The 255896-nt window shown below is 53.6% G+C and overlaps 4 protein-coding genes and 2 long non-coding RNA genes across 11 annotated transcripts in view; 2 read left to right on the forward strand and 4 right to left on the reverse strand.

Moving 5' to 3' along the window:
• The window catches only part of TBATA (thymus, brain and testes associated), a 12115-nt gene extending 6025 nt beyond the window's left edge, over positions 1–6090 (forward strand). Inside the window, exons 5-9 of the mRNA XM_036083962.2 lie at positions 173–349; positions 2428–2509; positions 3271–3415; positions 4953–5005; positions 6005–6090. Coding sequence (XP_035939855.2) covers positions 173–349; positions 2428–2509; positions 3271–3415; positions 4953–5005; positions 6005–6090 — 543 coding nt within the window. The remainder of the gene's footprint in view (positions 1–172; positions 350–2427; positions 2510–3270; positions 3416–4952; positions 5006–6004) is intronic.
• Positions 6091–11099: 5009 nt separating this feature from the next.
• On the reverse strand, positions 11100–18997 carry LOC144382468 (uncharacterized). Of its 2 annotated transcripts, XR_013449452.1 has the most exons (3): positions 18757–18997; positions 15542–15762; positions 11100–12219 (listed from the first exon to the last, which is right to left on the reverse strand). It is a non-coding gene; the product is annotated as an uncharacterized LOC144382468 (long non-coding RNA). The 2 variants fall into 2 exon arrangements; XR_013449451.1 differs by lacking the exon at positions 18757–18997 and having other exon boundaries at positions 15542–16185.
• Positions 18998–26218: 7221 nt separating this feature from the next.
• ADAMTS14 (ADAM metallopeptidase with thrombospondin type 1 motif 14) lies at positions 26219–98820 on the reverse strand. Its single transcript, XM_036083947.2, has 22 exons — positions 98700–98820; positions 96591–97033; positions 76581–76737; positions 70099–70289; positions 56952–57035; positions 56095–56242; positions 55381–55486; positions 53598–53741; positions 52955–53087; positions 51518–51631; positions 49305–49453; positions 47225–47400; positions 44688–44821; positions 44179–44302; positions 43086–43166; positions 37635–37798; positions 36070–36238; positions 35487–35619; positions 33609–33816; positions 30661–30790; positions 30430–30540; positions 26219–28257 (listed from the first exon to the last, which is right to left on the reverse strand). Exons 1-22 carry the CDS (start codon positions 98779–98781, stop codon positions 27770–27772), a joined length of 3669 nt encoding a protein of 1222 aa, XP_035939840.2. The 5' UTR covers positions 98782–98820; the 3' UTR covers positions 26219–27769.
• A 1755-nt stretch (positions 98821–100575) lies between these two features.
• PALD1 (phosphatase domain containing paladin 1) lies at positions 100576–224791 on the reverse strand. 5 transcript variants are annotated; one of them, XM_078077627.1, is made up of 21 exons: positions 224367–224639; positions 187161–187374; positions 184204–184306; positions 182811–182990; positions 181288–181452; positions 180265–180425; positions 179963–180038; positions 179093–179244; positions 178644–178743; positions 178344–178448; positions 176140–176235; positions 175575–175703; positions 174960–175076; positions 174714–174869; positions 174204–174386; positions 172985–173125; positions 172682–172753; positions 170522–170662; positions 157162–157317; positions 101396–101486; positions 100576–100899 (listed from the first exon to the last, which is right to left on the reverse strand). In XM_078077627.1, the coding sequence occupies exons 2-21, from the start codon at positions 187343–187345 to the stop codon at positions 100871–100873; spliced, it is 2538 nt and encodes an 845-aa protein (XP_077933753.1). In that variant the 5' UTR covers positions 187346–187374; positions 224367–224639; the 3' UTR covers positions 100576–100870. The 5 variants fall into 5 exon arrangements, with proteins under 5 accessions (XP_077933753.1, XP_077933752.1, XP_035939848.2 ...); XM_078077626.1 differs by lacking the exons at positions 100576–100899; positions 101396–101486 and adding exons at positions 153877–155651; positions 187841–188026; XM_036083955.2 differs by lacking the exons at positions 100576–100899; positions 101396–101486; positions 224367–224639 and adding exons at positions 153877–155651; positions 224758–224791.
• LOC144382567 (uncharacterized) lies at positions 104054–129248 on the reverse strand. Its single transcript, XR_013449746.1, has 4 exons — positions 129045–129248; positions 127960–128058; positions 105467–105644; positions 104054–104322 (listed from the first exon to the last, which is right to left on the reverse strand). It is a non-coding gene; the product is annotated as an uncharacterized LOC144382567 (long non-coding RNA).
• Positions 129249–134271, forward strand: PRF1 (perforin 1). The gene is made up of 3 exons (XM_036083948.2): positions 129249–129362; positions 130734–131309; positions 132181–134271. The coding sequence occupies exons 2-3, from the start codon at positions 130771–130773 to the stop codon at positions 133307–133309; spliced, it is 1668 nt and encodes a 555-aa protein (XP_035939841.1). The 5' UTR covers positions 129249–129362; positions 130734–130770; the 3' UTR covers positions 133310–134271.
• Positions 224792–255896: the final 31105 nt, after the last annotated feature.

A 255896-nucleotide genomic window follows, 5' to 3' on the forward strand; every position in this document is an offset into this window, starting at 1 on the left:
CCTCCCAGTTCCCTGCAATGTTGTGATGCTAGGATTCCAGGAGGCGAGGTGATGCCCTGGAGGTGTGACAGGGCCTCCTTCTCTTCCCCTCTGCCTTCTTCCTTGAGCCTCTCTCTCTCTCTCTCTCAATCTCTCTCTCACTGCCTGGAGTCTCTGGCCACTTTGATCCCAGCAGAAGGAGGAGCCTCAGCGGGAGCAAGGGGCAAAGTACTCGGCCGAGACCGGGAGGCTCATCCCCACTTCCACCCAACCCATTGGTCGCCGCCACTCCCGCCAGGGCCCACGGATTTATCCTTCTGGCAAAGATGGAGGAGTCCAGACCATCGTCCTGCAGGATCAGGAGCTGCTGGTGAGGCCCTGGGAACGCTGGGAACTACGGCCCAATGGACGCCTGGTCTGAGGGCTGCAAACATGGTGGTGCTGCTCCCTGGCTCACAGCAATCCCAAATGGGGTGCTTACAAACTGCTTTAAAGTGTGGCCTCTCGGGGCACCTGGGGGCTCAATCGGTTAAGCATCAAACTCTTGATTTTGGCTCAGGTCATGATCTCAGGGTCATGAGACGGAGCCCCGCTTCGGGCTCCACGCTGAGGTGGAGCCTGCTTAAGATCCTCTCTTCCTCTCCCTCTGCCCCTCCCCCCACCTCTCTCTCTCTCTTAAAAAAAAAAAAGGCAGTGTGGCCTCTCCCAGGGGATACTTGTACCTGAAACTGTCAGCCCCAGAAACTCCCCGCCTGGGAGTCAAGCCCCTGGATCCAATCCCCTGTTGCTTCCAGGTTTCTGCGGGAGGCTCTCCCTCTCTTTGAAGGCCTTCTCCCCTCGGGGCTTTAGTTCCATGATCTACCCAAGCTGGGAGCATGAACGTGTTGTCGCGAAGGGCTAAGGGAGCTACAGTGGGGGAATGACAGCCAGCCAGGCCAGCCCCAGCTGGGTCTCCCCACGCTCGGAGGGGTTTGGTCTCTGCCACGGTGACGCACAGACCCACCTCTTTCCTGTGCAAGTTTCCCCGTCAAGGCCTGAGATGAGTCCGGGACCAACGCCAGAGGGTTGAGGCTGTATCTCACGGTCCCTTTTCAAATGCATACATGTTCTCCAGGGAAGGTTAGACCCTGCACCACCATCCTGACACCCTTCCCGTGACCAGCGCTTTCAAGCCTGCAGTCTCTTTGGAGACTTACAAGAGCCCAGTGAAGTGGCCACAGCAGACAGGGCCCGGAACCCCCATTCCACAGACGGGGAGGCTAAGGCCCTGCCAGGTGACAATCTGTGGCCCAGGTCCCCAGCGAGGGAGCAGCATAGCCGGCACTAGAACAGTACTTTCTCCACCATAGGGCGGCCTCACCTTGCCTGGAATTAGGTTCTCGGGTCCTGTGGGGAGGGGGCCCAGGGCAGGTAAGTTGGACGCGGAGAACGGAGAAGGGCCCAGGGGCAGACCCAGGGTGGGGGTCACTGCAACAGGTGGGTATCTGGGGCTGAGGGGGCACCCTAGCAGGCAGAGGCCTGGGAAGAGTCTCGGCCCGGTTCCACTCTGCCAAGGATGAGGCAGACCTACTGGGGACTGAGAGGCCCCGTCAGGTCCTGGGAAGACCAACTGCCAAGCACTGAGGGGACCCCACTTTCCTAGGACTCCAGGGGCTCCACCTCATACCGCGGGCCCCAACTCCAGCCGACCGTAGCCACAGCCGCCATCAGCAGCCCCGCCTAGGGAGCCCCCATATCCCACCCGACCCAGAGCTGGATCTCCCCCCGATGACACTTACCTGGAGAACACAGGTGGAAGAGGGCCCGGAAGTGGCAGAGATGCCCGAGGCTGAGGAAGCGGCCAAGGAAGTGGCCGAGAGAGAAGTGTGCACGCTGCTCGGCGAGATGGAGCCCCAGGCTGGGCAGTCTGCAGAATCAGCCAGCCCTGACCCTCAGCCTGCCCACTGGGCTCACCCCACCTCCATGCTCGCATCTCCAGACCCTGGGAGCTCCAGGGTGGGAAGGCCTGTGGGGTTCCTGAAATCCCCACGCCAAGGACTCAGGGATCTGGGACTCGGTGCGTCTCTGAGCTGCTGACCAACCCGCTCTCACTTTGCCTTCCCAGTGAAGGACTTTGGGGTACAATCAGCCCACGTGGGGTTCAGGGAGGAGGGGTCCATAGACATGACTCCGAAGCTTCGTTCTGCCACAGTCTCCCTGCTGGGTGTCCTCCTCCTTCAAGGCCTCCGATTCTTCCTCTGTCCTGTGAGGAGGTTAAGACTCTTCCTCCGGGACTGGTGGCAGAGAAGGTGCTCTGTAAGGTGCAAAGTCACAGGCAGGAGCCATGGTGGGGACCAGTTCAGCCAAGCATGTGGCTCTGGGAGCCCACGTTGTGGGAGAGGGGCCCGTGCTGCTGGCTGGGACATGCCATCCGGACACACTGACCGGGGCCTGTCGTCCTGCCCGCAGATCCTGGAGCTCCTTTGTCAGATCCTGCAGACAGACTCCTTGAGCGCCATCCAGTTCTGGCTCCTGTATGCTCCCCCGAAGGGTGAGGACACGGCCTGTGCCCCGGGCTTTCTTGGGCTGGAGGCTGTTGAGGGCCTTGTTCTCTGGATGTCACTCGGCTCCCACCCAGGGCCTTCCCCCTGGGCTGCTGCTCATTTTTGAAGCCCCAAATGAACCTGTTCCAGCCGGATGGCCCCTCTGCTCCCTCCTCCCGCCCCCTTGGCAGGACTCCCACCACCCTACTTCTCGGAGGGGACCTCGGGCTGACCACCACCCTTGGCACCTGGGACGGAGAAGTCCAGATATGTCTTCAGCAGACAGACCCCCTCACTCAGCACTGTGGGAAACATGCACACCCAGACACAACATACGCACGGGGACACATGAGCGGACACACGTGCACACACTGGGATGGTGGGTGGGTGTATCTAAGTGGGGGGTTGAGGAGTGCTGATGGGAGATGGAGGGAGAGGAGGAGGAGAGGCAGGGCAGGGGCCAGAGGCAGGTCCCCTGGAGGCATGGCTGCTGGGTGGGCCAAAGGGGGCCAAGAACAAGGCACATGCATGTGATCGTGTGGTGACAGGTGGGGACGGGCTAGGTGCTCTGCATACATAGGGGCCAGGACAGAAGGGGGGCCCCCCCAAAGGGGACCTGGAGGCAGAATGTCAGATGGTTAGAGAGAGTTGCCCTGGGCCAGAGTTGGGCAGAAGAGCTGGAGGCCCTGCTTCCAGCCTGTCCCTTTGTGGGGACAGGACAGGGTGGGTCTTACCACTGAGGACCGTGCCCCCCCGGCTGTGCTTACAGAGAAAGACCTAGCACTGGGACTCCTGCAGACAGCGGTGGCTCAGCTCCTTCCGCAGCCCCTAGACTCTATCCCGGTGGAAAAACTTCTCGATCAGCTCCAGGAAGTCCAAGAGCCATCTCAAGAGAGGCAACAGCCACCCTACAGGTGGGCTCCACACCACTCACCTGCCCCTCTGTTCCCAGAACTGTTCCCTCACGTCCCTCCCAGGTGAGGCCGGGCTGGTCTGGAGAAGGGATCCGGGCACTGGCCACAGCCTGGGCTCACTGAGCCTGTGCTGGAGGGGGAGGAGGTGCAGCCCCTCCCCCGGGGACCCCCCCCAGGCGTGCCCGTGCTGCCTGAAGGCCCCTCTGCCAGCCCAGGCCTCGGCGGCTGGCCCTGGGGAATGCCCAAGGGGTGACCTGTGTCAGCTGTAGCAGGGCAGGGCTGGAGAAGCCACGTCGAGCCCTCCCGCGCTCGGTCTTTGGGAAGGCAAGAAGAGACGGAAAGCTAGCAGGCCAGCAGAAGTACCTTAATGGCGGCGTTAAGCGCCTCGCACAGCGGAGGACATAGGGCAAGGGAAGGTTAGGGAAGTCCTCACAAGGCAGGTGAGTAGGGCCAGGTGTCGGCAACGGAACTGGCAATAATGCGTGACCACCGTGCCGCCTGACAGCAGAAGGCTCACGTATTTGCAGCCTACGCAACCACCCGCGGAGGCAGCAGTACCCCCATTTTACAGATTGGAAAACTCAGGCTCAGCAACAGTTGAATGGCGGCCCAAAGTCACCCAGCTGACCAGCAGCAGAGCTAGGATTCAGCCTCGGGCCGGTCTAACTTCCCAGCCCAGCAGCATGTAGATTTGCCAGAGACCTTGTGAAAAATGCAGATTCCTAGAGATTCCTACACGGCAGGTTGGGGATGAGCCAGGGGATGCGTCATTTTGACAATCTCCCGAGTTTTTTCTGATAGAGCTTGGGGAACGCTGCTGGGATAGGGAGGATTTGAAGGAGCCAGTGAGAGAGTGGGGGCCGTCAGGAAGGGGAGGCAGGAATGTGCTCACTCTAGGGAATGTTAGTTAAGTTTGGGGGTGGTTGCAGCTTGGTGAGAAGGGGGCAGGTGCTTGTGCTCATTTAGGTTTGTTGAAGACCTGGGTTCTTGCTCTGGCCCTGAGCTGGGTTCTATTTTCTGCTCTGAGACCAGGGGAGGCCCAGGAGGAAGGTAGGCTACACTGTGAGCTCAGGCAAGCCACCGCCCATCCGCGGGCCTCAGTTGCACCTCTCAAAACCCCTCTCCCAGAGTTGTAGGGAGGACAATTACATGGGGTGTGTAAACAGGCTTGCTCAAGTCCTCTATTAGGGTAGCAGGAGCTCCGGTTTCTCCACTCACGGAGGAAGCTTTCCTCTCTGCCAGGAAGCGGGAGCCAAGCGGGGGCTGGGGTGGGCTGCCGTGGGCTGGGGCCTCCCTTACCGCTCCAGAGGGCCAGAGGGCCTTGGTTCCTTGTGGCCACAGCCAGGCAAAGGAGTCACAGTTATCTCTCAGGGTCCTGCTGGGGTGGTTCCTGACAGGGGAGCCGATGCTTTGGGGATCTCCAGGAGGGGCGGCTCATGCGTCTCCCTGGAGCAGTTCCTTCCCTGCCCCCCCGCCCCGCACCCTGCTACTCTGCCCCCGCCTCACCTTCCCAGCCTTGTCTTTGTGTCCGTTATAGCCAATCCCCGAAGAAGACGAAGACACCGCCCCTACCCAAAGGCGACAAACCAGGTAAGATTCCACGCAGCAGATCATCCTGGGGGCTCCCCAAGGCCCCCCCTGGCTGTATGCCTCGGGGGATCCAAGGACCCTGGAGATGAAGCTGCCCGTTCTGTCCATTCATCTATTCACTCGTTTATTCAATGCAGACTTCTCAGCAGCTGTGAGCTAGGCTCTGGGGAAGAGTCCAGACACATTCTTGCTTTTATGAGCTTACATCCTCCTCGTGACAGGGAGTGCAGACAACAAATAAAAACATCTGAGGGGATTAGGTGCCATAAGGAAAAGAAAGCAGAGTAAGGTGAGGGACAGTAAGAAGGACTGGCAGGGTGTGGAGAAGGCTCCTTGAGCTGAACAACAGGCAGGATCCCGCCCGATGCGGGTCTAGGGAGAACCCAGAAGTAGGACTCTCACCTGCCCAGTGTGTGGGTGAAAGCACACGCAGGCCAGGGTGGCTGGGGCCTTGTGGGTCAGGACAGGTAAGAAATGAGATGGGATAGGTGGGCAGGGCCGGCCTGTGGTCCCATGCAGAGGGGGTGGGGGTGCACTGGAGCCTTACGAGCAGGGCCTGGGGGGACGCCTCTGGATGCCGAGTAGAGAATGGACTGTCGGGGGCCAGAGGGGATGCGGGGAGACCAGGGAGGAGGCTGCTGCATCATCCTGGTGCCTTTGGCCAGGGCAGGGGCTGAAAAGAGGACAGCTACCCGCCATGTACAGTATTCTCCCCCACTGGACTATGGGGGTCCTAAGGGGGCTGAGTGTCTGGCATGGAGTAGGTACTCCCTAAGTATTTGTTGTCTGGGTGTAGAAAGAAGAGGTGGAGGTGAAGCTCAGAGAAGGGAGTCGGCTCCTTCCAGGTCACCAGCAGAGCCCAGAGCAAAAGCTGGGCTTGACCCACATCTGCCTGGGGCCTTGCGGGGAGAAGAGCTCCACTAGGTCTCCGGAGCAGCTCCCAGCTAGGGGCCTGGCCCCTCCCCGTCCTCTCCTGACTGATGTCTTCCCTACCTCCAGAGTATATCGGAAGAGCACAAGTTCTTCGGATGCATTCAAGCCAGAACGCAGAAGAGAGAACTTCAAAGCCAAAGGCAGAATGCTGAGTCCGAGTCCCTTTGCCCGCCTTGCTCAGGAGCTGCCCCCAGGTTTGAGGCTGTTCTCAGCCCCACCACCTCAACAGCAACACCGATTTTCCTATCACACGGAGCCCATTAAAAGGCTGCCTTCCCTTTAGGAGGACAATTCCACTCTACTCTCTGTAGTGGGTCTGTGCTTGGGGGTCGTTTATTCCAGGAGCAGGGATGGGCTGCACAGAACCGTCCCATTCCCTTGGAGAAAGCCCAAGTGGTACCACCCACGCGGGGCTTACCCAGTGGTTCTATGTTCCTAGGAGCTGAAGGGCAGCCTGAGAAAGAGGCTCTGTCCCTCCTGAGCAAAGACACACAGGGCTCTGGGTAGGTTAGAGCAGAGGTCAGAACCCACGGGCCTCCATAAAGTAACCATCGATACCAACTGTTGAGTTCCTAGCAGTACCATATTCGATGCTCCCAAAAGCTCTGTGAGGCAGACCATGAATATCATCACTCCCATTTTACAGATGAATAAATCGAGGCTCAAACAGTGAAATAACTTGTCCAAAGCCACACAGTAAGTGGCAGGGGCAGGCCCCAAATCCAGCATATCTGGCTGGGGAACTCCTGATCTTCCCCACTGTGTTCTACTGCCTTCCAAACAGCAACCCTCACCAAAGGTGGCAGCTGCAATCCGAAACGCATAAGCCTTAGCAAAATGGTGGTTGGAAAGATCAAGGAGGAAAGAGACCTTCCATAAATGGGACCCAGCTGGGGTTTCGCTATCCTTTACCATCTAGAGAAGATGGCCTTTGATTCTCTGGGAAGTCCAGTGTTCCTTGAGATTTCTGCAGATTCCCTGGAAAGCCGGGACAGGGAGACATGGGAGGCATTGGGAATCCACAGTGTTATGGCCACCTGTGGCTCTGAGCTCCTACTTCCACTGAGTCAGGTCCCTGGACCGTGGCTCCTTCCGTGCTGGCAAACACGGGTCCACCTCACAGCAGCTCACATGGATTCGGTCCCTCTGGGTTTTCTCAAAGACCCCATTCACATAAAACCTGTGTGTGCAGCCAGCTTCAGCCCAGATCAGGGGCTGGATGGGGATCTGCTGTGAATCTAGCCAACAGCATCATGTCAATATTAAATCGCCTTGTGTTTTTAAAGATCCCCCTCCCACTGAGGATGTTCCCCTGGCAGCAGCATGCCCCTTGTCATCTCGCTGGCTCTGTCCTCCCCTGTGCTCATCCCTGCCCCCAGTTTGCCCCCAGAAAGCCCACATGCATTGTATTCTCCTTCTTTCCCATTTTTTTTTATTATGGTAACATCCACATAACATAAAATTTACCATTTTAACCATGTTTCAAGTGTACAGTTCGGTGGTAATTAAGTACACTCACGTTGTTGTGCAAACATCGCCACCATCTGTCCACAGAACTCTCTTCATCTTGCAAAACTGAAACTCTGTGCCCATTAAACACAAACAGCATTCGCCCCCCTCTGCTCCCGGCAACCACCTTCCTACTCTCCGTCCCTATGAACAGAACTGCTCCAGGCACCCCTTATCAGTGAGTCCCAACGTATTAGTCCTTTTGCTACTGGCTTAGTTCACTGGGTAGGATGTCCTCAAGGCTCATCCATGTTGTAGCATGTGTAGGAACTTTCTCTCACATTTAATATTTTTTTCCGACACACCAGTTCGGCTTCCCTTCCCAACCCCCGTTCCCAGACTCTCCAGCCCCACATTGGCCTGTCCAACCCCGTCAAGGGGCTGACCTAGAGGTGTGTTCATGGAATGGGGTCCTTGCGCCCGGTAGTTGTAGGTATGACAGTCTCTCCCTACTCCATGAGGAATGATTTTTAACAATCCACACAGTAAAAAATCCTAGAAGATATCTGCTTCCAGAATAAATCATACTTGTTGGCACACACACACACACAAGAACAAAACCAAAAAACCTAGCTCTTTCGGTCATCCTTCTACCTCCCCTTTAATTGGTCAGGAAGTATGGCTGAGCGGTTAATATTTGCAACTGCAGATTCTTGTCATTTTCCTATTCCAAAGCGCCGCTTAGCCCTGTAGATTGTAGATCTGTAGATTGATCTTGCTTTTGCAACTCCCTGCAAAATGCTCTCGTGTCACCGCCTGGCCTCTGCACCCATTGTCAGTGCGCTTAAAGACAGGGTGTTCTGGGCCTGGCTTCTTACTCATCTATTTTGAGGGTGGATGGCAAAGAGATCTTTCCCCACAGCCCCGAGGTCTATCCGGAGGGAGAAAGGCAAAGGGACTGAGTTGAAACATGTAGGGCAGGCATCATTATCCACATTATACAGGTGGGAAATCCAAGGCTTAGAGCAAAAGTTAACATGTCGGAGTTCACACAGGCAATAAATAGTGGAGCAAACCCAGGGCTGCGGGGCTTCTCAGTCAGTGCTCCACAGGCCAGCCCCCGCCCCCAGCCTGCTCATCTCTCATTTCCAGCCACTCATCCCGCCCTCCCCTGTCTCCTGGTTCCTCTCCCCCCATCTCTCAGATAGGGAGCTTGTCAGGGTTTGCTCTCACTCACTCCCTGACTGTCTTCAAAGTCCCTCATCGGGCCCCCATCCTCTTTCCAGGTTTTAAGGAAATTATTGCTAAACCCCAGGGGGACAGCCAGCTGGGGGAACTTGAAGGTTCCAGACCTGTCACAAAGCACGGGTCAGAGTTGTCGATGGCCTTCTTGGAAATGTGGGTGGCATCCAGCCTGCCTTCCTCGTCACCTGCACCAGGCCACCTGTGCCCTCAGATCCTACGTGGGTTGGAGGCCAGACTGGTCCCTGGGCCGTGGCCCCTGAGGCCTGTGCAGTCTCTATGCTTTGCTTAGCAGCAGCCTCTGGTTGCAGTGGGGGGGCGCCCATTTGGCCATCATGGGGTCAGGACGCCATAGCCACTTCTAGGTCACTCTTAAGTTTCCCCCAGCTCCAGACCTTGAAATTTCTCCCTACCCTCTGCCTCTCTGTCTGAAGCACGAAGACAGATGTTTCCTTTCCAATCTTCTCCCCGATGGCTCTGGGTCCTTCTTGGGATCCAGTCTCCTTAGGCACTGCGATAGCCATTGTTTGGGGCTGCCCAGGATGTCCCCCACCCTCCTTCCAGGGTGAGCCTGAAACTAGCTCCGTCCAAACCACAACACCCCATCCCTGGGCACAGTGACTGGTTCCGGGGTAGGATAAGCATGTGACCCAAGCTGAGCCAATCACAGACTTGGACTTGGCCAATCCACGGACTTGAGGGGGAGGAGGGGAATATTGGCTTTTGCAAGGATGCTGTCATTGGTCATCATCATTCCAAGGGGACAAAGCATCAGTCACACCTGCAGCCCCTGACTGTCCCCCATCCTTCCCTATTATATGAGTCCATAACATTACTTTTTATAGTTGATTTTTATGCATTTTTAACATAAAACTTACCATCTTACCCATTGTCAAGAGTACAGCTCAGGGCTAATACATGCACATTATGCAACCATCACCACATCCACCCATAGAACTCTCCTCATCTTGCAAAACTGACACTCTACACCCATCAAACACGAACTCCCTGTCCCCTCCCCTCAGCCCCTGGCAACCATCCTTCTACTTTCTGTTTCTATAGATTTGACTATTCCAGGGCCCTCGTGTAAGTGGAGTCATACAGTATTTGGCCTTTTTGTGACTGGTTTATTTCACTGAGCATAGTGTCCTCGAGGTTCATCCATGTTGTAGCATGTGTCAGAATTCCCTTCCTTTTTTTAAGCTGAATAATATTCCATTGAATGTCCATGTCACATTTTGTTTATGCATTCATCCATCAATGGACATTTGGGTTGTGAATAGTGCTGCTAAGAACACGAGTGTACAGAAGTCATTTATTTTGATGTCATGTGATGAAAGGGAGCCTGGAGAATTAGAATCCAGGTTTGTCAGACTCCAGAGTCAGTGACAAGAGCCCTTGGTTCCCAAGCTTGAACCATTCTCATACCGCCATCATGAGTTCGTTACAACTGTTCACTACCTGTACTATTCCTAATGTTTTCTTAAATGTACCTTTTTCATTTTTTTACTTGAATATAGTTTTTATCTAAGCAATAATATCCATGGCATCATGTTTTTGATATGTTATTTATAAAAGTTCCTCATATGCAAGAAGATAAATATAAGTGTATCAAATGGTTCCTCCATGTGCCACCTAAGTTAATGTTGTACCACCATCTGTTTGCCACACCTTAGAAATGTTGCTTAGAACGTTTTGCAGTTTGAAGATGAGAGAGCCACCCCTGGGATTCTTGGCTTAAGGACACATGTAGGGGTCAGCTTCTCCTTGCCCGGTTTTTTGGCTCAACAACCACCCCCCCACCCCACTCCCCTTAAATAATGAGAACAGGCTGGAGACCCATTTGCAGCAAAGGCAGGGAAATGTGGTATCCTCACCAACAATGCCTTAGAATCCCATTGTTGGACACCCCTTAGAAATTCTGTAATGACCTTCCCAGCCCATGGGAAACCTTCACTGGAGCACCCATGACATTGTATCCAACTTCACCTTGGACAACTATGGTAACCGAGATCTCACTACATTTCCTAGCTTCTCAAACCTGAGTTCTGTCCCCAGAGGCACCAAGATCAAGTCTTTCCTCCGTCCCCTGGTTACCTAATTTCACACTTGTCAAAACTCTTTTATAAGTTTCAATCAGACCACACCTCCCTTCCAATATTTATATCTTTTTTTTCTTGTCCAATTGCATTAGCTAATACTTCCAGAGAATAATGTTAAATAATAATGATGATAGGGGCACCTGGGTAGCTCAGTTGCTAAAGCATCCAACTCTTGATTTCAGCTCCGGTCATGATCTCAGGTTTGTGAGATCAAGCCCGGCGTCAGGCTTCATGCTCAGTGGGGAGTCTGCTTGAGATTCTCTCTCTCCCCTCTCCCTCTGCGCCTCCCCCAAACACATGTGCGTGCACACACTCTCTCTCTCTCTAAAATAGATAAATAAATCTTTAAATAATAATAATGACAGTGGGCATTTTAATAGTATTTAATGGGAATCGTTCTCATTTTTCATCATTAAGTATGTTTACCTATGAAGTACCTATAAACTGAAATAATCACATATTCATAAAGTTATGTCAAGAAGTATCCTCCAGTTCTTCAGTGTTTAATCTACACTGGAACCTTGTGAGGTAGATACAATGACTATTAAGACAATTTTACAGATAAGGAGCTGAAAAAAGAAGTAACTTGGTCAAAGTTATACAAGTAATAAGAATCAGATTCAGGATTTAAACCTGGCAGTTTGCATGGGCAGAGCCCATCCTCTTGACCCTATACACCCCATAACTTTACATAGTAGATACCGTTATTAGCACAATTTCACGGACTAGAAATCAGAAGAGACGTTAAGTGTTTTGTCCAAGGTCAAACAGCTTGCTAGTGTATCCTCCTCACGCGCTGATAGGGCAGTCTTAGAGTTCACCTCTACTGCACACTGGGTTAATTTCTTCCACATGCTCTGTGATTTTTCTCACATCTGTCTTCCATTTCTCTATCACATCAACTACACCCTTGATATTACTCTACTATAATCATGAACTCCACAGTGTTATTTTTATCCTTGGTTCCCTTTCTTAGTCCCCACAACCTCCTTTTCAACTCATCCTATTGCTTTGTCTCAACTTCTCTTGTTCCAAAGAGTTTGAGTTATCTTTAATTTCTTGAGATGCAAAACATTTCTTACCTAATATTTTCTTCAGTTCCTGGGGGTGTCTTCTCCCAGAATGTATACTTTGTCTTTCTTTTGCGTGCTATCCTTCCTCTCTCTCGTTCCTTTCTTCTCTAATTCCTTCCTCCCTTCTTTTTTTCCTGTAGAAATCTAGCATAGGCACCATATCAGCTGCTTTGCTTTCGCTTACGTTGGATCTGGAACATTTATAGTCAAGCCTCCCGTTTGCAAAAAGGGTGCAATTCTCCTTTCTGTTTACCTGGGCCCTGTATGCATCCTCCCCTCTGAGCATTAGCTTGAGGGCTGAGTGTCACTGGTGTATATTTTCCCTAATGCCTCTTCAAGCCGCCTGGGACAGAGGGGTTGGAAAAGACTGGGTCCTGGGAAGCCAGTAAATCCGTTGGGTCTCTGTTCTCTTCATCTGCAAATTTTTAAAAAATAAACTTAGCTTTAGAACTGTTTTAGGTTTACAGAAAATTTGTGAAAATAGTAAAGAGTTCCACACCCAGTTTCCCCCACCAATTTTTTTAAAGATTTTATTTATTTATTTAGTGGTCAGTTGAGTGTCGACTCTTGATTTCGGCTCAGGTCATGATCTCGGGGTCAGGGACGGAGCCCCGCATCAGGCTCCATGCTCAGTGGGGAGTCTGCTTGAGATTTTCTCCCCCTTCCCTTTCCCTCCCCCCACCCACTCTCTCCCTAAATAAATGATCTTAAAAAAAAAAAAAAAAGGAAGCACAGAGAGAGATGTGCTCCCCTCAGTCACACAGCCAGAACTCAGGCCCCCTGGCTCCCAGGACCCTCTTTCTAGAGCTGCTAGCAGCCGCCTGTCCAAACTGGTGTAACCAAGGCAAAGGGAGGGTCTCCTTGCAGGGTCCCAGCCCTTTTAAGCAACCTGACCTGGAGCTTCAGGTGCTGCACTCAGGCAGTGGAGGAGGACACCAAGGGCTTCAAGAAAAAGGTGCTGGTGGCTCTGGAAAGGCCCAGCGCAGCCCATCTTTGCCAGCGCAACAGACCAGAGACAGCAGGTGGCCAGAGGATCAAACCCAGACCATCGGTAAGTGCATTTGATCTTTGGAGTATATTTCTTACTACAATTTAAAAATCAGGATTCGGGGTGTCCCTTGAAACATCAGAAGCTATGAGCACACTGGATCCCTGTTCTGCCTGGCAGAGTCCCCACTCACCGTAGTCCCTCCCTTCATTTACGAGGTTTGTCCCGCGTCTGAGAGCCCTGCTCTGGCCACACATGCTGTCTATTATGGGCCCTTCTGCTGCTTCCGTCCACTCCACTCCTCAGTTCCTCAGCTCCCCATCCCCTTCTCCTCTGCATCCACACAGTGGTGGCCTCAAGGACTTGAGACGGTCCGGCCTGCTCTTGGCTGGAACAATTGCCTAGTGAGCTTTAAGTTCAATGCCGAGCCCTAGAGAGGAGAAGGTTCGACCCACGGCCACGGATCAGGGAAGTTCTGCGTGAAGTGTATTTCCTTGTATTCTAAATTACAGAAAATGAGCACCAGGGGGTCCAATTCCATTCACTGCAAGAGGTGTTGATTGACCGCCTAGTTTTATCGAGGGGCTGGGACTCTCAGGCCCTGACCATGGTCCAGGTCTGTAGTTACTTGGTGGAGTGGAAGGACAGCGTTGGCGGCTTCAGAGCCAGGCTCAGCCCCTCATCGTGTGACCTTCTGCAGTTACTTCATTACTCTCTCGGCTTCTGCTTCCACAGAGCTGTTCCCAGCCAGAGCATTAGATTAATCAGGAAGTGGATTATCTGCGCTCAAGCCCTTTTTGCGAACATTGTCACTTACTGGATAACAGAGATGGTCCTCCATACAGGAGTCCATGTATGTGTTTTGTCGACCACATGGTCTCTCCTCAGCTGCCTACATGGAGACTACCTCTATTATTTGCTGGCTGGGTGACTTTAGGCAAGCAAGTCAACCTCCCTGAGCCTCAGTTCTTCATCTGTGAAATGGGCAAGATAAGAGCACCAACTTTATAGGGTTGTTGTAAGGATTTAGTGAGATATTAGGGGAAGGGCATAACACAGTACCTGGCACATAGTACATGTTCAGTAAATGTTAGCAATATCTTCCCCTACACTCAAGCACTCATTTCCAGAGATTTCTAGAATGAAAACCACATTACTATTACCATACCTATTTTCTTGACAACTCTTTATCCAAGGGACAGGCTAACACTTACAAAAGGGTCTCATGGCGGGGCGCCTGGGTGGTTCAGTCAGTTAAGCGTCTGCCTTCAGCTCAAGTCATGATCCCAGGGTCCTGGGATCGAGCCCCGCATCAGGCTCCCTGCTTAGCGGGAAGCCTGCTTCTCCCTCTCCCACTCCCCGTGCTGGTGTTCCCTCTCTCGCTGTCAAATAAATAAATAAACTCTCTAAAAAAAAAAAAGGGTCTCATGGCTACTCTCCCATACCATCTTCACAATGGCCCCATGAAAGGATCAGGTCAGAGATGGTTTTTCTGTCTTGCAGGTGACAGGTGACCTGGGTGGTCAGACATGAAGACAGGCAGAGTTGGACTAGAACCTGGGTGTTCTGCCTCCCAAACCAGTATTCCGCCCCCTACATCCTCCTGACTATTTAGCAAGATAATCAGCTGAGATGATGATCCAGAAGGTCCCTCAAATGTGCTAAGCTAGTGGGAGCATCATTATGAATGCCAGATTCTTGCCAAGCAGATAGCAAACTCAAAAAGTTCTGGTAATGTCGTCCATTTGGATACTTAAGACTTCTCTAAGAGGTTTGAGAAAAGATGATGAAAACCAAAATTTAGAATATTTGGGCTGTCATCCTATTACACCACTGGAGAGACTAAAATCTGAACAACCTATCCCAATTGCCTTAATTGGGAAATAGACATCAAGTGCCCTCAGCATGTGGTTTTGGTACATTTTTCACTCAGATGCACTTCTGGAAATGTCTCCTAAGAAAAACCAGGTAAGCCAAAACAGATTTACCTTACATCATTTTTTTATGATACCAAAATTTAGAAACGTCAATTTACAGTACTAGAGAATTTGGTTAAATAAGTGATTATCCAGCCATATGATGGGGTATGAGATATCATTGAGAATGCAGATGCACCTTGACATATTTCAGGTTGGAAAGATGTCCTTCTTCTTTCTTTTTAAGATTTTATTTATTTATTTGAGAGACAGAGTGAGTGAGAGAGCAAGAGAGAGAGAGCACACAAGCCAGGGAAGAGGCAAAAGGAGGGAGAAGAAGACTCTCCACTGAGCAGGGAACCCAATGTGGGGCTCAATCTCAGGACCCCAGGACCATGACCTGAACCGAAGGCAGACGCTTAACTGACTGAACGACCCAGGTGCCCCAAGATGTCCTTCTTCTATTGTTGCAGAAGGGAAGCAAGTTTCTGATGGCATGCATGGTAACACCCAGGTTTGTATGTGTGTATGCATGCACATATGTGCACAGATCTACATATGTCTAGAAGGATAACCAAATGGTTAACAGTGGTTACTGCTAAGTAAAAAAATGGATTTTTTTCCTCACTAGGTTTTTAGATTTGTTTTCAATAACGAGCATGTAATTTCTTGTGTAATTTTTTTAAAGAAAAAGACTTGAGGTGTAGGTCCTGGGATTTCCTAGGCAGTAGGAGCTGGGTCCCTGGGCACCACCCCAGCCATAATCCCCCCCTTCTCTTCCCTATACCCTCATCCCCTGCCACACCTCTGCCTTTCCCCAAGCCCTGAGGCACCTGAAGTGAGGCAGGGAACAGATACTCCTCAGAACAGCCTTTGGGAGTCTCAGATCAGACAGTGCAGAATGCCCATCACCTGCGTGTCTCTGGTCCAGGGAACTTAGCCAAGTCCTTTCACTCCTTGGTCTGCGAGGGACAGGGCCCAGATGCTCTGGGGCTGGACCCACACCTGGGTTCCCATTTCAGCTCTGAATGCCTTCCTTGGGCAGGTTCCTTTACTTCTCAGTCCATCAGTGTCCACACGTATAAAGTGGGAGAATAAAACAGAATGAAATTATTGAATGAAAGCACCTTGCAAACTGGCAAACTACCAGCGTCAGACCCAAGGACAATATTAACACATGTGATAGAAAACAGCATCCCAGGCTCCTGGTCCAGAGCTCCTACCCAGCATTTAGTCCCATGTGGCTCTGTGGCCCTCCGTCCCCCTGCCATGGCATTCCAGGACAGACATCCTTGAACCCTCCCAATTCCCATTGTCTACAGATTTCTAGGGCTCCTGCTAACAGAATCTCGGGCCCCTTTGCCTCTGCCCCCTGCTCTGCCCCTCACGTTGACCCAGATGCAGAATTTGGCTCCTACACAAAATGCAATGAGGAATCCAATCATAATGTGCATTTGGGATCTCTGGAGATTTTGCAGGAGATGTGTGGGTCCCAGGGAGGAGCTGTGCTGCTAGCCCCTGGCATTCTACCATGGGCCCCCCTCCCTCCTGCGCCTTTCCCCATGGCCATCTCCCCATTAGCTCTGCAGGAGCCCTTAGAGACTATCCCTTGCTCTGGAACAGCAGCTCCCAGCCTTTGGCAGTCTTAGGCCCCGGGGACACTTGCCTTGCATCAATGTCTCCCCAAGGGGCCGTACCAAGGCCTCTCCCTAAGAGGCCCCTCCCTCTGTCTAACTCTCAGAGACGGGCAAAACAATCCCTCCCCCACCCTGGTTCCTTTTCCCCAGGATTTGCCGCTGGGGGGCCCACTCAGAGTCCTTGCAGAGCTGAGAGCCTCTCTTACTGGCCTGTGCCCTCCTTCCACCTTCTCCGTCCCCACAGTGTGACCTCGTCCCGGACTTCACCCGCTCCCCCGCCCCAGCCCCTTCTGGGTACGCACAGTCGCCTCCACTCAGCCAGAGGCCTCCCTGGCCACCCGCGGAGCTCCTGGATGTCCACAGCCCCCGAGCAGCGCACCCTGCTGGAGTCGCTCCTGTCTGCAGCTGCCCCGGACCCTTGGGAGGGACTGCAGAGACACGGGCTCTGGGAGTAGGTGAGCGAGGCTGTGTCGCCTCTGCAGGTGAGTGCAGCAAGGTGGTAAAGGCTCTACCCGCTGGCCCTGAGGGACAGCCACCTCCCCGGAGCTAAGCCCCTCCTCCTGCACCGCCCTGAACACAGCCAGGGACAGAGCTGCAGGACAGCTGGGGCCACAGCCCCCCTGGAGCAGTTCCACACCTGCTATGTCACCGACCTTGTAGGGCCCAGTCTTGCCCTGGCTGCCAGCATCTGCTGCTTTCCCTTCCAGCTCCTTCCTCTTTCCCTGGACTTCCCCCATCTACCCAGCCCCCCTTCTTTCTTGATGGCTTTTCTCCACTCAACACGTGGCTCCTTCATAACCATTCATCAGTGTGTCATGGGTGTAAAGGCCCAGAGAGGGCATGTGATTTGCCCAAGGTCACACAGTGGGCTCAATGTCAGTTTTCTGGATAATTGGCATGTGACTTTTTTTTTCCCTGAATTTCTTGGCCAGTTTGTTACTTTTCTAGGGCTGCCATAACCAAGTCCCACAAGCAGGGTGACTTCAACAATAGAAATGTATTGTCTCCCCATTCTGGAGACCAGAAGTCTAAGAACAAGGTGTCGGTGGGGTGGGTTCCTGCTGAGGGCTGTGTGAGACAGTCTGTTCCAGGCGCTCCCCTAGCTTTTGGTGGTTTGATGGCAATCGCTGGCATTCCTTGGCTTAAAGATGCCTCATCTGATCTCCGCCTTCATGTTCCCATGGCCTCTCCCTGTATGTGTGTCTCTGTATCCAAATTTCCTCTTTTTATAAGGGAGGGGGGACACAATTCAACCCATAACACATGTGTGAGGGGCTTCCGGGCCCGGTGGGCCTTTGCTGTTGATTTCTGGCCGGCAGTGTCCCGCACTGGGCAAACACACCCGGCTTAGGTGCCTGAATTTTAAGTGTCAGAGCCCCACTGGGCTCCTGCCTGTCATCTGCTAACCCCCGACGGCTCTCTCCCTGGCGGCCATCTTTCCAGCCTCCTAATAAGACAGCCCTGATAAGCTGAGAACCCACACACCTACCTGTCCAGCCCTGCCCTCTGCCCTGAGCTGCTACCTCCCAATGTCTGCTCCAGGGCCCCCAGCATTTCACGCCTAGTACGTTGCCAGGTAGCTCTTGACCCTGCTCTTCCAGCACGGCCCCTCACCCACCCAAGGGCTCAGCAGCCTGGGGGTTACCCTTGACCTCACAGCCAATCCATCTCCAACATCTGATTCTCGCTTCCCTCCACCTCCGCGGCAGGTGATCTGGCCCAGGCCAGCACCATTTCTGGGTTGATGCAGCGTCCTTGCTCCTGTCTTCCTCCCCGTTCCCTGCAAAGCCGACTTTAAAATGCAAACCATATCCCATCATTTTTTTGCCCCACACTCTGCCCCAGCCACAGGCCCAGCTGTTGCCATCAACCCATTTCTTTGTGAGGACCTCCACAGGTTCTCTCCCCAACAACGCACACGTCTCCCAGCAGGTCGGGGAGCCATGGTCCCGTTCCCACCGCGAGCACCTGCCCGCAGTGATGCTCTTCCAGCACTTGTCTGCTGTTCCTTCTTATCCTTGGCTCTCAGCACAGTCACCACTCCTCTGAGAGACCCCCTCCCACCTTACCCAAGGACAACTGACCCCTTTCTTCCTCCTAGCCCATCTGCAATCTATAAGGACCTTCCTGACTTCATTCCTGACGTGTTCGTCATGTGCCTTCCCCATTGAACTATAAGCTCCTTGCAGGGAAGGACCACATCTGTCTTCACCTCTGTGTGGCCCCAGTGCACACAGTAGGTACTCAGTAAATGTTTGCTGATTGAATGACCGCGTAATGAAGACTGGATCCTTGCTCTCGAGGAGCCCCAGCCCAGGAGAGGGGCTAGTCAGGAGACAGTAAGGGATGTGAAGGCAGGGTCCCTAAAGACAGCTCTGCGTGCACAAGGGCGGAGGGCACCACGAACTCACCTGCACTTCCCAGGGGAGGCGACATATGGGCCCAGTCCTGAAAGAAGAGTAAGGAAAAGGCAAGGGAACTGCATGAACCCAGGCCTGCAGGGGGGACCACCCGAGGCCCCCCCCAACTGTGGTGGGGGCTGCAGGGCAGTGATGAATGTGCATCCACCTTGGCCCAGATGTGTCGTGTCCACATGAGCCTCTGGGCACAGAAACTAAAAACCAAAACCCAGGCAACGGAGGGAGGGATTCTAAGCCTGGTGCCTGAGGTTGGGGATGGAGGTCCTAAGGCCCCAGAGGAATGGGGTTTTCCTCAAGCCTCTCCCCACATGGGTGGTGAGGTTCCTGGATTTCTACCAGCTTCCTCTCAGCAAGTGCTTGGCCAAGGCAGGGTGTGGGGCCCCAGTGATCTGGATAATGGTTCCATGTGAGTGAGCAGGAGCCTGAAAATGACAGAGGTCCCCCTGCAGGGCTGCCCCAGAGATGGATTTCCATTTCTCTGTGGATGCCCTTCACGGGGCTGCTGAGACGACAGCCCAGCTGGACGTGGAGGTCACCCACTGCCTTGCACGTGGCCATGGCAGCGTCGGCTGGCACCATGCACCAGGGTCTGCAGCTGCAGGAGGGGAAGACACCCCTCAGGGAAGCGGGGGAACCCCAGGGCCCTTTGGTCCACACCAGGGTCTGATGGGAACTTTCCCAGAGTCGTCCACTCTGTGCTTCATGCATCTGCCCGCAATTCAACCAGCATTTACCGTGTGCTTGCTGAGTGCCTGGCTCCGAGCTGTCAGCCCCTGCTCTCAGGGCTTCTCGGGTTAGTGCAGGAGACTGAGGCCTCACACCCAGGACGGGTGCCCTGGGCGCTGTAGGACCACAAAGAAGGGACAGCTGAGGCAGCTGTGATGGGGGCAGACTGATGGGGCCTTGAATAGTTAACGAGACCAGGCTTCGGGCAAGAGTACCCTTTCTGCCCTCACTTTGGCCCATAATACCTTCTATCTTCTTTCCCAAGGAACTCTGGGATAGAAAGAAACACATTTAACAGAACTTACTAGAACGGGGCAAGTGCTGGGTCGGAAAGAAAAGGGCAGGCCCCGCCATGTGGCTGCTCAGGCTCCAATGGTGGGGAGAGAGGGAAAGGCACGCAGGCCAGGCTGGCCTCCTGGGCACTCAGGAGAGGCCTCGAGGGCTTCTCGGAGGAGGAAGCCTGGGAAATACTGTTCCCAGTCCTGCAAAGCCCGAGCTCATTCAGAGCCCTTCTCAGCTCTACTGGGGGGAGACAGGCTCAGAGAAGGGGATCCGGCAAATAGGTTGTGGGCTGGGATTTGGCCCCCGCGGTGGCTCCAAAGACCACTGTCCCCGCCAACAGCACGGCCCCTCTGCGGGGACGGCGCTGCGGAGGGCTGGACTAGGGCAGGCAGAGCCTGGGCCCCTCCTGGCAACAGCCAGAGGACAGACAGACCCCAAGCAGGAAGGAAAGGCGGGCCAAAGCAGAATCATTTCTGGCGAGACAATCAGGTGTGGGGGGTAGGGAGCGAGCGTGCTGGGGGCCGACACTGACACGGAAATCAGGTAGGCCTTGCGAGGGGCTGATGGACCAAGGCTGGGAGGGAGGCTGAGGCCTTGGGGAAGTGGGGCCTCTCTTGGAGAGCACGGGGGGACACTTCCTGCAGCCCAGCTTTTCTCTGCTGGCCGGGGCAGGCTGAGGCCCTCCCTCCCACGGGCCCTGTGACAGGATGGACCCTCACCACCGAGTTCACAGAGTCACGAAAACACCTATGAACTGGGACACGGAGCCCTGAATCCTGGCCTGGACCCTGCCACCACCAGATCTGGGTTAGGAATAATCGTTTGTTCTCTCCGGGCCTCAGTTTCCCCACTTGTACAAGGAGATCAGACCTGTCAGCACATTCTCCTGCTGCTAATCTTGTATGAACTGAAGGTGTCAAGTGCCCTCTTACTGATACAGCCAGTGATGGGCTCCTCCAGGGAAGATGCTACCTCCAGGACTGAAACCAGCCCCAAGCCCCGGTCGGTGGCCCACCTCCCCTGGCTTCCAGCTGCCCCTGGGTTTCCAGGGCCCAGCCCCAGGGAGGGCCTAGTGAGGGAAGACATGAGCCCCGTGGGGCCTTGAAGGGAGGCAGAGTACCCACCAGCTCTGTGCATTGCTGTTTATCCTGCAAATACTGCATTTATTGAGAGTAAGAGCCCCCCAGAAGGGGCGTGTGGTCTGAGGGCAAACAGGCCTTCTTCAGCAACCAGAGAGAAAGTCACAAGTGCACCAAGCACTCTGAAGTGGAGGCTGGAGGAAGGCGGCCTAAGGAAGGACTGGGTCTTCTCCCCAAAGGTGCCGGAAGCCACAGGAATGACTTTTGGCCGGGCCCCCATGAGGCAGAACTGAATGAGCCCCAAGCTAGACTCCCCAACCCCTGGCAAGGTCTCTTCGGCATTATTCTTCATTGGCATAGTTTTAGGAACAATAATAATCCCTCACCCACTAAGTGCATTCATAGACGCGGTTTCCTTTGCTCCAAATCAATCTCGTGAACAGCTCCGTTACCCCCATTTTGCAAATGAGGGAGCTGAGGCAGGCAGGGCAGTGAGTGTGGCTGGGCGGGCTGCGCGTGGCCACCTCCCGCCTCTTTGCACTTGTCCCCGGCCTCGGAGCTTCACGAGCAGGTGCCTTCCTGCCTCTGCCTCTCTGGGGAGGACGAGGCATGGCCAGTCCTGGGCTGTCACCCCCCTCCCGGGGAAGCCTGGCAGCAGGAACAGGCCATTCCCCCAGGAGAGGAAGGTTCAGTCTGAGCACCTCCGGCTGTCCTTACAAGTTTTGTCCTGCATCATGCCAGCCAGGGCCAGGGACGTAGGGAGTCCCAGAGGCCCTGCTGCTACCTTTGCGGGGGCGGGGAGAGAAAAACAGAAATACAAAAAGAACCTCCCTGCCGGCAGCCGACATCCTTGGTAGGCAGAGTCAAATATGTTAAAAATTATAAGGGATAATTATTACTTATAAAGTACTCCTGTGCCGGACACAGCACTCCGCACCTTACATAATGATCAGCAATCCAATAGGTACGAATTATGCCCATTTTACAGATGAGAGGGTCTAAGTCTCAGAGAGGTAAAATGACTTTCCCCAATCCATCCAGGTAGTAAATGGTGTGCTGGGAATCAAATGAATCCCTGTCCAATTGGGGGAGGGGAGACATTTTCCACCAGGGACACAGTGCGGTGTGTTCTCAGAGATCCAGGGTGGACAGAGTGGCTCCCATTGCCTTGGTTATGTCATTTAAAGATTTTTTAAATTTATTTTGAGAGAGAGAGAGAGAGAGAGAGCGCGTGCATGCAAGCAGGGGGAGGAGCAGAGGAGGAGGGAGGGGGAGGGGGAAAGAATCTCAGACTCCATGACCTGAGCCAAAACCAAGAGTCAGATGCTTAACCGACTGAGCCACGATTTGCACACAAGAAAATTCATTTTAAAATGTCTGATAAATGTGTGCAACCACCAACAGAATCAAGAGAGAGAGCATCTCCATCACTCCAAAAAGTTCCCTTGTGCCCACTCCCAGCCAACCCTGTCTCCCACCCCCAGCCCTGGTCACTAGGGATCTGTTTCTGTCCTTACAGTTTTATCAGAATATCATATGAATGGAATCACCCAGTGCTTAGTCTTTTGGGCCTGGCTTTTTCCACAAAGCACAACGCTTTCTAGATCTAGCCAAGTCGACACATGCATGTACATATGAGTAGTTTATGCCTTTTTATTGAGTAGAATTCCGTTGTATGGATATGGCACAATTTATCTATCCATTCACTATTTGGTATACATGATACATCTGGGTTGTTTCCAGTTGGAGGCGATTTCAAATAAAGTTGCTGTGGATATTTGCACACAGGTCATTTTGTGGGCAGATGTTTTAATTTCCCTCATGTGGATACATAGGGGAGGCATTGCTAGGTTGAGGGTAAGTGTATGTTTAACCTTATGAAAATCTGTCAAAATGTTTTCCAAAGTGGCTATACCACCTTGCATTCCCACCCACAAGTATGAGTTCCAGTTGCCCAATGACATCCTGACACTGGATGTGATCCATCTTTTTAATTTTAACGGTTGCAATAGGTGTGAGGTGGTATCTCTCTGTAGTTTGAACTTGCATTCCACTAATGACTCATGATGTGGGGCGCCCTCTTCATGTGCTTACTCGTCATCGTACATCTCTTCTGGCAAAATGTCCGAGTGCTTTGCCTATTTTTTATTGGGTTGTTGGAGAGTTCATTATGTATTTTGGATGCAGGTCCAATTTCAGATATATATGTGGAAAGACTTTTCTCGTGTTTTGTCTTTCTTGCCACTGCCTTTTGAGGAATAGAAGCTCTTTGTTCTGACCTAGTCCAATGTGTCCATCCTTTCTTCTGTGGCGAGTACCTAAGGAAGTTATCTCTGCCTCACCCAAAGTCACAAAGGTATTTTTCTATGTTTCCTTCTAAAAGTGTTATAGTTTCAGTTCATACCTTTAAGTGGATTGCCAAACATTTGGACTGAGTCAGTCTCTGGATAGGATACCAGAGTTGAGGTTTATTTTTGCTCATCTGGAGCTTCCAATTTTCTGGGATCATTTATCGAAAAGACTATCCTATCCTAACTGAATTATCTTAGCACCACGGTTGTGTGGGTGTATTTCTGGATGCTCTGTTCTGTCCCACTGTTCTGTATGTCGACTCTTACACCAAACCATACTGTCCTGATTACTGCCGCTTCACCAGAAGCCTGAAATCAGGTAGTGTAAGTTCGACCACTCGGTGCTTTTCCAGAATTGTTTTGGCTATCCTAGATCCTCTTTATTTCCATAAAAACTTTATGATGACTTTGTCAAATTCTAAAATAAGCAGACAAAAGACAGTCTGTTGAAATTTTGATTGAAATACCATTAAATTTTAGATCACTATGGGAAGAATTGACATCTTACCAACATTGAGTCTTGGGATTCATAAAGTCTCCCATTAGATATTCTTATGCTTTTCTGTGGAGAGGTATTTTAGTGTGTATCGCTTCTTTCATTTGTATTCTCCAACTTGGCTGGAGCCCTGAGGCTGGAGCCCTAGATCTTTCTCCTGTGCATCCAGCAGAGGCCTGTGGACAAGAGCTGATGAGGAGGTATAGACCCCCCGTTGTGCACAGGGCGCTTAATGATTCCAAATTGTCACACTGACCTTTACAAATCTGTTAAAATTTCACTTGTATTTTCTTACCTGCCCCTCTGTTGACCACCTCCTCCCATGCTCTGCCTCACGTAGAACAGAATATACACCCTCTGCGGACAGGGGCTTGTCACTCTTTGGAATTTAGTTCACCTGCTTGCCTTGCAACCTTACCCCTAGGATAAGCTAAAAAAAAGTACCACTTTGTAGGGGTGCCTGGGGGGCTCAGTCGGCTAAGCATCCAACTTTTGGTTTCCGCTCAGGTCGTGATCTCAAGGTCATGAGATCGAGCTCCCTGTCGAGCCAGGCGCTCAGCACGGAGTCTGTTAGAGTTTCTCTCTCCCTCTCCCTATGTTCCTCCCCCCTCTAAAATAAATAAAATCTTTCAAAAAAAATGTGTGGCTTGGGCTGCCCAGGCCCCGGCCAACAGTCCCTACATGGGTGGAAGGGCCATAGGGAGACGAGAAGGGGCAGGACTCCTCGGGTGGCGGTCTGGGGCTTTTTCAGGAGCCCGGACTCTGACTCTGGCCCACTGCTGTGGCACAGCCAGCAGCTCATCTGGTCCCCAGGCAGAGCGGGTCCCCTAAGCTCCATTGCAGGAATACGCCAGGGATGATGCTGTCCCAGGGAGACACCCTCCCCATCGTCCCTTGCATTTCCCGGTCAGACTGTTTCTGGTGTTTTCACAGGTAGGCAGGGCAAATGCTTTCACTATTCTTCAGATGAGCAGAGGGATCATGTCCTCCAGAATCTTAGGGCCCAAAGGCTCTCTAGAGCGGCCTCACCCCACACTAGACTCTGTGGGGCCCTAAAGGTCAATGGAGGTTCCTCCGGGCTGGTTTCTGGGTCCCTCTTCCCGGACTCGAGTACCACAGGCCTGCTTTGAGATATGACACTTCTGCCTGAGATGGCTGAATACGGGTTCCCGACGGGGTTCAAATTACCGATTCAGCCCAACAGCGCTGCTCCTTGTCCTGGTGATGGCAACCATAGGAAGGATTCCTACAGCAGTCCAGGCTCAGTGCGGCCACCGGCAGGCAATGTCCGCCATGGCACACGAAGGGGCGCCTCGGCACCCAGGCCCAGGTGTGATCCCTGCCCGCAGTCAAAGCCGGGGTGCTGGGGCTCTTAGAGGGCCCCACTCTGGCCCCCAGGCCAAGGGCACATGCCCACCCGGGCCCTGGGATCCTGCTCTTTGTGGGCCACATGCTGGGTGCCTCGGCCCACAGAACTCCCTGCCTGAACAGTCATACGAGAGCAACTGTCGGGCCTGTGCTGACATCTCCCTAGGCTGGGCCCCCCTAAGGAGTGACAGGTCACTGTGTGTGCACCCCGAGGCTCCAGTGGTAATTGTTTAGAACAGGTGGTTCCCAGGGGGAGGCTCTTTGCAGACGGATGTAAACGGAGTTCGGACTTGTGGGCTAGAGTGTCCACATAGGCATGTGAGGCCTGGAGGGGGTCTCTGTGCCTGGTCCTGAGCCCCACAACTGGGCAGGGAAGAGCCTGGGGTATATTCATTGAAAGACCATGGTGGTGGGGGCGCCTGAGTGGCTCAGTCGGTTAAGTATCCGACTCTTGATTTCGGCTCAGGTCATGATCTCAGGGTCATAAGATCGAGCCCCCCTTCGGGTTCCACACTGGCCGTGGAGCCGGCTTAAAATTCTCTTCTCTCCCTCTGCCCCTCCCCCCACCTCTCTCGCTCCAAAAAAAAAAAAAAAATGTGGTGGGGGATTAGCGATGTGTGACACGAGCAAGGTATAAGGCATGGATGGCTGTTTTTAAGTTCTACGTGCTCCGTGTCAGCCTTCCCTGCTCACCCAGGCGTGTCACGTTCCTTCCCCTGCCTATCTGGCACTCTCGTTCTGCCTGGACTTTTCTAAGGAAAGAGTGCTCACCCCCCTCTATAGAAGCCACCCTTTGCATGTCTGAACAGCTCTACTAATTAGAACACTCTTCCCTAAGCACACCCCAAAACCCTCCCAGGCACGTCTACCCTTTGGATCAGATTCTGGATGGTGACCTGCCCAAGGACACAGAGCTACTCAATGGTAGAATCCCCAGGCCTGTGGCACTGTTCTTGCCTCTCAACGCTGAGCTGGTGCTCAGAGGAACCCCAGGATAAGTGAGGCCAAGGCAGGGAGGCTGAGGGTCTATGGCCGTGGCCCCCCCATCCATCCCCGACCCCTGATCATGTTGCCCAGCAGAGCACATGAGAAAGTTGCTTCACTGTCCTTTTCTTCTAAAACAGAGAGAACAAGAAAAACACAACACAGCATTTTGGGGTCCAAAACAAAACACCAAGGACAATGTTAATAAATACATAAAAATGTAAAGACCTGGATCTCAGAGGCACAAGAATGTATATCCCTAACACAGGCAGGCTGCGTCTCACAGGAATGGTTCAGTGTGTGCCCCGGCATCCCAGGGAGGGGGCGGCAGCGGGTGGAGAGGACATGTGGGGAGCCCCCTCCAAGGCCTCTATTCTCCAGAGGTTGCAGACAGGGACCCACTGCTCCTAGTCCTCTAGCCTGGCTCAGAACAGCCCTCCCCAGCCCCCTCAGGGAAGGAAGACTGGCAAGCCCCTCCAGCACCTGCTGCCGAGTCCAGAAGACCCTCTGCACGACTAAGAGTAAGGACCCTTGGGAGAATTCCTGGGAACCCAGGCAGCTTCCTGAGAGTCAGAGGGTCTAGAGAAGTTACCTGCCTTCGGAGGTAACATGGAGGGCATCTGAGGCCCCACAGTACTGTGGGTCACATCTCCTCCCCACCCCAGCATGGGGCAAAGGCTCCCATCCTGCCCCGGGGGTACTGGGCCACACGGCCTTGCCCTAGCACCACAAACCTCTGGCCCAGCCCGAGCCAGGCGGGAGAAGACCCCTGACTCCAGCAGGAGCGGTCTTTGGCGGAGAACAAGGGTTGATGGGGCACAACCTGAGAACTCCGTTTCTGTGTCCCACAAAGTGACCTTCCAGGTCAGCCTCCCTTCATGCCCTAGAGCGATGGCCAAAGCTGACATTCCCGCTTCAGCCAGCGGCCTAGCACCGTTGTGAAGCCCCTGGATGAGGAGGACACACATTCCAGAGTGTCCGGAGCCCCCTTCTCTGGGGTGGGCTGGGGGAAGTTGGGAAGCACCAGAAGCAACAGGAAATGCCATCGGCAAGGGCAGGGGGGGCCACCAACACTGCCTTCCCACCGGCAAAGGCGAGCTGGATTCTGCCTCTTGGCCTTGGCTAGAGGAACCGTGTGGTGCTCTTGCTAGGAAGAGCCGGGCCTGAGATGAACTTGCCCCCCACACACACACACCGCCCCGGAGCCCAACAGCCAGAGCCTTGTGACCACACGCACCGCGCGCCCCCTTCCTCGTGGACTGCCCTGAGAGTGCTCCTCACCTTCCCTGTCCCGCTTCGCCTCTCTAGGCAGAGGGGCCGAACAGACAGGGCCTCCACAGTGGTCCCCACACGTTCTGGCAAAGGCAGGCAGCCAGAAGGATCCAGTGTGGGGGGGCCCCACCGTGTGGCCGTGAGGAGGAGGGGCTAGCTGGCCCTCAGTCCCGCCAGGAGACAGACAGGAGCCCCTGAGAGGTTCGGTTGTGTCGCCCCGGCTCCCGGCTGAGGTATCTCCGGTTAGGGGCTTTCCCTGATCTTTTTCTTCCTCGCACACCCACCTCACGGGGTGAAATGCCACAGCCCCAAACCAGAACAACAAGAAGGCAAATAATTTAAAAGGAAGTCAGTGTTTGCCCTGCCCCGCCATGTGTCCTCCGAGCTGGCGGTCTCTGAGGTGGCACGCAGTGTAAACTTGACTGGCGGGACAGGCAAAGTGGGGCTCATGTCACCAGGGAGGCGCCGGGGAGGCCGGTGCCTGGGGGCTTCGGGTCTTCCCTGAGCTGCCCTTTATCCTCGGAGACGGGCGCAGGTGCCCTGGTCCAGCCCCAAGGCAGTCCCCAGGGGGCGCTGGGGGAAGCAGCCCAGGATGCTCGAGGGCTCAGATTCTGGGGAGGAGAGCGGTGCTGGGTCAGCGGGGAGCTGGTGCCCAGAGGGCTCGGGAGCTGTGTGGACCGGCCATGCCGATGGTCATCTGATCCTGTCGGCCCCACAGTGGGCTCCACAGCATCTGGAGGGGCCTCCGGTGCTGGCAGAGGGCTCCCGGGAGTGGAGAAGGGTGGTGGTGAGGCCGGGGCCGGGCTGGTGGCGGGGCCCAGGGCCTTCTTGGTACAGGACTCACAGCACAGCCGGTGGTAGCCGGGGATGGAACAGTAGCGATCGAGCACCTCCACTCGGCAGAAGACGGAGCGGTCCCCCACGCACAGCTCTGCTGCACACACAGCACAAGGACCGATGCCGGGAGGGTGCCCCCCCCCCACTGGCCCAGCAACTGCAGGCCCCCCAGCCCCTGCCCTCGCTGGACTCGCTCTAAAGCTCTTTCCCAGAGGGCACCCCAGGGCTGCCTGATGGAGAGACTGGCCAGAGAAAGAACTCTTATTTTACGGAAGAGGAACTAAAACCCCCTAGAGCAGTGGTTCTCAAAGTGGGGTCCCCACACACGAAGCATCAACAACACCTGGAAGCTTGTTGGAAAGCATGCCAATTCTCAGGCCCCATCCAGACCTACTGAATCAGAAATTCTGGGGGTGGGGCCCCGCTCTGGGTTTTAACAAAACCTTCAAGGTGATTCAAGGCCGGGAGAAATCGGAGAAGCACAGCCCTATGTCCCCAGCCCTCAGACTTGCTTGCAAATTGGAATTGCCCTGGGGCGGGGGGGAGGGGGGATTGACAAAGAGCTGCTGCCCAGCCCCCACACCCAGGGAGACTGCACGGTCAGTGTGGCCTGGGCACTGGGTGGTTCTGACCTGCAGCGAAGCTTGGGAACCGTGCTCTCGAGGAAGTGGGAACCCTCACCCCCTCCCAATCAACCCAAAGGAACTGATCCCCTCGGGCCGGGGCCAGGCAGGTGCCTAGGGAACCCACACTTGTGATGAGCAAATGAAACATCCTGCTACCCGTCAACACTCATTTGGAACACCTCCACCAGTAAATCTGGAATCAAGCAGATCTGGCTTCCAACTGAGGCTCTGCCACTTGAAAGGGTGAGCCTTTGGGCAAGGCATTTAAACTCTCCAACCCTCAGTTTTTTCTCCTATAAAATGGGGATAATGCTAGACATTTGCCAGTGAATAATAACTTTACAATGATAAATACCATTTATAAAGTTCCTGGCATACAGGGGTGCCCTCTATACTAGTTCCATTTGCTTTGGTTCAAATATCATCTAAAAATGTTTTTGTGTTTCTGTGATAGTTCCAGGTAGGTCTCTCCAGACAATGTGAAGGCAGGAGCTTTGCTTTCTACTAATTTTTGCTTGGGGCGGGGAGGGGAGGCTGCGGGGGGTGGGGGTGGGATAGTGGTGGGGGTTGGGGGTGGTTTGGGGGAACCAGAGAGAGATGAGGGGGCAAAAATGGAAAGCCAGTGGCCTCTAGATGGCGCCAGAATTCCAGGACTAGAATCCTGAGCCCACCCTTTGCTCAGGGTGCCACTTGAGCAGCCTGGTACAGGGGCGGAGCAAAAGCAAGGCTGGAGCCAAAAGATACTCTGAGGACATCTAGTGAGACCCCTTTTTTTACAGATGAGGCCACTGAGCTCAGAGAGGATTAGGGATTTGCACAGGGTCACACAGCCCGTTGGTCCTCCACTAGAAAATAGGGTCTATGATTTTTCTGTTACTTGTCTTATCAGACCCTGGTCCTTGAGAAGGTGAAGAACGAAAAAGAAAAAAATCTAGGAAGGAAGCATAGAACACAGGACCAGGTTCATAGCAGGTGCTCAGTCAATATTAATGGATGGATTGGTGGATGGATCGATGGGTAGATGGATGGTGGATGGATGGACAGGGGGATGGGTGGATGGATGGAAAGATGGGAGGATGGACTAATGAGCTCCTGATCATGAGGCAGAAAGAGAGAATACTACTACTATTTTTGATGTTAGCTGACAGCTAGGTAGGAGTGCATGATTATCTCACGTAATTCTCTCAACAGCCCTATGGAGACAGCTCAGATCTTTAATTGCTTATCCCAAAATCTTGAAACCAGATATGATTCATAATTCAGAACTTCTGAAGTTAGAAAACTAATATTCATATTACAGAATATCCCGAGTGGGGAGTAGGATGTCCCCTTGTTACTATGGCAACGTTTCTATAGCAAAAGAATACTGATCTCTTGGGTCAGGCCAGATTCTGCTGCCAAATGAGTTTGCACCAAATTTAGGGAAACACTTGCCGCTTTCAACATTTTGGAAGTGCAGATAAGAGTCTGTGGACCAGTATGGGCAGCACCCACAGCTCACAGCTGAGGAATCGGAGGCTCCAGGAGGCTAAGGTCACGTGGATAGACTGGAAGCTGGGGCTGCCCTACCCCACGGCCCATGCTTGTGACTTTGCAACCACAGGAAGGTCTGGGGAGGGGGTGGGGTCCCGAGATACACTTACTTGATGATATCTTGTTAATGGGATGTAGGGGCCCAGACTGTGGCACCCACTGTCCTTCTGGGGTCACAGGTTCCTGAATGTCAGTGCTCCCTGTAGAGTTCTGGAGATTTCCTATGAGCGAGGAGAAGCAGCTCTAGTGTTTGGGATTTCTAGGGGGCAAGGATGCAAGCCGGGCTGGTTTCAGGCCTCAGCTGGAGGAGCTGGGCCTGCCTCCCTTCCCATCCAGCTCACCTGCACAGGCGGGCAGGCTGCAGACCTGAACAGTGTCTGGTTTGTCCCCCTCGCACTGCCCGAGGCTGTTGGCATTGGTCCGGCACACCACCTGCCGCTGCTGGATGCCCTCTCCGCACGTGGCAGAGCACTGTGGTGGGAAGGCCAGGGCCAGGCCAGGCCCCAGCAGCCAGCGAAGGGGGGGGGATAGGTGGAGAGACAAGAGGAAGGGGGCGGTGAGCTCCAGAGTCCAGCTAATGCCCAGGACAGAAAGGTGAAGAGGAGGGCACCGAGTTTCTACTTGACCCTAGGGACACGTGAAGACAGCTCCAAATAGCCTCACCAGGACAGAATGCCAACGTCAATGTTCCTCATCAGGTGCCGAATAGCGCCGCCCTCAGCTCAGAACCCTCTGACCCTTTTTGTCACCTAAACAGTTCACCCCAGCTCAGGAGGGGACCCCAGAGACCCCATTCCAGCACTTCTGCCCGGGGCCATCATGTCTGGTCTGTGCCCTGGGTCCTTAAATATTTTGTGTATCATCCTGGCAAACCCCCTTGTTGCAATCCGCCAGCCTGAGGGACCTAGGGCCAGTTCACTCACTTGATGATATCTTAGCAATGGGATGGAGGGACCCGGATTGTGACACCTGCTAAGCTGAGCGAGCTGGGTGACAGGGTCGCCATGGACCCCTCTAGCTCTGACATTCAAAGACTCTGTTGACTCCACGTACTGAACTTCAGCCGACAGAGGCAGGCTCAAAAGTGTCTTCTTCCCCGAGAGGGCAAGGGCCGCTGGGCACCTCATCCCCCGGGGCCTCACCTCCTCTGCGTGATGGGGGCTGGGGGCGGGGGCTCCCGAAGAGCAAGGCTGCCCAGCGTGACCGGGTCACAGGGCTTGGTCGGCACTGCCCCAGCCTCTCCTAGTGGGACCAGGAAGAACCTACAGACGTGCACTTCTGCTGGGGCCTGAGGGAGACATGAGCGTAAAGGGCCACACAGACCGTGGGACGAGATGGCTCAATCCCCGCCCCCGCCACAGGATGAAGAATGACAACAGCCCTTGAGTGCTTGGTCAGTCTCAGGGGAGCAACTACCTTCCACACACCACCCCCCCGACCGTCCTTCTGCTGTCAGTTTTCTTGCAGACCAGCTGTCTTTCTGTTTTATATTAAAACAAACAAAGCTATATGTTATGGAGAAGAAACTAAAATCTGCATAAGTTGTGTGGGGATTTGGGATTATTTAAAAATACTCTTTATTATGTAATATTTCCAGCATATGGAAAAGTATGAGGAAGTTGGTCATAGGAGCCTGTTCAAATACCACCACCAGCTTTCATAAATCAGCATTTGGGCACATTTTCAAATACTGTGTCATGCCTTTTTAAACTTTAAGTGCACCGTATCTCACTGGAAGTGATTTTTCTTCATACTGCTGCGCTTTTTCTCACCCCTGTTTTTCTGAGGTCTATCTATCTTGGTAAGTACAGTTCAAGCTTATTTATTTTTCTCCATCTGTGCTATTTTATTATATGAACAGACCATGATTTTTTGGGTCCAATCTCCTGCAGATGGGCATTTAGAATATTTCCCGAAATTCTGCTATTACAATAAGCATTGTTGTGCTTATCCCTGTGACCAAATGAGGTTTTAAAAATTATGGTAAAACATATATATCATAACACTTACTATTTTAACCATTTCTAGGTGTCCAGTTCAGTGGCATTAAGCACATTCTCACTGTGGTACGACCATCCGTACCTCCACGTCCAGAACTCTTTCCTTCCTCATAAACTGAGACCCTGTCCCCACCAAACACGAACTCCCCACCCCCTCCCCCAGCCCTAGGCACCCATCCTCCTATTCTGCGTCTCTATGAACGTGACTACCCTAGGTAAGTGGAATCACGCAGCATTTGTCATTTTGCGTCTGGCTGGTTTCCCTTAGCATAACCCTTTCAAGGTTTGCGTCAAATGAATTTTTAAGAGAAAACTCAAGGCAGAAAATTTCCCTGTGGCCACTTGGAGGGCTTAGCCAGAAGCACTTGGACTGATGACTCCTTCCTATGGTTTCCCCTTTCTTACCCTGGCCTCCCAACAGTGAACTTTCTACAGAGCTGCTAGGTGCTCTTTTACACCTGCAATCAGAGCTTGGAATGCCCCAGTGAAAACCCTTCAACAGTTTCTCACTGCTTTTAGAATACATTCTAACTCCTCACAAAGCCCTATAGCACTGACCCCGCCCACCACCCCCCACCCCCACCCCCGCCTGCCTCTCCATCATCCTGTAGCCCCCATCCCTTCCATTCAGCTCCAGTCCCACCGTCCTTTTGGTTTCTGGAACATGGCAAGGTTGTTCCTGCCTCAGGGTCTTCCTGTGGCTCATCCGTCAGGTCTCAGCTCAAATGTCACCTCCTCAGGGAGGCCCTCCCAGATACATTACCCCCATTTACTTCTGCACAGCTCCAACTGCAATCTGTAAATGCTTTTGTTATTGGTTTACTTATCTCTTCTGTCTCTCTTACTGGACTGGAAGCTACATGAGGCCAAGAATCATGTCTAGTCGATGATGGATTCCAGGCATTCCTAGTAGAGTAAGCCTGGCACGTAGTCGGCACTCAGTAAATATTTCTTGAATGCAAGAAAGTCCTTCCGTTTGCTCACCTGTGTCACGAGGATATTAGCCCATGCCTCCTAGTTCTGACCCAGTTCTAGGTCAAAGCAGATAGTGAATGAATAGAAAGGCCTAGCCCAGAAACATGGCCCGGCAGATGTAGGAGCTGTTGGACTTCGTTTTGAGAAAAATCAGTTGGGATCAGATCAGATATGGGGAGAGAAATTCAGAGACCCTCTGCCTGCAGCGAGTGCCACATCTTCTAGCAGCTGCTCACCCAGACCCACCTCTTCCCGGACTCGCCAGAGAAGGTGTCCGCCGGCCCAGCCCCTCCTGCCCTCTGAGAACAACTCACCTGGGACCAGGCTCCCATGCGCCACTGGGCTGGACAGGGCACGCGGAGGCAGGGCCGCCGGGCCTCAGGCCGGTCCCCAGGGCAGGCCTTGGCCGGCATGGCCTTGTGGGTACCGTTGGAGAGGGGCAGCAGGCACTGTACCCCCCTGGTCTGCACCCCCAGCTTCCCACAGCTCCGGCTGCAGGCGCCCCACTCCTCCGTCACCCACCTGGAGACAGACAAGGCAAAAGGTGGAGGGGAGGTGGGACGAGGGGACACTTCCTCCCAGGGTTGCTCCCACCCCGAATCACTGCAGGCAAGAGCTGGAGAGTGGGTTTGAGCTTCAGAATGCTTGGGAGCCAAGACTACCATCCGCCTGGCTTTGCAGCTGCCAGGCTGTGTGGCCTTAGGGAGGTCACTTACTCTCTCCTGTTTCCTCATCTGAAAAATGGGTATAGTGCATCTCTAAATCTAGCACCCTGCATGTTCGCAGGCAAGCTATTAACGCCCCTAAACTCAATTACCCCATCTTTCCATCAGGATTCTTTCAACACCTCGTAAATACCAGAGCGTCTCCGGTGGGCAGGTACTGTCCTAGGTGCTGAGCTACAGCAGTATGCAAAACAGGGGGAGTCGGCTTGTGGGGATGAAGCCCCTCCCCTGGGCCTCCTGGGACAATTAAAGGAATTGTATACTTAAAGCACGTGGCAGAGTGCATGCACGCAGTAGGCGTGTAATAAATGCAGGTACGATTATTATCACCATCAGCACCTGCAGAGTTTCGGTGCTGATCCACTAAGCTGGTGGTCTCCAGCGTCTTCTAGCCACAGAGCAGCTCCCAAGAGCGCGAGAAGCGAGAAGCGGACAGGGCTGGCTGAGTTAGACCAAGACCAAACGGGGGCGTGGGAGGGGCAGCCCCCAACCCCTACTCCCCTGTGTTTCCTGAGACATCTTTTAGGGAATGAGCGCTCTTGCAGCCAACCCATTCCTTTAAAAGACAAAAATAAAAAGGCCCCAAACTTCACTTGGCATTTTACAGAAGAGAAGCCAGGTGGGGTGACCTGCCCAGGACCACAGTATAGTTAGTGCCACGTGCTCTGTGACCACAGACGTTGGTGGGGAAAGCAGCCTGCATACAGTGTGAAAGGGAAGTGCAGAGGGCTGAGGGCCTGGGCCGGGCACAGGGAGGCCATGGTGGGCTCCGTACTGATCACCAGCTCCCACCCCGGCCCTAAGGCTCCCCCAGCCTGTGAGTCAGCAAGGCCAAGGTGGACTGCTCGGACCCCCGAGGATTCCTGAGGAGGCTGGAGAAAGGACTCGGCTCTCTGCCTGGGGGCCGAGGAGGTGCTGGGGCCATCTCTGTAACACGCTCAAGACCAGACATCGAATCCCTGACAGGTCATAGCTCTTCCTCTCCACAAAGCCCCTTCCAAATAACCCCAAGAATAAGACCTTGTGCTCAAATGAGCCTGTCTCCTCAGGCCAGGCCAGACTGCGACTGGGGGCTGGTGTCAGCATCCTGGCCTATGGCCCGGAGCCTAGAAGCACTGAAATCCACTTCACCTCATCGTCCCCTCGGACACTGAGGGAAAGCTATGTCCCCAAAGTGGGCCTCGGTTTCCCCATCTGTTAAAGAACACTGGAAGGGGCAGAACAAAGGAAGCATCGTCCTTCTTCTGGGAGTGCAAGTTAACCCAGAAGCCCCGCAGGGGACAGATGCGCAAGGAGGGCCGTGTCGGCCACGGGCAGAGTCTGCCGTGTGGGCTGCTCTGCTCAGGGAGTCCCAGGGGCAGGGGCCAGAGGAAGCAGGCCCAGCAGCTCCTCCTCCTGGCTGAGGGAGGGTCAGCGACACCCCCGGAAATGGGATCAGGCTCCCTGTCCCTCCCCTAGGACACTCACGCAGGCTGGGCACATGGGTGCTGGTTGCAGCGCCGGCGGATGGGCTTGGGTCTCTTGCTGTGGTCACACAGGTGCCGCTGGACCATGTGGTGGTCGCGCCGGCGCCGGCAGCCATATTTGGTAAACTGAATCCCTGTGGGGAGGGCAGGCTGACTTGGGCCGGGTCCGGCCAGGCCCCCACTGCTCTGCCGGGGCCTCGGGGATGGCAAACTCTGGAGAGCCTGGAGGGCCAATCCTACCCCCCTCTGTGCCTCTGCACCCTCCTGCCCTGCTCGCTTTCTGAAGAAGCCTTGATCTGCCCATCTCATGTGTCCCTGGGTGAGGGAGGACGGGAGCTGACATAGCTGGGGAGCCCTCACAGGGCACAGGCCCGGCCCCACTACTGCTCCAGCACTCCCAGCCCCAGCCCCAAGGCCCTGCCCAGACAGGCTGTCACACCCGAGACATCTATAAGGAGAAAGTGGGGCACAAGCTAGGGACACATCAAGCGGAGACAATGTTGGCCCCCAGCCACTCCTGCTCTTCCCCTGACAAGGCTTGGGCTGCCCCCACGAGGCTGCCAGACGGCTGGACGGGCCAGTACCTCCTCCGCAGGCCTTGGTGCAGGGGGCCCAGCTCTTGAGTGCCCACTCGTAGGTGTCTGTCTCCTCCAGGAGCACGTTGTTGCTCCCGATAAGGGGCAGCAGGTCCTCATGAATGATGTACTTGTAGGCCAGGCTGCTGCGGGGGCCACCCTCAGCTGGGGGGAGCACCTGAGGAGAGAAAGAAGAGGTGGCACAGGACTGGAGGGCAGAGAGGCAAGGCCAGCATGGGGTGGGGGCCGGGGAGGAGGAGTCAAAGGGAAGGATGTGGGGTCAGCACCAAGCATGGCCGGGGAGACCATTCACACCAGCAGCCATGCAGCAGACTCAGGCTATACACCTGCTGTGTGCTCGTGGATAATTTTCCCTCCCACAGACCTAAGTTCTAATAAGGGCAGGAAACATGTCTGTCGGTCTGTCCTCCTCACCAGGGCAGCCACACTACCTGACACTCCAGAAGATAGTCTATAACAACTCTTACCAGATATATGGTGGCAAATGGTTTCTCCCATCCTGTTCAGCTTGTCTTCTCACTGCTGTCATTGTGTCTTCTGATGTACAAAAGTTCTTAGTTTTCCATGAAGACCAATTTACCTATTTTTCTTTTGCTGCTCATGCTTTTGGTATCACAACTAAGATCCAAGGTCATGGGATTGATCCCTCTATTTTCTCTAAAAGTTCTACAGTTTTAGCTCTTGTGCTTGGGTATTTGATCTAGTTTGAGCTCCTTTTTGTATATGGTGTGAGGTAGGGGTTCAACTTCATTCTTTTACATGTGGATAATCCACTTGTCCCAGCACCATTTTAGTTGAAGAGATTATTCTTTGCCCACTGAATGGTCTTGGTACCCTTGCTGAAAATCATTGGCCATAGGTGTATGGGGGGGTCAGCAAATTAGGGTGAAGGGAAATACATGTAGATTGAATTAATATGCTGACACCAATAGGCTTCAGACCCTGCCCTCTAGGACCTCCCCGACTAGTGAGGGCAGCACCAGGAACAAAGCCTGTCTACAATCTCCCTGCCACCAGCCGGTGTCAAGAGCCCTGCAGACAAAGCCCCTCCTGGTCTGATCTCCTGCATTAACAGTCCCTATTCTATAAGCCCCGGTCTATGGTCTAGGAAGAGGGGTAGCGGGCAGAGGTGGCCCCAGCAAGAACAGTGGCCCCATCCCCCTCTCAGGAGGCTGGCAGCATGAAACGGCACCCCCAGGTCACTTGTTGGCAATGACGGAATGCCAGCAGACACCAGAGGATGCCAGGATGACAGGGGGAACCAACCCCATGCCTCCTGCTCATTCCTACGCCCTATTTCTGAAGCTACATTAAGGAGACTCCCTCTGACAGTAAGACAACCATTTCTTTCTCCTTCCTCATTTGCCATCCTGCCTGCCTTTAAGCACAGAGGGCACCTTGGCCTTGGCCTTGCCCAGGCCGCTGAAGACACTGCAACAGGAGGACTTCCACCAGGCTTGTGCTGGCTTAACAGTGAAGACAGTGAGCAAGGGGGGGCTGGGCTGGGGCAGCAAGGGAGTGGACAAGGGCCACTGTGCAGGGTGGGGGCTCACCAGGACAGCAATGGCTTCAGGCAGGGGCCCACTGGTCTTGAGGCTTTCCTTGGCGTCCTCCACCGCGTATTCCCACTCCAGGCCCATTGCAGTAAAGGTCCGGCTCATTGCTTCCTTGCCCTTGGGGTTGAGGATGAAGCTGCCTGTGACCTGGTTCTTCACCGCTGGCCATGGGGAGAGGGTCACACAAATTTCTATTCCCCTTCACAGGAGCACTAGCCAGACCTCCTCTGGGGCATCTAGACTTTCCTAGTGAACCCCTCGGGGCTCCCTATGACCTGTCACTCCTTCCCCAGTCAGATGAGTCACCACACTGACTGCACACAGCATTACCCTGCCTCTGGACCCTGGTGCACCCCATTCCTCCCACCCTGTCTTCCCTTCTTCCTGCCTAATCTTTAATCATATGTAAGGCTCAGCACAATTCCCCCGTCCTCCCGGAAGCGCTCTTTGATTGCCCAGGCCTCAGGCATTTGCCTTCCCTAAAACTTCTATAGCAGAGCCCTAAGGCTAAGACTACAGGCTCTGGGGTCAGACTGATCTGGGAAAGTTACTTAGCTTCCCTGTGCCGCCCCAGTTTCACCATCCATAAAATGGGAATCCTAATTATTCCTCGCTCACAGGGCGGTGGGCCCCATGAGGATAACTGCAGTTCCCCACCCCACCTAGCCACCATGGGGCTCCTGGGACAATTAATAGAGTTCGTGCATGTAAAGCACTAGGCAGCGTGCGTGACATGCAGCTGCCATTCAATAAATGGTAGGCACTGTTACTGTCATCAGATATTCAGCACTGCTGCCGTTGTAGATGTCCCGTCTCCCCCACAGCCTGTCAGGGTATCTCCTCCGTCTTGGTGTCCTTGGGGCCTGGCGCAGAGTGAGAGTTTTAATAACATCTATAAATTTCTACCCCTTAACGTCCCAGTCAGCGAGTGACTCACAACTCGTTATTGAAGGTGCCTGGCAGGTGGGCGGGAGGTACGCAGGGGCAGACACCCTGGCAAAGGCCCCCGGTCACAGCCTCGGCCACCCTGGAAGGGGCAGGGTGGGGAAGGGCTGCAGCCTGGGACCCAAGCCCCTCAGCCAGGTAGGAGAGCAAGGGCTCCGGAGCCCGGGGGTGTCCCCACCTGATGAGGACGAAAACCATTCCATGTAATTATGATACCGGGAGAGCCAATGGTCAGAGCACTAACCATGCGCTGGTCACAGTGCTACCTGCCTCGGTGGAATCCTCACACGCATCCCGAGGCCGGTGCTACTAGTACCGGATGGAGAGTCGGAGGCCCCTGAGGGGCAAAGGCTTGTCCCAGATGCACAGAGGGCTGGTGGCCCAGCTCTCTGGAGGACCAGCCTCCCTGCCAAGTGGGAGGAGGAGAGATACCCCCATCTCTTGTTGCCTGATGTCTCTTAGCCCCCAGAATCGCCAGCCCTGGAGCCAGAACTGGGCAACTCCTCACGCCAGGCCCAGCCACAAATCTTCCCACCACCCCATCTGCTTCCAAAACCCCTCGGCAGCCACCGCCCCACCTCCAGCCTGTACACCCCTAATCCCGGGGGCGGTGGGCTGGGCTCTGTGGGGACTTGACCACCCAGGCTCGCCTGTGAGTCCTGGCCCGAACGCTGACCCACTCTGTCCTGAGCGACTACAGGCATCCCTCGTCTGACTGAGCTTCACTTCATTGTACTTTACAGATACTGCATTTTCTACAAACTGAACATCTGTGGGAACCGTGCATCAAGCAGGTCTATCGGTGCCATTTTCCCAACAGCGTTTGCTCACTTCACGTCTCTGTGTCCCATTTTGGTAATTCTTGCAATATTTCAGACCTTTTCATTATGATACTTGTTCTGGTGATCTGTGCTCAGTGATATCTGATGTTACTACTGGAATTGTTTTGGGGCACCACGAACTGTGCCCACATAGCGCAGTGAACTTCATGGATCAATGTCGTCTATGTCCTGACTGCTCCACTGAGGGGCCCGTCCCCCGTCTCCGTCCCTGTCCTCAAGCCTGCTTATTCCCTGAGACACCACAACATTGAAATCAGGTCAACAAATAACCCTTCAATGGCCACTAAGTGTTCCAGGGAAAGGAAGAGTCACCGTCTCTCACTTTAAATCAAAAGCTGGAAATGATGCATCGAAGTGCAGAAGGCACGTCGAAAGCCGAGACAGGCCAAAAGTCAGGAGTGTTGTACCAAACAGTCAGCCCAGTTGTGAAGGCAAAGGAAAAGTTCTCGAAGGAAACTGAAGGTGCTACTCCAGTGAACACAGGAATGATCAGAAAGCAAAGAAGCCTTATTGCTGATATGGGGAAAGTGGTCTGAATGCAAGATCAAACCAGCCACGACATTCCCTTAAGCCAAAGCCCTTCAATTCTTTGAAGGCTGAGAGAGAGGAGGAAGCCGGAGAAGAAAAGTTGGAAGCTAGGAGAGGTTGGTTCTTGAGGTTTAAGAAGCCATCTCCGTAACAAAGAAGTGCAAGGAAAGGCATCAAGTGCTGATGGAGAGGCTGGAGTGAATTATCCAGAAGATCCAGCTGAGATCATTCATGAGGGTGGCTACGCTACACAACACATTTCCGATGCAGATGAGACAGTCTCCTCCTGAGAGATGCCATCTAGGCCTTCCATGGCTAGAGAGGAGCTTCCACGGATCATCACGAGGCCGATGGAGGTAATGAATGAAAAGTCCCAGCTCAAGGCCCAGCACAGGGCACACAGTAACAGCCCGATTCTCTTCCCCTCATTTCCTTTCAAAGAATCCACGTCCCCATATTCCAGGAGAGTCTAATGAGTTTGGGCAGGGCCTTGGCCTTCACTGCCAACACCGCTACCTGTCCTGGACTTCTCCGGAGAGCACGCACCCTGACAGGCAGGCGCACGCATGCGCGCACGCACATTCACTCACATGTACACACCTTGCACGTTTTCACTGAGGGCACGCCGTGGACCTCACACGTGCGTAATCACACGATGCGTGCTGACGTCAGGTTTCGGTTCCACTCCCCTGCCTGCCCAACCCTGTGGAGCTCTAGCCTGCCAGGGAACTCACCCAGTAAACACACAGGAAGTGTGCCTGTGCTGAACCTGCCCTGGGTTTTGGGAGCTTCTGCCCGGACCCCTACAGAAGCCCACAGTCAGCCTCCATGGAGCCCTCCTCACCTCCGGAGGACGGAGGAGTAGACTTGGGCAGGCAGGGCATGGGGGGCCGGGAAGGGGCAGAAGGGGCGGGCCGAGGAGGCCCAAGGGTCTGCTAGTATTATGGAATCATCTGGGGGGGGGGGGTGGAGCCAGAAGTGTGTCTGCAAGCTCCACCCTCTTCTTGGAGTAAATGACTCTCCTCTCCTTGCCCCGTTCCCCTCTTGGCTCCTGTTCCGGCAAAATACCCCGGAGCTGGACAGGCAAGTGGGCAGGGAGTTGGCCAAGCCAAGCCCTCCAAACTCACACTCCCCGTGCAGAGCGGTGTGGGGGGCAAGGGCCTGGGGCTGGCAGACAGGAGACCCCGGCCCAGACTGGCTCACTGTGTGGGTGAATCGGGGAACACAGAGGGCCCATGAGACACTGTGGGCCTCAGTTGCTCCTTGTGCCTCTTGCCCATTTGCACTATACCCTCTCAGGTGCCTTCCAGAGCAGGTTAGGGCTCGATCACAACTGTGTCAGTGTAGATGTATTCCTCAGGGGGTGCAAGTTCCCTAGGACACTTTAAAATATTTTCTATTATTTTGATGATAACCTAAAAACATGAATATCAGCATTTTTGTAATATATGAGCCTGCCCAGAGATGTTAGGTTTTGTGTTCGTGTTTAGGAAGAGTTGGTGACAAGCAGTGTGACCATGTGGGCATAACAGGTAAGAGGGGCCTCTGGGATATGCTGACGCCCAGCAACATCATGGCACACATGCCCTCTGTGAGGTCTGAACACAGACAAGTGTGGGAGACCCCAGCCACTACCCAACGTCGGGACAGCAACCTTCCCTGCTTGCTCATTGAGACCCTGCTCCAAACCATGCTTATGTGGTTTAAATTGACATGTAATTCACATACCACACACTCAGCCTTTTAAAGTGTGGACTTCAGTGATTATTGGACGACTATCCGATTCCTGAAGACACTTCATCACCCCCATTTGCAGCCACTCCCATCCCCTCCCACAGGCCAGCCCGAGCACCACGAACCTGCCCTCTTGTCTCTCTTGATTTGCCTGTTCTGGAGACATTCATTTTTTTTTTTAAGATTTTATTTATTTCTTTGACAGAGAGAGAGCAGGAGAGCACAGGCAGGGGGAGGAGCAGAGGCAGAAGCAGGCCCCCCGCTGAGCAGGGAGCCCGATGTGGGGCTCAATCCCAGGACCCTGGGATCATGACCCGAGCCGAAGGCAGTCACTTAACTGACTGAGCCACCCAGGCACCCCTGGACATATTTATTTTTTTAACTACCAACTTAGTTTCAGCACAAACAGAACACAGCAAACAAATGAACACAAAAATCTCTCCCATTACATTAATGTTCTCAATTCGAATTTTGTCCATTGATTTCGGGGCCCTCATTTTTAATCTCTCTTGGTTTTATAGTTGTATAACTATTATAAGGGGTGATTTAGTGATTGTTTAAGTGTCATTATAATAAGAATAATTTAAGGGTCCATGTGGCAGACTGCAAAAATGGCTACAAATTCCTCCCATTCCAGTGTGCACACCTCTTTGAACTGTGACTCTAACATACTTCCCACCAAGAGATTGTCGGTTTCTACCCCCTGAGTCTGGGCTTGGCCATGAGACTTGCTTGGGCCAATGGGACATTACAAAGCATGACACAAGCAGAGACCTGGCAAGTGCTTGCACGCTGGGGCTTGCCTGCTCTTGCCCCCACTGAGGACCATGTGACAGACACCATGTGAATAATGGTGTGAACACCCCCATCACCCCAGCTGACCACCAGTACCAACCGGCATCTAACGGACCCACCAGATGTTGCCTTTGCATGAGTGAGTCCAGGCAGAGGAACAGAAGCAGCAAGAGCCAAGCCCAACCCAAACTGATGGCCCATGGAACCATAAGCTAATACAAACACTTGCTTAAAACCACAAAGTTTTGGAATGGTATGTTACACAGCAAAAGGAGGCTGATACATTCTATGAAAATCGTTTTCCTTTAAGAGGTGTGCACGATTAATCAACAGTGGCTGCCCCTGGGGAAACAAACAGCTCCTGCAGGGCAGAGATGGGAGGGAAATCTTTGCTAGATCCCCTCTCACACCTTGTGAAATTTGAACCATGGAACAGGTTGTCTATTCAACATAAGTAAAAAAAAACAATTAAGGATTCCCTGCCATTATTCGAATTTGTGAAATCTCCCCTGCATTAGACTCTCTCCTCTGCCCTCCTGGCTTTCCCACAGCTGAGGGCAGGCCCGAGGGCCTGGCGGCCCCTCTCCAGCTCCCCAGCACTCACCAATGCGGTGGGGGACCTTCTCCAGCTCCTCAATCTGGATGTGCCTGGCACCCGCTGGGATCTGTACCAGTTTGAGAGTTCCTGCCACAGAGAAGGATCCATGAGCATCTTGAACTGGTGGCCCATCTGCCCAGCAGACCCCATCACCCATGCCCCCTGGCCCCTAGCACATCCCCAAGAACCTGTTTCCTCATCTGTAAAACAGGAACAGGCCCTTGTCCACAAGGTGCTGAGAGGGTCAAATGAGATGCTATTGTTTAAATGCCCTATCAAGTCTAAGGGCTGCATGGGGGGGGGGGGTAAGCACGCATGCACATTAGTTACTATTATTCCCCACTTTCTTGAGCCTCCTTTTCTCTCCTGATGTCCTCTCCCCCTTTCCTCTCATACTTTAAGGGATTTAGATGAAGATCCAGCATGGCTTCTCGGGGCCCCATGGCCCTCCCAATCCCAAACCTGGAAACAAACCTCTCTCAAAGCCACCAACCTTGCCCCCAAAAGGAGAGGTGAGGCAAAGCTGTGACACTCCCAAAGGGGAAACGGATCTAATTTATCCTAGAGTGTAAAGGACTAATACCTGGCCCTTTTCATCAGCCAAGTGTGGCCAGACTGAAGGTGGGAGGGAAGTCAAGGAACTCAAGGTACTAGGAGTTCAAAGCAGGAGGCGCCACAAGTTTACCAAAAAAGGGAGAGAGGGAGGAGAAAAAACATTCCAGTCCAGTCTGGGCTACCTCTTCAGACCTATCTGAGCTCTCACTCCCCCTAACAGTCCCTGGGCCAAAGAGATGGCTGAGCTCCTATCACAGCACACTGGCCGGCAGGAAAATGCTTCCAGGCTCCTGGGCCCAAACGCAGGCAGCACACACTGGAAGGGGAGGTGGCCAGCTGTGGCTTCTGACTCCGCCGCCCAGGGCCTCCTGGGAAGGTGTAAAGGCAGGTTCCAGGTGCCTCCCCCCACCGCCCCCCAACCCACCCCGCACTGTGGCCCAGCAGAGGAAGGAGGGCCCGCCCAAGGGACTCAGGCTCAAGGGACCCCTGGCCAGGCCAGAACCCCAGCCAATCCTGGTCATCTCCCCAGCGCCAGGCTGCTCACCTGCCTGCTTGGAGGCCTTGCCCAGTGTCCCCTTCACAGTCCTGCAGTGAGAGTTGTCGCCGCCACAGACCCCGCACTTGTCATCTGCCTTCATGGATCCCACCTCCTTGTCACAGCCGACAGGCTGAGGCCAGAAGGGGGGCTCAGCAGGAGAAGGCTCCCATGCCCCCCATTACCATCCCCAGGCCGGCAGCCCTTGACTCCCTCCCTGGTCCCTAGGCCCCACAAGGTGACCATCGACCAAGAGGCACTCCTGGACAGGTCTCTGCCACAAACTCTCCATGTGACATGGACAGGTCTTAAACCTGGCCACTCCTCTTCCCTTGAATGGGGCTGGGTAATAACCCCTTTCTAGCAACCCGGGATTATGCTGAGGACCAAGGGTGTCACGGGTGGGGCAGGCGAGGAGACGCTGGTCTCCCCAGGGAATAGAAAGAGGGGCAAGCAGTGCAGCCCTCCAGTCTCCCTGGGGAAGGCAGAAGGTGGGGGGCCCAGAGCAGGGGACCTACCACACACTCGCCGCGGGCACAGACGCTGTAAGGGTCCCGGTAGCTGCAGCGTGTCCCGTCGTGGACCACCTGGTTCATGAAGACCACGTCCCCTGTGTCCTCCGACTGGCAGATCAGCTCACACTTCTGGGCATCTGTGGACAAAGAGACCATGCTGAATTCCCAGCCGTGCTTGGAGAATGTGGGCTGGCCCAGGAGGAGAGCAGCGCCCATCCGGAGCAGGAAGCTCCTGGACCAGCTCTGGGTGCTGGGGGGAGCTCTGGGGGTGGAGCTGGGGCTTAAAATCCCTGCTGTGTCACTTATTAGCCTAGTGACCCTGGGCAAATTATCAGACCTCTCTGAGCCTCAGTTCCTTATCCCTGACCAATAAAATGCCACATAGGATGTTAAAGAAAATCAAGTGATAAAATAATAGTAATAACAATAAGCCAACACTTAGTGAATGCTTACTAAGTGCCAGATACTTCCAAAACCTTTACACGCTTTTTTTTTCTTTTTTTTTTTAATTAGGCTCCACGCCTAATGTGGGGCTTGAACTCACAATCCTGAGATCAAGAGTCACATGCTCTACCGAACGAGCCAGCCAGGTGCCCCTACACACTCTGGATGTAAAATTTCAAATGTTTTTTGTGAATGAACTCAATTAAATTTTTCCATCCCATAAGGAAGTAAGTTCTAGCATTACAGAGGAGGAGACCAAGGACCAGAAAGGTTAAGAAACTTGCTCAAAGCCACACACACACTAAGTAGAAGAGCCAGGATCCTAAGCCAGGCAGTCCGGCTTGATTCCCACACTGACCTCTCCATACACTTCCCCAGTCACATGTATGATGGTGTATCTTCACATGTTTGTAAACATTAGGAGGCTGTGTGAAGGTAAGGCAGAACAGGGATCTGGGTTTGGGTTTGCCAAATGAAGCTGCAGTGAGAGAGCACAGGAGATCCTTTCTAATTCTAACATTTGATTGTTCTCTTCCCTATCTGGGCCATTGATGTGCTAAAAAGAAGGTTCCAGAGAACATATAAACATTTGCTATGTTTCTTAGGAAAAAGGAAGTTGGGGCTAGATAACTTTCTGGAATTTGTCGAAAAGTCCTGGGAAAATCCAAAGTCCAAATGCCCCAGGGGCCTTGAAGCCCCTCCCTACAGGGGCTTATTTGGATCTGAGTGGATATGCAAGGCTTTCAAAGCAAGCCACCCCCCTCAGCCAAATTTTTAAGGAACCATCTGGCTCCTTGCTCCTGGTCCCTGGGCTCCCAGGATGCATCTTGCCCCAGTATTCAGAGCTCAAGTCCAGAACCATAGCATCCAATACCACTTCAGATTTCATGCACAGGAGCCAGATTCCTGGCGGGACCTGGGCCAGCAGGAGAGGGATAGGAGACTCTAACCCTCCCAAAGGGCTTGGGGACAATGACCAGTACGCCCCAGGCAGACAGCTCTGTGGACAGCCATGGAAGCCAGCCCAGAGTGGCAACGGGGTGGCGAACTCCCTAGGGTGGGAGGAATTCAAAGCAGAGGGAAAACAGTCTCTGTCATCATGTTCCGGAGAGGTCTGTGCCCTCCTGGGCAATGGACAGGCCTCTGAGGTCCCTTCCAACCTGAAGATTGTCATTCTAAATACGAGCTGAACAACCAAGGGTCTTGCAGTTAATCCTTTGGAACCAGGGCTCCAAGGAGGAGGCCCTGGGCTCAGGAGAGGAAAGGCCATTCTAGTAGGTGCCATCTGAGGCTGAGGGCTGCGGGGTAGGGGTTGAACATCTGTCCATCAAAGGACCATAGAGAGGCTTGCAGGGGGAGTGGACACAGAGGACCGTGAGGGGCCCCTCCAGCCTGAAGGCTCTAAGACGCCTTGAACCCCAGCCCTTCACTGGCATCTCTCCGCTGCTAAGGGAGCCGTCAGTGGAAAGGCTCCAAAGCACACAGGTCCTGGCACTGGCACTTGGTCCCAAAATTCAGTTCCTCTGCATGAGTCCTGGGGCCTGTGTCTGTCCCAGAGCAGCCTGGAGGGAGTCAGTATCAGGATCCCAGAGGCTCTCATCTGCCTGCCTTTTAAATCCTCTTCATTACCTGCTATAACAGTAGCACCGTCAGTAAAACCTAAAAATGTAGGATGTGGTAGGACAGAGCCTCTCGGGATGCTGGTTACGCAAAGCCAGGGCGCGTGCACCTGTAGAGTGCCTTCCCGTACAGGTTCGGGCCCGGGTGAGAGGCACCAACCCAACAGCCAACACTGCTGCCCGCCCCAACGGCACCTCTGGGTGAAGGGCCCCTGATTCGAGGTGGTTTCCCTGCCAGAAAACCGTCAGCATAAATACACAAATCAGGGATGGCTTTCATGAGGTCCGTTGGCCCCAAGGCACACAAGACAAGGGCCCGCACAGAGGTGTATGGCAAGCCTGCCCACTGCATGTCCCTTTTGGTGCCCCAACTGTCCCTCTACCTCCACTGGCAGCCCCAGGCATGGGAGGCGCACCTGGGAAGACATGGACCCAGCAGACGCCCAGGGACATGGCAGGGGGCGGGGAGCCACTCACCGTCTTCAGGCTCGTAGGGGAGCCAGCTGTGCTTGGCATTCCGGTGGATGTAGTAGGAGTTGCGCTTGGCACACTGCTGGGCCCGGAAGTCCTCGTAGGGCCCCGGGCACTCCTCGCTGTTGCATATCTGGTACTGGAACTCGGGCCCTGAACACAGGCGGCCTCCGTAGGCTGGGCTGTGGCAGGCACAGAGGGACCGGGTGACTTTGCCGGAAGGCTGGGAGGGCCAGGCTTCCCACATGGCCACCCACGGCAGGTCAGCCTTTGAGAGGAACATAAAGAGGCTCTTCTAACTTATAAACTAGAGAGGGACCCCCCCTCCCCAGTGGGGGCTGCTGTGGTCAGAGTCCTTCCAGATTCCTCTTACTCCACCCCTTGGGCACATGCCACCTGTCCCACTATGGGGGGAGGAGGAGAGCTGAGAAACAGGGCAAGGGGGTGGATGGCGGGGACAGGGATGACTAATGCTCTCCCACTGGGCTGGAAGAGAAACCAGTCTTATTCGTCTTTGTATATGTTTTCAACCATTGCACAGGGCCTGGCAGACAGTAGGCGCTCAAAACGTGCCTCCACAATTCCGATTTGCGTCCGCTTCCACTTCACCTCATAATAAAGTAAGGAGTGGTAAAGACAGACATGGATCTGGAACGAGAAGGCTGTGCTAGGTCTAACCCCAAGTCCCGCCTTTGCAAATCTCGGCTGAGTCACCTAGCCTTATTGAGCCTTAATTTCCTCTTTAAAGGTGGGACTGGGATACCTCTTCCCTTACCTGCCTCCTGGTGTGTCTGTTGAGAATAAATAAGAAAAGGTATTTAAAGCCATCTGTATTCTCTTCTCCATTACATGAAGAGGATTGGGTAGGATTATCGATGCAAAGTTTCCAAGCATAGGTTCCTGGTACTGTGCTCCCAGAGACAGGGGCATCACGTGGGTGTGTGCACGGAAGTGCTCAGCATCCCCCCCATCCCACCTGGCACGAGAGAGTGCTCGATACACTGTACCAATTATCATAACAGCAGCTGCCATTTATTAGCGCTTAATCTGGGCTGGGCATAGTGCTGAGAGTACCCATATTATGTCACTTAAGCCTCATACAACACAAAGAGTTATGATTATAGAGGAGTTTGCTAGACGGCAGCTTTGATCAAGGGGATAACCATCCATCTAGACTGGAAGGTGGTTTACTCAGAGTGGGCCTCATGGGGCCTTTCTCCAACCCGGGCTTTCATACCCCCAACAGGTGGCAGTTACAGGGCAGTTCATTTGGGCTCATATTTATAAAAGGTCAGCACAGCCAGTGGACACGGGATCAGGCTGCGACAGGCAGTAGTGAGCCTCCCATCCCCGGAGGTAAACAGCAGAGGACGAAGGATCCCTCCTGAGGATGCGAGGGCGGATGGCCACTACCGAGCCACAGCATCCAAGGGCACTGCTATTCTGCGGAGGCTGGGCACCCCTGGTTCCTGGAGCCTGCTGACCCACACGGCCGCCCCTGGCCAGCCCCCATCTAGCCCGAGCCTGTTCCGACCAGGTGGCTTCAGCCTGGGACAGGGAGGCCAGAGCCAGCTGGCACTCGGAAGTTCCAAAACCACGGGAGGGATCCCCACAGAGGGAATAAAAGGGGGAGACACAGACTGCTCCCCCAGACTCCTGGAATTTGGGTGGGGCAGTGAAAGGCAGGATTTGATGACAGAAAGAGGTAAGTAAAGGAAAATCAGTGGAAGTTTTGTTTCATATGGCAAGAAAGCAAACATGGCTACTGAGCATTTAGATCAGTGTCTTCTCAAAGCTTAGCCAGAGGATCAGAGTCCTGGGCCCACTCAGAATCTTCCATACACGAGAGTCTGAGAATCACTGGTTCAGACCGATTCTCAGATGCCACACCCGATGGGAGACGTCAGGCCCAGCCCCACCCCCCCCAACAATTCTGGGTCCTCACCAATAGAATACAAACCACCTGCAGGGGTCCTTCTCTCTAGTGTCCTGCCCTCACCCCTCCCCACGTGCCTTCCTCTCCCAGCCCCTCAGGCCTGGGGGCAGGGGGTCCCCTGCCCTGCCCACCTCAGCCAAGAGCACTCACGGGGGATTGTCACAGCTCCGGCTGCGGGATCGAACCCCGCCCCCACATGACCGTGAACATGACCCGAACTTGGTCCAGGAGCTCCAGCCTCCATCCTGGCCGTAAGTCTGCTCCAACGACTTCCAGATGCAGTGACCTTTGAAGCACCACTGGGATGGAGCAGACGGAATGAAGTTACCCTGGGGCCACCCAGCCTGCTATGGAGAGTGCCCCATGGTGCACGTGGCTGGGGGCACCACAGGTGAGCCCAGAGCAAAGGACATTAAGAGCACGAGCCTCAGGGTTGCACAGAATCCCACCCCTACCATGAGCCGAGTGGACCTTCAGCAAAGGGTTCCCTTTTCTGAGCCTATCCCTCCAGTGAACAGTGTGCGTAACAGCACCTGCCCACGGGTCTGCTGGGAGCCTTGAAGGAGATCATGCCTGGCACGCACAGCCCTCCAAAAATGGCAGACAGTATTATCAATGACGATAATAACTGCAGTTAGTTGGCTTAACACTCCTGGAGAAAAAAAGAACTGATCGGGGATAGAAAACACAATCTTTCCATGCTATCTAGAGGCGATCTTGACTCTGTACCTGAAAATCCCCTTGCAGGGGCCACAGGCAGGTGTGTTTGTGGGAGGCAAGCCAGCCCCACCGGGAGGTCTACCCATGCACAAATGGAGGGAATATTTGAATCAAGTCTAAGAGGCCTGGGTGTGAATCCCTGCTCAGCCATTAAAAGCTGTGTGTGACTTTGGCACAACTTCCCCTTGCTGAGCCTCAGTGTGCTCACCTGTTAAATGGAACTGTTCTAAGAACTGAAAGCAAGAACACCTACAAAGGCCCTAGCTTGAGGCCAGGCATAAAGGCGGGCTCAACCAAAGTAACTCGCTTCCCTTCTCCTGCAGGGCAACATGTGAGAAGGACAGCAAAGCTCCCTGGGTCTTCTTCAAGAGAAAGCTGTGTGGTTATCAGCCTTGGAGTCACCTGGGGAACTTTTAAAACTCCAGATGCCTTCACTCCACCCCAGACCAACTGAGTCAGGATCTCTAGGGGTCGGGATTTTTTAAAGACATGGCTGATACTTTCTGTATCATAAAAATCGCTCCAGTCGAGTGCACAAGTCAGTGAGTTTTCACAATTTACAGCCTTGTGCAACTGTCACCACATCCAATTTTAGAACATTTCCATCACCCCAAAGAGATCTCTCATGCCCATCTGCAGTCACTCCCTGCCCTGGGGGGTGGGGACTCGGAAAGCTCCCCAGATGGTTCCAATATGCAGCCAAAACTGAGAGTCATGGATTAACTGTCACATGAAATGGTGACGGAAGTTCCTGGAACTCTGGAAACACCTGGAGCAGGTATACCGAGTCTCCAGGATAAGAGCCCACCAGGCGCAGAGCCCACTGGGCCCGTGCAAAGCCACGGGAAGCCCCAGCCATCTGTGAAGGGGCAGACCCCCCCGCGCGCCCCCCCCCACACACACATATGTACTGGGTGGGTGGAGCCTGGTGAGGGCAGAGGGCAGAGGGCAGGCTGGAGGGCAGGTCCCGTGGCTGGGCTCCCAGCTGATGCTGAGTAAGCCTGGAGCCTCTCTCAACGCCCTGCTTCTGCCCTTTGCTCTCACGTGACGTCAGAACCACCTGAGGAGTGGAGAGGCCACTTGATCAGGGGTCAGCAGGACCCAGAGAAGTGCCACGAGTGGCCTACAGGCACCACAGAGATCAGGCTCAGGGCCAGCGATAGAGCAGAGGTGGGTTTCAGACCCCAGGTCAGGGCTCTCAGACCTGGCCATGAGACCCCCAGGACAAATGAAGCCCTGACACACACACACACACACTCAAGGGGGCAAACACATGCCCGCACATATGTGAAAGGCTGGGTCTGGGGCAGGGGAGGCAACACGTGTGTGGGAGAAATAGCGTGGTGGGCCAGGGAGGGCAAGCAGGACACCTGGAGTCTTCCCTCCCCCCCTTCTTTGACTCCCCAAGTTCCTTCGCCTGCCTGCCTGGGCCTCATTCTTCTCATCTGTAAAATGGGAGTAAGCCTTCCTGCTGGAAGGGCTGGAAGAGAATGCCAAGCTCTGCACACTGTGGTGTGGGAGGGAGGGTGTGAACATATGAGTTCATGGAGGGGCTCCGTGCACGCCATCTGCACACACACGCCTGGGGGGCGGGGGCTCCCGGGGACCCACACAGTCCTGCCGCAGCCCCGGGCCCCAGGTACCTGGCCAGGTGCACACTCGGTCCCGTCCAGGGGGGGCCCCTTCTTGGTCTTGCAGAAGTACGGGTTGTCGGGGTGGCTGCACCACAGCTGCTTACAGGGTTCAAAGGTCTGGAACTGCACAGGCAGGGGAGAGCGGTCACGCACTCAGGCCCCAAGTTGTCCGGGGGGCAAAGGGCAGTGGCGGAGAGAGGGGAGGGCTGTGGTGGGCGCTGGGGCCAGAACACGGGGAGGGACGCAGGCAGGTCCACACCCTCAAACTGGACCCCACTTTAATGGCCTCCAGGGACCCCCCTACTCTCTCCGGCAGGGCACCGAGAAGGGGCAGGCCACAGCCCACACTCCCCTTGTTGCCTCCCAGGCCTCCCTCCCTGCCTCTGAAGAAGCCACCGTGCCACTGGGCAGGGACTAGGGTTTGAGGCTCCGGGGACGCTTGGGCCTGCCAAGCCCCTTGAGCCCAGTGCACGTCAGGGCCTTCAAAGGGCTGCCGGTCTGGCCCAGACCCCAAGACACCCAGACGAGGCCAGGACTCCCACCCACCTCTGGTGTCACCAGGCTGTGCCAGATGTTGGTGACCTCCTGTTTCATGTTGTCCAGGAGAGCCCAGATTGTTCTCTCCTATGATCCCCTGCCAGCCAGACCAGCGTCCTACAGATACAGCCCTTGGGCACTGAAATTCCACATCCCAGGCTGTTTCTCCCCGCCTAGCTCAGAGACCATGTGTCCCCATGTGGCCTGAGCAGTGGGAAGGTGACCATACACTGGGGCTCCTGGTCCTGCAGGATGTGAGCCTCTGCCAAGGCCCTGATCAGCGGCTGTTTGGTTCTCTCCTAGGGGGCTCCCCAGCGCCAGGCTCTCTCCTGCCCTGTCCTGCAGGGTAAGGAAGGGCTATGCTCCCTTGTATCTATCTCCTAGGCATGGGGTGGGGAGGAGAGAGCATGCAATTGACACCCTGGAGAGAGATTATGTGGGGACACAGGAGATTTTCCCTAGGGTGACAAATCAGCCCAAAACATCCTGTCAAACCCCGCAGAGTAGATGGAGACAACTATTCGTCCAGCAGGCCAGAGCCCAGCCCCTGATGCGACAGAGGGGCTGCCCGGCAGGTAAGTTCCCCAGTAACCCACCCAGCCAGGACCCCATCAGCCACCTGCCCTCTCTGTTCTACTCTGTCCCATCTTTCCCAGGCTAAAGCATCCTCCAGCCACTGCACACACCTGCCTCCAAACGTGGGACTGGGTGGGGCAGGTATGTAGCAGAAGGCGGCAGGGCCGGGCCCTGGTCACCCTGCATCCCCCCACGGCAGGTGGCACCAAGCCCGCGGGCCCATCACCAGGCCACCTGGCCAGCTGGGAGGGAGGTGCTCTGCGGAGGCCCAGCCGGGGTCACAGGAGGACAAGGCCCTGGCACCCCAGCAGGCAGAGGCCGGTGGGAACTTACCGCAGAGCAGGTGTGGTATCCGGAGCCGAAGTCAAAGCGGCATTGCTCGTCCATTGAGTAGTCAATGCCCGGCAGCTCCGGGGGCCGGGGCCAGGCGGGCGCAAAGGGGTCATCGAGGAGGCAGTCGTAGGAGCTGCCGGTGGAGACAAGGAGGTGAGCCAGGCCAAGGCAGGAATTCCCATGCCCTCCTGTCCTGGAGGTTGGGGTTTTGGGAGCAAAGGCGGCCTGCAGGAATCAGCCCCTGCTGCCCTCTGCTAGGTGCTCGCTGTGTCTTCCAGGGAGGAAGGGCCCGTTCCAGAACAATCGGAGGGCTCACTGCACTGAGGGAAGGAAAGGCAGCCTGCCACACAGGACGTACTGGGGGCCCTGGCCAGCTGCCGCATGAGGTTAGTGACAGTCTCTCTGCCCACACCTGCCCCACCCAAATCAACTCTGCCCCCATTCTTCACCTTGAGCTCCTGGGTCTAAAGCTTGTCCTCGGCCTCAACGTCCCTGGAGGCCCAGGAGCTGAGCAGCAAGGCTGGGAATGGAGCGCATGTTGGGGGCAGGGTGGTCCTGGGACGGAGATGGCTGGGGGGCGGGGGAGATGGAGTGGCAGGCTGTGTGCTCCCCTGTCCCCAGCCCGGAGGTGGAGGCAACCTACGGGAGGTAGCGGCTGAGCTCCACTTTGCTGCAGCGCGACCAGTGGAAACGGTGGAAGGCAGCCTGCACCAGGGGCGCCATGACGCTGCCCAGGCTGGTCTCGTCCGCGCAGCCATTCCCCTGACCATCATGCTCCATGCCGAGCCTAGAGGGTGGGGGTGGGGTACAGAAGGGAGCCCCAAGTCACGCTAGGGAGCCAGTCCCTGTGAAGGCAATAGGAGAGCATGCCCTGACCAGGCTTCAGACTGTTACTCCTGGCCTCAGTTTCCCCACCATGCAGAGGGGAGGCCCACCCCTCTGGATGGAAGCTGAGGCCCCACCCTGCTCCCCAATGGGGCTGGATTCATTCTGCCCTCCTGCCCTCTCCTCAAACTCCACCCACATCCTCAGGGGTTCCAAGGCCCACTCAAGCCCCACTCCTACCCGTACACCCTCCCTGGTCATGACCCCCAAGGGCTGACCTCCCACAGCAGGGGCCACCTGTCCCACCATTAACGACTCGCAGCACCAGGCCCAAGGCCTGCAAGCGCAAGGACCAGGTCTCACTCATTTGGTTCAGTTCAACCTCATTTCCTGAGTATCTGCATGCTTTGTGCGTGGTACACACCTACCATAGCGATGGTTTAAATTGTAAAGTCTGTTTTGTATCATTCGTATTGAATGCCAAAGCCCAGAGGCTCTAAATTCTCAAATACTCCCAGGTGGCTGCGTCTGGCCTTGATCACCAGACAGACACATGGACCTCTAAGGCTGTCCTTGTCTCTCCCCAGGGAGAGGCTCTGCTACATGAAGAGTGGACCGCCCCCCCCCCCCGCCCCACCTCCCACACACAGGAGGACAAACCCCCGGCTCTAAAATATGAGGCACCATGGGCTTCCGGGAAAGGAAGGGACTCTTGAGGTTCCCCGCGTGTCAGTCAGGAGGAAGCTGGGGCCCCAGCAAGGGGTGGAGCTTGCATGGAGTCCGCAGGGGCCTCCTGGGCAGATAGGGCTGGTGTGGAGAGGGGCGCAGCAGACAGCAGGTGCCAGACCCCCTCCGGGCTGGCCCACCCCTCTCCTTCCCAGGTCCTTCACCTGCAGGGGAGGGGCCGGGAGTGTGTCCCTCAGTTCTGCCCAGTGGGGGGACGAGGCCGGCAGGCATGACTGTAACATGTGCACGTTACCAAAAGACAACCTGGATGACAGTGGCATATTTGCTTTCTCCCGGAATGTAGCTTCTCTGGCCTATTCACTACAGTCCACTCCTACCACAGGGCCTGGCGCACACTGGGTGCTCAAGAAATACTGGTTGAATGAATGAATGGATATGCTCTAAACAAAATCCAGGTCCAGAGACCAAGCAAGCCGGCCGCCAGCCTGGCCCGAGGCCTGAGCCTACGAGCGCCTGTTTACGATGGGCTCAGGCCAGCGCTACAGCAGCCGTTTGGGCTGGAACGGCTCTTGGGAGGGCCTCAAGTTGTGGATGGGATGAGGGATAGAGGCCATCCAGAGAACAGACCACCGCCTATGATGGGACACGGCATCGACCTGCCCAAAGGCAGGGCCACATCTGGTCCTCCACGGCCCTGGGATGTGGGGGCTGGACCCAAGGCAGGCCCAGAATTGCCATCTGGGCCCCGGGGCTCCCTCCCCGTCACGGCTGGGCACACTGCATGGGCAGCTCCTCTGGCATCTCCCAGGATGCGGGGGTGGGAGCCCGATCTGGGATTAAGCCACCCACACCCGCAGAACTCCTCGGAGCTCCCAGCACAGCAGGCCCTCCCGGCACCGCTTACGCACACTTACACATGGCCAGTCTCGTGGGCCACCACAAAGGCTGAGGAGAAGCCATCCTCGTGGTTGAGGGTACAGCTTCTCAGGGGGTGGCACATGCCAGTGACAGGTGCATACCCTGCCGGGGAGAGGGAGAGAGGGCAGAGAGGTCACAGGAAGGTGAGGCAGGACTCGGCGAGGTCTGTGCACAGCCAGCCACTGTAGGGACATGCTGACGTGGTCACTGTCAGAGGGTGTCTGGAGGAAGGAGGATCTTTGCAAAGTCCGTCCCCCTCCCAGTAGCAGAGCAACCTGAGCCAAATGCTCCCACATCCTAAAGCTCTACAGCTCCCCTCAGGCCTACAGCTTCCATGCCTCTGTCATCCCCTCCTCTGATCAAAACAGTAAGATTTCCAGATACCCCAAGCCTGTGCACACCCGACTTCCATGCCGTGTCCCTCCAGCCAGCCAGTCAGTTGGTCAGTCAACAAACACATGCCATTCCCAGCCACTGGCAGGCTCAACCAAGACCGCAGGGACCAGAATGGGGACCCATTCACTTCCCCTGGTCCCCCAAGTTTGCCCACCTGTCCGGCCAGGTCCTATCTCCAGAGTCCCAGGACTCTCTCTGTTGACAGGGAACCTGGTCCCTCAGACCGCCTTGGGGTGGCTCCAGAGAGCCCGAGCCTGAGCCCCCGCCCTGCAGCTGCACACACCTGGCCGCAGCTAATACAGTACCTGGCCTACCTGAGGGCCCGAAGTCCTGCCGGGTGAGGAAGACCACGTGGTCATGGTGCTCTGCGTGGCTGGGATCCTGGCGCTGCTGAGAGTATGCCCAGCGACACACCTGCTCCAGGCTGCGAGAGGGGTTCCCGCGCTCGATCAGGCTCAGAGACTGCGGGGGCCAAGAGCATCAACAGAGGGGCGATCACTAGAGTCCCCAGACCGCAGGGGGCACCCATCGCTCCCCTCCCACCGGCGGAGGACACTGAGGCCCGTGGGACTGCACGGACTGTCCCCAAGTAGCCCTGACTCCAACTGCTGGTGCACAGCCCTCCCACTTTAGGGAGTGTGCCAGGACACCTGTCTGCTGAGAACTCAATACACATTCTCTTTCATCCCTCAACTGACTTGCAAGACAGGTGTTGTGCTGAGTGCTTCTTCTAGGCTTTATGTTCACGGTCTCATTTTATCCTCACGATAGCCCCTGGAGGAAAGTTCTGTTGCTACCCCCATTTGGGGGAGAATAAGAGACCAGTCTAAGATTGCAGAGCTCAGGGCCCCAGCGTCCAAGCAAAGCAGGACTTGGCTCGGTCACTGCCCCGCTCTGAGCCCATCTCCACATCGGTTCCTCAGGAAGAGGGATCTCCAGTCGTAAGGCTGTAAGACTGTCTGCTTACAAGTTTGGAGGGAATCCCTCAGTCCCTGCGTAACATCCCCAAATGCCCCTGAAGCCTCAATTCTAATGGTCTCAGCGTTCTGATTCTGGAAACAAAATGCTTCCTAGACACTGACCAATGGCTCTCCACCCCACAGCCAGTCCGATGCATCGGCCCCACACCACTTCTCCCTCCAAACCCTGCCTATTGGCGAGGGGGGGTTACCTGTCGGTAGCCGACCATGATCAAGCGGACCAGCGCGATGTTTATGTGGGCCCCCAGGGACTCATCATGGTAAATCTCATCCACCTGCCAGGAGAAGGGAGCATGCAATTTTAGGGGAAGCAAGCATGTGTTAAGAGCCTACCACAGAGCAGATCCTGAGCCAGGTTCCTGATCCATGTTATCCCAATTCATCCTCACTATGGCCTTAGCAGGCAGCCTTCTTATCCCTACTGTACTGATGAAGAAACTGAGGCAGAGAGAGGCAAAATGGCCTTCCCAAGGACACGCAGCTAAGGAGCTGCACAGCTGGGATTAAAATCCTGGCCCTCCTGGTTCCACCCGTGCACTCTCTCCATGAAGCCAAGTGTGAGGGGGCCCCGGCCTCAAACTCAGCCCTCTGACAAAAACTCATCTTTCCACAGCTGGAAAGAGTCCTTCCACAAATGTCACGCAGCCTAGGTCGCTCATCCTCATGTCCCTGTGTGTACCTCTGCAATCGCCACCGGAATCGTCTGCTTTGCAGTGCCCGGGGAACTTTTCCAGGGCAAATCCAAAGGAAAGTACACGAGGGTCTTAGAAATGCAGAGTCTCGGGCCCACCTCCCAAGTCAGAGTCTGCAATGTGACCACAATTTCCAGGGATTCTCAGCCATGGTCAAGTTTGAGGAGCATGGCATTGGGAAACTCCCTTCTTCCATAGGTCCAGGGACCCGGGGGCCGTGCCAGGCACAGTCCACCAAAGAATGCTGTCCTCCCCATTCCTCTAATCAGGACACCCAGGAACAGTGTCCATGACAGATGGACAAGCCTCAGCCTGTCCACCCCCAAGGACAGGGAGCTCACTCTCCCCTGAGTGTCCATCTCCTGAGGATGCCCCTTGAACAATTCCAGCTTTTTTAACTAACTTTTTTTTCTGAATATAAAACATTTCACCCTATAAACTTTGAAAAATACAAAAAAGGTGGAAGAAGAAAATCGACCACCTGCCAGATAGATGTAGGATAACCAGTTACCATGCTTTTTGCCGTGTGTGTGTGTGTGTGTGTGTGTGCATACGTGCATGGGCTCATTTTACAAAATAGTAATCATACTGAATATACTGCTTATATGTTGTTTGTTTTGTGAAACAGTATTCCGCATATTTAAAAGCATCATCTCCAATGTCTGTGTGTGATGGGCCACGACTTATGTAACTAATCGCCTCATTGAACGTAACCCCAGAGAGGAGTGACTTGCTTAGCAAGTCAGCATCAACACACAGCACTGGTAAAGCAATGCAGCTACTGGGGCCAGAGTCCCAGGTTCAAATCCCTCCCTTACATTTCCAAATAACCATTTGGCTTCTTTTCCTGTGTGCTGTGAGTGTTTAGTATAACTGGACAATCCGTATGACTCATGCATGACTCTGGAAAGGTGTCTTTATTTTTTAAGGTACAGAGAGTGAGGTCTAAAGGAGAAAAACATATTTTGTTCAATTTTTTTTAAAAAGTGAATCATGTCATTGATATAAAGACGTCATTCTTCACACTCGCATTAAATAACTCTCTCTAATTCAGTTAATGCCATTTTCTAAAATCACCACCATCACTTCAGACTTCAGAGCACCCTGTGTCAGGCTTCCTTCCGCCGGGGCCAACCTGGCACCCATGTCTGGACCCAACAGAAACCAAAGACCAACGCCTGCTGCAAAACAGCAGGCCCCCCAACACCCCAGCACAGGGAATGACGGGAAATCCAATGGGCGGAGGCACTTCCTGCCACAGTCCTCCGCTCCCCAGCACACATCACAGGGGCAGAGTGCCCAAATGTGGAAGGAGATGACGTCCTTCTCAACCTATGTGCCCCGACTTATCCTAAGAGAACCATGTGGTGGAGGGGGGTGCTCCATGGGGGGGGAGCCAATCGGCCACACACGCATTTTCTCCCTAACAGAATTCCAACCTATGAATTCTTTGCTCTTCTGCTGAAATCATCATCAACCTGCTGCAGGATAACTCTTACGTAACCTTCACATCTCAGCCCCTCCAACTCAGAACATGGCCTTCCTTCTACATGGGGGGTGGCCGGTGTCTCAGACCCCCTGATGTGCCCTGGAAGCACGCAGACCAAAGATGGGGTGCTAAGCAAGGCATGCTCTACACAGTCACATCTGCGCCCCACATGGACACATATAAACCCACCAGTTGCCCCGGGGGCAGGAAAAGAGAGCAGTCACTGGAATGCTTGGGTAGAGGTATGTGCAGAGCCCCTGGGCATCTGGAAATTCCCAGGGCCATTGTCTTCCTGCTCTGTCTCTCTCCAGAGTGGGCCAGGAAGATTGCTGCCAGAATCTGGCCTTATCCTTTATTGCTGTCTCCACACTCAGCAGGCCAAACCCACCCATCAAAGCCTCCAGCGACTCCTGCTCCCGTGGCTGGCATCTCCAGCCCAGGACACTGGGAGGTCCTCACGGTGGGATTGGGGAGGAGGCTGCCACCCCTCAGAACAGGAGGTAGAATCAGAGCCCGAGTGTCCAACACTGGTGGGGATTGAGTGGGGCCTCCTGATGCTACCTCCCACTCCTGGGTGACTGGCCTAAATGCAATACTGAGCAAGCAGAAAGGGAGAGAGACAAGGTCTCTCCATCCAGAGAGACCTTGCTCAGCACAGCACAGCACTCTGAAATAATCTAGCAACCAAATGCTTCAGGTGACTGGTGGACCCAGACCCCAGGAGTTGGGGGAAAAGGAGATGGGGTATACATAGGCCAGAAGGGTCAGGGAGGGCTTGCTGGAGGACCCAGAATGAGCCTCGCCCAAGAAGGTCATGGGACCTTTGGAGGAGATGGGCAGAGGTTCTGTGCAGGGGAGAGAAAAGCAAGAATCCTGGAGCCATCAAGAGAGCCCCGAGGCCGGTGGTAATCCAGGCAGCTGAGGCAAGCCCCACTCAGGATGGGGAATTTCTTCCCAGCCCCTGCTCACACACTTCCCCCAATGCATGCATGTGCTAGCCCATTAGAAAATTCTGGGTGCCATGAACCCCATTCAACCTGCCTGTCTGCCTCCCCCACTGGCCTCAAGTCTCTCTCTGAAAGTCCCATTGAGCATAGCTGCTCCGTTCCTGGGGTGAGACGGTGGCCACAGTCTCTGGGAGACTTCTCCCCATGCTCACATCAGTCACATGACTTCCGGGTGGCAAGAAGAGAGAGGACGGGGCCACTTGCCAAGGAAGGGCCATCTGGTTAGGAGTAGATTTTCAACAGACATTATCAAGGAAAGAAGACATTATCAAGGAAACAGAACCTGAGACAGTTATACAGACCCCAGCAAAGGAAGATGGAAAGTGATCCCCAAAAGGTGGCCTAAGGCACAAGAGTGGATGAATAGTTCTGAGGCGTGAGCGATAGTCTAGTCTTTTCTTATACCACATAAGAGTGATAAAAATAAAGTAATTCTATTTTACAACCTTATTCCCTCATTAAAAAAAAAAGGTGGGGTTGGCCCTGCCATTCCACATGCCCTGGTCTGGTCCATCTCTGGGGCCCTGGCATGCTCACTTGCACACACCCTGATCAGCCCTAGCCCTTGAGTAGGACCTTAGGGCTTGGATTCCGCTGAAGCTGTCCTGACCGCTTGCACAGGCCAAGGAGGTGGCTGGACAGGGCTGCCATGTCCACCCAGAACCGCGGAAGCCGCCTGGCACATGGGTCCCAGCCACAACCGTGAGCCGGTGGCGGAACCCCAGCCAGGAGGCACCGCTACCTGAGAGGCCCAGGACCTCTGGAACACACCCACAGGCGGCTCCCTGACAGGCTCTGGTCTGGCTGTGCTCTCCGGAACCAGCTCTGTCGGCCTCTGCCCTCCACGGCTGCCTCCCAAACGGCAGAAGGCAGGCCAGTGCGCCAGCTCTGGGGAGAGCAGGAATCGCTTCCCGTGGGTGTGGGCCCCAGCGTGACAGCCGCCAGACACACCCACAGGGCAGAAAAGAACACTGTGTCTGGTCTCCTTGCTTCCCCACCTCAGCCAAGTTCAATGTCATTTGCCAAGATCCCCAGGTTAGGGTTCCATGTCACGTATTGGCTTGGGACGGCCACTGGGTACGTACTAGAAAAACAAGCAAAGGTCAGGACTCTCTGGCCATGGGGAGACAAAACAGAAGAAGGGAGAAACTACACGATAATGCAGCAGAAGCTAGAAACCACTAGGGTTGGAGGAAGAGCTGCTGTTCACTGAACACCTACTATGTGCCAGGCACATGCTGAGGGCTTGCATACAACCTCACATCAACCTTACGGAGAGGAATTGTTCCCATTTCACAGGTGAGAAAGCCAGGGCTCAGAGAGGCTGAGTAACTCACCCAGGGCCACCCAGCTGGAAAGTGGGAGGGCTCAGATTTAAACTCAGATCTTTGTGACTCTTAGCCACTATGCCCAGCTGCTTTCCAGAACCAGCCCCTGTGGCAGGCCGGCTGGAGTGGGCTTCCTCTGGCCTGGGAGAGGAGAAAGTGGGTTTCCACATCCAGTAAAGAGCAACATGGCCAGGCAGGGGGTAGTTGCAAGAGCCCCTTCCCTGTCTGCATGGGCAGGCCTCCTGGCGGGGGGGTGGCTTTGGAGTCAAGCCCAGGGAGCAGGAAGAAGGAAAGGAGGGTCTATTGGGGTGGGAGCTCTGCATCTGTTTTCCTGTCCAAAGGGAGGGTCAGACTCTGGGTTACAGCAGAAATGCCTGGGCCTCTGTCTAGGGCTGGAGGGGAGAGCTAGGCCCCTGGGGAGCCCATTGGAGGGCAAATGGCAGCCTTCCCTTCTGGACCAGGCCAAGATGGGCTTCTCCTTGTCGGTGCAGAGACAGGGTCCAGCGCAGAATGGTCCCTGGCCAGCCCTGGGTTCCCACACTGCTAGGGCTCCCGAGGAGCTCTGAGGCATGTCCACCTGCCTGGTCAGCCAGGTGCAGGCAGGTTCCAGACAGGGAGGGGCCGTGCTGGGCAAGCACGACCCCGAGGTCCCAAGCCCACCCCCTGCTCAAGTAGGAGAGGACATGAACTGCCACCGAAGGAGGGGCTGACACAGCCACGGCTCCTGCCCACCTCCCAGCACCCTCCCAGCGACCTGCCCGGAAGGAAGTACTATCCCTTCTTTCCTTTCTAATTAGTATACTTTTGATTTTAGAATAGATTTAGATTTCCAGAAAAGCTGCAAGCCGAGTCCAGAGAGTTTCCAAGGGCCCCACGCCCTGCTTCCCCTATGATTAACACCTGCCATGACCGTGGTACATTTGTCACAGGACTGAACCAACAGGACACGTTATTATTAACGAAAGCCCATGTTTGTTTCAGATCTCCCCAGTTTTCCCCTAATGTCCTTTGTTTCTGCTCCGAGACCACATCCAGGCCCCCAGGTTACATTTCACCACCGCATCCCCTCGGGCTGCTCTAGGGCATTCCCCCTCTCTGAACGTTCCTCAGACTTCCCTGGGTTTTGATGACCCCAACGGTCTTGAGGAATTCCAGTGAGGCATTCAGCAGACTGGCCTTCCATGTGGGTACATCTGATGTTTGTCTCATGGTTAGATGGGGGGCGCGGGCCTAGGGGAGGAAGGCCACAGAGCTGAAGCGCTACCTTCCCCACATGATGTCAGGGCACCTGGAGCCGGCAGGACCTGCCCCTGGCGAGGCTGACCACCATTGCCTGCCAGGACAGCGTCCACCCCCAGGCCATGCTCTTTGGGACAAAGTCACCGTGCACAGCCCCCGCTGCAGGAGTGGGAGTTAAAATCCACCTGAGGACAGAGTACCTGCCTCAATTATTCGGAATTCTTCTCCTCCAACCTGTTTATTTATTCTGTCGTTTGTTTATCAGTATGAACCCGTGGATATGGATTTTATACCCTGGGTTATAATTTAATGCTACATTATTTATTTTGTTGCTCAAACTGTCCCAGCTTCGGCCACCGGGAGCTCTTGCAGTTGGCTCCCGTGTCCTTTTAACACACCCTCGCTGTCGGTTCTGGCGTGTTTGGGTGGTGTTTGAACACTTCCTTCCTTTCTGGCGCTACGGGAGGCTCATCTTGGACATTCTCCACTCTGGTTCTAAGAGTCAGCCATTCCTCGCAGGAGCTCCAAGGAGCGTGGCACGTTACCCTCGTCGTACCGAAGAGCAGGCCCCCAGTGATGGCAGAGCCTGCCTGAGCCAGCAGCCGTGGTCGGAGTTCATGTCCAGCCTCTGCCCACGTGCCTTCCCGGGTCACTTACGGCTCTGAACCCGAACGGAATGGGGGCAGCCCTGCTGGGAGGAGAGGCCTGGCCACAATCACCTGTCCTGCCCTTTCTCAGCCCCAGGCCCCAGGACCAGCCCTCTGCCCCCCCAGTCCCAAACCGTCCAACAAGAGGGGATGCAGCAACTCTGCCGACCAGGCGTCCAGCAAGCACCGCACTGCATGTGTCTAAGACGCTCTTCTTTCCCTGTTTACAATCGCAGCGGGTCAGGGGGCAGTCACAGCGGGTTGTCACCGCCCAGGCAAGCCAGAATCTCATGTTATTCCTGGGGCTTCACAGGACACCGCAACCCCTTGCCGTTGCTGACAGTGGACCGTTTTGGGCCCATCTGAGGAAGGAACGTGAGTCCTGGTTGTCTGAAAACCTCCATTGCCACCTTCCGGTAAAATCAAGAAGGCACCCACTTTTCAAAGCTTGCAGAACAGGTTCCAGCTTGGAGGAAATCCCAAAGATAAGAGTGGGGCACGCCTGCAGCATGGCCTATACTCCAGATGGCGCAGGGGACAATGCTGTGCGGAAAAGCACACACTGGGATGGCTCTGTGCGGAAAGGGACTTGGACAAGAAACACTCTGAATGGAAGAAGTTAAGGGAATACCTTACTTTCCCACGCTGTCATGTCTATGTATGTACACAAGTAATATATGATAAATATCTAAGGCTCAATCAAGTTAAAAGAGCTCTTCCAAAATGCACAAATAAAAATTCTAAGTGATAAGGAAACATCATTATCAGAATTTAATAGGTAGCACTTTCTTTTTTTTTTAAGATTTATTTATTTATTTTAGAGAGACAGAGAGAGCAGGTGAGCAGGGGGAGGGGCAGAGGGAGCTAGAATCCTGAAGCAGACTCCCCACCAAGCACGGAGCCCAACACAGGGCTCGATCCCAGGACCCCAAGATCATGACCTGAGCCGAAACCAAGAGTCAGCCGCTTAACCAATCGAGCCACCTAGGCACCCCACTTTTTCTGTTTCTTAACTACGCAAAATAAAAGAGCATCTAACAATCAATGGGTTCAATTTTGATGAAATACGGTAAGTATGTGTCCACGCATGATGTGTGGACTCCTCTGCGTGTGCGTACCTGATTTGGTGCATGTATCTACACACACATCTGTGTTATACACACAGATGACCAGATGTGCGTGCTTGTACCCGCACGTGTGTGGAAACAAGCACTCTCTCTGCGCTGTGTGCACTGTGTGGGGTGTGTATCAGTAATCCTCTGCGGCCTGCAGCACAGGATCCCTGCTGTCCATATGGCAACTGAGACACCTGGCATGAAAGTGCTCTGTCGACCATAAAGCTCTCCCCGCCACCGTGAGGGATGGTCATTATTATTATGGCCCTCCTGCCAGGAACCCCAGCATTCGTGCTTTTGTGAAGCACCGCTCTTTGCCCAGGGGGCCTGCTCTGAAAAAGCAAATGCCAGCATGTGGAGCTAACACCTTAGGGCTGGGCACCTGGCCCCAAGGGCCACTCAGGCTGGGGGCGTCTTGTGCATGTAGGATGTTGAGCAGCAACCCCAGGCTCCTCGGGGATGTCAGAAGCATTCCCTCCAGCTGGGATAACCAAAAAATAATCTCCAAACCTTCCTAAGCATCCCCTGGGAGGCAAAACTGCCCCTGTTAAGAACCACTACCTTAAAGTAAGACGCTTGCTTTTAGTTTTGGTGGTCTCTGGGTGCCCTAAAAAAGCAGTGGAATGCTTTTTGGAGAGAGACAAGAGAAGAGAAAGGATTCAAAAGAGAGGGAGGGGGAAGATTTGCGTCCTTCCAATGAGCAGGGAGGATGAGCTATTCGGGAGGCTCACATATCCCCAAACGGAAAAGGGCTGGCAAAGCAACACTCTCTCAGCACGAAGGCAGTTTTTTTGTGGTGTTCCAAACCGGCCTTTATGATGAATATTTAACACAGTTATGTGCCAAGAGAATGCCACCCTCCCAGGCTGAGGCCACCAAGGCCCTGGTCTGACAGCCATCTGGACCATGCTTTCCCAGCAGGGCATCTGAGAAGCCTCAGGAAGGGGTCCCGAAGCAGATGAGAGTGGGGAGGACCCTCTCAGAGACACCAGGCAATGTCTCTCCAGCAACCACGTCCAATGCCTTTGTGGTATCAGCCTGGCCGGGTGGGCAGCGAGCCTACCACCGCAAGAGTGGGCTGCCAAGAAGGGTCTGGCTGTAGACTGGCTCGGTGAGGACCGACGAAAGGGCTTCTCTGTCTCCTCACCCTCCCTCTGCTCTGGCTCTGGGCCCTCAGAGGATGCCCCTGTCCAAGGGGGTCCTCACCCCAGAGGTTCAGTGTGTCACTCCAGGCAAGGAGAGGGCCCCTGACAGTGCTTGCTTCTCTCCGTGGCCCTGGCTGGCAAGCCCAGCCACAGCCAGGAGCCAAGACAAGAGCAGAAAGAAAGCCCAGGGCGAAGCCGCAGAATCCTGACTTGGATATGGGGACCATTTTGGGGAGAGGCTCCTTCCGGGGGCCTGTGATCCTCCTCCTCCCTCCTGCTCAGAGCTACTTGCCCCAGGTTCTACCACAGCAGCAGTGGGGGAAAACACGAACTTCGGGATCAGACAGATCTGGGTTTGAATCCTAACTCCGCCGCTTATTAGTCTGAGCCCAGTCACTTGGCTTCTCAGAGCCACAGCGGTTAAAGGAATGCCACTGGCCTAGGCCACAGTGAGGATTCACGGAGCCTGTCTGCGAGGTTCTCAGCCCCGTGCCTGACATGTGGTAGGTACTGGAATGATACTGTGATATTCGAGAAAGCTCAGAGTCCCTGTCTCCGGAGGATTCCTGCTGGTCCGTCACAGCCTCAGCTGGCTCTGGGGTCCGTCTTCTCCTCCCTCACCTACCCTGGTGCCCCTGTCATGCGCTGTTCAGCACTCCTCTCCGTGCCAGAGCCCAGCTACTGCCTGGGGGACCCTCCTGCCACAGCTCTTGAGAGGTCTCTGCAGGCCTGGCTGCCCCTCATCCCTGCGTCCACAACCCTGCAGTGCACGGTGGCATGCTCACCAGGCCTGCACGCTCCACCTCACCAAACCCCTGCCCCCCACCCCGAGGCTGGCTCAGCTCCAAACCGCTCCAGAAAGCCTCTTCCCCCCCACCCCCCCGCCAGTCCACAGAGATGGCTGCCTCCTCTAAGCTCCTTCAGCACTGCCCCAAAATTATTCCATGGGCTGAGGCTTGTTTTTGCAGCCAGACCAAATCTTCTAGAATAAGAGTCTGTCTGTCATACTATGCATACACCAGGCACTCACTACTATATGCTGAATACAACTTTCCCTTATGTCTCAAAGCTCTCAAAACAGTTCCCCTTTAAGCTTTAAGGTAAGTGGCCTGGTACGGATGGGTAAACTGAGGCACAGGCAAATAAAGTCCATCAGGGGCCCACCAGCATGTCAGGAGGAGAGAGGAGGGAGCCGGGCCACCACCTGCAGCTGCATGAATATGTATAGCACATCCCCAGGGTAATGCAAAGGAAAAGTGAGAGGCTGGATGCCCTGAGAGTTGCCAGTGAGCAGGGCCTGATCAGATGGTTTGGAGTGTTTCACTAATGGCTTCGGCCCCTCCTCTGGGGTTAGCACAATGGGACCATACATCCCAGGAACCGGATCTCTCCCTGATCCTACCAGGCCAGCCCTGGTCCCGCAAATCAAGATCAGAAATGGTCGTAGGCTGGCTGGCAGGCACTCCAAGGGGACAGCACAGGGACCCCCTTTTTACTGGCTTCATAAAATCCCTCAGGAAATTAGTGTTTCAAGCATCCCAGCCAAATAAAGTTCCCACACAATGGATGGGCTGAGCTGCTGGTCCCCTGGGAGGAGACCTGCTCGGTCACGTATCCGCTCACCTCCATGGGCCGGAACTCTGGTTAGCTGCCCTCCGCACCTGGGAAGTCAGGACCCCCACCGCTCACATACCCCCTGAGACGGCTGTGGGTCTGCACACAACAGCTCCTCAGCACGGTGAGCCTCCTTCCCGCAGAGGAACAGGCCCTGGGGGGGGGGGGGGCGGGTGGAGAAGCTCTGCCTCAACTTCCCCTTCTGTTCCCACATCCATAGGACAAGCCAGCAGTGAGCAGAAGGAGCAGCCTCAAGCAGCCTTCAGGAACCTCTGGAAGACATTTACTCTCCCCACCTACTTTCTGGTAGGTTGTAAGGAGAAGGAAAGTGGAACCAAGCCTATGGAAAGAGCAGTCTCCAAGGCAGGCCCTCAGGGCGCAGTCTTTGGCGAGGATTAAGCGGAGGAGCTCCTGGCCAAGGCTCATGGGTCCCAGGTCATGAGAGCCTGAACTCTTCTCCAATAAAAGTCCTCAATAAAGTTCAGGGAACATGGGGAGGGACGCCAGGGAAGGACTACTAGGCGACAGGCCTCCACATTGGGAACCTCAAGAACTTGGTGGCACTTCCCACGCACTCGCCACCACCCTCCATACAGCTCCAGATCGGAGGGATTGAACAAGACCCTCCTGAACAAATCACATCTCAGTCTGGGCAAGCCTTTGGAAAATGGTTCCAAAAGTATACTTTGCTCTACAGAAAACAATATCTCCTTATATGATTCATCAAAAGACCTCCACTACTTAGTTGCTTAGGATGGTCACATAGCCAACACCCAGGGGTGTGTCCTGAGCGAGGCTGCTACCCTTCCGGCTCCAGGGATGGGGACGCAGCCCGTAAGTCAGACGGGCCGCCAGACTCCCCGCAGTCCACGGGACTGGCTCTCTACCTGGGACCCCGGCCAGGCCTCAAACTCCGAGAATAATTATAATGTGTGCTTTGATGGAAACTGCCTTGTCCACAGCATAGCTTTCGGCCTTATCTGAATCTGATTCCACGGAAGCTAGTTCACAACTGAGAGCTCGGCATATGACAGCAATGCACATTGTCCATGGATGCACAAATTCTGTCTTGTCCTCCACCCTGTGAGACAGCCAATTCTGCTCTCTGTTTGCACCTTCATTTCAAAATTCCTGATTATAAATGTTTCCATTCTTGGGGTTCTCTTTTGAAAGGGTTATCACATTTGCCTGGTTCTCTCATTAATTGGTGAGTAAAGCAAAACCTTTAACACTTGCCCGTTTTTATTTCTGTATGAGAGTCATGATTTTACCTTTTCCTGAAAATTATCTTTTAGCAAACTGAAAGACTCTGGGACTAAATAAGGCCTGGCTCACAGGGTCACACTCCTGGGGTCTGCAGCCCCCAGTCTGGACCCAGGACCCAGGCTCCCAGCACTTGAGGGCTTCCTAAGGCCTCCCCTGCCCCCTGCCCCCTGCCCTGCCCCACCACTCCCATTCTCCACCTGCTAGCTCCAGGGGCTAACCCTGCTCTCCCACTAATGGGATTAGTACTTGGCTTGTGTGGCCTTAGGTTAGGCTAGCAATCTCTGGAGTCTGGGTAGGTGGTCAGGTGCTCTGGGAGTTGGGTGTGTCCGTATTCATAGTCATCCTCCCTCCGTGGTGGAGCCTTTGCTCCTTGAGTCCCAAACCGCATGTTCCTTGAGGGACAGAAGAATTAATATCCAAACAAAGAGGTGGTGAGGGGGGAAACTTTCAGGCAGCCCTCCCCTCCCTGAGGCTCCTTGTAATTGGATCTGATTTCTTGCCCCCCTTTTCTTTACAGCTGCATTGTGGACACAAATCTGCTGCCTTCTCGTTCCCTCTCGGTGGATGCCGGCTCCCTGCCTCTCCCACAGACACCGCTCACTTCCATATTTACCAATCACCTATCAGGGGACGGGCACTGTGCTGTGTGCCCTTGGGGCTCAAAATATAATACATTATATGTTAAAAAAAAAAAAAAAAGAAGATAGAGGAGGGGAAGAATGAAGGGGGGGACATTGGAGGGGGAGACGAACCATGAGAGACTATGGACTCTGAGAAACAAACTGAGGGTTCTAGAGGGGAAGGGCGTGGGGGGGATGGGTTAGCCTGGTGATGGGTATTAAAGAGGGCACGTTCTGCATGGAGCACTGGGTGTTATACGCAAACAATAAATCATGGAACACCACATCAAAAACTAATAATGTAATGTATGGTGATTAACATAACGTAATAAGAAGAAGAAAAAAATAAAATAAAAAAAAAGTATAAGACAAATACCCCGTCTCAGGACCTCACCTTCAGGAGCTTAGACAAAGAAGCACTTATATACACACAGACAAGAGAGCTGTAAGAACAATGAAGGGAGGCAGGTTTTGTCACCCCACTGATTATTTTAAGCTGGTTATTCTTAAGAAACTGCAGACCTGTGAGAAGCTCTGAAAACCCCACTGGAAGCTACCCTTTTGTAGGAGACATTGACAGGTGTAAGGGAACTATCCATTTGTAAGGGTGTCTCCCTAGCCGTACCAGAAGACGGGGATGATTCAAGCTCTGGAAACTCTTAATCAAGGAAGGCAATGATCTAAATCTACATAAGAGCATTTCTGTCCTCAGTGAACACCAAAGGCCCACCTTCAGGGCCTGGGACTCCCCCCCGCCCCCCGCCCCGTCCACGGCAGATTGACAACTAGCTGGCCAGTCTTCCCAGCCTGAGATCAGGTACTTTCTGCAGATGAGGGGTCTCAGGGAGTCCCTGCAACTCCAAGGCCTGTGAGGCCCCAGGCCACACCTGCCTCGGACTCTGAATGCGTCCCAGCCCTGAAGCCACTGTCCCTGGGGTTCCAGCTTGCCAGGGGCTGGCACCGATGCTTGGGGGCACCTCGACACAGGCGTGGGCAGCGGACATCAGCCTCGGCCTGGAGCGGACGGCAGGCCAGCTCAGGCCCGCCTCACAGCTGGGCTGGGGAGCGAGCTGTACGTGCACCCGAAACACCAGGCCCGAGAGAAATCGGCTCTGCTCTAAGACTGGTGGCGCCCCACGCCCCCCACCCCACGCCCCGGGACGCGGGGCCACTCACGATGTTCATGAGGGTGAGGACGTAGTTCTGCACGTGCTCCTTGCCGTGGAAGCGCACCACCGAGTCGTCCACCACCAGGAGCACCTCGATGCTGTAGCTGCCCGCCTTCACGTGCCGCCGCTTCCGCTCCCCATCGCCCAGCTGCTCCGCCACCAGGCCCAGCAGGTTGGGGAGGTCGCCCAGGCCGAAGGCTGCCAACCAGGATGGGGAGAGAGACAGAGGTCAGACCCACAGGAGAGGCTGTGGCTTGGACCCTGCCCACCAGCCCCCTCTGCCCCATCACGTGGGCTCTTTTCCTGCCTCTGGAAGCCAACTTAGCATGAGGGTTCGTTCCACACCACTGAATTCGGAGGCACAAGCCCTTTGCCGGGCACCAGGCCATGGCTGAGTCTCTGAGGCGATGAACAGCAGAGAAGGGGGATCTGGCCGGGAGTCACAAGCCTAGGTCCCAGTTCCCACTCAGCTCTATCTCTCCATGTGCCCTAGCCCAGCCCATTCACCCCTGCAAGCCTCCCCCTCCCCTCCTGTGACTCGGAGATGAACCATCCTTGATCTCTTATCCAGGAGCTGGCTATAAAAATCAAAGGTAGCAGGACGCCTGGGTGGCTCAGTCGGTTAAGTGTCTGCCTTCGGCTCAGGTCATGATCCCAGGGTCCTGGGATCGAGTCCCACATCGGGCTCCCTGCTCCACGGGGAGCCTGCTTCTCCCTCTGCCTCTGTCTCTCTCTCTGTCTCTCATGAATAAATAAATAAAATCTTTAAAAAAAAAAAAAAAATCAAAGGTGGCAGTGGGTGGAAACCTCTCCCTAAAGGGAAAAAATCATGGTGTTACTGCAGTCCTATGCAGAAACCCCTGGAGTATGTCCCCCCCAAATCCCTCCCCATCACTGCCAGCAACCCAATGTCACCATCACCGCTTTGCCTTTTTGGCAAAATGCAAAAATACTTATTTAACTAGGATTCATGAACTTGTATGACGTAATCTAGGAGTTGTCAAACTTTTTCTGTAGAGGACCAGATAGTATTTTTACCTTTGTGAGTCATACAGTGTCTGTCTCGGTGATTCAATTTGGTATACAAGTGGCCATCGACAATATATAAGCAACAAGTATGTCCGTCTCAGTAAAACTTAAAATCCAAAAACACGTGGCAGCCTTAGTTTGCTGACCCCCAATCCAATCGAATCCAATCCAATCCTTATAACTCTCAGGTTCCTGTCCCCAATATACAGGTCAACAAACTGAGGTCCAGAGTAGCTTGTCCAGGTCTGTCCAAATCAAGAGAGCAGGCTTGGAAACATCACCATCGGTGCTGCTCCGGAGAAAGGTAGCCCCCAAAGCAGTTATCAGTCATCTACACCCTAGTCTGAAAAGACTGGAGCAACATTTGTTGGGGCAGTGGAGTTAAGGGTTCCTGAGGACGCTGTGGGAAAAACGAATGAAGGGGAACAAAATTTGCCACCCCAAAATATGTCTCTGTGGCACAAGGATTATTTTAGACTGATTTTTAAGAAATGGCAGACACAGGAAAAGCTCTGGAAATTGCGTAGGAGTGAGCCTTTTGCAAGAGACGCTTTCATGTAGAAGGAAAATCTCCATTTGTAAGGGTGTCTCCCTGTCTGTACCAGGAAAAGGAGGATGACTCTAAATCTCGGGAAATTCTTATCAATAAAGAAGGAAATGACTTAAATCCACATAACCTTTCCCTTGTTTACTGTGCTTTTCTTGGTAACCTCCCATAACTCACTCCTCCTCCCCACCCACCAACATGGTCTTTTGTCTTTAGCTGGAGATGTTAAGGTGGTGGCTTGGACCATTTGAGGGAGTTACTCAGTTTCCCTGGGCCTCTTCCACATATACAGGAGGAATCCATGTAGTTAAACTTCTGTTTGTTTTATTCTTGCTAATCGTTTATTACAGGGTGCCTCAGCCAAGAACCTAGAAGAGTAAAGGGGAAATTATTTTTCCTCCCCCACACTAAGAAAGCAGGATAGGAGCCTGGGGGTCTCTTGAGAAGGCTTCAAGCCTTAACATTTCATGATTTCCCCACCATCCTACCCTGAAGTTCTGATACTTGTACCATTGATTTCTAAGAATATCCAGTTATGTGAGAATCTCCCAAAGAGTGGGACAGGAGCTAAGGACAGGAAAATGCCACCAAAGCATGCCCAGCGTGTATCAAGGGGTGTGGCCGCAGGAGGGGTGCAAACTTATTAGGTGGGTGGATGGTGGGTGTGTGATGAAGGTCCCCTGCCCTTCAGCCCACTGCCTGCCCCAGATGACAGAGAAGGAACCAGAAGGTAATAGTACGATAACTTCAAGGCCTACAGGAAGACTGACTAGGGAAGGCTGCCACACCAGAGCCCCAAACCAGGACTGGGGAGTTGACAGAAGCTTCTGGAGGAGGGGACGTCTAAGCTGGGCCAGACAGGGAACAGGAGACAACCTGCTGGAACACGGGGAACAGAGGGTCCCGAGCAGAGGGAAGTACACCGGCAAAATCCACTGTGAGCAAGTGTAGGGTGACACCAGCCACAGTGTGGGTGACCCTCATGGAGGATTCCACGGGTACCTCAGCAGAGACCCAAGTTCTGCCTCTCAGCTCTATCGACATGGATACTTCAGGAACTAAAATCTGAGGACAGGGCAACAAGGAACCATGGGACTCTGCTACTGTCTCTTTTTATCATCCCTTCAGTTAGTGGCCTGCAAGCACCAAGGAAGGAAAGCACTAGACTAAAGGGTTGGAAAAACGTGTGCCCACTGGCCCACTTGGGAAAGCAGAAACGTGTGGCCAGCCCTCTGAGTGATGCACAGGCTGGTGACCGTGGCTCAGGCCACTGTCACCCTCGCTCAACCTGGCGCCCGAGCCCAATGGTGAGTACAGCAGCCCAGAGACAAATGCCTGGGAGAGAGGAGGGAGAAGCCCCAGGAGGGGAGGAGAGGGGGCAAGCATTCTCTCCATGGAGCAGGGAGACTAAATGACAGTCACTCCCAACACATGAGCAGGGCCCGAAGGTTTACCAACTGCAAGTGAAATGTGCAGCTTGACCCCTTAGAGCTCTCCCAGCCAGGTCTGTCAAAGGGAGGCTCAGAGAGGTTGCCTGACTCATCCCAGGTCACACAGCAGGTTAATGGCCAAAGCCCAGAATACAAACCCAGGGCTCCCTCCCAGGGCCCACCCAGATTTTCCTCTCGGCAAAAAGAACGAGGGGCCGTAGGGAGGGCCTGCTGACATCACCACCACAGGCCCTGGAGAGGTGCCACCCACACCCTCTTGCATCTCTCATCCTTTGGGCCAGACATAGGTAACCTTCCGAGTGGGGAGGGTGGGGGCAGCAGGCCCCTGGGAGCCTTTCCAAGAGCCCACCCAAGAAGCCCCATGAGAATGCACAATGGTGCAGCTGCTTTGACAAGCAGTTTGGCAGTCGCCCAAAAAGTTAAATACAGTGTTACCACAGGACCCAGCAATTCCACTCCGAGTCCTATACCCAAAAGAATTGAAAACATACGTCCACACAAAACCTCATACACGAACGTTCATGGCGGCGTTATCATCATAACCAGAAAATGGAAACAACCCAAATGTCCATCAACAGATGAAGAGATAAACAAAATGTGGTCTGTTCATGCAACTGGAATATCACCCTGCCGTGCACAGGAATGAGGGACTGACACGTGCTACACACGGATGGACCTCACAGGCTAAGCGACAGAAGCCAGTCACAAAAGGCCACATGTTGCGTGATTCCCTTTACACGAGATGTCCAGAACAGGCACAAAGAGAGAAGGTGGATGAGTGGCTGCCCGGGGGTTGGGGCGAGGGGAAAGGGGAGAGGTCATTAATTCATGGGTACAGGGCTCTTTATGGGAGTGACAGAAATGTTCTGGAATCAGATAGTGGTGATGGTTGCACAACATTGTAAACACAGTAAAAACCCACTGAACTGTATACTTGGAAATCATTAAAATGGTGGATTCTATCTCAAGTTAAAATAAGCAGCAGCCCAGAGCCCAGCCTGGCTGGCTGCCCCTGAAGGGACAAGCTGCCCTCACGTCCGACGGCCCTGGCCCCCAGCCAGAGAGCTGGAACTCTGGCCACAGGGGCATATGGCCCCGTGGCATCCCGTTCCCTCCACAGGTGGGGACCATAGGGTGGGAAGGGGTTATAGAGAGCAGGGCCGTGGGGTGAGGAGAGAGAGGGCAGCATTCAGAGCATGGCAGTGTCCAGGGCACAGCCCCTGAGGCCAAGCAGTGTCCACAGGGCAGTCCCTGAGGGGCTGGGAGGGGGCCAGCCACACCTGGAGGTCCAGCCAGGGGAACTTCTACCTCCAGACTCCAAAGTGTAGTGTGTTACGTATGAGTGGGTGAGTGTGGGAGGTGTGTGAGTGTGCGTGTGTGTGTTACACATGAGTGGGTGAGTCTGTGGGTACATGCATGTCCTCTTCAGGAAGCAGTCGTCAAGACCATACCCTGAGTGCCAGGAAGAGTCCCCTCCACCACCAAATTCATCGGTGCATGTCAGATACTTCTACCATGGAGCCCTGGGGGCTGAAGCCCCTCCACAGGCCACAGCTCAGCTAGAAAATCAATCTGATGGGTCTTCTGATGCCTCCTCTCCTTCCTTGACGAAAGCCATACCCTGTGGGGGAGCGGAGCTCATGTGAAGGAACAAAGATCATGAAGACATGATATCTGTCCTCTAGGAAGGCCCCCAGCCTATCTGGGACAAGAAACAGTCCCAGGAGAAATCCAGAGGGCTTAGGGATCCAGGAGAGGGGACCCCTGAGCTGGGCTGACACTTGGGCAGCATGGGGCATGGGGGTAGACAGAGATGGAGGAAGGTGCTCAGGCTGAGGCAGATTGCTCAAAAGCCCATTTATTGGCAGCTAAGCAGGCTCTGACTGCCTGGCCTCGGCCTCTGAGGCATTTCTTTGGGTGCTAAAAGGTAAACCCACAGACGTGAGGTGAAACCTTTCGACTTAATCGAGAATGATAAATGAAGACAGGCACACGCAGAAATGCTAATATACTCTCTGGGCTCAGACACACCAGTGGTCTTAAAATAACAGTGTCACAGGTTTCCAAGAAAGCCTTCCACTGCCGCTAGTCTAAGGAGGGACACAGGTGGGCCCAGGGCATGGCATCACCCACAGGCCCAGGACTCCCCTGATGACGGGGAGCCCCACCAGCCTTCCTGGGCCTGAGTGCCAACCCTGTTGAGCTCAGCGGTCTGGGCTTCCCAGCCACTGACCATGATGGTAAGCAATGTGGTTGGTTCCAGGCCCACGGCTGTGGGTCTCCCCAAAAGGGGAGATTTATGGTCTTTTGTTCAGAACTGGCTTCAGATAAAATGGAGCCCAATGAAACTTGTCTTTCTTCCCAGCCACAGTGGAGGGCATGGTGCTGTCCCAGGCTGCCCCTGAAATCTACCCCAGCCCCCCACCCCCACCCCAGGCCTGCAGAGCCCTCCACCACCCAGCTCGGCCTCTCCTGTGAGCCACACTGGGAGGGCAGCCAGAGCTTCAAAGGAGGCATTGTATGTGGGGACAACTGGTTTCCAGCATTCCTTCCCGCTCTGCCCCACCCCACCAGGGCCCTGGCAGGAGGGTGCGGTCCATTCACGGCCAGATTCCACCCAAGGCCTCCTCATGTCCTCTTGGCCAAAGGGGCTTCATGACAAAGCTAAGTTGGACAGTGCATCTGGCCATGGGCCTGGGACCAGCACACGCTGCATCCCTCACGTCGGTCACAAAAGCATGGGTCCCGAGTACGTGCGGGCTGCCGAGCAGATCGCCGGGCTGCTCTCAGGGGCTCTCGCCCTAACCTGGCAGTAGTTACCCTAATAACAATACTGGAATAAGAGCAATCATTTATCAAACGCCCACTATGTGCCAAGCTCCACGCTGGGATTTTTATATACACTATTGCGAATACACGCAACCTGAGAGAGCCACAATCACCCCCACTTTACAGATTAGAAAATGAGGTTCAGAGATGTTAAGCAACTTGGTTAGGTTAGCTGACAGTGCTGGATGTAGGATTAAAAATAGTCTGTTGGACACAAAGCTGACCCCGATGCCCTGATACCTGGCAGTCCCCTCTACAAGTGCCCTAAGACCTTCCTTCCTGTGGCTCCCAAGGGCTGAGTTGATTTTCAGGGGGGAAGAGCCAACTGCAGCCATTGCACCTTCCGCTAGGCAGGGAAGTCACCTTCCGAAGCGACGTAGAGCCACACAGAGACCTCTGGAGTCCCTAGGGCCACAGTTCAGGGGGCTCGAGTCGCTCACCTGGCCCCCCGACTCCAGCCAGCTGTAGTAGCCCCTAAAACCCACTGGGGTTTCTCTGCTGGTATACGTGCTCCAGCCCCACTTTACAGATGAGAAGACTGAGGCCAGGGCTCAAGAGGTTAAGGTCAGAAGTGACCTAAAAACACCGCAGGTCCAGGCAGAGGTGGAGCTCAGGGACCTGCCCAGTGCCTACCTTCATTGTGAAGGTCCCCGCCGGGCTGGGCCCCCTCCTGCCGGACGGCCTCCCGCCGGTACAGCACGTGCGTCCTCCCGCGGGCCTCCTGCTTCTGCTGCCCCCACTCCAGGGGCTCTATGAAGTAGTCGCTGCTGTCCGTGCGGATGAGGCCCGCCTGAACCAGGCCCGCAGCAAGCCGAAGGAGCAAAGGGGGAGAGAGAAGAAGTGTGAATACACAGCACAGAACAGGCGAGCATTTGTGAATGCAAATGTGTGTGACTACCCGCGTGCGGACCCTTCCTCGGGGGCAGGGAGGTGGGAACGGGTGGGAGGACGCTGAGCAAGGGGGGGGCCATGCCCATTTAAAGCAAAGCAGATCCACTTTTCCTGTGCTGTGCACTCATGGGGTTCCACATAACATTTCATTTAAACAAAGGGTTCCAGCACTTCGAGGGGGGAGGGGGACACTGGAAAGGCTTTGCCATAAATACACCCCCCTTCCCCCCCCCCCCCACAGAGCACAGAATTCCAACCCCAAAGCACCATCCTGAAGATCTGCCTTTACCTACAGGGCAGACAAGGGGGGGAAATGCCCACTGGTAAAGGCTAATTATCCCTCACATGGGTGCTGGTTCCCCACTCCAATACAAAGGGCTATTATTGCAGATTTAAAGCATGTGTGCGTCTACACCCGGGACAGCAGCTAACGTTCGCTGACAACGAAAGAGCCAGAGTAGGGCACAGGAATACGTGCTCTGTTTTTAATCTAATTTTTCCCCTGCATCAAAATATGTCTGTAAAAATAATCAGGTGTTGGCCTTGGAAATAAAAACATTAAAAATATAACCTTGGCCAAGGCCGGCAAGTGTGTTATTAGCCCCCAGTGGAGGCAATAATCACAGGGGCCAACGAGACACACAACTCGATGTGTTGAGCTGCGCAAGCTCACACCCTCCCCCCACCGGCACCAGGCCTAGAAAGCAGTCAGACCAGCCCACCCACCACAGGGCCTGGAAAATAGTAGGCAGTCCTGAAGAAATATATATTTGTTGAATTCCTTCACTCATTCAACAAGTACCTACTGAGTGCCTACTGAATACCAGCACCGCTCCAGACACTGGGAATGCAGCTGTGAACACCAGGCAGCGCGTGAAGGAACCATTCTTACCAATCTATCAGACCTTCTCCACTTGAATAGGAGCCCCCTCCTTTTAAAGCAGCCATGACTTTACGCAACCAAACACCACCAGTTTCCCCACCACAGCCCGTTCTGAGACGAGGTCCTCTAAGACCTACTGAGCACGTGAGTCGGCCGCCACCAATCCTCTTCCCGCCAAAGCTACTGCAACTCCTCAAATTCTGGCATTGCCTGCCCCATATGGCCACCAGATCTCAGGGCCTCACACGAGGGATGCAGGCTCTGGAATGATCCGCACAGCATCGGGCTGGGCTGCAAGGCCCTGCTGTCCAGTTCACCCCTCCTGTCCACAATCGTGGACCTTTCAAGATTGCCATGCCTACCTCAGTCTGAAGCTTCAATACCTCAACTACCTCCCTACTCAGGGGAGGTCTTCACTTTTGTTTGGATGCCTCTAGCAACAGAGAGCTCCCTCCCTCAAGATCTAACCTATTCTGTGCAGGGACACTGGTCAGGTTTTAGTGAGCTGAAATACACTTCCCTACAACTCTCCTCTTTGTGAACAGTCCTCTTATCACTGCTAGTAACAACGCTATCTGCCACTTATATTTACATATATTATTTCATCTTTACAACAGCCTTATAAGATAAATGCAAATACTAGACCCATTTCACAGATAAGGAAACAGGCTCCGAATGGTTAAGAAACTTGCCCAGTCACCCAGCAAGTAAGTGACAGCACAGGCCTCTCCCCAGGGAAGAGTTAGCAAACCCCTATTTCCCTATCCTGGTTAACTGGGGAGGGCAAAGACCCAAGCCCTGTAATATACAACCTGGGAAATCAGTTTCAAACCTCTTTGTGACTGTGGATTCCCCCTTGATCCCACTGGGGGTCAAGGACAGAACTTGCCAGCAATGTTCCTGGTCCATTTTGGGCATTGCGTCTGGCCTTGATAGGCAGTTCTTGTCCAGGCTGGGGTGTCCCCTCAGCCTCTGAGGCCCTCCTCCTGGAGAGGGGATGGGTGGGCAAGGTCAGCCACCAGATCAGGAGGTAGACTGGGCAGGTCCCTCCCCCATGGCCCTCGGATTCCCCATCTGCACCGTGAGAGGGTTGGCGGACTATCTCCAGCTCTGCCCTGCCAGGAAACCAGGCACCACTTGGGGCAGACAGACTGGCAACGGGAACGTTCTGGCTCTCTGCCTCCCTGCCAAATTACTCCCGTCTCTCAATTTATGAGATGTTTATATTTCTGAAAAGTGGTGGCTAATTTTAAAGAACTCAAATCAAATCAAATTTCTGTATAAGACATCAAGAAAAGGCAGAACATAAGTTCCTGGAAAATAAATGTTGGCCCTATCTGCTTTCCCCCGGACCTTCTTCTCGTGGAAACAGCAACTCAGTGGAGATAGATATTAGAAAGGTTCTTCGTGCAACACAAACAACAGCAAACAGCTCCTTATATCCAGTTGAGCCACATACTGTGCAGGTCCTCAGGCCATTTCTCCAAATGGACTCTCTCCAAGGCGCAGGCCTGGCCACCAGCAGCCTGGCTCCGGACCCCTTTCCTACGGCTGCTACTGAGGGGCCTTTCCTGGGAGATGAGTGGCTGAGGGGGACCTGTTTGACATCTCCAATATGGCCGGTGACATCATGTCAGTTGCAAAGGTAATGCCTTCTGCCGTGTCTTCATCCAGAGGCCTCCAGGCCATACTATCCCAGATTTTTCAGCCCAGCTTCCCTGCAGGAAAAGCCCCCAGGTCCAGAGGGTAAGTCCGGGGCGCCTGAAGGAGACGGGGCCATGTGGTGATGGGGGAGGTAGGCACTGGCTTATCCTTGTCTCCTGCCGTAGGTCATAACTGAGCAAGTTCAGCAGATCACTGGTAGCTGTCTGCCATCAGGATGAGGTCCCTCATATCTCAGCAGATAACTGAAGCCACGTTATTTTAGAATTAGTATGTATGTGTACATGTGTATATTTAAATGTGTTTATTCTGAAGTTGCACATACTTGCACATAAACTGTGAGGCAAGGGTAGAATAAGCCAACACTTCTCTTGGAAGATACCCCCAAAGACTGAAATATGTGTCCGTGGGGGTGCCGAAGTCTGGGCTGAGACAGGAAAGGACTCCGTCTGTGCGAGGTCAAGTGCAGAGACAGACAGCAGGGACAGAGCCTGGGGTCCAGGCACAGGTGGGTGGCTGAGTGCTGAGAGAACAGCCACACGCCCTCCTTCTAGCAAAGCGTAATCCAGAGGCCCCTTGCTGTGCCCTCAGATTCATTAACCTTTGCAGAATGCCCAGGAGGACCTATTTCAAGATGGCAGCTCCAGGGAAGCCAGGTGAAGGGTAAGCCAGGTCCCCTCCTTCTTCTCCTTCCAAGATGAGCTTATGTGGGGCCTCCCCAGAGGAAAAAGAAGTAGAGCAGGCCTCCAACCCAACCAACCATCCCGCCACCTCCCAAGGAGAGCACATTCTTGGGCCCAAACTTGTTCTGGAAATTCCATTACCAAGGTTTTACTGCCACCTGTGCTGTCTCAGGTTCTAGGCTTCCAGCAAATCCAGCTTAAAACCGTTCCATTGTAGGAAATGAAAGAAAGCCGAGCAAGGGGAGGCTGGGGTGATGCACACAACTGGGATTGGCAAGAGAACCTGAAATGGCTTCCCTCGGGTCCACCCCCAGCCCAGCCACCTGCTTCTAGCCCTGGCCTAGACGGCGTCTCTGGCTGGAACTCAGAGACCCCCACTGCAGGTGTCCGCTTCCCTCCCACCACCGTTCTGCTCACCCAACCGCAACACTCTGGCTCCAGCTGTTACCAAGCGTCATCAAGACTGCCAGTGCATGACCTCACTGCTTCATCACTGTCCATACCCCCCCACCACCACCACCCACCCCCGCCAAGTCCTCACCTCCCTTCCTACCAACTTGGACTTCTCAGTCTAGATGCATAAGAATTCTGTGAATACCCACAGCTCTGTCCCTGCCTTTCCCTCCTTCCCACTGTCCCAGAAAAGCCTCCGCCCTGGTTCAACCCACCCAGTCACCCTCTCCAGGTTTGCATACCAATGCAGAGCTGGTCTCACTTGGAATCAGCGGCCCCAACTCTCATGTGAGCACGATGCTGGCTGGTGATTCTGCTGCATCTCCCTGTTACGTCTGCATCCCAGCTCTCCCGATGGCTGAGACTCCTAACACTGTCCCCGCCTCCTCCTCTCTTGTTTTCAAGGAGAAAACAGGCACGATCAGGCAGGCTCTCCCCTGCCCTGCCACCATCCTATGAACTCCCCCCGCTGTGCCCGTCCTCACCTCCCGCTCCCCTCCCTCTCCCCCTCCAGAACTCAGCTCCTGTAATTAGTGCCCTTCCTTCCGGCATCACCACGCTCACCCTCTCTTCAATCATTCTTGCTGGCACGCTCATGCCCTCAGGGATCCCCCATCTGGGAAACTACCCCACCCCAGCCCTGGCAGGCTACTGCCAGAGTCTCTGCCCCCCTCCACACTGGACACGGCCAGAGGCAAGGTAAAGTGATGCAGCCACCCTGGACAACAGTCTAGCAGCTCCACAAAATACTAAACGGTGACCATAGGACCCCACAATTCCACTTCTTGGTACACGCCCCAGAGAAATGACGACCAATGTCCACACAAAAACTTGCACATGGACGCTCACTGCAGCCCTACTCCCGGTGACCAAGAAGGAGAAACCACCCAAATGCCCACCAACAGATGAATGGAGGAATAAAAAAAACCAAAACGAAGAACTGATGCATGCTAAAACACACATGAATCTCGAAAACATCCTGCCAAGTGAAAGAAGCCAGTCACAAAAGGCCATATAGGATACAATCCCATCCATAGGAAATATCCAGAATAGAGAAGTCTATAGACACAGAAAGATGAGTGGTTGCCAAGGGCTGGGGTAATGGATTGGGGGGGCCGGGGGGGGGGCGGTGCACAAAAGGGCACAGGGCTTCTTTCTGAGATAGTGAAAATATCCTCAAATTGAATGTGGTGATAATTACCCAACTCTACGCATATCACAAAAATTCACCACACTGCACACTAAATTAGGTGAACTGCGTGCTACGTGAACTGTATCTCAATAAAGCTGTTTAAAAAAAAAGCATGACACACACGTACGGAAATGAGAGATGACCCACATGCGTGCAAACAGGGTCACGCGCGCACGGCGAGGCCACACGACGCGACGGCGCCCGCACGCGTGCCGGCCGACAGCAGACACGTAGGCACGGAGACAACACGCGCGCGCTCAGATGGCACTCGTGCACGAGCCGCGCGGGCCGCCCGTGACCGCGGAAGCGTGAGTCAGCACGGCTGGGACGAAGGCCCGCGGACGCTGCGATGCCGTGTAATTCGAACCTGCTGTGGAAGCCCCAGGCCGCGGGAGCTCGGCGGCACGCTGCGCCGCCAAGGCCTGGGCCCCCGCCAAGGCAAGTCTGAAAGCCGATTCTTCCCGAGCAGCCGCTCCGGGGACAGGCGGGAGGAAGGAGCCCCGGAGGCTGCGGAGAGCTGCCCGGCTCGTCCTCAGCTGGCGTGCCCTGCCCTGCCCGCCCCACACGGGCCGAAGGAGAACTCCCAGAACAGGCCGGAGTCTCGGAAGAAGCCCCGACCGCCCCCACCAGCTGGAGGTAGTTAGTTATCTGGGACGACGGCTGCCCGCCCCCTTCCCAGGGCCATGACCTCTGCAGGCCCCACACCCTGGGAGGTGCCGGGTGAAAGGCTTCCCAGTGCATCTGCAGCACGAATCCCTCTCGGGGGAGAAGCGCCGTGGTAGGTATGGTGGGTAAATGCAGCGAGCCGCGAGCCAGCATCCCTGGGTGCTGTCACTCTCGCACCCTGTCATCCTGGACAAGTTACTCCGACATCCCTGTGTCTCCGGATTATACCGGCACCCATCCTTGGGCCTGCTCTGAGGAATGTGCACAGAGCGGCTAGAATGGTCCAGGCACACAGCGAGGACGGTGCCAGTGTTCCCATTTGCTGCCAGGATTACCATCACCCTCGTTCACGGTGTGCCTGGGAGTCCCCGTGGCTCAGGAAGGGAGCCTATGGCTTCAGTGCTGGGAGCAGCATCCTAGAACCCCAGGGTGGTGAGCCTCTAACTCCTGGTTCCACCGAGACCTGGCTTTGCCTCGCTCAGATCCCTGCCCGTACACGGGAAGAGATCCCTGAGGGAAAAGATACCATGGGTTGAGGATCCTTAAGGGAGAAAGTGCTTGCCAAGAAGAAGAGGCTGCACCAGGTCAGGGTAATTTTAAAGATGACAAAGGACACACCAAAGGTTGGTGGGAACGCACCCAGCTGCTAGGGAGCTCTGGGGGGCAAAACTGTAGCAACTTCCTTCTCTTTAAGCTTTGAGGTGTTTTCTGACTTTCCTACGATTGCCCATCTGAAAAGGAAAGTCGATTCTGCACAGAATGCCCGCCTACTGCAATGAGCGAGGCATCATTATTTTAAGAGGCGTTTTAAACAAAGGTTAAAAAAAGGAAGCCAACCCCATGAAGCCCTCCTTTTCTGTCCCCCAACTGCCCAGCAAGTGGTGTAGAGGCTGCACCTGGGAGCAGGCCCTCCCCAAGCCTCAGAGTCCCCATGTGAAACCAAAGGGTTACTGGCAGGATGGACTGAAGTCGTGACGCACAAAGGCCCTTCCCGAGGCACGGCCCACGGCAGGGCGGCAGGCTCTTCCGTTCCGTCCTTCTCTGGCCTGGCTCTCCCGGCACCCCCGACCTGACCCCAACTTTTCCATCAAACAGTAGACTTTTCCAGGAGGCCACAGCAGTGGGTGTCACCGCCAGATGCCCATTCAGATCGCCAGGGGCATTTGCAGAATTACTGGCGCCAAGCCCACACCCCAGACCAACGGATCAAATCTCAGCAGGTGCGGCCCGGGCATCAAGAGGTTCTCCGAGCCGCCCAGATGATTCTCCTGTGCCGCCGGGGCTGGGAACCACTGATCTAGACTCCGGAAGCTTCTCGACAATGGAATGTTGAAGGGTCATCGGAGTTCCACAGAGTAGTATCAGCTGCCGTCGTTCGACCAGAATCTGTTTGTCGTAATGCAGGAAATGGGCAAGACAGAGAGGGAAGGACAGGACAATGAGAACGGGCCCTGAACGAGGGGGGAGGGTGCTGGGCAGGCTGCATTTCTGCATTTCTCTTATGTCGAGAGCCTGTCCCTGGGCGGGGCCTGACCAAGGACGGTCCACACCGCATCTACTTGTGCCTTAGGCACCGTCTGAGAACCTAACCACCTCCTTCCCTCCAGGGGTGACTCCACTGGGAATGAAGGATAATTCACCAACACTGTCCTGAGCTGGGTGAGTCGGGGAGGGGCTGTGATCTGCTGGGTGGCCGGTGGCAAGTCAGTGATGTCACGGCCACCCAAGCTGGGCAGTCCACGGTGCGGAGGGTGAGAACAAATAGTAGCGGTGCCTCTACGATGATGATGAAGGGGATGATTGATTCTGTCCTCTGGCACCGTGGAGAGCAGTTGCTTAGGTCTTCAAAAGCTTGGTAAATATTTTTAAAGGAAGGGTGCTCACTTTTCATGACCCCGCCCCCCAGCAGTAGAGGTCCCAGCCCAGGGCAGGGCAGGGCCTCACACCTACAGGTGCTCAGAGACTCCCCTTCTGCAGCAAACCCCCACCCTGGAGCCCAGCCAGAGTTCAGGGCAGAGCTTGCCAGGCTAGCAGCCACCCCCACTTTCCATTCCCTGTGCCCAGGAGCCACGTGGCTCTGAAGTGTCCCCCTCTATCACCACCATGGCCCGCCAAGCTCGGGCTGGGAGCACTACTTGGCCCCCTGCTTGGCCCTGAGTCTTGGCGGTAGCAGTAGCTTCGGGACAAGGAGACAGGAAGCAGCTTTCAAATGCCAGGAGGCAGTGTGGCTGCCAGGCCCTGAGCTGAGGAGGGGCTCCCTGCACCGTGGCCCTGCAGTCGGAGCCCCACAGCTCAGAAGCAAGGCAGCTGATCATGGGGTGGCTCCGGGAAGAGGTGGGCCAGTCCCGCCCAGAACTGAGGGCCAGCCCCCCCGCAGGTCACTTGTCCCAGCCAGACCTCCCCTCTCATCCATCTGACATCACCCTGGCCCAGAGGGGTGCCGACTTGGTTTTAAGCCATGCATCCCCCACATGAGGTCATGTAAAATGTTTACCACCGAGTCTGACATACAGCAGGTCCGCAGCGAGTGATAAACGAGGGATGTGGTGGTGGCAGGGAAGGTTCCCTATGCAAGGCGGATAAGCATGGGGGAATGGAAGGAGGAGTGGGCCTAGTCACTGGGATTCCCGTGCAGGGCCCAGCGCCAGCCCACGAGGGGCCCCTGACCACACATGCACTCTGGGCATCACTGCCCTCAGTGGAGAGGAATCCAGATTAGCTGGGGCAGGTTGCTGTCCTTAACTCCTGACCTCGGCTTGGCACCATGAACATGTTTTCCAGATTTCTCAGAACTCTGACACGTCACCAAACCTTGTCTGTGCTAAACCCTGTCAATTAACTAGCAACGCAAATGCTCACATCCCAGTGGCTTGGGCCACTCAGCAGGTACCCGAGTCCATACACCTCTGCAATTGTGCTTCTCCTAAAGCTCTGTCTGCTACGGTTCCTCTAGTCATTCACTCATTCATGGGCTACATACTGAGCAGGCCCCGTTCTAGGTGCTGGGGACATAGCCACAAACCCCTCCTCACCTTGAGCCAGCGTTCTACGGAGCGGTGAGACAGGCAATCAATAAGTAAAACCATGGCATACCAAATGGAAGGAGCCGTGGGGAAAACTTAAGCAGAGGAGAGAAGTGGGATCTGAAATTTTAAAGAATGGAGTCAGGGAAGAGGTTACTCAAGGTGACATTTGAGCAAAAGCCTGAGGGAGATGAGGGGACAGCATCTGGGGAGGACGGCTCCGAAGGAGGGCAGTCAGGGGAGCACTGAGGGAAGGGGCAGAGGAGGTCCCAGCAGGACAGGGAGGAGGGACCACAGCCCCAGCCTGCTTGGCTCCCCCCACAGGAGCATCACGGAAGGGCTGGGAATGAACAAGACTGCCCTGGCTGCCCCTGGTGATGGATGACAGGGGCATGGATAGAGGCAGGGAGATAGGTTAGGGAGGCCACAACCGTCACCCCAGAGAGCGTGGTGTCTGGACCACCCCCTGACTTGTTTTTCCTGTCAAGCCCTGTTTGTTTCCCTTTTGGAATTATTTACACTAAAAATCCACCCCCCTTCCCCCACTGCAGCCGCATGGGCCCTGTTCCACACCTGGAACCACATGTGTTCACGCGGCCCTCCGCACCTTCGTGGCTGCCGTGAGCTCTGCCAGGAATGCCCCTCCAGCCGAGCTCAGATGTCACCCCATCATTGCTCCCTCCTCCGTGCCCTCAGTGGCTTGTGGCTGTGCTCTGTCCCCATCCAGGGGATATTCCTGTCTATTCCTCTTTGAAATGTGAGCTTCAGGAGCACGAGTACTGAGCCACACCAGGGGGCCAACTTTGGAACAAAACCCCCTTCAATAAGCATCGTTGGGGCCAAGCCTCCTTAACGAACTCCCTTGGGCATTATGGCCCTTCATGAGAGATCTGCTCCCCCAGACAATGTGGCCACGGCTGAGGGGACAGCATGTTTTACCTAGAGCCTCCCCACCTAGGGACGATGAATTATGAGGTGACAAAGCACCAAGCACTCAACACACCCAGGCCGGTGGCCTGTCAGGCTACAGAACACAAGGCCTCTTTGGGCTGGAGGAGCTTGTTCAGAGTGTGGGCTCCTGCCAGCCTCTAGGGGCGGAAACGAACCTCTGCTGTGGGGCGGGGGGGCTGGGGGGTAAGGGCATTTTCTGGACAGATCAGAGGTATAAATATTTGGTTGGCTTAAAAGCAAAGGCTGACAAAAGGCTTCAGGCAACCCGCTGGGAACAGGGTTTGCATTCAGACCAACTGTGTCTGGACAAACGCTTCCACCTTCAAACATTTCTCTGAAAGGGGCCTGTTCTACCCGCCCCTTGGCCGTGTTAGGGAAAGCAGAAGAAAAGGAGACTGCAGGGTGTCTGATAACCCTCTGACAAGTAATGTGGGCGAAACAGCAACCCACTGCCCTCCCGAATTTTGAAAATGGATAAACCAGTGGCAATGCTGACTTAGGGCCGAGAAACACCAGAAGGTTTTGTTCCATCTTCAGATCCTAACTGGGCAGCTGACACCGTGTTTTCTTAGTCGGCTTCCCAGTTTTCAGGGAAACAAGGACATGCAGAAGTTGAGCATCCTGCCCTCGCAGTGGGATCCAGGCCCGAGGACTTGCCAGGACATGTCCCAGCAGGCAACCGCCGGGCCGATCGCTTCAGCATTTAGGCTCTGAAGCCGTTGCCATGGCTGCTGCATCTCTGGCCGGCACAGGGCTTACGACCTGAGTCACTGTCAACATTTACTCGGTCCTTGTCCACTGACTCGGGAGAGGCTGAGTGGGATCGTAGGGGAGCACTGGACGGGGAGTCAGGGGTCCTGACAGTTGCTCTGTGACCCTGGGTGAGTCTCTTCCCCTCCCTGAGCCTCAGCTTTCCTCGTCTGGAAAACTTAAGAGGGGACCAAGAGGCCCTGAAAGCCTCCTCCGGACACAGCTGTCTGCACTCAGGCCAAAGTCAGGGTCATCTGGGCAAATGACGCTGAGCTGAACTCATCACTGGAGGTTTTCATAACACAAGGATTATTTGTGCTAACAGGAAGCTCGGCTGCCAGAGCTGAGGCAGCCTGCAAAGATTACTGTTACTGTCGTCCAAGTCATCGCTGTTGTTTCTCAGGCTCTGAAGGCAGGGCAAGGCCTACCTGCTGAAAATGGAATGCCAGCCCTGGCAGATGGCTTGGAAACGTCCCACGGCACAAATGCCCTGGGTCCCCTCCAAAAGGCCCCCGCCCCCGGGCCTCTGCCCCTCTGAGTATGGGAGACAGAGGGAAGGCAAGCACGGCCCCCACCACACTCAGCGGCCCAGAGGCCGCCCTCCCTCCAGCCAGCCTGAGGATGCCAGGGCAGGAAAATAAAACCAGCCCCCAGACCAGCCCTCACTGGCTCTGCTCAGAAGGAGCAGCAGTGAGGTGATGTCTGGCTTTTATTCCATATCATAAGTAAGTTATTAATCCTGGGCAGACAGCACGGCCCAGCCGTGGGGAGACTAGGGAGGTGAAACTCTGCAAGACCAGACCACCTTGAGGACCAGAAAACTACCCAGGACCCAGACCCTGCACGTCCGCTCAGACAGAGAGAGGCCCTGATGGGACAGGGCCTTCTGGGAAGCAAGAAGAGCACCGGAACAGGTGACCAGAGGTCTGGAAACAAACCTACTGTGGATCCTGCCTCAGATTCCATATTTATTCCAAGAGATCAGTGACCATGATAAAGCTACTATTTATTGCTCCGGGCACTGTGGCAGCACGCTGGGTTTCTAATGAATAAAACTACAAGGCAGGACCCCCACTCTACAGATGTGGAAACTGAGGCTCAGAGGGGTCAAGTGACTTGCCCGGAGTCATGTGGGAGAACGCCTGCAAAGCTGGCTGCAGTCCTCCTGGCCCTGTCCACACGCCTCTTTGCAGGGAGACTCCGCCGTCCCCTGCCCTCCAGAGGTGGCATCCATTCCCCTGCTCTCGGAAAATCTAGTCTGGCCTGGTGGCTCACTTTGACCCACAGAATGCACCGAAGCAACGTCAGGCAACTTGCCAGACTAGGCCTGAAGAGGTCCTGCCGCTTCTGCCCACACTCTCCTGGAGCGTCCCCTGACACAGCCGTGCAAGAGACCTGTCCTGCCCACCGGACGGAGAGAGCGGGGCTGCCTGACCAGCGCTGACGCCGGATGTGGGAATGAGGCCCGCTCGGGCCTGCCAGGCCAGCCCACCCTCCAGCTGCGTGCAGCCACGGGAGCCCGGGAGCAAGCAGCAGAGGAAGTGCCCGGCCAACCTACAGTGGTGAGGAAGAATGTGCGGTCACAGTAAGCAGATCCATTTTAGGCCAGTGTGTCACACAGCTGTGGGTAACTGGTCCAGCCCCTCGGTTTCCCCACGGTTTCCCCACGAGGTATTCCCCTCGGTTTCCCCCCAGCAACACCCGGGCTGCCCGCCTCCTGGGATGTGGCTGAGGTCCAGGCACCCCCATGCTGACCACTGCCTCCACCCCCGCGGCCCCCAGACCCTCATGGCCCGCACCCAGGAAGGGCCACTTCCCAGCTGGAGACCCGCAGTCAGCCTGGTGAGGCGTTCCCTCTCCCTCCAAAGAGACAATTTCCTGTTTTCACTCCACAAACATCAATTCTAAAGAGCAGACCCAGGGTTTTCCCCAGAAGAGTAGGCATGGTACCCTCCGTGGTACCCTCGGACGGGGCGTGAGCTCTGGAGACCAAAGAGGAGGGGGCCGCAGAGAGCAGGGAGGCAGACAGGCCTCAGCTCACACACCCACTCAGGCCCCCGGGTCGCGGCTGCGAGGACCACACGCTGGGCATGCGGACTCGGGGGACAGCATGCCACGGCGGACCGGCACGTCTGCCACGGCTGAGGAGATGCAAACGTAAGCTTTATGCCACCTTGGAAGCAAATCCCCCACCTTCCCTCACCAGGTCAGCTCACCCAGCAGCCACCGAAAGCCCACCCCGAGGCAGGCCCTGTGCGAGGGTCCGAAGGACACACAGGTGACTAAGCTCAGACCCCACCCTTTGCGAACCCAGCGAGACTGTTCTGGTGAGAATGCAAACTATGCAGGGAGCAGGGTGCAGCCTGAGAAAAACTAAAAGGCCTGGTGGGGTCAGGACGGGGATGGACTCTGGCTGCCCAGCTGAAAGCCCAGGGACCTCTCTGGCTGAGGGGGGGGTTGTCAAGCAGACTAATGAGATGCTCTTGACTTCCTCTTCTTTCCCATCACCCAGCCCTTGAGACCCAGCAGATTCAACCCGTAAGCTCACACCATTCCATAGCAACAGCTGGAGCAATGCACGTACTGTGCTAATAAGCCCCTTGCACGCAGGACAACTCTATGAAGTGACCTCTACTATGATCCCCGCTTCACGGACGAGGAAACCGAGGCACAGAGAGGTCCAGTAATTGTCCAAGGCCACACAGCACGTAAAATCTGGAGCTGGGATGTCAACCCAGGTGATCTGGTTGCAGATCCCCTCACAAACTGCCCTGCTGGCGATCCGAGGCCTCTAGCTAATTGTCCTACTGTGCTGGGCCCACACACCGTCGTAACCAAATAGAACACTTAAAAATCGTCACTGCTAATTTCTCCTTCAAATACTCAAAGACCTTGCAAAGCCAGACCGGCACTCCCTTTAAACAGGGCACAGTCCCACCTCCCCTACTATAGCAGGCCCTTTCTCTTTCTCCTGTGACTCCCTGCTCCTGGAGGCACCTCAAGTCTCGGCCTCCCGTGCTGCGTGAGCCCCAGCCTATGCTCCGCGCTTAGACAAATGAAAAGATGTAAGCCAGTCCCCGGTTTCTGGGAACCAGGTGGCTGAGATGGGGGGATGTATCAAGCCGAGGGAAGGGGAAGGCTCTGTGGGAGGTGTGAACAGCCTGAGCCAAGGTGGGGGCCTGCAGAGCAAGGTGTGAACACATCAGCTCGGCTGGGGTGGGGGTCTGCAGAGCAGAAGCCACTCTCCAGGCTGGGGACGCAGGGGGTGCAAGGAGGTGAGGCCAGAACGCCTCTGTCCCTCCCGGGGTTGTCAGCACACCTGTGTGAGGGCAGGTGGCCCCCAGGCCACAATGTACAGAGACAAACCAGCTGGGTGGCTGGAGGAGGGTACCTCTGGAACTCTAGGCCTCACACTCCACATCCCCAGGGCAGAGGCGGACCGCAGGGCAGAGCCAGGGGCTTCCCACAGAGCTGCCGGGTCAGCCTACCGCCGCCCCCCCCCACCCCCCCGCCAGCAAGGAGCAGTCCCTGTGGCAAGAACAGGTGCTGACAGGAACACCAGTGAGCCACAGGCTAATCTGTGGCATGGGTATGAGCATCTCACCCCAGTACGAATGTAATAGCTTACAAACCTCCTATGGCTCCCTATGGCCAGAGGGGCAAGTCTAAGCTCCACAGGGAGGCAGAGATTTTCCAAATGACATTTTCACCGCTCCCCGTCTCCCACGGAGGGCTGGGATAACTCACCCTCTCCTGAATCCTGGGAAGACACAGGATTTCCTTCCCTGCAGACTGCCTACAGTTTCTACCTCTTGGCTTTGAGAACTCTTATTGTGGCTTTAAAATGTGGCCCAAATGTCCTCTCCCTCGGAAGCCTTCCCTGAGCACCTCTCCTTCGCAATGTTCACCTCCAGGCCACCCACCGAGGGCATTCTGCTTCCCTGCATCCCCACAAAACACTGAAGTTCAATGCAGTCTGCCTTGATTCACTCTATCCACTGCGCACATCTGCCTTCTCTTTCAGCTGTGGGCTTCTGGAGAGGGAGACAGGGTTGAGTTTCATCCCTGCACTCGCAGGAGCTGGTCAAGGGCCGGTTTCTGGGCAGGGGCCCACGAATTGTTAACATAGTGCTCCCCTGAGCCTCTCAGTATTCCTTTCCGGGAGGGCATGTGGGGTTATCTCAGATGGGTCATGATGCTCACACTTCCACGCGTCAAGCAAGTGCCAGTTGGCTGATGGTACAGAGAAGATTGCCAAAGCAGAGGGAAGGCAGGGCTTGGCCTGCCCGGGGACCAGAGATGGCCTCAGACCCGCCCCAGAGAACACCGCTAATCTACATACTCTTGCTATACAACAGACTCTAACCCCATCTGCACTGTTTTCCACTATTCATAGTAACTATGATTACTGTAGCAATTACTATAGAGAAGTAATAAACATTACTATAAGAACCACTGAAATAAACTCCCTTTTTAAGACCCTGCCATATACCAGAGATGCACTTTTTTTATTATCTTATTTAATCCTCTGAACAATCCTACAGGTGATTGCTCCTCCACACGCCCCTCCCCTCCTTAAAGATAAGGAATCTAAGCCCAGAGGGATTTAGAAACTCACTCAAGGTCACGCAGCTAGTCTGGACCCGAGCAAAGAGACCCCACACTTTCCACCACCCTAGACTGTCTCCTCATAATTACTAACAAAACCTCTCTCAGGCCTTTCTGCTGGCCAGCCACATTTTATAAGAGCTTTATTGAAATGTAATTCATATACCATACAATTCACCCATTTAAAGGGTAGAGTTTAATGGTATTTAGTACACGCACAGAGCTGTGCAATCACCACCACCATCCATTTTAGAACATTTCCTCATCACCCCATAACGAAACCCCGGCCCTTGTCACCATCCATCCCCACCTGCCCTCTCCCCCACTGTAATCCCATTCTAAAGACAAAGGACTGAGGTTCAGAGAGCTGCTGGGACTTGTACATCAGGCAGGGGATAAGAAGCAGGGCTGGAACTCAGTCCCCCTGCCCCTCCTCCCACGGCCTGCCAGGGGTCTACTCTGTAACCCATTAAAAATGCATGATCTGCAGAGGGTGGAAAACAGAACCAGATGGTGACAAAGCCTACACGTGCCTTCCTTCCACACCAGGCCTGTGACTCACAGCATCACTGAAGGCAAAGGGGGGGGACACACAGCACAGCCAAGTCCCCATCGCCCCAATGCCCAGGCAGAGAGGCCCGGGACCCAGAGAGGCAGAGATGGCAGTGGGGGGGGGGGGGCCTTTTAGTCTGGGTTTTAGATGGTATGTGGGGTCCCCACGCTGCTGATCCCATTCCTGTACCCCACAATCCCTCCTGGGCCCACAAAGAACTGGCCCTGACCCCAGGTCTCCATGTTCCTCTCAGGAATTCAGAGCCATAATCACTAACAGGGGGTCTGTTCTGCACTTGGCCCCCAGCTGGAGGGGTCCTGAGATGACCCAGGCCCTCCCTGCCCACCAGCCCTCAGAGGCTGGGGGTCACAGGAGTGTCGGGACAACCACTACACTGATTGGCCGGGCTCCCCGAGAAAGGCCCTGGACAGTGGTCCATCAGATTGCTGCTGCTGCCTGGGTATATTCCCAGTTGGGGACCCTAGGGTCTCACAGCTGCCCCCAGCCCCAGAGGAAACACTCTGCAGGTAGAACGTGGCCTCCCCACAGCCCTTCTTCCCTTCCCCCAAACATTCTCAAGCCTGCCCTGGGTCAGTCATTCTCTCCACTGGCCAGAGGCCCAGCACTTTCTCTGATGTTTATGATGTTTGACCAGGCTTGAGCCAATGCCACCTCCTCCAGGGAGCCTTCCTAGATGCCCTAACCAAAAATTGGTCCTTCTGCTGCTGCCTCACACAAGATTGTCATTTGTCTGCTTTTATGTCTGGGTCCCCATTACCTTACAAACTCATCCAGGCCAGAGGTCCTGGCTTCCTCCTTCCTGGGTCCTTCCTGAACCCCCTCCCCACCGCTGTGCCACACCAGGCCCTCCAGAAGAGCAGGTGGGAAGTGAGAGGAAGTCCCCATTCCTGAGTCTTAGCAGGAGTTAACCACAGCGCACGGAACCCTCCCAGTGTCCGTCCCAGGGCCCCATGGCTGAGTGACTCTATGGGATGGCAGCAGATGGGAAGGCAGTGATGCTTGCTGCCCCCCACTGCAGGGTCCAGTTGGAAATGAGGGTCAAGCCACCAGTTTAGACATGGCGCTTCTCCCCAGAGCAGCTAAGATCCAAATGGCTGCATTCTGTCCACACAAAGGAGTCTCTGTTCAAGACCTTCTCACACTTGGGAGGTTTGCTTGGCCACGAGGGCCAAGCTCAGGGCTGGTGTCTTTCCTCGCTGTACCTGCAGTGCAGCCCCGTCCCACACAGAGCAGATCCTAGGACCAGCCAGGGACGGAGGCGTCGACTATAGGTTTAGAGAGGTCTGGCTTCAAAGCCCTTCGGCAAGGCCTGCCCCGCGTCACAAAGCACCAATGCCAGAGATGGCAGGGGCTCTGAGCCCTTCCATTCCAGCCTCGGAGATCTACCCAAGAGGCAAGTGGAGCCCAGAGAAGGAAGGTGGGCTGCTCAGGGTCACACAGCCCTGTACCTCCAACTCCCAGATACTGGGCTGCCCCATCCCCACTCTGGGCCCCCTCTCCTATCCTGCCCTTCCCTCAAGGTCAGGCCAAGGCCCACCTTCCCAGTGTGTCTCCTGGGATCCCCTCCCCAGTTCCATCTGGCACTGTGATGCGCTCTCACTCGCTCTTCCCTCTGCCCAGAATGCCCTCCCCGCCGTCTGACCCCAGCAAACTTCTACTCATCCTTCAAGGCCCCGTTCATATGTCACCTTCTCTGGCACCAAAGACAACAACCACTCCCACCGACTGAGTACCATCCCCACCGGGCCACGGCAAACCAACAAGTGAATTCTGAAACCACCAGAGGGGTTTCTCCTGCTTGGCACCCAAGTTCCTTGAGGGCAGGGATGGAACTCTTTGCAAAGCAGGGTAATGACAACATCTACATACACACCACATACGACTGAAGGGTTTTACCAACTATTGGGTCCTGTGCGAACAGAAGCTGTCTGCATTAGTTTCAGCTCTCCCCGCCGCGGCTCCGTTTCCTCGTCTACACGATGAGCGAAGTTAACGAATGTGCGAGACCCAATGCGGGCTGGGCCTGGGCGGCGGGAAGGACTCCCTGCCGCTACTATTCTACATGTCCCTTTCATTTTCTTACATCTCCCTGAGGACTTGCCCATCGCCAGTGGTCAATACATAGTTTTTTGGAAGGAATGACTTCGGGACATGAGATGCCAAGGAAGATGGGGTTAAGATCCAAAGACCACATACAGATATAGAGCTAAATCTTATCAGAGATGCTGCACTGTGGCCTTTGAGTCCAAAGGTGGCTCACCTGGGTCCCTGCGAACAGCCCCTTGCTCTCAGGGGACACAGGGCAGCTTTCTGGAATGGGCTGGAGACGTGGAAACCTCTGGCCTGGGGAGACCTCTGCACTGGGCTGTGGCCGGGGACTGGCTCGGGAGACAGCCAAAGGCAAAAGCGGTGGTCTGGTGGCAAGCAAAGACCGTGGCCAGTTACCTAGTGATGGTGTTGATCATCCACTGACACCTGTGTCAGGGCCCCAGGGTACTTTTACGGAGGTAGCAAAAGAAGTGGGAGACACAGCCCGGTCCCGGAATGGCAGGCAGCTCTGCGGCTGAGGGCTGTAGGAGTTCACCATGCAACGCAGTCAAGCCACCGGTCTGCTCCAGCACTTTCCATCTCTCCCTCTGCACCGACGCTGTGTCCCCGGGCGACTCCAAGCATTCCTCGGGATTTCCGAGCCAAACTGCGGCCACAGCAGAGCCCCAGCCAGCAGGCTTCTGGTGCACACACCTGCTGGTCCAGGGTGGGGGGCCCCTAAGGCTCGCCCGGGCGTCAGGACAAGGCCTCAGCCTTCTGCAGCCGTCCTCACAACCCGGGCTTCTCCAAGTCGGCCTCACAGAACCCTTGCGGGCCAGGTAATTCCAGCATACGCTCAGCCTTGAAAACCAACCACTGCCTAGACCATGCCTCTCAAGGGGGGCGCCACCACCTCCAATGTGGACAAAAACTCATTCTCTGGAAGGCAAAAAATGTATTCTTTTCATATATATATATATGTACATATATATATATCAAGCACAGATACACATGCAACTTATAAACAGATGTGCAGTGTACCTGTGGTATTAAAATTTCATGGAGGAGGGCAGTCAGAGAAAAAAAATGGCTAGAAAGACTCTTTGGGGGGGTGATAATGAAAAAAAGATCAAGAAGCACCGGCCCAGACAAAGGTCGTGTGACATTCAGCAGGAAGACACCTCACAAGGATGGGAAGACAGTGAGGAGTGCTCCCAGCCCTGCTAGGGAAGAAAGACCCCCTTTCCCATCTCCCCAGATCTGACTCATCCCTCACTTCAAGCGAAAGGGCAGAGCAAGAGAGTCCTTTCCTGGGACACATCGGCTCCTACCTGACAACGCAGAGGTCACAGAAGGAATGCCCACCAGGTCCCTGGGCCTGCCACACAGGCTCACGAAGACCTGACCCACAGGGGATGGAGTTGAACCCCAGCACGAGTCAAGCCTCAGACAGGGGCCACCCGTGGCTTTCTGGTTCACCATAGGGAGCCAACGAGCAGGGCGTTCCAAGCTTGGAGGGAGGGAACAGGTCCTGAGAAAGGGAGCTCCCAGAGCAGGGCACTGGGAAAGAGCAGGCTGACTTTAGGACCAAACACAGCGGGGGATAAGGAAGGACATAACAGTAAGAATCCTAACAGCCGCTAATACCACCAGAGCCTTGACCCCATGCCAGGCAGGTGCCGACCATTGACCATGCTATCTGGTAAGATAGGTCCCATCATCATCACCACTACCACGTCACCTCTGTGAGAGCAAAGGACCATGTGCGCCCCTGGCCCTCCCATAATCTCTGGAGCCTGAACAGTGGGGGCGCAGGGGATGCGCACAGTAAATATGTGCATTATGAATAAATCCTCACTTCACACATAAGGGAAAGCAGCGCAGAGAAGGTGAGTCACTTCTCTGAGCTTCAAGGCCAGTGAGGGGCACAGCCAGGATTCAATCCCAGCAGAGCCCGCCTTCCTTACCCCCGCACGTGTCTGGGTTAGGCAAGCTGGAGTCCCAGTGTGTCCACGGACGGTGAGGGAGTGAACAAGGCACCATCCCCACCAGGCCCTGCACACCCGCTAGAGTGGGAACCTGGTGGCCAGTGGGGCGTGCAGAGCTCTCTGGAGCAGGGAAGCCCGTGACTTGGCCCAAACCATACACTACACCCACAGGAGTCCCAAACACGGGGGAGCTAAGGAGAAAACGATGTCAGACTGGCTCAGTAGCTGCGGGGGGGGGGGGGGGGGAAGGGGCGCGCCAAAAATCGGCTTGATGAAAGGCTTGTCCCTTACCAATCCGTCGCAGTTGCTGATGGCGACAGCTGCCCCCGGCATGCCCGTGACGTCCCCGGTGTAGACACACTCCCGCCGCAGGGGCTGTCGGAACAGCTCCCGAAAATCCTCCTGCCACTCCACCGAGGCTCCGGGCACCACCAGCCGACGGTTGGGCCGCAGGCGTAAATGTAGTTCCTCCCCAAAAACCGTGACATTGAAGTAGAGGGAGGGGCGCCCCACCCGGCCGGGCTGCAGGGTGGCTCCATCTCGGCGCAGGAGGCTGCGGGCCGCCCGGAGGCGACCTGAGTGTGACTGTGGTGGGGGCACCCCCTCGGCTCCCGCACTCCCTGCAGAGGCTGCTGCGGGCCCAGACAGCACATGGGAGAGGAAGCGTCCCCGAAAATCCGTGCTGCATGGCACTGTCACACCATAGTCACGGAGCTTTCCAGAGAGACGCAGTTCTGCTGGAATAAACAAGGAGTTATATCAACGTAGTCTGTGCAAAGTAGTCTGGGCAATCCCACGGGGGCAGGGAGGGGCTCTGCAACCCTGAGCGTCGCCTCGGAGGGACCCCTTAGCCCAAGTTCATCCGAGACTCATCCAGGGCTTCCTGAGCCTCAGGATCTCTGCACTTGGATGAACGGCGTTCAAGAACTCTGTGGACATAACTTGCTCCCTGTAGTCCCCAAGGCCCTGTTAAACTTAACAGAAGAAAAGAATGATGCCAGAGTCCTGTCTGCCACTCTAGCAACGAACCTTCCAACTTTGGGCACTGCCGAGGAATGGGCTGAGATTCCCCGAAAGCCCCCAGAGCAAAGAGAGGGATGGCTGAAGTCACCAGCCTGGGGTAGGGCCCTCCTCCTCGCCAAGCTCTCGGAACACAGCTGGCAAAACAAACACACCTAGAAACCCAGGGGATCCGGGGCACGTGTCAGGGAGAAAGGAGGAGCCGGAGAGGGGGAGGGAGGGAATACAGGTTCTATATTTTTCCAAGTTTAGAAAGAAAACTTTTTAAAGTAAACAGAGGCTGCTGAGATTTCTACATGGCCCAGCACCAAGCCCGGTAAATATAGATCTTCAAAAATAAAAGGAGACGGACGGGGTGACCTGCCCACTCGGACTGAATCAAGTGTGAGGTCATGGCCCCATGCTCCAGGCTGCATGCCAGCAGCCAGGTCCTCACACAGCTCTCCCCCAGCCCAGCCAGGCCCAGCAGGAATGACAGCTCGCTGGCTTCCAGGCTTGGTGACTCAGGGACTGGAGTTTGGAGGGATTTTCATTTCCGCATGGCTCTATCTCTTGCCTCCCTGGGCCCCTTCACGCTACTGATGAAGCCTAGAAAATGAGGTCCCCCGAAAACCCCCCATGCCCAAGGCAGTTCCAGTGGGGGAGTACTGACCCTCCTCTGGTTTTACCCATTAAGACCCCCAAGATTTCTGCTAGAGAGAGCCCACTTCAGTACATGAACAGAGCTCACACACAAGCAGGCAGTCTGCCTGGAAATGACCAGAGGCATGCTCAGAATCATGCTCAGAGCCACAGCAGGTGAGGGTGCGGGTGTCTGGTCTGTGTGTGAGAGGGACGGGGTCTGCACAGAGCCGGAGGATGCCGGAGGAGAGGGCTAGGCGTGTGTTTCCAAGCCGGAGTGTGAGTGCCAGGTGCTCCCTGGGGTGTGGGGCAACCACCTGCCAGCCTGATTCTGTGAGGATGAGACAGACACGTGCACACAAGTTGGAGACGGAGAAGTTACTAAAAGTGAAAGGCACACAGGATAGAGACAGACCAATAATGTGTGTGTGCGTGTGCGTGTAAGAGAGAGAGGAGAATGAAAACGAGAGAGCGCGAAATACAGAGACAAAGACCAATATACAGCCCCCTAAGAAGAGACTCCATATTCCTAAAACCCCCAAAACGTCTCCCAGGGTCTCTCTCCACCTCTCGTGCCAGAAAGGAGGAGCAATCACGGGTCAGCGCCGGGGACACAGGGGAAGAAACGAGCTCAAGCCCAGGGCGCGCACCGCCTCCCACTCGCTCCAATGCCGCCCGGCTCCTCGGGCCCCCTGGGGCCAGCCGGACTCTCGGGCCCCCGGGACCCCTCGCGCCCCCGCGCGCCCGGCCTGCACGCACCTGGGGTCCGGCTGCCCGCGGCGGCGCAGAGCGCACAGTGCAGGGGCAGCAGGCAGGACAGCAGCGCGCGGAGCCGAGCCATGTGGCCGCGCGCGGACGCGGGCCGGAGGGCGCCCGAGCCCCCAGCCCCGGGCTGCCGGCAAGGCTGGAGCGCGCCCCGGACTGCCGAGCGCGGGCCAGCCGGCCTCCGCCTGCTCCGCCGCCGCCGGCCCGCCCGCTCCCGGCCCCCCGCCCGCGCCACCGCCTGGACCGCTGGTTCCGCGCGTCCGAGGCTGCCGGCGGGAGAGCGGAGCGGCCGACGCGCCACCACCCCCGGTGCCAACTGCCGCGAGCCGGTCGGTCCGCCCGCGCCGTGACGCTCCGGGACGCGGCGGGAGCCGGCCAAGGGGGCGGCGGGGCGGGCCGGGCCTGGGGGAGGGGGGGTGCACGCTGGCGGGGCGGGGCCGGGCGCGGGTCGGACGGGGGGCGCCGCGCGGCCGGGGCGGAGCGCGGGGCCGGGGAGTGCAGCGGCCCAGCCGGATCGGAAGTGCCACGCGGAGCCGGCCGCCGGGGCTCCCCCCAGAGTGACGGTCCGTAGCCGTAGCCAATTTCCTTGTCCCCTCGGTTCCCCTTACTTGACCGCAGGGCCCCCCTCTCCAGAGCCACTGGGCCGAAGGGATGTCCAACTCCGTTTGGGTGGGGAGACGGTGAGCACCTCTCCTCCCCAAGAGAGGGTGTCTCCTTCTTTCTCTCCTAATGGTCTTGACGCCCTCCACTAACCTTTGACCCCTTGGATCTACCCATTTCGCAGACTACAGTTCTCTCTGCCCCCAATTGCAGTGAGCGCCCGTGTCCTAGTCAAGTGCGGGACTGAGCAAGGTGAGGAGAGTTTCCTGGCTTTATGCCCAGATGGCCCTGACTGACATCCCAGCACTGAGCCTCCTAACTAGAGCCCATAGAAGGTGTTCAATAAATAAAATATCCTCCTCCTCTGGCACCAGTAACCCCTCCACAGCCCAAGGTGGGAAAAACCAAGAGTCAGAGATGAGAGTGGATTGCTGGTTTTGCAATGTTGCTGAGACCAATTCAGTAGTCAGGGCAAATAGCCCAGCTCCTGCTTGACTGTATAAATGTGTTCTTAACAATTTGCAAATGAACTGTATTTCAAGCAAGCCAGAGGTGGGAACTGGAGAAAGGAGTTTTGTGTGTGTGTGTGTGTGTGTGTTTTTTAAGGAACTGTGGAATAAAGAATCTTTGTATAAAGTGTATAAAGACCCCTAATCTTTCTGCTTTTGAGACCAGACATTTTGTTGTGGGGCCTTCTTAAAAGGAGACCAACTTGTGGGTGGAAATTCCCTAACCAGACTTCTCTTGGGAATCTCTGGATCCCCTGAGAGAGGCCTTGGCTTCCTGCACTCTTCCCCTCCCTCCCCATGACATGAGGCCTCCCTGGGCTCTGAATACGTTCCTGCCTTGTGGGCAGAGAGCTGGATTCCTCATCCCCATGGCCCCAGGCCCTGGCCCAGGACCTCCTGAGAGGCAGTGCTTCTGGAGTGAGGAGGCTTTTGGAGGGGCAGTGCATTTATGAAAGCGGGTTCAGAGAGCTGAAGCGGTGACCCAGGTCACACAGCTCATTTGCAGCAGAGCTGGAATCTGAATCCAGAGTCTAGTGCTGAGCTGGAAAAAGAGAAAAGATTAGGGATCAGTAGACTACTCTAGGCTGAACTTTGCCAAGTACAATCTGTGTGACCAAGGGCAAGTCATTTTTCTTTCTGGGCTGCAGTACCTCATCTGTCAAAAGGGGAAACCACGAGGCTCACAGGATTCACAGACACACTCTGAGGTCCTGTGCGAATGCAGGGCATATTCTATTCCAAGCCACACCAAGACCATCCAGTTATTTGAAAATGGCACCGCCAAACTGATCTATATTAAGTTCAGGAAAAATAGTGTTCCTTTTTCTCCTCTTTCTGGTCCTTTAAGATCTGTGAAGTCAAGAGCCAGACTGTGGTTTTGTGTGTGAGGGCAGATGGAGCAAGAATGTGAGGGGTGTGTATGTGTGTGTGTGAGAGCTTGTGTCGGTGGGAACTTGGAGGAGAGGCTCTGAGATAACCAGGCTGGAACTGTCTCCATCTGGCCCTCCATAAATCCACTAATGAGCTCAGGATAAAATGACCTCCCTTCTTGGGATCTCAGTTTTCCCAGCTGCAGAGTGGGGGCCCTGTGGAGACAGAAATGAAAAGTCACGGCATGTGATCACTGATTTTCTCCCTTGCCATCCCAAAAGCTTGCCTAGCCCCCTCCCTGAGCCCCACCCCACTCGTCCTGCCTTAAACTTGGGAAGTCAAGAGGAACCGATTGCAGCCGGGACCCCAGCAGCCTGACTCATGAGCAATGGGCTGGGGCCTTCCCCGGAGCCAATCCTGGCAAGCGGAGAGCAAAACCTCACCCCGATTCTTACCCCCAGCCCCTTCCCTGGGGCTACAACGGTTGCTTTTGTTGGCAAGTATTGTATGTCCAAGCTCTTTTCTACTGAGGAAGCCTTTGTTAGGAAGAGGAGACAGGGGAGCATAACTCAGAGTCTGGGCAGAAGGTAGAGGAAATGGCTGGGGGGCAGGCCCCTCTTCTGGAGGTGAACAGGGCCAAAGTAAAAAACTCTACAGGCATCAGCTGGGGACTCTCCTAGGAAGGCAAGTTCTGGGTTCCCTGCCTCTCACCTTGGGATTCTCGCCCAGTGGAGTACGGCTTGGGTGTTTCTCTTGCCGACGGCCCTCCAACGTTTATCCCACGCTCCTTCTGTCCAAGGCCCTGGCAGAGGAGGGGAGATGCAAACAGTTAGCACTGCGCGTCAATAGCCAATTGGAAGACACAACAGGTGCATGAGAAAGCCTGAAAACCGGGTAAGACAGGAAAGAGAAGCAAGCTCTGGATAAAGGAGCAGAGTCACCAGTGAGCACTACGGGGATTCCAGAAGGAAAGGGGCTCGGGACAAGTTCAGTGGAAGACCTGGGTGCAAGCCAAAGCCCACAGGCTTCAGAGTACACCGTGGTGCCCACATGAGATTCTCCCACCCTCATCCCCTGAGAGGTCATGTGGGTCAGTGTCTTCCTTTTTTCTTTTTAAAAACCTTTCTGTTGTGAAAACTAGAATGCACACAGAAGAGTATTATCTGCTCGTTTTCTACACAGGGTAAACTGAGGCCCAGAAAGCAGAAGTGACTTCTCCGAGGCCACACAATGGGCTTGTTCAGGGGCAGGATAACAACCCAAGACTCCTGGCTCCTGGTCAGATGATCCTAGGGCATCACCCTGTTGGTCACTCCCACCCAGGACTTCGGCCCTTTGGCTACTCATCATTGGTTCTAACCTCATTGCTAAGGGAAGAAGAAAGGTTTAGAGTTCTTCCTCCTGGTATCTGAGAGCCATAGTCCAACTAAGAAGTTCCAGGTCAGTAGTTCTCCAATCAGGGTCCCGCAGACCCGCAGAATCAGCATCACTTAGGTGTTTGTTATCAATTTGAATTCTCAGGCCCCACCCCAGACCTGTTCAACCAGAATCTCCGGGGGTGGGGCCCAGCAACCTGTGCTTTATCAAACCTCCCAGGGGATTCTAATGCATGCTCAAATATAAGAATCACTGTTCTAAGCAAAGCCTTGCAAACGAGGGCCAAATTAGGATGAGAACAAACTCACTGAGGATCTGTGACCTGCTCCTCATTAAAGGCTGCCACCCTCACCGCCTATCGTCAGTCTCTAAAGCCCGGCCTCGAGCTATATCTGAAGTCTGGGTCTGGACAGAGATCCAGATGCATCCAGAGCAACCAGAGACCATGCCTTGTGGGCCTTCTCCACATCACCCCCCTCCGCCCCCCTTCCCTCCCCTCCCCTCCCCTCCCCCCACCCCTCGCATTCCCTTTGCACATTTCTTGGCAAGTGTTTAGTGACTGTATCTAGGAGACCCGGACGGGTTAAGTTAACCACAGTGATTTGTCATACATTACGGAACAGCTGACACCCCTGAGACCGGCTGAACCATGAGATCAGTTAGAAACAATGCTGTTTGTGCCCTGTGTGTAGACACTGTATGGTTGTGGTTACTGCACGTTGAGGGGTTCAGGGAGAGGAGGTCTCCTTGTCCTTGTAAGGAGGGATGCCAGAAAGGCCAGCTGTCCTTCAGGAATTCTGTTTCTGCCATTTCCTTTCCAGAAACAGTAGGTTTATAATTGCAAACCGAAGTCTGGTGCAGCCCCTGTCATTGGCCCCTTGGGGCTCAAGAGAAGCACGCAGAAAGCAGAGACCCTCTCCTATATCCAGGAGCCCCTAGGTTTTGATAGAAGGTCTCAGAAATATTTGGCAAGGACTCATTGCTCACAAGCCTTTCTTTGAATCCTGGTGTCCTCTTCGATGTCATGGTAGCATCCTGCAGCAAAGATAGGCCAGGCCTCCATTCTAGTCCTTTCTCTAGATCAGTTGGGTTACATGTAACCAAATAAATAAATATGGCTTAATGTATTACTCCACATAATATGGAATACTGAAACATGCCTGTGCCTGCCTGGTTAATTTGGCAGCCCAACAGAATTATCCAGCACCCCATTTCCTTCCTCTTTCTACTCTGCCATGTTTGTGGTTAGTCTTATCCTCAGGCTTGTCCCCTCTTAGTCACAAAATGGCTGCATTAGCACTGGCCTAATGCATATGTTCACCAAATGCAATGGTGACCAGAGGCAATGGAAAAGGGAGTTCTTTCTTATGCCCTCGTTTTAAAAATTTTATTATGCAAATTTTCAAACACACACATGAAGCCACCACCCACCCCCCCAACACCCCCTGCATTTACCCACAACCCAGCTTCGATCATTGTTAGCCCAAGATGGGTCTTGTTTCACTGTTACCCCTCCCCTCCATACATCCTGGGTTATTTTAAAGCAAATCTCAGACATCATCTCCCATTTAAAATGTATCAGTAGCTAATAGATAAAGACTCTCTCCTTTAAAAACAAAAGCAAAACAACATTAACAACAAAAAGACATTTCTTTGTCACATCTAACAAAATTATTCACAATTTCTTAAAATCATCTTGTATCTGCTCATTGTTTACATTTCTAGGTCATAAAAATCTTTGTTTTCTTTAGTTTTGTTTTGAAGACTTGGTTTGTTCAAATTGGGGTCCAAACGAAGTCCACACAATGTGTTTGGCTGATGTGTCTCAGAAGACTCCTTTAATCTAAACCATGGGTGGGCAGACACATGGGGCCAAACCCAGCCCACAGCCTGTTTGTGTACACACACCCCACCACCTTCACTTGTTTATGCTTTCTCGGCTTCATTTCATGCTGCAAAGCAGAGTGGAGTTGTTTCTACAGAGCCAGGATGAGCCGCCAAGACTAAAATATTTATTACTTGGCCTTTACAGAAAAGGTTTGATGACCCCTCATCTAAACAATTTCCCCCCGTCTTTTTTCTTCCTCTCCATTTTTTGGGTTGAAGAAAGGAGGACATTTCTCCCACAGAATTCCGCATTTTCTGGTGTCCCGTTTGAAGGGCCAGGTAGAAGCTTCCAGAGGCCGACCCACAGCAGTGTACCCAGCTGAGGCCCTCCTCGGAAGCACGTGGCTGCTCAGGAGCTGAACGAAATCGGATTTCTATCGGGAAGGAAGGAGGGGAGTGAATAGTTAGGTCGGAAACTGAGGATGATGATCCCAACCTTCCAAAATGGGCCAACTCAGCAAAATGCCGGAGGGGGTTGCATCTCCCTCTGCTGGCTGTAACCAGTCGGGGTGCCCCTGCGCCCCCAGGACACAGATTCTCCTTGCTCCATCTTCCAACTCACGATCAGCATCTAACAAACCCTTGGCACGCCCCCGCTCCCAGGTTAGTGCCTGACACCAGAGATCCAGGGGGGACTATGGTACACCCCTCTGAGCTCATCATCCACTGAGGGTGTTTCCGGGATGGGAGCAAGCACAGGTGCCGGGAGGGCGTGGAGAAAGGATGCCAAACCTGCATTTGCACAGCCGGAGGAGGTGCCCGAGGGCTGGTGGGGAGGATGGGGCAGGATCCCACCTCTCAGGAGTTGAAAAGCCCTGTTAAGGGGTCTGGCCCATCCAGAAGGCTCTCAGCAGCCCCTGGAAGCTTCTATGAGGGGCCAGGAGCAGCATTAGGCTTGAGAAAGCTAGCGAGATGTAAAACCTGCTATCAGATTCCTCACTCACACAGAGGCATGAGTCAACCATGGTTGTATACTGGGGTGATTAGACCCCAGGGGGTGAAAGCGTTAAGATACAGTATGAGGGGTGCTGATAATAGTATTTTGTCTTTTCCAAAATATGTCAAATATGTACATTTTTAATGCATTTATCTTTATATTATATTTCATATTATATAATCTCTATTTTAATGTACAATTTATGAACAATCTGAGGGTTGCTGGAGGGGAGGTGGGTCGTGGGATGGGGTAACTGGGTGATGGGCATTAAAGAGGACACGGGACGTAACGAGCACTGGGTATTATATACAACTGATGAATCACTAAACTCTATCTCTGAAACTAATAATACACTATATATTAATTAATTGAATTCAAATTAAAAAAAATTTTTAAATAACGTACAATTTATGCATTATATATTATATACTATAAAATCTGTAATTATATCACGATGTATAAAATGCCTAATTTATTATATATTTAATGTAAAATTTTATTTATATAGTTATTAAATTATATATCAATATAAAGATATCTATCTGAATATCTATCTGACGTATTTCAGAAAGACAGAATACTCTTGTATGTCTGTATTTCCAACATCATGCGGTGCATCGCAGGGTGGCATTCTAATGATGAAACTGAGCCTCTGGAATGACACCACGGAGGTAGCACGTTTTCTCTCTTCACCCAAAGCCACCTTTGCTCCAATCGGTGGCTCTGGGCTATGGCCCCTCTTGGAGCTGGTTTTTAAATCTGGAAAATGAGAACAGAAATCCGTATCTCCCATCAGGGATGGACACACACGATACCAGCCATATATCTGGAAGTCCGTTAAGAGCCGGGGCAGAGGAGGCAAAATACTATTGGCATTTTGCTTCCTTCTTAGCTCTTAAAACTGAACACGCTGCGTGCCTGAAAAGCATCACTGTCTGCCACTCAAAGGGCAGACGGGTTGGAGGTGAGGCTACATTTGCTCATTTCCAGGATGACCCGCCCTCTTTTAAATGGGGAAGGGGTGGAGGGGACACACAGACACCCACACTTTGCCTGTGGAATTCCTGCCTTCCATCGGCACAGAGCTTTCACAAGCCCTGGCTTCGAAATCGTCATGAGTTGACAATTGTCCTCTGTGTCCTCCAAAAGAGGGAGAGGTCTTTGTTGAGCACTGACTGTGTACTGGGGGCTCTGGAAAGCACTGTCCAGGCCCCTAGAAACCCAGGAAACGTCCAATCCTCCAGCTCTGCTCTCCGTGGACAAACTTTGAACTCAGTTCAGGTGACCTGGATGTATGCCTGCTTGTGAGTCCAGCGGTGAAGGTGATGTTGTGTATGATGTTGTGTATGCATTTGCCCAGCGAGAGGAAAAACCTCAGCTGGGAAGTTGGAAGGCTGGGGTTCTGGTCAAGACTCTGCTGCTAACGGGCTGGGGAGCTCTGGGCTGTGCCTTCTGGCCCTGCGCTGTGAGCGCGCAGATGAGATCACCTCTCGGGGGACCTCTGAGCGCCCCCCCATGACTCAGCCCCCAGGGCTTTGCACACAGGCTCTTTCCTGAGCCAGGGGTGCCTTCCCCCCCACCTCCTCCTGGCAAGCTATGACTCTTCCTTTAGATCCTTTGTCAGCAACCACCTCCTCCCTGAACCCATTATGACACATACTTCTCAGTGAAGCATTTCTTATCAATTTTTAAAAAAGATTTTGTTTATATATTTGGCAGAGAGAGAGAGCACAAGCAGGGGGAGCAGCAGGGAGAGGGAGAAGCAGGCTCCCCCTGAGCAGGGAGCCCGATGTGAGGCTCAATCCCAGGACCCCGGGATCATGACCTGAGTCGAAGGCAGCAGCTTAACCGATTGAGCCCCATAGGGGTCCCTCTTATCAATTTTCTTAAGGGCAGGGCTCAGGTGCCGTCTCACTGAGGCTTGGCACACAGTAGGTGCTCAATAAAAGCGTGCTGTATTGACTAGCATCGAGGTCCCTTCCCTCAGCCCTCCACGCTGGGTGAGCAGCACTCTCCAGAGGGCTAAGTCATTCTTCTAACGGTTTAAACCCTTTGCCATGAAAGCTGTGAGGTGAAAAAGGACAGAGGCCTCCAGAGATACTCAGGCCTTGGGAACCAAGGGAGGCTTGAAACACATCATCTCCCCCAACAGCTGATGATGACACCCTCGCGGTCACCATTAGTCACCCACCCGCCACAGGCACTTCTGTTCTTTTTATAACTCTGGGCAGCTGAGGCCAGCGGGCCCTACACCTGCCCCCACATTTATGCTCCACGGGCCTCCAGGATGTGCTTTTTGGCAAGGCCCCCAGATCAATCAGCCAAGTCAGTGCTGAGAAGTTGGGAGGTTTGTGGGGTGGGAACCGGGTCAGAAATCCTTCGCAGCCAGCAAAGAGCTACTTCGGGCCAGTGGAGCTGAGCCTTGGGCGGAAGGGGTGCCAAGGGCTGTGGGAAGACCAGGTCACGGAGAGAGCAAAGTGCACGGGGCATTTAAAGCACAGGGTGAAGACCCAAATCCGGAGCGGGCTAAAAAAAGGGCCGTAGATTGCATGTTACAAGCTGTGTGCTCTCCCGGGTCCACTCCAGCTGGCCAAGAGGAAGCTTCCTCCCACCCGGCCGCGACTGACCTCCACCGAATGTTCCAAATAGGTCCACATATGTCTCCAGCGCCGTGGCCCAGAGAGCAGAGCAGCTGAGAGATGGAGCCCTCCCGGGAGGCAGCCACACCCAGTGACCTCACGGCTCACCACTGAGCCGGGAGCACCAGGGGGAGGCAGAAGGCTGGGCCCTCCATCAGTCCCCGGGGAGTGGCTTTTGGAAGGGGCACCCCTATCAAAGGACAAATGGCCCAGATAGCCAAACACAAGCCACAGATTAGCTCCAAGACTACATGGGTTTATCGGTCACCTGCAGACATGTCAGCAGCTGCTGCCCATCGTGGGCTTGGGTGTCGAGCTGTGGCAGCCTGGTCTCAGACTGGATCCGCCCAGAGCTGTCAGCTGTCAGCTCTGGGGACTCCTTGGCCCTTCCTCCTCCTCGATACAGGAGCATGAGTGACAGCCAAGGTGATGCTCAGGCCACTTGCCTCCCTCCAACCTCCAGCCCCACAGCCTCAGTGACAGGAAGGACAATGAGGGACCCTTACTCCTCAACCCTCCCCCACCACCTGGGTGACAGCATCCATGGGGTCTTCTATCCCTCATCATGGCTCCCATGGGGCTCTTGCTCTTCCCTCTTCCAGAAAGCCATGTCTCTATAGCACCCACCCTCATCACCGGATTTGTGAAGGTCTGAGATGTTACCCTCCTTGTGGGCTCACCCTCTTTTCCGGGGGAAGACACTAAATGCCTGGGGCAGAGACCAAGGACTTTGTTGTTCATGGCATGGTGGGCTGAGTGAGCTTCTCCTTCCCTGATGCCAAGTCCCATGGGGCCAAGTTGGAGGTGGGCCCTGGTGGATGCTGGGCCCATAGTGGGTTGGTGTCGCAGTTGAGGAACCCTGAGTTTAGGAAATGCCCGTCTTACAAGGGAGCTGCTAGCAAATGGCCCTGCCCTGGAAAGAGACAAGATCATTACATGCCAGGGCCATCTGCTATGCAAAAGTCCTCAAAAATGTGGTCCAGAACCAAAGCTATTCAGGAGACAGAGTCTCCTTAGAATCATGTCCCAACAAATATGGTGGAAATAATGCACGTCTGTGAGCTGTGCAGAAAGAGGCCACCTGTCTCCTTAAGTGCAAGGGCAGTGGGATACTACATCCTTTTTTCCCTTGGCTGAGCCCTGACTCGGACTAGAGCATCGAGAAGCAGGGTCTGAGACTCCCAGGGGAAGGCTGCTGGGGGAACCAGGTACCTGGGGTCCAAGAGAGGGAAGGAGGCTGCAGAATGGGCATCGGAACTGATAAGGGGGCTCCGGGAGCCCAGCCTGTGACTTAGGTGACCTGTTTGTGTCCACCCCCAAAGAACCCCCACCCATGGGACTTCCTTCCCTGCTTGATCCACCTGACCTCCCCGATCCTAGCAAAAGGGAAGGCCCCAGGGGAATCCTGATCTCATCCAGCTGGTAGGAACCTGAGGGCTCCACGAATTTAGCCCAGAGTTTAAAGCCTTGGGCCCTGGCGTCAGACTGGGACAGGTTCAAGCCCGGAGCAAGCCACCTCACCTCTCAAGTGCCTCGCTTTCCTTCTACGTAAAATTGAAAGAATAAAGGTAGCTCCTCATGAGAGATCTTGTAAAGATTAACCCACCAGTCCATGGCAAGTGCTAAGCTATCATGAAGCAGCTGCACCATGAATGATGACCGCTTGTTTCCCAGCGATGGTTCTGGTGGGAAAACTAAAGGCAGAAAGTGGAGGCAGACTGGCCAAGGTCCCACAGCAAGAGAACATAAGCTCTGTATTCCAACCCAGATACACCAACCTCCCTCCCAAGACGCCCACCACCAACTGGGGCTGCCCGATCCACTAACCCCACTTCCTTCCTTCCACCCCTTCTCTCCCACTCGGCAGCCCGGCACCCCCCACCTTGGGTGGTCGATGCCTGGCCCAGGGGATTCCACCCACTGTCCCAGGTTTGTCCTGTCAAATGCACACCCTGGAAGGGCTCCAGGAAAGTCCGAAATGCTTGTAACTTTCGGAACATTTCTTAACCCCCTCAAGCCTCAGTTTCCCTATCTGTAAAATAGGAAACTCACAGAGCTGGTTTATAGGACTGTGGTGAGGACTGCTATATGCAGAGTACTTAGCAGAGTGCCAGGCACGTGATAAGGACTCAACCAATGTCGGCTGTTACTCTGACCGCATTTAGTAGTATTATCCTAAATGAAGACACCTAGATCTGGGGGCTTTGTGGATTCTCTGCTCCAAATGAGAGCAGGTGAGGGGGTGCTGACCATGATTAAGTGGCTCACACATGCACTTCTGTCAGAAAGGCCTGGAAGCAGAGCGAGTACATAGTGCCACGATGGAGGAAGGACACGGCGGCCACCAGCTGGACTCAGCTCTCTGGGGTCCCTCTGGGGTCCCTCACCGGAGCAGGAAGATGACCACAATGTGCACAGCTGTCTGATGGAGGTCCCCACCGGGCTCTCTCACGCTCACAATGACTCCATATAATCTGCCGGGCAGGTGGGGACCAACACTCCTGTTTACAGATGTGGAAAAAGCCTCTGGGCCACAGTTCCACGGGCCCAGAACTGGAACCCGTCCAGCAGAGCGCCCAAGGTCCCACAGAGGCAGGGGTCCCAGTGGGGCCAGAGCCAGCTGGCTCTGCAGCATCTAGAGGGCCTCTGTCCTACTGCTCACAGGTCGGGTTAAGCGTGGGCTGGGTGCATGGCTGGGGTCACCAGCTCGTCCTGGTTTGCCCGGCTTCTCCAGTTTGGGCATTGACAGTCCCTGTCCTGGGCACACTGAGATGGGTGTGCGCCCCTGCACGCCCTCAGTGGAGCCATCCCCAGCTCCTGCTGTGCACCCCACCCTAGCTGCACCATCGCCTAGGAGACCTCCCCGCGTAGGAGGTGGAGGTGCTAAAAAGAGGGTCAGGTGTGGCCGAGTCAGCAGTGGGGAGGTTGAAAGGAGGAAGGAGGCAAGAAGCTGTAGAGATCTGTCTCTTCCACTCCCTTTGCAGGCTCCGCTCCCCATGAGCTAGTGTCCCCCCGCTACCCCCCATCTCTGCAGCTCCATGCTTCTCCTCCTGGGGCTCCCCTCCTGCCTGCCTCCTGGCTGGTGGGGGAGAGCAAGGATGTGACCAGCCACCAGTGTTTGGGCTCCTTCCTGGGGGACACAACGCTTCCAGCAGCCTGATGGCCCCTGCGTCCTCTGCCACAACGCTCTGCAGCAGGGTGCCCTTCAGCACCTGCCCTGGCCCTCCCCAGCTGCCAGCATTACCTGGCCAGGGCCACATCCGGCTGTCGTGAAGAAGTGGCCCAGGATTTGGCTGCTAGTATCCACAGTGATTGGCAGGTCCGGCTGGACATGGCCCAGATGCCAGGGGTCAATGTGACTGTGGCCGTGACTAGCCCCACTCCAAGGCAGCCAACTCCAAGGCCCCGAAGATGTGCCAGGACCACAAACTTGGTGGCGTATCAGTTCTATGGGTTGTCAGGCGCAGGGGTGAGGCCTGCTGGATGGCTGGCGGGGGCAGATTAAGTGCTTAATGCAGTGTCTGCCCCTGGTAGATGCTCAAAACAGTCGTTTTTAATTTGACCTTTCATCCCCCAATATCACAGTGTGCACCCTCCCCTTCCAGCTCCCTTGCCCCCATGGTTCGGTACCCTCTAGATGTATAGCTCCTAACTGGCACCCTTCCCAAATCGGACATTTATCCCTTAGGTGATAGGGAGGCATGGACGGTGGTTGGACAGGGACTGTGTGACAGGCCATGGGAGAGATGGGGGTTGGGGGGCTGGCCCAGGATGCTGCCCACAGGTTCGGGAAAGGGCAGACTCTCTGAGAAGAAGCTGGGTGAATATACTAGACAGTTCGCAGCAGTCGGGGGAGAGGCTAGGAGGAGAAGGGGGAGCACATAAAGATGACCCCACTGGTTCTTGCCTTGGTGATTGCGGATGGGTGGGAAACATCCCCTGAAATGGAGAAGAAAAGATCAAGAGGGAGAGGGAAGAGCTCATTTGGAACAAGGTGAGTTTGAAGTTTCTGGAACAACCAAGGGGGCCCACCCCCGGCATGCAGTGAGCACCCATGCCTGGCATTCCTGGGCGACGAGAGATCTGAGAATCATCAGCCTCTGGGTGGCAACAGAAGCCACAGGGATTGGTGAGCTGACTCTGGGGCCAAAGCAGTCAGGAGAGAGGCTTGATGGTAGAATTAAAACAACACTGACTCCTAGCAGCTGAAGGTCTCGTCCTCTGAGTTTTCTGACTCCTGGGCAATTTGCTGACCATCTTACGGGACAGGATTAATTTTCAACCCCTTCTGTACATAACTCTCCAGCCCCTGTGCCAGGTACTTAATTCCCATCCTTGAGACACGTTCTTCAGTAGGATTCTGGGTCCTTCCGTAAATGGCACTTCCAGTGATTTCCCCTCCTCTCCAAGGTAGATGGATATGCAAATTACATCTCCATCATCTCCCTTGCCAAACCCTGGTGTTTGGGGCTTTTTGCTTTTATCTTTTAACTTTGGGCATGAAAATTTTCAAATATATACAAAAGCAAAGAGTATAAGAAACCTTCATGTACCCATAAACAATCTTAAATAATTAACTTGTAGCTAATCTCCTTCATTTATACGCTCTGCACACCCCTACACACACACACACACACACACACACACACACACATGCTCCATCCTCACTGGATTATATCGAGGCAAATTATAAATAGTTTAGTATGTATCTCTAAAATATAAGATCCCTTTAAAGAAAGTAAATTTCCATTTGAAGGGTAATATATATACTGAAAAGTGCACAAAGAGCATGTGCTCAAGAAATATAAGAAATCTACACCCCTAACTCATGTAAGTACTTCCCAGAACAAGCAATAAAGCATCGTGAGCTCCCCAGATGCCCCTCCATGTAGTCTCCCCAGCCCTAACCCTTCACAAAATGATCACCATTCTGACCTCTGCCACCAAAGATTAGTTTTTCCTGTTTTGAACTTCATATACGTGGACTTGTACAGTTTATATTCTGTTGTGTCTGGCTTCCTTCACTCAACATTTTACATGCAAGATTCATCCACCATTGTTTCCTGTATTGGTTGTTGGCTATATTTTGTTGCTGTGCAGAATTCCACAGCATGAAGATACTACCGTTCATTCCCCCATCCTGTTGTAAGTAGACATTTGCGTGGTTTCCATTTGCGCTGTTATAAATAACATTGCTATGACCATTCTTGTACGCAGCTTTGGTTGGACATAGCAATCATTTCTGGGGGGTATGTACACAGGATCAGGATTGCCTGACCATAGGATATATGTATGTTAATCTTTAAAAATCTTAAAAACCCATGGTTTAACCACGGGTTGTCTGTCTTTTTCTTATGGATTTGTAGAAGCTTATTTATATTCTGGATTTTAATCCTTTGTTGGACATGTCTATTAAAAAATGATTTCTTCTGGGGCACCTGGGTGATTCAGTCATTTAAGTGTCTGACTCTTGATTTCAGCTCAGGTCTTGATCTCATGGTTGTGAATTCAAGCCCCATGTTGGGTTCCATGCTGGGTTTGGAACCTACTTAAAAAAAAAAAAAAAAAGGATTTCTCCTACTCTGTGGCTTATCCTCTTTACTCTCTTCATATCTTTTCATGAACAGAAATTCTTCATTTTCATAAATTCTAATTTATCCATTCTTCCTCTAGTAAGCCCTTTTTAAATCCTACTTAATAAATCTTTACCTCACCAAGGTCTTAAAGATAATCTCTTATGTTATCTTTTAGAAGCTTTACTATTTTTTTTCATTTGGGTCTACATTCATCTAGAATTTATTTTTACATGAGGTAGAGTAAGGTTCAACATGCATGTTTTTCCTATATGGGTATTCAAATTTCACATATCATTTTTAAAAATGTTTATTTGTTTTTATTTATTTGACAGAGAGAGAGATAGCGAGAGCAGGAACACAAGCAGGGGGAGTGGGAGAGGGAGAAGCAGGCTCCCCGCCAAGCACACAGCCCGATGCGGGGCTCGATCCCAGGACCCTGGGACTATGACCTGAGCCGAAGGCAGACGCTTAATGACTGAGCCACTCGGGAGCCCCTCATATATCATTTATTGAAAAGAACATTCTTTCATTGCATTTCAGTGACACATTTCTCGGAAATTTGGTGATCATATATGTGTGTCTGTCTCTGGACCCTATTCTGTCCATTGGTCTATTTTTCTATATGTATGCCAACACCATACTGACTCAATTACTATAGCTTTACAATAAGACTTTATATTTGGTGGTAAAAGTTCTGCATTCCAGCTTTGTTCTTCTTTTATATATCCTTGACTATCCTTGGCCTTTTGCATTTCCATATAGATTTTAGAATTGGCCTATAAATTTCCATATTAAAACAGGATTTTGTAGAATTGCCTTATATCTATAGATCAAATTGGGGAGAAATGACTACGCTACAACCTTAACTGTTCTAATTCATGAACATGGTATATCCCTCAATTACATTATTTACCTCAGTACTGTTTTGGAAATTTTTGTATAGCAGACATTCTTCATTAAAATTTTTCCTAGGAATTTGATGTACTATGATGTTATGATAAATGGAATCATTCTTTAAAATTTATTTTATAATCATGGCTGGTACACTGACTTGGAATCCAGGGACATTGCTAATTTACTGTTAATTCAATAGTTTATGATTAGATTCTTTTCAATTTTTGGTGTACTTAATACACCATCTTCATAAAATGATAATTTCATTTCTTTCTTTCCAATCATATGTCTTTATTTCCTTTTCTTCCTTATTGTACTAACTACAACCTTCAATATAATGTTGAATAAAATTGGTGAAAAGAAGCACACTTGTCTTTTTCCCATTTTTCAAGGAAAAGCTTTTACTATGTCACCATTAAGTATGATGTTAGCAGTAGTTCTCATCTATTTTTAGATTTTATTAAGAGTTTTTATCATGACTGGGTATTAAATTGTATCAAGTGCTTTTCATATACCTGAAAAGGATCTACTATCCAGAATATATAAACAACTTTTACAACTCAACAATAAGAAAAATAACTTACTTTTTAAATAGGCAAAGTATTTGAATAGACATTTCTCCAAAGAAAGTATACACAATGACCAATAAACACATGAAAAGATGTTCAACATCACTAGTCTTTAGGAAAATGCAAATCAAAACCACAATGAGATGCCATTTCACATGCACTAGGATGGTATAATCAAAAGGACAAATGACTACAAATGTTAACTAGGTTGTAGAGAAATTGGAACCTTCATACACTGTTGGTGGGAATGTAAAATGGTGCAGCTACTTTGGAAAATGGTTTGGCAGTTCCTCAAAAAGTTAACCCTAGAGTTACCATATGACCGAGGAATTCCACACCCAAGAGAAATGAAAATGTAGATTCACACAAAAACTTGTACATGAATGCTGACAGCTCCATTGTTTATAATAGTCAAAAAGTGGAAACAATCCATCAACTAATAAATAAACAAAATGTGGTATAACTATACAATGGAATATTATTTAGACATAAAAAGAATAAAGTACTAATAAGTGCTACAACATGGACAAACTTTGAAAGCCTTATGCTAATTGAATGTACCCAGACACACAAGAACACATATACTTGTCATATGATTCCATTTGCATGAAATTTCTAGAATAGGCAAAGCCATAGAGAGGAAAAGTGGATTAGTTGTTGCCAGGGACTGGCACAAGGAGGGGAGGAGAGAATGGGGAGTGACTACTAATGGATGTGAGGTTTCTTTTCGGGGTAATGAAAATGTTCTAACACTAGATAGTGGTGATGGTTGCACAACATTGTGCATGTACTTAAGACTACTAAATTTTACACTTTAAAAGAGTGGGTTTTGGGCGCCTGGGTGGCTCAGTTGGTTAAGCAACTGCCTTCAGCTCAGGTCATGATCCTGGAGTCCCTGGATCGAGTCCCGCATCGGGCTCCCTGCTCGGCGGGGAGTCTGCTTCTCCCTCTGACCCTCCCCCCTCTCATGTGCTCTCTCTCATTCTCTCTCTCTCAAATAAATAAATAAAATCTTTAAAAAAAATAAAATAAAATAAAAGAGTGGGTTTTATGGTATGAATATCTTAATTAAAAAAAATAAAAACAGTTTTACAGCTGATATATAGAGTTAAATTGACTTATAATCCAAATTATTCTTAACAATCTCTCAGGAAGGCATAACATTGGAGACAATGACCCTGAATAAATCAGTTGATTTCTATATAAAGACAATATTTTATACAACAACAAAAAAAGGAAAAACATTTTTTTTCTAGGTTTGGGATTATTCAGACATTTCATTCCATGTAAATTTTGGTAAGCTATTGCTTTAAGGAAATGTATTGATTTTATCTAAATTGTCAAATTTATTGGTATAAAATTATTCATAATAACTTCTTATGATCTTTCTAATGTATGTAGGCTCTGTACTGATAATGCTTTTTCGTTCCTGATACTGTCGATTTGTACCTCTTCCCTCTCTTTGTCTATATCAGCCTTGCTAAGGGTTCATAAATTTTATTTATCATTTAAAAAACCAAGCTATGGCTATTAGTTTTCTTTATTGTATATTTGCTTTCTGTTTCATTAATTTCTTCTCCTCATTATTTCCTTCCCACACTGTTTGGATTTAATCTATTGTCCTTTTTAACACCTGGAAATGGTTTTTTGATTATTGATAGTAAATCCTTCTCTCTTTTTTTGATGTGTGCATTTATGACTATAAATTTTCTTCTAAGTATGATGTTAGTCGCATCCCACATATTTTGGTATGTCCTGTTTTTATTATCATCCAGTTGAAAGTATTTTTCAATTTATTCCTTGACTTAGGGTTATTTTGAAAGAATTTAATTCCCAAACATTTGGGGATTTTCTTTTGTTTTTTGTTCATAGAATTGATTCTAACTTAATCCATTGAGTCATAGAATACTGTCTGTAAAATTTCAACCTTTTGAAATTGAATTCATTTTCTAGACTTATTTTATGGCCCATTATATGGCCAATTTAGAGAAATATTTAATGCGCACTGGAAAAGAAGATGTATTTCTTTAGCACATGGATGCAGTGCTCTATACACATCAATAGAGCCAAGTTTATCAATCATGCTGTTCAAATCTTCTATATCAATACCGATTTTATTGTTGTTTACTTACTTAGTCAGTTATAGAGAGAGGGAGGATAAAGTCTTTCACTGTGATTGTGTATTTACTCTGTCCCACTGCTTGAGTTTTCTTCTTTAGGTTCTCTTTTACACAGAGGTTGGATCTTCTCTGTCTTCCATATCTATCTCTTTCTCACATGTCTTTTCTTTTTCACTCCCCAGTTTATTTTTATTTCTTCTTAACTTTCCTCCTTTTCATCTATTTCTCTAATGATATTATTTGTGTTATTTGTTCACTCTCGTATTCACTCGTTTTGTTTTTTTTTCATTTCTGACATGGTTTTTCTTTTTAGAAAAGAAAAATTGTCTTTCTTAACTCTATGTGAGCTCTTTTCAAGTCTTCCTTTTGTCCAATCATCTCATTTATTAATTTTTATGATCCTGAGTTAAGCTTTAATTTCATAGCTTCCATCATTTAAAAAAAAATTCTTTTAGCTCATTTTGAAATATTAAATTAAAATTTTCGTTTGTTTGTGGGCAAGTCTTTCTAGGGGCCTTCATGTTCTGATGGTCTGTTATTATGCTCATTAGTCTCTTTTCTTATAAGAACTCTGAATGGAGCTGGGTTCCTTCTCTGCAATCCTATTCTGTTGCCCATGTTTGAGTGAGATAGGCTTCCCCGTACTCCTAAGTGGGGAGAATGGGAGAGGATTTCTTGGCTAAGATTCATGACTCTAGGGCTCCATCTTCAGTTGTACTGAAAAATGTCTTTGAAACTGCCTTCAGAGGAGTTTGAGAACTGTTTCCTCTGTTACCCTCCCCTACTGTGTGTGTGTGTGTGTGTGTGTGTGTGCGCGCATGCGCGTGTGCACGTGTGCATGCAGGCATTCACAGAAACCAGGGTCCCCTATTTTATCTGGATCTTCTCCCTACTTGGCTCTGCACTGTCCTTTTGTTTACTTCTAGCCATTTCCCCTCAGTGTAGGGCTTTGTCCTAGAAGAGATATTTGGCTAATGAATTTCAACATTTCATGGGGAGATGCCATGTGTTCTTGGGAGGATTAATTTACATCATGATTGTAAAGCATTCCCCAAGGTTCCTGGCAGATAGTATTAGACATAGGATATTTATAATAGTTATAATTATTAATGCCTACCACCTTGTACCATACATATTAGTCCTACCCCTAAACACTCTCTCTTTCTTGCCTCCATGCCTCTGCTCCTGCTATTCCTTTCCCTGAAAAACTTCTGCACAATCTCTGTCACCTACCAATCCTTCAAGAGCATCCTATTCTGGTTATATGAGTGGGTTAACTGAACCCAACCACCACTCTGGACCACTGTAGCTCCATTTCTAAGCCACACATCCTAAACCTCCTCTAAGATTTTATGCCAATGCCCTAACTTTTATTTAGATTTTTTGTCCTATGCCAAGACTTTTACATATATTACCTCTTAATCCCCACAGCAAAACCCTGATTATAGGTGTAGTTGGGTATATCTAATTATTGGCCTTATTTTACATTTACGGACAATGAGGTTGAAAGAGATTAGATGCTTATGCCAAGGTTGATTGTTGGTTGTAATAAAGCAGGTATTTTGACCAGGTGGTCTGGTTCCCAAGACTATAAGCTTGATCATGGTGCTACAACTCTCTGGATTGTAGTCTCCATTAAGGATGGAGTCCTGGCTTATATGCCTTTGTAACTCTCTGTAATCATCAGTTCCTAGCAGCACCCAGCACACAGTAGGTGTTCAGCAAAGACTTAATCGTGAGCTACAGTAGATGAATGTGCACAGTACGTTGTGCTGCTTAAATGCACAGGGCTGTGAGGTTTTAGGAAGAAACTTTTCTAGCTGAAAGGCAGATGGAAAAGTCTCAGACACTGCTCAATTTCTTCCAAAGAGTCATTAGTCAGACTCTTACTCAGAATTTCTTTTTTTCTTTTTTCCATTCAGGTTTGAGCTCAGTGAGATGTTTATGTTTTCACAAACCCTTGGCCACTAATAACTCATCGCAAAACTCCCAGACATGGCTAGGCACAGCGCTGAGAACATTCAGAAAAGCCACACCAACTTTCTGAGCTCTATAATCTGAGGCCACCACTCTCACAGAGAAATCCCAGACCTACTGTTCTTTAATAGAAATATCAGAAAATTGAAAGCTCACTGATGAGTTAGAAATCCAGTTTTTCCAGACGTTGGAATTTCACTTGGATGTGGATTTACTAGGCAGCTGTATGTGAGCTGGACTCCTGAGAAAGCACTGGCCTTGAGCCAGAAAACCAGGGTTTGGTCCCTGCTCTGCCACTTGTTGGCTGTGTAATGTTGAGCAAGTACCTCTTCTTGTTCGTTCTTTGTTTTTTCTCATTGAAAAACAATTAGGGATAACAACATTCTGCTTATGTCACAACATTGTTAGGCACAGACAAAAATAATGTATGTGAAGGTCTTTGTAAGCTAGAAAGTCTGTGCCATATAAAATCAAGAGGGTAAGCCATGGAAGCCAGTTGGGAAGGCTGGGCTGCCATTTTTTCAACAGCCATGATGGCACCACTGAAGCAGATGGGTGAGCCAAGAAGGCAGCCTGGTGAAAGTGGAGAATGGAGCAGAGAAAGAAAAGGAGATGAAGGCTATGTCATCTGAAAGAGAAATACAGAACACACAGAGGGAGAGAATGAGGAGCCTGATGTCTTTATGGTTTCTACAAGTACAGTATTCTGGGTGATTTCCACAGTCGGCTCTCCTTATAGCAACCTCATTATTTGCAAGAGATTCAACTTCCACAAAACATTATTTCCATGATATGTACATTAGCAAACTGGAGTCTTATTTTTTTTTTTAAGATTTTTTTTTATTTAAAGATTTTATTTATTTATTTGACAGAAAGAGAGACAGCAAGAGCAGGAACACAAGCAGGGGGAGTGGGAGAGGGAAAAGCATGCCTCCTGCCAAGCAGGGAGCCCGACGCGGGGCTCGATCCCAGGACCCTGGGATCATGACCTGAGCCGAAGGCAGATGCTTAACGACTGAGCCACCCAGGCACCCCTGGAGTCTTATTTTATTAATCAATAGAGATTAATGTGATGGGATAAACTGCAAACCAAGGGTATGACCAATGCCCTCTTAGTGCCACTTAAGTTGGGTCAATCTCACATAAAAATGTTGTCGGGGCACCTGGGTGGCATAGTTGGTTAAGCGACCAACTCTTAATTTCTGCTTAGGTCATGATCTCACAGTTGTGAGATCAAGTCCAGCATGGGGCTCCATGCTCAGTGAGGAGTATGCTTGAGATTCCCTCCCTCTGCCCTTCCCCTCTCTAAATAAAAATATAAAATAAGATTGTTCAAGCATGCTCTTTCACTCTCTCTCTCTCAAATAAATAAATAAATCTTTTCAAAAAAATGTTGTCAGTATGTAACCACCACAAACCTGGTCATAGCCATCGTCTACCATGGGTTTAGACTTCTTTGTTGAAACAGGAAAAAATTTCCCCTTCATTTAATGGTGTGTGAATTAACTGGTGATTGCTATACTTATCAGTTTTTTGCATCTTTTGGAATGAAACAGAATAGAATAGATTAGTCTAGCACATAGTAGGTGATCAATAAACATTTCATTCAATATTATTGAATGAAATATTTATTGAATAAATAACATTTGTGAGATCAAATATTGTAGAATAATTATTCTTAAAATCTACCTTGCTGCAAAAACACCTAGAAAGGCTGAGTTAAATACAATGACATGTATCAGAAAGCATAGATGAAATTGAATATAAGTGAGAAATATCCCAAGGAGTCAAAAACTGAAGAAGTAAGAACTAAAGAGAAAAGCAGGCCAACAAGCTGTGGATGCCCTGAGGCACATGCCAATCCAGGAAAACCAGATCCGGAGTCATAATGGCCCCAAAAGTAAAAGGCAATAATGTCTTGGGGCAAGGGAAGGGGAGTGGAAGCTGAGATCATCCCACATAAAGCTTAAATAAATTCTCCATGGGCTAATAAAGTCAACGAAAGTGTAGACTAGAAAAAGGATCTATTTACTAGGAAAAGGAATCAAGGAAGATACTTGTTTGTATCAGTCTCAAATCTGAGTAAAACGACAGTCTCTCCTAAAACCTAGTAACAACAGACTTACCTTCCCTACATTTGTGGTTCAATTTTACCCTACTGCTATAGGGCAAACTATGCCAAGCCAACAAATAAACATAAATAGGTGGGTGGGTAAAGCTGGGAGGTGCCTCACAAAAGCAAGTACAAAAGAATATTCTTAGCCCAGGCTTTGCAGGATGCCCACAGGTAAAGAGAGGCCAAGCATGAGAACACAGTCTAAACTATAGGCAAAACCCGGGATACAAGCCACCAAGAGGGCAGATTCCATTGATAGAACAAGATAAAGAATTAGATGCACCAAAGTCTTCGGATATTGGCATGCCTAGATGTGAAATTTTAAATAAGTATGTTTGAATGTTTTACAACTTTTTATTTTATTTTTTTAAAAGATTTTATTTATTTATTTGACGAGAGAGACACAGCGAAAGAGGGAACACAAGCAGGGGGAGTGGGAGAGGGAGAAGCAGGCCTCCCGCCGAGCAGGGAGCCCGATGTGGGGCTCGATCCCAGCACCCTGGGATCATGACCTGAGCCAAAGGCAGACACTTAACGACTGAGCCACCCAGGTGCCCCATTTTAAAACTTTTTAAAGAATATAATCACAATGCATAATCACAGAATTCGGAACAGAATGAAAACATAAGCACAAATTTGGAACTGAGTGAAACAGAGATCTTATAAATAAAAAATAAATCACTGAAAGTAAAAATTAACTGAAGAAAAATCTGGAAGACCACACATTCTGTAGGTAAGATGGAGGGAAAACCAACTCACTCATGCATTGTTGGTAGAGTGAAAACTGAATGCCAACCCTATGGAGAGTGTTTGTTGTGTGTGTGTATGTATGAAGACACACTTCTATATGCATGTATATATCCACTATATATGTATATGTGTAAAGTATGTATAGATATGCATGTATATATATGTAAATTGTGTGTGTGTGTATTTTATGTAGGATCCGCACCCAGCATGGAGCCCAATATGGGGCTTGAACTCATGACCCTGAGATCAAGGTCTGAGCTGAGATCAAGAGTCAGATGCTTAACCAAAAGAGCCACTCAAGTGCCCCTGTGTGTATGTACTTTTATATGTGTTATACACAACAAAATTGAAGACTCATAATGTTCTGATCCAGCAAATGAGTTATGTATGGGTTATTCAACTGCAACATTGTAAGAGCAAAAGACTGTAAATAACTCAAAGGGCCATCAGTAGGAGGCTGGTCAAATAAATTATGTTTCATCTATGTAATGAAATACTATGCAACCATTTAAAAAAATAAGAGAATGAGGAAACTCCCTAATATTGAAGAGGAAAGATCTCCAAAGTATACTATTTTAAAACAAAATAAAAGCACAAAGCAAGATGTATAACATGCTTCCTTTTATGTGAGGAAGGAAGAAAATAAGAAAACATTTTTACTAGTATTTACTTATATTTGTACGGGGGGATAACTCCAAGAAGACACCAAAGAAACAAAAAAAGAAAAAGAAAAAAAGTGGCACCCGTTGAGGTAGGTTGGAATGGGGCAGGAGTGAGGTTATTCACTAAATATGTTTTTACATTGTTTGGATGTTTGCATCTTGGTAAATGTATGAGCTAATCTAAAAAACTCAATGGATGGATTAAATCGCAGACTAGACACAGAGAAAGCAAGCATTAGGGAACTGGAACAAAGAAGGGGAGAAAAACCAACGAGCACACGGACAGACACACAAAAAGTAGGAAATAAGAAAAAGAGCATGACAGACAAGGAGGAGAGAGTGAGGGGCCTTGTTGCATTGCTGCCGGGCACCCCACAAGGCAAAACTAGAGAGAGCCGGGGAGATGGGGTATGTGAAGGGATGATGGCCAAGATGCTTTCCAGAATGAGGAAAGATGAGAATCCTCAGATTTAGGAAGAACAAACCCCAAAGAGGAAAAATTAAGAAGAAAGTCATATCTAGATACACATTTTGTAGTAAGCTTTCAAAAAATCAAAAATGAAAAGATCTTAGAAACAGTCCCTGCTCCCCCCAATAGATGAATTCTCTACACAGAATAATATGTAAACAACAGCCACGATGCAAGACAGGAACAGCGAAATGACCTCAAAGCGCCGAGAGGTGTCAACCATCAGGGACTTCAAAGTGTCAACTCGCTAAAATGATGACCCAAAACCGAGGGTGAAATAAAGACGTTTCAGGCAAACAGAAACTGAGAGCAGGCGCTGCCAGAGACATTTCCAGTGCACAGTACTTTAAGGAAAAGAAAAAAAAACGATCCGAGAAAACTCAGAGATGAAAGACTAAGGAGCAAAGAAATTGACAAATGTGTGAATAAGTATAAACAAACGTTGACAGTATCCTGTAATAGCACCAATGACTAAGTTAGTACAGGAAGAGTAAGAGTGAACAAAAGTCCCGGACGACAATACCCCAGAGAATGAGAAAGGGTGATTTTAGTTAACGGCATTCTAAGGTCACGAAATCCCTAGAAAGGAGAACAACGAGAAACTTTCAACCTTGCTAAGAATGCATGTTAGCCTTTTTAAGGGCAACCACTAGAGAATCAGAAGGGCTCTAAGAGCCAACCGGCACAGAGAAAAGAATGTGACTTTTTAAAAGTTCCATCAATCTAAAAGAAGGCAGGAGAAGGGGCGCCTAGGTGGCTCAGTGGGTTAAGCGTCTGCCTCCGGCTCAGGTCATGATCTCGGAGTCCTGGGATGGAGCCCCGCATCGGGCTCCCTGCTCCGCGGGAAGCCTGCTTCTCCCTCTCCATCTGCCACTCCCCCCTGCTTGTGCGTGCTCTCTCTCAACTAATAGATAAAATCTTAGAAGAAAAAGGCAGGAAAAGAGGGGAGAAAGCATGGAAAGCAGGACATTGATCAAACACATCACGGTAGAAATAAACTCTCACAGAACAATAAATATAAATGAACCTAATTCAGGGTCACACTGCCAACTACCCAGATTGGGTGACATCACAAAATCCAATGACTTGTGGTTAACGAGACCCACCTGAAACATAAAACAAAGGGAATTTAAAGGTAAGATGAAAGATCTCCCTGTGAGCACTAATCGAAAGAAGGTTGGCACACTGAACAATGGTCAAGATGGTAAACTTCATGTTACGTGTATTTTACCACAATTAAAAATAATTAAATTGGGCGCCTGGGTGGCTCAGTTGGTTAAGCGACTGCCTTCGGCTCAGGTCATGATCCTGGAGTTCCTGGATCGAGTCCCACATCGGGCTCCCTGCTCGGCAGGGAGTCTGCTTCTCCCTCTGACCCTAACCCCTCTCATGTGCTCTCTCTCATTCTCTCTCTCTCAAATAAATAAATAAAATCTTTAAAAAAAAAATAAATTAAAAAAGAAAATTGGAATAGCTCTATTAATATCTGACTAAATTTATATTTGGGGGGGAGAAGCATCATTTGGGGTGGTTTAAAGAATTTAATTCACCGGGAAGACAAAGCAATACTAAACTTGTTTAATAAAATAGCCTCAAACATATAAAGCCAAAGTTGACAGAACTCTCATTGCAGGAGAAAATCTATAGGTCTTGAACAATCTGTCTTCACAGAGCGAGAGTTTAACATGATTTCCTTAGTAATTAAAATATCAAGAGACCGTAGTTTTGAACATAATACGCTGCGTCAAAAAATCAACCAACAGATATTTTTCTCACGTACACAGGAACATTTACCAAAACATTTAGTTAACCACCGAGAAAATTTCAACCAGCATCGAAGAATGGCTTTCATCCAGACACGTCCTGCTACAGTGTGACTATATTAGAAATCACTAGCCAAGTGATAGTATTTAAAACCCCATTTTCTTGAAAGTGTAAAAAACATACTTTTAAATAACTCACAGGTTAAAGAAAAATCAGGACTTTTAGAAAATGTTAAGAAACCAGGCAGTAATGAAGAAAGACTTCCTACCAAAACTGTAGAGAAGCAGTTTAAAAGATTTTTAGGGCAATGTAGAGCCTTAGGTGTTTACATTAAAAAGGAACAAAAATGAAAATTAACGAGCTAAGGACTTAAGAAGTTTGTAAGGGGTGGCTGAGTGGCTCTTGGTTTCGGTTAAGGTCATGATCTCACGGTCGTGGGATCGAGCCCTGTGTGGGGCTCCATGCTCAGCATGGAGTGTGCTTCAGATTCTCTCTCCCTCTGCCCCTTCCCGTGCTCAGGCTTTCTCTCTCTCTAAAATAAATAAATAAAATCTTTTTTTTTAAGTTAGTAAAAGAACAATAGAAGGAGTTCAAAGAATATGGGAAAAAGGAAGGAAATTAAAAGGTAAGAATGAAAGTGATCAAATAGGAAATAATGATTCGATAGAGAGGATCAATAAAGCCAAGAGCAGCTTCTTTGAAAAAAATAATAAAAGATAGAAAAATCTTTAGCAAGACTCATCTAAAAAAAAGAGACAATGATAAAAACCTGTGATCAAAAAGAAAACATCGCTAAAAAGATTCAGAAAGATATTTTTTCTAAGAGCGAGAGAGAGAGAGAGAGAGACTACTATAAATAACTTCATGGTCACAACAGTGAAATTTCAGACAGATTGGAAATTTTCCTAGAAAAATGTAACTTGCCAAAACTGATACCAGGAAAAAAGCCAGAAAATCCAAATAGAGCCATCACTGCTGAAGATATGGGCTGAGTACAAAAACTGGGTGCCAGTGTTCCACAGAATGGAAAAAGAGGAAAGACTCCCCAGGTCTTTCCATGAAGAACCCCAGAGGAAGAGGGAACCAAGAATAATCACAGGATGAAGGGAATGTCACTGTGACTGCATTTGGTTTTTTCAAAATAGGCACAATAATTGCAATCTGCACCCCCCGTTTTGTTGAAGGACCTCTCTGATTATAGTTCGTGTGTGTAGTGCCTAGAGTAAGTAGAGTTTATGTAAGTAGATGCAATCAGGATCAACAGTTTCCTCATGCATTCTGTGTAGAGTATCCATGGAACCTTTCTGTCAAGGGTAAATATTTAGTAACCTTAGGAAAATAGACATCAAAACCATATCCACAAGCAAAGGAATGAAGTTGGACCCCTTTACAAACACAAAAATAAACTCTAGGTGAATCATACCTGAATGGGAGAGGTAGAACTATGAGACTCTTAGAAGAAAGTATAGGAGTAAATCTTCATGATCTTGGGTTAGGCAAAGACCTCTCAGGTATGACATTAAAAATATAAGCAACAAAAAGACAAACAGATACTTTGGACTACATTAAAGTTAAAAAAAAAAAGTTTTGTGCTTCAAAGGACACTCTTAAGAGAGTGAAAAGATAACCCAGAATAGGATAAAATGTTTGCAAATCATATATCTGAAAAGGGTCTTGAATCTAAAATATATAAAGAACTATTATAAATGAACAACAAAAAGACAACGCAATTCAAAAATTGGCAAAGCACCTGAATATACATTTCTCCAAAGAACTTATACAAATGACCTATAAGCAAATGAACAGAAGCTCACCATCATTAGCCATTGGGGAAATCCAAATCGAAACCACCCTGAGATACTACTTCACATCTACAAGAATGGCTGTAATTAAAAAGTCCAATAATAACAATGTGGAGAAGTTAGAACCCTCCTACAATGCTGGTGGGAAAGTAAAATGGTGCCGCCACATAGGAAAACAGTTCCTGAAAAGTTAAATGTAGAGTTACCTTATGACCCAGCAATTCCATGATTAGGTATATATCCAAGAGAAATGAAAACCCAGGTCCACACAAAAACTTGTACGCAAATGTTCATAGCAGCATTATTCATAACAGCTCCAAAGTGGAAACAACCCAAATGGCCACAATTAATGAGTAAATACAATGTGGTAACTCCATACAAGGGACTATTATGCAGCCACAAAAAAGAATGAAGGACTGACAACATGGTACAACTTGGATGAACCTTGAAAATATGATGTTACATGAAATAAGCCAGACACAAAGGTCACATCTTCCATGAGTCCATTAATACGAAATGTCCTACACTTTCTGTCCTCCATCCATAGAGACAGAAAGTAGACCAGCGTCTAATGAAAAGAGCAGTGACCACTAAAGGATACAGGGTTTCTTTTTCAGAGTGATGAACGTGTTTGAAAATTGATCATGGTGGTGGGTGCGTGACTCTGTGAGTATACTAAAAACCACTGAATTGTACACTTTATTTTTTTCTTTTTTGAGAGAGAGAGAGAGCACAAGCCAGGGGGAGGGGCAGAGGAAGAAGAAGACTCCCCGCTGAGCAGGAAGTCTGATGCGGGGCTTGAACCCAGGACCCAGGGATCATGACCTGAGCCAAAGGCAGACGCTTAACCGACTGAACCACCCAGGTGCCCCTGAATTGTACACTTTAAATGCGTGATTGTATGTGAGTTCTATTTCAACAAAGTGACTAATCATAAACCATATGGAGGGTGTCTGGCAATTGAACACACTGTGTGAAAACTTACGTCTCAGACAAAAAAGTGTTTGTAAATCTCTTGTGAAGCGCTAAATGTCCCCCGGGGAGGACAGCTGTCATCAGGCGCAGAGGCCAAGAAAGGTCGTCCTAGACCCGATGTTATCCTCGCTCTTTAACGGACCGCCCCCACCAGGGTCCCTTGGACAGTAGCGACTTCACATGGCACTCGGAAAGTGCCAAATGCACATTTCATCAAGAATCCAAGGATTGTGAGAAATCCCCAAGACCTCCGTTTGATGTTATGGATGAGCAAACTAACCTGGAAAGGGGTTCAAACTTAGCAAGTTTCCAACAAAGCTGAGTCTACGACCTATTCCCTCTTCCTCACCTGTCTCTTCCTACAGAACTAAACTCACAGCCTCGGCAGGCTGACCTCTTTTTTTTTCTTTTCTTTTCTTTTTTTTTAGTTTTTTACAGGTGATTTTTATTTTTAAAGGTGACAGCAGCAGTAACAGGGGCATTCAACAGATATGTTTTGAATCACACTAGATTCTAAATATGTTTTGTGTTCCTGAAAGAAACATGGCGTGTCCCTATCCATTCCTTAAACGCAGAGATGTAATTTTATTCATGTGATGGTATCAACACTATTCGACATGTAGGGCCTTTTCCTCCCTGTTTAAATTGAATTTCATTTTGAAAAGCTGATGTTGAGATGTGTCGACCTATTTTAATCGGGTTACCTTCTACTTTTGTAAAAACAACACTAATTTCTCTGAATGCCGCTCCAGAGTACTTACCTGGTAGCAGTCTCTGAAAAGTTTCAAAGATCTTAATATATGTCTTCACGCTGCCATGCAAACAACAACCCAACTCCTGTTTACGTCCATGTGACAAAACTAGGCACAGACAGATAGAAGGCGGTCAGGAGGCTACAATTTCTGGAGGGGGGCGGAACCTCGCGGACGAGATGGCGTCCAGGTTCCCCGAAGGCAGCATAAGCCCCTGTTCCTGTAAGAGCAAGGCCCTCATGGGGGGACAAAGACTCAAGGGGTGAGCTACCCCTTGGTGTCACACGTGGTCTGGGGCCTGTGGGTATTTGTTCCCGTCATGTACACCAGTTGGAGTGTGAACTCTTGAAACAGCCCCCCCACTTACCCAGCTGTCTTCACCTCAAACCAGTGTGATTTTGGCCCCCAGAAGTTGCCCTGTGAGTCACTCAACCCATGGAAACCTCACCCCACCCTGACCTCAGGGAGGACAAAGGATGAAGACCCTGGGCCTCTGGCCCCACCCACATCTCTTTCCCCATTTGTTCACCCACCCACTCTGCGGCTGCAACCTCAGGCCAGGGCTGGAGAGGGGCTGGGGAACCAGTGTGGCCACTGGTTCTCCTCACAAAAGGGGGAACAGGTAACTGTGTCCTGGGGTACGTTGTTTGGGGTCTAGAGCCTGGGCGGGCTGGGAAGCAGGTGTGGGTAGGAAGTGGGCCAGGAGGTTAATTTCTCCCCACTGCCTGGGGAGGGGGGAATGGTCACCTGAGTTCACCCATGCTGAGAACCAGACACTGTTCTAAGCACATCACATGTAGTAACTCTCACGTTCTTCACAACCTGTAGGGTCTACACTATTATTATCCCCCTTTTCAGCTGAGGAAACTCAGGCGCAGAGAGGCTAGAGAAGCTTGCCAGGTCACACAGCTAGAGCCTAAAGGAGCTAGCCCAAGCCCCACGGTGAGCTCCTATGCTATGCCACCTCCTAGGCCTCACACATGTGATGCTGCAGATCAGAAGCAGGGGGACTGCCCTTGCTGGCCCACTCGTCAACCCCAGAGTTGAATCTCAAAATCCCCAGGCCCCTGTGTGTGCTCCACACCAAGCCTCACCTGTCAGCCCAGGCCTCCGCGCCCCAGGCAGCTCTGCTTGAGGGATGAGATTCTGGCCCTCACAGCTTTGCTTCCTGGAGGGCTGTCAGAAGGGCCGGATGGGGAGGTGAGGACAGGATGGGTGCTGGTGGGAGGGGGAGAGCGGAGGGGACCCATGACCACAGCTGGAGGGGCGGGACAGGAAGCAGAAGTGATGTGCACGGTGGCCTGGGTGATGAGCTGTGTGGTGAGCCTGCCTGGGGGCTGACACCACCACTTCAGGAGCATCTCCTGGGGGAAGAGAATGTCTGTGTAGAGCGTCTCCGCCCAGGACCCCAGGTAGGGAGGAAGGAGGGCATCGGGGAGGCTGCGAGCCCCTGGGTGGGGACAGAGAGGCCCGGGAGTGGGGCTGCTCCATCCGGGGAAGAGCCTGTTGGAGCAGGAAGTGCTATGACCCATGAGACTGTGTGCTGTCACTGACTTGCTGGGTGGCCTCATGCCTGCTCCGGGCCTCAGTGTCCTCACAGAGAAAGTAGAAACGCTATAGGGCATTGTCTATAAGGCCGCTTCAGATGCTGACAGGGAAAACTTTTTAGAAAGCTGGAAACAGGCTCCCTGGAAGATCATATGATGAGGACCAGGATAGAGATGGAGTTCTGTGCATTAAGGTCAAAAACTGTGCTGGCCTCCCAAGTGGGATGACCCCAGAGCCTTCTCCTATTTACTTCCCCTGGGGCCTGCATGTCACCTGGAATCCCACCACCCAGTCACTCCTTCAGGTGAGGCGCAGAAGGCCCTGGCTAGAATGCAGGCGTTCCTGCTCTCCACAACCCCCCATGTCTCAGAGATGCTGCGGTCCCTGGCAGGCGCTGGAAGGGACAGCCCTCCGAGGAGTCCAGTTTGGATAGGGGGAGAGTGTGGAGACTCCAGATTATAAACAGGTCCCTGTGAGGTTCCAGAGCCACCTCAAAATTGGGAAGAAATTTCTAGCCAATGGTTGCCCAACAATAGGCCACAGGTAGCTCGCGGTACTGCTGGAATTCTGCAGAGCATGGCAGAGAATGCCAGAGGAGGCGTGGGCATCCGGAGATCTGGAGAGGGACCGTGAAGCCCTCCCCACACAGGAGGCAAGGGCAGAGGCATGTGCTCAGCCTCCAGGCTGGAATTCGGGCTGCTGTTCTCCCATGAGGCTCAGAGAGCAGGCCCCAACGGGAAGGTGGGGACAATAAGGGCAACGCATTCTTTCTTTCCCAGTTCTGTTAAGGGCTGAGAACGAGAGAGGGCAGACAGAGAACGAGAGAGGTGGGGTGGGAAAAGCATGGCTTGTTCTGGGGCCCAAAATGATACTCTCCCAGAATCCAGGCTTCTCTAGAGTCCCAGATCCCTCCCCAAAATCGCTCCATCTGCGCTCTGCCCCCTCTTCCGTGTGCAGAGCCCCTTCCCCACCAGCAGCGGCTGTGGTCCTGGGGACAAAGCCATCAGTATGAATCCCCATTAGGCCTTAAATAATGAAATCCTAGCAAGGGGCTCCTCCTGGCTGTGTGACCTCAGGCAAGTCCCTTCTCATCCTTGGGCCCATTTGTACAGGTGGGGGATGGGCCAGGTTTGTAAAGGCCATCGCAGCTCTGACGTTCAATGACTTACGAGGTATCCCATTCCCTCTCCATTCCATATGCCATGATGGTTCATCCTCCATACCTCTGCCCACAGCTTCCAGAGCCCAGACGCCCCCCGTCTCCGCAGCTCCATGGGTGCCCGCCTGTTCCTCCTGGGCCTCCTCCTGCTGCTGCTGCCCACGCCCACCCCAGCCCCCTGCCACACGGCCACCCGCAATGAGTGCCGGCGCAACCAAGTGTTTGTGCCTGGCGCGGCGCTGGCCGGGGAGGGCGTGGACGTGACCAGCCTCAAGCGCTCGGGCTCCTTCCCTGTGGACACGGAGAGCTTCCTGCGGCCCGATGGCACCTGCACTCTCTGCCAGAATGCCCTGCAGGAGGGCGCCCTCCAGCGCCTGCCCCTGGCACTGACCGACTGGCGCTCCCAGGGCTCAGGCTGCCAGCGCCAAGTGGTCAGGGCCAAGGCCAGTTCCACTGAGGGCGTGGCCAGGGAGGCGGCCAACAGCATCCGCAATGACTGGCGGGTGGGGCTGGATGTGTCTCCCAAACCCAGCGCCAATGTGCAGGTGACCGTGGCCGGCTCGCACTCCAGGGTGGCCAACTTCGCTGCCCAGAAGGCCCACCAGGACCAGTACAGCTTCAGCACTGACTTGGTGGAGTGTCACTTCTACAGGTGAGTGCTGCAGGTGGGGTGGAGGAGCTCAGAGAAAGGGCTGGGAAACTCGGCGTGGTCCGGGGGCCCTGGGATGGCAGGGTGGGGACTCGGAGGCTGCGTCCACCAGGAGGATACACAACCCTGGTTCTCGCACACTGGGTGGTATGGTGCCCTCGGGCCTCCTCCCCGGGGTCCCCTGAACAGGAAGAGCCCTGGGAGAGAACAGGGGGAGGAGGAGCGAGCAAGGCTGTGCTGAGATCCCCAACATGGTGCCATTTGGATCTACGGAGTGCCCAGTTCCCTCTGTCCTGTGGGCAGGAGACTTCCCATCACTGGGCCTCATTCACCCAGTCGACCACGATCACGCCTGTCATGTATCAGGCTCTGTGCTGGGAATTAGAACTACAGGGCTAGACAGCAGCAATCACACCCCTCCCTTCAGGGACCTGGGTCCCACAATCCCAGAAATGCATGGTCTCCATGGAGCACCCAAGTCACCCACCCTGATTTCTCCCACAGTGAGACAGGGCGCCTCCTGCCTTGTGGCCAGAGCTGTCAGGAGCCCGATCTAGGGGACAGACGGACAGGGCCACAGGACTAGGTTCCAAAGCTAGAGGGTCACCATCAGTTTTCTAATTAGAAAATAAAAAGGAAAGAAAAAACTTTACTTTGCAAAGGAAAAGCAGAAATTCAGCATATCTAGGTCACCAAGGAGCAACCTTGGGTTTCCCTGACAGCTCAGTGGTTCAGAGCTTGGGCTTGGAGCCAGGCCACCTGGGTTCAAGTTGTCTTTCTATCACTTACATGTGACCTTGGGCAACCTTGAAGGATGGCTGAATGGGGAAAACTAACCACTGCTGGCCCATCTGATGTTTCTCTCCCCTTCCAGTTTTCACCTGGTACACTCTCCCCCACTCCACCCCAACTTCCAGAAGGCCCTCAGCGACCTGCCCCCCAAATTCAACACCTCCACAGAGGCTGACTACATCAGGCTCATCTCCCACTATGGCACCCACTTCATCCGGTCCCTGGAGCTGGGCGGCCGGGTCTCGGCCCTCACTGCCCTGCGCACCTGTGAGTTGGCCCTGAACGGGCTCACAGCCAATGAGGTGGAGGACTGCCTGGCCGTCGAGGCCCAGGTCAGCATCAGTGGCCGCGCCAGCTCTTCATCAGAACTCAAGGCCTGTGAGGAGAAGAAGAAGCAGCACAAGATGGAGACCTCCTTCCACCAGTCCTACCGGGAACGCTTTTCCCAAATAGTTGGGGGCCACCACACCTCCGTGGGCGACCTGCTGTTTGGGAACCAGGCCGGGCCGGAGCAGTTCTCAGCCTGGATGAACTCACTGCTGGCCAGACCCGGCCTGGTGGACTACACCCTGGAGCCTCTGCACGTGCTCGTGGAGAGCCGGAACCCACGGCGGGAGTCGCTGAGGCGGGCCGTGAGCAAGTACGTGATGGACAGGGCCCGGTGGAAGGACTGCAGTAGGCCCTGCCCCCCGGGGCAGCAGAAGAGCCCCCACAACCCATGCCAGTGTGTGTGCCCCAGCTCGGCGGCCACCAACCAGGACTGCTGTCCCCGGCAGAGGGGCCTGGCCCACTTGGAGGTGATGAAATTCCAGGCGACAGGCCTGTGGGGAGACCACTTCACTGCTACAGATGCCTATCTGAAAGTCTTCTTTGGAGGCCAGGAGCTGAGAACCAACACGGTGTGGAACAGTAACCACCCCAAGTGGGAGACACGGCTGGACTTCGGGGACGTGCTCCTGTCCACGGAGAGGCCCCTGCGGGTGCAGGTCTGGGACAAAGACAGTGGCTGGGACGACGACCTCCTCGGCACCTGCGACCAGAAAGCGCAGTCGGGCTCCCATAAGGTGACGTGCAACCTGAACCACGGTCACCTGAGTTTCTTCTACCACGCCAAGTGCTTGCCTCACCTGGAGGGGGCAACCTGCCTGCAGTATGCCCCCCACGGTCTTCTGGGGGCGCCTCCAGGAAACCGGAGTGGGCCAGTGTGGTGAGCGCAGTGGGCCTTGAGAGGACCAGGGGACCTCTACCTGGACTGAATGGGGTTCTCACGGAGGGAGCCAGGGCCTCTCTTCATATCCCCAGTAGATAGATGGAAAACTGAGGCTTACTTTTTTTTTTTTCAATGAAGTGGCTGAATTTCTAGGCCAGCCCTGAGTGTCCTGTCCAAACTGCCTTAGCTCTCTGATATTCTCGAGCCCTGGAAATGAGCGGGGGCTAGGCCACGCCCTCCAGCGCCTGCTACCCACGCCACAGCCTGGGTCGGGAGCTGGGCAGGAGGCCAGGAGGCCCTTCCTCCCAGACTGCTTGCTGTCACTGAAGACTTTCCCTTGCAGCCCTTGCCAGCATGGGGAATTCTTCATCCCATTGGGTCTAACCCTGCCCGTCCCGGCTGCTCTGCTTGCTCTCTCTTCTTCGCCCAGCCAGCTGTGCCCCTCAGCCAAATCCGGGACCGTCTGGACCAGCCTCGTGTGTGCACAGCCTGACGGAGGACTGATACCTGTGCTGTGATGGCCACCGTCATGGCCGTCCCTGTGGCAGAGGAGAGGGCCGGGACCAAAGGCGGCCGGAGAGATGGACGTCTACATCAGCAACCCTACCCAGCAGGACAGGGGGCTCACCCCGGAGCAGGCCAGCAACTGGCTTTCCACTTCCGCTGGAAACGTGGGGACCCAAAATATTTCACTTCCCTCGAAACTCCTGATTCAAGACCCAGCAGCACACACTCGGGGAGAAAGGCAACAGACATTCAGCTCTTAGCCGGGTGGCCACAGGGAATGGTGAGGACTATGGTGAGCTGATTTATGGAGCTCTGGCCCCGCCAGGCATTCCCAGGCAGGAGGGCTGGCAGGGCTGGGGATTTCTGAAAGTAGCCAGAAACCCCAAATTAACTTCTCTAATTGCTGGCAATGCAGTTCCCTTTGTAAAAATAAACCTACGTACAAGCCACAGAGAACGTGTGTGCAGGCCGGAATCGATCCAGAGCCGTCAGCTTGAAAGCTATCATTTCACCAGAACCCCCGTGACGGGCTGAGGAGCTCTCCCCCGTCCCCCACAGCTGGAGGGGAGGAGGCAGTGGTTCCAACTAGGGGGTGACGGAGGCTTCCTGGCCTTGGCATGTAGGGAGCCCCAGAGCCTCGGGGTCTGCCCTCAAATGAAATGGTCTTTGTTTCACACGCTTGGGACACAGGCCCGTGGGGGTGGGTGGCGAGATTCGGGCAGCCTGCTAGAACTGGCAGGATTAGGCCGGGCAGGGCTGCCGTCAGAGGGGCCCCGGCTTGCTGGCCTGGCTTCCTGACTCTCTCCGAAACTCCCTGCAAATTAAGGCCTTTGAGGTTTGTGTGGACCCATACTCTCAAAAGCCCAGCAGTCATGTTACACTGACCCCGAATCCCCAAGGGGGGTGGGGGCAGGAGGGACTGGCTGGCTCTAAAAGGCTGGTTGAAGCCAATGTTCTTACACCTTTCCCTTCACAGCCACGCGCACAAACAAGAGCACAAGAAAAATCTTGAAAGGTCATGCAGGCTGCTGCGCTCATTGAAAATAAACATGGGTGTGGGCCGTAGCCCTCTGGGAAAGCAGGTCTGGCTCGGGGGACTGCTCTGACTGAAGAGGGGAGCCTTGTTTAAGTGCCCACGGGATCAGTGACCTCCAGCAATTGCTTTGTTCCCTGGGCCTTGGTTTCCCCAGAAGGATACTCTTCATTTTTCTCCGTTCCCAGGACTGTTTGGAAGGGGGCCACAAGCCTTTCTAGAAGGTCAGTGTTCCATAAAGGGTACTGAAAGGCCATCTTGTTACCCCTCCTGGTGTTCCATCTAGGGAAGCTGGGACCCGGAGGATGTAGCTGCGGTTGCAGAAGTTATTAGCACAGCCAGGTCTCTGAGTCCTATGCACGGTGCTCCGAGCCCCAGTCTTGGGAGAGACCAGCAAGGCTCTAGAAAAAGGGCCCTTGGGCGAAAAGGTGTGGGATGGCCAGGGAGGAGGAATGGGCCGACCTTGTTGAGGGGCAGCTCGCCCTCAGCCCCAATTCGAGACCCAGTGTGACATTTCCCCTTCCAACCCACACAGACTGGAAGACTGTCAGCCCAAAGCCCCTTGTTTGCTCGGGGAGTTCCCTGCTGGGCCAGATCGCTTCCATCGGCCCTCCTCAGGCTCTGTCCTCACCCTGTCCCACCCTGCTCCGGCCTGGGAGGCTGATCTGTCCGCACCCGTCTCTAGTGGGCAAGAGATCGGGGGCTTGGGGGGGTTGGTGGGAATTTCAGAGACTCGAGCTTTTGCTCCCCTCCAGTCTCTCAGTGAGGTGGCCCATGTCCAGCTGGGTCACTGCTCTTCCCAGGGGGCTTCTGCCTGTCTCTGGGCAACTGCCCCCCTCTCTCACCCTTTCAGACCCGGGGATGGTAGCAGTTCCACTGTACTAATCCTGAGTTACTGCACTATCTCATGTGTTTCTCTATAACCCCCCTCTGTACACAGGCCTTTTAGAAACAACCCTCCCTGAAATTATTACAATTGGAATTTGCCACTGGCCTCTCTATGGCCTGAATGTTTGTGTCCCCTCAAAAGTCACAGGCTGAAATAGTAGCCCCCACGGTGATTGCCTCAGGAGGGGGGTGCTGTGGGAGGGCATGTGAGCAGGATTAGTGCCGTCGTAAAAGAGGCCCCAGAGAGATTCCAGGCCCCTTCCACCGTTGGAGGACCCATGGGAAGGTGCTCTCTACAAACAGAAAACAGGCCCACTGAATCCACCGACACCTTGACCTGGGACTTCCAGATTCCAGAACGGAGAGGAATGTATTTCCCCCCTGCGTAAGCCCCCCAGTCTGTGATATTTTGTTATAACAGCCCCAATGAACCGATAGGGGCCCCGATGACACACCACCTATGAGTCCCGGTGGAAAGCAGAGCCCCACCCCCCCAGCAGCTGGAAATGCCCGACTCTTTTGCTTCCCCGTCCTCCCCTGCAACTAGGAAAGGACATGCGATGGGGTCTGTCCGTAGGAGGCACCTGCCCCAGGTATGGGGTCCCTTCAGGAGCAGAGGTGAGCCCAAGTTTCGAGGATAGGTGATTTATGGGAGAGGCAATCCCAGAAAGCCCAGCAGGGGAGAGGACGAGTGAGCCAGGGAAGGGACGGTGACCCACCATTCAGCAAGTCACCACCGTGGGCCCCCAGAGCCAACGAAGAACACGCACCTCAGAGTTATCCCAGCTCCGCGTGGAGGGAGTTGGGCGGCAGTATTTAGCACCTCCCATCGGTCATTGGTTAGAGTACATTCTTTTTCTACTGAGTTTATCCAGACTTGGCTTCTCTTTCTGGCAAAGAAAAACCCTGGCTTGATGACACCGTCCATCTTCTCCCTCACTACTTCAACACTCCCGTCCCCTTTCCCAACCATCCTTCCACCCCCATCTGTCCTTAGAAGCTGCTCACTTGTCCCCAGCACTCCCCCCGCCCCCTTCCCAAGCGCACAGAGCACAGAACGGCTGGGACCACTCACAGGTTCCATCCTTGAGCAGATGGTCACAGAGCACCTTCTGTAAACCAGGTCCCGCAAACTAGCCGTGCAGCCCACCTGCCTTCTGGCGGCCTGTCTGACCGGGAGACACATGTGGACTTGGAGGACGGTCCAGGGGGCAGGGTGGCGTTCAGACAGGGGGGCGGGGCGGGGGGGTCTCGGCTGCATTGCTTTTTTCTCATCCCCCATCCTAGGTCCAAGTGATCACTCCTCAGACCTGGGGCTGGCACCGAGCACAGCCCAGTTTGGGGGTTTTTTAAAGCAGTTCCTTCACAGCACCTTCATCTCCCTTCAAACCCGCTGAGTGATCTCTGGGGTGCAGCCCCGCTGCCCTGGAGGCTGCAGAGGGGGACCTGCTGGAGAACAGGCAGTGTGGGGGTGGGGAGAGCCCTCTGGGAGGCGCAGGGGCCCTTGTAGCTTTGGGAGGTGTGCATCCTCTCCACAGTGTTCCTGATTTCCCCCCGTCTGTCACCCAACCCTGGGCATTTCCGCATCCCGACATTTGTGCCCTTGTGCTCATAACCTCAGCCTCCCCGGGACAGCAACATCTCCCGGACATGTCTTCCTGTGGGCTCCTCACAGATCCCTGGGCTCCTGTCTGCTTCTCAGTGTCCCTCCAGCCTACCGTCCCTCGGCCCACTCCGAGCCTGCCCCCACATCTCAGCCCGAGGGCCTGAGCTAGGCCTGCTCTGCCTGCCCCACGGGGAAGCTAGAAGAGCCAGGGCGCAGTGTCCCAGACAGCCTTCGCCCAATGGCCGATGGGAGGTGGGTGGCGCATCAACACTCCAGCTCCCTCCCCGTCGGGGGGAATAACTCTGACGGAATGTCCAGGGTTCCCCAGCAGGGTGAAGCTCCCGTGCCCACAGGGGCGACTTGCTCGACCACACATGCTCTCTTGGCTGGCCTCCTTGCCAGTCTCAATCCCTCATTCCCCTACTGGTATTTTCTGGAATCACCCCCCACCCCCCACAGAAACAACCTGCTTGTGAACCCCTGTCTCAAGGTTTGCTTCTGGAGAAAGCAGCTAAGACACACATCTGACTATGTCATTGCTTGCTTAAAACTCTTCACTGGTTCCTTGTGGCTCCCGAGATAAAGCTCAGACCCCCTAAGGCGACCCCATGTGCTGACCCCACTCTCAGCTCTCTCAGGCCCCCACCAAACCCTGCCTCACCGAGCTTACCGGCTCCTCGCTGGCCACGTTCTCTCTTGCCCTTCCCACATGCCGCCTCCTCTTTCTGCAAATTATCTCCATCACCCTAAGTCCTCCTCAGCCTTCAGGCTTCAGCTTCCAAGACGGTTTCCTCCAGGAAGCCTTCCCTGGTTTCCAGGTCAAGGTCACAGCCCACTGTCAGGCCAAGGGCCACTTCTATCTTAGTCAGTGTGGAACCAATAGTCCAGCCCCCGGCCTAAGTCTGCTGCTTGAAAACTACTGGATGGGCGATTAGATGGGAAATGGATAAATGAATGAATGGGGCATGTGAGCAGACTCTTCCACCCTGTGCTTGAACTCTCCCACAGGCAGGGGGCTCATTACCTCGGGAGGTAGCTGTTCTGCCTGTGATGGGCTCTAACCACGAGCTGTCAGGGGACACAGAAACCTGTCTTCTCAGAGCGTGCAGCCCTACCAGCGGATCAGGCGCCCTGTGTGTCTCCATCTCTGGTCCCGTCTGCGGGCTGACTGACAACCTGACAACCACCGGCTGCCGCTCACGCCTCCCTCCGGGAGGTTGCCACAGAGGGAGACACACGGCCCGGTGCAGGGGCTGGCCCAGCCGCCGCCTCTCTGTCACTGACAACGGAAACCAGAGCCTCTCAGGGACCGGACGGACGGCTCTTCACTCTTACCCACCTCTCACCTGCAACGGCCCCAGGCACGACTGAGTCAGTTCCAGCTGGGGGTAGCTCTTTCTCCGGGCGCAGCAGGTGCCCCCTTGGCCTGGGCAAATCGTGACCCCTAACCTGCTCACGGGATCCCTCTCCATGCCCCCCACCCTGCTGCCTGATGAGGCCTTTTCCAACTACGGCTTCTGTAGTCCAAGCGGCCACACACACAGGCAGGGCCAGACTGAGCATCTGCCTGGCCTCATACAGTACAGGATGGCGGGGGGTGGGGAGAGTGGGTCTGGCTCAGCCGAGATTCTCACCAGGTGGTTAGGGTTAGTGTCACGCACAGAAAGAGATCAACCTCCATCACAGACAGGACCCTCAAGAGCAGCCAAGGACTGACATCCAAGCCAGGCCACAAATGAAATGATCCCGGCCACACATTCACCCAGACTAGCCAGAGACATATCATATGAACCTTGATTTTGATCCAAGATTGAGTCTCAACCTCAATTAGTTCTCTGTAGTACACTGCAATCACGCAACCCCCTCCCCTGCAGATCTCGTGGTTCCCAGCTATAAAACAGGGGCTAGAACCCTGATTTCTGCACGGCTTTCCCGCTGGGAGCGGCTGGGCCTTGGCCCTCAGTGGGCATGGCCGGATGGACCCAACACCCGCAGTGCCCCCGGGGAACACCCCCTGAGCACCACCTCCCCCATGCTTGGAAGAAGCCCGGCCCCACTTGCCTTCCTCTTTCCAAAGGCCCAGACACACAACCCAGCCCGCCAGACCCCCAACAGCTGCTGTTGTTTTGTGGGCTGTCTTGGAATCTGTGTGCCGTGGGGCTCCCACTGCACATCTGGCCTCACCAAGAATCTGCACAACAGCTGGTTCCCAGCTTCCTCTTAAAAGGGCAGTGACGTCAGCTCGCTGGCAGGACACTGGCTTTTCCCCTGGGAAACCCAAACTCCCTGTGAGACTCAACCATCCTGCAATGAGGCTGACCACCCCCCCTCCCCCGCCCCAGAACATGTCTTTGTCCCCTCCCTTTTGTCCGTATTCACAGGAATCGGCCCCTCTGGGACCGGGGACCTTTGCCCAAGGTCCCGCTGCCGCCAGCTGAGGCCACGATGCAGCGGGGACATGGTGCCATCTGCGCCTGCCCCTCTCCCACAGGAATGGGGGACTTGGTGTGATTTCATTCTGTAAAGCATTTCTCCAAGCCGGAGGAATTGAGAGACTTGCTGCCCTTCCTTGCCTCTTCCCTTCCATTCTTTCCCCCTCGCCAACACCACAGAGGAAACGCTAACAGACAGCATTTCTGCAACACTTACTGTAGCGTTCGAAGGAGCAGACCTGTGCTGAAGCATTTAATCTGCCCAGCAGCCTAGGAGGGGGGTGGACTTATCCCCACTTTAGAAATGACGTCTCCCAGAAAGCGGAGGGCCTTCCCCCACTTCGTTCCGAACCTTCTCCGCTCGTGCCACCGTCGGACTGCCCAGATGTTGAGAGTCCAGTTTGCACTCCCCCTCCTAGTCTTCAGGACCATCTCCATGCCTCAGAGCGGCTGAAGGGGACCCACTTTAGGGGGCTGCTCGCAGGGGGAGGAATCTCTCTATGCCGCCGCTCGCTTTTTAGAAATGTCATAAAATATACCTAGCATATTTATCACTTTAACCCTTTGTAAGTGCACACAGTTCAGTGGCTTTAAATACATTCCCAATGTTGTGTAAGCCTCACCCCTCTTTACGCTTGGAAATTTTCCAGTATCTCCAACAAAAACTCTGTACCCAGCGAACAGTAACTCCCTCTCCGTCCTCCCCCCAGCCTCCGTAACCCCTAGTCTACTTTCTGTCTCTACGAATTTGCCTGTTCTAGGGGCCTCGTACAAACGGGATCCTACAGAGTTTGTCTTCTGTGCCTGGCTTCTCTTGCTAAGCACAGTGTTTCCAAGATCCACCCAAATTACAGCACGTGTCAGGACTTCGTTCCTTTTATAGCTGAATGATATTCCATCCTATGTATGTATCATTTTGTTTATCCAGTCATCAGGCCACGGACACTTGGGTAGTTTCCACTTTTTGACTGTTGTGAACAAAACTGCTATGAACAGTGGGGTACAAGTATCTGTTTGAGTCCCTGTTTTCACTTCTTTTGATACATACCGAGGGGTGGGATTGCTGGGTCACACGGTTGTTCTATGTTTACCCTTTTGAGAAACCACCACATTGTTCCCACAGCCCTGCCACTAGCTTCTTCGCCACTCTCTGCCCTCACCTTCCTGTGTTCAAATCAGGACTTGGACCCAGATCCAGCTCAGCTGTCCAGCCACAGGGAGACCATCCTCACACTCATGGCAGGACCACGGCAACTCCAAGCTTTCCTAGGGGCCAAGGGCCCAGCTTTGCCCACCACTCCGCCTCCCCCCTACAGAGCACAGGGCCCACCGGGCAGGGGCAGGGGGAGAAAGCTGAATGGGTGGGCACCTGTTCCTGGGTGGCGAGATTCTCTTGCCTAGTATGCTAAGTCGCTCTGTCTTATGGGTTCCACAGCCCCTCGCACGCACCTGGCATATAGCACGTACTCAATAAACACTGGTGAGTGAATCCCTGTTGACGTGCATCTCTGCCCCCAAAGGACTATGAGCAGGGGGGTGGCTGAGACAGCGAGCATGGAGCCCAGCTCCTGAGAAAGCAGGCAAGGAATGCTGCACCTGAGCTGGGCTGGAGGAAATGCCGTGAGGTCCTCCATCCTTACCTTCTGGGAGAAGCAGGCTCCCCACTGCCCCCTGGTAGCGTGGGGAGCTGATATATTTGGAGAAATGGACCCACCAGAGCCAGCCAAGGTGCCCCTGTCCTCAGGCACAGGTGCATAGAGGTACAAACGCCTAGTGAGATGCCAAGGTGCGGATGGGACTCTAGGGGTTTCTGTTTTTACCTTCACGTACCATGTCTCAAGTGCCCGCTGTGGGGCAGGCCCTGTGTAAATATGCATTATATTATTTTGTTTTCCTAAGAGCCCCACTTCACAGAGAAGGAAACTGAAGCTAAGGAAGGTGTGGTAACTTGTCCACGATGCTGGGAAGGGTGAGATTCGAACCAGGGACGGTGCTGCCAGTGGTCCAGAGTACATGTCCTGCACCTGCCCCCAGGCCTACCCTCCCAGTCTGCCTTCCCTGGGCATCAGCCCCTCGGCTGCTGCAGACCTGAGGCGGTGCCCACCCCCCTAAATCTCTCCTTTGCTCCCATCGGTTCTGGCTTTCCCTCTGGCTCCCCATTCCCTCCGCCCTGGTCCATCCTGCACTGCAGGTTCTCTAAGACCCTGGTCACCCCCTCTGCTCTCCTTGGCATTTGTAAATGATTCCTACAGGCTACACAGCACTCTCCAGGGGCTAGAACTAGGGGCCCTCCCTGAGCCATACCCTCTGGACCAGAAGAGGGTAGGGAAGGCTGGATTGGGAATTCCAGGAAGCTTGAAGGAAAAGCAGGGAGCATGCATTTGCCGAGCATCTCTCTGGGTGGGGCCCAGTGCTGGGCATGCAGACCCTCCTTCTCTCTGTCACTTTGACCTCCTCCGCCAGTAGGCAGGGACCCCGTAGGCAGGACAGGACGAGGGCTGGTTCGAGGCCTTGCAGACTGGCCCGGGAAGCCCACTCCCTTCCTTCCGGATGGCCGCCCGATCCCCCACAGGAGACTGGAAAGGAAGCAGCCAGTCGCTGGAGGCAGCTCAGGGGAGGGCCCCGGGGACAGGACTCCAGCCTGGCCAGAAACCCCCTTCCCACCCCTGAAAGAGCAAAGCTGGACAGAGAAGTAGAAAAGCCTACGTTTAACTGGAGCCAGCAGTCTAAACATAAACATCTGTTCGTGATTTCAAAAACAAAACAAAAATACGGTTTGCAGAACCAATTCACAGAGCAAACGAGATGGCAGGGAATTCTAGAACTTTGTTAAGAACCCACAGTGCTTTCAAGTCCTTTGGAAACCATTTAAACCGTGCAAATGTGCTTATTAAGCAAACCGTGCAAATTAGCTTATAAAGTCTGAGTAACACCTTGTGACTCCGATCTGGTACCTACCAGTGAAGCAGGTGCTGCGGGGACCCAGCCCGGGCACACGGGAGCTTATTCTTGGCTAGCATCCGTAGCATCTCTGAAAATGATACTAGGGCTTTCCTTGAAAAGGTTCAGTGATATAGACCATCTGGTCGTTTCTTCCCTAATTATGTCCCCCACCTATTTCTAAAAAACATTTATTGTCTTCGTCGTACTAACAAGACTGGGCAAAGGGGCCCCTTATCCTTGCCATCGGGAGCGAAGAGCATTCCCCAAGCCCTCCCAGACCAGATGTGTGTGGTGGGCTCTGCCCTTACTTGCTAAGTGACCTTGAGCAACTGCCTTCTCTGGCAAGTACCCAGCCGCTCATGCGTCACCTGGCCAGACTAACAGCTAAATCACACGTGTGCTTCGGCTGGAAAGGACCTCACGTGGGAGCAGCTACAAACACGCCACGTACAGCAGCATCAGAAAGGGGCCCTCCTCATGGGTGGGGGCCTGTCCTGCTGCTGATTCCACAGACAGCTGGGGAGCTCAAAGAGGGTCTCGAGGGCAGGGGAGCGTTATGCACTCCATTTTAGAGATGCAGAAACGGAGCCTGGGGCAATGTATCAGGTAATATTCGGTGCCCAATAGTGCCCATTGGCTCAGGACTCACTCATGGAGACTCTGCCCACTTACGGAGACATAAGGACCCGCTCCTGGGGCAGGTGGGGGGGGGGCAACTTTCCTCTTCAGCAAATCTTCCCTAGAAAAATCTCTGTGTAAAGCCAGGTCCCCCTGCTTGTTCTCAGCCAAGGAGAGAAGGGGCCCAGCGGGGGAGACCGCCAGCCAGTGTGCTGACGCTGGCCTGACTGGGAATCCGAGGCAGGAGGGACAAGGGCCTGTCTATACTGCGGCAGCCTCGCGCAGGAGGGAGGGAGGGACCCAGGCAACCGGAAGGGGGGCTCATCACGCATGGCCAGCACCTCCTCTCCCCGCGCTTTCATGCCCCCCTCTCCACCAGGCTTGCCCTTCCAAGAAGGTGAGGGGCAGCAGGTTGCTTTAGCCACTCGGAGCCTGCATTCTTCAGATTCTCTCTCAAAACCCTTGAGAGGAAATTGCGCCCCAGGGACAAGGACATAACCTCCCTCTGTGAAAGTCATAAACACACCTGTGTTCGTGCCCATCTGGAAAGCCCAGGAGAGCACCACTGGTACCCGCCGTGCAGGAAACACCACCCAGGAACCCAGCAGAGCCTGTGCCCAGCCAGCTCAGGCAGGTGCTTTTCAGAACCGTCTGCAGCTTCTAGGACACAAGCTCTAAGCAGATGCTTCTCTGCATAGAAGGTGCAGAGCAAGGCTTCCAAAGGCAGGTCCACACTGACATTTTCCGTCGAGGACAAAGGAGCAAAATAAGGACAGAGACAGCGTGTTACAGCTGCCCCTTTATCTACTTGAAGACCTGTCACTATGCCCCACCCCGAGAATTTGTCCTTGGTTTGGGAGGTTAAAATGTCCTTTTATGATATGATAGTGTTGTGACAGTGGTGAATTTCTTTTTAATGGGCTTTGCAAAATTTTGCATCCTCATATTCTTTTGAAAATTCTATTGTCTCTGCAATCAAAATGTTGGGGAACCAGTGGAGAGAACACAAAAGGGAGGCCCCCCACATTTTGGGGGGTCACAGTTTTTGTGTTTGCTTTGAGAGCCTGATGTAAACTCTGGACCCTCTCCTGAGAAAAGTGTATAAACACACTTTTACATGCAACCTCAAACCTCGGAAGCCCTGAAACTCTCAGTGAAGGAGAAAGGAGGAAAGTCCCATCAGCACGTGCCTGCTTAGGCACCCACAGACTCAGGGAGGTTCTTAGGAAATGCGGTTTCTTTGGGGCTTCAGGCTGTGGGTTAGTGATTGGTATCAATCTAGATGCTCCAGTGGATCTGGAAAAGAAGGGCAAAGAAAGAACCCTGGGCAGGGAGTCAGCGTGCTGGCTCTGCCTTGGCTCCCTGCATGACCTTGGCTAAGGCATGGCCCTCCAGCCTCGGATCCCCCATCTGCTACGTGAAGAGGTCCGTTGTGAAGTACAAGCTCCCTCAGAGACCATATTCCAGTAGTGAAGGGATTTCCAGTAAGCTTTATTCATTCTTTCTTTCAAAAAGAAGAGTTCCTACACCTGCGACTTGCCAGGTCCTGGATAACTGGAAACACATGAGCCACGGTCCCCAGCCCCAGGTAGCCTCCAGTCTGTGGAGGAAGCAGCAGTCCACTGTTACCAGCAGACACTCAGGGCAGCTTGATGAGCTCAGTCCCAGCTCCCTCGGGGATGCACGTGGAGCCTTGGACAAATGGTGAAACCTCTCTTAGTCTGCAAATTAAAAACGGAAACCCCTGCCTCACCTGACCTGCGAGGCTTTGGCGAAAGATTGCGCACAGTGCCCTGATCTGACGTGTGGAAGTCACCACAAGCATCCCATCAGTGACCGTCCCCTTCTACCTTGCCTCACGAACACCAAACGCTCTGCGAAGTCCTGAAGCATCAGACGCTGCTGGTCACCGTCCGTGTGCCGAGCCCTTCCAGACCGCGGGGACAGGAGCCCAATCTCACGCGGCCCTTCCCTGAAGCAGTTCGCGTGTTAGCGGAGGATAGAGACCAGCGCATGCACAATAGCGTACAAGTGCGTTTGGGAAGTGGGCGCGGGGAAACATGGATGTTCTCTAGACAGTTCTTTCACCTTTCCTGTAGGTTTGAATTTGCCACAATGAAATGTCAGGGAGAATCATGGCTCGAGAAGCCAGAACCCTTTCTGCAGGTGCCCGTGGGCCTTCAAGCTGCCTGGCGGCAGAGACCCGAAGCCAGCGGCCTGTGGAGGCCACACAAGGGGCTAGAGAAAAGAGAGAAGGCGCACCAGGCCGAGGGAAGGGCGGAGGTGAATTCTGGAGGTGTGAACGAGCACAGAGTCACTAGACCCAAGATGCCCGGTGTCCTCCTTGAACTGTCGTGGAGCTACTGGACGGGTGGTGTCCACACAAGGCCTGGAAGAGGGCTGTGCTGGTTATTCCCTGCTCCTCTCTCCCCCCACTCCCCATCTCTGGACCCTGGTCCCCTAGACCATGGTGCTGGGACCTTCTCCAGTCAAAGGGGGGCACGGACAGATCAGCGGATGAGAGGAGAGAGAGGTTGGGCCTCTCCCCTGCCTCTACCAGCCCTGCGCTCCATGATGTCGCTCGGGTCATGGCTGTTCCAACAACTCAGTTCCTGGCAGATGGCCCCCAACGTCCCCTGAAGATACATGTAGTGGGCTCAGGGAGGGCTATGCTGCCCGTTGCTCCTTCGGGTCCAGGGTGGTTACCACTCACCCCTGTACTAGCTCCTGGGCGCCTCACCAGTCCTAGCTGGTCCCCTTCACCCGGCCCACGCCTCTGCAAATGGTCCTCACATTCGGTTCTCATCACAATCCAAGCTAAGGCTGCCGTTCATTCTCTGCCGGGACCCTAACTGCCGCAGGGCCCGGCACATAGTGTAAACTATTTGTATGTAAAAATTAAGATTAGGGGCACCTGGGTGGCTCAGTCAGTTGAGTGTCTGCCTTCGACTCAGGTCATGATCCCAGGGTCCTGGGATCCAGCCCTGCATTGGGCTCCCTGCCCAGCGGGGAGTCTGCTTCTCCCTCTGCCCCTCCCCCTGCTTGTACTCGCTCTCTCTCTCAAATAAATTTTAAAAATCTTAAAAATTAAGATTAAAGATATGCTCTGATTTCCCTTCTCCAACCCAAAGTCCTTCAAATATCATAAAAAGTGTACAGCTTTAAAATTCTATGCCAGTTCTGAAGAAGAGGTCAGAAACTGTGATGAGTCCCTGAAAGACAGAAGACCAGTGGGATGGGCCGGGCAGGGGGGTTGGCAGCCCACAAGCCATGTAGGTAAACGCCCTCTGTGAGAGGAGGAACCCGCCTTCAGGAAGCTTTGGCTCAGAGATGCCAAGCCAGGGAGCGGGAGGAAGCCTGGGCCCCCATCGTGGCATGGCTTGGAACATTCCAGCAGAGGCAGCTGGAGAGTCTGACTCTCCCTGGGCCCCCGAAGGAGCCTGGGTCAAGTCAAGGTAGCAGTGGAGGGTGCCCTCAGTACAACAGGGAGGGGGGCACTTCGGGCAGCACCCTGGGGCCGATATACACCTGGCACAAGGGGGCAGCCCTGCCAGAAGGCCAGCCACTGGCCCACGCGGGCATCAGCATGTCCCATCCCTCCCCCCGAGCTGCCAGCTCAGCCTGCACCAAGGAGGCACAGACCTTACAAACAGGATAGTCTGAAATCTCAAGACCAAGATGAGTGCACAACCCAAACCCACCAACCACGGAGGAAAACCAACAACATGAAAGACAAGCCCCCCACTCACTAAAGAACTAACGTCCAAGGAAACAGGGCTAACCAAGTCGGCCCTCAAATAAGAAGATCTTCAAAGAGATGAGGCTTATTCAACCAAAAAAAAGAATGAAATGTAAATCTGAAACATATAAAATGTGACTGGGGGTGGGGGTTGGAACAGACCCACTACATACTTATCAGAACGGCTAAAGTTAGAGAGACTGACAATACCAAGTGTTGGTAAAGACGTAGAGGCGCTGGAACCTCACGCTGTTTGGAAAAGAGCTTGGCAATTTCTTAAACAGTTCAACATACACCTCATGTGTAAGTCACTCTCCTCCTAGGTATCTAGCAAAAGAAATGAAAGTTTATGCCCAGGGGCGCCTGCCTTCGGCTCAGGTCATGAACTCATGGTCCTGGGATCGAGTCCCACATCAGGCTCCCTGCTCAGCAGGGAGTCTGCTTCTCCCTCCCCCTGGCTTATGCTCTCTCATGCTCTCTCTCAAATGAATAAATAAAATATTTTTTAAATAAATAAATAAATAAAATAAAATAGTTATAAGACCAGAGAGACTGGATGAAAGAATTGGCTGTATATCTATCTACCTATCTAAGAATTAAACAGATTGTATTAAACATTTATGCCTATTAATTTAAGAAAGACAACCTGGTAGAAAAATAAACCCATAAGAGAATAAATCCAAAGGGCCAATAAACATATGAAAAGATGTTCCATCTCAGTAGTAATTGGAAAAGTCATATTAAGATAAAAATAAGACATTTTTTTTCCTTATCAGATTGGAAAAAGTTAAGAAGACTGGTGACCTCAAATGTCAGAGTGAGAAGGGGGAAGTGGGTATTGTTATAAACCGTTGGTGTTTAATTCAGCCCAGAAGACAGCCTCATTTAGTTCAAAGAAAGAATGACAAGAATGACAGTTACTTTGGGAGTGCATAGACACGCTGTCCCATAGCTTTGTGCATGGGTGACGTGAGTAGATGGTAGGAAAAGGAAAGAATCCACTAAGAGGAGGTATGAAGTCAAATTTGAAAGGCCCAGGTCTTAGAAAATCTGTCACTATGACTCATGGGAAACAAGCATTTCTTGTGGGTATTGAGGGGAACCTCCTGAAAGCACGTAGGGGTTTGAATAGCATCGAGTCCGAGAACCACAAGACCTTGAGGGAGGGTTTTCAAAGAAATCATTCCGTCCCCTTCAGCCCCTCCTCCACCCAAGCAGAGAGAGCTAGGGCACTCTTCCAGAAGGATTCTTTTTTTTTTTTTTTTTTAAGATTTTATTTATTTATTTGACAGAGAGAGACACAGCGAGAGAAGGAACACAAGCAGGGGGAGTGGGAGGGGGACAAGCAGGCCTCCCGCGGAGCAGGGAGCCCGATGTGGGGCTCGATCTCAGGACCCTGGGATCATGACCTGAGCCGAAGGCAGATGCTTAATGACTGAGCCACCCAGGCACCCCTCCAGAAGGATTCTAAACCTTGAAAATGTCAAAGAGGATTCCAGTAGCAAAGAGGATCCCCAATATTGCTGGCTCCAACACCCACCTCTGAAATGAACAAGGGCTTGGAATCACTCTCCGGGCCTCAGTGTCCCTATCTATAAAATGGGGGTCATAATACTACCCTGTGGTATTGTTGGGGTGTTGAATGGGATGAGGACAATAAACAAAGCCAAATACAGCACCTGACAAAGTAAGTACTCTCATACGGAACATAATAAAATAAGCACAGGTTATTGATCTGAGAACCACTTGGCTACAGTGTGGGCTGAGGGCATAGAAGGATGGAGAAAGGGGAACCCTCTTACACTGTTGGTGGGAATGCAAGTTGGTACAGCCACTTTGGAAAACTGTGGAAGTTCCTCAAAAAATTAAAAATAGAGCTATCCTATGACCCAGCAATTGCACTACTGGGTATTTACCCCAAAGACACAGATGTAGTGAAAAGAAGGGCCATATGCACCCCAATGTTCATAGCAGCAATGTCCGCAATAGCCAAACTGTGGAAAGAGCCGAGATGCCCTTCAACAGATGAATGGATAAAGAAGATGTGGTCCATATATACAATGGAATATTACTCAGCCATCAGAAAGGATGAATACCCAACTTTTACATCAACATGGATGGGACTGGAGGAGATTATGCTAAGTGAAATAAGCAGAGAAAGTCAATTATCATATGGTTTCACTTACTTGTGGAACATAAGGAATAGCATGGAGGACATTAGGAGAAGGAAGGGAAAAATGAAGGGAGGGAAATCGGAGGGAGAGAGGAACCATGAGAGACTATGGACTCTGAGAAACAAACAGGGTTTTAGAGGGGAGGGGGGAGGGGGGATGGGTTAGCCTGGTGATGGGTATTAAGGAGGGCACGTACTGCATGGAGCACTGGGTGTTATACGAAAACAATGAATCATGGAACACTACATCAAAAACTAATGATGTATTGTATGGTGACTAACATAACATAATAAAATTAAAAAAAAAAAGAAGGATGGAGAGGACAGGCTCTAAGGGAACGTGTGTGTCTGATGACATTTTAAAGCTAAAAATAATGCAACATACATGGGAAAGCAAGCGTTACCATCTTTACAAATCAAGAAGGAAAAGACAAACCCCCCGAAGAAAAAGTCAGCAAAGAACACACAGACAATTCATAAAAGAGAAAATACAAATGGCCAATAAACATGAAATAAAGTTCAACCTTACTATCAATTTCAAAGAAATACAAAATTAAACAAGTATGAGATCTATTTTGAGCCACAAAATGGCAAGAACTTTTTAAAACTGTAACAGGCAATGCTGGCTAGAGAGAAGAGCACACTCAGGCATGAACTGCTCTTCGGGACTGCAAGGAGGACGTTTCTAGAGCACACACTGGAGGTGCGGTTCAAAGACCTTGAAAATGGGGATTCCCTTTATTTAGAAAAGAATCAGAGGTTCGCACCACCATATGCACATTTGGGGGCATCAACTCCTTCTGTCCTCCTGTCTTTTCCACCCCTCTATCCACAGGTAAACGTGAACAACGGTGTCCTGGCTGCAGTCCACAGTCCACAGGACCAGCGGCGCCTCCCTTGAGACGGAGGGCAGGGCAATGAAGAACAGGTGAAGTTGGAGACAGGGGGTCATTCTACCCCGAGCAGTGCCAGAGAAGGTTGACCTTCCCCAGGAAGCAGGACAAAGTAGCTGCTCAGAGAGGCCAAGACAAGATTGAGGGGGTGTCGTCCAGGTCCTCAGAGTGATGGACACCAAGATGGGATTAGATGTATGAGAGATTTATTTGGGGAACCCCATGAAGGAGGAAGGGGGAGGAGACAGAAGGCAGGGAGGGCCTTCAGACCATGATGCGGGCTGGTAGTTGGGGAAAGAGAGAGAGGGAAGGAAGGGCCCCCCACGGCCGTGTGGCTTAAGGAGCTCTGGGGCCGAGCACAGGGCGGGGAAGACCCACGGTAAGCTGCCAGTGGGGAGAGACACTGCAATGGGCCAGAAGTGCCCAGCTCTAGTGGCCCCTGAAGCTTCCTGACCCAACGCAGCTCTCTCCCGGGCCACCCAGAGGCAGGGAAATTTTCTGGAAGCCGGGTTGTCTGCCCTAATCCAACTGCAACAAACTTAATCGCTCTCCAGTCGGCTCCCCAGGGCTCTGCCGCCGCTGCCTTCCTCTGGGACACCACCAAGTCAGCCCTTCCCAAGGCCTCTCCCTGGCCTGCTACCCACCACCCCTCACGCCGGCTGCCCTGCACCTGCTCTGCGTGTTAGAGAAGTCAGCATGGCTTTCCTAAGAGAACAGCTGCGTGAGACACTGAGCAGTGCCCTCGTCCCTCATACTGGCTCCTCCAGGAGGGAAGGAGACGTGGATGAGCTCTGCCTCCCGGACCCCCTGGCCTCCGGACCCCCTGGCCTCCAATTCCCTGCCATTACTCGCCTACTGGCTCAAGCTTCCCTGACTTTCAGGGAGCCTCCGGTGTCCCCGTCACTACTTTGGGGACACCTCCGCTGGACTCCTTTGCTCCGGGTCTTAGAATAACAAACTCATCAGAACAAAGACGATTCCTGTGGGAATTCCTGCCAAAAGTAAGGCACGGCACTGGGCACCCTACCTTAACTTTGATCTTTCCCTACAAAATAAGTATTTTCATCTCCTTTACAGTTGAGGAACTGGAGACTCAGACGAGGTGAGTCACCCACGATCTCAACGGCCAGGGTACGCATGCTGAAACCATTCTTGCCGCCAGAGCAGAAAGGGCTGTGCGTCTCAGCTGGGGCCAGACCAACGGGCAGCGAATGCCACAGCCAGGGACAGCACCGGCAGGAGACAGGCCCAGCCGTCATGGGCTTCTCTAGCGACACGGGTGCCTTCTCTAGCCAGAGGGTGGGAGTGGGGATGGGAGCTGGGGGCGGTGAGGATACTGGTTGAATTTTCATAATGAGCTGCTGATCGTTATGGGTCATAACCCCCGAAATTTCATTTTGCTCCATGTCCCTGAACACAACAGTCCTTCACACTATAGCATGAATTAGCCTATTGTGCGGCTTTCTTCAAGGAGGGGCTCAGCATGACAGCCCCAGGCATCCAAAGTGAGATGGTCACGCATGAAGGATATGAAGGAAGGAGAGGGATATCTGGAAAAACCTACCTTCTCCAAGAATCGGTGCTTTCAACTCACCTTGCCCACCCACCGCTACTCTGAAGGAGCCAGGACCACAGCTCACATCAGTTCTAGAATATACTACAGACATCAGCAGGCAGGCACACTTCACATGGGAATAAAAGATAAGCAGCCTTTTGTAAGGAAAAGCCAAGGTAAAGATCTAACAGTGCTGGTTCTGCAGGAGAAGCTGGGGGTCCCCGGACTGGACACGGCGGGAAGATCTATCAGGCAACATCTGGGTGGGCGCTCCATTTTTCCAGCTCATCCTAAACTGGTTCTTGGGATGAGCAGAGAAGACAAAGCCCCTCTGGGGGTCCCCCTTCAATATGACCAATTCCTGGAGTCTGGTCAAGGCCGGGAGGGTAAGCGGGGTCAGGAAGAACTCAGATCATTTGAGCCCTGGGGGTCCAAGGGTGAGGTGGTCTGACTCCAGGCCCAGCATGTCCCTGGGCTCCATGCCCCCAGGGTCCACACCCTCAGTGTTTCCTTGTTCTAGAAGCTCCATCAGAAGGGAGTAATGGAAGCCAGGGCCCCAGGCTGAACTCTGGACCTGGTATCCGACCTCACTGCTCCTATCTACGGGCAGCCCGCGGCATCCCAGTTCTCGCCATACCCAGTGCGAATGACTCGTTCATTCTCTTCCCAGAAATACCACAGGCTCTGGAAGGTGGGGCTGTCCCTGTCACAGCCCCATGTGTGACTGTTGAATCACTGCCCACAGCCCACATACAGGCTTCTCCACCTTCCACAGTCACCCTTATATACAGAAGCCCGCACGTGCTCATTAACACCCATGCGTACACCCCTAAGGCAGGCAGGGTCCCAGCAAAGGCTCGTCTGGTTTGGGCACAGGGGCAAATTGGCGTGGCAGGACCCCCAGAAGACCCAGAAGCCTTTGGGAAAGAACGCAGGGTACGGGAGCGGGAGCCAGGCATATCGAGGCCGCTGGCCTAGGTGCCAGGCCCCCAGGGGGCAGTGGGAAAATAGGGTGGCAGCTCAACCAAGTGACCTCGTCGGGCTCCTCGACTGCAAGTAAACGCAGACCCCAGGCCCTAACCCAAATGACACCTCCCAGCCTGGGCACTTGAGTGCGGGAGAGCCTCCATGATGTCTGAAGTTCTGGAAGGCACAGGGATGCCCCCACAGCGATGACCAGACATGGGATAAGTGAGGGACTACTCCTGAGCACCCCAAAAGGACTGGCGGAGAGACTTTGCGAAGTTGGCTAAAACTGACCTCACGCTTACAATGCGTCAGGGGCTGTTCGAAGGTTTCGCGTGTCTTCACTCAGCAAACAGAGTCTTCAGACGCCCTGCACCAGAGGGGCTGCTGACCTGTGAGCCAGCACTGTCCACGTAACTGCCAGATGCCCTGCCACAGGCGGGACAGGCCCAGGGAGCCTGAGGGGACACACCCGTGAACACACCATCCACTCCTGCGTATCCCCAGGCCGAGAACTGCCCACGTGTGCATGCGTGCACACACACACACCACTACGCATGTCTCTACATTCACATTCAGAAGCCACAGGGAGCATCCTTGGACTCTGCCGTGCTGGGAATAACCCCAGGAGGCGTTCCCTCCCAGGCTGAGAAGACCACCACCCCTAGCCCACGGGGTTCTGGGTTCCAGCTGACCTCGGAAATACAACCCAGAGGGTCTCATTCCCCTAACGCTGGGAGAGCATGGGGAGGAGACTGGGATCTATGCCCTCTGCCTCACTCTCCTCACTGCCTCTTGACACGCCAACCTCTCTATGCCATTGTGTCTCAGTATTTGGGGGCCGGAAGGGGCCAAGCAAAGCCCGCGGGAATGAGAGAAGGAAGTAGAGGCTGAAGTCCGTCCTCCGTCATAACCCCTGAAATTTCATTTTGCTCCATGTCCCTGAACACAACAGTCCTTCACACTATAGCATGAATTAGCCTATTGTGCGGCTTTCTTCAAGGAGGGGCTCAGCATGACAGCCCCAGGCATCCAAAGTGAGATGGTCACGCATGAAGGATGTGAAGGAAGGAGAGGGATGTCTGGAAAAACCTACCTTCTCCAAGAATCGGTGCTTTCAACTCACCTTGCCCACCCACCGCTACTCTGAAGGAGCCAGGACCACAGCTCACATCAGTTCTAGAATATACTACAGACATCAGCAGGCAGGCACACTTCACATTTAGCCATTTTTAATGCTCAAAAGCTCTGTACAAAATAAAGTCACAAATGAGTCCTCACAACACCCCTGTGAGGTAGGTAGGCAAGTATTATTCTCCCATTTTACAAATGGGGAAACTGAGGCAGAGAGGCAAAGTGACCAGCCCGTGGTCCCAGCACAGCTGAAAGTCAGGGTCAACTGTGAGAACACAGAGGATCCCTCCCAGTTCAGCCTGATCTGTGACCCCTCATCTAGACCTTGTCTGCAAAGAAATGAAAACTTTTTAATTCATGCAAAAATAAAAACAAAAACAAATCCGAAAAGGTAGTGAACAGACATACAGTAGTTTTGCAGAAGATTTCAGCCAAGATGGCCAAATATTTTCCACTACTAGGTAGATGTGAACAACTCTGGCCTCTCCTCCTGAGACCAGAGACGTGTCCACTGGTTTTCTGCAGAAGGGCATGCGTCCAACCAGGGAGGGCTCCCAGGCTGCCACAAGCCAGGCCCAGGGGGGCAGCCTCCACACCGGTCAGCCCCCAGGGCTTCAGCGGACCGTGGTCCCCAGAGGAAGAGCTGCACGACTCACCTCCACAGGGCTGGCCCTTCCAGCAGCCTTCCCACGGTGGGGACAGAGCTGCTCCTGAGGCCTCCCGCTCCTCAACCCTCGGCCCCTCTGCTCCCTCTGGAGGGAAGCTCAGGGGTCCTCAGCCAGGATGGCCTGGAACCCCCCTTAGCCCACTCACATGCTCCGCTGTTCACTCAGGGCCCCCCAGTGGTCCTCGGGGCTCCTGCTGCAGCGGAGGGGGACCTGGGGCCACCTGGGCAGCCAGGGCGGGGAAAGTGCGGTAAGACCAGCTGCTGGGAGCCTGGGCTTCCTCAGCACTGCCCGCCCTGGCTCTCTGGGAAATGAGGCAGGCCTCTTCCATAGGGCTGCATCCATCTTCTAGAAGCTCCTTCCTCCCGAGAGGGACTCCTCCCTTCTAGCTCCTTGGGGACCTCCACAGTCCCGCCAGCCCCAGGGGAGGGGGAGGGGAAGGAAGGAGAGGCAGAGCCTCCCCCAGACCCAGCAGGCCACGCCGTTGCACTTCTCGGGGTCTCCAGGTTGGAGATGGGGCACAAGAGGCAAGGAAACTGGGTGAAGCTGCCATTGAGGTGACAAATCCACCAGAGCCCTGTCTGTTCCCCAGGGACCGGGGGCCCCAGGGCAGTGCTCAGGCAGCAATAGGGGAGAGGCCAAGCGGGGAGGGCAGCAAGAGAAAGCAAGCGGGGAACCGGCTCCGCGCCCCAGGCTGTCAGGACCGCTGTGAGGTGGCCGAGGAGGGTGCGCGTGGCCGCAGCGAGTAGCTTTGCTCGGCTACTTGGGGACCGAGCTCCCTGGAAGCCGTCTGCGGTCTGCAAGCACGCGCGCCTGTTGTTCACAAGTGTAACTGTGCACTACTCGTCCTATGAAAAGCTCTTTTTAAAACAGGGTCCCAACCCCGCCCAGTCTCTCCTGGGGCCTGGGTTCCTCGGGACCACTCCCCGTGAAGAGCACCTGGAGCATCCCCAGCCTGCATGGAGCTCCGTAGGAGGGGGCGGGTAGGGGCAGGGGCAGGGGCGGGCAGGGGCAGGGGCGGGGGGGGGGGAGCCCATCCTACAGGAAGTCCCCAGCGGCGGAGGGCTCGGGCCTGCGGCTCTGCTCCTGCCACCGGCAGCGCAGCCTGGAGAAGGGCTGCTCCTGCCCGCTCTCGAGCTCGGGGAAGCCCAGCTGGTTGAGGATCTCATAGACTCCGGCCTTCGATGCCACCTGGGGGAGACAGCAGAGCCGGGGGCCGTAGTCCCAGGGAAAGAGGCTGTCATCCAGGCCCACCCGCCCCCTCCACGTCACCACGCCCTCCTCCCCTCGGCAGGCTCTGGATCACACAGCTGAGCCTGGGGCCCAGCGCTGCCTTCCACCAGCTCAGCCACCTGAGCGAGTCTGCGTTTTCACTACCACGAGCTTCAGCTTCCTCATCATGGGGACAACTGTCTCTACCTCCCAGGACGATGCTGGAGGGCTCCAGAAACCCAGAAAGCACCCGGCAGATAGTAAGGAAGAGGAGAGCGGCGCAGGAAGCCAAGCACCCCTGTGCCCACGCAGCCCTGATGGTCCCACTGAGACACTAGGGGTCACGGGCCCAGTGGCTCATGGGCATTACAGCCGGGGCCCCCACGGAGGGCTAGAGAAGGCGCTGTGCGTGTGGGAGCCAGCAAGCAACCCTGTGGCTGTGTGTTCCGGCCGTAGACCAGGCAGGTCTGCCACAGGCCTCCCCTCAGGCGGGCAGGGGGGGGCCTCCCTGGACATTCTCCACGCAACCCTGTGGCCCAGGGCCTGGGAGACACAACCCATTCAGTGACCAGCCCCCCTCTCTCTCCACCATCTTAGGAGATGGGGAGGATGCAGGCTCCACTCAGACCAGAGGCAACCTTCACCCCCACCCTCCACGCATCCCCAGGAGGGAGGGCCAGAGGGCCCCTGAGGCGGGAGCCCACACTCCTGACTGGAACAGCTCTCTCCTTCCTAGACAACCCCCAACATGCACCACCTAGGTGCAGCTGGTTCAAGCTCCCGCCCAGCCCCTGGTTCTCCCAGTGTCCACTCTCCAAGCAGAACCCAAGCAGAAGTGTCCTAGGTTCCCCACGACCTCCATCCCACCCAGGGGTCCAAAGAGGAAGCCAAGTCCAGGCCTGCTCAAGAGGATGGCCCCAATGTGGCCTTGGGTCCCCTGACTCGACACTCATCCTCGAAAGGACCACCCCTAAGGCTGTCTTCGGCTCACACAGGGCCCAGCACACGGCACCAGACGTATCTCGTGGCATCCCCACCACGACGTCCTCAGGTGCCAGGGACAGCGTCAAGACGGTCTCTGCCTTCACGCTGAGGACAGCTAGGGGGAAGGGCCCACCTGTCCCAGGTCACGGCTGGGAGGTGGCAGGGGCCAGGCCACCACGCCGTCCTGCCCCTCGCAGGGCACAGGGGAGGAGGGAATACAAGAATGGGCACGAAGCACGCAGGTCACCTCAGCCCTGGGGCTGCCCAGAGCAGGGCCGGGCCCAGCACACTGCCCTGTGCCGTTCCCCACACCTCCCCCCTTCTCACTGATTCATGCCTCCGACTTCCCCCGACGGCCGGCCACGTGCAGACGCTGGGCCGGACACCCAGCACTGAACGAGACACAATCCTGATCCTGGAAGCTTCCCGTAGAGCCAAAGGACAGCTCTGCCCACGGGGGAGCCTGCTGCCGGGCCCGCGGGGGCCGCGCGGGGCGGCCTCTCACCTGCCGCATCCACGAGCTGAAGGGCCTCTGCCAGGAGCCCGCCTTCTCCAGGTGGAGGTAAGCGTTGAAGAGCACCAGGTACACGTAGCGCTCCAGGTACTGCAGGGCCCGCAGCAGCAACCTCCCGGCCTCCGGCTCCGATTTGGCCGCTTTTGCCTGGAGGACGGCAGAGGGTGAGAGTCCAGCGAGGGTGAGAGTCCGCCCCCCACCCCCAGGCACGGACACAGCATGCACACAGACACACAGACACACACAGACACACAGCACCGGGGCTGGGACAGGAGGGATTTGCACAGCGAGGCCCACGGCATGGCCCCGGCTCAGGTTCCACGGGAAGCCAACGGACGGCAAGGCTAAGCCATCGGGGCTCTGACCGTGGACGCAGCAGGGCCTCCCCTCCGCCCCCGAGGCCTGGGCTCTGCGGCCTCCAGTGGCTCCCAGGCAGGTGAGTGCGTCTCTGCCTGGGAGGGGGACCCGCATCTTGGCCTCTGACCCCAACTGGTCCTTAACGGACCTCCTTGCCCATTTCTCAAATGGCTCCGGATCAGGGGCAGAAGGGGGTGAATCCAGCCGTCCAGCCCCAGCCCCACCCTCCTCAAGGCTGGAATAGATCCTAGAAAGGCCACCAGGGCTGGGGGCAACGAAAGATACAGAGGCTGAGGAGAGAAAGAGGTGCGTGTGTTGGGTCGGGGGGCATCAGTGCTTTTAACAAGCCATCCTGAGCACCTTCTAAGAACGGTGCCAGGCCACGTGCCGGGGGGAGAAGGAACCGCCACGCCACATGACTGGAGATAGGCTTCCCAGAGAGCGTGGGATGTGGCTGGGCCGTGCGGGCCGGCAGGGTTGGGGTGGAGAGAGCCAGCAGCCCATGGGCCGGCACAGAGGTGTGGACGGTGCCCAGCAGGCGGGACCCGGAAGGCGCTGGCCTGACTGGATCGAGGGTGTGAAGGGACAAGAAGGGGAACTGGGCTGGCAGGCAACTGTGGAAGCCCACGCTCTACTCTAGTCCAGCTTCCCAGCCTGGCAGGCAGACGCCGGGGCCCCAGCCCAGACCCATCAGAGCAGAGCCTGAGAGACACGGGCCTACGCAATCCTGAGAAGCTCCCCGGGGACTCTCTGCAGTCAGGGTGGAGCCCCGTGGCTTTAGCTCAGGGGAGTCACTGAAGGTGTAGGGGCAGGAGTGACCTCTGAACGGAAGACTCACAGGAGGCTAATGCTCAGGAGGAAGGGGACTTAAATGGGGTCTTCTTGAGGCTTTCTCAGCGCGGGCATCGGTGGGCACCCCAAGGCACACAGAGTCAGCTTCCCTGTGGCATGGTGTCCTTGCCACCATGCCTGAGTTGCTCCTGTGACCCACCACGGAAGTGCAGCCCGCCCTGGAGGGGAAGCCCAGGAGAGGGAAGGCCATACCTCACCCCACACCCTCCAGGTGTCCATCCGGACCCACAGCAGCTCTCTGTGCACCAGGAAGAAGACAGAGCCCAGGGGCCGTCCCCTCAGGCGCCAGGAACATCCTCGGAGGGCACAGCCAGCCCCAGGCCCCCGGGAACCAGGAAGGGCGGCCTCCGCACAGCTGGGCCGCAGCTGAAAGCCTTCCTGCTCGGCACACCTCAGCCCAGTGGGTCTCCTCTGGAAGGCTCCAGGGTGGGCCCCCGCCCTTGACACGACATGACCCCTAGCCCCAAGAACCAGGAGCTGGAGTGGGCCCATCTGCAGGGCCTGTGGTCCCCCACCTCTCACTTCTGCCTCAGCTAACAGCCTTCCCGGGGTCGAGTGAGCGCTCGGTAGGAAGGAGTTCTGGGGCACTGGGGATGGGGCAGGGGCGGGAGGTGGAGAGACGATGGGGCCCCGGATGGGCGAGGGGCCCATACCCACTGCCCTGACTCCCTGCGAGACACGGCTCTGGGCTCGGTGCTGCCATTGAAACTCTCAGCTCCCAGGTTTCTGGAGGCAGGATTGCTCAGGTACGTAAGGTACGAGGAAGCGCCTGTAAACCATGAACGGCCACAGCGAGTCATAGCACAGAAGAGAAAGCTCCAACACGAGGGTGACGTGTGCAGCGACCCTCGTGGGCTGGGGCAGCGGGAGAGGGCAGCGGCAGAGCAGCCGGACCAAGGGATCAAGACAGGGTGGGGGGCAGCCGGACCACGGAGGGCGTCAAAGAGGCAGCAGTATCTGAGGTGGGGGGGGCAGAAAGGTACCCTGAGAAGGGGAGGAAAGGGGCCAGAGGGTGAGGTGTATCCAAGGGAGATGACAGGGAAGGGGGCGCAGAGGAGGAGGCAATGCGGGGCGACCGGCGCCCAGAATAGGGTATGGAAGGCCAGCCAGGCCCTGATCCTACAGACAAAGGGGCCACCGAGGGCTTCTGGCGGAGGTGAGGGTGGAAATGGCCCCGGGGCTGCTGCAGGAGCTGACTGGAGCAGGGGAGAGCGGGGTGCCTCTTGTTTTAAGCATCAACCAACCAGGTGCTCAAAAAAAAAAAAAATGCAATTTTGTTTAGAAATTAGGCAGTAGACACACACACAAAAAAAACAAACACGATTTTACCTAGAGACAAAGTATGGCCAATACACCACCACCACCACTCCGCTCTCCCGGAGGAGGATCATTCCATGCTGCCCGGCACGGGGCACTCCCCACCCCATCCCTCCCACTGCCTTCCCCGTCTCCATCCCTGGAGCTTCTTGAAGGAGAGAAAATTACCCACAGTTCCACCAGACAAGAACCATTTTAAACTACTTTCAATTAGAGAGCGCTCAGGAAACATCCTTTGGGCAAGAAAAGCCCACGGTTCTGGGGCTGGCCCTCGGGCACAGCCACCTCAGCCCTGTTTTCTCCAAGCCCCCGCTCCCACAGGGACAGTGGCCTGCTGCTCCCAGAGACACCAGAGAGGACTGCGTCTGAGCAATATTCAGGGTGGTGAGGTTGGGTGATTCCTTCTGAGCCCTACTGGCAACGTAGGGTAGAATTATCCCTAAATTCAGACCGCAAGTAAAGGTGACACCTGACACCCCCCCAGAAGGTTCCACGGGCACATCTTGCGCGATCATAGTCTGTGATTTGAGACAATGACCCATCTTGCTATCAAGGCCCTGGTTTCCTTAAAATCAGCCTATGTGGGCACTGTCTGGGGAGGAGGATAGGCCAGCCTCCTCCTGTTGATAAAAATAGTGGAGCTGTTTTTAAATGGCCTGGGAGGCCAGGCTGTCATTAGCTGTGGTGAAGCTGGACAAGGCTTCCTCAACCATTGGGACTGAGCCCTAAAATAGAAGAGACCTAAGAAAGGTGGCCAGGGCGCTGGGCACTTCAGCTCTCTCAGGCCAGCGGTCAGCCGGCACCCACGTGGGCCTGGTGTTGCCAGCAGTGGCCCTCTTGAAGCTCCTCCCTTTGCTGGGCCACGTGGAAGAGACCCACCAAGGCAGGGCTGATGCCCCTCCCCAGGTATGTCCAGGATCTACCACACACCACCTGCCAGGCTGAGCATGTCACATCCAGAGCGGAGTGTTAGATCCTAAAATGTCTCCTAGAGGGACACCCATTTTGCAGATGAGGCTGGGTAAGGCCAAGTAACTGCCCAATGTCAGAGTTCCCAGCTGGGACACAAATTCCAAACGCCCAGCTGTCTGACCACCCTGGGCCCTTTCGCCATCGTCAAGCTCAACCACACCCTGCCTCATGTTTGCCTCTATACCTTGACCCCACCACGCCCCCACCCACCCCCTCCCTTCCTCCTGCCTGGAAAGCCCTTCCCCTCCACCAGGCCTGGCCCTGTTCCACTCATCTCTCCAGGCCCAGGCTGAGCCCCTGCTCTCCTGAAGCCTGCTGAGTGCTCCAGCCTCCAGCCTCTTCTCGGCCTCCTCTACTCCCCAAGGAATGATCAGTCTGGAAAACAAGCCTGGGGGCAAGCACCAGATTAGAATGAGGTCTACATCTTCCCTGCCCTCCCACCCCCCCCCCCACCCCGCTGAATGTCAGGGTCAGGACACAGACTAGGCATGCAGTAGTCACCCAGCTGGTGGATGAGCACTGACTCCCCAGGCCCTCTCAGCCAGTCTCATGCTTCCAATGCCATCTGGAATCTAGAGTCCAGACGGGACACTGGGGACCCCACATGCACGCCTCCACCCCCGGGGATCCAAACTCCATGCTGAATGGAGACTCCAAGCACGCTGCCGTGCTTGAGGGCTCCAGGTAGGTTATCAATCCAGCTTCTCCAACTCACAAAACATGTCCCAGGCGAACCTCCTGAGCTCCCCCAAAACCTGCCCGTCCACATGTCTGTGCATCTTAATGTCTATCCTTCTTGCTGCTCAGGCCAAAACCTGGCCTTCCTCCCTAACTTCACCCTTTCTCAGCCCCATATCCAACCAGTCAGGGCATCCTCCCAGCTGCTGCTCGCCTCTTACCACCTTACTGCCTCACCTCAGTGACAGCAGCTGACTGGCTTCCCTGGCCCCCCCCACCCCCACTTCTGCGGCCTAGTCCCAACACAGCCCCAGAGTGAGCCTGCTAGAACCTTAAGTGGGCACCTCTGCTCAACCCACTGCACAGGCCCCCGCTGGCACTCAGAGTAGAAGCCGACGTCTGTGTAATCATCTGTGCGATCCCAGAGCAGGCCCCATCCCACCTGCCCCCGTAACGTCTGACCTCCTCTCCTGCCCCTCAAACATACCAGGAAGCCCCCACCTCAGGGCCTTGGCACTTGCCATATCCCTCTGTCTGGGTGTTGGCATGGCTCCCCCACTCACCCCCCTCAGGTCTGTGTTCAAACGTTACCTTTTCATCAAGCCCCTTCTTGAGCCAGACCCCATGTAAAACTGCAACCCCCTAGCCCCACAGACGTATCACGACCTGATACAACGTGACTTTGACTTGTGTCTTGTTCCTTGTGTGTCTCCCTCCCTGGAGTGTGGGTTCCATGAGGGCAGGAACTTCCCTGTGCTGTTCGTGAGGCATCTCCAGAACTAGCACAGTGCCTGGCACTCAGGAATCCTAAGAGAAATGTCTGCTGAATCGGGGACCAACGAATACTTCTATCTCCCATTTTTATTAAGCCCTGCATCACAGACTGCCCGGGGTTACCTAGATCAACGCTTCTGCTTTCCAGAAGGGGAGACCGAGGTCAAAGAGGTGAATTGACCTGCCGGGGTCGCATGGAGAGCTGGACGCAGCCCAGGCCATGGGAAAACAGAGCCCAAGGAGAGAAACAAGAAAAAGCGAGGCCAGGCTCAGGGCCTGAGTCAATCCAAGCCAGATGACACCCCCATTACTGGAGTCTGCCTGCTGCCCTTTCCCTGACCCACTCAATAGGAACAAGCATGGAAGGCCTGGTGGCCTCTGCTGTCCTCAAAGACGGCTAGTCTCTAAGGGGCGAGGTCCCAGAGCACCGACCCCATCATCCTTCTCAAAGCTCAGTGCCACCCACTCCTCGGCAGACACTGGCCCCAAGCAGTGTCAGCCACTTCCAGGGGCTTTCTGTGAGTCTCTGCAAACTCCCCTCAGGCCTGTCCCGGGGCCTCGAGCACAAGGAAGCTTTCTCTACCTAGTCCTCAGAAAAGAGAAAATGGCCCTTGGCCCATAGACAATCAGTTTTCCAAAGAAAACATTCTTTTTTTAAGATTTTATTTATTTATTTGAGAGAGAGCATGAGAGCGAGAGCGAGCACGAGCAGGGGGAGGGACAGAGGGAGAAGCAGGCTCCCCACTGAGCAAAGAGCCCCATGTGGGACTCGATCCCAGGACCCTGGGATCATGACCTGAGCCAAAGGCAGATGCTTAACTGACTGAGCCACCCAGGCGCCCCCAAAGAACACATTTTACTCAGTACTTCCAAAGCAGGAAGGGACTAAACCTGGCACCACGGGCTTCTCGGTGCACCATTCATTCCACAAACGTCGTTTACCCCTAGGTCAGGCTCTGGGATGCGGTGCCAAGACATGGCCCTCGGGATCCCACTGCCCTGCACATAAGCTAGTGAGTTGGCCAGGTGTCCCAACCCCCCTGCCCACTGCACCCTATATACCCCACCCCTACTTCATCTTGTACCCAGGCTGTGCTCACCGCCACCATTCCAGGCAGGTAGAGAAGCAATGGTGACCCCAGGTGACAGATGGGAAAGGAGAGGCCCAGGCAGGCCAAAGCAATTCACCCAGGGGAGTGCAGGGAGTTCCTAGCAGAGCCCAGGCTAGAACTCGGGGCTTCCAACCTAGACTCAGGGCATTTTTGTGTGGCTGGAGAAGAGTGTCCTCTCCTGGCGGACCAACAATGTGGACAAAGAACAAAAAGGTATAAGGAAGGGTAGGAGTCAGTTTTCCTATTTAATCACATGGTGACTTATTCAACCTTCCGCCCATTCGTCTGCTCACTAGACAGACGTCTGCGGAGCCCTACCCATGCCAGGCAGAGTCTGGGGGTCAGGGGGTCAGAGACAAGCCCTGGCCCAGCAGAAGAGAGATGAGCAGCAGAGAGAGGCGCCCCTGGTGACAACCACAAGGCTAACAATGGCAGCAGTGAGCACAGAGGCAGGGTCTCCTTGATGGGGACCCCCTGAAAGCTCCAAGCCTGATGGTGCACGCGTAGGAACAAGCCTGGCTCACGGCAGGTGCTCAGGGCATGTTGGCTGTCGGATAAAGCAGGAAGTCCCCCCGGAGGGTGGAGATTGTTCCTGCTCAGCCACACCATGGGAAGGACGGGAAAGCAGAGAGGTCTCAGCTCTGAGAACATGAGAGGGACCCCACCTGGGGCTTAGACCCAGAGCTGTCTCACTCGGTATTGTTCTGAATACCCTTTGTCTTTGGGGGCACCGAGCTGAACCTCTGACCTTTCAGCAACTCTGCACCAACCCAGGGCAGCGCGTACAGTAGGCCCTGGCGGCTTCCTCACTGGCCCCTTCCTGTCCACCCCCCACAACCAAACTGCCCCAAGTGTCACGGCCATTGGGGAGGAAAGGAACACAGGCCGAGGAGTTGGGAGATAGGTTCTGGTCCCGCCTCAAGCTGATCACGGGGTCATCAGGCCTCACTGTCTTCCTCAGTAAACTGGGCTAGTAAAACCTACCATCACCTCCTTACCAGCTACTCTGAGGACCAAAGGAGACAAAAGATAAGTTCTTAGAAAACCAAAAGCACTGCTCAAAGTTAGAGATCTATAGACGAAATCTCAATTGGACACCAAAGGACATCTTATTATATCTCTCTGTGTGGCTACTTTTATCTCAGTTTTTCTTCAAACTCTTTCTGAAGGGACAGACGGGAGACACATTAGACTGTTTTAAACACAGAACACTAAGAATTAACGTCACCAGCCAAGGCTAAGGAAAAGGCCCCTGGCATTAATGATTCTAGCAGGACTTCCTCCAGGAGCCCTGACCTTGGTTTCTGTCACAAATATTTTTCCCTTTCCAGGCCCAGCAGGAAACAACTAATTCACCAGATGGTGTCCCCACCATGGGCTGGTGGTCATCCCAGATTCTCCTCAGCCTAGGGCCCAGCTTTGTCACCTCTATCACAACCTCACAGAGTGGCTTAGTTCAAAGAGCTTTCTCTTTCTTTTTTCCTTCTGAGGTGGTTTTTAAAATGCCCTAGCATTCTGGCCCCCTCACACACATAGCGTTGGTCAGGTCCCGGCCCAGGCTCACTGACGCTCTAGAGAGTGGAGGACACATCACTGGGCTGCAACCTGCAGAGGCCAGGCAGCCTGGGACAGGCCCAGGCAGAGAGGGGAGTCAAGGCTGTCGGACCAGGGAAGGCCTGTCTCTGTGGAAAATGTACGTACAGTTTTAGTCCCATCCCCCCTCTGAGCCTGCAATGTGCTCTTGTCCTCTAGCCTTCTCAGGCTGGGAACACAAGGGCACGGGTCGTGGCTTCTAGTTCTGATTCCCCCACCGCCCCCAGCAGCAGGGCTTGAGGTGGGAGGAAGGCGGGGCCTCCTCCAACTTGGGCGGCAGGATGGCGGGGCGGAGAGGGCCCGATCTGCGCATCCGGGTCTGGGGTCTCGCTCTCCTCCTGCCATCCACCAGTGTGGGTTCTTGGGCAAGCCCAGCGCCTCCCTTCCTCAAATGCAAACACGGATGTGATGGTGCAGACTGCCCTTCGTCAGGCACAGATACAGAGTAAGCACTGAGCCAGACCGTGGATGCGAAAATGCACGGTGAGCCTTGGGCGGGGGGGGGGACCTCCCACGCTGTCTCTGAGTCGGGACGTATGGGGGCTTGGTCCCCTGGCCTCCAGCACTGGCCTCTAGCAACTCCCAACCTCCCCTCAGGAACCCCTCCATCTTCCTTCTCCCAGCCCACCCCGGTCACCCAGACCCTCATCACAGACTTCAGGTTCATCTGAGTCTAGAGGAACCCGAGAGCTCACCAAACCCAACATCCTTCCCCTCGGCTTTAGAAAAGCACCTCCCAAACCTCCTTTGAACGTGAGCAAGTCAAGCGAAAACCCAAGCTCTGGCCCTGCCTTCCTGCCTCCACCACACCTCAGTGCAGAGGATCTTTCTGGAATTACTGCAGTTAGTTAACGGAGGGGGAATGAGAGAGCCAGCATACCAGCATTTTGCAAACCCTCCGTGAAATAAAGAATCCAGGGGATGAGCACCAGCAGCTGCCCGGTCACAGAAGAGACCACGGGCCTTCTGTACCCTGTGGCAGCCCACAGCATCACCCACGATCAGTTAGAGCCAGGGGTGCAACTAACCAGGTCCAGACTGCGGATGCCTAGGAAGCAACCCGCTTACCTCTGGGGTTACGCTTCTGGGGAATAAAAGGGGGAAGAGCTGCTCTAGATTCCATGGGCCACATCAGCCAAATGTGACATGTGGCTCTTGTTCGGATCCTGATCCAACTGCAAAAAGACTTTGTGAGACCACTGAGAAAATCTAAACATGGACCAGGTGCTGACTGGTATGAAATAACTTTTAGAAGGTGGGGCCTGGGAGCGAGGATCTTTGCCTCTCAGCCCCGCTCTGATACCAACTCACATGGGACCCTATACAACCCACTCTCTAGCTCATCTGTCAATAGAGGGGACAAATGCTCTGTAAGTCTTTTAGCACTAAAATCTGAGGGTCCCTGTGGGGATTCTGAAGCTACAGGATATCACAGGACACTCTGGCCCTACACTGATCCTCAGAGCCCTCCCATTAGTTGAACACTTGACGTGTATCAGCCCTGTACTTCTGGTCCCTCGTGTCCTTCCCACATACAGCCCTGCTGGGAAGCAGTACTGGTGCAGCCTGGCAGGTGGGACACAGGCGGTCAGAGGGGATGAAGACGGCTGTCACCCACATCCACATTCCTTCTGCCAGTCAGCCCAGAACAATCCGGCCATTCCAGAGTCCACACACACGCATGCATGGAGCAGGCCAGAGGCCCCTTCTAATCTTAAGGCAGCTGGGGCAGCTCAGGCCATCCTGACCTCAGGCAGGACATACGCTCTGGGTCTAGCCAGGCCAGGTCAAGTGCAGGGTGACCTTGGAGGAAAGACATTCTGCCTTTTCTGGCTAAAGGACATAGTGGCCTGGTCACCAAAAGCTGTGATTCACAAATCCGTGTCCATAACCAGTTTCACAGGTCTACAGGAACTTAGAAACATAAATCTGTTCAAGGACTCTTAACTACTCGGAGATCATGTCCATTCTACTCTGAGATCATGTCCATTCTACTTTTCTGGTACTAAAATATCCTTTCTTTTATGAAATGCCAACCGTGTAGATGGTAGTTAGGTTTTTAAATTTTTGCTTCTTTCTTTCCTTCCATCTCTCCTTTCTTTAAAATGGACACATTTAGCAAGGTTATATACTGGCAACCGTAGAAAGGTCCTTCCCTGTTTTAAACGGGCCTCTTGAATCCCAACTACTGGGATTGAGGTTGCTTTTAGCTCTTTCTTTGTTCTCTACCAGTAGTTCTAGGATCTCTAAGATTAGTGTCTTTCTAAGAAAATATATCAGACAGCGCCTTCCGTCTCTCTCTCCCATCCCGCTATCTGTCCACATCCAGGTACCCGGGAAAGGCTGTGGGAGGACACGGTGAGAAGGCAGCCATATGCAAGCAGGATGAGAGAGCTCAGTGGAAACAAATTGGTCAGAACGTTCATCTTGGACTTTCCAGCCTCCACAATGTGAAAAAACAAATTTCTGTTGTTTAAGCCATGTGGTTGTGGTATTTTGTTGTGGCAGCCCCAGCTGAATAATGCACGTATGATGGCCTCTCCCTTCTCGAGGTTTCGGTCTCATCCACAAAAGTGAGACAGTCACACTCTGTGAGGCCGGCAGGACCCTAATGCCAAACCGAACAAAGACATAAGAGACCAAGATCTCTTATGAATCTGACCCAAAAATCCTCAACAAACCAAATCTAGCAACATAAAAGACACACCATGACCAAGCAGGATTTATCCCAGAATGTAAGGTTGGTTTAATACCTTCAATTAAAATATCATTCCATATCAATAGAATAAAGGGCAAAAAACAAGATAATCATCTCAACAGACATGGAAAAAGCATTTAACAATATTCAATATCTCCTCATGAAAAGAAAACACTCAGTAAACTAAGAATGGAAGGGAACTTTCTCAAGCTGACAAAGAGTATCTATGAAAAAGCTAAAGATAACATCAGATTTAATGTGAAAGGCTGAAAGCTTTCCCCCTAAGATCAGGAACAAGAGAGGGTGTCTGTGCTAGCTACTTTTACTTAACATTCTACTGGAGGATCTAGCCAGGGCAATTAAGGAAGAAAATTAAATAAAAGACATCCAAATTAGAAAGGAAGAAGCAAAACTATCTCTATCTGCATACGACATGATCTTGTAAACAGAAGATTCTAAGAAATTCACTAAAGAAAGTATCAAAACTAATGAATTAGTTTAGCAAGTTTGCAAGGTAGAAGATCAATATACAAATATCACTTGTATCTCTGTATAGTAACAATGAACAAACTAAAAAATGAAATTGAGAAATTAACTCCATTTACAGTAACACAAAAGCAATAAGCTACTTATGAATAAATTTAATATAAGAAGTGTAAAACTCACACTCTAGAAACTATAAAATATCTTGTAAAAAAACAAAGAAGTCCTACATAAATGGAAAGACATCTCATATTATGCATCAAAAGAGTAACTATTGTTAAGATGGCAATACTCCCCAAATTGATCTGCATCAAAATCCCTATCAAAATCTCAGTTGGCTTTTTTTTTCTTTCAGAAATTAGCAAGTTAATCCTAAAATTCATATGGAAATACAAGGGACCCAGAACAGCCAAAATAAGTTCTGAAAAAGAAGTCATACTTGGAAAACTCATTTCCTAATTTCAAAATTCACTACAATACTATGGTAATTAAGGCAGTAGTACTGGCATAGAACAGATAGATCAATGGAACAGGATTGAAATCTCAGAAATAAGCCCTCACATTTACAGTCAATGGATTTTTTTAGAGGTGTCAAAACAATTCAATAGGGAAAGAATTGTTTTTTCAACACATATGCTGGGACAACTGGATATCTCCATGCAAGAGAATGAAGCTGGATCTCTACCTCACACCATATATAAGAATTAACTCAAGATGAATCAAAGACTAAATATAAGAGCTACAACTATTAAATTTTAGAAGAAATCTACTTACCTCTTTGAGGTAAATTCTCATGACCTTAGATGAGGCATGACACCAACAACAGAATGTGATGTATCCATACAATAGAATATTAGTCACAAAAATGAACGAAGTAATGATCCATGCTAGAACACGGATGAAACTTGAAAACATCATGCTGAGTGAAAGAAGCTGGTCACAAGGACCACATCTGTAGGATTCCATTTTTATGAAATGTCCAGAATAGGCAAATCCATAGAGGCAGAAAGTAGATTCACAGTTGCCTAGGGTTGGGGAAGGGCGAAATGGGGTGATGAAAATGTTCTGTATCTGGTTGTGGTGATGGCCACACAGCTCTGTGAAAGTACTAAAAACTGTTGAATTGCACACTTTAAATAACTGGATCGTATGGTATGTGAATTCTATCTCCATAAAGCTGTTATTAAGAAGACAGCAAGAGGGTGAGACTCGACTGCAGCAGATCCCCCAGTGTGGGCCCCCACCAGGAGCATCAGTATCACCTAAGAGCTTTCCAGACCTACGGAATCAGAAACTCAGAACTGGAGCCCAGCAACGGGTTCTCCAGGTGATCTTGAAACTCACTGCAGCTGGGGACTCCCGCTTAGACGAGGTGGTCCTCAACCTTGACTATGCATTGGGATCACCTAGGGAACTGTACAAAAAAACACTCACACGCTGGCCCCCCCAAGCAGACCTAGTAAATTAGACTCTCTATGGATGGAACTCAGGCATGGGAATGTTTCAAAGCTCCCGTGTGAAACTAGTATGCTGCCGCTGCCGGGTGAAAAGGACTGCATTAGAGAGTGAAGGCCTTGTGTTCTTCAGCCTCTTTGAGAGTCTGACCCAGGCCCAGCTCACTAAGGCCACCTGGTGGCCATACTGGGGAATGACTATCTTGCTTCTGCTCCACCCCCACCCCACCCACCAATCCACCACCAGGGAGCCCTGGGATGGGGTTCAGGGATCCCTATCCTCCCACTGCTGAGGTCAGCAGCAGCCTGGCCTCTGGAATGGGGATGGGTGAACGTGATAATCAGAAGATAATGTCAAGTCATCTGACTGGGCCAGGAGAGCTGTGTAGGACAGAGCCCCACAGACAGCTAATGGAAAGGCACTTTTTTTTTCTAAATAGGCTGAAATTCTGGATTTTTACATAAAATTTGTACCTTTATGGAAACCGTTTCATTTTTATCATTTCATGAGTTATCCAAACACAATTTTTAACTGAGGAGGTCAATCTGGGGGCCAGCCCCAGCCCGAGGGCAGCGCAGACATACATAGGTCCTGAGTGGGCAGTCATGCGGCATCAGCCATTAAAACACTGAACGGCTGCCCTGCTGGTCATTAAATGGCCACCTGCCAAGCCCCGGGAGTGGCCCCATCTACCAACCTGACTCCTGCCCTGGACCCTCGGCACCGTCCACGACCCAGAACCTGAAGGGTTAACATCTGACACCACAGGGGTCAGGACAGGGCGTTAGTTCTGACTGGCCACATCCTTGACTGGTCCCAGGGCTGCCACAGCTGTCAAATACTCTGAACATCACCAGCGCATACACCTCGTCAAGCACTCCCGAATCAGGCAAGGGTGAGTTAGGGCTGGGCGCGTTTCCATTTCACAGGTCACATCCAGAAGGTGAGGACGTAACAGAACCGATGAGGGCCCCCCGGGAGCCCTAGCCACCTCACATCCAGTCAGCCACAACCTCTCTGTGCACTGGGGGAGGGACCCGTGGGTCAGGGCGAGGCTCACCTGGCGGTAGGTGCAGATGATGATCTCCCGCAGGTGGTAGTGCATGGGCGTCATGGTCTCACTGACGGTGTCCAGGGCCGCATCTACCTCCTTCTTCACGCGGTGCCCATCAGGTAGCAGCTGCACCACCTTCATCACCACCTGGGGCCAGGGGAACACAGAGGAAACCAAGGGGGGTAGGTGAGGTCGCCAGCCCTAGCAACAGACTCACCCCACACGAAGGAAAACCTCAAGGTCCATCTCAACAGTGGTGCTGGGAAAATTGGATATTCATGTGCAAATGTAACTCAAAACAGATCAAAGACATAAACACAGAGCTAAAACCATAAAACTCTTAGAAGAAAATAGAGAGGAAAACTTCATGACGTTGCATGTGGCAATGACTTCTTGGACAGGACATCAGAAGCACAGGTGACAAAAGAAAATGACACCATCAACAGCGTAAAAAGGCAAACAACAGAATGAAAGGAAATATTTGCAAATCGCATATCTGCTAAGGGATTGATATCCAGAATATATTGAAAAATTCCCATAACTCAACAACAAAGCAAACCAAATCAAAAATGGGCAAAGAACTTGAACAGACATTTCCTCATAGAAGACATGTAGGTGGCCAATGAGCACATGGAAAGATGCTCAGCATCACTCAGCATCAGGGAACGGGGACTCAAAACCACAATAAGATGCCACCTCACATCCACCAGGATGGCAACTGTCAGAACAGAAAACAACAAGTGTTGGCAAAAACGTAGAGAAACTAAACCTCTTGTGCTTTGCCGGTGGATATGTTGCCACAGACAACGATACGGCCGTTGTTTAAAAACTAGACAGGTTACCATATGATCCAGCAATTCCACTTCTGAAAGTGCAAGCAGATATCTGAACAGGTATTTGTACTCCTGTACTTCATAGCAGCATGACTCACAATCACCAAAGGGTGACGAGAACCCAAGTGTCCACCGACAGATGAGTGGGTGAACAAAACGTGGTCCATACGTACAATAGGATAATACTCAGCCTGAGAAAGGTGTGAAAGCTAATAGACCCTCAACGTGGATGAATCTTGAGGACATCACGTTAAATGAAATAGACCAGACACAGAAGAACAAATACTGGATGATTCTACGTGTATGAGTTATATGGAATAGTCAAATCCATAGAGACAGAAAGCAGAACCACAGTCACCAGCAGCTGGGGAGGGAGGAATGGGGAGTTACTGTTTTATGGGTATGGTCGGTTTGCGATGAATAGAAAGTTCTGGAGACGGATGGTGGTACTGGTTGCACAACAAAGTGAATGTACTCAGTGCCACAGAACCATACGCTTAAACACAGTTAAAATGGCAAATTATATGTTAGGTACATTTTACCACAATGAAAAAAATAAAAATCTAAGAATCAGCGAATCAGCAAGAAGGAAGAGAGGAGTTTTAGGGAGAGGAAAGAGCACATGCAAAGGCCGAGAAGCTGAAGGAGTTTGGCAAGTTTGAGGGAGCATGCAGAGGCCAGGGTGACAAGACAGCAGGGACAGCGGGGGGGGGGGGGGAGCGGGAATGTGATGAGGCCAGTCGACGAGGCAGGAGCCGACCACAGCGCCGACACCAGGGAGCCACACGCCAGCTCTGAGCGCCACGTTCCCCGCCCCCGTAAGTCAGGGACTTTGCCGCTTACTTGCAGGGTGTCTGGACTGACGGCATGTAGCAGGGGCACAATACAGGGGTGACTAAATCGGAACTGTGAGTGGCCATCCACCCAGTGCCCTGGACTGAAATAGAGGTGGGGTGGGACAGGCCATGGCCCGGCATCAAGGTCACCGGCCCCAGCTGGGGCCCAAGCGCCTGTGAGGCAGGCGTCAGCGTCACCCAGACAAGATGTGGCCAGGGGCTTCCCCAGGGCACAGAGCAGCCCAGCGGCAGGGCCAGGCAGACAGGGGTCAGTCTAGCCCCCTCTTCTCCAAGAGCCATCTGTCAGGGCCTGGAGCCAAGCTGACCTGTGCTTTGGTTTGCTCATCTGTGAAATGGGAGCAGGCGAGCACTGAGATGATGAGATGCAAGAAGGTGACGTAATTAATAGGAGCTCTGAAGATCCCCCAGACCTGCCAGCAAGACTCGCCCTCTCCCCTCACCAGGTGTCCCCGGGGGACCCCGTGGGGTGTGCTCACCTCAAACTCGCCCTTGGTGAACTTGGCATCAGGCACACTCACGAGCTCCTCCTCGCCCACCTCGGGGAAGCCCTGGGGGAGGACAGCTGCTGGGACAGGGAGCACGTCCATCCAGGTCGCGCCCTCCCCCACGTGAGGAACCCCTTGCCGGGGGTCTGCCAGCCCCCAGGCCCCCTGCCCAGGACTGATGGGAGAGACTCCACACCATGCACCATCCCTGTCCCCCACACGCTCCTGCCACAGCCAGGGTCCCCGGGGCCGAGTACCACCCTGCCCTGTCCACACAGGACGGGCCACACAAACCTGGATGTGCCAGAAGGCGAGCACGGCCACCACCATGGCGGTCGTGGTCCGGCCCTGGCCACTGAGGCAGCTGAACACGAAGCCAGTGCCCGGGTCCTTGGCGAGGGCAGCCCGCAGAGCCTCGAGCAGTCGGTCAAAATCCTGGGTGGGGAGATCAGGGTCTGAGTCAGGCAGCCGGTGCTCCAGGCTGCAGACTCCCAACGCGGCCCATCCCTCCAAATGGCAACCCCAAAGCAGTGGTCCTGGGGCAGCCGGGCACAAGATGACATGCTTGTAAACAGCCATGCCCCTGCTACCTTCCCCCCCTCCCCCAGGTGCGCGAGCGCACACACACACACACGCACACACGCACCCTCCACCAGGCAGCGTACGAAACATGCGTATGCCACTCCCACGTGCTGTGTCCCCCAGGGCTGCGCAGGGACCCCTGGCCTGGCTGCTTGCCTGAGAGGGACCCAACCCAGGTCCCAGCCTGAGGGCAGGGGTCCGACCTGAGCAGATCACTGCAGCACGCGTCCACCAGGGGGCGACAAACAACAGGCAACCAGACCCGCAGAGGCAGGAACCACAAGCCCCGTCTCTGCCCCTCACAGGCTGCACATGAGACGTCCCCGCACGCCCCGGGCCCAGAACAACACCCCGCACAGACATATCACCCAGACAACCGATGTACCACACAGGCACGCAGCGACCCGCACGCAGTGAGTGCTGGGCACACACACCACGGACGTGTCCATGGACGCTAAGACACACAAACTACACAGACTCTTGCAAAGACACAAAGCTACAGAGAGCACATACACAACCTTGGTCACACACAAGCACCCCACAAGCCCCCACACACATTCCACACCACACAGTTCCCCAGATACGCCTGCCACATACCCCCTGGTAAAGACAAGATGCACATCAGATTCCAGACCAACACGCCCACCACACACATGCACACACTCCACAGTGATACCCACACACTCTCCAAACACGTCTCCCTCACAGACGCACATTCATGAACACCATGGATGTGCTCCCACACACACACCGACACGTAATAAACACACAGGTGCCGAGCGAATAAACCACTTGGTCATATGTGAAGGCTCGTGGAACACGCTCCCAGTCCCTCGGGGGAGCTGCGTCCCGAGCCAAGGCCCAGGCCAGAGCGGGGTGGGAGAGGGCCCCCTCTGGCTCCCCAGAGGCCAGGCCTGCACAGCCCCCTCACCTGCTCACAGGGGGCGCAGAAGTCTGGCAGGGGGATGCGGTGGTAAGTGAGGCCGGGGTAGGCCCCACGGTGCTGGGTGAAGACCTCCTGCATGGTGAGGCATGTCTGGAACTTGCGGGTCGGTGCACCCCCCGTGCCTGGGAGAGGCATACTCAGGTGGGCCTTCAGCTGGGACTCCAGGTTCTAGAGGAGGGTGGGACAGAGGGCTCAGGCCACTGAGGCAGCCTCCAGGCCAGCCCCGGAAGGCCAGAGCCTGCCATGGCCAGGACCAGTCCTGGCTTTCGGGGGCATCCCTGCCCCTTCCTGAGCCTCAGGGATCAGAGCCAGACCCAGAGCCAGGGAGATGGCCACAGTGGGAGTCCTGAATCAGCCACTCCCTGAGTCTGCTCCTCTTGGGGCCTCAGTTTCTCCATCTTACAAGAGGAGCATGGGACCTTCTAAAGACCCTCCCAGGCCAATTTTCCAGAAGGCCTCCAAAGTAGGGGTGTGCGGAAGGCAGGAGGGCCTCACCTCAAGCTGGTCGGAGGCCATGGGGGGCCCAGACCACCGCAGGCTGTGGGTATGCCCGTCACACTCCAGCACGGCCTCCTCCCTCAGGTTGACCCACACGACATGCCGTAGCTTCCTCTTGGCATCAGTCAGGTAGGCCAGGATGCTCCCCAGGGCCTGCGGGGAGACAGGAGGGCCATCAGTGAAAGGGCTCAACCATTACCCCACTCAGCCCACGAGGGGACGTAGGGCCCCTGGGGTGGTCACCTTGGCGCTGGGCTGGGCTGTGCCGTAGATGGGCATGCGGGGCACCCGTCGAAAGTTGGCCACATCCATCTCTCTGACAGTGCTGAGTGCGTCTGGAGAGATGAGGTCGTCCGCCCCCTGCAGGGAGAGCAGCAAGCCTGGGACCCACAGCAGCTGACTGAGATTCAGAGCCCAGCCCAAGGTGGGGCAGGGCAGGGCAGGGACCAGCTCTCTACAGTTTACCAAGCACTTCTGCACACTTGGCACTTCATCACCGCCCCGGCAAGGAGAAAGGCGCTAGTGCCCACCCTCCAGATGAGGAACCTGAGGCTCATCAGGGAGAGGCTGGTGGCAAAGACATCAGAACCAGGCCTCCTGCCTCCTCGCCTGCAGCACGTGGGTTTGAGAACGAGGAGAGGGAATGACAGCAGTGGCCAAAGCTGCAAACGCTTCTTGGGGCCGGAGATCAGCCCCATGTCACTCACAGGAAGAGTCTGCTGCCCCAAAGGCCATCGCCCCTTTGTCTTCTGGGAAGGGCAGCAATGTTTAACCCAAGCCGTCAGGAATCAAGGGCCCACCAGCCCCGGGGCCAGCCCACACCCATTCCCACTTCCCCAGCCACCCGGCCACACTCACCAGAGAGCCCTTAGCGACGAGGTCCCTGGGGGCCACAGGCCCCGCTGAGCTCAGAGTCACAGGCAGGCGGTACAGCTCAGGATGGGCACAGAGCCAGCGGCTGAAACTGAGGGCAAAGGCCAGCGGGTACTGCAGCCCGAGGCAGAGAGAGATGGGAGTTCAGGGGCACGAGGCCATCCCAAACTCTCCCAGCTGGCCCTGTGGTGGGGGAGCCCCAAGAGACATCCATCATGGTCCAGGGCGGGGGGGGGTGAGGAGACAGGACCAGGAGGTCCGAAGCAAGATCCTTCCAGGCCCCAATGCCCCAGCTAAGGGTACAGAGACTGGGGCCCAGGGGAGAGAGAGGTAGGCCCTCTCTCTGCCTGACCTGCTCTAGGACCACCACTCTATCGGGGTCTCTCCATGTCCCCCACACCCACCTTCCTCTGGAACCAACACACACGCCCCCACCCTCCTCCCCAGTTCCACAGGGGTCCTCGACAACCCCATGCCAGTCACCGTGGGAGACAGGGCTGGAGGGACCCCAGGAGGAGGGCTTGTGGGTCCACTCATCCTCCAGCCGCACCTGCTCGTGGAGATAGTAGTTAAACAGGATCAGGTAGAAGTATCGCTCCAGGCTCTGCAGCGCCCTCTGCTGGACACCGTGCTGGCTGCAGCTTCCCTGAGAGGAGGTGACCCAGAAGGGGGGTGGGTGGTGAAGACAGGGCTCGGGGCCATCCTGTCCCCATTCCCAGAAGGGCAGGAGGTAAGCCTGAGAAATCCCCAGAACACCATCTATCCCCTCCCTTTATAACTTCTGCCAGGCTGGAAATTCTTCCAAGCGTCTAACCGCTCTCCGATTTGCTGCGATTAATCTGTTGGTGAAGGGGAAGCAGTTGGTGACTACCCCAGAACCACTGCTATCAACCCAGGGACCGCCTCGCCCTCCGGGCCTGTGCCCACAGACAAGCTGGGACCCCCCCTCTTTGCACCAAGCCATGCATGTGCAGGGCCGTGCACAGTCGTGTTGAGGAAAGAAGTACATAAACACCCTTCTCTAAGCCAGAGGCCCTCCCTTAAGAACTGTGACCCACCCCACAAGAAAACAAAAAGACTCTCATAACAGTGCTCCAAGGGGGCCATGATTTTTACCCTTACTTTACCGAGGTTCTGAGAAATGAACTGACTTGCTCAATCATGACGTTGATGGCAGAGAGAGCTGGATCCCCAAACAAATGTCCTAACCCCAGCCCAGCATGCTCTGGGGTCAAGGAGCTGTCAGAGAGAATCCCAAGCTCCCTCTCTCCACCTTCAGATCTCAGGGATCGCCTACTGGGTCAGTACCACCTTCTGGAGGGCAAGTGAGATTCAGAGAGGCCCGAAAGAACGGTCATACCCTTTGATTACATTGAACCTCATCTTTGGGAATCTAGGCCAGAGGTCAGCAAATGTCTATTTGTATAAAAGGCAGTAAATATTCTGGGGTCTCTGCTGTACCTGCCCAACTCGGCCACTGCAGCGTGAGAGAGCCGGACGTGCTGGACTGAATGGGCAAGACCATGTTCCAATAGAACTTACTCATGAAAACAAGGTGGCGGGTTGGATTTGGCCCATGGGTCACAGTTTGCCAACCTCTAATCTAGACTAAGGGAAAAAATCCTAAATACACAACAGCTTCATTTTCATGAAGTTATCTTGATGCACAAGAATTTATACTGATGAGGAACTGGAAGCAACTCAACTGTCCAACCAGAGGGGCGTGGTTAGTAAACCATGACAGGTGACATCCCAGGGACATCTGCTCCATGCAGACTCCCTTCTAAGGGCCTCATGGCTCTTATCCCAGCTGATCCTCACAACAACTCTATGGGTTGGTTATTATTCGTGGCTCCCTTTTTACAAGCGGGGAAACTGAGGCACGAAGCAGTGAAGCAGGTGGCCCACGTCCACACACCTGTAGGTGGCAGAGCCAGGCCTGGACCCCACGTGGTCAGGCCAGAGGCCACGCTCTTAACCTAACAGGCCAACGATGGTTGAAGTCACACAGCCGGCAAGAACGGCGATGACGAAAGCAGGGATGGCACGGGGATGCTGAGGAGAAGGGCTAGAAGCAGGCCGCAAACGTGCCCTGGGGCGCCCGCCACAAGATCATCACAAACAAAGCACGTGGGAGGAAGGAAGCTGGCCCCAAATGCTCCCAGTAGCTGTGCTGACATGATGGATGACTTTCTGCCTTCTCCAATTTCTCAATTTTCCATACTATACTATTGCTTTCAAAAGATGTTTTTTTAAAGTGTCGAAGAAGAAAAAGTCTCTGCAGGCCTTAGATTCCTTCCATGCACTGTGCACACTCTCAAGACAAGGCCTCTCCCCAGAGCCGAGGGACAGGACTGCTGAGACAGCCCAGAGCCCATCACTCTTCCAGAAGCAGCAGGCTGGACCAAACCCCGGCCTACCCAAGGAAACAGCAAGGGACTGACTCGCGGAGGGGAACCAGGAGCGGTCTGGGAAGTCTCTGGATCCAGAGGCCCCCGGCACCCTGGCCAGCAGCTCCTTCCTCCATCCTGTTTATTCTGCAGCAAGGGGACCTGGCCAGGGAAAGTAAACTTTCCCTCTTCCTTGTCCATCTTTCCTGCAGGCCCAGCTCCTCTAGCTTCCCTTCCTCTGAACGCCTCTCTTCTCTGGGAGAAGCAGCAACCAGGAAAAGTCAGTTGGAAAGAAGCCAGTCAAGAGGTTTAACAAAACGAGGTCGCAGGACTCGGGCGAAAGCAGACCCTCTCCAGGCCTCACCTGGGCTGGGCTCTCTGGCCGGGGGCCTTCCAGCTTCCTCTGGTGTTCCAAGATGACCTCCTTCAGGTCATGCAGCTCGGCACAGGCAGTGATGGCTCTGTCCACCTGGTGCCCACGACCAGGGCAGGGAAGGGAGAGGGAAGAGGGCCGCAGGGCCGAGCAAAGATGGTGGAGGCGGAAGGGAAGAGAAAGGGAAAGAATGGTTTGTCAAAAAGGGGGCAGTGCAGGGGAGGAAGAGACCCCACCAGCGGAGGAGTGCACGGCCCCTCCACGGCCCCTGTCCCCAGCCCCCTGACTCACCTCGTCCACCATCTTCCTCCCCTGAGGCACCATGTGGAGAAAGCTCTGGATCAGCTGGAGCTGCTCCAGGGGCAGTGGCTTGGTCTGCAGGGGGACAGCCCTGACAAGGAAGGGGTCAGTAGCATAAGCAGTACCCCCAAAGGCCTCTACTACCACCCCCCTGTTGACATTTCCATTCACACGGCCGCTGAGGGGCATTGGACTACAGTCTCCAAGTCTTCCTTCCCATTCAGGTTGGGGGAAGCAAGGGGTATTTTCCCCAGTGGGGAAACAGGCCCAGAAAGGTCAAGCGACTTTTTTCGCATTACTCAGCAAATCTGTGGCAACCCAGGAAATGAACCCCACATGCCCCACCTCCAGCTCTGGCCCTGGGCTCCTGACACGTCCCCAGCACTCTGGCAGCCCTGCCCCCTCCTCTCCTCATCCCTGCGGTGCCTTGGGACACTCACTCCGGCCTCGAGGCAGCCCCGCTGTGGTGAAACAAGATGAGGGTACCCAGGGTCATTCCCAGATTGGTCCTGCCCACGCCTGTCTGGCAGCTGAAGAGGAGAGCAGGGGGAGGCCCGTGGTCATCTCGGAGCTGCAGCAGGCTGGGGGTTTCCTGGGAAAGACCATGACCGTCAACAACAGCATGCCCTGGAAACCCTCAGCCGGGACCAAGTCGAGGGAAGGGGGTCATGACATCGGCCCATCTGCACCCCACAGTCTTTGGCAAGGGGGGCCTAGACAGGTGGCTCAGCCGCTTTTGCCAAACTTCAAAGCCCAATGTGCTCCATCTGCCCCGAGGAGGACTGCCCTGCCTCCTTCCCAGGCCCTGGGGGAGCCCAACCAGCTGGTCCTGGGAGTGAGACTGCTCAGAGGGGACAGGCCCGTATTTGACATCGCCGTGAGATGCAAATTAAATGAGGTGGCCTCCCGCAGGGGCTGGGAAAGAAACACCACCAGTCCTCAGGAAACACCAGCTCAAGAGGCTACGGATAAGAAATTTTTAGCCCCGGTGAACTTGGTGTCTAGAGAGGTCAGGTGATTTGTCCAAGATCACACAGCAAATTAGCAGCCGAGCCTGCTCAGAGTCCAGGCCTTCAGATGGTCAGTGCTGGGCTCTGTCATTAGAGAATGTACAAATATACACCCCCCCCAACACACACACACATTCCACCTCTTACACAACACAGAAGGAAACCTTCCTCTGAGGAAAGCCAGAGGCCATACTCGCCCTGAGCATCACCATGGAGACAGGGCCTAGACCCACACCCGCTCTCCAGGCTCCTGTCCCTAGTCTGTGCTCCCACCACCCACCGCCTCCTGCCCTGACTTACCCGGAGGACATTCACAAAGACATCAAACTGGGCTTCCAGGGGGGCCCCTTGCTCTGGCAGGGGCAGGCGGTGATACCTGCCAGGTGAGGCGGAGAGGCCCATCAGGCAGGCCACACAGCCCGGGCATCCCCCACCCCGCATTCCTGTGGGAAAGATGGGTGCGGGGAGCTCAGCCCAACCTGCAGACGGTGAAACTGAGACCACAGCTGGGGAGCAGGGCCAGAGAGCACCCCTGCCCAGCACAGTGGCATCCATGCGGCCCAAGTCATCTGCTGTCACCGGGTAGGACTGGCACGCGGTACCTGTAGGCGGGCCTCAGGAAGAGGGGCCGCTTGTACACCTCCTCGGTCACGTGCACATCGTCCTCGCCCCGGATGGCCACAGCGTGGGGCTCCCCCAGCAGGTCATCGATGTTGTGGTAGACGTGGTACGTGTTCTCACTCAGCTGGGCAAAGTCATGGATCTGCATGGAGGAGTGGGGGCCAGAGGACCATGACTGACCTGCAGGCCCCTGCTGGCCTTCCTGGCCGAGCTCTAGAGCGAGGAGACCACAAAGAGGCCACGGACAGGCTGCTCTTCCTCCAGGGGGAACCATCCGGCCAGAGGTGCTCTGTGCCCTGGGAGTCCTGATGGGATGGAGGTGGCCAGCGGCCCGAGGGGGCCACCTATGCACAAGATGACATGGCCCACACTGGGGCCAGGGAGGAAGCGTCCTGCCCTCTGGGCAGCAGGGGTCAGCTAAGCCATCAGACTCAGGGACAGGGGGAAGCTCAGTCAGCTGGGTGCTAGAGGAGACGAGACCCCAAAGGGAGATGGGAGACAAGTGGGCTCCTGCCCGTGGGAGTCTCTGGGGGCACCGCGATGGCACCCTCCACGCACACACCTCCGTGGTGTGTCAACAGCCTCAGAAACCTTGACAGGGCCCCAGGTGGTGGAGGGGAACAGGGGCACCTCAGACAGACAGAGGCCCATCGAGAGAAGTGCCTCATCCGGGCCTCTCAGCTCACAGAGGGCTGACCCTCGGTGTTGGGCCTCCTAGTCTAATGCTCCTTTCACTCCACTAGGCCCCTGCTAAATAAGGATGCTGAGTGCAGAGGAGGTGCGCATGGTGGGAAAGGGGCAGAAGCAAACGGAGCCGGGAACAGGAAGGTCTTCCCCTAGCTTCCCGTGAGCTGGCCTTGCATCCAGCTACTCACCCAAGCAGGGCAGAAGAGTGGGTGAGTACAGGCCGGTGAGAGCAAAGTTGGGCTGGGGGCTAGGGTCCCAACTCAGCCGCCCACGGCCTGCCAGGGAAGGGGGCCTCCACCTACGCCAGTGACCCTTACCTCTTTCCGGATGGCCAGCTCTAAGCTCTCTGCCTGGATCCCAGGTCCCAGGCCCCGGAGGTTCTCATGAAGATTCTGCTTATCTCGAGGTGTGTAGGGCACGAAGTCCTCCTCAGCACGCAGAAACAGCACGGGCTCCTCCCGCACACAGAAGATGATGCACTCCTGCCAGGAGCCAAAGGAGGAAGAAACTGTCCCCACTACCCAGCACGGAGACCCGACCTTCTGCCTTACCTCTGTGCCTTTCCACAGACCGGTCCCTGCTCTTTGAGCGCCTGTCACCCCCACTCTGTCCCTGCAACATGAATCTTACACAGTAAGCAAAGCTCAGTCCAAATACCACCTGCTCCTGACTCTCCCTCTTCTCGGGGCCAACAGCCCTTTGTCTGAAGCTCATGGTGTTGATTCCTGCTTCATCCTAACATGATCAGTGACTACATCTCCCTTCATGGACTACAGGTTCCTTACACGACGAACCATGTTCTAGTCATTTTCACATCTCCATTATTCCAAGCACGGAACGCCAGATAAATCAAGTGCTTGATAAACACTGGGGGAAGAAATGAATGCCCGCCACCACCATGCAATCATTCATTCACTGAGCACCTTACACACAGAGAGAGATGTGGGCAGACCCTTCCCTGTGGAACTTGAAGTCAGGCTGGGAAGAGAGGATCCACCCAGAACTAACACCCCACCCCACTCTGGTTCACTCAGGGACTCTCCAGCTAAACCCCAGGTCAAACCAGATGCAGGCTGCAATCAGATGGGACCCTCAGCCTCTGTCCTGCAGACACTCAAAACCCCACCTCAGCATCAGGCAGGAAAGAGGAGTCATTAAAAACAGGCATTTAGGGGCGCCTGGGTGGTTCAGATGATAAAGCATTTGCCTTCAGCTCAGGTCATGATCTCCAGGTCCTGGGATCAAGCCCCACGTCGGGCTCCCTGCTCAGCGGGGAGTCTGCTTCTCCCACTACTCGTTTGTGCTCTCTCTCGCTCTCTCAAATGAATAAATAAAATCTTAAAAAAAAAAAAAAAAACAGGCTCTAATTTAGAGTTCAGATGCCTTGTTTGGGTCTTGGGACACCACTCCTAAGCTGTGTCACTCATCCTCTCTGGGCCTCGGTTTCCTCCTCTCTGCAATGGGAGGAACTGCCCTGCCTTCATAGGGCTGACACAAGGACCTGTGTCCGCTGTGGTCATCATGCTGTGCCTCTCTTGCTATGACCTGGACCCTCTTGTCACCCTGTCCCCCTTCTCACTTCTCCAAGGTTCTCAAAGTGGGGTGTATAAGGGGCTTCTGACCTAGGGCCCCCATGTCCACATACGACAGGGAAATAAAAATTGACCCAGAATTTCCCAACCATGCTGACCACAATGATCACTGTGGCATTCAAGGCCTACAGAGCCTGGTCTGGGTCCCCAGGCACCCTCCCCATCATGTGGCCAGGCCACTCCCGGGAAGAGCCCCTCTGCCAGATTTGGGGGGCTGCGAGACCCTGCCCGGAAGCAGTCCTGCTTACCCTGTGTCCATCTTTCTGGAGTTTCTGGAGGACCCGCCTGAAACCAGAGAGGCTGGGCTGTCCCATGCCAAACACGGTGAGGCCACCCCGCACTTGCCGGAAGTTGGGGGCCCCACAGCTCCGCACAGTGCCCAGTACATCCATCTTCTCAGCAACATCCCGCACCAGGAAGTAGCGTCCCTGGCAGGGGAAGAGCCACAAGGGGTTACTCAGATGCTCGGGGACATCTTCTATCAGTGGAGCTCTGTCCCAGGCCCCAGAGGATGGGGAGCAAGAGATGGGGCAGGGGACATGGTCTTCAAGTTGTCTGCAGGCTTTTGGAAAAAACAAAATATGTGACCATCTGTGATCCCAAGAAGAGTGTCATTTAGCATGGGAAAGGGAAAAACAACAACTCCTGATGGGGAATCCAAGAAGGCTTCATGGAGGAGGCAGCATTGGGGGCAGGTCTTGAGGAAAGAAAGTAGGGAGAGGCACTCCAGGGGCAGGAAACTGAGGCTGGCTCTAGGGTGGGGCCTGAAGCTCTCCAGGAAGAAGTCAAATGTCTCCCGCAGCCAGAGGAAGGGCTTGGAGCAAGGGCCCAAGTGGGGAGTCACAGCCGGGGCCCCAGGAATCAGCTAGAGGAAACCTGCACTAGCCCCCTCCTGAGGTCCTGAAGCTCTGAGGACGGACGGGGCTCTCCCTTCCCCGGCTAGGGTGATGGATGCAATGAGGGACAGAGTAAAAGGGTGAGAACAAGAGGCGCCAGGGGAGTTCATTCCTGGGCACAAAGGAGCTCGGACATTATCTGGCCATGCCCCTCCAACAGGACCCACACATTGCCTGACAGATTAGAAATGGAACCAGTTCTTCCAGACACCAGAAAACCCCAGCTACTCTTTCAACAAACACAGTTTCATCAGCATGATTATCCCTTCTCCGACTATTTACTGAGCACCTACACGGTGCCGGAGCACTGTTCAGGGCTGGGGGCTGCTGCAGTGAACAAGAAAAATGAAAGTCATCTGGGCGTGTGGACCTGGCTTTCTAGGGGATATGTGAGGGGAAAAAGCAGCTAAGCCAGAGAAGTTCTGGAGCGTAGAGAACAGGATAGAGATCCCCCAGCTGGGGCCCTGACTCTGTTCTCCCTGCTGCTCCAAGGGCGGGGTGTGGGCAGACTGAGGCCAGGCAGGGACCTGCCAGAAGAGCCGATCAGGGGGCTCCGCGGGGCAGGGGGCACGGCCCAGGAAACCAGGGGGTGACAGGAAGTGGGGGAGGAGCCCAGACAGTGGGGTGAGGACATGACTCAGAGAAGGGGTCAGTGGGGAAAGCAGGAGGGAGGGACCCTCTGAAGAAGGAGGACCAGAGGTGGGTGGGGGAGGCCGAAGGGGGAAAGGGGCCGGGCTGCCCTCACCTGCACCAGGTAGTGCTCGGGGGTGGCGTCTGAGAGCCGGCCCAGTGTGTAATGGGCCTTGAGCAGCTCCTCATGGATCTGGAACTCCTCCTTACAGTTGTACCTGTCAGGGCAGAATGGAAACTTTCATGATCAAGGTAGCCTCCACCCTCACCAGACTCCATAACAGGACCACCCCACCGGCGCCCGTCTATGGCAGAGACAGCCTGCTGTCCCCAATACCCACCCTCCCCTCCTTCCTCAGCAACAGAACCCTGGAATTGTGACTGGGCCATCTGGCTGAGGACTACATTTCCCAGGCTCCCTTGCAGCTAGGATGGTCACGTGACTAAGGTTTGGCCAATGGGATATAAGGAGAAGTGATAATGCGTACAACTTCTGGGCCATTCCCTTAAAGGGAAGGTGGGTGCCTTCTACTTTCTCTCCTTCTCCCTGGCTAGCATCCAGAAGTGATGGCGAGAAGCAGATGCTAATGATGGTGGGGAAACAAGAGAGGCTGATCACAGAGTGGCCATTCCAGCTTGGTGCACCTCCCAGACTCTTGTGTAGAGAGAACCTTCGGTCCTGTTTAAGGCCTCCTATTCGAGGGTTACCTGGGTCCAGGGGACCCTTCCATCAGATTGTCTCTGAGAACAACACCATGGCACAGTGAGGGGGCTCAGGACAGAGGCTTTGGGGTTGCATGATCTGGGCATGAACCCAACTTCACCACAGAGCAACTTTGGGGCTTTGGAGTGACTCACTCTCTCTGTGGTTCCCTTTCCAGTAATTCTCACCTCCTAGGGCTGCTGTGAGATTTCAAGGCACTGCTGAATGGAACTGTGGTCAGCCAAGGGCCTTGGGCACAGTGTTTATTAATATAATTATTTTTACTAGTCGCAGTGCTACCTCCACACAGGGCCATTTCAAACAAAACCCACAGGTATAAAAACAGATTTCTGCAGATGCTAAACCAGGATGGGTCTGTCTGTCTGCTCAAGACATAAGAAGCTTCCGTGCTGATTATAACAGTGAATAAGACACTCGCACCCTGGTGTCTGTTCCTCTTTACAAAAGAACTGCGTCTAGGAAAGGCAGGGCAGTGGAATGAGTGAGGCAGGGGAGCCCGAAGCGAGGAGTTGAGAGACTTGGGGTCCCACTCCCAGCTCAGTCTCTATCTCACCACATGGTGGACAAATCCGTCTACCCCCGGAAGCTTGGTATTTAGATCCAGTCTTCACATCCGATCTAAAACGCATTCAATCAGGAGTCAGCAAACCTTTTATATCAAGAACTGGACAGTAAATAATTTTGGCTTGAGAGCCATACAGTTTCTGTTGCAACCACAACTCTGCGATTGAAGTGTTGAGCATCCACAGACAGCATACAAAGGAATAGGAGTGGCGGTGTTCCAATAAAACTTTATTTACAAAAGCAGATGCTAGGTGGGATTCGGTCCACAGGATACAGTTTGCCAAGCCCTGTGTTGGGTGATCTCTAAGGTCCCTTCCCCACAAACATGCTACAGCCCCAGGGTCCCTGCGCTCATACTCGCTCCAGGAGGCAGATCTTTACAGCAGGCTCATGACTGTTCTGAGCCACACCATTTGGTTAAGTATTCTGCACGTCATCACCATGCAATCTGATAAGAAAAAGAAGACCCAGGGGCGCCTGGGTGGCTCAGTCATTAAGCGTCTGTCTTGGGCTCGGGTCATGATCCCAGGGTCCTAGGATCGAGCCCCGCATCGGGCTCCCTGCTCAGCGGGAAGCCTGCTTCTCCCTCTCCCACCTCCCTGCTTGTGTTCCCTCTCTTGCTGTGTCTCTCTCTCTGTCAAATAAATAAATAAAATCTTAAAAAAAAAAAAAAGAGGAAGGAAGGAAGGAAGGAAGGAAGGAAGGAAGGGAGGGAGGGAGGGAGGGAGGGAGGGAGGGAGGGAGGGAGGAAAACAAGACCCAGAGAGGGGAAAGGATTTGCCTGAGGTCACAGAGCAAAGCCCAGGACGTGTGTCTCCGACACTGCCCTCAAGGGCCAAACCTAGATGTGTCATCTCTGGTAGAGAGACAATATCAAGTCTCTTCTCTTCCCCTTATCACGAGCACAGTAATGGATTAGGATTCTAATTTTCCTGTCAGGCCCCAAAGCCAGCAGGCCGATTTATCATTCCCACCCCTCAGGTCTCCTGACACACAAAGTCCCATCTGCTAGGTCTCTGCCAAACTTCTTTGTGTAGAATACAGTTCATTCTTAGTTCACTGTGTCCTACTTCCTGCATGCTGGAGGGGCCCAGAGGCAGATTCGACGTGAGCTGAGGCTTCCCGATTCACCGGGAGACAGAGCCCTTGCCTCTCTTGTCCTCCTGGCCTCTGGCTCCCAGCACCCACTCCTTCACTGACCCCACAGGGCAGACAGGGTTGCAGAGCCCCCTTCTGGACCCCCTTCTTCTGGACACATGTAGTGTATCCATGTGTCTCAAAATATGGTGCCTGAACCCACCCTCAGCCTCCTCCAGGAAAGTCCCTCAAGGACCTAATTAAGAGAGGTGACCAAGAGCTTCCAGCTTTTTCAGCCACAGCTCTTTTACGACCTGGTATTAACCTCAGTTTCGAACCATAATTACTAGTTGTGAAAAATAAAAAATCTAAATTTTAGGCACCTTAGTATATAAACTGTTTGAAAATGTTTGGCCAAAAATGATTTTCAAAAGGGTGTCCCCCCACCGGCCACTTCTCCTTCTCCATGCTTCCTGGCCCTATGGACATGAGCTAAGAGACCCACAACAGAGACCCACTCAGGCACTTGCTTGCTGTGTTACTCCAGACAAACTGCTTAACCTCTCTGGGCCTCAGTATCTTCATCTATGAAATTGTAGACTCAGTGCTTTATGCCACCACTCCTCCGGGAAGCTGCCCCAACCATGTCATCCAGGGACACGGTCACACACACACACACACACACACACACACACACCGCCACTCACGTGATCACGACGGGGGCCACTTTGTTGGGGATGATGGACTTGGCCTTACTGTTGTGCAAGCCTGTGGTCTGGAAGGAGTGGACACTGAGTGAGTGCTGACTGTCCATCGTGCCGCCCCCCTGGAGGCCCTCGAAGGGGGCGCCCACCGAAACCGTCTGCTGGGCTGTGCTGGCCGTAGTACCCATAGTCCGCTGGCAGCCTCAGGACCCCAAACCTGCGGGATGAGAAGGCATGGGGTGTGGGGAAGGGGTGGGAAAATCCACAGCAGGAAGGGACCTAGCCCAGCTCCACCTCCACCCCCACCGCCCAGATGCCAAGTCTGAGGCCCAGAAAGCACGAGCTCAGCCTGCAGCAGGAGACAGAGGGCAGGTGTGCCGCCTCCCAGTGTTCCCTGAACGCCTACCCTGCGCCTGTCCCTTGGCTTCTGCTTTGGGGGGGTTACGGACATGAAGGGACATAAAGACACAGCCCCTGAACGCTTACGGTTACACTCCCCTGGCAAAAATATGACCGTTAGGAAGGGGTTAGCCCTCCACACCAGGTCAGGACCTCGGGCTCTAAGTGACTGGGTCAGGCCACACAGAGGCAGGGCCCCCCAGACGCACAGAAGTGGGAAGACCTGGGGCAGGTGCAGAAGGAAGTCAAGCTTGGCTCTGAAGAATGTGGAGGCAGGGGCGCACCTGGGTTGCTCAGTTGGTTAAGCATCCGACTCGATTTCGGCGCAGGTCATGATCTCAGGGTCATGAGATCAAGCCCAGCATCAGGCTCCATGCTCAGCAGGGAGTCTGAGATTCTCTCTCTTCTCCCTCTGCCTCTGCCCCTGTTCACTGCGTGCTCTCTCTCTCTCTCTCTCGCACACACGTGTGCTAAAATAAATAAATAAATCTTTAAAAAGAGAGAGAGAGAATGTGGATGGAAACAGGATACAGGAGGTCACTCTAGCCATGAATATCACAAAATGAGGCTGGGGACATCCAAGGGTTCAGTGAAAGCACCAGGCCCCTGAACTTGACATCACCGATCATCAATATCCCCATCAACAGCCAAAGATTCCGCCCCCCACAAGGCAGGCTGGGTGCCCTGGTGGATTCAGCAATTCCCCTGGTGGGCTCTCTCCCTGAGAAATACTTAAGGATGTTCGCAAAAACCAGGCTTCTGGGATGTGTTGCTGCCGGAAGTGTTGTTTACAACTGCAAAACACGGGAACCCACCTCCAGCCAACAAGAGCGGCTCTGCTGAATAAAGTAGGGGCATCTCTAAGGTCAAAGGTTAAACAGCCATTGAAAATATCATACTGATGGATCTGGAAAGACATGGAGGACACAGGGATAGAAGGAGCAGGTTGCAAGGCAAGAACGGGCTCCAGTCCCATTTTAATTCACGAAAGTGTATCGGGAGAAAAGCCTGGGAGATACACATCAAGATGCTAATGTGAGTTATCACCAAGTGATGAGATGAGAGTTCATTTGTGTCTTCTCCTTTTGCTTGTTCTCCTCTGAACACTAACTGGGTAATGAAGTTAAAGCCTATTGAGAACAGATAAGAGAATGTCTGGGGAAATGGCCGGAGACGGGTGAGGAGTTGATGGAGGGTGTGAGGAGCCGTCCCCAGACACAACTCCCTCAGCTGCCCTCAGCCGCCCTCAGCCCAGGGTGAGCTGCTCCACATGGTGGGGACAATCTGCTCCCACCACCCCGCCCTCTAGAAACCAGCAGCGGCACCCAGGGAAGAGGGTGGTGGAGGCAGCAGGTCAGCGGGTCAGTGTGAAGGCTGAGCTCACTGGGCCTTCTCTCCCCCAGGCCCTGAGTACTGGGGCTCCCCCTCCCCAGAGCCGCCTAGACAGAATGACTAGACTCATCCACCCCTCCTCAAACCTTCCCAAACCACCACCTGTCCCTATCCCTCTGCAGTCTGGAAAGGGCTCCCTCTCTCCCTCTGGCCCTGCCTTGTCATCCTTGAAAACTCCCAGTAGCCATGCGACAGCTCTGTCAACATGCACACTTGTGCTTATAAGAGCCCCGTCGCACCCCGTCCAATTTCCCCCTCCCTCCATCCCTCTCTCCCACTTTCCCTCTCTGTCTCTGTCAAACGTGGACGGAATGAGCCTCTGCTCCTAAACAGAAATACGGGCTGCTCAGAGAGCATGAGGGGCTCCACAGTGGGCCCCAGCCTGCCAACAGCAGAGCCAGAAACTTCTCTCCACTTCTCCCCCAACCCAGCTCACCAAAGTTCCCTGGACCCCTCCCAGCAGCCCGGGCCAAGGAGGCATGGACAGGAACAGTCTCCTCCAAGAATAGGGGCACGGGTAGCTGTCCCAAATGAGGGCATGAGGGACAGGAAATGGGAAGGGCCTATAGGAGGCAGCAGCTGCCCACAGCTGCCCAGCCAGGCCAGGCCCTGCCCGCTTTGGGCTGAGCTGCAGCCACCCCCGTGTCTCACGGGCCCCACAGGCGACAACAGGCCCCAGCTGGTGCCCTGTCAGGGCAGCCGGGAGATAATACACATGTGCACAGCTGCAGGCTAGAGGGCTGGGGGAAGGACAATAGCCTTTGAAAGCTGACTGGCTTCCAAACTGTCTAGAGGAGGGTGAAGCCCCGGGATGTCCAGGCCTCCCACTCTGTAAAACTCCTCCTGAAACCCCTCTCCACCCTGCCAGGAGTGAGCCTCACCAGCCCAGGGGCCTCCTCCTGCTGGCCCCATGCTGCAGGGCCCCGAGCAACTTCCCCATGTCCCCAGCCCTAAAATGGCAGTAGGGACGGCATGGTCCAAAAGTCTCTTCCAGATTCAAACAGATCTGGCTCCTAAGACTGGAGGTCCTGGTGGTCACACCCCAACCGCCCACTACCAGGGAAGGCGGTCAGCAAGGTCGGGTGGGGGGGTGTTAGTTGGGTCCCTAGTGCTCAAACCTCTGCTTGGGGGAAGAATGGGGAGGGCAGGGTGGAATGTAGGCAGACTGAAAGTTGTGGTCCATGGAGCCCGGATGGTTTGTAAACAATTATGCTAGTCCAGAACTTCATTGGATCATGAGTGAAGGCTGTCATCCCCACTGTGCCGCTGAGACTGGGACGTGGTCGCCACAGAGCTCGCGGGTGGTTTACAACCCACTGCCGCCGTGCTGATGTCTGGAAACACGGCTTGCACTCATCCCGGACCCGCAGGATAAAGAAAATAGCAATGAATCTACAGTTAACTCTATACCACACTAATGTCATCTGTTGTTTTTTGTTTTGTTTTTTGTTTTTTTAGCTTAAGGAAAATTTAGGAGAAAACGAGGTGCTTCATAGAATATTCTAATTGGGAGAAAATTTTATTTCCTCTTATTTCTGTTGTGAATTTTTAAAACATTTTTTAGAGCTAAGTGATAAAAAGCCCTTATAAGAAAGTATTTTTGTTTTTGCATAAAATTTAAATGTTTAATTTTTAAAATAATTTTCTAAGTCTCAACAGTTTCTGGAGAATTTTACTTTATTGGTAAACCTTCATTCTCTTTTATTTACTAGATTATATTTTTTAGAATGTGCCTTCTGACCTTTCAGTTTTATTTTTTTACGTTTATATCAAGTGTCTTTCTGATTTATTGCCTACTTAGTTGTGGAGAGATATTCATAAATCTCCTGTAAGTCTACCAAAATGTTCTGTACGGGAGGCTGCCTCCTATTTGTGGAATCCGTGGCAGAGAAGTGACCTTGTTTCCCCAGGAACAATTCAACATGAGCTCCAGCTCATCAACTGACTGCCTGATGCCACAAATGCTCAGGCTACAGAGTGATGAGCTTCTGGTCAATGGCAGCATTCAAGCTGAGGAGGTGCCAGAGCAGGGAGGACAGGCAAGAGGTTCAAGAGCAGACCCCTCACGCCTCAGCCCAAAATACCTCGTGAGTCTAAGTCTGTTTCTGAAGAACTGAATCGTCCCCATTCCGGTCTCAGTTTCCACAGCTGTAATCCAAAGCTCACAAGTCCCCACCTTCTTTGTCCCTGTCCCGACGCAGCAGCCGTGACCTCCATGCTTGGCAAACCCTGTGGGCCTTTCCAAAGCAGAGTTTGGCTCTTGGGACTGAAGTGGAAAGCTGCCCATCAGCTACTGACCCCAGCCCCATTCCTTTCTCCTCCCTCCCTGCCCACCGGGATGGACCCCAGACCCTCCTGCAAAATCCCAAGTCCCACCTCAGAACAAGATGTGACTCCAGGAACCACCACAACCAGCTGTGACCAGAGGCCCCCCAAAAGCAGCTTCCGAGCGGGCTACGCCCCTGGAGGCCAGCAAGTCCAACCCTCTCTTTCCACAGATGAGGAAACGGAGGCCCAGGGAGGGAACGCAATGTGTTCCAAGTCACAAGGACAGAACTGAAACCCAGAGCTCCTGCCTCCCACGCGGAGGCTCCCTGGCTGGGCCCCGCCCCCTCTAGGCTGAGCAAAGGGGAAGGTTCTGTTGTGAGCACAGGGAGATGGTGTTGAGCAGATATTGCACAAGTGTGTAATTACGCTAGCCAAATCAGGGTGTGTGGTCACCCTGCCTGAGATAGCCAGTGGCTCTCACTGCAGAGACGGGATGCCGGGAAGGCCAATGGGTGGATCTCTGGGTGCAAAGCACTTGACATATAGTATCTCATTTAATCCTGACCCTAAAAAAAAAAAGAGGTGTCAACTCTTGGTACCAACTTGGTACCACATTAACAAGAAATCCAATGAAAAATGAGTAAAAGATGGGGCACCTGGCTGGCTCGGCCAGTGGCGTATACGACTCTTGATCTTGGGGTTGTAGTTTCGAGCCCCATGTTGGGGTTAGAGGTTACTTAAAAATAAAACCCTTTTCTAAAAATGAGCAAAAGGGGTGCCTGGGTGGCTCAGTCGTTAAGCGTCTGCCTTCAGCTCAGGTCATGTGGGATCAAGCCCCGCATCGGGCTCCCTGCTCCGCCAGGAGCCTGCTTCTCTCTCTCCCTCTCCCACTCCCCGTGCTTGTGTTCCCTCTCTCCCTATGTCTCTCTCTGTCAAATAAACAAATGAAATCTTTAAAAAAAAAAAATAAAAATGAGCAAAAGATTTGAAGGTATATGCAAATGCCAAATAAGTATATAAATATACACCCGGCACCATTCATCCTCAGGGAAACACATTAGACTAACAAACGTTAAAAGACCAACACCAGTAAGCTCTGGTGAGGATGTGCAGCAAAGTGGGTCTCAGATGTGGCCACTGAAGTGTAAGATCATACAGCCACTCTAGAAGACAGCTTTACCATTTCTAACGATCCAGCAATGTCACCGGGATGTGCTAGAGGTGTAAAACGCACACAGATTTCAAGGAGTTAGTACCAAAAAAAGTAAACTATCCCATTAACAATCTCTTATGTTGATACATGTCAAAATGATTCTATGTTGATATATTGGGTTAAACAACGTTATTAAAATTACATTCATCTATTTCTTTTCACATTCTTAATGCGACTAAAATGACACAGGCGGCCCACGGGACATTTCTCCGGGACAGCGCTGCTGAGTCTCCGTGCTCCTCGGTCCAGCGCGCACCCCTCGGGTCGCGGGGGGCCGTCAGGGTAGAGCCCCACACCTGCTGCAGGGAAGAACTTAATGACCCTGTTCCGGGCACGGGGACTCCCCGGGAAGCCCGTGCCAGCATTCTCACTTATCAGAGAAGTGGGGACTCACGGAAGCTGCAAGTGACTCTCTAATGGCCCAGGACCTAGTCGGGGACACAGCGGCTCCAATTCCAGGAAGCGCGGGCTCTGGGGCCCAAGACTGGCGGATTCATGTCTCCACCACTCCTTAGTGACTCTCGGTGTGTGGCCACCTTCCCCGGGTGTCAGTTTAGGAGGGGCGTCCCTGTGCCTCCTGAGTTGGGCTGTATGAGGCTGAAATCAGTGAGTGCCTAGAAAGCAATAGCTAGCCAACCTGACGCACAGCAGGGGCTCCGACTCATCACCACCCCCCCCCCACGGCCCCATCCTCATGCACGTCTGTCCCCTCCTTCCCACGTCCCCTCCCTGCCACCGCTGGGTGTGAACCTCCCGGACGGGGCTGGGGGCCTCACCCAGACAAGGCCTATTAAATGGAAGCGTTGGGAGGAATAGGTGGGCTCAGCGGAAGGCTGGCTCCGATCCCACGCAAGCAACAGGGCAGAGCGGGCTTAACACACAGTTCTAACTCCCCATTTCACTCGGTCAGTCCAGGAGGCCACTAGGGAGGTTTCCATCCGCTCCTGGCTGTCACCATGAACCTGGAGAGCCCTGCTCTGTGTGGCTTTGGGCAAGTCCTCTGCCCACTCTGGAACTCTCCCCACAGAAGAACGGGTTTGCCCCCTCTCTCTCCCTCCCACCTCTGCCACCACCCGGTCCAGACCCCCCAGCTCCTCCCTTTCGCTCCTGTCCCCCCACAATCCATCCTCCATGCGGCAGCCAGAGGATCCTTTAAAACCCGGAATCAGGTCACACTGCAACATCCAGGCCTGTCCCCTGCTGAGGAGGCCCCGCCCCTCAGCCCTCACTCACCCTGTGTCCTCCTTGCCTCCACGCTCCAGCCACAGGCCACAGGGCCCTCTTTCTTCCAGCGCCCCAGGCCCACGCCTACTCATAAAGGCTGTGCACCTCCCACCCCTCTGCCTGGAACCTTCTTCAGCTTGTTCACACGGCTGCCCCCTCCTGTGGTCTTGGCTCAAATGTCCCCGCTCAGGGAGGCCTCTCTGAGCCTCTGATGACGCTGTCTGCCCACAGCACCCCACACCACAGTCCCTGTCCATCCACGAGCCCTTTTATTTCTCGGCTGCCTCACTGACGGCGTGTGTGTCACCTCAGTCTCCCCCGTCCCTCTCCAGCAGTGCCTGACTGGTCCACACGGCGGCCCCAGCACCAGGACAGCGCCCGGCAGATGCTCAGGAAATATTTATGAGATGAGCATATGACCAGCCTCAGGCACCTGCAGCTTCTAGGCCTCCGAGAGGAGCGAGCAATGGCACCGAGGAGCAGGTCTCAGTCCTTCACAAGAGGGTGAGGGGAAGTCACTCCCCCCCAGTCCTCCTCTCCCCTGGACTGCCCTCCTCCCCCACCCCACCCCCACCCTCCCACATTCCACCCACCCCTCCAGGTTAAAGCCCAGCGCCTCCAGGAAGCCCTCCCTGACGACACACCCACACCCCCCCCCCCAACACCCACAGCCCATTGTGATCATCGCAAGATGGAACACTCCATTCCCTTCCATGGCATGCTCTTCCTGGCAGGGGCCATCCTGTGTCCTTCCTGGCTCCGTCAGCTGCCTGGCTCAGGGGAGGGGCCGTACACATAATGACGGAACAAATCAGCTCCACCTCGTTACCTCCCCACCCCGCCTGGCTCCTCGGTGATGGGAACAAGGGCGGTACCCCACAACAAGGAGGCACAAAAGACAGGAAGGATGTTTACTTACTCCTGAGTGGGGGCACCGAGTGATGTATTTACTTTCCGTTTGCTTATCCATCGCTTCTCGATTTCCACCGATGCACAGGATTACTTTGGGAACGTTGTTTTGAAGTCCAGTTATTTGTAATGGTTTCAGAGTTGGACAAAGGTCACAGCGCCTCACCTAGGGTGCCCCCTCGCCCCCCACTGCGCTCCTCCAGCTCTGTGTCTTTGTCCCCCGCCCGAGTCCCGCCGCCCATTGCCATCCACGTTCCCACAATAATCACTCCACTCATACAGCCTGGTGGGATTTTTCATGTCTTTGCGGGGTTTTGGTCTTTGCTAATGTCAACAACCTCAAAAGGAAGTGAGACAGGGTTTATGACCCGCCCCCCCCAACTTCACAGCAGAGGACGCAGCTAAGCAGGGCCAAGGACAGGAATTTCCCCAGGCTCCACAGCTCAGTAGCGGCAGAGTCACGTGGCTTCTGCCGCGTGGCCCATCGTCTCATATCTCTGAGGGTCACCCAAACCTATCCCTCCGCCACCTCCATCCCTCAGCCTCCTTCTTTTGAAAACTAGGAGATCAGAATATAAAATAAAGCCACCAGGGGTCTGGGATCGCAGGAGAACTTCATCTGCTAAACTGCGTGTTTCCAAAATGTTTTCACTTTTTTTCTAAACTGAAAACACAAAGGTCTAAAAGCTAAAACCAGAAGGTGGAGGAATGTCTGGAAATATTAGCACGTATGCAGCAGGTGGACTGTCACTGCGGGGTGGGCCTGGAGCTCTGGGCTTCAGCCTGCAAGCAGCAGGGAGCCTTTGAGGGTCCGGGTTCTGGCCAGGGAGAAGCCATCCTTGTCACCCCCTGAGATGACACTGGGGTGGGCTTGGAGCCAGGAGTGGACAGAGTGGGCAGAGGGTCTGGGCAGCCCACTGAGGAGCTGTGGCAAGTGGGGGCCAGCAAGGGGCAGCAGGTCCCACTGTAGATGGAGCGCCCGAGCTGGGAGACGCTGCAGGGTGGGGGCTAGCCTCCCTCCCGGCTCCCCTAACAGGCCGAGGACAGAGAAGCGGCTCCTGCCAGCTCTGTGGCCAGCCAACACCTTGGCCCTTGTCACCACATGCTCCAGCATGGCCCCTGAGGCTCCTGGAATTTGGGACCCTCAGGAAGGAAAAGGGTCCTCTCCAGCACCCCTAGTTGCCTGCCTCCAAGCCTGGGGAGCCCCACCACCACCTCTGAAACTCCCCTGTAGGTCAGCTCTGCCTGACAGAAAGCTCTGTCTCTATGCGAGCTTGGATTAGGGAAGGGGGAAAGATTATAATGAACATTCTGGGGACAAGTGGGAAATTTTGAATATGGATTGCATGTTGGATAAATAAGTTAACTCCTTGGGTGTGATGATATGGTGGATACTGTGCTCCTGGGAGACCCAAGATGAAGTGTCTAGAGATGAAGCACCTTGATGTCTGTCAGTTTTAGGTGGCTGAGAGACAGAGACAGACAGCACAAGCAAATGGAGCGAACAACAGCCACCAGCGAGGACAGCCACTAACTATACTCTCCTCTCAACTCTTCTGGAGGCTTGAAAGTTTTCCAAATATAAAACTGGGGATGAAAACATTTTTTAAATGAAAGTTTTAAAAAGTTAAGCTGTGGGGCGCCTGGTTGGCTCAGTCGTTAAGCGTCTGCCTTCGGCTCAGGTCATGATTCCGGGGTTCTGGGATCGAGCCCCGCATCGGGCTCCCTGCTCAGCGGGAAGCCTGCTTCTCCCTCTCCCACTCCCCCTGCTTGTGTTCCCTCTCTCGCTGTGTCTCTCTCTGTCAAATAAATAAAATCTTTTAAAAAAAAAAAAAAGTTAAGCTGCCTCACAAGAAGCGAGTCTTCCACACATTCCCCCAGGTTCTCCCCCGTGAAGACGCAGGAAGCATCTCATCTAGAGGGAGGAGGTTCGTAGTCCGAAGGCCAAAGCGGTTGCTTGATCCCTGCAGGTTTATTTTCCACTCTAATTAGCTGCCAGTACTTAAAAATCAAGGGGTTTCGAATAAAAGTGCAGATGTCTGGTTTCTCCTGAAGTGGCATGCAAGCCCAGGGCACCGCGGCAGGGAGGCAGTCCTGGGGCCCTCCCTGGCCTCGAGGGGGTGGGCAAGGGTTCCCTGGGGCAGCCCTGCATTCGCGGCATCCTCTCCACCTGTCACAGCACCTGCAGCCCCTCTGCGAGCCCCCAAGTCTGTGAGTCCCCTGGCCTCCCTGCCACCCTCCAGTGGGGGGAGCGTGTCCTCTCCCTGCGGCCCCAGCAGCCCAGACACAGGCCACACTTCCCGGGCAGACTCTGACCCCCTCAGGAGAGGCTGGTGCACCTCCCTTGTTCTGACTGATGCCACTGGGCTGCCTCCTAACCCCCAGAGAGCTTCTCTGCTCCCTCTTGCTGGCCCTGGGGCATGGGGCTTTCTGGTCCCAAGTCAAGACTGACCTCCCCTAGGGGGAAATCTCCCTGGGGGAGACTGGCCCCACTTCTTGGCCTGGGGGCGTCCTTGGGTTTGACCAAAATGCCCACTATGCCTCCACCCCCTCCCTCCCTGCCATGTGTATTAAACAAACCAGATGAGGGGCAGGAGCCCCCTCCCTATCTCCCCTCAGGTACCTGTGACCAGTCCCAGCTAATGGGACATAAGGGGCAATGTCACGTGGCAAGTTCCAGAATCTTCCCTATGAGCCCCCCCTTTCCTCCCTTCCTCCATCCTGCTGTCTGGAACACAGATGTGATGACTGAAGTTTCACAGCCATCTTGAACCACGAGCACGTGAAGCCACACCCTCTGAATGGGAGAGGTCAAGTTCCCCCAAGGAATCCGAGGAGTGGAACCACCACCCCAGGCGTGGGCTGCAAAGCTCTGGGTTTGGACAGGACATAGAAATCAACTTCCATCTTGTATAAACCATTGTTATTTGGCTTGTCCTATTACTCGCAGCCAAATCTAATCCTGACTAACGCACTCCATTATTTTTAGGTTTGACCCTCAGTGACCGCACGCCACATGGCAAAAAGACAGAACTTACTTCTCTCCCCTCTCGCAGGAGAATGTCAAGTTTCCCTGCTCGTAAGAGTCAGGCAGAGCGACACCAGGATCCTGTGAGCCCAGCCCGTGCTGGGGTGTGGGGGTTCACAGAATACAGAAGACATGTCTCCAGCCACCAGGGCCCACGGCGGGGCTGAGGAGATGCACACAGGACACCATTAGAGCACCAAAGATTGCTAGATGGTGTGGTGCAGCAGCTCTCCCCAAATCAGCCGCAGAGATTTAGAAGCTCCAAGCAGCTAAATGTTTGTTCCATCCTACAGAGAGAGGCTTGGCCTCCATGGCTCCAAAAAGGCAGAGAGAGACTGACTACAGGTGTCTCCCCATCTGGAGTCTCTCTTTGGCCCTCCTGGGCTGTTCTGGAAAACAAAAAGGTGTTATCTGGATGGGAGGTCCCCTGCCTGTTGGATTTTTCAGGGAGGAGCGAGAGGAGGGGGATGTAAAACTCCCCAGGGAGGGCCCAGTCAGCTCTGGGAGGGCAGTCATTCTGCTCCTGAAAGAGTATGAGGCACCGTCCATCTCCAGGTTCCATGCACCTGGGATTGGGGGGAAGGGGAGCCAAAATGCCAGTGGGGAAGACCCTGGGAGAACAGAATTAAGAGTACATGGACATGCTCACCTGCTCAGCTCCAAGAAGTTGGCCATCTGGGCATTTCAGTGTCAGTAGAAATCTATAGAGTTTCCTGAGACCCCACCCAGGGCTCTGGGCCTGCTGATACTCACCTGGCCACTTCCAGGGACTGGGCCCCAAAGGGCCAGTGAGACCTTAGGCTGGATCCCCACTTCTGACCTCCAGTAATGTCATGAGGGCCTGAGGCATCCTTTCAAGAAGCTGTGAAAATCCATGACCCAATTCTGGGGCCTGTCCCCATCCTTGCACTTCTGTGGCTTTCAGTCTAGACTCCCTTGCCCGGCATTCAAGATCCCCCCCTTCCCACCTTCAGCACCCACCCTAACCTCCACATCCCCAACCTTCCAGGCAAATCCCGGTCCCAGATGCCGTACAGTACAGAGCAGCAAAAGCCCCAGGAGACGTTCCTCTCCAGCTTGGGCTTTCCGAGAGGTCTCAAGTTCCGCACAGCCCTCTCTGGACCATACTTCATTGCCGTCTGGAAAGTGAGGGGGCTGGACAGGATGGGAGGCTTTCCAACATTCTAGCAGCTGAGCCCTTTCAATCCTTGATGAAAGTCCAATGTGCAACACAGCCTGATGTGCAATACAGCCAGAAGCAGAGCCGCTCTGCCAGGAGCCAGCCCAGGAAGGGAGATGCAGAGCCTCCTGCCCCCAGCCCCACCACGCGGCTGCTCCTAGGGAGGAATGCTCCAGAGCTACTGGCCAGAGATGCTCAAAGCCCCTTCCTGCTCAGACCTCCCAGGACACATCCAGCAGTTCCCTGCCCCCGTGCATCTGTCATCCCTGGTCCCAGAGCCAGGAACACCATCCATTCCCTCACCCCCTCATGCCCTCCACCAACGCCCGGTGGAAATGCCCCCTCTTCCTGCAAGCCTTCCAGCCTGCAGCCTGGGCCCCACGTGACCCCAGGCTGAGCTCCCTGGCCTGGTGTTTGGTAAGCACATGCTCCGTCTCCCCGCTCTGGATCCAGTGCTCCTCCAGGGCCCCCACAGAGCCAAGCCCACCATAGCTGTAGGTTCCATATGTCTTTTTCCTAAATAAATTTCACGTTCACTACCTCATTTCCACTTCAGAACAATCCTCTGAGAAAGGCAGACATGTCGGCCACTGTGCCAGTCAGCAGATGGAAACACTGAGGCTTCAGAGAGTTCACGACGTGACAGAACAACAGAACCAGGCCTCTGGCACACCCGGGGCTCTTTCTACCGCATCATCCTCCCACCCTCCCCCATTTCCCCTGACACTACCCTCACTTTCCCAAGAGACAATGGGAAGCGTAAACCAGGAACCTGGTGGAAGGCAGAGAACAAGCTGGACCCCGAGAAGAGGACCCCTTCCAGGGCCACGGCCTGTCATGTGCACCCCAGGCAGCCAGATGCCCAGGGCGGGTAACAATGGAGCTAAAAATAGGGCAGGAGGCTGAGTGGCCAGCTGCCGGAAACATCTGCCTCAGCTGCAGAACAAACATGACGGAAGTCACCACTGCGGAGTCCCCTACTGTGGGGCAGGGGACAGCTGGGGGCGGGGGAGGGGAGGGTAAAACCCTCAGGTCTGCACCCAGGGCAGGGGCCTTGTGGCTCCAAACACACGCACGCGCGCACACACACACACACACAGTGTAAATCCACCTTGTGCACCAACACGTATCTCGTAGTCAGAGTCAGACGCACCTTCGAGTCCCCAGTCTGTTCCTCTCATTTTACAGAAGAGGACACTGAGGTCCAGAGTAGGCCAGACAACTGCCCAGAGGCAGTTGGACAGCAGGGCGAGGACCGGGGATCTCTGACCCTTGCCTCTGCAGGTCCCGGCCCATCTGCCTCCCTGAGCACGTCCATCCAGGGCCGGGAGGAAGAGCTCTCCTGCCCCACAGAATGAAGCACACCAAGCAGAGGAGACAGATCAGCATAAAAGACTTCAGTTTAGACTCAAGGAGGAACTACAGAGCGATCCATGACTTCTGCCAAGCAGACCCAGCCTCCCCTTCCAGCCTCGTGCTCCCCAGCCCCCACCCTTGTCCTCTCAACTCTAGCCAAAGTGAAATTCTTACAGTCCCGGGCACAGACATCTCAACGGGCCTTTGCAAATAATTAGCAACAACAAAAATAATAATAAAGCAGAGGTGCATCTTACTAGGCCAGGGGATTAGGTTGGGGCGTTCTAGAATCTCCGTAAGGCAGGAACTGTGCCTTCGGAAATTCTTCCTATAACCATGAAGGCCAAGGCTGGGCCAGCTCTCCATGGGTCCCACGCAGTCAGCTTTCCCTCTAGCGAGATGATACAGACGCCAGTGTGTTCTGCTGAGCGGCACATGAGGTTGAGAGCCGCACACGGCCTCACGCTCATTCACTCCACAGCTTCCTGCCCCGCGTGCTCCCTCTGCCTAGCAGACCCCCATCCCCTCAACCAAGGAGCCTCCTTCACGTCCCCCAGGCCACATCCCCCAGGGCCGTTGCCTCCATGAAGCCCACCAGGCCGGGGCCGGGGCTGGCCTTCGACGGTACCCTGCTGCTTGGCACAAAGAGCCACTTGAATGAACGAAACTGGACAGATGTCTGAAGAACACCGAGAAAAGGTCAGCTCTGCGGGTGTCCATGCTGCAAGCGCACATGACACAGCACAGGTGGGTGTTAGCCCAGGGCCCAGGGCCCAGCAGGTACTCTGTAAATGCAGCCCTGTTTGAACCAGCATAAGAAAACGGGGCCCGGGGGAAGGACGCTGACCCCTGGGTCCCACATGGCAGAGAAGGTTAATGAGGAAGGGACATGAAGGCCAGAGGCTGTGGAGACCCCTTCAAGCCAGGCAGGGGGGAGGGTGACTCTGAGGGCCCCCGTCTGAGAAACAGACCCCACCCCTGCAGGAGAATTGCCTGGCTGAGACCCCTGGGTCTCTCCTGTCGACTCTCTCTCTCTCTCTCCTTGCCTCCCAGAGGAACAAGAAGAAAGGGGCACCTCAAAAGTCCCCTGGACTCCTCATTCACTCCTAAGGACTGAACACATTAGCAGATTTGAAGGATTTGAAATCACAAATGATGAACTAACCGCAAGTGGCTTACATCTCCACCTCCCACCCCAGGGTGCACTTTCAGGTTTGTTACCGGGGACAGGATAATTGTGGCAGTGGGCAAGACATCCCAGAGCCCAAGAGAGGCCCAGGCCCTGCACAGAAGCCATTCCCCTACCACCTGACCCACAGTTCCCACCACATGCTCCGCAGAGCCGGGGTCCCCAGTGCCTTCCAGGTGTCCTCAAGGTCAAGACTAGTCTCAGGACAGTACCAAGTATCATCGCCTTCTCACCATGAGTGAAGACATTGATGGAGCAAAAGCTACAGGTGAGACTCAGCAGGAGGTGAGACGCAGCAGGAGGTGAGACTCAGCAGGAGGCATGGCACTGGCCCCCAACCAGGCTGCCCGTCACTCAGAGTGACAAAATATGCCAGAAGGTCTTGATGAGGGGCACCTGGCTGGCTCAATCAATGGAGCATGCAACTCTTGATCTCAATGTTATGGGTTTGAGCCCCATGTTGGGTGTAGAGATTACTTAAAAATAAAATCTTAAATGGGCGCCTGGGTGGCTCAGTTGGTTAAGCGACTGCCTTCGGCTCAGGTCATGATCCTGGAGTCCCAGGATCGAGTCCCGCATCAGGCTCCCTGCTCAGCAGGGAGTCTGCTTCTCCCTCTCCTGCTCCCCACTCTTGTGCTCTCTCTCTCTCTCTCACTCTCTCTCTCAAATAAATAAATAAAATCTTTAAAAAAAATTAAAATTAAAAAAATAAATAAATAAAAATAAAATCTTAAAAAAAAAGTCTTGGGGCGCCTGGGTGGCTCAGTGGTTAAGCGTCTGCCTTTGGCTCAGGTCATGATCTCAGGGTCCTGGGATCGAGCCCCACTTCGGGCTTCTGGCTCAGCAGGAAGCCTGCTTCTCCCTCTCCCACTCCCCTTGCTTGTGTTCCCTCTCTTGCTGTGTCTCTCTGTCAAATAAATAAATAAAATCTTTAAACAAACAAAAAAAAGTATTTAATCAAGCAGTAAAACTAATTTCACTGAAGCTCAGCCCTTGAGTACACGTCTGTTTACTATTCTGTGTGATGACAGTGTGTACCTGGGCTGGTTCAGGGTACGACAGGTGTCTGGGGGAAAGGCACCTGTGAGCCTGTCTGAGCTCTCAGCTGAACTAGCCTCTCTGTTCACAGAAAGGACGGCTGACAGCCAGCCAAACACCAGTTATTCAGAATTGGGTATCTGGCAGAGATTATCTCAAAAATGAACAAGGTGAGCCTTTCCTTTCAAGGATCACTGTTGCCAATGATCAAGTTTGAGCTTTAAGGGAAATAACTGAATTTTGGAAAACTTGCATCAGCCATTGTGAGTCTGACAGCTTCCGAAAACACAAAGACTTTGCAATGACACGGGTGATGATGCTAACATACGTAATTTCTGGATGTTGCTGAAATGAAATGTGTCCACATTTAGAAGATCTGTATAACTCCGTGAACCAGTATTTTCCCAATGGCCAATACATGATGTTACAAAACCACCCCTGTGTCAGAGATCCATTCAGGGTGCAAGAGAGTCTGATGGCTCTTAATGAAACGAATTATGAAAAATTCATTAATATGATTGCAGATTCTACATTTCAAATGACCTTTAAGAAACTATAACATGTTGAATTTTTATGTAGTCTCAAGAGAAAATATCCAGAGGCTAATAAAATATTCTTCCCTTTTCCAACCACTTATCTGTTTGAAGCTGGATTTTGTTTCATATACTTCAATCAAAACAACATATCACAACAGTTGAATGGAGCAGATATGAGAATCCAAGGGTCTGTTATGAAACCAGACACGAAAGTGATCTGCAGGGGCTCCTGGCTGGCTCAGTCCGTAGAGCATGTGACTCTTGATCTCGGGGTCATGAGTTTGAGCCCCACGTTGAGTGTAGAGATTACTTAAAAAATTTTTTTTCAATCTTTAAAGTGATTTGCAAACACACTGTATTTGCAATACAATGCCACTCTTCCCACTGTATTTTGTTTTGGAAAACATAGTTCAGTTTTCAGGAAAAAAAAAATGTATCTATGTTAACATACAATGGGTTTGCTATTATTTTTAAATAAATTTACACATGTATGTTTTTAAATATATTCAGTTTTAATTTCTAATACGGTAAATATCAGTTTATGTATATAACCCACATAAACAGAAGTTCTTTGGAGTCTTTAATATTTAATAGTGTAAAGGAAGGAGGCCTGAAGCTAAAAAGTTTGCAAATAGCTATGATTTAACTCCCATAAACCCTTTGGTTAACATGTACTAGCATCAGTCCCATCTTGCAGGTACAGACCCTGAGATTCAGAGAGTCTGGGTAACCTTCAAAGGTCACACTCTCACTCTCCAAACTATCCCTCCCCTAACATCATGCCCCTGAAGGAAGTGCAGAAGGATGACCAATGACATAGTAGAAAGGAAGTGAAGGAAGAGAATTTGGGGGCAGAAAAGAACTTTCTATACAATGCTAGGAAGACATATAGTTAAACATCAGTAGATCAAACTACATAAAAAATGGTCAGCTTTGGGCCGCCCGGCTGGCTAAGTAGGTGGAGCCTTGATCTCAGGGTTGTGAGTTCAAGCCCCATTTGGGTTTACAGATTCCTTAAAAAGAAAAATCTTTTAAAAAATGGTCAGCTTTTGGGCGCCTGGGTGGCTCAGTCGGTTGAGCGACTGCCTTCGGCTCAGGTCATGATCCTGGAGTCCCGGGATCGAGTCCCGCATCGGGCTCCCTGCTCAGCGGGGAGTCTGCTTCTCCCTCTGACCCTCCTCCCTCTCGTGCTCTCTGTCTCTCATTCTCTCTCTTGCAAATAAATAAATAAAATTTAAAAAAAAAAAAAATGGTCAGCTTTTAACCAACACAGAAAAACCACAAAGCTGAAAGGCAAATGATAAACTGGATAAAGATATTTTTGACATATTTTTTATCATTTATCATATTCGATACGGCTCTTTTCAAGCCAAAAAACAAGTATATCTTGAGAGTATAACAGACCCAAAAAACCCCAAAAACCCAGCCAAGAAATACAAATGGACGATAAATATGAGAAAAAGACGTTCAACCTAACTTGTAATTTAAAAACTTGAAAGCATGAGGGGCGCCTGGGTGGTTCAGTCGGTGAAGCATCTGCCTTCAGCTCAGGTCATGATCCCGGGGTCCTGGGATTGAGCCCCGCATCGGGCTCCCTGCTCAGTGCGGAGTCTGCTTCTCCCTCTGCCTCTCCTTCTCTCTCTTGTGCTCTCTCTCTAATAAATAAATAAAATTAAAAAAAAAAAACAAACTTGAAAGCATGAAATGCCCCATCTTTCCTCTCATTGTATCAGATAAAACAGCATGAAAACACCCAGCGTCCAGGTGGGTGCCAGGGACGGGCTCCCTCCGAAACACCTGGCAGGATGCACCTTGCACTACTCCCTAGAGGCCAATCTGGCACTAATTCTAAAATACCTTAACAACACACAACCCTTTGATCTGGCAATTTTCCTATCAGCTGATTCCAAGGAAATAATCAGAGACATGGCCACAAAAATGTTCATCCTAGCTTTGCTTAGTTTAGTCAAAGCCTGAAAACATCTTTCACATCAACCGTGGTCAAAGTCTGCTGTGTCATGGATGTCATCGTGTAGTCATTAAAATGGACACGGTGTCAGATGACCATCACTTAACAGAATGTGGAGGGAAAGAAGCCAACACACTGTCTGATTCTGTTCGTCTAAAACTCAAACACAGGCCAAACTAATCTATGGTGTTGGAAGTCGGACAAGACGTCCCATTTGGAGCAGGAAGGAGGGGATGACGACGAGGTGTGGGGATCCGGGGTGCTGGGAGCCTTCTGTTCCTTGGCCTAGGGAGGCTGTGAAGGCTGTGCTCGTTTGGTATAATCATCAGGGTGGATTCTTGTGATGTGCCTACTTTTCTGACCATGGGTTAAACTCTTAACTTAAAAGTTTCAAAAGCAAGGAGTAACAGTTTATTTACTCACATAGGAAAATCTCTATTGTGCGTTTAGTTACCAAAAAAAAGACACGGTATACACAGGTGTGCCCCCACATACATACACACAGGAGAAACTTCTGGAAGGCTAAATCTCAGAACATGCATGGTGAACTATGGTTCTCACTGGAAAGTGGGGTCACAGATGGTTCTTCTAACCTTCCTACATATCTGTTTTCTCTGTTGTTTTTAAGATTTATTTCTTAGAGAGAGAGTGGGGCGTGCCCTCGGGGGGGGGGGGTAGGGACAGAGAGAGAGAGAGAGCGTGTGTGTCAAGCACACTCTCCACTGGGCAGGGAATCTGCCACGGGGCTCAATCCCAGGACCCTGAGATCATGACCTGAGCTGAGACCGAGAGTCGGACACTTAACTGAAGGCGCCACCCAGGCACCCCTCTCTGATGTTTCTATGATGAACATAAACGATTGATAGAAAAAAGAGGGAAAAACCACAGCACGACACAGCATGGCCACTGACAGCAACAACCCTGGTTCTGTATCAGCCTTACAGCCCGAAGAGCCCCTGACCCCGCCGGAAAAGCCCAGAGGACTAGGTGTTCCTGAGCTGCCCCTGACAGAAAGCTAAACACCTTCCCATAGAAATCGTTAGGATCTCGGAATCAAAAAGACCTGCGTAGACCCCAGCCCTGCGGCCCCACCAGAGGCCTAGGCTACCTCCTGAGCCTCAGTCTCCCTGTGGTGGAGAAAGGCTTAAATGAGGTCGTGGATGTCCAGGCCTGACCCGGTCAGTGCCCAGAGTGTATGTGATACACAGGCTCCCCCAGGTTCCACCAAAGAAGAAATGGGGGCCCAGGGGGCTGAGTGACAGCCCTGGGGGCACCTGTATGGCTCCCCTGGCCATCAGCTCCCCCAGAATACAGTGCTGCCTGGACACTGGACTTGACCTCAGGTAGCCTCCCCTGGAACTCATACCCACCATCCCCATGAAACCTCCACGTGGAAGACCAAGGCAGGAAAGGTGGGTGGCTGATCCAGACAGGAAGTGACCTCACCGGATGAATGACAGGCCAACATTCCACCGTGAGCCCCACCTGCTGGGGACCTTCGGGGTCATGGGAGCCAGGAGTGGGTGGGTACACGGAGGCCAAGGAGGAAACAGGATTTACTGCAGAAGGCCAGGCACATGGCAGACCCCCCGGCAGGGAAGTGACTTCATTTCACACTCTGTCGCCCTTGTTTCCGTCCCTGACATGGCAGGGAGTTAACCCTGCGAGGGCCATTCTCCCCTGGGCTCTAGCCAACTCCACACAAGCCGGGGGGAGAGAATCCAGGCTTTCTCCTCTCCCCCACTCCTGGGATCCCCAATCCACAGAGAAGGAAAATGAAGCTCAGAGAGGCTGACCACAAGACAGGAACTCCAGGACCTTTCTCCCTACACTGAGCTGCACAGAGGAGGGAGATGTTAATTCAGGCTCAGGAACTCAGGGAAGGCTTCCTGGAAGAGGAGACCACTGAGCTGGGCCTTAACAGAAGAGTAACATTTGACAGACAAGAAAGGCATCCCACATGGAGGAAACAGCACAGAGAAAGAAGTGCTTGGCAATGTACAGAGGTACTTGTGAGGCCAGAATACAGGACAGGGTGGGGTTGGGCTGAAGCTCAGTTGCCTTGGGGACTGTGCCAGAGAGTCAGGATGTTGCTCTGTGGGGTGACCATTGCGCACACTGGGGCAATAGTAGAGTTGCGTGATGATGCCCTGTGTCAACCTAAGAGGGCTGCATGGAAGACGCAACACATGGAGAAACCATCTCGGCAAGGGCCAGCTATTACTCTGGGACCACTGGGGCCCAAAGCTCAGCAGACCTCACCACCACCACCACCACCACCCAGCATCCCCAACTACACTGGGTTTCTCTGCAAAGGAGAGGGAAAGAAATTCATAGTCCCAATAATAGTGTGTGCCAAGCTATGTATCAGACGCCAGACCATAGCGTAGCAGGGCGCCGAGGAACAGACTGTGTTCCAGACTTAGCCCCACGACCACCGGCTGTGTGATCTTGACAGAAACACTTCACCTCTCTCGGCTTCAACATCTGTCAGATGAAGACAAGGCCCATGCCGCTCTGAGGATTAACTGAGAGGGTTCCTGGGCACGCCCACCTGAGCCTCCATAGCCAGGGTTCAGCCAGCATTCGCTGCCACATTACCCTTCCAAACTCCCCCGTGGGCTACGTCTCGTGGCCATGCTGAGCCACGGACAGGCTGAGTGGACTGGCCTAGATCACATGGCAAAGAAACAGCAGAGCCAGGATTCAAACTCAGGCCCCCTAACACCCAGGCTGATCCCGGCCCATCAGGCAAAACAAACCCTGAAACCCTAAAACCTAAAACCCTCTGCGCTGGCTCTCCAGGCCTCTGGGTAGCTTCCGGCCGGGGAAGAGATCCACCACCTCAAACCTCCAGTGACCATGGGAAGGGCAGGGAGAAAACACCAGGGCACAGCAGGGGAAGAAAAATATTTTGAAGTTTCTCCCTCTTCCTGTTTATCTATCCTCTTGATCCAGAAGCTCCTGGTAGCTGTTTGTTCAGGGAAAGTTCTGCCAAGAGCGACATCCTGCCGTCAGCCGCCCTGGACCCAGCGGCCCCTGCCAGCCTTGGGCTGGGGACACTGAGGACCACATCCCTGCAGCCCGCGCCGAGGCCAGGGAGGCTGCTTCATAAAGGGGCTTTCGACAGAAGCTGGGGCCCGGGAACGGGGACCCGGCCAGGGAGGAGGGGCCGCTGCTGCTGTCTCCTCGGCACCTGCCGGCACCGATCAGCTCCATGCTCAGCTGCGGAGAGATGACAGACAAGGATTCAAGGAAAAGATTCTGAGCCTGGCCTAGGCACTGCAATGGGCGTGGGACCACGGAGCATGGACTGTGCGGTCAGGCCGACCTGGCAGCCAATCCTGGCTGACCGATGACTTGCTATGTGACCTTCGCCAAGTCACCAGGCTTCTCTGAGCCGAATCCCCTTATCAGTAAAATGAGGATAATATTGGAACCTACTTCATAAGGATGTGGTGAGGATTACATGAGACAACACAGGGAAAGGGCTGGCCCCTAGTAAATGTGAATAAATGTTATTTATTCCCACACCCACCATCAAGCTAACACTCTCACTCAATCCTGAAGATCTGAGATACCTTTAAAATAAGCTCAGGGGCACCTAGGTGGCTCAGTCGGGTCACTGTCTGCCTTCAGCTCAGGTCATGATCCCAGGGTCCTGGGATCGAGCCCTACATCGGGCTCCCTGCTCAGCGGGGAGTCTCCTTCTCCCTCTCCCTCTGCCCCTCCCCACGGCTCCTGCTTTCTCTCGCTCAAATAAATAAAATAAGCTCAAAAGAACAATTATAGCTTCAAAAAAGGAATGAAATTCTGACACATGCTACAACATAGATGAACCCTGAAGCTATTAGGCTAAATGTTTAAATAAGCCAGACACGAAAGGGCAAATACTGTATGAGTCCACTTACATGAGGGACCTAGAGCAGTCAAATTCACAGAGACGGGAAGTAGAAGGATGGCTGCCAGGGGTCGGGGGAGGGAGGGTGATGGGGAGTGAGTGTTTAATGGGCACAAAATTTCAGTTTCAGAAGAGGAAAAAGCTCTGGACATGGTGGTGACGGCTACACCACAGCATGAACGTACGTAATGCTACGGACCTGTACAATTAAAAGTGGTTAAATGGGTACATTTTATGGTATGTATATTTTATCTCAATTAAAAGGAAAGGCTCATTCAAAAAAAAAAAAGGCTTTTGGATGCCCACATTAATTTCTGTCCCTGCCTTTGGACAGTTGAGGGTCAAGAGGTGGGCACGCATGGAAATTGCTGAAGGCACCACCTCCCGGGAAGCCGGTGCCATCAGAGACCTGGGTGGGGGCTGCTGAGGAAAGAGGCACGCACATTACCTCCTGGGCCCAGCTGGGCTGGGAGGAGGCAGCCCTTGAGCCAGGGGGGCACCAACTCAGACCGAGCCACTCTGCCAGGCTCCTTCCAGTGCAAGATGGGGTCTGAGCCAGGCAGCCCCACGCTCCTGCACCCACCAGGAGCACAGTGAGTGTGAGAGATGCGGGGCCCCACTCACATCTCACGCCTACACGTGCGCACGGGCACACACCCCCCCCCACACACACACACGCTACCAGGCCAAAGACACCAGATCAGCCCTCACACACCAATCCCAGCCTGTGCCTGGCCAGCCCAGGCACCAACATCCAATAAATAACAGCGGTTCCTCATCAATCCCAGCACCTACCACAAGGAAGGCAAACTGTGGCCCGCCAACCATGTCCAGGGCCAGGGATGGGGAAGGAGGTGTGTAAGCAAGAACTGCTCAGTGGGCATGCCCAGTGTAAGGAGACCTGGAAATGCAGCCCTCTGGAGACCCCCTGACCTCAGCCTGACAACCCTACCCACAGGGCTAAGCTGAGAAGCAGGCCGCATCTCAAAGGTGGGAGGTGGGTAGGAACAGGGGTGAGCGGGCCTGGGGGTGGTAGATTGGCTGAGCTCCACCATGAGTCACTGTGTGACCTTGGGCAGGTCACTTTCCCTTCTGGGTCTTTTGAAGACTCCTTAGCTTCCTTCTTGGTAAAATGAGCCTTCTATCTCACCACCCAATGGGCATCCATCCTACAGAAGTAAGTGTGTGTGTCCACCACAAGACAAGCAGGAGTGTTCAGCAGCTTTTTTCACCATCACCAAAAGCTGGAAACAAGCCGAAAGTCCATCTATAGGGAAAAACGGACACATAGTGGTACACTTCTATAGTGGAATACTAGAGAGCAATGAAAAGGGATAACCCGCTGAGGCCTGCGGCCTCACAGATGACTCTTACTATTGATGCTGAGAGAAAGAAGCCAGAAGAATCCAGATAAAAACAGCTCCTATTCTATGCTTCCATTTACATAAAGTTCAAGAGCAAGCAAGACTAATCCCTTGGGAAGGCACTCCAAAGCATGGACACTTGAGAGTGGGGCTCAGGTAACTGACCGGGAAGAGGCCCCGGGGAACCTTCCGGGGCACTGAAAACGTTCTCTATCTTGGTCTGGGTAGGGGTCATAAGGTGATACCTCTGCAACCATCCATCAAACTGTGCCCTGCTTTACTGTCTGTAAATGAAACCTCGATTTACAGAATAAAATACAAACAGCTAAGAACTCCTACTCTGTCTTCCTCTGAGGACTGCAGCGAGGGTCTGCTGGGAGTCTGCACGTGGAAAGGGTTGAGTGGTGGTAAGAACGTGGGCTGCGAGGCAGAAGGACCAGGGTTCAAATCCTGATGCTCCCTCTGACTGGGCCCATTTTTTTTCCCTTTTTTGATTTCTTGTTGCTGTCGTTCGCCAGATTTTTTATTACATAAGTATGTGTACCTACTGTCCAAATCAGATGAAGGTGTATAAAGAAAAGGCTTATGCCCTTCCCATCCTCCTCTGAGCCCACGTCTTAAAAACTTCCCTCTCCAACAAGGCTTTTTCCCTTAACTAGACAACACAAACACCCCTCCCATTTATACACAGACTCCCAACCCTGTCTGTTTACTGACAGCAAGCCATTTCATTGAGTTACTACTCATCCAACTAACAGCTACTAAGTATCGACCACATCAACCAGAGGGGCGCAGTCCTGCCCCCTCATGGAACAGACATTCCAACAAGAGAAACAAAAGAGAGGGAGAGAGGGATGGAGTGACAAGGGAGTCAACAAAGAAATACAACAATGACACATTGTACACATTGGGATGTGGGCTCCAAGGGGCTGGGAAGCTCAGACAGAAAATGAGGGAGGTAGGGAAAAGACCACGGTCACAGAAGGTCTATGCTGATATCTGAAGACAAGGAAAGTTTCGGCCAGGTGAGAAAGCATGCCAGGCAGCGGGGACAGCACGGGCAAATGCCCTGGGGTGGGGAAGAACACAGAACTGAAAGGAGACAGTGCGGTCTCCAACACACTGCCGCAAAATCCCTGTGCACACAGCCTTCCATCCTGATGGTTTACGTCTTTAGAGCAGGCTATGGAAATTCACACTGCTGAGATAAAAAGGCATGTGCATTTAAAACTATAGTAGGTTCTGCCATCTTACTTTTCCAAAAGGCAATAGCATTTTGCCCAGCAACTGGCATTGCTTAAGAGGGCCAGTTTCCTCACATCTTCACTGGTTCAAGAACTTATTGATCTTTGTCCTTTCTGCCCCATATGAAATCTGTCCACTTCCTGGTCTGTAAAGTGGGGTCAATGACAGTTCCTCCACCTCAGGATGCTGTGAGATTTAAGTGAGAAATAAATTCATCTAATCTGCTAAGCTCAGGGCCTTGCACAGAGCACTGAACAAATGGGGATAGCCTGTGACCATCATTTCTGCACAAATGCCAGGAGGTACACCTGTCCCTTCCACAATCACCGTACTGACCAGGCGAACTTCCTAAGGGGAGCTTTGAAGGCTCAAACCCACACGGTAGAGCATGGCGTTCCCTGGAAACAGGGACAGAGGGAGAAGGAGGTAGAAATCACAGCTCAGAAGAGCAGTGAACTGGGCGGGAGTCAAGAGACTAGGTTCAGGTCAACCTGAGACTCAGCTTCCTCGTCTATTAAATGGGCCAATTCATTCCCTCTTCATTCTGCGAATGTTCCTGGGGCACCTACTATGTGGGAGGAATTGTTCTAGGAGCTGACAACACAGGACAAAAATCCACCTTATACATGCTGGCTGGAGGCACAGAAATACACTCTATAAATTAGTAAAATATATAGGGTATGGGGAGGTGAGAGTGATATGGAGGTGAGGCATGACATTTTAGACAGGGTACCTAAGGGAGGCGTTTGAGTAAAGATCTGAAGGAAGTAACACAGCAAGCTATGTGGCTCTCTGGAGAAAAGCATCCCAGATCAAGGTGACAGCCCATGCAAAGGCCCTGAGGTGAGGTGTTCCCAGTGTGCTGAAGGTGCCCTGAGGCGGTGTGGATGGCTCAGTGTGAGCAAGGGGGTGGGTATTAGACGGGGTGTCCTGGAGGCTATGGTAAGGACACTGGCTCTCACTGTGAGTCAGTGGGGCGCCGCTGGGGCCCTGGGGCAGAGAATTGCCTTGATCTGATGTTCACGTTCTAACCCGGTCACCCTGTGTTGGGTAACGGGGTGGGGAACGAAGGTGGAAGCCCACAGACCTGTGTGGGGTATCCCACGGGAGTACAAGTGGTGCTGGGGGCTGGGCCAGCAGTGTGGGGAAGGTGAGGGGAAAAGGCTTCACCCCAGATCTGCTGGGAGGGTGAGGCCCACGGGGCCTGCTCACACGTGGTTCCAGAAGCGTGAGAGAAAAAGAGGAACCGTGGATGACTCAGGTGTTTGGCCAAAACAACTGAGATGAGACAGACTGGGGAGGGACTTGGAGACCCACGAAAAAGGACAAACGGGACAGAGGAGAGGTCAGCGTGGCGCATCTATAGGCTTCACTGCCCAGAGTCTGGGCCACAGCCAAGGCTGGCTGCTCACAGGTGCGGAAACTGAGGGAACTGCGTTCTACAGTGAACACCTGTCGTTTAGAAGCCAGAGAGACACAGAATGAGCTAAGGAGGTGGACAGGCAGGAAGCTGGCCCATTTGGTTCCTATGGCTCCCACCCACCACCCCAAACAAGGACCATGGGGTGGAGGCCCAGCGTCCCCACCACTCAGGAAGTCTGCAGGACGCCATGAGGCAATGCAGGATGGTGGCTTTTCCAGCGCTGGCAACATGGCTCAATCCAGTCTCCACGGATGGCTGCTCTGGGATCCATGAGCACTCTCTCTCTCTCTCTCTTTTTTATTGGGATTTAATTCACATACCATAAAATTCACCCTTTTAAAGTACAATTCGGCAGTATTTCGGACATTCCCAATGCTGTGCAACCATTACCACTCTCTAACTGCAAAATTTCAAACCCAAAAAGTTAAATGCAAGGTTACCATATGACCCAGAAATGCCATTCCTAGGTAGATACCCAAGAGAACTAGGTATCCAAACAAATGCTTGTACACCCGTGTTCATAGCAGCATCATTCACAATAGCCAAAAGGTGGAAACACTCCAAATGTCCCTGGACTGATACATGGATAAACACAATGTGGTCTCTCCATACAGTGGTCTTATTATTCAGCTATAAAAAAAAAATGAAGCAGGCTACATGCTACAACACAGTCGAACCTTGATAACAGGATTTCAAGCCAGACACAAAAAGGCACATATTATATAATCCAATAGGTCATAGAGACAGCACACAGCTTAGTGGTTACCAGGAGCTGGGAAGAGGGGCAGGGCTGGGGTGGATCCCAAGTGACTGCTTAAGAGATACGGGGTTTCCTTTCGGGGCGATGAAAATGTTTTGGATGTTCAACATCACTGATCAAGGAAATGCAAATCAAAACCGTGATGAGATATCACCTCATGCCTGTCAGGAGGGCTACTATTTAAAAAAAAAAAAAAAAAAAAAGGACAAGTGTTAGCAAGGATGTAGAGAAATGGGAACCCTTGCATGCTGTGGGCAGGAATGTAAAATGGTGCAGCCGCTCTGGGAAATAGTACCAAAGTTCCTCAAAAAATTTAAAAGAGAATTACCACGGGATCCAGCAATCACGCTCCTGTGGATATTTACCCAAAAGAATTAAAATCAGGATCCCAAAGAGATATTACTATTAGCACACTCGTGTTCGCTGTGGCACTAATCACAACAGCCAAGAGGTGAAAATAGCCGAAATGCCCACTGACGGATGAATGGATAAAGAAGATGTGGTCTAGCCGTACAACAGAATAGCGTTCAGTCTTAAGAAAGAAGGAAATTCTGCGATATGCCACAACATAGATGAGCCTTGAGAACGTTACGCTAAGTAAAATAAGCCAGTCCCAGAAAGACAAATACTGTAGATTCCATTTATATGAGGTATCTAAAGTAGTCAAATTCATGCACTCACAGAGTGGAACCGTGGCTGCCAGGGGCCAGAGGGAGGGGAAATGGGGGTTAGTAATCAACGGGCATGAAGTTTCAGTGAAACAATATGAATACATTCTAGAGATCTGCTGAACAACATTGTCTCTATAGTCATCATTATTGCACACTTAAAATTTTATTAAGAAGGTGGATCCCATGCTAAGTGCTCTTACCACAATAAAATAAAATTTTAAGAAATGTTTTAGAATTACACAGAAGTGATGGTTGGTTGTACAACATTGTAAATGTACTAAATACGTTGAATTAGCTGCGCACTTTAAAACAGTTAATCTTGTGTCATGTGAATTTCACCTCAATTTGTAAAAAAAAAGAAAAAGTAATGAGCGCATCCCCTGGGTCATCTGAATGACCTTATTCATAAGCAAGCACTGCTGTGCAATTTGGGGCTAAAGTCTGCCCCTGCGTTTACAATCGAGGTCCTTTTCTGTGAAGGCCAAATCACATCATTGCACATGGTACAAACAAAGGTGGTGGTTCAAGCAGAGGAGGGGGTGAGGTGGAGAACTGAGCCACCCCATACATAGCCCATGGCAGCCTGGACATGCCCAGTTCAAAGGCCTGCCTCTTAGGAGTGGGGACCATGTTCGTGTTGACAGCATCCGTGTGAACTGAGCAAAATCCACCTCTGTTTATGCCAAATGCCTGATTCCCACAGGAAGTGGGTTTAAGAGCCAATATAGACAGATTTCAATAACACCACTATTCCACCCTTATCTTCAATCAAACAAGCCAGCTTCCCAGATATCAAGTGGTGCACTACTGAGACAGACATTTGGGGATTACTCACCGGCACTCTGGGCTCTAATGTGAGTGATCAGAATTACCCCCAAACCAGCCAACCAGCCAACATCATTAATGCCACTCTGTACAGCAAGTTCAAGTGACAGAGGCAGGGGAAACAGAAGAGACCCAGCTTTCTACTATCAATCCAACACTGGCAATTTAGGTGCAGCTTACATCCTTCCAATACATTAACATTGTTCATTTGCAATGGGTTGGCTTTCTGGTTTTATTGGTATTTCATGTTTATTTCATGGTTATGGAGAAACTATGTAAATGTAAGGCATTTACATCTAGTTTTATATTTGTACACATTTAAGTTATTATTCTAATAAGAAACCTTCAACCAACGGAGTGAGGTTTTTCTCTCTCTCTTTTTTAAAGATTTTATTTATTTATTTGAGAGAGAGAGAGAAAGTGAGAAGCAGGCTCCCCACTGAGCAGAGAGCCAATGCAGGGCTCGATCCCAGGACCCTGGGATCATGACCTGAGCTGAAGGCAGATGCTTAACCGATTGAGCCACCAAGGCACCCCCTATTTTTTTCTTTTAAAAGAGAGTCCACAAGGGGCACCCGGCATTGGGCTCTCTGCTCAGCAGGGAGTCTGCTTCTCCCTCTCTCTGCCCCTCCCCCCAATTCATGCTCGCGCTCTCTCTCTCTCAAATGGATAAATAAAATCTTTAAGTAAATAAATAGTAAAAACTTTACAAGGGAGTCCATAAAACAAACACACACACACACACACACACACACACACTCTCTCTCTCTCTCTCTCTCTCTCTCTCTCTCTCTCTGCATGACTCCATGCAAAATGTCCCGAATAAGCGACTTTAGAGACACAGAAAGTAGATCAGTGGGCTGGGGGTGGGGTGTGACAACTAAGATACAGAATATCTTTTTGGGGGTTGATAAAAATGTTGTAATCAGATAGTGGTGACACAGGCAGGGCTCTAAATATACTAAAAGTTATTGAATTGTACGCTTTAAATTGGTGAATTGTATGGCATATAAATTCTATCTCAAAATGCTAATTTTTTTTAAGATTTTATTTATTTGAGAGAGTGAGAGAGAGAGAGAGCACGAGCTGGGGGGCAGAGGGAAAGGGAGAAGCAGACTCCCCACTGAGCAGGGAGCCCGACGTGGGGCTCGATCCCAGGACCCCGAGATCATGACCTAAGCCAAAAGCAGACGTTTAACCAACTGAGCCACCCGGGCGCCCCCAAAATGCTATTTTTATTTTGTATTTATTTTTTTAAAGATTTTATTTATTTATTTGAGAGAGAGAAAGCAAGAGAGCACAAACAGTGGGGAGGGGTGGAGGGAAAGGGAGAAACTCCCTGCTGAGTGGGGAGACGGATGCAGGACTGGATCCCAAGACCCTGAGATCATGACCTGAGCTGAAGGCAGGCATTTAAGCTATTTTTAAAAGAGGAAGGGTCCACATGTTACCCAGGTCTGAGCAGCACTAAACTGGAGAATCACAGGGAAATCAGCAAGCCCATCTATTGTTAGCTTCCCTCCCAGGCTCACTCCCCTCTCCCTCTCCCTAAACCGTCCCCAAGAGCTCAGAGAAGGAGGCTGACATGAAACCCAGTCACAAGACAAGCCCAACCTGGAACACAACTCAGGATCCCCATCTCACAGAGTTCACTTCATACAACAACAGCAAAATACTGTTTTGCATTATTAAACTAGGAAAAACTTGAAAACAATGAAAACAACCGATGTTAGTAAGTATGCACAGAATGTGAATCATTTATACATGCAGGGCAATAGTCAAACAAAAAAGCATGACAATACAGATGCAGAGCCTCCATGACCCCATCGGGCAGGGTCAGGTAGAGCCAGGCACATGCAAACCTGAGCCCAGGAGGTCCCTCTTCCCCAGGAGACCACAGACATCCCCACCCCCCCACCCGCACACCCAAGGCAGGGTTCCTGTCGTCTCGACAAGGTGCAATTTCACTGCAACAGGAAGGGAGGCCTCGAGGCCTTTGGTCGTCCAACAAATCACTCTCTCCTTAGGCCTATCCCTTCCCGCAACATGTCATGGAGCCCGGAAGAGGAAGCCCCTGCAGCCAGCTGCCAGTGGGAGGCGGGAGTGACAGAAGCAGGAACGCTAGCCCACCCCGAGGACAGTCTGATCTCTTGTGTTCCAATGCCTCCCTCCTCCAGAAACCTGATCTGAATGGCCCACCTCCAGGAAGCCTTCATTCTGTCTCCCCAAAGCCTGGCTGAGCCCCAGCTCGGAGCGAGGGGGAGAGGGACACCTGCCCGTGTAGCCCAGGCCCCCATCTCTGGGCCCGCCGATCCCAGGGAAGGGACACGGAGTTCCAACGACAGTGCTGGGACCCTCCCCAAGACCAATGGCTAATAAGTGAGAAAGCAGCCCCAGGCACAGCCCCAGTGTGACTGACATCCCCAAATCAAAACTACACAAATTCACACGGAGGCACAGAAGAAACAACCAAGGGATACTCAGCAAACTGCGGACGGCGTTATCTCTGGCGAAGACAGGAATTGGGGCGTGGGGGGGGTGCTGCACTTACTCTCTCTGTATGAAGCTACTACTTGATTCTTTCATAAAGATAATTACTTTATATTCTTTTTTAATTGACGGCACTGGGCAGGCATCCCCTGGAACCTAAGAAGCAGTCTTCCCACACCCTGGAATACTACTCTGCAGTCAAAAAGGAAGGCACAGGCCAAACGTCCAGAACATGGGCACATCTCAATGCCACGTGGAGCAGAGAAGCCAGACAGGAGACTACCTATGATGTGAGTCCATTTATGTGACAACCTAAGAAAAACAAACCCAGAGGGACAGAAAGGACCTAAGTGGGCTGGGTGCCAGGGGTGGGAGTGGTAACTGGCTGCACCGGAGCTGGAGGAACCTTCCAGACGGTGAAGTGCTCTCAGACTTGAGGGAGGTGATGGCTGCAGGTCCCTGGCAGTGACCAGCACTCACAGCTGTGCACTTAGAATGCACGAATTTTATGGTACATATACCTCCATAAAACTTTTTTAGGGGCACCTGGTGGCTCGGTCGGCTAAGCATCCGCCTTCAGCTGCCTTCCGGGATGGAGTCCCACATCAGGCTCTCTGCTCTGCGGGGAGTCTGCTTCTCCCTCTCCCTCTGCCCCTCCCCACATGCTCTCTCTCTCTCTCTCTCTCTCAAATAAATAAATAAAATCTTTAAAAAAAATTTTTTTTTAAAGTAAGGCCGAGGTGGGAACAGGAAGCAGCTGCCCAGTGGGTTTGGGTTTTCCTTTGGGGTGATGAATGTTTTGGAACTTGACAGAAGCAGTGGTCAAACGACATTGTGGATGTACAGGCCGCTGAAATGTACACTTGAAAATAATTGATTTTATGTCAAATGAATATCACCTCAATAAAAAAAAAAAGTTTTGTTTTTTTTTTAGGGAGGGAAAAAATTATGCCCATTTTGCAGATGGGAAATTGGGCTCCAAGGCAGCAGTGAAACGCCAGTCCAGGGCTTATCCACCTCAGGCCCGGCTCAGGGCCCAGTAGAGAGACCTGCACTGCACCTCCCTCAAGGGTGCCGCACCTCGGGCAGCCCATCTCCAGGGAGGGCCCTTCTCTCTGAAGCATCTGGAAACCAGAGCTTCCCAACAGGCCTTGGAGTGAGCCAGCAGAGCGGTCCCTGCAGGAGACCTCCAAAGCCCATGAGGCTCCATCCAAAGGCAGGGCTGACGTGGGGGCAGGGATTGTGCACCCACCGAGCAGGTGGTCAAACTGAGGCTGAAGAACTGCTGGGCCAGGATGCGGATGGGAAAGGGGCCGCCATCAGATCCAGCCTGGAGGAGGTCTTCGAGGCCCTGCCAACCAGGGCCCTGGGGCTCTGATGGAGGGCTGCCCCGGAGAGTTAAGAGGTCAGCACCCACTTCAGGGGCCCTAGGAGGAAGGACTCAGTCACTACAGGGCAGCAGTCAAAGGGGACATGTCCAGCAGTCACTCTGTGACCAGCAGGAGAGAGTTAACTTCGTCATGGGGTCTACAGTTCCCGGAAAAGGAAAAGGAAAAGAAAAGAGGAGGGAAACTCCCCTCTGTGCTTTCTAAACATCCAACAATCTTCAAAACATCCAAGCATCCCTGTCCTACACTCTGGGGAAGGCCTGGACAGAGGCCACACAGCCTGCAGGCAGGCAGGCCCTGGGGCTCAGCAGGCAGCAGAGGCTGGCAAGGCCAAGGTCATCTGAGGGCACCCACCTCTCTCCTCCTGCATGGGGCCAACTCAGTCTCTTGGCAGTGGGGCCGTTTCTCATGGGAGAGGGCGGGAGGCCGAGCAGTGGACCCACAGCGCTCCCAGCACCACACCCTCCCTCCTGGAATTTCCAAAAGCCCTAGCTCCCTGGGAGCCCACAGGGTCAGCATGACACACCCAGTTCCCAGATGCTCCCTGCTGCCTGCCTTGGGCATGCAGGTTACCCCAGATGCCCTGCGTCTCTCTCATCAGAGTATCCCAGCCAAGAAGGAACACCCTTCAGAGCTAAAGCCAGTCCGCATGTCAGTTATAGGAAATATATAAAACACTTCCCAAGGTCCCAGAATTCCACCATTAGACATTCACTCCTTAGGAAAAGCTAAGGAGTTTTCAAAGGCTTCAGTTCATTCCCAAGATGGGGGACCTATTAAAGCATGGGTATCTTAACTAAGAGCAAAAATAGGCATGTTCCTGGGGCAGGAGCAGTCTGGAGCCCCACCTCAAAAACAAGGGCCCCTAGGGAGCGTTGGCAGACATTTCTAAGAGGCAGAAGGGTCTCTGGAGAATGAGGGGACAGCAAATGTGACTCCTAAAAGGGAAGTGAGAGGTGCAGAATTCTGGTGGGCCTCCAGCTTGTGTCCTGAGGGAACCCAGGGCTGCCTCTGAGCCCAGAGTGGGAGGAACAGAAGGTCCCAGCATGCAAGGGCTTTCTTGACAGGGCGAGATGCTAAGTGTGGGTCCCCTCCCCAAGTGCATGGATCTGCTCATGTTCTTAAACACACCAAGCTGTCACCCCTCTGCACGGGCTGCTCTTTCTGCTTGGGAAGTCTTCCCTCACCTTTGGAAATTCTTGTCCATCCTTCAAAGCCCACCTGATGCATCACCCTACCCCCCAGGCAGGCCATTCCCTCCCTCCAACTCCCATCACAGCTAGCGCAGACCCCGGGAAGGTGCCGGTCGGGTATGATACAATGTATGTATGTGCCTGTCACCCAGCAGGGACTCGGTCTCACCCACCTTTGGTCCCCTGCCCCTCATACTGAACCCAGGGCCAGGAACCCCAATCGAGAGGCATGCACACTGGTGCCTTCGGACCATGAGGCACGGTGCAAGCAGCCTGGCCTCACACACCTCTCCCTCTGTGGAGAAAGCATTCATCATGGTAATCACAGAAGCACCTGATGTTTACTGAGCACTTACTATGAGCCGCATGTGACCCCAGGGGCTCTCCAGGCACCACCTCCTTTCATGGTTGCGACATCCCTCTAAGGGATTTCCTATCATTAACCCTGCTACACAAGGAAATCAGGCACAGAGAGGGGAAGTGAGCTGCCCAGGGGCGCACAGCTAATGAGAGTAGGACCCGAAACTCAGACCCTGGTGGTATGGTTCCCGAACCGGTGTCCTTAGCCGCTACAGATCCACTGGCGGGTAGGAAGATGGTCAGGGAGCAGGTGACAAGCTCTGCATAGAAGAGGAACTCAGAGATTTGAATGGCCAGTTCTTCCCAGGTCTTCTCTTTCCCCAGGTCCCAGCCAAAGACCCAAGAAGAGCAGCAGAGCCTCTTCCCAGACTGAGGCTGCTTGCAGGCCCACTCCTGTGCTGAGTGCCGGCTCTAAGAAACGTCAAAGGGCCGGCAAGCACCTTGGCCCGTACCAGGGAGGCACCCGGCTGCCCGCTGGGACGCAGAGCCATGATCTGGGGCTATTCTTAGCAAACCACTGGCTCCCCTCCCAGAGGCCTGGCAGGCAGCAGGCCCAAGCCTCCATACGCCCTGCCTGCCATTTCCTGACCCTGCATGTGGAGATCCCACGGGATTATGGAGTGGCTGGTGGGCAAGGGTTGAGGACAAAGCCCTCCAGCTTTCCAGTGAGAGGTGCGTGCCTGCCCCGCTTGCCTGGCCAGGCCGCTGGCTGCAGCTTTGGGGGGTCCTGGCCACAGGGGCAGGCTCGTCATCAAAGCTGCACAGGCAGTACTCACTCTGTACCATACCCTGGGCCACATGCCTTCCGCGGATTTCCTCCCATTTAACCCTCAAAGCACCCTCAGGGGCTGGGGGTGACTGGCCCCATTTTAAAGATGAGGAGTTTTCTGCTAAAGGTAAATTAATTCAGACGTTAAGTAACTTGCCCAGGGTCGTGCAGTGGGTTAGTGTCAAACTGTGTCTAGACTCTGGGCTGGCTCCCAGTCTCCAGGTTGGGCAGAACCGAAGTGACGACAGCCAGAAGCTGGGAGCCCCCTTCCCTGGCCAAGCCCAGGGTTTAGGGGAGGGGGCACCTGAGGGCAATAGTCTCATCAAAGACCCCCCCCCCCCCCCCGCACATGTCTACCTTTTCTCTTCCCTAAGAATGGTCTCTTCCTGAGGCCCCTGGCTCTTCCTGAGGCACCTGGCTGGCTCAGTTGGTACAGCCCGTGACTCTTGATCTCAGGGTCATGAGTTCGAGCCCCACCTTGGGTGTAGAAATTACTATTAAAAAAAATAAACTTTAAAAAAAAAAAAGAATGGTCCCTTCCCTGCCAGAGACCCTCAGGCTTGGGCTCAAAAGGAGAGTCCCCAGCCAGGTTCCTTCCCTACCCAGGCCACAGAGCCTCACTTCAGGAAACTTCTGGAAACCCAAGGAAGATGAGACTTAAAGGTTCAAGGAGCCCCTGCTGGTGCTTAGGGCATGCACCCACCCCTGTAACTTAGGGAGTAGGGAGGTCAAATGAGTCTCAGAGTAAAAGAGAGAATACTAAGCCTTTTGGGAGCTTCAAACCCCAGTGGGGACCTAGAAACAAAGCCACACCACAGATCACCTGCACCACCACCACCCTAAATGGGACAATTTCCTGCTGCCGCGCAGAGTCACAAGGATAACTGAGTAGTGCACACCTCAGACTCTATCTTGGAACCCACCTCTGTCCATGTCCTGGCCTTCCTGTCAGGCGACTCAGCAGGCCCACAGCCAACTCCACGTCTGCCTGGTACTCGAGCTACTTCCTTGTGACTCCACACCTCCTGTCTGTGAATGTCAGCTCACATCCATGCTCGTCATCCATATGCCTGCCCTTTACACATCTGCCTCTTGCGTGGGGAGGCTCGAGGCCCCGTGAAGGCGTAATCTGCTTATATAGAGTCTGTGGCCCACGTGTGGTCCACATTTATGTGTCCACGCTGTCTGCCCCTTCACATCTGTACCCCTGGGTTGCGTGCCCACCTCTGTCACCTTCCTGTGTCTGTCTTCATTCACACGGGCATCCAGCTCCTGTCTCCGCCCACACGGCTGCAGACCCAAGCACGCACACATCTCTGTGCACACCTGTGCCTGGCTGACCCTGTGTGCGCCACCTGCTTGGAGGCGGGTGGGTGTATTCACACGGGTGCTCACAATGCCAGCCACGGGCCATGGCGTGAGCTCAGCACACCCTCTCCCAGAATAGCGCCCAAGGCCATGAGCACAATGCTGCCTCCACAAAGTGTTCCAGAAAAGCAGAAACCTGCCAGGGACGATGGGGGAGGGGGCAGAGCCCCCAGACATAGCAGAACCTCAGAGTGAGGTCAGTACTGCCCCGGGACCACCCACATCAAGCCAACCCTGCCCTACCCTCCCCCCGCCACCTCCATCACCCCACCTTCAATACCTGATGGCCGGCAAAGGAGAGAGCGCCTGTCTGTGCTCACAGGAAACCCTGGCTCGGGGCCTCCAGCCTTCCAACCTCATCCCCAGCCCCTGGCAATAGAGGCTCTTCAGAAATGAAATGAAGACTTCCTCCCTGCTGGCCTCTGAACCTCCCATAAGGTTGGATCTAGACCTCAAACCTCAGAGGCCCCAGGGAAGCTGGGAGAGTCCCGTGCTTGGCCTGACTCCAAAAACCAAATGGGTTTCTTCAGAAATCTACCAGCAGGAAAAAAACTGGAGAGTGGGGCTGGGGGCGCATACAAGCAAGAGAATCTCCTGAATCCTCCTGCTGCTCCCGGTCCATGGAGGTGGAGAGGTCCTCACTAGGAGCAGGATAACAGGGAGGGGAGGGGTATGGTGCTGGAACATTTTAAATAGATTTAAACATATGCATATGATTGCCTGAGAACAGGATTCCAGGCCCCCCAGCGATGGCAGCCTACACCACTCATTTAGCAATTAATCACGTGGAGCCTCTTGGCATTTCCACTATTATTAGTCCGGGACTGGTATGGAAAGCCTCTATCAACAAACTTTCTGTATATTTGTCTTGCATTCGCCATAGGGCTGAGCCACCTGAGGACAGCACCCCCGAGTCCTCCCACACTCCCATCCTCCCCAGCAGAGCCGGGGGCCTGACATTTAAGAGGTGCCCGGTCACTGGGTCCAGCTGCTCTGCACAGAAGCCAAGGAATTGGTGCCTAGACCTTTGGTTGGGAGAGTAAAAAATCCCAGAAGCTTCCTGAAGCCAGGACACTTTCTTCCATCTCTGACTCCCCAAGAGATAAGAACAGGTTCCAATCATCCTGGCCACTTTAGAGGCAGGTGCAGCGGCTCTCCCACACCCCACTCTGCTTTCTGACAAGTCACTGACTCTTCAGGAAAAAACTCTGAAGATGAAAAGGGACTCTCCCAGGAGACCCAAGCCTGCAGAGGGACAGGGCCAGAGGGGCTCAGAATCAAAGCCTGAGCCCACTGGGACCTCATAACTCCAACCAGTCCCATGGGCCTCAAGCCCGTTAAAGATGAGCCCAGGGACCCCATGTGTGGATCATGAGACGCCTTCCCTCCTCCCAACTGCTCAGTGAGCCTGGCTCCGGGGGCCCGTGCCCCAGGCCTAGCCCCGAAGAGTGGAGGTGCCGCCAGCCCACGTTTACCCCAGTGCGAGGGAAACCTTGGGGGAGGAGACAGCCCAGCGCCCGGCAAACGACTCAATAACCGCCCACTCTTTATTGAGGTCCCGCTTCTCTCCCAGGCACCAATACCGTGCGGGTTTGGATGGGAGCCCAGAACCTCTCCTCTCCCGGAGCCCAGGAGGCGTGCACAGCCAGGGATGGGGAGTGGGTGGTCTGAGCCGCCCCGGGCAAGGGGGTGCCCAGGGGACTCCGGAGCTGCCCTCCCATCGCCAGCTCCGGGTCCGGACGCGTCGATACCTGCCAGCCCGCGGCTCCGGGGGGCATCCGCGCTCCTGCGGCTGGCGCGCTGCGTCCGGACTGCGGGCGCCGAGTCAGGCAGCGGCTGGGCGCGCCCCGCGCGGGCTCCGGCTCGCTCCTCCCCACTTCCCCAGCCCATCCGTGGGCAGAGGCGGCTCCGGAGGCGGGCAGGCCGGGCGCAACTAGGCGAGGCCAGGAGAACCGCAGCCCGCGCTCGCCGGTAGTGGAAGATGCGCGCCCCAGCCCCAGCGCGCAGCTCGGCGCCCCGCGCCCCCCACGCCGAGGGGCGGACCCGGGCGGGCCGCCAATCACCGCGCCCGCCCCCGGCCAGCCTGAGCCCCCGCCCCAACCGCCGAGGGGGCGGGGGGCTCGGATTTAAAGACACACTCACCCCAGCCGCGTCCGGATTGGCATCCCAGAGCCGCGACTCCGGGGCGGAGAGGGAAAGCCTGGCCCCACCTTCTCCGGCCCCGCTTCCTCCCTCTGCCCGCCCACCCTCCGCCGGGAGGAAAAGTTTGGGGCGGGGGAGACTGCCTGAGAAGCCAATTCCTCTTCCCTTGTCATTAGCTCGGCTCCTTCTGGAAGATGCCCAAACCCTCCATCCAGCCTGGCTGGAGAAAGAAGCAAATGCTCTCGGCGCCACACCCCCTCCCAGACTCCGGCTTCCCGGGAGATCCGCGGGCCAGGGCTTCCTTCACTCCTCTCTGCTTTTTTAAAGCCCCGCCGTGCCTTGGCGGGACCCAGAGGAGCATCGGAGCCTGAATAAATGCCTCAGTGTGCTGTGCAACCTGAGCTGGGCGATTGCCCTGTCTGGGCCTCAGCCACTCCAGTGTCCACGGGCACAGAGCCGACTGTCCGCTCAGTCCTGGGCTCCTCCCAAGCCCTGGACGCCCCTCAGCCCTGAGGCTTAAAGGGAAGCGCGAGGCAGAAACTTCGGAAGGGGAGGGGACCCTCTGCCCCCATCCCCTGAGTGCCGGCGGTGACACGCCCAATCCCCGCCCCTTGGGTGCCAGGCTCCCGGTCCCCACGCCCCGGCAGCCCACGCGGGCCGGTGGCTCGCACGCCCCCGCCGGCGCCCACGTGCCTTCACTCTCTCGCCGCCGCTTCCTCTCCGGGAGACCGGCTTTGTTGTGGTTAGCGAGTCACTTCCTCCCTCTCTCCACACTCGGGAAATCCTTCTTCCTCACCTGTCACTACCTGTCTCGCCCCCACTCAGGGCTGGAGCGGGAGGTGGGGGAGCCGGATCTCCTCAGGAAGGAGGCAGCGCTGGCCAGAGGGCGACGGGCTGGAAGAGGGGCACGCATGCCCCCCCCACACCCCCCCACCCCCCGTCAGCCCTGGGAATAAATGAGGACAAAAGGAATGGTTGTCGTTTGTGGTTCTCTGATCAGGTCTCCAGCACCTAGGTTTCAAATGCTTCATTCACCTAGATGAGTTTATGGAAAAAGTACTGTTATTACCCCTACTTTAGTGGGTGGGGAAACTGAGGCCCAGGGAAGACTTGCCTTCCGCTCCAGGCCTGCCTCTGCCCCACCCAAGATGTGCCAGAAGAAGGGCAGAGGAAGTCCAGGAACCACTGGGGAAGCACTCCTGACCACCTTCAGAGTCCCGCAAAGCGAGGCTCAGATTGGCTCACAGTCTACGGGCTGTGTGGTGTGGGAAACGTGACATAAGCTCTCTGATCCCCAAGTTCCTCATCCATAAGCTGGTCTGTCCGCCTTCAAGGAGGTCCTGAGAAGCCAGAGAGCTGGGGTGCCTAATGCCTGGGGCTAGAACGCTGCCCATGGTAGGCTCCATCCTTGGGCGCCATTCCCTTTCTTCCTCCTCTTGCCACAACCCCATAATTCACCCCATCCCCTGCCAGATGCCCCACTGATGCCCCTGCCTGCCATCCTGAGGCTGCTGCATTCCTGGGTACTGCCCCCCTTGAGGCCGGGGGCTAAAGTAAGCGTGCATGCCCCCGCGCTAGCATGAGCGCGCGCACACACACGCATGCACACGCACACAAATACACACGCGTGCACACGTGCTTCTCCCCCTCCCTCACTGTCCAGCAGATGCCGGGGGCTGTGTCTGCGTCTATTCCTCTAAGACGGAGCTCCTGGAAGACAAAATTCTGACTCTGACCTGTCTTTTGGTCCCCAGCGCAGTACCAAACTCCTGCATTTGTAGTCACCATGCACACAGTAGGTGTTCTTGTTGAATCAAGCAGAAAAGCCCAGGGTAGAGGTGTCCCCAGGAGAGCCAGCAATCACAGCCCTTCTAGCTCCGACACACAGCCCCAAGGCTCAGCTGGTAGACCCCAGAAGTAAAGGACTGGAGGCCTCAGGTGTTTCAGGGTCACACCGGACACTCCATCTAGACCACAGTGCCCAGCCTCACCAGCCCACCCCCATCTCCTGAAGTTCTGCCAAGTCCCTGCTGGTCTTGGGGCTAGGAGTCCCCCCCAACCACAAGAAAGGCTCAGGACCAGACGTGCCCCACCCTGGGCCTGGGAGGGAGAGACAGCTGAATACTGAGGGAGAGAAGAAGGAAGGGACACAGAGCGGCCCTAAGTATGACCAAGAGAAGACACTCTGCTCTCTCCCTGGCCCGAAGCAGGAGGGAAGAATCCCTTGTGCCAACTCTTTCAGCCCAAACTGCCCCAGAAGCTTCCTAAGAGATCTGGAAGCTCAGAGCAGAAGCCCAAAAGTCCCTGGGAAGGGATGAATGGTCCCAGAAGAGGACTTCAAAAACCAGAAGGCTCCGGACCTACACCCACTCTTATGGCACCCCCACCAGCACTATGACCACCCCACATTCGACACGTACATACGGCGCCCAAGACATCACATCATCATCTAAAGAATGCCGGGGCCCCACGGATGGCCCTGTACAAATGTGTGCACTTGTGTGTGCATACATAGGTGCTTGTGTTCCTCATGTGTGAGCTCATGTTTGCAGGGATGTGAATAAGGGTAGGCACGTGTGCCCAAGTGTCCAACGGGCGTCAGAGTGGACATACAAGTGAGCATGTGTGTACACGTGAATATGTGTAGCACACACACAAACCAACCTATCGCAGCCCAAAGCTACACAGAATAGCCAATAACCCCACTACTCACACTTCCAGAATTGTCTATGGCCTCCACAGCCCCCTCTGCCCAAGCAAGCCAGGGGCTGGTTCTCTTGGAAGAGAACTCCCACGTCCAGTCCCTGCCCAGAAACATAAGCTGCGGGAACCCCAGTTCCCTCATGGGAACACTAGAGCCAAGAATTATTTCCTTGACAGGCACAAATGACTCGCCGGAAGGCAGAGGAGCTGAGTTCAAACCAGCAAAGATGAGACTTGACAAAAGATGAGAAACAGGCCCTCCTGCTCTTCTCTGCTTCTTGCTCCCTGCCAAACCCACCACAGGCCGCAGGAGGCTGGGCCCGAGACAAGGACAGAGTCAGGGCAGGGAGCCGACCTAGCTTTGCTCCCCAGGGCACTGCTTTGGTCGAGACCTGGGACCTACATGGGCCCTCCAGGCTGGGTGGGTGTCTTGGAGTCTGCGGTCTTTCCCCTGAGCCAGGTAGCCTCTGAGCCTCAGGTGATCACAGCTGCTGAGTCCCAGCCCAGACCATTTCCCACCTGCCCTGGCTATCTGGGGTCCTGCTGCACCTGTCTGGCCTTCCAGGCCCACTGCCCCATCTCCAGGACCCAGCACCCCTCTTCTGTTCAAGCCCCTCCCATGTATGGCCCAGGCCTTATACAGATGCGGGCTCTGAGCAGGGCAGACTTGCCCTGGATCTAGCCTCCGTAACGTTCCCTACCCTAAAAGCCCCCACATTTTTCGAGTCTCATTTTCCTCGTTTGTAAAATGATGTGAGTGGTTCCTGCCTCCCAGGAGTGTCTGGAGGAATGAAGGGGTGCCTGGCACTCAGCCAGAGCTCACCGATGGCACCTCTTTCTAGCGTTCCTATTAGTGCCACCCGAGCTTGCACTCTGACCCAGCCCTGAACCTGCCAGGGCAGAGGGGTTCTTCAAGGCTGAGGTCACGTTCTACCTCCTCCAGGCAGTCTTCCCTGCTAACAGGATCTCTGTCTGCTCTGGATTCTTTCCCCCTCACCTCTGTGCAGGGCCCTAGACCTGAGCAGCCCTACCTGGCATGGAACACATGTTCAATAATTGGCATCATACTTATCAGCAGGATCATTAATTTTATTGCCTGTACTCTTTCAGGTCTAGGTTCAAGAATAACATCTCCCATGACTGAAATTCACACATCGGATTCCAATTTTTGTGACTGAGACTCGAAGTAAGAAATACGTTTTACATTGGGACCACCAGCTACCCAGAGCCATGAAAATGTGCGTGTGCCACAACAAAATGCTTAGCCTTCTGTGTGTGATGCATTCTGATCCTTTCTAGTCTATCCTGTCCTGTTTCTTTTTGTTTTTGCCAATTGCGGTACACAAAACTGATTTTACCTATGACCTACAGTGTGAAAATGCTGTCCCCAAAGGCAGGGGGACCTCCCCTCCCTCCCCCGAGTACCACTCAGTGCCTAATTGAAGACTGCCCAGGATATATGAGAGGAGGGTCATTCTGTCTCCAGAACATTCCTCAGGAACAACAGAGAGAGTGCTCCATCAGAAGAAGAGAGGAAAGGGAGAAGAAATCCTGGCTCTTTCATTCAACAAATATTTCATTCATTTATTCATTCAGTCAGTCGCTCAGTCAGTCAGTCAACAAACATTTACAGAGCTCCTTCTCTATGCTAAGCCCTGTTGTAGGCTCTGAGCAGGGAATGAGGCAAACAAGGTCCTGCTTTTGTGGGGCTGACATTTTTGTTACAGCACAAGCCCAGGACCCACGCATGTATTGACTTGTCCCTCCCCATTCTGCCCCCACCTCCCTACTCCCATCCTACTCACCAGAATTAGGCCTAGCTCAGTTTGAGCTGTCCTCTCTCTAAAAGCTAGGGCACTGAAGAGTTAACTTCCTTCTAGTGGGGCGTCCCAGACCACCCAGGGCCAGATACCCCCTGCTCCCACACCCAGAGGCCTTCACCACTCTACCCTGTGCTTTGAAGGGCTCCCAGCTGATCAGACCACGCCTGCCCAGGAACCTGGAAGCTGGATCCCGGCAAGACAGCAAGAGGGTGCAGATCTGAAACCAGCCCCAGCGAAATGCTGAAGGGCCCAGGTCGGTCCAGCTGGGGCAGGGACGCCCCGGAGGAGGACATTGTCCTTCGGGCTCTGCAGGGCCGTCAGAGTGACAGTGAGGACCCTGTCTCAGGCATCTGAGCTCCGTGTGACCATGTTCTCTAAGTACCTACCATATGCCTGACCCTGGGCTCGGAGATAAGCAAGATCCCACCCCGCCCTAGGTGCTCACCAACCAGTGGGAGAGGCAGACAAGGGAATTGATCTTTTCCCAGTGCCGTGTTTCGGCAGAGGGGCGGTGGGACCCGGGTGCTGGGGGAGCAGGGGTGGGGGCACTCAGCATGACCTTCCAGGTCAGGATGCAGTGGGTGCCCTGCCAGGGCCCTGCCAACTCTAGCCACGTACAGAGATTCGTTCCAGTTTCGGCATCAGACAGACCTGAGTTTAAATTCAGTTTCTGCCACTTCTTAGCTGTGTGACCTCTGAGCCCCTCTGAGCCTCTGTTTCCACATTTATAAAATGGAAATAGTCACATCTACCTCGACAGGGCTTTTTAAAGCTCTTAAAAATGAGTTGTTGGAGAGGAAGCTCAATACATACTAGTTGTTATGGCTACTAACATCATCAGAAGGTTCCCTCCGAGGCCTTGTTCCTCTGCCTCCCCATCTTCCCTCCTCTGCCTTCCTTAGCCAGCGCTTGCTTAGTGCCTCCCTAGAACATTCAGCGAATCCCCTGCCCTACTGCTATCAAGAGGGAGCTCTCAGTGGCCTTCTGCTGGGTCTCACTGCAGAATCCCAGGCCCTGGACACTGGGAATAATGAGGCAGGAGGTGGGGGGGAGCTTGAGAGGGGGTCTGCCAAACCCTGTGGCAGGGAGATCATCCACTCCTGAATAAACAGGCTGTCACCCCTTCCCTCCCTCCCTCTCTCTCCTTTAAATAACCCAGATCTGTTGCCCAGTTGTCTCCAAGCAACATCACTCAGGCTCCCAAGGATGCCTCACTCTGACAGAGCCATTTATGAAGATGCTGTAGGGGAGGTGGGGGCAGGGCGGGGGTGAAGGGAGCTACAGAGGCCTGACACAGCGTCTTCCCAGGACCTCCGAGTGGCAAGCTCCTGGGCCGACCCCTCAGTGGACCAGTGGGCAATGCTTGCTTACCAGATCCTTTCCAGGAGAGACGGAGGCCCCTAGACTTACAGGGAAGGTCCTCGGCTCCAAGCAGCTCGGGACATGCAGGAGCCAGCCAAATGCCTTGAGAAGATCACTAGCCCTGGCTCAGTCTCCTGGGCTCTAGTCTCAGTATTAACACTCACTAGCTGTGTCATCCCAGCCCAGTCACTCACCCTGTCTGAGCCTCAAAGAACCTTAGTGCTAGAAGACAGCTTTTTTTGGGGGGGAGGGCGGCAGGAAAGGGGCACCATCACACCTTCCGACAACATCTATCCATGTGACAAGTACTGTACAGACTCTGCTTCAGCAGCTGCACCCCCAGGAGTTTCCCCTACATTTGTACACGTGCACAGATTGACAACTGGACAAGGGTGCTCACGCTTCGCGGTGGTGAAAGATTGGGATCAAGCAAAATAGTCTGTGGACAGAGAGCTGAGGGCTAGCTAAACTCTGCAGCATCCAGAAACAGGAAATACCACGCCGGTGTCTTAAAACACGAGGCAGATGTATGTGGGCTGATGGGAAAGGATGTCTAGAGCTGGGAGCAGCGTCCACACATGGACATGGACACGGACGGTCAGGGCAGTGTTGTCCGTGACGATGCAGGGCTGGAGTCAGCATCAGGGCCTGTCTCCAGAGGAATGGGTAAGTCACATGGATTCCAACCATGGAATCTTGGGCAAGTTACACTCAACAGTCCAGGTGTACACACAGAAATGGGGAGCGAGCGTGAAAATGCAGTATTCTGGGATAAACTAAGAAACAGAGCTCGATTGGCCACATAATACCATGGATGGAAAGCGACAATGCTTATACACAGAACAATATCAGGGTGAGGGTATGTACATTATGTGAAAACATTTGTCAAACTCACTCCCATGGGTGCTTATGAGAAAAAGGAATAAGATGAAGGGAAAATAAAGAGAACAACATAAGAGAAAAGCCTCGCGCATATCAATGATGAGAAGGTGCTGTGGGTTCAGGAAAATCATTCACTCAACTCTGCAGAAGTTGGAGGGGAAGGAGGGAGGGGAGGCAATGGGAGGGAACCAGGGGAATAAAGTATAGGACAGAATCTCTAATATTCTAAGACTCGAGAAGCTGCGCACACACGCACGCTCACACAAACACACACACTGACTGTCTCTGAAGGACAGGTAAGAAACCAGTAACTTTAGTTGCCTCCAGGAAATCGGGTGGCTGGGGCCTCGGACAGGAGGGATGCTTTTTGCTGTACACCTTCCCATGGATTTGAATTTTGTTCCACGTAGATATGTTATCTATTTTAAAATAATTTTTAAAAGTGAGCTCATAGATTTGTATACCCACCCTCAGTGTCTACAGGCTACAGAAGATGCTGGGTAGGGGGCTCAGCCCTCGAAGGGGAAATGGGGCCCAAGGAAGGGCAACCGACTGGCCTTCCACTCACTATCCTTTTGTACAGTAGAATTTTTTACCCCGTGCATCTAGGACACGTTCTGATAACTAAGTCATTTTTAGTTTTTATTTTGAACATTTTATATACGCACCAAAACAGAGACGAGTACACTCGATTCTATGTACCCATCATCCAGATAGGACAACTATCACAATTTTGCCACCCCTGCTCCAACTCCTGTTGTCTCTTTTTCTCTTTTGCTTTTCTTGCTGGAGGATTTTAAGGCAACCGCTCAACATCACACCATTTCACCCCCTGCATCAGGATACAATGGATGTAATAAAGGCAGTTTACAGGAACAAAGCCTAAGGGGCGAGTCAGTGCACCCTGCCGGACATGGAAGGATTCCCTGTATGAAATTGCCAAAGGTAGTGGTCCCTGCCTCCACTTGACTGTTCCCAGAGACCGGGAACTCACTACCTGACCCAGTCTCCTTCTTTGTCTGTGATGGCCTAGAACTAGGCCTCTCAGAAAAGACAGACACCACCCCACTCTCCCTTTGCGGTCTTGGAGGCGCCCAACAGTGGGCCTGGGCAGTCAAAGCCACAGGGAAACAGGCCAGCTCATTAGAGGCTGTTCTTCTCCAAAACAAACTCGGAAGCATAATGGCACACCAAGCATATTCTCAGAAACCGGAGGCCCTTGAAGCTTGGCTGGCTTGGGGGGCCCATCCAGGCACCCCCCGCAGGCCATCTGAGACAGGCATTCACTGTCCTGGCAGTCAGGGGTAAATCTCGGGCCAGGACTGGATAGTCGTTCCCCGGCATGCCTGTGTGCCCATTTGAATCACCAGAGAGAAAGGTTCAGCCTCAGACCCTTAGGCTCCACTCCAGTCCTCCTACGCTAGGATCTCCAGGGCCGGAGACTGGGAGAACCCCCTGGCTGGTTCTAAGGCTGTAGTCACATCTGGTGTTTGGGGAACCACTGGGCCAATAATTCTGAGGCGTTCTTCCAGCTGCAATCGGCCATTCCAACTCTCAGCCACCTGCCCTTGTGCTAAGATTCCAGCCTCCCCCACCCATCAGCACCGATGCAACACTCCCACCTGCAGCTGATAGGGCGCCGGGTGGTGCCAAGTCCTCCTCAGAGTGTGCCGGCCAGGACGCCTGGGTGGCTCAGTCGGCTAAGCGTCTGCCTTCGGCTCAGGTCATGATCCCAGGGTCCTGGGATCGAGCCCCACATCGGGCTCCCTGCTCCACGGGGAGCCTGCTTCTCCCTCTGCCTGTGCTTGTGCTCTTGTTCTCTCTCTCTTGCTCTCTCTCAAACAGATAAATAAAATCTTTAAAAAAAAAAAAAAAAAAGGTGCTGGCCAAGGCTCAGAGAAGCACATACAGCCCCTCCACCAAACCCAGGGTGCTTTCTGGAGCTAGACACAGCAGATTCAGAGATGGCATCTTGCTCCCTCCTCTGCACCGTCTTCCCTCCTACAGGGAAGGACAGACACTGAGCATTCCCTCTGTGTCACAGTCCGTGTGCATTAACTCACTGAAGGCTGCCTCCATCCCGATGAGGCAGGAATCATCCTGATCTCCTTTAGCAGATGAGGAAACTGAGGCTCGGGGAGGTAAACTAACCTGCCCAGGGCACAGAGCTGGTAAGGGGCATAGAGGGGATTCTCACCAGGCAGCCTGACTTCAGAGCTCACCCTTCTCCATCCACAACACTTGGCAGCCCCCACACTCCAGCAATCTGAGACAGACATCTGAGGTCCCCTCTGGCCTGCCACCCAGAGTGAAGGTGCCACTTTATACTGGATGTCAGTAATGACCCCTGGAAGGCAGACCGCGAGGCAAAGTTAGCCATGCCAGAGGCTTACTGGGGGAATGCAGGTGAAAGACTGGGTGGAGAGGCAGGGGTAGGAGGGAGAGCATTCAGAGTGCCCTGCAGGCCTGACACCTGTGGGGGGGGGCGGGGTGCTGCAGGAAGGAGGGTGGGAAGGAAGAGCCCAAGACCTGGCACAGGCCTGAATGCATCGCAGCCAGGCCGAGGGGGCGGCCAAAGCAAAGGCTACCCAGTAAAGCAGTCCTGCTTCTGCTTCTGGCAAGCGTGGCCCAGCTAGTGCGTCAGCTGGGCTCGGCCACGGTCTGGGAGCAGCCCCGGGCGGATGGTGGCCTGCGTGTGAAGGCAGCAGTGGACCCTGAAGGGGTGGCTGCTGGGGGCAGCCAGGTCTCTGGAAGGGAGCTCAGAGTGCCCCTCTGCAAGGCCGCCACCCCCGGCGGGACCCATGGGTCATGGCTCGCCTGTCCCTTCCAGCACCAGGCAGTGGGCTCCCAGAGGGCAGGGAACGTGCCGCGTTCATGTCTGTGTGCCAGCCCGGGCCATGGCATGTACGAGCAGCTTCCTGAATTCATGTGCAACTGGCCAGGCGTCCCCAGCAACCACTGCAGGCGGCGGCTCCCTCGGTGAGAGGCAGTTTCGGCAGAGAAAACAAGGACTACTTACCATATGCCAAGCTTGGGGCCAAGGTCTATGGGGTTTTTTGGGTTACGAAGGGCTTTCTCGAATGTACCATGTCGGTTATTCTCAGCCACACTGGGATGTAGCCACCACTCCCACCCCCCAAAGCAATGAGGCTCAGATGGTGACATCACTCATCTGAGGATGGCTCTCCTGAGGCCAAACCCTGCCAGGCTCTGTCCACGACAGCAGGTCCACAAGAGGCCCTGGGCAGGGGCTCCTCCTGCGACAAAGACAGAGAACTCCACACCTGAGACCTGAAGGAAGCTTCCTTCAAAACCGTGCCTGGTGCCCCTCACCCAGCCTTGTTCCCAGCAAGACAGTCAGGCAAACCCCCTAGCTCAGCGGAAAACCAAGGGGCCCTGCCCAGACAGGTCGGGTGTTCAGGGCCCTGACCAGGTTTCCGGAGACCCAAGGCCCTAACCCAGCTCCTGCCTCACCACGTCCACACTGGGCAAGTCAAGGGACTTCTCTGGCCTCATCTGTCAAATGGACTCAATAACTCTTGTCTTACACAGAAACACAAGGTACTCGCCTCACATCCCATCTGTGGTGGGTAGGGGGACATCTGGTGGCAGGTGACAAACTCAGACAACTCTGAACTCTGTCAGAATGAGCCCCGTGGTTCCCCTTCCATGGAACATCAGGGCTGAAGGATCCCTGGTGAGGATTTAATGGAACCCCGCCACCTCACCCAAGAATGCTCCCCACAAATACCCCTGTCCTTCACGGGGTGCTTTCTAAGTGCTCCGCACTGTGTTAAACTTCATATCCACAACCTCATTCCTCACTTTTTGAAAAGTATATCCCATTACTGTTCCTATTTTATGAAGAAACAGAGGCACAGAGAGGTTGAGGAACTCACCCAACGGCCCCCAGCCCTTTCTGACTCCAGAGCCCTGTGTCCAGCCAGTAAACTGCCACCCGACTGTAATCCTCCCAGGGACAGGGAGTGAGGTCCCTAGGGAGTCTTCCCTGCCGAACTGTGACTGGCATGAGGACGTCTTTCGTCTTTTTCCTAACATGAATCTGACACCCACTTCCCAGACACTCCCCTCAGTCCTCAGAGGGTCCTGTTCCCCCCACCCTGTGGGAGCACCAGATCACATTTCACTAAGTACCTCTTTCTTTCAAATATTTGAGAAATACCCATCTCATACCCCAGCCCCAGATGTCTTCAGCTGTTAACACCCCCAGGGCTTTCAAAGCTGGTGGGAACCTCCAGAACCAGGAGAAACCTTAATTATATTGTACCTCCAGACTCCCCCAGGAGGCTCCTTCCCAAGGGGGTAAAGAAGAGAATGAAGCCCTTCTTTCTCTCACCACTCAGCACGCCTCCTACCCCCCAGGAAGCTGGTCTCCTGGCTCTGACCTCACACCTAGCTGACATCTGACATTTAGAAACCTCTAGACAAATCTTGTGGGGCCACCAGCCACCTCCCAGCCTGTGCGGGTGCAGTGCTGAACTGTTGCTGGCACAAGGCAGTGAAGGGGTTAAAATGCACTCTGTGCCTGTAGGGGGAGAGAGGGAGCAGCTAGGATGGGGGCAGGAAGGAAATGAAGAGCCCAGTGCAGGAGTCAGGAAAACCCCAGCAGGGTCTTGAAGCTGAGCATGCTGAGTGTTCCACTCAGGGGCCCTGGTTGCCCCACAAATCCCTTTGTTCCACCCTCTCTCACTTCCTCTTGGCTTCCCCCACATCACTCAGGGAAGGCCACCTCCCGCCTCCCCTCGGAAAACCACTGTTCCAAAAGCCTCTGCGCGTCAGTGTTTAATGGGTAGAGAGTTCCACTGGGGGATAATGAGAAATCTGGAGATGGATGGTGGTGATGATTGCACAATGAAGATGTACTTGCTGCCACGGTACCGTATACTTAAAAGTGGTTAAAATGATCAATGTTAGATCATGTGTATTTTACCACAACTTTTTAGAAAGGACAACCCATGGAATGGAGACAATAGTCAGCCGCACCCACACCAAATGCCTCCCCAAGGTCTCAAGGTCCAGCTCTGAGGAAGGAAGACTAGGGTGCAGGAGGGGAAGACCCCGCACAGCCCCAGGGGGGTGGCCCTAAAGTCCCAAAGCCCCCTCTCCCCTCCCTTCTCCCTTGTGGCAGCCCTGGAGCATGGGGTCCCTGTCAGCAGACCCCCACTCCCAACCCCAGCTGAGAAAATCCTGGGAGCAACTCAAACATCCATCGAGAGGAGAGTAGATAAACAAACTGTGGTGTCCTCTCATAATGGAATACCCCCAGCAACTAAAATGAATGAACTACCCGTACAATATCCTGGGCGAATCCCACAGACTCCAGGAGTGAGAGAAGCCAGGTAGAGATGAGAAGGTGGCAGAAGATGTCCTCCACCAAACTGAAGTCCTAGGACAGGCCACACTAGCCTGTGACGGTCGAGGTCAGAGAGTGGTCACCCCTGGGTGAGGGGCGACACTGACTGGGGTGGGGGGGCCTGAGGGAACCTTCTGGGGTGCTGAGCATGTTCCACGTGTTGCTCCAGGTAGGGGTTACAGGGACGCACACATCCTGATGTGAAAGCCCAGCAGCTTGGGACTGTGTTGTCTCCCTCAGCCCCTTCACCCACTGAGTTCCAGCCTAACTTGCTTGAGTTCTTCCAACGGGTCAACCACAGGACCTCCTCAGGGCCTTTGCACTGGCTGATCCCTCTTCCTAGAATGCTCTTCCTCCAGGCCTTCCTTCCTTCTGCTTAGACCTTTGCTCAAGTGTGGCCTCCTTGGAGTGGCCTTCCCTGCCGCCCCACCTGAAGCCACCACTCATTCCCTCACTGTTGCCAAGCCCTGGATAATCCCCGGCACGGCACCCATCACCACCGGATGTTTATGTTCCCCCACCTCCGAGGCTGTCGCTCCATGAGAGCAGAGACATGTCCATCTGGGCTCATATCTGGACTCCACCCAGAGCAAAGGATGGTATGCAGTAGTAGCCACTTAATAAGGCTTTGTGGGATGAACAGGCCATCTCTAGAGCAGGTCAGATTATGTCTCGCAACGTTACTCTCTTCTAGGTGGTGAGAGGGAATTCATTTTGTGTTTTCAGCCATCCCACAAACATGCCAGACAGGCCACTATGTGCTGGGCGCAACCCGAACTCCTGAGGGGTTCACCATGGAACAGACGAGAAAGGCCCATGCCAGACCTTTCTAGTAGAGTGTGAGGAATGGGCAAAAGGGGCATGTGCCCAGGGCTGGCTCCGCGTCCCCGTTCCCAGGGCAGGGAAGCTGGGGTGGGCTCCGGGTATGGCCATGGCTGCCCAAGCCAGCGGGGTGGCTGGGCAGCAGGAGGGCCTGGGCTCTGGCAGGAAGCCAGCCCCTTCTAAAAAGCCAGAGAGCTCGGCCAAGGCCAGCCACTGTCCCCCCTGCAGGCCCCATCCCCGGCTGCCGTGGCAACCTGTCCTGTCAAGCCAGTGGCACTGAGCGCAGGGGGCACAGTGTCAGGAAGGTGACAGGGCATCTGCTGGGCTCCCCCGTCCTGGCACGGGAGGCACCTGGGCCCGCCTGAGCTGCGGCTGGGAGCGCTGTGTGCTGTTCCCGTACCCTTCCCTGTGTGCACGTGCGAGGCTGCCCAGGGCCACCGTGGGCAATCTCTCCGGCACCTGCGGTTGGGGGCTCCGGCAGGGGGTAAAGAATTGTTCCATTGAGCTGTCCTTCACTGAGCATCCACTCCACACCAGGCACCATTCTAAATACTTTCCACGTATTTCCTCAGTCTGGTCTCACAATGACCCTATGAGGCAAGGGCTGGTCTCATTTTTACAGAAAAGCAGCCACTGATTGGTTAACTCACTTGCCCCAAATCTCACAAGTAAGCAACAGAGCCTCCCAGGCAATTGGGCTCCAAAGCCTTCACACTGACCACCAGGAGGACGGCCTCTCCCCAGGACCAAGTCACCTTGTTTCCCACTAGTTATTGGTTCTGGAGCTCTGCACTGTCGCCAAGGGGGAAACGGGGTTAGATCCAATCTCTGGTTTAAGCGGCCACTAGACCTCTGCAGGAGATGTGGGCCAAAATAACCATGATGCAATACTTAAAGATAAAGGGGGTTGGGTGCCTGGGTGGCTCAGTCGGTTTGGTGCCCCGCTTTTGATTTCAGCGCAGGTCATGATCTCAGGGTCGTGAGATGCACCGATGTCGGGCTCCTCACTCAGCGGGGAGTCCGCTTGACATTTTCTCTCTCTCCCTCTGCCCCTCTCCCCCCACCCTCTCTCTCTCTCAAATAAGTAAATCTTAAACACACACACACACACAACAACGAGGAGCCACAAGTCTCAAAGAAGTGCAGAGGGCAAGCTGGCTCCCATACCTGCCTTTTGGATCTCCAGCAGCTGGGGGGCCCAGAGACCAGGTGAGCAGTCCCGGAATGGGAGGACCCATGAAGTTCTGTCCTGGGAGGCCACCTGCTGGCCAGATGGCAACAGGACAGCCTCGCCTCTCCTCTCCCTCACAACAGGTAGCTCCTGGGTGCCCACTGGGTGCTTAGCACCGTACCAAGCGTAGAGATGCAGAACAACACAGACGGTAAAGTCAACAGCCCTGGGGGTGCTTACAGTCTGGTAGCGGAGGCCGACAGAAACCAATAGCCCCACAAGTAAAGATGAAACTAGAGCTGACAATAAGTGCTCTGAAGGAAATATATGGGGTATTTGGAGGGAGTGTGTGTTGGGGGGGTCGTCTTTGGACAGGGTGGTGGGGCGAGGCCTCCCTAGGGAAGTCATATTTAAGCAAAGACTTGAAGGCTGAAGAGGTGTCTGCCAGGCAGAGTGGGAGAAAAGGCATTCCAGGCAGACGGGACAGCAAGGACAAAGGCCCTGAGGTGGGAAGAAGCTCATCAAAGCCCAGGAACTGAGAGAAGGCTGGTGTAGCCAGAGAGTGGCGAGGCCTGCGGGGGGGGGGGGGGGGGGGGCGGGGCGGGCTTCAGGAGCTTGTATTTGATCCTAAAGGCAGTGGGAGGCTCTGAAGGGTCTTCATGAGTGAAGCACTATAGTCCCATCTATGATAGCAGCTCCCAAGAGGAGTGGATTATGGGGGGCGGGGGAGGAAGACCAGCAAGAAGGCCACTGCAGTTGTCCAGGCGAGAGTTGATGGTAGCTGGGACCAGGGTGGTGACAGAGATGGAGAGGAACAGACAGGGTCTAGAGAATGATTTTGGAAGCAAAATCAATGGGGCTGGTATTGGATTGGATGTTGGGGTGTTGAGGGAATCAGGGTTGAGTAACTGGGTCGAGGGAGGGGCTTGAGTGAAATGGGAACAGTGGGCAAGGAACACGACAGAGCTCAGTCCTAGATGGGGTGGGGGGGAGGGCTCAAGATGTCCCAAGGGAGCCCAGGCGAGATGCCCAGGTGGGTGGTGGATCAAGGGTCCCGGGCTCCGAGGAGTGGTCTGGGGTAGAGAAAGGCAGGGCACTATGGGTATCAGGTGGGGTTCAAAGCCTCCAGGGGAAGCGAGTAGTGGGAGGTCAGGAGAGCCATCTGAGCAGAGTAGAGGTGGGGTGGAGGGAAGTGAAGGAAGAAGAGGCGGAACAGCCAGGGAGGTGGAAGGGAAGCTGGGCGGCACGAAGCCCAAGGGGTAGGGAAGTATTCCGACTGTGTCAAAGGCTGGTGTGAGGTCAACAGGGCTAGAACCCGTTTGGCAGCAGAGTGTCCTACAACCCCAGCGTGGTGGGTGGGACAGCAGGAGGCACTCTCGGGGGTGAAGAGCGACCCTGGGAGGCAGGGATTGTGCGGAAGCAGAACCCATCAACAGCTTGGCTGTGAGGAGAAGATGCAGCAGCTGGAAGGGAACTGGGGTGCGTAGCTGTAAAGATGGGGTGTCAGGGCACCGTGGTGGTGTGTGCTGATGGGATGAGGGGCAGGGAGGCAAATAGAGGACTTTGGACGGGCTGTAGGAGCCAGCAGCTTTCCAGAGCCTCTTGTGCTCCATCCCCTTCCCCCTGGTTTCTGCAGTCAATGACCACTCCTTCCTCTGATGAGCAAAACTGAGCCCCACAGAGAGGTCCCAGGTCCCAGGAGGGCTCTGCCGAAGCTGGCTCTTTCCACAGTAGACAAAGGGGGTGGGTGATGGGGGAGGGTGCAGGCTGTTTGGAGTCCTGGGAAGCCAAGAATCATGGTGTGGTCATGGGAGCTCCTTGACCAGGTCTGGGTGCCCTTCCCTCCCTGCCAGGCCTGCACACACACACACACACACACACACACACACACACACACACACCTGGACAGTGTGGCAGAGGATGGCAGACAGAGGAGGTACCCAAGAGAGATCACTTGTTGTGGGGCCTGAGACTCTCATACTGTTGGGGGAGGGAGTCATTAAAAGAAAATACAAAAGTACAAATACAAAATAGGGTGGGGGGCCTTGGAAAGGTCTGAAACTTACACTTCATTAGCTTCAGGGTAACTCCTCCTGTGGTTGCCATGACCTCAAGCAAGTGACAGGACCTCTCAGTGCCCACTCTGTAGAGCTGGGAGCACCAAAGGAGACAAGTGTGCAAAGCGTTTCCCGCTGTCTGGTTCAGGGGCGGGTGCGCTGGTGTAGCCCGGGCTCCCCGGGGGCTGGAGGGGGTGGGGACAGCCCTGCTCTCAGTGAGCCCAGGGCCGGCAGCAACTCCTGGGGGCAGGAAACACTGAGGAGGACAAAAGGCGGGTAGTGGTGTGTGTGTGACCCACCCCTCCTGTCGCACCCCCGTCCCAGAGCTAGCCTGGCACCTCCTGGGGGCTCTGCAGATGGCCCTGAACTATGACTTTATCCTCGGCCCCCGGTTTACAGAGCAGGCACGTGCCACCCCTCCAGGGAATGGCAGGAGAATTAGGCTATTGGACAGAGGCCCAGAGTGGGGATGGGGCAGGTGGGAGAGGGACGCATCCAGCTGCCCCCAGAGCCCTGACCACCCTGCTGCCCAGGCGGGGGCTCACCTCGGAGTGCCCCCATTTGGCGGGGCTTGCGTCCAGGACCCCCTGGCGGTGGCGAGACCCGCAGGGCTGGGGAGATGCCCGCGGGGCGGCTCCAAGTCGCGGGCGCAGCAGACAGGACTGGGGCGACTCCACAGCGCACTCAGGCCAGGGGGAGGGGGGGCTTGGGGAGGGGGCGCCCCTGCCCTCCCGGCCCCGGGACACTCACCGCTGCCTCGGGCCTCCTGTGCCCTCGTGCGCCGCAGCCGCTCAGCTCCCGTCCCGCCGGGTCCGCAGTCTCGGGGCACCTGGGCTGGGCCAGCGCAGCGCGGGGCGCGCCAGGAGGACTGGGCACCGCCCCCTCACATCCCTTTCCGACCCTTCTCCACAAACAAGGACGCGAACCAGAGGCAGGCACACACGCTGAAGGGCACAGGTTGGACTCCTGGGCCAGCCGATGCTCCTTTCCTCCACCTCGGCCACCTCCCTGTGACAGCACCCAACCTTCCTGGGGAACGCAGGCTCTCTGATAAGAAAAGTACCCTTTTGTGTTTCATTTATTAGCAGCTACTGTACACAGGGCACTGAGTGCAGGGGTCAAAAGGAGACTTCTGCTGCCTGGAAGCTCATAGTCCAAGAGGAGGTGGGTCATAGGGGGCATGATGTAAGGGCCCTGGAATCATGCCAAATGCAGAAACAGGCTCCCTGGGGCCATGTGCCCTGGCCAAGGTCACATGCTGGTGTGGATTGAGCTGAGAAGAGATCCTAGGTGTCCCAACTCCCTTCACCTACCCCCAACATACTGCAAGTCTAATTGGTACTAATTTAAACCAATACCATCTCCCCCTCCTGGCTTCCCTGACCTGGGCCTGGAGGGGGGGTTTTCTTGGCTGGATGCCCCAGCGGGGCAGGGCCTGTCAGTTTCTATTACCAGTTCCTCCAGCTCTGCTAGGGCAGCTCAGGACCTGAGGCAGGTACAGGCAAAGAGTTCCGTGATCTTAAATCTTACCAGTGGGGAAAGAACAGCGTTTTGTGGGTGCAGCCCACAGGAAGGACAGAAAAGGGGAGCGGAGGGATAAGGTGGGAGAGGGGAGGGCAGGGGTGCTGTGAGCCGGGAGTAGGAACTGGGCCAGGGTCTCCTTGGAGGGAAGCCAGTGTAGCCTTTCCCACACCTCATAAACCTGGTCCCCTAGCTCTGAGTGTCAGCTGTCAAGGGAGTGATAGGGGTGTGGGGGATGGATATGGGAGCCGCAGGATAAGGTGGGGGTGTGGGGGGTCTTGTAGATATATAACATCTCAAATCCTGGGGACATGATCTCAGCACTGGATTACCCAGTCCCTGTCCCCCAAAGATGCAAATGTGGTAAGTGGGCAACCAGGCCCAGGGCCACCACCTCCTGTGCATGCCACACTCACACCAGAGTGAAGAAAAGACCAGAAGAACACCCGGGGGTCTTAGCTGATTGTCCGCTTCCAAATGATAGGATGTCGAATGAGGGTTAGTCAAAACGGACCTAGGCTCCAATTCCAGCTCAGCAGCTTAGTACCAATGTGACCTCGGGCAAGTATTTAAGCAATCCAAGCCTCAGCTTTCTCATCAGTAAAATGGGAATAATTATACCTATAGAATACAATGTGAAGGGAGTTGTGCATGAGACCCGTGTCCAAAGCACTCAGCACTATGCCTGGCACAAAATTGGTAACAACTGGTTTCCAACGTGTTTTTCCATCTATGGAATGGCCCCCACCTCACCCCTAATTCCCAGGTGTCTACAGTGTCTGTTAGTAGCCATAGAATGAAAGATGCTGGGGGGTGGGGGGTGAGAATGTATTCAAGTTCCTTCCATTGAATTATCTGCTCCGTGAAGACTCTTCCTGCCCCATTGGGTCTCTGGTTAATCATATTAGCTCTCCTGGGCCTTTCCTGCATACCCAGCCAGCTATGTGCATCTCCCTTTAACCTGCCTTTGAAGCCTGGGGCCCTTTGATGTGAGTGGGGGATGCATCAGCCTGGGATCCTGCCCGCCTTGTGGTCAGTAGCCAAGAGGGCACAGGGCTTAGTGGAGTTTGGAAATACAAGTCCCCCCACCCTGCCTGAGTTACCCCAAGTGCAGGCTTTGCGTCAGACTGCCTGGGGCCCGTATTCTAGCACTGCTTTTAACTGCCTGCGTGACCTGGGGCAATGCACCCAGCCCCTCTGAGCCTCGAACCCCTCAGCTGTAGAACAAAGCTGACAGAAGCACCTACCTCGTGGGTTTGTGGAAAGACAGAAGAGAGAGGAAAAAAGAGAAAGAGATGATGCTGTTTTCCATCGTACTTAGTAAGACTCCTCCAGTGAGTCTACAGACCTAGAAGGCTTTGGTATTCCAAATTTTAGTGCACTTTGAGGCTTCAGCAGAAGTATAGTCTATTAAGCGGACTTCTATTTCAGAGCTATAAAAGCTACAAATTTACAAAGAACCCAAGCTTAATTATCTAAATTTCTTTTTTTTTTTAAGATTGACTTATTTATTTTAGAGAGAAAGCAGGGAGGGGTAGAGGGAGAGGGAGGGAATCTCAAACAGACTCCCCGCTGAGCTGGGAGCCCGATGTGGGGCTCAATCTCACGACCCTGAGATCATGACCTGAGCTGAAATCAAGAGTCAGATGCTTAACCATCTGAGCCACCCAGGCGCCCCTCTAAATTTCTTTTATGCTTATTTAGTTTTATGGATTTTGAATAATAATTTTTGTATTTCGAAGGTTTATTATAGTTACACTCATTGTGACAAATTTATTTTCTTATTTTTTTTAAAGATCTTATTTAAGTAATTGCTATACCCAGCATGGGGCCTGAACTTACTACCTGAGATCAAGAATCCCACACTTGGGCCCCTGGGTGGCTCATTTGGTTAAGCAACTGCCTTCTGCTCAGGTCATGATCCCAGGGTCCTGGGATCGAGTCCCGCATCGGGCTCCCTGCTCAGTGGCGAGTCTGCTTCTCCCTCTGCCTCTGCCTGCCACTCCCCCTGCTTGTGCTCTTTCTCTCTCTCTGTCAAATAAATAAATAACATCTCTTGAAAAAAATTTTTTTTTAATTAAAAAAAAAAAAGAATCCCACACTCTACCGACTGAGCCAGCCAGGTGCCCCCATTGTTACAGCTTTAGTAAAGTATAACTGACACGCATCAGCTGCAGATACCTGAAGTGTTTGGTAAAGCCTTGACATACTATACATCCATTGTTACAATCAAGACAATAAATGTACTTATCACCCCCAAAACTCTCCTTGTGCCGTTTTGTAATATCTCCCTCTCCCCTCTCCTCCCAGACAACCACTTAGCCACATTCTGCACTGCTTATCTGCAATCATTAGGTTGCATTTTCTAAAATTTGATAGAAATAGAATCATACAGTATATCCTATCTTTTGTCTGGCTTCTTTAACTCAGCATCATTATTTTGAGGTTCACCCTCGCTGCGTGTATCGACAGTTAATTGTCAAGCAGCATTCCAACGTACAGATACACTACAGTTTGTGTGTCCAGTCACCCACGAATGGGCGCTCGGGTTGTTCTGAATTTCAGATAACGAAATTTTCATTTAATGTTTTTTGGAAGACAGCAAAGGTCAGCTGGAACGAAAAAAATTAAATAAAAATGTCTTATTAAAAATTCACAAACTAGGGGCACCTGGGTGGCTCAGTCAGTTAAGCGTCTGCCTTCGGCTCAGGTCATGATCCCAGGGTCCTGGGATTGGGGCCCCACATCGGGCTCCCTGCTCCGCGGGAAGCCTGCTTCTCCCTCTCCCACTCCCCCTGCTTGTGTTCCCTCTCTCGCTGTGTCTCTCTCTGTCAAATAAATAAATAAAATCTTAAAAAAAAAATTCACAAACTAAATTAGTACGAAAGGAATTTATATAATTGCACTGTCAAAGGGTGGTTTTGTAAGTTTCTCTCCTTGGTACTTTTGACATGGTTAACATTTCAAAGGGCACGAAAAGTGCACCCTGACTTTGGGGGCTCCCTTTAATAAAGTGCCCCCAGGGGATTACTGTGGTCAAGCAGTTCCGGGGGACACCAAGTCACAGTGCACGTAAATCTCTCAGCAGAGCCAGTACCTGGCACGGGGGTGACACTCCCTAGGCTCTCCTTATTCTCCCTCGAAGGTTTGCCCTTAGCTCTGCTTCCTTTCCCTGCTCCCCCCACACGTGCGCACTCACACACGCACACGCACGCGCACGCACGCGCACGCACGCAGGCACGCACGCACGGAGGCTCTCCACCCCCAGCCTCGCTTGTATCGTCTGACTCCAGCTTACCTTCAGCACCAGCGAGTCCTAGGGGAAGGAGATGGGGAGGTGGGAAGCAGGAGGTGGCTGGCGGGGCTGTGGGAATCTCTGAGAAGCTTCCCAGTGGGAGGACAGGGATTCTCTTGGTGGTCTCTTTGTTTGTTTCCCAGGGCAGGCTGAGCCTTCACCTCCTGACCCTGTGGGAAGCACAAGTGGAGCCTGGGCTCTACTCAGGAGGGGTTGGGAAGGAGAGCCCGGGCTGGACTGAGCATCAGATTCCAAGTCAGACAGGCCTGGCCCCTACCGGCTGTACCATCTCAGGCTAGTCGCCCTCTCCAAGGGTGATGCCAGCCTTGCTCAGGTCACCCAGCTCCTGCAAGGCTCTGGAGCGCGAATGGAGGCAAGAGGGTGGCACAGATGGTTCCCTAACATGAATCATGGTCAGACGGAGCCAGAAGCACTAAGGAGGCACTCTCTTGCTGATTTAAGACATCAGCAGGCTAAGACAGGTGTACTAAGCATTTATTGAGCATCTACTGTGTACCCCCCCTCCATGTGCTCAGGACAGTGAAGTAGAAGAACTTGAAACCAGAGGAAGCTGGTGACCCTGTGGGGCTTACGTCTTTTTGGTGCCCACTGGATCTCCCTGTCCTTGTCTTCTTACCTCTGTGTCCCCCAGTCCAGGGACTGGGTTAGGTGTGTTTATTCAATGAATACGTACTGAGCACCTGTATGTGTCCAGATCTGTGCTAAACCCTGGAGGTTCAGTGATGAACTGAACAGACAGGGAATCTGGCTTAAAGCCCAGTGCTGATGGAGGGAAGAGACAAAAACTGAGCAGTACCAAGCACAAGTTAATTTCTGACCATGGAAGAAACAAACATGGTGATGTGATAGAGTGCAGAAGACCAACTGAGATGGGGTAAGTGGAGAAGGTCTTCTCTGTGCAAGGGTGGTAATAAACGACAGTATTGGGACATGGTAGTATCCAGTCTCACTTAAAAAAGTCAGAATAACTTAGGGTCCATCACAGCTTGACCACTTGCTGGGGGTTCCACCTTGAGCAAGCTCTGAGCCACAGTTTCTTCACCTGTAAAATGGGAGTAAATCTCCAGTCTGCTTTCTAGGGATAAGAGGGGTAAATTAGATAATGCAAACACCTTGTGGTAAGCACTTATTAAATAATAGATTATTTATAGCTCATCCAGCCTGGGCCAGGTATCCACAATCTGTGGGTTAGTCCCCGTGGAGCAGAACACTCGTGAGTCTGTTTCCTAACTGATTCCAGAGTGTCTTTCTCTCATCCAACATACAGCACGCGTCTCAAACTCACTTATCTCAGGGGGCCAGGCAAATGGGCGCAATAAGTTAAGGAGTGGTGGGGACCGTGGCGCACTGTAGAAAACAGAGCCTGCCAGAAAGAAAGCAGCTACCATTCAGCTTTAGGGAACATTTGCCATGTTGAAATGAGGGCCAAGACCTTTATAAAACCATTTTATTCAGGGGCACCTGGCTAGCTCAGTCGGTAGAGCATGTGACTCCTGATCTCAGGGTCATGAGTTTGAGCCCCACGTTGGGGGTAGAGATTACTTTTAAAAAATGCAAAACTACTTTATTCAAAATCTAAAGCATTTTTAGTGTTGATGATTTAAATAAAAACCTTCCAAAACGTTGTTGGGGGTAGACAAAACACTGCTATAAGCCCAGAATGGCTGCAGGCATGGTTTGCAACCTCCACTTACGGAGTTCCAAGCCCTCTGCTGAGCACTCGGAAGAATGCAGAGCAAGGAGGGTGGCAGGCTCGCTGGTGGAAACCTCCTGAGGGCTTGAGGACCTCAACCCTCAACAAAGAGTGGCTTGGTTCAGAGTCTACACGGGGAGAGAGACCAAGTCACCCTTTGTTGAGGGTTGAGGTCCTCAAGCCCTCAGGAGGTTTCCACCAGCGAGCCTGCCACCCGCCTTGCTCTGCATTCTTCTGAGTGCTCAGCAGAGGGCTTGGAACTCTCTCCAGCTGGACACAGGAATAAATAGGAGTGTCTTGTGTGAATGCAGAGGGGGCAGAATTATCCTGGACAGAGGAAGAATGGCTTTGAACTTTGGGGGAAGCGCAGGTGTTTCCATGGGGCTGGAGGACATTTGGAGTATAAGGGCTTTGCAGCGGGGAGGGCTGGGTCTCTCTCTCCAGATCACAGGGAGCCACATGGGCCTGGCACAGGTGCCTGGGTGGTACCTCTCAGCTCTGGGTGCTGGCCTCCAAGATCAGCAGGGCCTGGTAACAGAAAGGGGGACAAATACTGAAGGCAGAAGCCAGAAGCCTGTGCTTAGAGCTGCCTCTGCCATTTCTTTCTTTCTTTTTTTAATGATTTTATTTATTCATTTGAGAGAGAGCATGAGAGAGCACAAGCCAGGGGGAGGGAGAAGCAGACTCCCCGCTGAGCAGGGAGCCTGATGTGGGACTCGATCCCAGGACCCTGGGATCATGACCTGAGCCAAAGGCAGCTGTTTCACCGACTGAGCCACCCAGGCACCCCTCTACCATTTCTAGGACTCGATTCATTCATCTAAGTTGAAGCAATAGTCAGTATGAACCAGTATGAACCAGTCAGTTATAACCAGCAGTTATGAACTCCTGGGGCTTCAGGAAAAATGAATCAGGAGCCATCCCTGCTTCTTGGGAGCTCACAGTCCAGTGGTGGCCACTGAAGACGGTTTTGGACGGCATCTCTATCATGTTGTACTTACAAATTGTTGGGGAGCTGGTGATAGGTCTTTTAAGCTGTGTCTCGATAGTTGAGTAGGAGTTCCCGGGGCGGGGTGGGGGGATACAATGGAAACACGCCCGCAGAAGAAGGAGCACAGAGGCGCGCTGGGAAAGTGAAGACAGCCTAGGTAACACTGGCAATATAGGAGATGCTCATTAAATATGTGCTGAACTGAGCTGCCTTCCTGCCTTGCCCCCAAGAGAATCTAGCTCTTGCCGTTAACCTGCTGTAGACGCACTAGAAAAGCAGGTCTGTTCCATGAGTGAATACACAGCTGGCCAGATGCCACGTGCACTGTGCGCTTTACACACACTTCCTACTTACAACATTGCTGTCACAGAGATACTATCCTTTACCTCCATTTTACAGCTGAGGAAGCAGAAGCTTCAAGATGGTAAGTGGCTGGTGTAATGTACCCAGGTAGTGACAGAGAAGGACGCTGACCCTACCTCTTGGCATCCTGGCCTCCCGGCTCCAGCATTCAACCACACCACATGCCGCTGCTCGTGTCAAGGGAGGGTCTGGGACAGTCTGATGGGAAGCATTCAAGAACTTTGAGGGACTTTGCTCCCCACCCTCCAGCCAGCTGGGATGGCCTTGAAAGGTTATCTCCCAGGTCAGGTAATCTGTTGGTCAGTCCGTCTGGGACAGGGGACGCGAGAAGGTGTCATTCCCCACCTGAGAAGAGGAAACTTATGGTCCTTCTTGCAGGAAACAGATCCTGGGTGAACAAATACCCTTAAAAAACGAGCAGGAGGACAATGAGCCTTTGTCCTGCAGAGGTGACAGGGATTCCATTTCTTCTAGGTGCCGGAGCTGCAGAAAGGTCAGTGATGGATGGGCTTTGACAGTTGCTCTTGCTGGTTGGAGAGCACTTCCAGGCCCCTACATGGTTCTGGACCAATACACATCAGAAATGAGCTCTGTCTGAAGCTCCCAGACCCTGGGAGAGGCAAGACTTTGAGAGTTTCTAAGTCTTAGTACAAGGCACACGTTCACCCTCTCATCTGTAGGGAAGCAACAGAGCTCAAAGCACAGCTTTGGGTCACAAGCACACCTGCCCATCACATACTGGCTGTTCCCACCTGTAAATCTGTGGCCTTGAGCAAATCACCTTGTTTCTTCTGAGCCTCTGTTTTCTCATCTCTGAAGTGGGCGTGATGATAAAATCACTGCAATGATTAGCAGAGCGCCAACTGCATGAAGGACTCAAGAAATGTTAGCTATTGTCATAACCACTCATGTTAGCTAAAACATTGATTAAGCACCTTCTAGGTGTCATAGTGCAAGGGACACAGGATGAATAAAATTTTATCCTTAATTTCAAGAAGTTTCTGGTCCACTAGGAGAAGTAGATACATCTTCTTTGTTGTTCCTTTCCCCATCTTGGTGGGTAAGACTGCTCTGTGCTGAATATCCCTGTTTCCACGGGGACCACCGGGATTCTAGGTCACATGGGACTTGGGGAAATCCGGGTTTGGGGGAGACTGATTCCTGTACCTCTGTCTAGCTATATGCCCCTCCCCTGTGTTGCCATTCTTGGTTCCCATGTCCTTGTCAGCGCTCCCACTGCACTAACCGCAACCTGTCGGGTTTTTATTTATATATTCGTAACCTGGGTGAGGGTGCCCTGGGGAAGGGTCTGATGCAGAGGGCTGGGGCTGACCATCCCGAACCAGCAAGCCCCCAGGCTGGGGAAGCTGAATGACAACTACGGAGCACCCACAATATCCATGTGCAGAAAGCTTTACATATACACCAGGTTTTAGAGCTTGTGAAGCACTTTACCATTTGCTTCATTTATTCTGTATGGAAGGAGGGATCTCCAATGAGGAAACTGAATGCAGAGGGGTGGGTTCCAAACTGTGACTAGAACCCCAGCCCCACCCAGGTTCTCAAAGTTGTCTGGTAAGGACCACGGGGTGCTTGTTAAATATGTAGATAACCAAGCCCTCTCTCCAAATTCTAAGTCTAGAGGTCTGGATTGGGACTCAGGAATCAATCGTTTAACAAACACCCAAGGTGATACTTATCTCCCGGCAAGTCCGGACATAGTGCCATTCACTGATTTATTCACTTAGCTAAGATTTTTTGGGTCCAAACTCAAATGTGTACTGTGGGGAAAACACGATGAACAAGGCAATCCCCACTTTAAGGAACTAACCATCTGCCAGCTGAGCAGATTTCCAGGTCCCATGGCCAACTGCAGCCCAGGTCTCTCCTAGGCGAGGCCCCTTCCTGCAGGGTGTGGGCTGGGTGTGGGCCGTCTCCACCCGCCGTCTCCCCCCCTCCCAAGTCCGAGCTCCTGACTGAGCCTGTTGGGCCTCCTCCCACAGTCTCCACCTGCTCTGGGCTGAGTCTGTGGTCCTGTGGAGCTGGGGCACCCTGTGGAAGTTGCTGAGGCGGGCCTGGCACACAGCATTTCAGTAAATGCCAACCAGCAGCTCACGTGCCTGGCAAAGCAAGAAAGGAAACGGGGAGGAGGAGCCCTTCTGGGTCGAGGGAAAACAGATGGGGCCTGAGAAGGGGGCAGGGATTTCTATTTCTTTAAAGGTAATTCCAGCTCTGACCTGACTGCACCGCGCAGGGAGGCCAGACAAGGCTCAGTTCCGTGCAGGGCTCCGAGAAAGGGAAAGGAGAGAGGGCTGAGCTGACACCCAGCTTTCCTGCCGGGCACGGACACCACAGGCGACCCCTTTCTCCTGAAATCCCTGGGGGGGGGGGCGATGGGTGCCTGCAAAGGGACGTGAGGCCGGGGTCCCCCGTTAGCTATGCCCCAGGCTCCAGCTTCTGCCCAACACCTCCCTTTTGTGATGGAGAAGTCCGTCCTTTGCCCTGGTCGCTCCTGCCCATTGTCTTCTCCGGGAGAGCCCTTCCATCCCTGTCTGAAGCGGGTCCCCGTGGGCCTTCCTCTGGAGCTCACCCTCCTTGAGCCAGCAACTCCCAGTGCCCAGTAGTTCCCCAGAGGCTAGCCCTCCGGACAGGCCTTGCCGGATATGGCCAGGAGTGCTCCCGGAGGCCATCCGGGCGGTGTCCTGGAAGGCTACACCTGGCCGGACTGGGTGGGGGCCTCGCAGGCCAGTGTGGGGCCAGCCTCCAGGGCCCACCACCGCTCCCTACCTGGTCCTGTTGAGCCAGACATCCATTTGGAGCCTGGAGCCACAGGAAGGGGCAGGGATCCGAGGTAAGGCAGAGCAAGGAAGCCACAGTTCTGACCCCAGAGCTGCCGGTGACACACTTGCTGTGCCTCAGAAACAAGGCCCTTTCTATCTAGAGTAGCCACGTGCCAGGGTGCCCGGACCGGGCCAACAGGACGGTCCCCGACCTAACAGCGCAGCCAGCTTGGCGGGTCTCCTCCCTACCAGGCTCGGGGCTGGCCCGCCCCAGCAGGTGGTCCCTCTGGGGGCCACCTCCACCCACCCCCTAGGGTGGGGGCAGGTATAGGAGCTCAAGGCTTTCCCCAGGGAAGGAGGAAAGAGGCGGGGCGGCAGCGAAGGCCCAGGATATAAGGGGCGGAGGCGCCGCTCGCAGGCCCAGCCAGCCCACCATGCACGCCCCCCGGCTGCCCTTGTTCCTCCTGCACGCCTGGTGGGTCCTGCGCGAGGCGGGCGCCGCCACGGTGGCCCCGGTGCCGCTCCGAACGCGGGTGCAGCCCTCGTCGCCGTCCCCTCTCGCGTACATGCTGAGCCTCTACCGGGACCCGCTGCCCCGGGCGGACATCATCCGCAGCCTGCAGGCGCAAGGTAGGCTCCCAGCCGGGGCGCCTCGGGACTCGGGAAGGGCGCCGGGGCGGGCTGCGGGCGGGCGGCCGGGGGCTGGGGACGCCGCGGCTGAGGGCGCCCCGGGCTGGGAGCGCGCGTCCGGGGTCCGGGTCTGGGGTGGCTCGGCGTCGGCACTGGCTGGGCGCGCGGGGTCGGCGGGTGGAGGGGATGGTGGCATCGGGAGGGGGCCCCGGGCGGAGACCTTTGCGTCCCGCGTCTTGCTGCAGGGTGGGCAGCGCGCGGTGCCGGAGGGTGGGAGGCCGACTGCGCCACTGGACCGCGCCGGCTTGTTAAATTACCTAAGCTCGCGGCGCCTCGGTGTGCGCTTCCCTGCAATGGGGACAACAGTACCTCCCTTAGAAGACGGTGGCGAGAGCTAGGTGACAAAGCACATTCGACGCTTAGCACGAAACCGGGCATAGAAATAAATGGTCGTTAGTATTGCTACATACATTTTGTGGATTTCTTTTCTTCTCCCGCGTGAGAGTGAATGGGTGCCGGAGCCTGGCGCTGACTGCAAGCTTCGAAACCCAGCACGGTGCATGTAACCTCAGGGATTAGAGTTCAGAGATCCGGGACTAGAGATGGGGTGCCCCGCAGTTGGGAACTGAGGCAGGCTTGGGAACTCGAGTCCAGGCTGGGAAGGGGTCAGCGTCCCGAATGACTCGGGTTCGGAGCCTAGACATGGATGGGGGGAAGCACTCAGCGACCATGGTGATTGGGGAGGATCACCCTCGGAAACAGCGCAGGGCGTTCTGGGCGTCCGGCGCGACGGGCAGGTGGGTGCGGAGCAGAGGGAGCGCTCCCGCGGCGTCCCCTTGCCCCTTGCAATCCACATCCTGACGCCTGGGGTCGGGGGCAGACCCCTGCCGCCCTGCTCCGGCCTGCGCCTCCCTCCCCAGCTGGGGCCAGACGGCCCTCCCCCACGCTGGGGTACAATCCACATCCGATAATCTGATCTAATTGGCCACCCGCCAGCAACTTATGGTCTGGGGGTGGGGGCTCCTAGCTCCCTGGCCGGCCACGTCTGGGGTCAGACAGCTGATGACCCTCTCCTGAAGGGTCATCTGGAGACCAGACAGACTAGGGACACTGGAAGGGTGAGCCGGCTTGGAAATGACTGGAGTGCTCTGCTCAGTCCCTCTACCAGAAAGCTGGGTGCTGGGAGGAGGCTGGGCAAAGGGGTGCTGGGTGCCCTTTTTCAGTTCACTCGGCCTTCTGGAGAGTTCCAGAAGGTTTGTGGGGGTTTGACAGCCTGGGAGACTGGAACACTGAGTCCTGGTCCCTCAAAGCCTGCTTCCCAATTCCGGGTGGGTCCCTTGCATATCCGTTGAGTTCTCTAGTTTCCCCTTCTGTAAAGCAGGGGACTGGCTTTCTGCCTCATTGGTGTGTACAAGGTAAAATATACACGACAAAATCTAACATTTTACCTCTTTTTAAGTGTACAGTGACATTAAGTACATTCAGTGTTGTGAATTGGCTTCATTTTTTTAAAAGCAGCAAGAAGAGCCTGCTTGGAGGGACACTGATGGAGAAGGAATGTTCTAAAGACTCTTTTCCCTTGGGCTTATCTGTAGGCCTCCCCAGGAAAGAGGGAAGTGGCTGTTAGCATCTAACCAAAGTGGGTTTGCATCTGCCTCTGTCCCTGTTGAAACACCCTCAGGTTTCTCACCTGTAATAGTGGTGAGGATTGAAGGAGACCAGGCTCTGCTCGGGAAGCAGATAGTAGCAATTATCCTCAGAGTTTATAATAATGCAGAGTGGACGCTTAATGTCATACCTACACCCTCCTTTCCTCCAGAGCCCCAAGTCCTAACTCAGCCTCAGCACTCTGTCTGAGGGGAGAGAACTCAAGGGCATGGGCCCAACCACTTTCTTCTTTATTTTTTTTATTTATTTTTTTAAAGATTTTATTTATTCATTTGAGAGAGAAAGAGTGAGAGAGAGCATGAGCAGAGGGAGAGGGAGACCAGACTCCCCGCTGGGCAGGGAGCCCCACGTGGGACTCGACCTCAGGACGCTGGGATCATGACACGAGCTGAAGGCAGATGCTCAACCGACTGAGCCACCCAGGCGCCCCCACTTTCTTCTTTAGAACTAGACGTGGGTCAAGATCACACTGGGGCCTGTGGGCCAACTCTGTCCAGTGCTTGGATCGGTTTCAGGGTCCACGAACCCTCTCCAGATACTTACCCCAAGTCACATTTGTTGTACAGGTGGGAGCATTCTTAGCTTGTATCAGGCATCAGTGACCCCCCAAAAATTAGGCACCCGTCTCCTGACAAGAACCAGAGCCAGCTCTAAGAGAACCTATCAGCACTGTTTCCCAGGGAGCCCTTGGCTGGGGGTGGGTCAAGGACTCTTCCTCACCCTGGGCAGGAGCACTCCATGCACATTGTCCATTCTGGGAACAGATGACTTTGCTTCTATGTCCAGGTCCCTCACTACCTATCTGGAACCTTCATTTCTAACCTTGGCCGTCGGCAATAGTAAGGAAGTGGTTGATGACAGCCAACATTTGCTGTACCTTGGCTATGCTGGGCAAAACACTGTACACACGTTATCTCAGTAAATCCTAACACTCCCACGAGGTGGATACTGTCACTATCTTCCTTTTACCAAGAGGGAAGCTGAGGCCCAGAGAAGGAAAGTAATCTACCCAATGTTCAACAGCGAGCGGCAGAATCTGAAGCCTCGCAGAACGCACCGGAGCATTCTGCTCTTAACCTGCTGGGCTGGAATGTCTTCTTCTAAAAGGCCATTTGTGGGTACTTGAGATAAAAAGTCTTTAACTCCTGGTGCAGGTGGCCAGGAGTTGCTGTAGGTCCCACCTAATCCCCAGGTGGCTAGGGGTGCTGCAGTGGGCAAGGGGGAATGCCTGCCTCCTCCCCACACCTCCAGGGAGAGTTGCTAGCCAGGGCCCGGTTATTGCCCCCTGCAGGTGCTAATGAGGAGGGAAGGGGAAATGAAGAAGAGCAGCTGAAGGTGGGTTGGGAGAAGCTGCCAGGAGGCTGAAGCTGGGACAGCCTCCTTGTAATGCAGTTTGGATTTCTCAGAGAAATTCACTTACCATCTGACCAAAGATGCTCTATGAGACCCTTAAAAAAAAAAAAAAAAAAAGGGAAACTGTTAGTGGTCTGCCCAGAGTGGACCTAAATCGGAGACCATCACCACCCTTGAGCTCGATTCACAAAAGGGTTAGTGTTTTTTTCTGAGGGATGATCCCTGACTTTGATTTAGCGACAAGCCTTCAAACCTCTTTATTTCCATGAGGGCTGATGAGGATGCAGAGATGGGTAGGGCATGACCGTTCCCATTGCAAAGAAAAGGAAACTGGGCTTGAAAAAAGTTAAAGGTCACTTTTAGGTGACCTGAAAATCCACAAAAACATGCTATTCCCAGACATCGGACCAAATTAGTCCAGGACTAAAATGAATGGAATGTGCTTCCCCATTCCTTGTCGTCCGGTTTGGGTTGAGTTGTCTCGGGGAGCGGGGGTAGAACAGGGCCAGGGGCTGTGTGTGTGCTGCCGTGTCTGCCCCAGGTGTGGGAATGTCCCTCGGGGGGTGGGGGAGGTGATAAGCACCCTGCAGGTAGATGAGAAAGCCCACGGGGTGGAAAACTGCCAGGTCA

Source organism: Halichoerus grypus, chromosome 7 (genome assembly GCF_964656455.1).
Source record: "Halichoerus grypus chromosome 7, mHalGry1.hap1.1, whole genome shotgun sequence".
In the NCBI taxonomy this organism is placed as follows: Eukaryota; Metazoa; Chordata; class Mammalia; order Carnivora; family Phocidae; genus Halichoerus; species Halichoerus grypus.

Coding starts and splice junctions, on each gene's coding strand:
- ADAMTS14 (XM_036083947.2), bottom strand. CDS start 98,781: ATGGCTCGGCTCCGCGCGCTGCTGTCCTGCCTGCTGCCCCTGCACTGT. Junction 43,167..44,178: donor CAAGGCCTCCAAGCAGGCAG/GTGAGCAGCCTG, acceptor TCTCTGTGGCAG/GAACTCTCAAACTGGTACAG. Junction 30,541..30,660: donor CAGCCTGCCCGCCTGTGCAG/GTGAGCTGGATG, acceptor CCTCGCTCATAG/GAAATCTCCAGAACTCTACA.
- PALD1 (XM_036083955.2), bottom strand. CDS start 187,345: ATGGGTACTACGGCCAGCACAGCCCAGCAGACGGTTTCGGTGGGCGCC. Junction 184,307..187,160: donor GTGGCCCCCGTCGTGATCAC/GTGAGTGGCGGT, acceptor CTGCCCTGACAG/GTACAACTGTAAGGAGGAGT. Junction 181,453..182,810: donor TCCAGAAAGATGGACACAGG/GTAAGCAGGACT, acceptor GGCTCCTGGCAG/GAGTGCATCATCTTCTGTGT.
- PRF1 (XM_036083948.2), top strand. CDS start 130,771: ATGGGTGCCCGCCTGTTCCTCCTGGGCCTCCTCCTGCTGCTGCTGCCC. Junction 131,310..132,180: donor GTGGAGTGTCACTTCTACAG/GTGAGTGCTGCA, acceptor CTCCCCTTCCAG/TTTTCACCTGGTACACTCTC.